The 288,358-nt window shown below is 41.1% G+C and overlaps 2 protein-coding genes and 1 long non-coding RNA gene across 3 annotated transcripts; 1 reads left to right on the top strand and 2 right to left on the bottom strand.

The window, feature by feature from the left end:
- Window positions 1-61,673: 61,673 nt before the first annotated feature.
- Window positions 61,674-251,388, bottom strand: LOC132349653 (uncharacterized). The gene is made up of 3 exons (XR_009497715.1): window positions 251,288-251,388; window positions 163,966-164,045; window positions 61,674-61,831 (listed from the first exon to the last, which is right to left on the bottom strand). It is a non-coding gene; the product is annotated as an uncharacterized LOC132349653 (long non-coding RNA).
- A 745-nt stretch (window positions 251,389-252,133) lies between these two features.
- ZKSCAN2 (zinc finger with KRAB and SCAN domains 2) lies at window positions 252,134-265,980 on the top strand. Its single transcript, XM_059896600.1, has 7 exons — window positions 252,134-252,643; window positions 253,673-253,859; window positions 256,336-256,427; window positions 256,759-256,885; window positions 259,621-260,304; window positions 262,215-262,706; window positions 265,002-265,980. The coding sequence occupies exons 1-7, from the start codon at window positions 252,239-252,241 to the stop codon at window positions 265,922-265,924; spliced, it is 2,910 nt and encodes a 969-aa protein (XP_059752583.1). The 5' UTR covers window positions 252,134-252,238; the 3' UTR covers window positions 265,925-265,980.
- A 10,369-nt stretch (window positions 265,981-276,349) lies between these two features.
- On the bottom strand, window positions 276,350-285,167 carry AQP8 (aquaporin 8). The gene is made up of 6 exons (XM_059897386.1): window positions 285,156-285,167; window positions 284,763-285,016; window positions 281,977-282,103; window positions 279,717-279,931; window positions 278,082-278,216; window positions 276,350-276,523 (listed from the first exon to the last, which is right to left on the bottom strand). The coding sequence occupies exons 1-6, from the start codon at window positions 285,165-285,167 to the stop codon at window positions 276,475-276,477; spliced, it is 792 nt and encodes a 263-aa protein (XP_059753369.1). The 3' UTR covers window positions 276,350-276,474.
- Window positions 285,168-288,358: the final 3,191 nt, after the last annotated feature.

Genomic DNA, 288,358 nt, shown 5'->3' with positions numbered 1-288,358 from the left:
ACATTATGGAGTCATAAAATGCAATGTTCACAAAGTCTGTATAATATCGAAAATGCTTGTGATATAATAGTTGAAAAAAAAAGATAAAAATTGCATATAGAGAATAGATATAATTATGTGAAAAAAAACTATGCATATAAAAAGCCCCAAAGAAAAGACATTAAAATGTAAATAGTGGCTATGCATCAAATTATGGATGATTATTTTCTTTTCTGCTTTTCAGGAATTTTCTCTTTTTTCCAATAATATGAGGAAAAATGCATTTATAAACATGCAATATTTCTATTCCCTTTGACATCTTGGGTGATTATGAATGTCAAACATTTGTTTCAGACAAAAAGCCCCTTTGGAGGGCTTTGGAATGTAGTTCACATACAAGGTAACGTCCAATAAGGCATATAACATAAAACCTCTGTCTTAATGGAAGCAACCTAAGTGTCCATCGACAGATGAATGGATAAAGAAGATGTGGCACATATATACAATGAAATATTACTCAGCCATGAAAAGAAACGAAATTGAGTTATCTGTAGTGAGGTGGATGGACCTAGAGTCTGTCACACAGAGTGAAGTAAGACAGAAAAAGAAAAATACCGTATGCTAACACATATATATGGAATCTAAAAAAAAAAAAGAAAAAATGGTTCTGAAGAACCTAGGGGCAGGTCAGGAATAAATGGGACAGATGTAGAGAATAGACTTGTGAGGACACGGGGAGGGGGAAGGGTAAGCTGGGACGAAGTGAGAGAGTGGCATGGACATATATACACTACCAAATGTAAAATAGATAGCTAGTGGGAAGCAGCCACATAGCACAGGGAGATCAGCTCGGAGCTTTGTGTCCACCTAGAGGGGTGGGATAGGGAGGAGATATGGGGATATATGTATACGTATAGCTGATTCACTTTGTTATAAAGCAGAAACTAACATACCATTGTAAAGCAATTATACTCCAATAAAGATGTTAAAACAAACAAACAAACAAACAAAAACAAACCTCTGTCTTAGTTCAGGCTGATATAACAAAGCCCCACTGACTGGGTGACTTATACATAAAAGAAATTTATTTCTCACAGTTCTAGAGGCTGGATGTCTGAGATCAGGGTGCCAGCTTTGTCGGGTTCTGATGAAGACCCTTTTCTGGGCTGCAGACTTCTCGTTGTGTCTTCAAGTGGTGGAAAGAGGGGAAAAGAACTCTCTGGGGTCCCTTTTATTAGGGCACTGATCCCATTCACGAGGGTTCTACTCTCATGACCTCCTTTCCTCGCAAAGGTTCCACCTCTCCCAATACCATCACATTGATGGTATTGAAATCCTAACAGAGGTTAGGATTTCAACATATGAATTTTGGGGGGGACACTAACATGCAATCCACTGAAACCTTTCAATGCAAAATTGAGGTAGAATCACAGTGCTGGCCCAAAAGTGATGCTCAGTAAAAAGCTGTAGAATGAGGAAATCACTGAGTGCTGATGGCCAGCACTTATGCAGCACTCACCACTTGCCTGGCGCTGTTCTAGTCCCTTTATACATCTTAGCTCATTCAATCCTCCAACAACCAGGAGATAACCGTAACAGAGTTCTACAAAGTTGGCGGCTTTAAACAATGGAAATTTACTCTCTCATTGTTCTGAAGGCCAGAAGTTCAAAATCAAGGTGTTGGCAGGGTTGGTTCCTTCTGGAACCATGCCTCTCTCTGACCTTCTGTGGCTCTGGATATCCTTGGGTTCCTTCCCCGATAGATGCCAATCTCTACCTCCATTGTCACATGGTTTTCCCCTCTGTGTGTGTCTCAAATCTCCCCCTCCTTTCTCTTATAAGGACACCAGTCATTGGATTTAAAGTCCACCCTAAATCTAGTCTGATCACATTTTGAGTTTCTTAATTACCTCTACAAAGACCCTACTTCCAAATCAGGCCAAATTCATAGCTATCAGAGGAGGACACAGTTCAGCCCCCAACAGTGTTTTACAGAAGAAATGGGAAAATGTCGCGAATCCCTGAAAAGGAGTAAGTGGAGGTCACTTGAGAGAATTTTCTTTGTGCAGTGCAATCTAATTTTCAGTCTCCACTACTAAACTATGAGTTCCTCAAAGGCAAAGGCCTTTTTATTTTATGTCCCCAGGGCTTGGCATATTGCCTGATGACACTCAGTAAATATTTGCTGATTTGAGCTCTGACTTAGTCTGTTCTGGCTGCCATAACAAAATACCATAGACTAGGTGGCTTAAACAACAGAAATTTATTTTCTCACAGGTCTGGAGGCTGGATGTCTGAGATCAGGGTGCCAGCAATGGTCGGGTTCTGGTGAGGGTTCTCTTCCTGTCTTGCAAACGGCTACCTTTTCACTACACCCTCAAGTGGTGGGTGGGATGAAGAGATAGAAAGAGCTGAGCTCTCCTGATGTCTCTTTATAAGGGCGCTAATCCCATCAGAAGGGCCCCTCTCTCATCTGAACCTAATTATCTCCTAAAGGCCCCACCTCCAAATACCATCACTTCAACATATGAATGTGGAGGGGACACAGACACTGACTCCATACCAAGTTTATATTCAGTTGAGAGCCAGGGGTCCTTTGGGGAAGAGTACTCTGCCAGCTGTTATAAAATTTTCTTCATTTTCTTTATCCTCAATGTTAGATATGGCATGAGTACACTGTTAACAAACTGAACCTTTCTTTCTTATACACACGCAGCGTCTCCTGCCTTCACCCTTCTTAAGATCACTGTAATTTATAACTATACAAGTTCAAAAGAAACAAGCATGCCAACACAGAGCCAGAGTCAGATGCACATATGGAAAGTTGCATGCAGATTCCAGAGTTCGTCATCAGTGTTGTATATAAGCCATTACGGATATAAGCCTGTTTCCCCACTGCTGGGCTCTGGGATTTGCACTATTTCTCTGCAAAATACCTTCTTTTTACTGTCTTTCTCCGTTGCTGAGACCAGACCTCCTTTTCATGGCTATTGTAAGTATGCTCCTTGCCTTGAATCCAGGAAAGCTAAGGGGAGAGAGACTGAACAGGCTATCCTCCCCTCCCGCCCCCCCGCCCCACCAACAACGCTGTGCTTGAATATTAGACCAAGAAATGTTCTGACAGCCCAAAGCCACTCCTACAGGGAAGTAGCTTGAGACCTCTGGTGAGAAAGGAAGTGTTCTCCCCAGCTATCCTTGTTTGAAAACTAACCCAAGAATAATATTCTATCTGTGTACTCAAGTGGGATCTTAGAAATGGATTTTTAGGCCACATGGATTAGTCCAGCAATTTTCCAGAAGGACTAATAGTTTTACATGTTGCTTTTTCAAAGCATCCCACTGAATGAGAGATTTATATTTATATATACATTTATATTTGGATGTTTATATGTTTATTATCTGCCTCCCCACTCCAAAATGTAAGTTCTTTGGAGAAGATGGGAATTGTCTTGTTTATTGTTGACTCTCCACTGCCTAGTACCTGAGGATCCCAGTAAATAGATAACTGACAAAAGGACCCAGCTAATCTTTCCCACCACCTAGAAGTGACAGAAGAAGTTAAATGTGGTGAGTAATATGGCTAAGACACAGAGGGAAGGTTATTTAAAGGAGGTGGCATTTGGGTGGTGTGATACTGTGATTTATAATAAGAAATATATATTTGGTCTTAGTCCATGGTTCCTGGTTCACAGCTCCTAAAACCCTAGGAATTTCCTAGTGTTGAGAGTGATAAAGGTGTCTACTGTTATGTTAATGAGATGACTCTGGACCACACCTAAGGTTGAGGACTGGTTGCCAGGGGAACCAACCTGAGATTAGAGAGTTAGAACTTGCAGTCCTACCCCTGAACTCCAGGGAGGGGAAAGGGGCTGGAGATGGAGTTCAATCATCAATGGCCAGTGACTTAATCAATCATGCCCATGTAATGAAGCCTCCATAAAAACCCAAAAGGACTGGGTTCAGAGAGGTTCTGGGTTGGTGAACATGTGGATATTTGGGGAGAGTGGTGTGTTTAGAGAGGGCCTGAAGCTCCATGTCCCTTTCCCATACCTTGCCCTGTGCATCTCTTCCATCTGGCTGTTCCTGAGTTAAATTCTTTGTAATCAACTGGTAATCTAAAAGGTAAAATATTTCTCTGATTTCTGTGAACCACTCTGGCACATTAATTAAGCCCGAGAAGGGGGTTGTGGGAACTTCTGATTTATAGCCAGTTGGTCAGAAGTACAGATAACAACCTGGGCTTTCGACTGGCATCTGAAGTTGTTGGAGAGGGTAAGACTGAGCCCTTAACCTGTGGAATCTGACTGTACCCGGGTTGACAGTGTCGCAATTCAGTTGAATTGTTGGACACCCAGTTGATGTGCATAGAATTGTTTGTTGGATGTATGGGAGGGACCACCCCCCAACCCCCTCCAACATTGGAATTTGGTGGACAGAACGCAAAAGAGGTGGAGTCCTGAAGAATGAAGAGGCCACCAGGGGATGATGTGGGGAACAGAGTTCTTAGCAGAAGGAATAGCAAATGCAAACGTCCCCTGAGAGAGGCCAGTTTAACATTTTCAAGGAAACCAGTGTGACCGGGCAGAGCAAAGGAGCAGCACCAGCAAGTGGGTGAGTCAAGGTCAGAGAGGCACATGGATGGCACAGGGCCTCCCGGAGCTGAGGAGCTGGGATGCTGCTCCAGTGTGGGCAGCTGTGTAGGGCTGGGAGCAGGCAGAGGTTGAGAGAGGCCTTATTTCTGCTTTAGAAGCATTAGAGTCAGTGGATCTGAACTTGTTATCAAAACTCCACCTGGTGCTAGTTTGGTACTGAGATATGCCCTCCAATTAAAGCTCACTGCATGTGCCACAGAGGCCCCCAACAGGGAAATGACAGAAAAACAATGTGCGGAGAGCACTTTCAGTTGCCTTGAGTTCCTGATGCAGGAAAGGATGCTCTGAAAAGCCTTTGCTTTAAAACTCACAGAGGCTGTTATTGTGTTCCCTCCAATTTCATATGTTGAAGCCTTAACCCCCAATGTGACTGTTTGGAGATAGGACCTTTACAGACGTAATTAAGGTTAAATGAGATCATAAAGGTGGGGCCCTAATCTAATATGACTGGTGCCCTTATAAGAAGGGGAAGAGACACCCAGGATGCCTGCACACAGAGAAAAAGTTCATGTAAGGACACGGTGAGAAGACAGCCATCTGCAAGCCAAGGTGTGTATTGTACAATTTAAAAACTTAATTTTCCTGATGCCTCAGCATCCCCACAAACAGACTGTGAGCACCTGCCCAGGTGACCACATATATACCAGTGTGATAAGGCTGGTGCTTGCTACAAGTTCCCCCTCTTGCCCTCCTCTGAGTGTAACCTAGTGACGTTCAAATGCACCAATGAACCCCCTTCATGCCTTTTGCTTCTGTAACTAACTCCACTCTGATCCCCAATCAAGGTACCTCCTACAGTCCTCTCTCTCTCTCTCTCTCGGCTCCCTACCTGCTTGGGTGAACCTGCTCCCTGGATTCCCCTCCCATGTGTCCCCCTGTGCAGTGTGCCGTGCCTCCCCTTCTAGAACATGTTAGTGTAATAATTCCTCTAATTTCCTATGCCTCGCCAAGTATTAATTTCCATGGCTGTGTTGGAGTGATCCTTAAAGACCCCACAGGGGACTTACACCCCCATTCACACAAGGAGAAAGGCTTCAGGAGAAATCAACCCCACTGGTACCTTGACCTTGGACTTCCAGCCTCCAGAATTGTGAGAAATAAATTTCTATTATTTAAGCCGCCTAGTCTCTGGTGTTTTGTTATGGCGACACTAGCAAATGAATACAGTCTCCAATCACACACTTATCCTCACAAAACCCGCAAGTCAGCATATCTTACTTCCTCCTGGTTTGTCTGAAACTGAGGGGGTTCCCGGAACCTGGGAACTGTGGTGCTAACACCTGGAAAGACAAACCAGGATGAACTGGCCACCCTATACTACCACAACCTTCCCACATCCAGCCCCTGGGAAAGGACAGGAAAGAAAAGAGAAAAAGATGGCTTTAGAGCCCCATTTTCTATTGCTTATCATCCAGGACATAGCACTGACCCGAACCCATGGGAAACAATGCAGAACATCACCGGTACTGAAAAGGTGAAGCAGTATTTAAAGGTTCTGATAAAGAAATACTTATACAGCCTTCACCACGTATCAGGCGCTGTTCAAGTACTCCACATACAATGACGCATGGAATCCTCACACAGCCCCATGAGGTGGTACCACTATTATTCACATTTTGCAGAGGAGGGAACTGAGGCCCAGAGATGTGCGGCCCCAGGTCATACACTGTGGCTGACACAACACTGCCTTTGGGTCCCGAGTCTCAGGCATCCCTCTTTGCCACGCTGGTCACAGTGGGCCAGTGTAATACATCAGTAAATCGAAGCAACTAAGGCAACCTGCATGAGAAGTTTCCCTGGTTTATCTTCCATGGACACCTGTGGCCATGGCCTTGATACTAGATGGTAAGAAATTTCCCAGGAGCATCAGATCTGTCTGGCCAGCCAGATTGGGTGGCATCCCAACAATCTCACAGGTTGTTAAGAGGCTAGATGAGGATAATTCATGCAGTGCCCTTAACAGAGTGCCTGGTGCAGAATACAGAGCATTCAATGAATGTTCACTGATCATAATAGCAACAGCAACAGTAATAACAGCCACCACCGCCACTACCTGCTGTTTGAATTACTGTCAGTCTCTGCATTAGCTTTAAGATTTTCTGATTTTCCAAGCAGGTGTTCAAGAGCTCAGTGATCTTCCAACTCAACACCTTGGACAAACTTCAATTGAATAAATTCAAAACACAAGGCCAGAGCGCCCTCACACCCAGACCAGCACTTGGAAGCATAAAAGCTGCCGGGTCCTTGTGATGGAAAAACTCTGCCACTGATTCTGCCCAGCCCCCAGGAGAGCAGTAACCTATCCCATCTCCCATTTCAGAGATAACACCTTAGAAGCCCCCAGTTTATTTACAGCAAACGTTCGGCTGCTGGTCCTCTCCGATGTAAGTGAATTTCAAAACACTTTAAGTTCAGGATAAAGCAGTGAAATGGGAAAATCTTTACACTCCAATAAGACATCATTACTGGCAAGCATATTGCACTTTCAATATCAGACTGAAAACCACCAGTGCATGAAAGGGAATGAGGGCATCTGGGTGGGCATCGGGCAGCTTGATAAACAGGGTCCTGCTGGGGAGGAAGAAGCTCTGGGGGACTCCAGATGAAGGACTCCCCCCGCCTTCCTGGACTGTCAGAAGTTTCCAAAGATGGCACGGTTTCCAGCCCACACCCTGCACAAAGGGTGGGGATGGGGGAAGTAGATCCTGTTTCCTTCTGGGCAGTTTTTCTAGGGTGTGTTTAGTTGTATCAGTAGAGGGGGAGCAGGTTAGGCAGGGATCATTAGCATTTAGATTGCACAACTGAGAAACTGATGAGTGAGAAGAATGGGTTGCTATGACCCATAAGAGGGGAGACCAAGAGCGGACACCAGAAGTCCCTGAAATTGATCAACTGCTCTTAAGTGGACATCTCAAGAATGGGCAACGGAAGGGAGAGAGAGAGGAAAGGAAGGAGGTAGGGAGGAAGAAAGGAGAGAAGGAAATCAGAGCAGGATGGAGGGAGGAAGGGAAAACAGGAGAAAGAAAGACAGAAAGGAAGAGAGGGAGAAAAGAAAAAGTGAAAGATATAAATTGAGAAGGAAGATAAAAGGAAGGCAGTGACAGAGGGAGGTGTTTGACTGAGGATGCCAAGCGCCAGGTAGACATTCTCCACTTCACTCTGTGAGGGAAGGACCTATTATCTTCATGTATGAGTAAGGAACTGGAACTCAGAGAATTTCAAGTTCTTTACGGTCATATGGCAGACTCAAATCCCATGCTCTTGATGCCACTGGCTCTTCCCTAGTTTTCCCAGAGCCAAACGTTCAAAGGCACCTGCTCGTTCAAGGCTGTTAAAAATAGCAGGAAAGCCTTGCATCTCTAGTTTACTGCTCTATATCAGATGCTGTGCTAGACACTTTTATATAGTGTCTCACTTAATAACATTATCACCATTTTACAGATGAGGACACAGAGGCTCAGAGAAGCCTAACTGAGGCCATCCAGCTACTCTGCCAGGATTCTCACCTGCAGTGTCTTAATTTAGAACCATTAACCTCAGTTCTAGTCATGACTCAGCTGTTAACTTAAGGACTGACCAGGAAACTGCTACCTTTATCAGCCTGTGACCGGCTGAATAATGGTCTCCTGAAAGATGTCCATGTCAGTCTCTGAAACCTGTGAATATGTTACCCTACATGGCAAAGGGGACTTCACAAATGTCATTCGTTTAGGATTTTGAGATGGGAAGATTTTCCTGGATTATCTAGGTGGGCCCAATATAATCACAGAAGTCCTTATAAAGGAAAGAGGGAGGCAGGAGGGTCACGGTCAGTGTCAGAGAGATTTAAAGATGCTGTGCTATTGGCTCTGAAGATGAAAAGCAGGTCATGAGCCAAGAAATACTAGTGGCCCTTACAAGCCAGAAACGGCAAGGAAACAGATTCTTTTCTAGAGCCTCAGAAGGAATGCAGCCCTGCTGGCACCTTGATTTTATCCCAGTAAGATTCATTTTGAACTTCTTTTGTGTTGTTTCAAGCCACTAAGTCTATGGTAATTTGTTATAGCATCAATAAGAAGCTAATACAGAGCCTCAGTTTCCTTATCTGTCAAACAGAAATTATAGCCTTGGATCTGCCTATTCTGTGTGGCTTTGATGAAGATGCAATGTCTTGGGTCCTTATGCTGGCCCTGAATGCCACTCCCACTAGGACACCCCACATGGAAACCATGCTGCCCAAACTAGCTTTGCCCTGTCTAAAGAGGGCTGTCAACCAGGCTTTACATATCTTGGTCTATATTTCTTCAGAGCTCTGTTCTGCTTGCTCCAAAAAATAACCAGCTAGTCTGCTGGGCTCAGTGAAGAACAAAGTCAAACACAGAAGAAAACAGTGCCCAAAGGTGGAGAAAGACTGAGTCCTGATGACATTGCTTGAGCCCCTGGATCCAGCTATGCCTGAAGCCGATGTACTCTTGAACTTTTCAGTTAGGCAAGCCAAGAAATTCTCATTTTTCCTTAAGCTGGCTTGAGTTGGGCTACTGTCACATACAACTTAAAGCATTTAGGGCAAGTACTATGTATCAGGCCCTGTACCACAAAGCTTTGCTGTAACAATCCTATACAGTGGAATTTTTCCCTTTAATAGATGAGAAAACCGAGGCACAAATTAGTTTAAGCAACTTGCCCAAAGTGCAATAGTTCATAAGTGAATAACAGTGGAATTCAAATCAGTTTGAGCCCAAAATCTTTGCTCTTTCCCCAGCACCAATTTTTAACTTTCACTTAACTTGAACACAACTTGGGAGGGCCATAAAGTCAAACTGAAAATGCTATTTCTCTCAGGTCTTTACACTTGCACTAAAAAGAATAGCTCACTGTTGTTGTTAAGTCGTACCATAGATCCTCTTAAAATTGCCGCTGAAAATCTTATTAAGTTTTCTGTTCAGAATGTAATGCTTGGTAGTAAAAAGATACAAGCTCTTTGTGAAACAGTTTGTATCAGAAAACATGTCGTAAAAGCTGTGGGCTGCCAGGTAGCTGCCAAAGAAGTCATCTTACTTAAATTCAAATAACATCTAGAACACTTAACAGCTGGGGATTTTTGTTGGGAAGGAGTTTGTTTGTTACAAGGTAAGGGCGATTGAAAGTTGCAACTAGAATGGGTGGAAACATCAACATGCAATCCACAAGTTCTCTCCTCCCACCTCCCCTCCTAAAGTGGTTTCTGTGTTTGTCTGATCAACTGGGTTTTGGTTGTTCGTTTGATCTGGTCTTGGGTGAGTGAGAAGGGGTCTTTTTGTTCTGTCAATCTGATCCAGAGATCATAAACTCAAGTGCCGACAGGAATATGTAGATGAGAAAGAAGCCAGGGTTGTATTCTTTTTTCAAAGACTCTTGATCTTCTTTTTTTTCTTTTTAATCTTCGAACATGGATGATTACTGTTTGCATCCAAAGGAAAATATGGGGTCTTGACACATGCAGTGTGTCAACATGTCTCTCTACCTTTCACTTTCTTATCTTTAAGGATACCTGGAAACAAGCATGGATGGAATCAAGATTCAGAGATGAGAAGACAGTGGTGGTGAACAGGGGGGATGAGACAAATTGGAAAGTGTGTGTGACTGGGTGGCCAGGGATGCAGGACCACTCTTACTACATCTTTCAGAAATGAGGCAAAGGCAAGCCAGAATTTGGAAGCCAGTGTGAAAGCCACCGATTTTTCAGTGTTACCTAAAATTATTTTAAAAATTGTGTTCGCCAGACAAAAATACTTGGGGTGGTTGAATACAGCCCATTGGTTTGGGGTATTTGGTGTACAGGGGAGAATTGGATAAAGCCAAGAAAGTCTTGATGGATTTTTTTATTTTAAAAGAAACAGAGCTATTTCCATGAGAAAAGAGATCTGAGATGGAAGGAGGAAAGGGGTGGGTGGGTAGCAATGGGGGAACTGGGGGAGAAACTATAGGTACCAGCCATGCTTATGATGTGTGAACTCTTAGAAGAAAGGTGGAGAGAGAAGATTATAAGAGGCTTCTCTTTATATCCAGCAATAGAATTCCCTTTGCTGCTCCTATAGAAGAATTCAGTATCTATTTAAATTGCTTTTAAAAATTTTTTGACATAGGTTGAAAGTTTGTTTTGGCTACACCACACAGAGGGTGGAAAGCCTCAGCCCCAGCATGTCACTCACCTCTCTGTGCCCCAGTTTAATCATCTGTAAAATGGGACTCCTAAGGGCACCTACCTCTTAGAAATAATGTTGGTAAAACACTTGGCAGTGCCTGACCCTTTTAAATTCTCAATGGATGTGGGCCATTATTATTTATTATCTCATTTACCTTGGCTAAATTGTCTAAACTCTCAGAATTTCTCTTTCCTTATAGTTAAATGGGATATTAAAAAATATCTGCCCCTTATAATATGTATAACTGAATCACTTTGTTGTACAGCAGAAATTAACACAACATTGTAAATCAACTACAATTAAAAAAAAAGAGGAATAAAAATCTGCCCCTTGGGGAGGATTATTCCATAGCCTTGTATACAGTAATCCCCCCCTTATTTGCGGTTTCACTTTCTGTGGTTTCAGTTACCTGTGGCCAACTGCAGTCAGAAAATACTAAATGGAAAATTCAAGAAATGAACAGTTCATAAGTTTTAAATTGCACGCTGTTCTGAGTAGCATGATGAAATCTCACTCTGTCCTGCTCTGTCCTGCCTGGGACATAAATCATCCCTTTGTCCAGCATATCTTGCCCATTAGACACTTAATAGCCAACTCTGTTATCAGATGGACTGTCCCAGTACTGCAATGCTTGTGTTTAGGATACAAACCCTTGGGTATAGGGTTCAATACTATCCGCCATTCCAGGCATGCACTGGGGATCTTGGAAAGAATCCCCCACAGATGCGGTGGGGGAGGACTATTGTATATAAAGCGTGTAGCACAGAGAGAGCAGAAGCAAGAAGAACTACAGTCCTGCAGCCTGTGGAATGAAAACCACATTCACAGAAAGAGAGACAAAATGAAAAGGCAGAGGACTATGTACCAGATGAAGGAACAAGATAAAACCCCAGAAAAACAACTAAATGAATTGGAGATAGGCAACCTTCCAAAAACAGAATTCAGAATAATGATAGTGAAGACGATACAGCACCTCGGAAAAAGAATGGAGGCAAAGATCAATAAGATGCAAGAAATGTTTAACAAAGACCTAGAAGAATTAAAGAACAAACAAACAGAGAAGAATAATACAATAACCGAAATGAAAAATACACTAGAAGGAATCAATAGCAGAATAACTGAGGCAGAAGAACGGATAAGTGATCTGGAAGACAGAATGGTGGGATTCACTGCTGCAGAACAGAATAAAGAAAAACGAGGGCTTCCCTGGTGGCGCAGTGGTTAAGAATCTGCCTGCCAATGCAGGGGACACGGGTTCGAGCCCTGGTTTGGGAAGATCCCACATGTCGCGGAGCAACACGGCCCGTGAGCCACAAATACTAAGCCTGCGCGTCTGGAGCCTGTGCTCGGCAACGAGAAGCTGCGATAGTGAGAGGCCTGCGCACCGCAATGAAGAGTGGCCCCCGCACCGCGATGAAGAGTGGCCCCCGCTTGCCACAACTAGAGAAAGCCCTCGCACAGAAACGAAGACCCAACACAGCCATACATACATACATACATACATACATACATACATAAAAAGAATGTAAGCAGACCAGAATATCATTAAAAAAATTAAAAAATTTTTTTTAAAAATTAAAAAGAAAAAAGAAAAATGAATGAAAAGAAATGAAGACAGCCTAAGAAACCTCTTGGACAACATTAAACGCAAAAACATTTGCATTATAGGGGTCCCAGAAGGAGGAGAGAGAGAGAAAGGTCCCAAGAAAATATCTGAGGAGATTATAGTAAAAAATTTCCCTAACATGGGAAAGGAAATAGCCACCCAAGTCCAGGAAGCACAGAGAGTCTCAGGCAGGATAGACCCAAGGAGAAAGAGGCTGAGACACATAGTAATCAAATGGACAAAAATTAAAGACAAGGAAAAATTATTGAAAGCAACAAGGGAAAAACGATAAATAACATACAAGGGAACTCCCATAAGGTTAATAGCTGATTTCTCAGCAGAAACTCTACAAGCCAGAAGGGAGTGGCACGATATATTTAAAGTGATGAAAGGGAAGTACCTACAACCAAGATCACTCTACCTGGCAAGGATTTCATTCAGATTTGACAGAGAAATCAAAAGCTTTACAGACAAGAACACCTAAGAGAATTCAGCACCAAACCAGCTATACAACAAATGCTAAAGGAACTTCTCTAAGTGGGAAACATAAGAGAAGAAAAGGACCTGCAAAAACAAACCCATAACAATTAAGAAAATGGTAATACGAACATAAATATTGATAATTACCTTAAACGTGAATGGATTAAAGGCACCAACCAAAAGACACAGTCCTGCTGAATGGATACAAAAACAAGACCCATATATATGCTGTCTACAAGAGACCCACTTCAGACCTAGGGACACAAAGAGACTGAAAGTGAGGGGATGGAAAATGATTTTGATTTCCATTCAAATGGAAATCAAAAGAAAGCGAGAGTAGCAATACTGATATCAGATAAAATAGACTTTAAAATAAAGAATGTTACAAGAGACAAGGAAGGACACTACATAATGATCAAGGGATCAATCCAAGAAAAAGATCTAACAGTTATAAATATATATGCACCCAACATAGGAGCACCTCAATACATAAGGCAAATGCTAACAGCTATAAAAGAGGAAATCAACAGTAACACAATAATAGTGGGGGACTTTAACACCTCACTTACACCAAGGGATGGATCATTCAGACAGGAAATTAATAAGGAAACAAAAGCTTTAAATGACATAATAGACCAGATAGATTTAATTGATATTTATAGGACATTCCATTCAAAAACAGCAGATTACACTTTCTTCTCAAGTGCACATGGAACATTCTCCAGGATAGATCACATCTTGGGTCACAAATCAAGCCTTGGTAAATTTAAGAAAATTGAAATCATATCAAGCATCTTTTCTGACCAAAACGCTATGAGATTAGAAATCAATTACAGGGAAAAAACGTAAAAAAAACCAAACACATGGAGGCTAAACAATACATTACTAAATAACCGAGAGATCACTGAAGAAATCAAGGAGGAAATCAAAAAATACCTAGAGACAAATGACAACGAAAACATGATGATCCAAAACCTATGGGATGCAGCAAAAGCAGTTCTAAGAGGGAAGTTTATAGCAATACAATCCTACCTCAAGAAACAAGAAAAATCTCAAATAAACAACCTAAACTTACAGCTAAAGGAACTAGAGAAAGAAGAACAAACAAAACCCAAAGTTAGTAGAAGGAAAGAAAACACAAAGATCAGAGCAGAAATAAATGAAAAAGAAACAAAGAAAACAATAGCAAAGATCAATAAAACTAAAAGCTGGTTCTTTGAGAAGATAAACAAAATTGATAAACCTTTAGCCAGACTCATCAAGAAAAATAGAGAGAGGACTCAAATCAATAAAATCAGAAATGAAAAAGAATTTACAACGGACACTGCAGAAATACAAAGCATAATAAGAGACTACTACAAGAAACTCTATGCCAATAAAATGGACAACCTGGAAGAAATGGACAAATTCTTAGAAACATATAACCTTCCAAGACTGAACCAGGAAGAAATAGAAAATATGAACAGACCAATCACAAGTAATGAAATTGAAACTGTGACTAAAAAATCTTCCAACAAAGAAAAGTCCAGGACCAGGTGGCTTCACAGGTGAATTCTATCAAACATTTAGAGAAGAGCCATCCTTCTCAAACTCTTCCAAAAAATTGCAGAGGAGGGAACACTCCCAAACTCATTCTATGAGGTCAACATCACCCTGATACCAAAACCAGACAAAGATGTCACAAAAAAAGAAAATTACAGACCAATATCACTGATGAATATAGATGCAAAAATCCTCAACAAAATACTAGCAAACAGAATCCAACAACACATTAAAAGGATCATATACCATGATTTATGTGGAATTTATCCCAGGGATGCAAGGATTCTTCAATATATGCAAATCAATCAATGTGATACACCATGTGAACAAACTGAAGTATAAAAACCATATGATCCTCTCAATAGATGAAGAAAAAGGTTGTGACAAAATTCAACACCCATTTATGATAAAAAACTCTCCAGAAAGTGGGCATAGAGGGGACCTACCCCAACATAATAAAGGCCATATACAACAAACCCAGAGCAAACATCATTCTCAATGGTGAAAACCTGAAAGAGCTTCCTCTAAAATCAGGAACAAGACAAGGATGTCCACGCTTGCCACTATTATTCAACATAGTTTTGGAAGTGCTAGCCACAGCAATCAGAGAAGAAAAAGAAGTAAAAGGGATACAAATTGGAAAAGAAGAAATAAAACTGTCACTGTTTGCGGATGACATGATACTATACATAGAGAATCCTAAAGATGCCACCAGAACACTACTAGAGCTAATCAATAAATCTGGTAAAGTAGCAGGATACAGAGCTGGAGGAATCAGACTCTCTGACTTCAGACTATACTACAAAGCTACAGTAATTAAGACAATATGGTACTGGCACAAAAACAGAAATATAGATCAATGGAACAGGATAGAAAGCCCAGAGGTAAACCCATGCACCTGTGGTCAACTAATCTGAGGCAATGATATACAATGGAGAAAAGACAGCCTCTTCAATAAGTGGTGCTGGGAAAACTGGACAGCTACATGTAAAAGAATGGAATTAGAACACTCCCTAACACCATACACAAAAATAAACTCAAAATGGATTAAAGACCTAAATGTAAGACTGGACACTATAAAACTCTTGGAGGAAAACATAGGAAGAACACTCATTGACATAAATCACAGCAAGATCTTTTTTGACCCACCTCCTAGAGTAATGGAAATAAAATCGAAAATAAACGAATGGTACCTAATGAAACTTAAAAGCTTTTGCACAGCAAAGGAAATTATAAACAAGACGAAAAGACAACCCTCAGAATGGGAGAAAATATTTGCAAACGAATCAACAGACAAAGGATTAATCTCCAAAATATATAAACAGCCCATGCAGCTCAATATTAAAAAAACAAACAACCCCATACAAAAGTGGGCAAAAAACCTAAATAGACATTTCTCCAAAGAAGACATACAGATGGCCAAGAAGCACATGAAAAGCCACTCAACATCACTAATCATTAGAGAAATGCAAATTAAAACTACAATGAGGTATCACCTCACAGGTTAGAATGGGCATCATCAGAAAATCTCCAAACAATAAATTCTGGAGAGGGTGTTGAGAAAAGGGAACCCTCTTGCACTGTTGGTGGGAATGTAAATTGATACAGCCACTATGAAGAACAGTATGGAGGTTCCTTAAAAAGCTAAAAATAGAACTACCATATGACCCAGCAATCCCACTACTGGGCATATACCCTGAGAAAACCATAATTCAAAAAGAGTCATGTACCACAATGTTCATTGCAGCACTATTTACAATAGCCAGGACACGGAAACAACCTAAGTGTCCATCGACAGATGAATGGATAAAGAAGATGTGGCACGTATACACAATGGAATGTTACTCAGCCATAAAAACAAATGAAATTGAGCTATTTGTAGTGAGGTGGATGGACCTAGAGTCTGTCATACAGAGTGAAGTAAGTCAGAAAGAGAAAAACAAATACCGTACACTAACACACATATATGGAATCTAAAAAAAAAGAAGGTTCTGACGAACCTAGGGTCAGGACAGGAATAAAGATGCAGACATAGACAATGGACTTCAGGACACGGGGAGGGGGAAGGGTAAGTTGGGATGAAGTGAGAGAGTGGCATGGACATATATACACTACCAAACATAAAACAGATAGCTAGTGGGAAGCAGCCGCATAGTACAAGGAGATCAGCTCGGTGTTTTGTGACCACCTAGAGGGGTGGGACAGGGAGAGTGGGAGGGAGATGTAAGAGGGAGGAGATATGGGGATATATGTATATGTATAGCTGATTCACTTTGTTATACAGCAGAAACTAACACAACATTGTAAAGCAATTATACTCCAATACCGATGTTAAAAAAAAAAAAAGAAGAAATACGATACATAGCAGAGTTTGGGCTCAACAGCTCCAACACCTGCAGGCTATGCAATCTATCTGGGCTTCACTTGTCTCAGCTGTAAAGTATGGATAATAACACTTAATTTTAAAGGTTTTAAAGAGATCTGATATTTTATATATATCAAGTTCCTGACACTCAGATACTCTTATTACACTCAAGAAAAATAGTAGTAGCTGCCATCACCACCAGTGCCACTATTATCATGGTTATTATGATTCATGTTGTATTTCTATTAATCACAGGAACTTTCTCTGGAATAGCGGCCCTGTGTATCAATATCTATTGGGAGAGGAGTCAACTTACTCATTCATTAAACAAATATTTCTGAAAAAAAAAAAAAAAAAAAAGGAATTACCGTATGACCCAGCAATCCCACTACTGGGATATACCCAGAGAAAACCATAATTCAAAAAGACACACGCACCCCAATGTTCATTGCAGCACTATTTGTAATAGCCAGGTGATGAAAGCAACCTAAATGCCCATCGGCAGACGAATGGATAAAGAAGATGTGGTACATATATACAATGGAATATTACTCAGCCATAAAAAGGAACGATATTGGGTCATTTGTAGAGACGTGGATGGACCTAGAGACTGTCATACAGAGTGAAGTAAGTCAGAAAGAGAAAAACAAATATTGTATATTAACACATATATGTGGAATCTAGAAAAATTGTACAGATGAACCGGTTTGCAAGGCAGAAATAGAGACACAGATGTAGAGAAAAAATGTATGGACACCAAGGGGGGAAAGCGGGGGGTGGGGGGGGTGGTAGTAGGATGAAAAAAATAAAATAAAATAAAGCATTTAGCACAGTTTAGCACAGTTTAACCATGCACATTGTAGACACTCAATCTGCTGTTCCCAATGTGCCTGAATATCCTCTTCCTCCTGTCTCCCTCCTTCCTCTACTCTCCTCCTTTCCTCCTTCTTCCAGGGAAGCTCTGCTGAAGGCTACTTGCAAATACATTCCAAAAGGCAGGCCAGGAGCAGATCATGCAGCTGAGAGACCATGGCTGAGGGTTTCATTTCAAGATGATGGGGAGCCATGGATGGTCATTAAATAACAAGAAGGTCTGCAACAATTTTGAGTGGAGGGGAGAAAAGATCAGAATCTTTGAAAGCAGTCAAGAAGCTCTACAGGTGAGGAATGATGAGAACTTAACTAAGGCGGTAAAGGTGGGCAAGGAGCAGAAGAATCAAATTAGGGAAATGAGGCAGAATCAATAAAGCTGGGCAACAGATTCGATATGAGGTTAAGAGAGAGAGGAGGGAAGAATGAAAATGAAGTTCAACCTCAGACGACTAGGAGACTGTGATGCTCTTAACAGAAATCTGCCAGGAAAAGGGATAGGTTGGATGGACAAAGATCTATATCTGGTCTAGGACAGGAATGAGGCACATGCAAACCTAAATGTCTAACAGACAGCTAGAAGATTGACAGAGATTCCATGAGGGTCAACCGTGTCCGTCTTGTTATATGCCCAGTGCCTAAGGCAGAGCCTGTGTAGTGTAGACGATCAATAAACACTTTCTGAATGAATGAATGAACGCTGGGCCAGAATTCAGGCAAGAAATTGAGCCTGGAAATGAGTGTTTTGGAGTCTCCGTATATAGATCCATTAGCTGAAAACATACAATTTAATGGAGCAGCCCAAGTATAGAGTGATAGGCAGAGAGGAAAGGCGGTCTAAGGAGGGATCTTCATGGGGAAGATGCTGACAAGTGTCAGTAGGTCTTTACCAGGGTTGATGAGTGAGGAAACAGGAGTCAGCAAGGTGAACGTACACCAGAGAGATCTATCAGAAAGTAGGTCTTCTATTCTGAGGCTGAGAACCATTACGTCAGCCTTCCCAGAAGCTACAGCTTGGAATCCTAGAAGGACGAGGGCCCCGCTGGCACCAGAACAAGAAAAGAGCTGCAGAAAAAGCAACAGGGCAAAAACCTCCCCAGCTCGTTAAATCCTGCTTGAGGCAAAAGAAATTCCAGCAGATTCCAGGAAACTGTCAAGAGAAGGAATTGCCCTCACCAAGACAGCGCGACAACCATATCCCAATAGGGCCAAGATGCCTTGTTAGGGTGTCACTGAGCAGGACCCTCAGCGGCAAGAGAAGCCAGTCTGCCAGTTGAGTGTTGATCCCCCATTGTTTCACTTTGTCCCTCCCAGCAATTCCAAAGATTCACCCATTTCCCTTGGGTCTGAGCTGCTTGCAACAAAGTGAAAGTATTTTCCCACTCAGCAACTATGATCCTTGCTAGTCTTACCTGGTCTTTCTTGACTGATTTTGCTCATAATTTAGTCATCTCCTTGCTGTCTTTCCTGGGTAACCCCCAAGTTACTGCCACTGAGGAAGAAGGGACATTGCCCTGAAGTGGCAGGGCTTGAAATTGATCTTCAAGAAGAATAATGTTATTTCTTTTTAATTGTTATGGATGCTTTCATGGTTCTTTAGAAGGGAGGAAATATCTTTTCTGGTTCTACTGGAAGAGAGGGAGAGAGATCTAAAATATTAAATTCCAAAGACTTTCTTGACCTTCATGCCTGACACAATCCCTGTTCCAGGTCCCAGCGTGAGGACTTAGTAAATGTTTGGTCAAGTAAATTCATGCAATCAGAGGGCATTCCCTCACAGGCAACACTTATTGTGGGTGAAATACAAAGATTTCAAACTTCAAGGTCAAAAACTATTCTTCCAGCTGTGTGCTCTGTCTCCTGGAACCGAGTCGCTGTTTTCTCCAAGCCAAACAAAGTCATTGTTGACATTCCTCCTACTTCTGCATTTAGTCGCTCACCAAGCTATTGGATTTTACTCCACAAATCCCTTTCAGATTAGCCCTCACCCCTATATCCCTACTGTCACAGCCTTCCTTTAGGGTTTATTATCTGGAGCTAGAAAGCATCATTACAATAATTGTCTCTCTCCTGGTTCTAGCCAGGAGGAATTTGTTCTAGTAACTATACCTTATATATGCTAGTTATCTTTGTCAAATAAAATTATATCATTATTCTCTTATATAAAAAAACTCCTGGGGACTTCCCTGGTGGTCCAGTGGTTGAGAATTTGCCTTCCAATGCAGGGGATGCAGGTTTGATCCCTGATCAGGGAACTGAGATCCCACATGCCACAGGGCAACTAAGCCCGTGTACTGCAACTACTGAGCCCGCGTGCCACAACTAGAGAGAAGCCCGCATGCCACAACTAGAGAGAAGCCCGCGTGCTGAAACGAAAGATCCCACATGCCGCAACTAAGATCTCATGCAGCCAAAATTTAAATAAATAAATAAATAAATATTCTTTAAAAAACCTCCTGGGAATCAATTTTTTCCAGAATAAACTCTATACTCCCTACCGAACTTTCCAGCCTCACCCCTAGTTGCTTCTCCCATTTCAGCCAGTGTCCCTGGCTCAGTCACTCTGAGCTGCTCATTTCTCCTAAGATGCAACCAATTCTAAGATGCATGTGTACCTTTCCTTTCCCCAGAATTCCTTTTCCCCTTTTGGTTGCAGAGGAATTTATCTTCTACAATCCCCTTGCGAGTCCTTCATGGTCTCAAACTTAGTCCCACTCACCTCACCCTACCCTACTCTGCTTATATCCTAAGTGTTGAGGCAAGAGATCCATCATCCTCTGCCCTTTGGGGGGGACAAAGGACATCCCTTGTCTCCTGCAAGAGAGGACATAGTCCTCCAAAATAAGAGTTTTATCTCCACTATTTATTTCCTGAAATGTCCCCAGAGTGGGAAGGACAAATAGTATCATGTCCATTTGATAACGTGGAAGGAGACAGTCTCAGGCAGGAGTTGTCACAGCAAGACAAGATGCGGAAAGTAGCACAGAATCGTTATCTGGCTCTGTATCTCCTTGGCCCACTTACCGAGCAGCTCCACAAGGCACCATGTAGTACCCGAGAGCTCTTCTCAGCCAGAATTCCAAGAAAAAAAATCCCAGCTCTCAGCAGGAGCCCAGGATGACCTGCTCTGTCCTGCCAGCCAGCAGGACCAGCGAATCCTTCTAGAAAACTGTACTGTGTGGTGCAGATATTTTCCTAAAAGAAATGAAGCAGTCTCTAGGAGAAACGAAGCTCAAAATTAAGTGCCCACAACCACACAACTTGATATTTATTATTGGGAAAAACCCAGTATGTGAACATGGAAAAATAAACAAGCAATACAGAAAGATATACCACGAAAAGGACATCTATCTCTCAACACTTGTGCCCCATGCTCTCTCCCCAGCAGTTGTTTACCTCCTAAAACTACGCCGCCTTATATAATAAGTGAGTGCACGTTTTTGAAATGAATGGAAACACAGTAAAAATACTAATCGATACCTTGCTCTTTTCACTTAAAGTATACTTTAGAGATCATTCTGTATGAGCCATAGACATCTGAGTCCTTTCATAGCTGCACAGTATTCAACTGTGTGGATGTGCCCCCATTAGTTCAGCTTCCCTATTGATAGGCCCTTAGATTTCTTCCAGGCTCTAGTTATCAAAAGGGCTGCAGCAAATAGGTCACACATGTGTCATCGTGCACATATGCCAGTATCTGTGGCATAGATTCACAAAACGGAAGACGATGGGCCAAGAGATATGAAAGTACAAACCAAAAAAATGAAGGTCCTTCTGTGGGTGATGGGTCCCCGGAGTTCTGAGTCATTCTACGTGGCTCTGTTGGCCAACAGTGGGGAGCAGCTGACTTCAAACAGAGCGTCTGGCATGACGTGGCCCTGCACTGCACACAGTATAAACCGCTCTGGGGTGAAAGAACTTGGGGTGCTTTGGTGTTTTCAAATTCATTGTCCATATATAAACCCTTAGCATGGCATTCAAGGCCTTTCATGATCTGGTGCGTCATATAATGAAGTGATTTAGGTCTTATCTACAAGCCACACTCCTGCTTAAAAACTTGAAAGCAGAATATAAGAGGTGCCAAGATGAACTCAGAGTGTGGTTAACTCTCCCCAAGGCATATGTAGACCTGGCCCCATGTTACATCTTCCTAGTCTGCTCCCAAGTCATTAACCAACCCTCATGCATATCCCATAATAGTCATTAGTCACATCCAAAGAGGCAGAGAAAAGACTTTTAGTAATTTAAGACCTGGGACACACCCAATTAGGAATAAAGATGTAGATTTGGAGTTTCACACTCATATACCTACGTAGCCCCACCACCACACACATACACAGACACACACTTTGCGTGATGTCCAAGCCGAGTGGAGAGCTCAGGTCCTGTCCAAATGGAGCCACCGCTATTCAGTTCAGTTCCACTTCCGCTCCCTTGTGGGTCAGCCAGCCTGCTATCACAAGAATTTACATGCTTCCAAGACAAATTAGAAATACAGATTTGTATGTAAAACTTCCAAATTTTATAGAATTTGAAAATAATATTTTAAAAAGTTAATCCTAGGCCAGGTGAAAAAAAAAGCATAGAGTCAGATTAGGTCCATGAGCCCTCAGATCTCTCTGCTCTCTTTCTCCTTCTTCTCCAGACAAGTTCTCCCAGTTCTCAGCATCCATGCTTCCAACCTAAGTAACAGAAATGCACGAAGGTCTCCAAATTACAGCTGAAACAGAGGCCGGAATGCAAGCCCACTTCTGCTGAAACGAATGTTCTGAAGGACTCTCTGAGCCTGTGCTCCAGCTGTCGGAATGAAGCTCACATATTAAGCATTCTGAGGACCTCACAAAACAAGTTATAATTAAGAGCTAAATTATATATGACCAGCTGGTGAACTGAGTGTGTTGGGCCATAAAACAATGATCAGTCAGCTCAACTTAAGAAAGCAACATTGTTTCATTATCAACCCTAAAGCTGCTTTGTTATCCGAGCCTTCTTGACCATTTCCCACTCCCCAGGTGGTGTTCTTTCCTTGATCCTTTGAAATGAGTTGTGTGCTCCTTCCTAAAGTACCTCAGAGGAAGAGCAGAAAATCCGGGGGCTCCTCACACCCATCCTTTCCATTCCCCCTTTGAGTGGGATGTGCAAATTTGCTTCTCCTTGGAACAGCCTCTTGTACATATGGCATGTTCTTGGAGGAGCTGTGCCTGCATCTTTGGGAACTCACTCGGGGCAGGGCTGGCACTAGCATATGGCCTTCCCTTTCAGAACCAGAACAGCGGGGAAATGGGACTTCAGGTTACCATTCAACAGCACCCCAAATCTGGCTACCACTGTGTGTGTACAGGAAAACAAGGATGGATTTAGATGCATTTGACCCTGATTTTTCTGTTACTATGTTGAAATGTGAAACACTGGGAGAGATTTGAAATTTTCCATGTTATATATAAACCTTGCTGGGAAATTAAAAGTATCTCTCTACATATCCCACTCTATTGGCTGCTCTGCACCCATTCAATTGTCTCTTGATAATATCACCCTGATTCCCCTTTGGAAAATTATCTCTTCCTCGCTGGCTTGGGGCTTAGGGACTATTTTCCCAGATGCTTTCTTTATCTTACCCTAGTCAAAGCATGAAAACATTCTGTCATTTGTTCAGTGGTTCATTTCACAAATACTCACTGAGCATCTACTTTGTTTCAAGTACTGTCCTTGGTGCTGAAAACATAGATTGATAATTAATAGTCTTCTCAATTCTGACTTTATGGAGCTTACCTTTGGCCTAAGCGGGGCTAACTGTCAAGCTCCTTCTATGGAATTAGGATCGTAAACAGAATGACACAATAACTAAAAATGATTGGACTCATCTATTTCAGCTTTGGCACCCTTGTGAGATGTGGGAGGAATTTCTGATTCTCGGACCCAATAATTACTTACATTTCTATCCACAGGGACTCCTGGGTGCTTACTTATATCTATATCCCTTTTCCCAGCCTTGCCATCAATGCCATGAGTACTCAACATACTTCCAATAAAATCCTCTTTTGTTTTTATTTACTGGTGTCAATTTTTACTACTTATAAACCAAGAACCTCCACTAATGTTGGAGCTGCTTCTCAGCCTATCTGGTCACTAAGCTGGCTTGGGTATCTCATCTTACCAAAACTTGGTGTGTTTTTTTAAAAAAATCAGTTTGATAAAAACAATAAAACAATTAGTTGAAAATAACTGAATCCACGCTGTAGAAAACATTACATGCAATCTGACACTACCCTTCTCTCTCTCTCTCTCTCTCTCTCTCTCTCTCTCTCTCATAGATCTCTCATGATCCCCCATAGAAATCAAGACTATCTAGGGCTTCCCTGGTGGCGCAGTGGTTGAGAATCTGCCTGCTAATGCAGGGGACACGGGTTCGAGCCCTGGTCTGGGAAGATCCCACATGCCGCAGAGCAACTAGGCCTGTGAGCCACAATACTGAGCCTGCGCGTCTGGAGCCTGTGCTCCGCAACAAGAGAGGCCACGATAGTGAGTGGCCCCCGCTTGCCACAACTAGAGAAAGCCCTCGCACAGAAACGAAGACCCAACACAGCCAAAGATAAACAAACTAAAAAAAAAAAAAAAAAAAAAAGACTATCTAAGGCACAATTTTTTTTGGCCAAGCCAGGCAGAATGCAGGATCCCAGTTCCCAGACCAGGGATCAAACCCATGCCCCCTGTAGTGGAAGTGCACGGTCCCAACCACTGGACCATCAGGGAAGTCCCTACTGCACAATTTTAATAATAACCATTGGTGTCTTCTCACTAGGATATTGCTACTGTCTTTAGGCAGTGGTAGCTAGGAATAGGTAGGCCCTAGTTCTTGCCTATCTTGGTTTCTTCCATATTTTAACTCACCCACTTCTCCATCCCTCAGTGACTGGCATAGCTCACTGTTTGGAGCATGCTTTAGTAAACGTTTTGTATCAGTGCAAATATCCTAATGGCTTGTCTTTCAGACTCTCTGTAGAGTGTAGTTTCAAGTGAGTCTTGAAGGGGATGTGAGTCTCTGAGATGTGCCGCAAATGCAGCCTATCTTTTTCTAAGCTGAATTGCACATGGCAGCAGAAAACATAAATTGTTTTGGTTATTTTCAGAGTCTAAGCAGATAATGTAAACAAATAAATATAGAAAGACATAAGGCAATATAAGGCTGTGGAAGCCTATGAATCAGAGAGCATGTGCCCTGCTTATAGAACCAGCCACCGCCTGGCTGTTGCCATGCAGAAATGTGGGCCCAGGATTGCCAGATCTTCCCATTTTTCAAGAGAAGTTTTGAAATCTGGATTTGTGGGTAAATCTACCAATTTTGGGATGCTGGCAATGAAATAAAAGGGAATTAATGCTTGAAAACCAAACAAGATATGTTTATGGGCAGATTTTAGCCAAGGAGCTGTCAGTTTTCAGCTCTGGATCTTCCTTCATCTCTGCAATTCATCTCATAATATATCAGCTGGTTGTGCTTCTCGATACTTTCAGCTTTATGTTTTGGTTCTTCCTTATTCTCTCACCTTGTTTGGAATTGATAACCTTCTTCCAGACCACTTGCTTTATGGTGTTGCTCTAGGAATTAGCCCAGGCGCTGAGGCTCGGGTACTCTTGACTTCATTCCAGGCCTGGGGATGGTTGTCCAAGCCTTCCAGCCTCCACCCTCTGCTGTAATGCTCTCCATGACAAGGAATTTACTACTACCCATCAGATGATTCCATCATATGAAGCCATATAATGTAATGGAAAGCATGTGGATTTTAGGGTAAAACAAATACGAGTTCATCCCAGCTTGGTTACTTAGCCTGTGCAAGCCACAGTTTTATCTGTTAAACAAATACTTGTTTGAGGAATTGAATGTGATGACATTGGCCAGCATGTTGTCCCTTTCACATAGGAAGTAACGGGGTCATAGTGGTGGTTTCCATTATTTCTATTATTTCTTCTCCATTCATCTTGGGACTGCCCTCCTGAGTATATATCAAATCTCACTTTCACATTGTAGTCTTTCAAAATTAAGAAACCATGTTCATATCTCCCCAGGTGTTCTCTTTTCCAGACTCAGTGGAACTGGTCAAGTGTAGAGGGACGCCCATATGGACATTAACCCCAGTCATTCCTGGGATTCAAGCAAGACGAGGAGGTGTGTTTGCAGCTGTGGTAGAGAGGGACTTCTGGAAGCCTGTCTGGGGGACTGAGGATCCACCTGGGAAAGGGATCACCTTAAGAAGAGGGTCTTGGGGAAAGGGTTTCATTCAGTTACAATGCTCCAATCTGAGAGTGGGAAGTGGTAATAGGGAAAAGGTCTTTCCCAGCACAGCATGTGAGATTTGTGCTCTAACACAGCACCTGTGGACACATGCCTGGCTGACTAAGGAGAAGGCAGTGCATAAAGAAATGAGTAAAAGAAGAACAAAAGGAAAAGAGCTGTTTTGACTCTGTAAAACACCGGGACCCAGGGCAGGATTGCTTGGAAGCTCATGAGACTGGAGTGTGAGCGTGAGAGAGTTCTCCATCGACACAGGCTTTGCCCCTCATCACCACCATCCCCAGCAGACAAACTCCTCTCAGGATTAAAGGGATACCGGCTCTGCAATGCTTTACACATTAAACCTGCAATAATTGCTATTATTCGGTGTGATGGTGTGTGGCTTATAGCATCTGTGACTTGACAATCAAGTAATGAGCTACTGATGAGGGAAATGAACCTGATGACAGCTGAGGCTGGAGACCATTAAAATATAAGCCATTTCCTGCTGATGTTATCACCTGGGATTCTTTGATAATAGCTAATAATTGTAACCACATTTACTGAGATGTTACTCTGTGCAGGGAGTGCTTTATATGGATTATTCCATGTAAGCCTCACAACAAGTCAATGAGAAAACTGTTATTACCGTTCTGACTTACAGATGAGGAATCTGGGCGGATGAAAACAACACACCTCCACAAAGTGTTTGTAAATGGGGGCTCAGGCATACTCACCAGTAGAGAGTTTAAGAGACACAAGTAGAGAAGTGACAGGGTGTAGTAGGGAAGAACAAATCTGACTGCATATTAGATCTGTTTCTTTTACTTTAACCTTTGTATTCTATTGCCTTTGCTTACAGTTAAGAATGTTGCCTAGATCCTGAAATATACAGGGTAGCCCATTCTCAAGCCTCTGACCTTGAAGAGTGTAACACTTTTCCATTCATATAGAGATAAAAAGTTGCTGAACAGAGAATAACATTTGACTCATTGGAGGTTTACAGGAACATTGTGACCTGACCTATGTGGACAGCTGCAAGAACAAAGGACTCCGACACCAACAAGTTTGCAACAGCTAGCCACAACCCCTCCCCCTTTTAGTGTAAAAGAAGCCTGAATTCTGACTGGGGTAAGAGGGTTCTCTAGGACATTAGTCTGCCATCTTCTCGGTGTGCTGGCTTTCCAAATAAAGTCATTATTCCTCGCCCCAACAACTCGTCTCCTGATTTATTGGCCTGTCGTGCACCAAGCAGGTTTGGACTCAGTAACAAGAGCACACATGATCCCCTGAGCTATGATTGTCCTCAGGGAGGGATGACGCTCAGACTGGGCAGAGATAGGCTGGAGGCACCACGGGTGAGGATTCCACAGCGATGGATGCTGCTCCTCTACGTGACCGTGGTAACAGGGAAAGGGCAGTGTCCGTGCCTTCCAGACATTAAGCTGCAAGGGGGATCAGCTGGGGATCTTGTTAAAAATGCAGATTCTGGTTCAGCAGGTCTGGGGTGAGGCCCAACATTCTGCACGTCTTAAAATCCCTCAGGAGATGCCAATGCTGTGGGTCCACAGATCCCATTATGTGTAGCAAGGATCTAGGCAACTACATAACAGTGGAGCTTGTGGTTAAAGAACTGACCTTGTGGGGAAAGAGTAGAGCCCAGCTCTGGTCTCAGCTTACTCTGCCACTGAGCAAATTCAAAGCTGCTGAACCAACTCACTGCTACAGTAGCAGAGAAGACAGTAGTAAGGAAATGAGACCCCACAGCCATCCACATGGGTCTCTTCTTAGCTCTCCAAATGAAGCTAAAATGCCTCGCTTTTCACAATTAAAAAAATTGCACATTCAGTGTAGCAAAACCACAAAACTAATAAAGTTAATTTTTTAACATCAATTTAATGAGATGGTAACAGGTTTAATATTGCGGTAAATCAGCACCCATTAAGTGAACGGGATATAAATTACTATAGCCAAGTTTCTTTTCCTTTTAGCAATGTCCCTCCGATTTTTAGTGTGAACTAACTGCAAAACTTATTTTTGTACAGCTCACAACGATGTTATGAGGCCTTCGCTTGATACAAAAGCATCCTTTATCTATTATGCTCACCTCTCTTATTTTTGCATTAGCCTGTGACAATGAAAGTCACACATTATTGCTTTCATGATGACAAATCAAAATTTTCATTTAATAATTACATTAGAAGCTGAAGTCTTCTTTCATCAAAGTATCTTTCGATTGCAAAAAGGAATCTTTGTTTTTATTCCTGCCAAAATACTTCTAAGTGAATACAAGAACCAGAAGATGCAAAATTATGTGCGATCTCGTTAATTTTTAAGATTCATTTTTAAAAACTATTTTTTTCTTCCATCAAAACAGTGTATTTTTACTTCCTACTTCCTCATGTGAGAATATAGATAAAATATCAGTTCTGTTTCCATCTCTACTTCCCCAAATTCTTCTGAATTGTTACTTTTATAATGTCACATTTACAATACTTACATTTGGTTCTAGAATGGTAATTAGTCCTCTGAGCTTTATCAGTAGGTTGATTCTGAAAATTGAAAATCAATAGTGATTTCATTATTATGACTGTTTAAACGTGGTTCACCACACAACTGTTTCTCTCTACAGTTAAATGTTCTTTCTCGTATGACTTTTTGCCTGGAGTTCAATTTTTTTGGAACTAATTACTTTTGGCATATTGTAAATTTTGTTCAACCTCTCCTACAAATTTAGTATCCTATCAAGTTCTCCCATTTCCCTGGAGATAATGTCTGATAATGTCTTTATTCTACCATTCTATTTATTGATACTTAGCTATGTATTGAATTTTTTTTTTAACATCTTTATTGGAGTATAATTGCTTTACAATGGTGTGTTAGTTTCTGCTTTATAACACAGTGAATCAGTTATACATATACATATATCCCCATATCTCTTCCCTCTTGCGTCTCCCTCCCTCCCACCCTCCCTATCCCACCTGTCTAGGTGGTCACAAAGCACCGAGCTGATCTCCTTGTGCTATGCGACTGCTTCCCACTAGCTATCTATTTTACATTTGGTAGTGTGTATATGTCCATGCCACTCTCTCACTTTGTCCCAGCTTACCCTTCCCCCTCCTCATGTCCTCAAGTCCTTTCTCTAGTAGGTCTGTGTTTTTATTCCCGTCTTGCCCCCAGGTTCTTCATGATCTTTTTTTTTAAGATTCCATATATATGTGTTAGCATACAGTATTTGTTTTTCTCCTTCTGACTTACTTCACTCTGTATGACAGTCTCTAGGTCCATCCACCTCACTACAAATAACTCAATTTCGTTTCTTTTTACAGCTGAGTAATATTCCATTGTATATATGTGGCACATCTTCTTTATTCATTCATCTGTCGATGGACACTTAGGTTGTTCCCATGTCCTGGCTATTGTAAATAGAGCTGCAACGAACACTGTGGTACATGACTCTTTTTGTATTGTGGTTTTCTCAGGGTAGATGCCCAGTAGTGGGATTGCTTGGTCGTATGGTAGTTCTATTTTTAGTTTTTAAGGAACCTCCATACTGTTCTCTATAGTGGTTGCATCAATTGACATTCCCACTAACAGTGCAAGAGGGTTCCCTTTTCTCCACACCCTCTCCAGCATTTATTGTTTGTATATTTTTGGATGATGGCCATTCTGACCAGTGTGAGATGATATCTCATTGTAGCTTTGATTTGCATTTCTCTAATGATTAATGATGTTGAGCATTCTTTCATGTGTTTGTTGGCAATCTGTGTATCTTCTTTGGAGAAATGTCTATTTAGGTCCTCTGCCCACTTTTGGGTTGTTTGTTTTTTTGATATTGATCTGCATGAGCTGCTTGTAAATTTTGGAGATTAATCCTTTGTCAGTTGCTTCATTTGCAAATATTTTCTCCCATTCTGAGGGTTGTCTTTTGGTCTTGTTTATGGTTTCCTTTGCTGTGCAAAAGCTTTTAAGTTTCATTAGGTCTCATTTGTTTATTTTTGTTTTTATTTCTATTTCCGTAGGAGGTGGGTCAAAAATGATCTTGCTGTGATTTATGCCATAGAGTATCTGCCTATGTTTTCCTCTAAGAGTTTTATAGTGTCTGGCCTTACATTTAGGTCTTTAATCCATTTTGAGTTTATTTTTGCGTATGGTGTTAGGGAGTGCTCTAATTTCATTCTTTTACATGTAGCTGTCCAGTTTTCCCAGCACCACTTAATGAAGAGGCTGTCTTTCCTCCATGGTATATTCTTGTCTCCTTTATCAAAGATAAGGTGACCATATGTGCATGGGTTTATCTCTGGGCTCTCTATCCTGTTCCATTGATCTATATTTCTGTTTTTGTGCCAGTACCATACTGTCTTGATTACTGTAGCTTTGTAGTATAGTCTGAAGTCAGGGAGCCTGATTCCTCCAGCTCCGTTTTTCTTTCTCAAGATTGCTTTGGCTATTCGGGGTCTTTTGTGTTTCCATACAAATTGTTGAATTTTTTGTTCTAGTTCTGTGAAAAATGCCAGTGGTAGTTTGATAGGGATTGCACTGAATCTGTAGATTGCTTTGGGTAGTAGAGTCATTTTCACAATGTTGATTCTTCCAATCCAAGAACATCGTATATCTCTCCATCTATTTGTATCATCTTTAATTTCTTTCATCAGTGTCTTGTAATTTTCTGCATACAGGTCTTTTGTCTCCTTAGGTAGGTTTATTCCTAGGTATTTTATTCTTTTTGTTGCAATGGTAAATAGGAGTGTTTTCTTAATTTCACTTTCAGATTTTTCATCATTAGTGTATAGAAATGGAAGAGATTTCTGTGCACTAATTTTGTATCCTGCTACTTTACCAAATTCATTGATTAGCTCTAGTAGTTTTCTGGTAGCATCTTTAGGATTCTCTATGTATAGTATCATGTCATCTGCAAACAGTGACAGCTTTACTTCTTCTTTTCCAATTTGGATTCCTTTTATTTCTTTTTCTTCTCTGATGGCTGTGGCTAAAACTTGCAAAACTACGTTGAATAAGAGTGGTGAGAGTGGGCAACCTTGTCTTGTTCCTGATCTTAGTGGAAATGGTTTCAGTTTTTCACCATTGAGGATGATGCTGGCTGTGGGTTTGTCATATATGGCCTTTATTATGTTGAGGTAAGTTCCCTCTATGCCTACTTTCTGGAGGGTTTTTATCATAAATGGGTGTTGAATTTTGTCGAAAGCTTTCTCTGCATCTATTGAGATGATCATATGGGTTTTCTCCTTCAATTTGTTATTATGGTGTATCACATTGATTGATTTGCGTATATTGAAGAATCCTTGCATTCCTGGGATAAACCCCACTTGATCATGGTGTATGATCCTTTTAATGTGCTGTTGGATTCTGTTTGCTAGTATTTTGTTGAGGATTTTTGCATCTATGTTCATCAGTGATATTAGCCTGTAGTTTTCTTTCTTTGTGACATCTTTGTCTGGTTTTGGTATCAGGGTGATGGTGGCCTCGTAGAATGAGTTTGGGAGTGTTCCTCCCTCTGCAATATTTTGGAAGAGTTTGAGAAGGATAGGTGTTAGCTCTTCTCTAAATGTTTGATAGAATTCGCCTGTGAAGCCATCTGGTCCTGGGCTTTTGTTTGTTGGAAGATTTTTAATCACAGTTTCAATTTCAGTGCTTGTGATTGGTCTGTTCATATTTTCTATTTCTTCCTGGTTCAGTCTCAGGAGGCTGTGCATTTCTAAGAATTTGTCCATTTCTTCCAGGTTGTCCATTTTATTGGCATATAGTTGCTTGTAGTAATCTCTCATGATCCTTTGTATTTCTGCAGTGTCAGTTACTACTTCTCCTTTTTCATTTCTAATTCTGTTGATTTGAGTCTTTTCCCTCTTTTTCTTGATGAGTCTGGCTTATGGTTTATCAATTTTGTTTACCTTCTCAAAGAACCAGCTTTTACTTTTATTGATCTTTGCTATCGTTTCCTTCATTTCTTTTTCATTTATTTCTGATCTGATCTTTATGATTTCTTTCCTTCTGCTAACTTTGGGGGTTTTTTTGTTCTTCTTTCTCTATTTGCTTTAGGTGTAAGGTTAGGCTGTGTATTTGAGATGTTTCTTGTTTCTTAAGGTAGGATTGTATTGCTATAAACTTCCCTCTTAGAACTGCTTTTGCTGCATCCCGTAGGTTTTGGGTTGTCGTGTTTTCATTGTCATTTGTTTCTAGGTATTTTTTTATTTCCTCTTTGATTTCTTCAATGATCTCTTGGTTATTAAGTAGTGTATTGTTTAGCCTCCATGTGTTGTTTGTATTTTCTACAGATTTTTTTCTTATAATTGATATCTAGTCTCATAGCGTTGTGGTCAGAAAATATACTTGATACGATTTCAATTTTCTTAAATTTACCAAGGCTTGATTTGTGACCCAAGATATTATCTATCCTGGAGAATGTTCTATGAGCACTTGAGAAGAAAGTGTATTCTGTTGTTTTTAGATGGAATGTCCTATAAATATCAATTAAGTCCATCTTGTTTAATGTATCATTTAAAGCTTGTGTTTCCTTATTTATTTTCATTTTGGATGATCTGTCCATTGGTGAAAGTGGGGTGTTAAAGTCCCCTACTGTGATTGTGTTACTGTCATTTTCCCCTTTTATGGCTGTTAGTATTTGCCTTATGTATTGAGGTACTCCTATGTTGGGTGCATAAATATTTACAATTGTTATATCTTCTTCTTGGATTGATCCCTTGATCGTTATGTAGTGTCCTTCTTTGTCTCTTGTAATAGTCTTTGTTTTAAAGTCTATTTTGTCTGGTATGAGAATTGCTACTCCAGCTTTCTTTGGATTTCCATTTGCATGGAATATCTTTTTCCATCCCCTCACTTTCAGTCTCTATGTGTCCCTAGGTCTGAAGTGGGCTATGTATTGAATCTTAAATCAAAATAGTTTTCCCTCTGAAAGTCAAAAGCTCCTAATGTTTGGAGCTGATGATGAGTAGTATCATGCTGACTTCTTGTTTTCATTTTGAATTTCTTTTCCTCTTTTTTTGCTTTTAGGGTTTCCCTTTTATCATAGATGTTATGACATTTTGTGGTAATGTTGTATGTGGGTTTTTTGTTTTTATTGCAATTCACTGGGCACTAGGTGTACATTTTCAATCTGAACATTAAGTCCTTCAGTTCTGGAGAACTGTCCTCATTACTTCTTTGATACCTTCCCCTATCATTTTTCCCTTGGTCAGATGTTCAGTGCTCCTGCATTGACTCTCTGGGTTTCTTTCTCATATTTTCCACCACTTTGTTTTTGTGTTCTACTTCTGAGATATTTCCCAGATCTAATTTTCCAACTTTGCTATTGAATTATTTTCTCTTCTGACAAATACATGTTTACTATCTAGGAGAGAATTGCTTAGCATGTGTTTATTCCATTTTCACTGTGTCCTATGCTTGTTTGAATATTTTCTCAAATCTCCCTGAGGACACACATTAGAGTTTGGAGAAGTTCCCTCCTGTTCTTTGCATGAATCCTGTTCCCTGTTGTGTGTCTGTTCATTTTGATGTCTCTCTTCCATGTTGGAGGGTCTCTCATTTGAAGACCTTTGACTCTTCATACTCAAGAAGAAGTCAGTTAAACCTGATGAGGGTCCTGTGGTATAGATGAACCTTGCTCATTTTGCCAATTTGCTCTAAGTGAGAGCAGTTTGGGGAAGCAAGTAAACCATAACCTGGTGAGCCCCTAAATGATAAAATGTAAAAGACATTTCTCTGGAGCCTTCCAGTTTCTCTAGAAGAGAATACTCCTTTTAAAAAAAGTATTAGAGTAGAAGCTTACCTTCCAAGAATTATGCCCTCCAGAGTGGAGCGGGTTTGACTGTTTCATATATAAACTTTTGATTAATCACCTTGTTTTCTACCTCACAATTTTAATCCTACCCTCTTTTATACATGATATTTCATAGTGCTGAGACCCTTAAGTACGTGGAAGGGCATATTGCCTCCCTCCTCATTTGAATCTCCTTTCTGTACATACTCTGGGCTGTGGCTTCCTTATTCTGCTTCACCAGTTTTCAATTCTTCATATCTTATCCATCTTCCAGAAATTTGGTAAAATCTTTCTTCTCATGGCTCTCTTTTTATCTTCTTATCATTGAATATTTAGACATCATTTTCATTCCTATACTATCATTTTACTGAGATACTGGTACAGAAAGGGAACAAACTCATGTTGTCAAACAGTCAACTTCAATCAGAAGTCATTATTGTTACTTTAGCATCAGAAATGCCAATCTATTGCCAGCCTGATATGCTTACCTAGGTCTTTAAAGGTAAATGCTTCCTTTAATTGGCACCAATGATTACTTGGTGAAATTATAAACCACATTCAAAGACAGTACTTGATCATAAGGATATGTGTCAAATACGACGGTATTCCCTGTAAGTAATAGGGAAACCTCAACTCAATCTGTTTAAACAATAAGGAAATGTATTATTTCATATATCATTAAATCAGGGGGAGGCAGAACCCACAGTGAGTAAAATCAGGACTGTTTATTTTTGAGATTTTGTTGACTGCTTCCCTCTGTATGCGGACTCACATTAGCTTCCATGCAGTGACAAAATGGCTTCCTGCACATACGCAAGATGATTTCTTGCATGTATACAAGATGGCTTCCTGTGTGTACATAAGACAACTTCCTGCATGTAAAGATGATTTCCTGCATGTACACAAGATGGCTTCCTGCATGTACATAACTTCCTGCATGTATACAAGATGATTTCCTGCATGTATACAAGATGATTTCCTACATGTGCACAGATGACTTCCTGCATCTACACAAGATGATTTCCTGCATGAACACACGATGACTTCCTGCATGTACAGAAGATGGCTTCCTGCATGTACACAGATGACTTTCTGCACGTACATAAAATGATTTCCTGCATGTATACAAGATGAATTCCTGCATGTACACAGATGACTTCCTGCATATATACAAAATGATTTCCTGCATGTGCACAGATGACTTCCTGCATCTACACAATTTCTTGCATGTACACAGATGACCTCCTGCATGTGCACAGATGACTTCCTGCAGGTATACAGGATGATTTCCTGCCTATATACAAGATGACTTCCTGCATATATGCAAGATGACTTCCTGCATGTACATAAGATGATTTCCTGCATGTCCACAGATGACTTCCTACATGTATACAACATGACTTCACGCATATACACAAGATGATTTCCTGCATGTGTACAAGATGACTTCCTGGGGATTCCCTGGTGGCGCAGTGGTTAAGAATCCGCCTGCCAATGCAGGGCACACAGGTTCGAACCCTGGCCCAGGAAGATCCCACATGCCGCAGAGCAACTAAGCCCGTGCGCCACAACTACTGAGCATGTGCTCTAGAGCCTGCGAGCCACAGCTACTGAGCCTGTGTGCCACAACTACTGAAGCCCGTGTGCCTAGAGCCCGTGCTCCCCCACAAGAGAAGCCACGAAAATGAGAAGCCCGCGCACCACAATGAAGAGTAGCCCCCGCTCGCTGCAACTAGAGAAAGCCTGCACACAGCAACGAAGACCCAACACAGCCAAAAATAAAAACAAATAAATTAATTTTAAAAAAAAGATGACTTCCTGCATGTGCACAGATGACTTCCTGCATGTACACAGATGACTTCCTGCATCTACACAAGATGATTTCCTGCATGTACATAAGATGGCTTCCTTCATGGTCACTAGAGAAAACTAGGGAAACTGGTTTCCCATTTTTATATCCTGTGAATGAGAGAGGGGAGAAAAACCTTTCCCCCAACCACAATATAAAAAGTCATCCTGGCAATCTCAAGCCTACCTCACACTTTTAAGTCACCAGGGAATGTTAGCTTACTTACTTAAATCTGTGTTTCTGAAACAAATAATTGCAAGGGAAATAGGATTGCCATGATTTGCATAAAGAAACCAGAATCCACCTTGAGAACATGGGCTGAGTGAGGCATGGGCATACCTGAAGAAAAGACGAGGCTTTGGAAAAGATGACTGGGAAATAGGACACAGTAGGTAAACAACAGGGTCTACCATTGTTGGGTGATCTAGGACATGCTTATATTTTAATTACTATTAATGCCAACATGGCAATGTACTATTTAAATATCCTCATGGAGAACTCTTAAGCACCTGACAACACATTCAGGAAATTCATCACCTCACCACACTACACTGTTTCTCCAGATGCGGGCCTCCCCATCAATCACCCTCTCTATGCTCCCTCCCTACAGTGAGTAGGCTCCACTTAATGTGCCCTCTGAGATGAAAGTTGCCTGGAGGCTCTTAATTGCCAGTCCCAAGAGGTGAGTCCCCAGCAAAGATTTTGAGTCAGCTTTATGAGGGGTAAAGCCATGATGCTGTCCCCATCCCAGTGACGTTTGATAAAGAATGACCATTATTACTATTTTCCAACACTGCCTTTCCTTTCTACTGCCTAACTTCGATTTACAGGCCATGCTCAGTTCTTGATCACACTGCTATCTGCCTGCACCTCCCACATTAATACTGTGTGTGCAAGTAATTCATCTTCCAATGTATTACGAAAGTGTCAACCATGCTAGGTTCATCCAGGCAACATTAAAGTTCAATTAAAATAGAAACCTGCAGAGTAAGTGAATGTTATCTTACCTAGGCCCAAGATTAATTTCTCAGACTTTGAAGGTCCAAGTTTTGTTAGCAAAATCAGAAAAAATAGGAAATAGTTTTCCTGCTTGGGAAAACTGAGCAGGTCAAATTTGACTAACTTTGCTTTTATTCATGGATTTATTCCACACACATTCCCAAATGTCTACTATGAGGAAGCAGCTGGATGAGGCCCTTAGGGAGACCTAGATATTCTCCACCCATAGAGTAGAGTCTTAAATAAAGTTCCCCAAAGACACAGACTACTGAAATGGAGATTACTAGAGGTGCTCTTGGAATTAGCACCTGGAAAGCAATGAGTGAAGCAAAACTGATAAAAGGAAGAAGTTGAACAGAAATAGGAGGGAGGGAGATGCAAGAGGGAAGAGATATGGGGACGTATGTACATGTATAGCTGATTCACTTTGTTATAAAGCAGAAACTAACACACCATTGTAAAGCAATTATACTCCAATAAAGATGTTAAAAATAAATAAATAAAAAGCATTGTTTGTCCCCAATTCAAAAAAAGGAAAGAAATGCAGTTGCAAGAAGGCCTGAGCTTGTCCTACAGGGAGCTCTGAAGGGGGGATGGCCTTTTGTCATGATCCTGAATTGAAGAAGGAAGCCAGGCCTGTGTGCCTTCACTTGATCAGTCACTAGAATTTCACTGCTCCTGAGGAAAAGCTATAACTTTTGGCAAGGCAACTCCCTTCAGCTGAAAACAATTCTGGCAGAGTGACTCAGCTGTGAGCCGTCAGCAGCCAACACTCCCAGAAGCTGAGGAATGACTGCTTTAGTTCTGAGGGGAATCTGGGCAGTTCACCACTGCTTCTACACCAGGGAGTGGAGTTAAAAATGTATAGCTTGACTTCTGGTCAAGGGAGAATTATAAGGTAGGTGTCTCGAAGCCCTACTGCTATTCCAAATACATGGCAACAAATGACAAAATATAAAAAGTAATTAGCAAAGATGCACATTCATATAAGATACAAAAAAACAAAGATTAAAAAGATATGTTCGTATGTTTGACACATTGCCCGAATACGAACGTTCTTCATGGGCACAAGATGGGTCTTTATAGCAATAAGATGACTTTCTATAGTAATTAGAGCAACAGCCTTCCTTATTTGTATCCTATGAGAGTGAGAGGGAAAAGTCAACCTCTCCTTTAACCACAAAATGAAAGTCCTACCCTCCAGTCTGTGTCATCAGAAACGGAAGATGGTAAAGGGGTTCCTGGAGCAGTAAAAGGCAGCCAGGGGTTTGGCTCCTGCAAGAAAATGGAGACTGAACGTTCCCCATGACAGGAAGGGGAAAAGAACCGAGATTACTGCTTGAGCCCAGGAGATAGATTATCTTTTCCCATCTCCGAAAGAAAGCTGAAAAAGCTGAGACTTACTACAATGAGAGAGCGAGGCAGGCAGGAGGGAGTAGATATAGCCTCAATCCAAAACTTGGACAAGCAGTCCAGTGGCTCAGTAGCTGCATCTATGTTAGTGCAATATTGTCAACAAGTACCTTAATCCAATAAGAGAAAACTGGGTTCTGGACCAGGGGCCATGAAGAGCCAGCTGCAAAACTGGTTAAGTAGGGAGGAGTGAGCACAGAGAAAAAGAGGAGGGGAAAAAAGGTTTTCACTGAAGTTGAGACAATAATACAAAATAATAAAATATTCAGTGAGATCTAATGTTAAGAGAGAAATCCTGGACTCCCCTGGTGGTCCAGTGTTTAAGAGTCCACACTTCCAATGCAGGGCACACGGGTTTGATTCCTGATCAGGGAAGTTCCGCATGCCACACGGTGTGGACAAAAGAAAAAAAAAAAAGGCAAGAAATCCTATAGGATCCACAAAGAACAATCAACAATGAGTAATCATTAATGAAAATAACAATAATGCAAATAATAGAATAATCTGAAGTTAACATTAAAATAATTATGTTCCAGAGGGTCACATCGGCATCATGGTGGCATAAGAAGCCCCTCATTGTTGTCCCCCTTCCCCCCAACCAACACCAAAGATTCGGCATCCATCCATGGACGAAAGTACCTTTAGGGACCTATGGGATCCAGTATCACACAGGACCTGAGAGGAGCCTCACCAACCCATGTGCGGAGTAATAGGTAAGCAGACCTTGGTCCTGGCTGTGGCCCATGAACTGGCTCCAGCCCCTCTCAACTGCAGCCCATGAGCCCCCAGAAAACACTGTCTTAGATAATCACCCACAGATGAGAGAGCCTTTGTGGAGGTCCAGGTTTCAAGAGGAGAGGTTCCAGAACACTGTTGGGGGAAAAAATATGAGTTTGGATGCACCATAGTGGATGAGAGGAACAGTTTCACTGAATAGATAAAGAATATGTGGGATATGTATCATATATATATGAAAAAGTATTCAGCCATGAGAAGGAAGTATATCCTGCTATTTGCAAACAACTTGGATGGACCTTGACAGCATTACGCTAAATGAAATAAGTCAGACAAAGAAAGACAAACACTGTATGATATCACTTATATGTGGAATCTAAAAAAGTCGAACTTGGGAATTCCCTGGCAGTCCAGTGGTTAGGACTCTGTGCTTTCACTGCTGAGGGACAGGGTTCAATCCCTGGTTGGAGAACTAAGATCCCGCAGCCAAAAAAAAAAAAAAGGTTGAAGTTTGCTTTAGAAACAAAGTGTAGAACTGTGGTTACCAGGAGCTGGGGAGGGGATGGGGGTTGTGGGGAAAGATGGGGAGACATTGATCAAAGAGTACAAATTCCAGTTATAAGACAAATGGGTTCTGGGGATCTAATGTACAACATACTGACTGTAGTTGATAATACTGTATTATACACTTGAACATTGCTAAAAGAGTAAATCTTAATATTCTCACCACAAAAAAAGAAATGGGAATTATATGATGAGATGGAGGTGTTAGCTAAGACTATGGTGGTAATCATTTTGCAATGTATACGTATATCAAATCAACACATTGTATACCTTAAACTTACACAATATTATAAGTCAATTATATGTGAATAAACTTGGGGGAGAAAAGTGAAAATCTAATTATTAATTAATTAATGTTCCATATCTTTGAAAGAAAAAAAGGAAGAAATAGCAAATAACATTACTTTTAAAAAACCAAGAAGTTATGAGGGGACACAAATGGTTATAAAATATATATTAAAAAGTGTCTCCTAGAAATGCTGGAAATGAAAAATATTTTTAAATTTAACATTTTTAAATCAGTAGATTATATAAACTCTAGACTGGATATAATCAGCAAGAATTGGTGAACTGAAAATACTACTGAGAGTGCAGTAAAATGCAGAGAAATAGAAATATTTTTTCATTAAACAATAATTAAGAAACAGAGAGAATAAATTGATAGTCTCCAAAATACATCTAATAGAAAAATTTTAAGTAGAGGATAAAGTGAGTGGCAGAGTACAAATATTTAAAAAGACAATGGCTGAGAATTTTCCGGATTTGCTGAAAGATGCACCCAATCCAGGTAAAATAAATGAAAATGAATGCACATCCAGACGCATACTAGTGAAATTTAAGGACATCAAGAAAAAATGGTCTTTAAGTTACCAGAAAGGAAATAGATTACTGACAAAGGAATGACAATTACATTGTCAGCAGACCTCTCATCCACAACCATTAATGCCAGAAGGCAATCTTCACAGTGCTGAGGAGAAATAACCATAACCTATAATATCCTACCTTGCTAAATGTAAAGGAAAAATAAAGGCATTTTCAAATATACAATGATTAAAATAATATACTACCTGTAGACCCTTCTGGACACTCACAGAAAGAATTATCAAAAGACGTAATTCAGGAAGAAAGAGAGAATTTTTGCACTGGGTGAGGCAGTCAGTAAACAAACATTTATTGAGCATCTATTATACATAGAAATGTGGGCTTGACCCTGTAGGTACATGATCCCTGACCTACAGAGTTTATAGTCTTGCTCTAAAGGACTAAGTTGAAGACTATCTCAGGCAGAAGGAATACAGGGTAGAAAGGTATATGGGCCGGAAAGCACATGGGGTGTTACAAGGATAAGCAATCAGGAGTTGAGGTCAAATGGCTCATGGCTGAAAGAGCTGAAACTGAAAAGACTGATTGAGTCCAGGATGTTCTTATAGCAATGGGGATCCACTATGGGCTTTTTTTTTTAAGTTTGGCTCTCTTTTTTATTTATTTATTTATTTGTTTGTTTGTTTGTTTATGGCTGTGTTGGGTCTTAGTTTCTGTACGAGGGCTTTCTCCAGCTGTGGCAAGCGGGGTCCACTCTTCATCGCGGTGCGCGGGCCTCTCACTATCGCGGCCTCTCTTGCTGCGGAGCACAGGCTCCAGACGCACAGGCTCAGTAATTGTGGCTCACGGGCCCAGCTGCTCTGCGGCATGTGGGATCCTCCCAGACCAGGGCTCGAACCCGTGTCCCCTGCATTGGCAGGCAGATTCTCAACCACTGCGCCACCAGGGAAGCCCACTATGGGCTTTTAAGAGTGATTAAGTCCTGGTAATTTAGTTTGGTATCAACATGATAGCTTGGGTTGTTAAAAATGGGAATATAGAATGTGTGAATCCCCAAACCCTCCTTCCAGGGAGAATAAAGTTAAAACTTTCAGTGGAGACATTGAAAGGATATCAGGCCTTTTCTGCATATCATTTAATGCATCTGAATTTTTTCAGTTCTAGTTATTGACCATCTTTATATTTTGATGCTGTGGGTCACAAAGGAAGAGAGTGAAAACAGGATAAATCCCAAATGAAACCAAAACAAACTAAAATAAAAGGGTAAACCTCTGACCTTTAGTCAGTTTTGCTTTCTGAAGAAAGGTGTGCACATGAATTTGTTTCCCTAGCTACCACGCAGAAAAATAGAAGATGCAGCATTTGGTAATTTTATGGCTATTGGAATAATAAAGTGTCATGGAGAGTTAATGCATTATAAGACAGTATCCTCCTTCATGCACGGACTCTAGGGAGCAGGAAAAGATGGGGAAGACATCATATGCAGAAATAGTTCATGTGTTTATAGGTCAGTTTAGAAAAGTTCTGTGTGACTAGGCAAGATGCTAGTCAGCAGTGGCGGTACTGTACGCTATGCTCTCAGGAATTAGCCCACAAGGCAGCTCCTCTGAAGGTAAATACAATGTAATGAATCTGATACTGGAGCTACTTCATCCAAAAGCACATAAAACTGGCCAATTTGATTTTGTGCCCGAGCAAAAACCATGGCAATACATACAGTGTAGCAAACACACCAATACAGCCATGAATGCACCTTTTCAGGAATACACAGGAGCTTTCAAAAGAGGACACGAAGGACTAAGGAGCGTTTGATATTGTAAATGGTAGGGGAATGGGAATGCTTCGCTTTTGTCTAGGGAAACTAATGGGCTCTACATCCTGAAAAGTATAAATTCAGTCACTGTAGTTGAATGGAAGAAATTTAAGGGAAGTTATTTTTTTATGAAGCTAAAAGTTGTCTTTACAGGTAATCTAATCCAATCTTTGGAATCTAAGCACATCCTAATTATGTTCACAGAAAAGGGGGTGGATATGTCAACCACTGCGATGGCCTTCTCCAGATTCCATCTGGCAATAGAAAGTCTTCCCTTGTATTCCCAGGGGACTTGAGTAGATTACTCAACCCTCCACCTATCTTAGACAATACCACAGGGAAACTTTATCAGATGAAAGCCTGTCATTAAAAAAAAAAATGTCAACCATGCCTACTCTTTTTGTAATCTATCTCACCATTGGGTAAGTCTTCCTAACATTTTAACATGTTGACATTGCTAATATTCTCTACCATCCACTGGTTTTTATGCTCCAAAGGCCCCTATTGCCTTTGGATTCAAACAAAACCCCTTAGAATAACAAATATGCCTCCTCTGATCTTTCCCCGACATGCATCCTTCCCCAGCTTACTCTCTGGACTCATTTAACTGCACCATGAGCATTCGGTGTATGAGCCATGCCAAACCATTCATGCTCTTCAGGACATGCCACTCTACCTTGTCATCTGTTTCAGATGGTCCCTGAGTTAGCTCAAGGAATAAGGGAGTGTGAACTGGATTACTCAGTGCTTCCTAACCCAGTCCCACAAACAGATAAATTAAGTGTTCATTACTTCCAGGCTCTTGAAACCAAGGGTGGTCAAAGAACAAAGTTGGAGTTGCACCCATCCACCATCCCTTATCTAAATGCCGAAGGTGTGCTCCACTGGGATGGTGATAGCTGACAGTAGAAAAGATGCTTGTTACTGATTCCTCTTGGACCATGTCTTCACTATGACTGGGCCACTGACTTTAGCAGCTTTTTCAAGAGGAAGACCAAAATGTCAGGTCTAGAGTTGAAGCAATAACTGAACAAGAATAACGTGCACTGAAGTTAAATTAATAAGTTAAAGAAACACACACACATACATACATAATAACTATGACCAGGTTTCTGCCTTCCACCATCTTTTTACTTTACACCTGTTATCCGTCATTGGTGCAAATACTCCAAGTTTGATATATCAGAATATAAATTCACCTCCTAACTGTCTTGTTAACTTTTAAGTCAAACACATTAGAACTAGGAGCCTATTTATTATTGAGTCAACCATTTTATCTTGATTAATGAAAACAATTTTGGAATAAGAAAACAAAGAACTGCGGTGGGGTGGGGATAAAAAAAAAAAAAAGAAAACGAAGAAAGAAGCTGATGGTATTGAGTGAAAGGTTTTGACTTGCCTATATATATATATATATGTATCTCCCCTCTTTTTTGGATTTCCTTCCCACACTTCACTATATGGCATTACAGCTCACATATATTTCTTCTTCTAGCCAGTTAATTACACTTAAAAATAAATATGCATCTGTTAAAGAGCTAACAGTGAACTCCCTCTAAATATTAATGATTGGGTTTAAAATACTATACTCATTGTAGAGCAAGACTTATGAAGTATAAGACATGTTTTTCTGAAATTTGGCCTCCACCCAACTTTAAACCCTATCTGCCTTGAAAGATCTTGCACATTTCTTCCATAAACCTTAACTATGCTTCAAGGCCAGGCTTCAACCTCCTTTCTTCAACCCTCCAGGTGGTGCTGTAATATGGGGTAGGAATGGTCAGCTCCAAAAGAGAGAAGTATTTTATCACTGATGTTATTTAGAATTGCCACCATACAGTGAAAATAGAAAGCAGATTGATTTCATGTTGGTTTTATTATTGCTTTTGCATTTTCTATAGTTGCCTATACCCAGGGCAAACTTCTTCCCACTCCTTCTCCCCACATTGGTATGCCACTCTTTCCAAATGGAAGCGATATCTACCTTCTTTTTTTATGCCTGCTTTCTTTTATACCACTGGCATGTAACATCAAATTTTGTCTTGTGTGGAGAAGTGTGTCCATATTTCATCATAAGTCATTTGAGATCAGGGGCTACATCTTTTCCATTCCCCGCAGTGCTCAGCAGAGTGTCTGAAACAAAGAAGGCCAGCAGTTCACACTGGTTTAATCAATAAGTCATGAGTGTTACCATATGATCCAGCAATCCCACTCCTGGACATATATCCAGAAAAGATGAAAACGCTAATTTGAAAAGATACATGTACCCCAATGTTCATAGCAGCACTATTTACAATAGCCAAGACATGGAAGCAACCTAAGTGTCCATCGACAGATGAATGGATGGTGGTATGTGTGTATATATATATATGTGTGTGTGTGTGTATATGTGTGTATATATATGTATGTGTATATATATATATATATATACACATAATGCAATATTATTCAGCCATAAAAAAGAATGAAATACTGCCATTTGTAGGAACATGGATGCATGTAGAGTTTATCACACTGAGTGAAGTAAGTCAGACAGAGAAGGACAAATATTATATGATATCACTTATGTGATAAGTAGAATCTAAAAAAACAGTACAAATGAACTTATTTACAAAACAGAAACAGACTCACAGACATAGAAAACAAACTTACGGTTACCAAAGTGGAAATGGTGGGAAGGGATAAATTAGGAGTATGGGATTAACAGATATACCATCAAATATAAAATAGATAAACAACAGGGTATATCATATAGCACAGGGATCTATATTCAATATCTTGTAATAACCTATAATGGAAAAGAATCTGAAAAATATACAAATATATAATAATCAATTATATATATATATATATAACTGAATCACTTTGCATGAAACTAACACAATATTGTAAATCAACTACAGTTCAGTTAAAAAAACATGAGTGAATATAGGTAGGAAAGCTGAGATTCAGAGAGGTTAAGCAACTTACCCAAAGTCACAGAGAGTTATCAATGGAATTGATTGGAATCCATGACTGTTCGATTTAAGTAAAGCCATCAATCATGCAGAAATTGCTCATTCATACTGCTAAACTAAACTCACAGGAAGCTGACCACTTATTTCACTTCAGCAATAACAGGTCATGTAAGAGTATCTGAGGTCAAGAGTATATACTTTTCTCTAAACAAATGTGAAATATCCAGAGGTTAAGAAAATTTCCTAGTTTTGATTATTTTTTGAGTGTGCTAGGCCTTTTTATCTTTTGAGGAAGAATATAAAGATGAAAAAGCATTCACAGGTTTTTTTTCAGCCTAATTGAAATATTCTCTACATCAAATATGTTCAATGTAGTAGAAACTACAGATGTTATTGCTTTAATTTTATAACCCAATTATTCTTTTATTTCTAGTTGTCTTCAGGATAAATTAACTCTTATCAGCTATTCAAATAGGTAATTATCATAAAGCTAAATACCATACAAGCTCATAATCCATGTCAATTTATAGACTAAACTGGAGTAAAATCATGCTCTGGAGTTACAGGAAAGGAATTCCAGATTTTTATTGCTTCTCAACATTTTATCCCAGAATACCCAAATGAAATTTAACAAGGAGATGATTTCTTTTTGTGAAAAAAAGGATCTAGAATTGTTTGTTTGTTTGTTTCATTGTAGCAGAATGAATGCTAAACTTGAGGCAAAAGATAATGCATTTGGATACAAGATCTATAAGGTCAAGTCATGTGGCCTTCAAGAACAAAACTGTATTCATCTGCATCCCCTCAGGGCAAGGCCATGGTTAAGGGGATGAAAGTGAGACACTCACATCAGTGCAAAATTTAAGGGTGTCCCCCAAAACTCAGTAATCAAGACAAATATTATTTTAATGCAATATTTTAAAAAAAATCAAAATTAGTGCAAAAATCCACAATGAACAAATATCAAATCTTTCAACAAACATAGGATTAATACTCAGAGAGGTCTTTATTAGGCAGAATAGGCTTATTTATGTTGCAGGTTTTTTTTTTTTAAAGCATAATTCCCAGATCTCAGAGGCTAATGAAAAAAAATGTTGAGTTATTGTTTCTATTACAAATCTGGTGAAGGTCCACATGGGCTCTTCTGCCCATAGTTACACAGGGACTCACTCATGGCAGACAGGCAGTCTCTATAATCGCTGCAACAGAAAAAGAGAGATCTGGAGGGTCATTATATGAGTCAGCTTAGATTCGGTAATGCTGCAGTAACAAGTGGCCATGAAATCTCAATGGCTTCCAGCAACAAAGGTTGAGTTCTGGCTCACAACACGTCCTTCATGAATCAGCTGCTGCACATATTTTTCACTCCAGGTCCAAGGCTGAGGAAGCAACACTTATCTAGGACATACCACTCTCATGGCAGAGGGAAGAGATAGAAGGGAAGAATTCTAAGGTGACTATAAAACTCCTGCTCACAATGGCACACCTCACTTCTGCTCAAATTTCATGGCCAAGGAAAGTTATATGGTCTATCAGGTTATCAATAGTGTGGAGAAGTATAATCCTCTCCCAGAGGAAGAAATAGAAAATATTGTGAATATAATGCTATGTTCCACAGTCCACCATTCTTTTCATGTATATTCACCTCTCTTCCTTCTACAGATACACACACTCCTTAAAGGAGTCTACCTGAAAGTCCCATTCAATCATAGCATTAGGCACAAAGCGCAAGAGCTCTACATCTTGATCCCTAAAATTATGAACTAAAAAGAAAAGTTTTTTGCTCTACATACTATCATGAGAAAGGGTAGAATAACATCATTAATTATCTATTGCAGGCTTCCCTGGTGGCACAGTGGTTGAGAATCTGCCTGCCAATGCAGGGGACATGGGTTCGAGCCCTGGTCTGGGAGGATCCCACATGCCACGGAGCAACTAGGCCCGTGAGCCACAACTACTGAGCCTGCACATCTGGAGCCTGTGCTCCGCAACAAGAGAGGCCGCAATAGTGAGAGGCCCGCGCACCGCGATGAAGAGTGGCCCCCGCTTGCCGCAACTAGAGAAAGCCCTTGCACAGAAACGAAGACCCAACACAGCCAAAAATAAATAAATAAATTTAAATTTTTTAAAAAAATTATCTATTGCTGCATTATACATCAGAGACAAATAATAAAAGTCCCTGTTATACCCTAACTGAATCCCAAATTCAAATAATTATGAGCATAATAAATTTGTTTTTGTTTTATTCCTATAAGTTTTGAAGTGGTTTGTAATATAACAATAAATGATCAGATCATAAATTGGTACTTAGAATGGGGTGTTGTCATAAAAAAAAAAAAAAAAACACTAAGATATGTGACATTGTCTTTTGGACTGAGTTGCAGACAAGATCTCAAAGAGCCTCAAGGAGTCTTAGTGAACTTGACTCCTTGAAGTCAAGTAAAGAACTTGTTATTAGAGACTGGAGTGAAGAGGATATATATCCTTCTTAATGGTGAAAAGTTTGTCAACACTGTTGCCTGAGGTAATGTGGAAAACAGATTCCCAGGAAGAATGTTGAAGCTGCCAGTTGATTTTGTTTACCTACATATAAAAAACTATAAATGGAAAGCGATAAACTCTTTAGTTTTCAATTTCAATAATAATTTAGAGGTAATATAAGGGAGTCAGAACCTGTAGGTTCAACAAAACTATTTCTCATTCCCAGTCTCTCAAGGCAGCAAAAAGATCTCAATACAGGAAATGGCCTCAAGGTAAAGATCATCTCAAGCATGAGACCAAGATCTTTTGTTAATACTAAAGAAAGATTTATGGGCATGACTTGCAGACTCTCAACTAGACAAAAAGGCTTCTAAACATCTTTAAGGTGTTGTTTCACAGCACTCTGACTCTAACATGAAGTCAGAGAGAGCCTGTCACGAACAGATCTGTGAGTGTTGTTTTTGTCTAATGGAGTGAAGCCTAGTACTATTTATAGGAAACTCACATAATATTTAAGATAATTAAATTTGTGGAAGTACTGGCAGCTTATAAAAGGGATGGAAATAGCATAAAATTATGGGTCTCCAACTTTCTACAGGAAGAAGGCTGAGAAGGGTACTCAGCGGCATACCTGATTGATTTCCTATGGAATGGAATGTTCTTAGACTGTATAACCAAGGGCCATGGAAAATCATTACTGGGCAGTAAAACTGGGGCCCAAATCAAGGAACCAACAACATGTTCCTGGCTGTATTTCAGAATTGCTTTAGACTAACAACTGCTGTGTGCACCCTATTTCCCCCTTTTTAGTGTCTGTTGTGTCTTTCTATTGCATGTTAGGTGTATTTAGGAGATAATAACTTAGTTTTTTAATTCAAAGTTCTTCAGGTCAAGAGGAACCATACTCAAGAGACCAAACCCAAAGAGCCTCATCTATACCAGGACCTGATTTAGATGATAATATCCTGGAATTTGAATCAATGCCATGAAGGGGTGAGACTTGGATAGTCTTAGAAGAGAATGGGTGTGTTTTTCATGTGAGAGGAATGCATTTGTAGCCAGAGAGAGGATTATGACAGATGAAAGATAACCACAAATTCTTTGACACCCACCCACATCCATTTCCTCCTCTTTTGAATATGAGCTTGCCTGTGAATTCTTTGATCACCAGAATATAGAAGTGACACTGTACTATATGTAATAAATTTATGGATTCAGCTAAGGAGATTCCCAGGAAGAATGTTGAAACTGCCTGTTGATTTTGTTTAGCTACATATAATAAAGTGCAAATGGAAAGAAATGAGCTTAAAAATGTACTCTTTAGTTTTCGATTTCAATAACAATTTGGAGGGAATATAAGGGAGCCAGGACCCACAGGTTCAAAAACAAAACTATTTCTCATTCTCAGACTCTCAAGGCAGCAGAAAGATATCAATACAAGAAATGGCCTCCGGGTGAAGACCATCTCAAGGATGAAACTGAGATCCTAGGCAGAGCCTAGTTCAGAGCCTAAACTTTAAGAGGACCTGCAGTTTCTGCCTTGGTCTCTTGGAATTATGGTTCAGTTATGCTTTAGAAGGAAAAGATGCCAATATCTCAGTGATTTGTTCCTTACTCCTATTTCAAGTTCACTGTGAGTTGAATGCAATTCTGGCCCACATCTTCTTCATTATAGGTCACAGGATGAATAAAGTGCCTCTATCTGGACCATAACAATTTCATGGCAGAGGGAAACAATAAAATAGAGTAACCATATGTTGGCTCTTTTTTTTTTTTTTTTTCATATGTTGGCTCTTGCAGCTTCTCCTTGGACATGCTACATCTCACATCTGCTCACAGCCTGTTGACAAAAAGCAATCACATGGCTCAAACCAAACTGCAAGGAAGCTTGGAAATGTGAAGGAGTTCACAAATATTTGGTAAATGTCTTTGTCATAGAGGGAATATTATCAAATTATAGAAATCCCTCTTGCTCTGAGGGCTACTTAAATGGTCAGTAGTGTTTTGTGTCTCAAGTCAGAAGATTCAATACAAGTCAACACCAAACTTCCTGTCTTTCTGAAGCATGGGATCCCAGTAGGATATTAATCTAATTCTGAAAAATTTTTAAAAATTGGCCAGAGCTGCACTCTGAAAATTGTAGAGTAGTTCAAACTGCTTAAGCTAGTATCTTCCATGGAAATCTTGCAGAAAAAAATTAAATGACTGTGCTCAAATCAAAATCTTTCCTGGAAGTCCCCCAGGAGTGCTTTTTGAAAAACCACTCTGGCAACATCTGGGATTGAATTTTAGAATTTTCAGGTTGGAAGCAGGGAGACTAGTTAGGAGGCTGTTACAGTAAACGTAGGCCAAAAATAATGAGTTCTTGGCCAATGTAAGGAAGTTGGAGGTGGAACAGGGGATACATCCAAAGGTATTATAGAGATAGAATAAAAGAATTTCAGGAACAAATGGTTGTGGGTGGGAAATCCAAACAGTCAGAAACTAGGGTGGATCAAATATTTGAAAAATAAAAAATTAAAGTCCCGAAGTAAAATATGGATGAAAATTATTGCCTTTCATTTCATAAACAGGAAATCCAGAAAAAAATTAAAAGTTGAGAAATTTGACTACAGAAGCTTTAAAAATGCCTGCACTCTTCCGATACATGTACATACAAGATCAAAAATCAAAGGAAAACAAAGTATAAAGTGGGAAAAAAATGTTGCAACTCAGATAATAGAGAGTGCATGTTCTAATATGTAAAGATTGCTTACAAATCAATGATAAAATATAAACTCCCAAATCAAAAATGGCCAAAAGGCATGAAGAGGCAACTCAGAAAATAAGAAATACAAATCACTGATAAATATGTGATGTTCATTTTCACTGGTGATCAAACAAATTCAAAGTTTAAAATGTAACACGAACTTTTCCACCAGATTGCAAACATTGAAATTATTTACAAAATCTAGTGGTGGTAATAATTTTGGAGACAAAACATCTCACAATCACTCTTAAAGAAAGTGCAAACTAATATAATTTTTTTGGAGGGAAGTATGACAATATGTAAATAATTTTGAATGAAAATATCTTTTGACCATCAATGTAACTTAAAGACTTTAAGGGGAGAAGATAATTGTGCAAGTATTTTTTAAAAGTATGTTCAAGGATGTTCACTGAGGGAATGAACCTATTGGAAAACTTAATATCCATTAGTAAAAAGAACTTGTTAAATAAATCGTGGTATGTTTATCAAAGTAAAATACAGCCCTTGTAGATTTACATTTATTGACCTGGAAAGTTGGCTAAATTATATAGTTTAATAAAACACAAAGCTACAGCATTGTATTGTGTGATCATAAATTACAAAATTATATGTTTACAATCAAACCAGCTTATTCAAATAGGAGAGTATTCCATAAGGGTGTTAGGGAATCCCACAGCCTCTAAGAACAGAATTGCAACCAGAGTCAGCAACACATATTGTTATAACTCTCTCTCTCAGTCTCTCTACTATCCTTCTCTGTGTCAACTGAAAAAAAAAAGAAAAAAAAGTGAGAGTTGTAAGTTGAGTTTTATTTGGAGCAAAATGAGGACTGTAGCCCAGGAGACAGTATTTCAGATATCTCTGAGAAACTGCTCCGAAGAGGTAGCACACATTTTTGCAGAAGACTGCTGCTAGTCTCGTAAAGGTTACTACTAGTCACGAGGAGCAGATGTCACCATTAATGATTTTAGTGCTTATATAGACATGAGGAGATGCAAGAATTGGGCTCATAAGATGTTCTCCAGATAATATTTATCTGAAGACCTGTTCTGCCAGTTTTTCCCAGAGCATAGAGTGCCTCATCCCTGATCTCCACCCTGAACTCCTTTCAGGGAGATGTTGAAGGTCAGCAGCTGCAGGAGCTCATGATTTAATCCTTGTAGAGGTAGATGGCAAGTGACAATTTTTAGTTGGCATCTATATATAGGTGTTGTTCTTAAGTCACAGTCTACCCTCCCCTTTCAGTTTCCACCTCATATGGTAGAAACGGGTCACCAATATCATATCATAAATGTGCATTTCTTTTTTTTTCCTAAATAAATTTATTTATTTATTTATTTATGGTTGCATTGGGTCTTCACTGCTGCACGTGGGCTTTCTCTAGTTTTGGCAAGTGGGGTCTACTCTTCGTTGCGGTGAGCGGGCTTCTCATTTTCGTGGCTTCTCTTGTTGGGGCGCACAGGCCCTAGAGCACAGGCTCAGTAGTTGTGGCTCATGGGCTTAGTTGCTCCGTGGCATGTGGGATCTTCCCGGACCAGGGCTCGAACCCATGTCCCCTGCATTGGCAGGCGGGTTCTTAACCACTGCGCCACCAGGGAAGCCCTAGATGTGCATTTCTTTAATTCAACCAAGCAGCCAAACTAGACTGGAATAGTCTGGTCTCAACTCCAAGTCCTCATGGATCTACTCTGATTGACTCAATCCAGGAAACACTGGTTTAAGCAACTGTTAACTGGATAACAATGTCATATTTCATAAAACCGTTCTCCCTGTGGTAACCAAGAGTGAGACTGAGGTGGTGTTGCCTCCTTCACCCAACCTGGGTTACAGTCTAATAAGTGGGTTTTGGAGGTAAAATAAAAACCGTCCATCTTTCCTGGGCTTCTCCCTAACATCCCCCAATCTAGCACAATCAGTACTACTACCACTTTTCTAATGTTCACATTATATTTATAATATAGTAAAGAATCTATTACCTACCATTCAGCAAGGTATATTTGATCTTAATTTGCTTCAGAAAAGATTTTCCTATAAGAAACTCACTACTGGGCCAACTAACTGTGGACAAGTGTTGAGTTTTTCTAACTGAATACAAAATAACTGTTCCTCTGGTAATCATGGTTGGAGGAGCTGCCTCCAAAATTGAAAACAACTCCAAAACATCAAGGAAGAGAGAATTGTTTAGACACAATTTTGAATCTACTTCAGAGAGAAAGAGAGATTGGGATGAGAAAGGATGGCCATCTAATATTAACCTTAGTTTTATCTTGGGGTAATTTTATCCAATCAACTTTGTACTATTCTGCATTGCTTTAATGTTTCAATAATTACGTGTCAATTTTAAAATCATAAAAGTAATTTCATAATGATAAAAATGATAAAATTTCCAGAGGATTGGGATTGGGCTAAGAGACCTAAAAGGAAATACCTGGGGTGGGGGTGGGGGGCTGGGGAGGAGGAAAGAGTCAATTAAGAAAGCTAAGAAAAGATTTTCAATAAAGAAGTAGTCAGTTTCAAATGCTATAGAGAGTTCAACTGAAAAAAAGAATAAATAGTATCCCATTACATTTAGCAATTAGGAATTCTTTGGTGACCTTGGAAAGTCTTAGTTCAGTGACTGGGGAAGGGGTCAAAATACGGCAGCTGAGGAGTTACTGAGAAGAGAGGAAGGCAAGATAACAAATTTGAGCAGTGGATGACTGTTAAGTAGTATACATAGTTAGGTGCTGCCTCTGGGTGAAGGGTGTGAAGAAGATAATAGGCCCTAGATGGTCCTTGACCAATGGAATGAGCACTTGGAGTTTGGGTCTATAAGTCAGACCTCAATTTGTAGAAAAGATATAAATTTGGGGAATTAAGATGATATTCCTGAGGAGAGTAAATTTCAGTTTAAGTGCAGCTGAACAGAGTCCACGAGTAATTTTCTCCTTCAAGTAACATACTTAGAAAAAGGCAGAGTCCCAAGGAAGCCAATGTCTGCCCCTCTCCACTGAGTTCCAGACTCACACAGGACAAATACATTGGATGTCTACAGGTATTTCGCAGGGAACGTATCAAAATGAACTCATTATCTTAAGAAAGTACTCACCTTCTTGCATTCTGATCTTGGATTAACAGCATCACCATCCACCTAATTTTCAAAGTTAGAAATTTCATGGTAATCTTCAATTTCTTCCACACCTAGATGGCCAACAAATGTCCTTGATTTCAATTCCTAAATTGCTATCAAATTTTGTCTTATTTTCTGCCCTCTGCCATCTCTCGATATTAATTCTGGGTCTCATCTTTTCTTATGTGAACAATAAAATATTTTCACAGTTTGTCTGCAATGTTGACCTTTTCATTTCAATCTCCGTGTGTGTACCCAGAGTCATTCTTACAAAAACTTAAGATCACTTAAGATCCGTTAATTTCTATTCAACACCATTTGAACTACTTTACAAACATTATCACCACTCTTTCTTACGTACCTTATACTCTAACGCCATGCAACTACCTTAGTAAGGTTGTGGCTGGGTCCTAGGATGTAAGAGCCTATCCTGGAATTCTTTCACCTTCTCTTTACCTGGAAAACTGCTTATCATTAAATGGAGAGTAAGAATGTCATTTATTCTGTGAAGCTTTGAGCTTCTCAGGGGAAAACATGGTGTGTTTTTTTATTTTTGCATCACTCATGACTTGCATAGTACCTGGAAACCAGTAAGAGATAAAAAATTGAATGTTTTTGCTCCACTCTGAGCCCTTGAAGCACAGTCAAAACAGCAACCACTGAATAAGCTTCAGCCAGCTCATTTAAAAAGTCACGATGGGGCTTCCCTGGTGGCGCAGTGGTTGAGGGTCCGCCTGCCAATGCAAGGGACACGGGTTCGAGCCCTGGTCTGGGAAGATCCCACATGCCGCGGAGCAACTGGGCCCGTGAGCCACAGCTACTGAGTCTGCGCGTCTGGAGCGTGTGCTCCGCAACAAGAGAGGCCGCGACAGTGAGAGGCCCGCGCACCGCGATGAAGAGTGGCCCCCGCTCGCCTTAACTAGAGAAAGCCCTCGCACAGAAACAAAGACCCAACACAGCCAAAAAATAAACTAATTAATTAATTTTTTAAAAAAATAGAACTTAAAAAAAAAAAAGTCACGAACAGGAGATAATGTTTCTCTTAACTCCTAACCCCTTTCCTTTTAAAACCATTTGATCATTAAGTTAGGTATCACTTAAATAAGAGGGTATTTTCCAGGCACTCCACCAGGGACGGAACACAACGACAAACAATATACATATCTTGCTCTAGAGGAACTTAGAATCTAGTGTGATTCTCAACTGTTTGCACTTACTCTCATTTCTTTGCCTCTGAACTCCTTGCTAAATATAGCAACTTACTAACAAATGCCTCACCTATTTTGGACATTAATCTACAGGATGGCTTTTGGCTTCTCTACCTCCTCTGGTTTTGGAATATTCTATAATCTCTAAGAAGAACTTTCTATTTTAATCCTGGGACACTATGGGAACACAAATGCAGCTCTAACCCTTGACTGGTGTTGAGGAGGGAAAAAAATGGTTTCTCCCTCACCATCTTAGGTTCTCTGGCTGGGACCATATAAATTAGACTGGCAAAAGGCAGATCAACAAGAGAAAAACAAAGAGGTTTACTAGCATGTTCACTGTTGGGAGCACCCAGTGATGAATAACACAAACGTGTGGTTGGAATTTGGGCTTATATACATACTGTCTTAACCTAAACAAGGAAAAGGGGTTTGGGGCTTCTGAGAGGAAGAGGAAAGAGATGAGAAGGTGAGCAGGGAAAGCATGGTAAACAAGGCTTGTTTGGTAAGGTTTGTCATGCAGATTTAAGTCGGTGCCTTCTACAGGGATAAGTTGTTAAGAATCCTCCTCTTCCTCGTAGGAGAATAGGAGCCATTGAGCCAGCTCTACAAATGTAAATTTCCTTTATAAATGTAAATTTCCTTTGCAAAAGGAAAACTTGTGATCTGTTTTTAGAGCTTTTCTTATATCTGCTGGCTCTCAATGGCCTTTTGCTCAAAATAATCCATATGCCAAAGAGGCATATTTTGAGGTGGCTTATTCTGGTACCCTTTATTGGTATCCCAATTTTACCAAACCTGACCCCTTTGAAAAGATTTTCAAAAAATGAAAAGAATGTTTCAGTCCCAATCTCTCCTATGAGTTTACTTATTACTCTTGACCCACAGTACTATTTGTATAGTTTTCTCCACTTGTGTTGGGGCCAATAAGAATGCAATACTGGGGGTCTTACATCCAGACAATACATTTTCAAGCTGTCCTTTCAGGCTTGCAAGTGAAAGAGAGATAGAGGACTGAAAAGAGAGGGATGAGCAGCCAGAGGGAGCTGTCAGTTTCAAGAAGGTCACTGAGTTTGTTCAGGCTGCCAAGTTCCTGGGATTGTTCCCAAACTCCTGCAGTGCTGCTTCAATTTGGCTACAGACTCTACGCCATAGACTATGATCTCTGGCTCATTTGATGGAACCAAGCCAGATTCCTCTGGGGTTTCAGATGCTCTATGGGTGTTAATTGGGCAACTCAAGAAGTCGCATTCTTGATTTCAGCCTCCTCATTGATATTTTATGGTCAGAAATAAAAGCTGGAAATAGTTTATTATTCTTTGAATATATTATTCCATCTGTGAGTTCATTTGAGGCACCTTTATTTTTATTTTTTTTAACATCTTTATTGGAGTATAATTGCTTTACAATGGTGTGTTAGTTTCTGCTGTATAACAAAGTGAATCAGCTATATGTATACATATATCCCCATATCTCCTCCCTCTTGCATGTCCCTCCCACCATCCCTATCCCACCCCTCTAGGTGGACACAAGGCACCGAGCTGATCTCTCTATGCTATGCGGCTGCTTCCCACTAGCTATCTATTTTACATTTGGTAGTGTATATATGTCCATGCCACTCTCTCACTTCATCCCAGCTTACCCTTCCCCCTCCCAGTGTCCTCAAGTCCATTCTCGACGTCTGCGTCTTTTATCCTGCCCTGCTCATAGGTTCTTCAGAACCATTTTTTTTTTTTTAGATTACATATATATGTGCTAGCATATGGTATTTGTTTTTCCCTTTCTGACTTACTTCACTCTGATGGACTCTCTAGGTCCATCCACCTCACTACAAGTAACTCAATTTTGTTTCTTTTTATGGCTGAGTAATATTCCATTGTATATATGTGCCACATCTTCTTTATCCATTCATCTGTCGATGGACACTTAGGTTGCTTCCATGTCCTGGCTATTGTAAAAAGAGCTGCAATGAACATTGTGGTACATGACTCTTTTTGAATTATGGTTTTCTCAGGGTAGATGGCCAGTAGTGGGATTGCTGGGTCATATGGTAGTTCTATTTTTAGTTTTTTAAGGAACCTCCATACTGTTCTCCATAGTGTCTGTATCAATTTACATTCCCACCAACAGTGCAAGAGGGTTCTCTTTTCTTCACACCCTCTCCAGCATTTATTGTTGTAGATTTTTTGATGATGGCCATTCTGACCACTGTGAGGTGATACCTCATTGTAGTTTTGATTTGCATTTCTCTAATGATTAGTGATGTTGAGCATCCCTTCATGTGTTTGTTGGCAATCTGTATATCTTCTCTGGCGAAATGTCTATTTACGTCTTCTGCCCATTTTTGGATTGAGTTGTTTGATTTTTTGGTATTGAGCTGCATGAGCTGCTTGTATATTTTGGAGATTAATCCTTTGTCTGTTGCTTCATTTGCAAATATTTTCTCCCATTCTGAGGGTTGTCTTTTCGTATTCTTTATGGTTTCCTTTGCTGTGCAAAAGCTTTTAAGTTTCATTAGGTCCCATTTGTTTATTTTTGTTTTTATTTCCATTTCTCTAGGAGGTGGGTCAAAAAGGATCTTGCTGTGATTTATGTCATAGAGTGTTCTGCCTATGTTTTCCTCTAAGAGTTTTACAGTGTCTGCCCTTACATTTAGGTCTTTAATCCATTATAAGTTTATTTTTGTGTATGGTGTGAGGGGGGTGTTCTAATTTCATTCTTTTACATGTAGCTGTCCAGTTTTCCCAGCACCACTTATTGAAGAGGCTGTCTTTTCTCCATTGTATATTCTTGTCTCCTTTATCAAAGATAAGGTGACCCTATGTGCATGGGTTTATCTCTGGGCTTTCTATCCTGTTCCATTGATCTATATTTCTGTTTTTGTGCCAGTACCATACTGTATTGATTACTGTAGCTTTGCAGTATAGCCTGAAGTCAGGGATCCTGATTCCTCCAGCTCCATTTTTCTTTCTCAAGATTGCTTTGGCTATTCGGGGTCTTCTGTGTTTCCATACAAATTGTGAAATTTTTTATTCTAGTTCTGTGAAAACTGCCACTGGTAATTTGATAGGGATTGCATTGAATCTGTAGATTGCTTTGGGTAGTAGAGTCCTTTTCAGAATGTTGATTCTTCCAATCCAAGATCATGGTCTATCTCTCCATCTGTTTGTATCATCTTTAATTTCTTTCATCAGTGTCTTATAGTTTTCTGCATACAGGTCTTTTGTCTCCTTAGGTAGGTTTATTCCTAGGTATTTTATTCTGTTTGTTGCAATGGTAAATGGGAGTGTTTCCTTAATTTCTCTTTCTGATCTTTCCTTGTTAATGTATAGGATGCAAGAGATTTCTGTGCATTAATTTTGTATCCTGCTACTTTACCAAATTCATTGATTAGCTCTAGTACTCTCCTGGTAGCATCTTTAGGATTCTCTGTGTATAGTATCATGTCATCTGCAAACAGTGACAGTCTTACTTCTCTTCCGATTTGGATTCCTTTTATTTCTTTTTTTTCTCTGATCGCTGTGGCTAATACTTCCAAAACTATGTTGAATAAGAGTGGGGAGAGTGGGCAACCTTGTCTTGTTCCTGATCTTAGTGGAAATGATTTCAGTTTTTCACCATTGAGAACGATGTTGGCTGTGGGTCTGTCATATATGGCCTTTATTATGTTGAGGTAAGTTCCCTATATGCCTACTTTCTGGAGGGTTTTTATCCTAAATGGGTGCTGAATTTTGTTGAAAGCTTTTTCTGCATCTATTGCGATGATCATATGGTTTTTATTCTTCAGTTTGTTGATGTGGTGTATCACACTTTCTGATTTGCAGATATTGAAAAATCCTTGCATCCCTGGGATAAATTCCACTTGATCATAGTGTATGATCCTTTTAATGTATTGTCAGATTCAGTTTGCTAGTATTTTGTTGAGGAGTTTTGTGTCTATGTTCAAAAACCTGTACTCCAAAAACTGTAAAATGCTGATGAAAGAAATCAAAGATAACACAAACAGATGGAAAGATATACCACGGTCTTGGAATGCAAGAATCAATATTGTCAAAATGACTACACTACCCGAGGAAATCTACAGATTCAATGAAATCCCTATCAAATTACCAATGGCATTTTTCACAGAACTAGGACAAAAATTTTTTTAATTTGTATGGAGACACAAAAGACCCCAAAGAGCCAAAGCAATCTTAAGAAAGAAAAACGGAGCTGGAGGAATCAGGCTCCTTGACTTCAGACAATACTACAAAGCTATAGTCATCAAAACAGTAAACTACTGGCACAAAAACAGAAATATAGATCAATGGAAGAGGACAGAAAGCCCAGAAATAAACTCACAAACCTATGGTCAACTAATCTATGAAAAAGGCGGCAAGAATATACAATGGAGAAAAAACAGTCTCTTCAATAAGTGGTGCTGGGAAATCAGGACAGCCACATGTAAAAAAAAAAAAAAGTTAAATTAGCATGCTCTCTAACACCATACACAAAAATGGATTAAAGACCTAAATGTAAGACTGGATACTGTAAAACTCTTACAGGAAAACATAGGTAGAACACTCTCTGACATAAATCTCCACAATATCTTTTTTGAGCCATCTCCTAGAGTAATGAAAATAAAAACAAAAATAAACAAATGGAACCTAATTAAACTCAAAAGCTTTTGCACAGCAAAGGAAACCATAAACTAAAGTAAAATACAACACACAGAATGAGAGAAAATATTTGCAAACGATGCTACTGACAAGGGATTAACCTCCAGAATTTACAAACATCTTATTTACAAGCAGTTCAATATACATATATAAAAAAAAAACCCAATCAAAAAATGGGCAGAAGACTTAAATAGACATTTCTCTAAAGAAAACATACAGATGGCTAAGAGGCACATGAAAAGATGCTCAATATCTTTAATTATTAGAGAAATGCAAATCAAAACTACAATGAGATATCACCTCACATCAGTCAGAATGGCCATCATTAAAAAGTCTACAAATAACAAATGCTGGAGAGGGTGTGGAGAAAAGGGAACCCTCCTACACTGTTGGTGGGAATGTAAATTGGTACAGTCACTATGGAGAACAGTATGAAGGTTCCTTAAAAAACTAAATACAGAGCTACCACATGATCCAGAAATCCCACTCCTGGGCATATATCTGGAGAAAACCTTTGTTCAAAAGAATACACGCACCCCAGTGTTCATTGCAGTGCTGTTTACAATACTGCAGCCATAGAAGCAACATAAATATCCATTGACAGATGAATGGATAAGGAAGATGTGGTGCATATATGCAATGGAATATTACTCAGCCATTAAAAAGAATGAAATTATGCCATTTGCAGCAACATGGATGGTCCTGGAGATGATCATACTAAGTGAAGTAAGTCAGACAGAGAAAGACAAATATCATATGATATTGCTTATATGTGGAATCTAAAAAAAGTGATAAAAATGAATTTATTTACAAAACAGAAACAGACTTACAGACTTAGAGAATGGACTTATGGTTATCAGCAGGGAAGTGTTGAGGTAAGGGAAAAATTGGGCGGTTGGAATTGACATATACACCCTGCTATATTTAAAACAGGTAACCAACAGAGACCTACTGTATAGCACAGGGAACTCTGCTCATTATTCTGTAATAACCTAAATGGGAAAAGAATTTGAAAAAGAAACATGTATGTATATAACTGAATCACTTTGCTGAAACTAACACCTAAAACTAACACAACATTGTTAATCAACTATACTCCAATATAAAATAATTTTTTTAAAAAAAGACCTTTAAAGCCTAGATAAGATAGAAAGAAATTTACGGATCAATGTAGAATAGATCTAGAAATATATAATCCAGGGTTCCCTGATCTGTGTCAATTGGTTCATGCGTCATTAGGAACTTCATATGCAAAAATTTACACAGGAAGGAAATCATGATGATGACCTACAAAACCCAGATTCGTTTGATTCTTTATTTTGTGCATGAACATTTCATTGTTCCAGCACTGTTTATTGAAAAGACTAGTCATTCTCTATTGAATTGTTTTTGGCTTTTGTTAAAAAAATCAGTTGATTAGAAAACTGTTTTCCATAGATAACTAATAAGAACCTGCTGTATAGCACAGGGAACTCTACTTCACTTTGCTGTACAGTAGAAACGAACATAACATTCTAAAACAAATATACCCCAATTTAAAAAAAAAACTACTTTCCAAAACCATAGTACTTATCATGTAGTATTGTGGTTGTTAGTTTACATCTCTGTAGTATTGTGGTTGTTAGTTTACATCTCTGATCCTGCCTTGAATTCAGGACAGGGAAAACTGCCTAGATCACTACTATAACTCTCACAGCATCCTGAAGTAGATGTTTAATAAATATGAATGCTAAAAAAGGGGCAGCCAAAAGAGCTAAAGGCTTGAATGCTCAAAGTCTTTTTTTTACTATTTAAATTTGTTTTCTCTCTCTCTCTTTCTCTCTCTCACTGAATTTCACAGCCTGGAAGGCATCCAGGCATCCATAATTCCTCCTTCTTCTTTGCCCCAATTCTCCATCACCATCCTTGCTGACATTGCCTCCAAATGCTTCTTGCGTCCATCACTTTCTTCCCATCTTTGGTATCTCTGCCCTATATCATTATACGACAGCTTCATAATGCCACCCTCCTCTTTAGCTGCCAGTGTGATCATAGCCAAAACAGAAAATAAATTATATCATGTTCTTGCTTGATATTCTATGATGGCTCCTTATCACCAACAGGGCAAAGTCCAAGGACAGGTATGGCCCATTAGTGGACACTGTCAGGGCTCAGCCCAGATCCCCTTGAATCCCTTCTGCTCTTTCTAAGTACCTATCCCTCACACCAGCTTCTACATGCTTTGCTTCTAAGGGCCACACCGTAGAATCTCTCTGGAGGACTGCCCTGCATGAATGGAGCCTTTGTGCCCACTGGTTCAGAGAGTCAGAAGTGTTAGGGCAGCCTATCTACTGACTGAAACAAGAGTAGGGAAACCCAGCTCTCTTGCCTCAAGTAAAGACAAACTTTGAGATGTAACTTACACTCCAGAGCTCCGCTGCAGGATCAAGTTAAGGCTAGGACTTTGCCTGATATCACATTCCTACTTGGTTTACTACTTATCTATATTGTGCATAACAAATCCTCCCCCCCCCCCAAATTAATGGCTTAAAACAACAAATATTTATTATCTCATACAGTATCTGAGGGTCAGGAATCTGGGGGCAGCTTACCTGGCTGCAGTCAGGTAGTCAGCTGGTGCTCAGTTGTCCAATGAAGGTGGAGAGTATGCTTCCAAGATCACTCACATGGCTGTTGGCAGGAGGCCTCAGTTCCTTGCCAGATGGGCCTCTCTGTAGGGCTGCTTACATGACACGGCAGTTATCTTCTCCCAAAGCTAATGATCCAACAGAAGGAGGGAGCTGGTAAGTAAACAAGAGAGCACCCAAAACAGAACCTAATCTCAGAAAGGTCATGCCATCACTTCTGCTAGAAGCTATTGGTCACACAAATCAGTCTTGATACAATGTAGGAGGGGACTGCAAAAAAAGGGTACCAGGTAGTGGGGATCACTGGAGACCATCTTAGATACGGGCTACCACAGGTGGCTTCTTCTCCTTCTCTATCCTGCTCCTCCCATTCTCTTATCAGATTTTCCTAGCATTCCTTCTTAATGAATCACTTCCACCTAAATCCTGGTCTCAGGTACTGCTTCTGTGGCGCCCAGCCTAAGACATCCTGCAAAGTCATCCATGATATCATCCTTGTCTCCTTCTCCAACTTCACCTCTTGCCAACAAATGTTGTGTCCTAAATGCAGCAGCAACATTAGAATGATGCTTGAAATTATCTGTACATGGCATGTGATCTTTCTATGCCCTTCCTCAGAGTCTTAGTCATCTTTTTATCGCTGTCACTTGCTACCATTAGATATTTGTTGAATGAATGAATGAATGAGTTCATACATCTTAAAGTACTCTCTGTCCTTCATTGGCTACTGCAGGATAGGTAGAGGAAAGGATATGAGGCTTTGTTCTGTCACTTTGGGCAAGTTGGAGAATTTCACCATACCCTCCAAACTCTGGGAAAGGGAAATAAGAAAATCCATTCATTTATTCATTCAACAAATATTTATTAAAAGTTTATTGTGTGCCTGTACTTTCCTGAGCACTGGAGAGGTAACAGTGAAACAAAGAGACTAAAAGTTATCTTCAGAGGTTTACATTCTAGAGGAGGAAATAGTAACAGCTAAAAAGAATGGGGGGTTACCATGTCCCAGGCACTGTCATATGGATATAGATACAGATAGATAGATGATAGATAGATAGATAGATGATAGATAGATATCTGTATCTATATATCTCACTTCATTTAATTCTTACACAACACTTAAAGAATCTAACTTTCTTGAATTCTGATACATTAGGTAATTGTCATTATTATTTTAATTTTGTATATAAGAAGAATAATACACAGAGAGTAAATAGTAGACCTGGAGTTCAATCCCAGGTAGTAGTACTAAAGAAAAAATTATGTATGACACATTAAAAACTGTAAGGCAGACTTTTTTCAGGGGACTACTGCAATGAGGGTTTGTAGAGGGGAGAGAGATGGGGTTCAATTCTGAATACAACAAAGATAAGTAGATTTATAGCCAAGGATCAGGGCAGGAGTCAGTGGATGAAAAATTATTTTAAAAAAACTTCAGGGCTAGGGAAATTTTGGCTAAACTGACTTCATAGGATTTTTGCTGAAAAGGCAAAAATGATAAGATAAGATATGAAGAGTGGGGGATGAGGAATTTGATAAGATATCAAGGGTGGGGGATTTTTTCACTAAATTGACCCAGCAGGATTCTTGCTAAAACTGGGCTAAATGGGCCCAGGACAGAGCCCAAGGGCAAGGTCCAATCAGAAAGAGGAATCAGAAATAGCTAGACATGAGTTAGGTCAAAGGGAGAGTCTTTCAGAAGCATTCCAGAACCCATTATTCTTGTCTACTCTGCTCAGTGAGTGGAAGTGAAACTGAGCGGTACCCTGTGGGGCTCCTGGGCACGGGAGCCTTTCTGTTCAGCCTCCATGACCTTCCCTGAGTTCCAAAGGGCAGGTTCAAACAGTTGCTAAGCAGAGGAGGGAGGAGCAGCCAAGAAACAATAGTGCAGCCTTGGGGCAGGGTCCTGGTTCACCTCAAGGGATACACAGAACAATATCTTTGAGCTCTTTACAGAACTAAACCCCCCAACAAGTGGAAGATGTCAGCATTCTTCATTCCAGAAAAGACCACCTGAGGCCAGATTAAAGAAACCAGAGAAGCTCATCAAGAGATTACCTGAGACCAGATTAAAGGAGTGCAGGCCCTTCACACACCCTAATCCTATCAACAACCCCACCCTTGAACCATTGCTATAAAACTCCTCACCAAGCTCCCCTGGGTTGGGACATACAGTTTTTCAGGACATGAGCCCGCTGTGTCTCCACTTTGCCTGGCAAAGCAATAAAGCTATTCTTTTCTTCTTCACCCCAAACTCTGTCTCTGAGATTCAATTTGGTCCCAGTGCACAGAGGCTGAGCTTTCGGCATCAGCAGAGCATGAAAAATGCCTTGACGTGGCAATACTAGTTGCAAACCTGTCTGCCTATCTGGTTTCCCTTGTCCTACAACGTGTCTCCTTCAAAATTCTGAAAACGGAAAATAATGAAACTGTGCTGATATCTAGTTTACCTAGAATAAAACTGTCACTTCGAGCGGGAATCAGCTAAGAGGCAATGCAGTGAAGAGGTTGAAGTGAGAGTCAGGAGTCAGGCTGAGCTAGAACCTGTACTGTAGTGGGGTCCATGTCCTCATCTTTATGATACCATGCTGAGAAATGTGGTTCTAAGATTCTTTCCTCTAGTCCCTAGATAGCAACCTTAATGGTCTAGCTCTTAAGATCCCATCACCTTTACAGCATGTAATCTTGCATTATTTTTATCAGCCTACATACCTCATCTCCCCTGCTTGACAATAAGCCTTGTGTACAATGAATGCTCCCTTGCACACCATGATATGCCATATAAACCATGCCATCCTGGGCGTGTCTTACCATAGGGAATGGGTCTCTATATCCAGGGAATTCCCTTGCGAAGGCTCCTTCAAGATCACAGAGGGAATGAATAAAAGAGTCAAGATTTAGATGCAGGCCTGCCCCATCCCAAGGCTGGCACTTTCAATACACACCCAGTGACTCAGGAAAGAGCAATTGCTTAAATAGAATTCTTCTGCCTCAGCGTATCATTCCTGAAAGCCTACTTCAAATATTTCTCCCTCAGCCACACACACACACTCACTCACAAGTTCAACACATTTACTTTTCAAAACACCCCAGACGGTATACCTCACATTGATATCTATCCTCCTGTGAGCAAGCTAGGTTCCTGAACCAGAGTCTCAGCTTGAAAACACCATGGGGATATACTACAGAGAAGTTAAAAAAACAAAACAAAACAAGATTTTACCAGTATTGATACTTTTTCTTTAGACTCATGGGAATTCATTGCATTGTTCCTAGCATGCCTTTATGTTTTAAACGGCTAAATAATTATTTTTTAAAAAAAAGAACAGGGAGGCATTTTTCCCCATGGATATCAGTTTCATTGAAGATTCATGTAGTTTCAACTTCCCAGTGATACCCTAGTTCCCACAAGTCTGTAAGAGTTGGGGTCCCAGCAGGAAATATAACATGCTCAGAAGGGGTAAATGAGGAGAATTTACAGAAGCAACCACGTAGAAAATAGTGGGCAGAGATAAGGGAAATTAATGAGGGTGATGTGGCACCTTAAGACTAGTATTAGTGGAGTTTGGGTCTTTGGAGCACAGGCCACCCATTCTCCTTACTTGGCCCCCACAATAAACCCTTCTATGCTATTTAAAAAAAAAAAAGACTAGTATTAGCAAGAAGCCATTAGCACCTTGAGTGTGAAAGAGTAAGGGGGGGAGCATGTAGGGAGACCTAGTGAGAGCCATGGAGAGACCTCCAGAGAGGAGCCCAACCTCTAACCATCTGTAGCCTGAGCAGGGTGGGGAGGGGTAGATAACTCTCTCATCCCACCTTCCCATCTCTTGCTGGTGCTTCCCATTGGCCTTACACAACCAGGAGGCTGGGTGATGCAGATCCCAGGGCACAGGGCAGGGTGAAGATTGGAGAGAGATCTGGAGAGGCAAAGTGAGACTCTAGCTCAGAAGCCAACCTCTTTTGCCTGGGGCCCAGCTCTTCAGAAGTCAGATGTCAGAAAAGGGACAGTCGAGGCTGAATGCAGAGTATGATATGTCTTCTATTCTGGGTGTGAACAAGCATCCATTTGGTTAAAATAGGAAATCTCCTCTTCAGTAACCAATGGTTGGATTGATACATTAGCTCTGCTTTCCATAAAGGGGAAAAGTCAATCAACAAGGCATAGAAGAGAAAGAAGTGAATCAAATGCTATAATTAGGAAGCATAACCAAAACAGTCATGCATTTAACATCTGAAAATTCAAATATGTTGCAGGGGTGGCCAAAGGGGAAAAGAGAACTTAAGTAATGTAGGAAATTCTGTCCACCACACACTCCATAAGCTAGATTTCATTGTGGAATACTGAATTAAAGTCCTCCGAAAAATCTAGTAACTTAGTAACTTTTGTTTCTGTATATAAAAAATCTTAAATGCTTAATAATGTCCTTAGAAGGTCACAAATAAGTAGCCCTTGATCATACAAAGAAATAAAAATCTAAATAATTATTTGCCATTCAGTCATAAGAACCAAGGGTAGGACTTTAATATTGGATGGGTTTGAACTCCTCTAGAACACTCTTGGTGTTAACTAGTGAACTCTGATCTCAAAACCAGCATAGATTATGTTGTGCTGTAGTAACAGATATTCCCCCAAACTTCAGGGGCTTAAACAATTAAGGGCTTATTTCTCTTTTTCCAGCTTTATTGAGGTATAACTGACAAATAAAAAGTATATATATTTAAGGGGTATAACATGATGATTTAATATACATATACATTGTGAAATGATTACTATAATCAAGTTAAGTAACACATCCATCACTTCACATAATTACCTTGTTTCTGTTTGTTAAGAACACTTAAGATCTACTCTCTTAGCAAATTTCAAGTATACAATACAGTATTGTTAACTATAGTCACCATGCTGTACATTATACACTCAGAAGTTATGTGTCTTATAACTGAAAGTTTGTACCATTTGACCAACATCTCCTTATTTTCCCCCTCCCCCAGCCCCTGGCAACCACCATTCTACTCTCTGGTTCTATGAATTCAATTTTTTTAGACTCCACATATAAGTGAGATCATACAGTATTTGTCTTCTGTGTCTGGTTTATTCCACTGAACATAATGTCTTCCAGGTTCATCCATGTTGTTGCAAATGGCAGTATTTCCTTCTTTTCTCTGACTGGGTAATATTCCATTGTATAAGTATACCACATTTTCTTTTTCTATTCATCCATCAGTGGACACTTAGGGCTTATTTCTCACTCAGTCAGCTGGGGGCTCTTCTCTCTGTCATCTTGTCTTCTCTCTAGGACCCAGGATGATGGAGCTCCCACAATATCAAACATGTCAGGCTGTGGTTATAGAAAGGAGGGTCTCACGATAGTAATCAAATGTTTGCACTAAGAGTGACATATGATTCTACAATTCATATCTCACTGGCCAGAATTGGTCACATGGCTCCACTCAGTGGGGCTAAGAATAGCAGTTGTCATGCATCCAGAAGGTGGAGAGCCAGAAATATTTGATGTTTAGAATTAATGGCTATCATATCAATATAATGCCCTTTCCTGTATCCTGAGAGTGGCAGTTGGGACCAGGGATTCTGAACAGAGTGGAAAGTTGGGATCTTCAGACTATGTGGTCACAGAAAGAATTAAGCAGTTAAGTCACTGAACCTGTGCCCATGTCATTAGGATAGTACCTTTTAGAAGACTGAAAATGTGGCCGGTGGTGTCACTTGTCAGTGTTTCAGTGCTTTAGAGACACAGTTAACATTTTTTTTATCATGAAACCCCATAGAAATGTATGTGACATATATACACATATCTATATACTTCATACATGTACTACTATGCCAACATATTATGTACACTACTAAACGCAGAAAGATTGACGTTTAAAGGATGAGGAAAACAAATATATGCTCTATTATGTTTCCCACCAAATACATCAACTCACACCCTCCCTGGGATATTTGCACCCCACTTTGGAGACCCTCTCCTTTACAGAAGTGAGAGGTTTAAGCTACATTCTTAAGGGTGGGAGACTAACAAGACTAATTTTATGTATGTGTTTACATAAAATTATCTGTAATCCCAGCTATAACCTCAAAGTTATAACTGTTAATATCTTGGTACATTTCCTCTTTCTCTGCACAGCTACCCATATATGGAAGTATTTTTTAAAAAGAAATTATAATGAACAAACTGCTTTGTAATCTCCTTTCCCCACAGAACACACTGTGAACAATATATTGCATATTCTTCTATATCATTTTTATAACTTTTATCACTTACTTTATTTTAGCAGTAATATATGTTCATTGTGGAATCATATTAAATGTGTATAAGCAAAGAGAAAAAAAATTACCCATTTTCCATTATCCAGACATAACCACTTTTAATACTTTGCTGTTGTGGGGATTTTTTGTCCGGTTTCTTTTCAATACACTCAGAGTCTTCCATTAATGGGATCACATTATGCGTCCTTTTCTGTACACTGTTTTATCATTTTGTATGTATTGTATATACTCTTTCGTGTAATGAAATACTCTCCTACAACACAATTGGAAGGACTCTGCATGGCAATGTTTCCAAAACTGATGTTCTCTGAACATTATTCTAAAAGATTCTAATAGGTACATTGAGGAAAATAAATGTTTGGAAAATACTGCCTATTTGAATTGTTATAATGCACATTAGCTATTAAAGTCTCTGAAAATCCTACAGCTAAAGAAAAATATTTAACTTTGTTTAACATGGTGTTTCTAAAATTTATTCAAGCATGACTCACTTTTTCGAGGCACTTCAAATAACATCCTTCAGAGCAGTGCCAATTACTCTATAATTATATTCCAGTTCTGCTTTCTTAAACTTACAAAGTTAAAAAACAAAAAACAACAAAAAACAAACAAACAAAAAAACTTACAAGTTGTCACAATTATTAACCACAAATACCTGCATTGTAATGAATATTCTTGTTCCTATATCTCATGCCCTTCATCTATTTTAATATACGTTTAATAAAGCAGAATTGTCAACTCAAAGCTATGGAGATTTTGGAAGCATGTCTTCTGACAAATCACTTTCCAGAAATGCTGAACTTATTTATACTCCCATTGTGAGGACATAAGAATACCCATTTCCATACAACCATGTCAGCACTGGGCATTATCACTAAAAAAGTAAGTAAATACATACATAATTGGTCTTCCTATTTCCAAAGCAATTAATGTTTATTGTAGAAAAATTTTTAATTAATATAAGAAAAGAGAGAGAGAGATAAATCACCTATAATCCCACAACTCAAAGATAATCACTATCAACATGGGAGGCAATATATAACTATGGGTGTTTTGTTTTAAACAAACCTATAATTATGCAAACTCTGTATCATGCTATTTTACAGTTAACATTATGTCTATAAAATGTTATTTCATTGTTTAAATTTGTAGTTGTTTTAATATCAGCAAAGCCAAGTGGTTTTTCATATGTTTATTATCTCTTGGTTTCTTTTAGATAATGGTTTTTTTAAATTAATTAATTAATTTATTTAGGGCTGCATTGGGTCTTCATTGTTGTGCGCGGGCTTCCTCTAGTTGCGGTGAGCAGGGTCTACTCTTCGTTGTGGTGAGCGGACTTCTCATTGCAGTGGCTTCTGTTGTTGCAGAGCATGGTCTCTAGGCACGCAGGCTCCAGTAGTTGTGGCACGTGGGCTCAGTAGTTGTGGCTCACGGGCTCTAGAGCACAGGCTCAGTAGCTGTGGTGCACGAGCTTAGTTGCTCCATGGCATGTGGGATCTTCCCGGACCAGGGCTTGAACCCGTGTCCCCCGCATTGGCAGGCAGATTCTTAACCACTGTACCACCAGGGAAGTCCATAGATAATTGTTTATTCACATCTTATGCTCATATTTCTGTTGAAGTCTTTGTGTTTTTCTTATTGTTTTTGGGTTGCTGTTTACATATATATTTAGTAACTTTACTATTTTTCATGTATGTTGTAAATATTTTCCCCACATTACTGTTTAGTTTTCAATTTTACATATGCAGCTTTTTCACAAAGAAATTTCTGGCTATTATGAAGTTAAATCTATAAAAGTTCTTTTCTTTAGACATTGATCATGTAAAGATTAGAAATCCCTTCAGTTCTTCAAGACAGTATTATTTTCAGAAAATCTAAATAGACCCATCACTAGTACAGAGATTAAAACAGTAATCAAAAGGTCTCCCCCCAGAAAATTTCAGAACCAGATGGCTTCATGGGTGAATTCTACCAAACATTCAAAGAAGATTTAATACTTATCTTTTGCAAACTATTCCAAAAATTTGAAGAAAAGGGAACACTTCCTAATTCATTTTATAAGGCCAATATCACCCTGATGCCAAAACCAGACAAAGACAACAAGTACAAAAAAAAAAAAAAATTACAGGCCAATATCTCTGATGAACATAGATGAAAAATCCTCAGCAAAGTATTAGCAAACCGAATTCAATGGTATATCAAAATGATACACCATACACCATGATCAAGTTACTCCAAGGATGCAAGGATGATTAAATATCTGGAAATCTATCAATGTGATATACCACATTAACAAAGGAAAAAAATATGATCATCTCAATAGATGCAGAAAAAGCATTTGACAAAATTCAACACCCATTTATGATAAAAACTCTCAATAAAATGGGTATAGAAGGGACGTACCTCAACATAATAAAGGCCATATATGAAAACCCACAGCTAACATCACACTCAATGGTGAAAAATTGAAAGCTATCTCCCTAAGATCAGGAACAAGACAAGTATGCCCACTCTCACCACTCCTATTCCACATAGTATTGGAAGTCCTAGCCAGAGCAATTAGACAAGAAAAAGAAATAAAAGACGTCCAAATAGGAAAGGAAGAAGTAAAACTGTCACTAATTGTAGATGATATGATTTCATATGTAGAAAACTCCAAAGACTGCATCAAAAAAAACTATTAGAAATAATAAGTGAATACAATAAAGTTGCAGTGTACAAAATCAATATATAAAAATCTGTTGCATTTCTATACACTAACTATGAGCTAGCAGAAAGAGAAATTAAGAAAACAATCCATTTACAATCACAAAAAAAGAATAAAATACCTAGGAATAAATTTAACGAAGGAGATAAAAGGCCTGTACACTGAAAGCTATAAGACATTGTTGAAAGAAACTGAAGAAGACACAAATAAATGGAAGGATATTCTGTGCTCATGGATTGTAAGAATCAACATTATCAGAATGTTCTTATTAACTAAAGCAATCTACAGATTCAGTGCAATCCCTATCAAAATCCCAAGGGCATTTTTCACAGAAATAGAACAAAAAAATTCTAAAATGTATATGGAACCATAAAAGATCCTGAATAGCCAAAGCAATCCTGAGGAAAAAGAACAAAGTTGGGGGTATCACACTCCCTGGTTTCAAACTATACTACTAAGCCATAGTAATCAAAATATGATGGTATTGGCAGAAAAACAGATATATAGATCAATGGAACAGAACTGATAGCCCAGAAATAAACCCACACATATATGGACAATTAATTTACTACAAAGGAGCAAAGAACACACCATGGAGAAAAAATAGCCTCTTCAATAAATGGTGTTGGGAAACCTGGACAGACACATGTAAAAAAAAAAAAAGTAGCTAGACCACTATCTCACACCATACACAAAAATTAACACAAAATGGATTAAAGACTTGAATGTAAGACCTGAAACCATAAAGCTCCTACAAGAAAGCACAGGCTGTATGCTCTTTGACATTGGTTTTAGCAATATCTTTCTATGTACGTATCCTCAGGCAAGGGAAATAAAAGTAAAAATAAACAAATGGGATTATATCAAACTAAAAAACTTCTTCACAGCAAAGGAAACCATCAACAAAACAAAAATACAACCTACTGAATAAGAAAAGATATTTGCAAATGATATATCTGATTAAAGGTTAATATCCAAAATATATAAAGAACTCATACAGCTCAACAACAAAAAAACAAACAACCTGACTAAAAAATGGGCAGAGAAGCTGAACAGATATCTTTCCAAAGAAGACATACAGGTGGGCAACATGCCCATGAAAATATGTTCAACATCACTAATTATAGGAACATGCAAATTAAAACCACAGCAAGATATCACCTCACACCTATCAGAATGGCTATTATCAAAGAGACAAGAAATAATAAGTGTTGACAAGGATGTGGAGAAAAGCGGACCCTCCTACACTGTTGGTGGGAATGTAAATTGGTGCAGCTGCTATGGAACACAGTATGGAGATTCCTCGAAAAATTAAGAATAAAACTACCGTATGACCCAGCTATCCTACTTCTGAGTACTTATCCAAAGGATACAAAACTACTCATCCAAAAAGAAATCTGCACCCTCACATTCATCAAGACATTATTCACAATCGCCAAGATATGGGAAAACCTCAACAACATGTAAATGGATAAAGAGGATGCCATATATATACATATATATATATATATATGTATATATACGTATATATATATGTGTATATATATGTATATATATGTGTATATATGTGTGTATATATATATATACAATGAAATACTACTCAGCCATAAGAAAGAGGAAATCTTGCCATTTGTGACAACATGGATGGACCTTGAGGGTATTATGCTAAGTGAAATAAGTCAGATAAAGACAAATACTGCATGATTTCACTCATATATGAAATATAAAAAATCCAATAAACAAACAAAATCAAAATAAATGAACAAACCAAACACGTAGATACATAGAACAGAGTAGCAGTTACCAGATGGGAAGGGGCTGGGGGGAGGGAGAAATGCGTAAAGGGGATCAACTGCATGGTGACGTACAGAAAACAAATTTTTAGTGGCGAGCATGTTGTACCATATACAGAAGTAGAAATACAATGACGTACACATGCAACTTATATAATGTTATAAATCAGTGTAACAGAAATTAATTAATTAATAAAAGTTACCAACTAGAAAAAGATTATATTATTTTCTTCCAGTATTGATGGTTTTACATCTTTGATCCAGCAGGAAAAACAAAAAGCAGGTGCCAGATCCAGGAAGACGGGCTTTATGCATCCTTTAATTTATATTCAAACCTTGCCCACATGATTTAAGTTATCATGCTGTGCACAAACATCTCTCAAATTCCAACCCAGTTCTTTACCTTTTGTGGTCACCAGAATGTTAAAAGTATACCGTGTCTTCCTCCTTATCACCTCTGCAAATCTAAATATACTGCTGACTGTGGCATGTTCTTTTTGCCAGCAAGTTCTGTCCATTTAACTCTATTGATTCAAACTATTTTACTTCTAATAACAAAAGAGTATATACAAAATATTCTCAAGTACATATACCCATTTTAAAAATCTCTCATCAAATATCTTTTCATCTTCCTGTTATTCAGTCTAATACATTTCCTTACTCTGTTGAAACAGATTTGTGCTGATCAACACTACCCATCAAACGGCATCCAATATAATAAAGACAGCGCTTGTACGAAATTTTCAGCAGGGCAAATGGTGAGATCATCTTTAAGCTTTAATGAATTTGACTACATAAAAATTACAAACTTCTGCTAGCAAAAAAAAAAAACAATTAAAATAAATATTTAATATCACTAATAATCAAAAAAGTTTGCACTAAAATAATAATGAGAAACATTTTTCACCTATAACATTAGGAAAGATTAAAGAATGATAACCGCCTGTGTTTGCAAGGGCACAATCAAATATGAGGTTGCCACAGTGGTTGGGCATATAAAAGCTTATACCAAATTTCTGGAAGCCAAGTTGGCAGTACCCATCAAGAGTTTTTAAAGATCATCTGCCTTAGTATTTCTATTTCTAGAAAACTGACCTCAAGAAATAATCAGACGTATGCAAAGCGATTTTTGCACGAGTGTTCATTGCTAAATCATTTGTGATATCAACAACTTTAGTGCACAATTTGGAGTTGGTTAATTACATTTTGATGCATCCACATTCTGGAATACTATGTAGCTATTAAAAATCATGTTGCAAAAGAAAAATTAATGACATGGAAAAATGTGTGCAATATACTGCTGGGTTAGCAATGGTGGTGTGAGAGCAGTGAAAGTGAGGAGCTGATGCCAGGAAAGGCACAAAGTGATAGATGCCTTTAATGAGCTTACCTGGGCCAGTTCAGAGGTAGGCTGGAGGGAACAGCATTATATAAGGAAATGGTTTGGGAGTCTGGAACTATAGGGGTGAGTTGGCTACGGTCAGTGTCCACATAAAAGGGACAGGGACAGAGAGAAGCAAGGGAAACTTCAGTGATCTTTTTCTTAAATTCTCCATCACCTTCTGAAAACTCTTCCTATGGTCAGGACATTTTTCACATTATGAGCATCTCCTCCTCAAGCTAGAAGCCTCCAGAACTAACCTTCCCAGACTCCCTTGCAACTGTGGCACAGTGATGTGACCTGGGATCTGCCAATCATATAAGCCCCGGTGGGATTTTAGATTGGATGAGAGCAATCCGAGGGACAGATACTGCCTGGAAGTCATCCTCTGATGAGAATATCTAGGGATGCTTTGAAGAACAGGAGGCAGCCTCATGATGCGGATGAACTTCACTCCCAGCTGTGTACTCTCCAACCTTGACTCAAGCCTTTTGAAGATTCTGTGAAGGAGCTACCTGATGTCCTATTTTTAAAATTCCTTTTCACTAGCTAAAGTGAGTTCAGTTGTTTGTAATCAAGCACAACTGACTCAGACCCTACTATTGTTGCAGTGCCCACTATGTGCTCAGTTTACTAAATACATTTATCTCATTTAGTCCTCTTCTACCATCCCAGCTCCTCAGTCAGTAAGTGGCAAAGCGGAGAATGTATCCCCAGATCTGCAAGAACCCCAAACCCATTCTCTAACCGTGAGCAAGATTTCACTCCTCTGTAACCCTCTGTGTTCTAACTATAGAATGAGCAGTTTGGGGTAGAAAGATCTCTGAATTTACTTCCATTTAAAGTAAGTATCAATAGATAGTTCTTTGTCCTGGAGGATTTTGCCCCATTGCTACAGGGAATTCAAGAAATCCCTGTTGGGTGTCTGACCTGGTGGCCATCTTTCCACCATCCTAAGAAGAAGCTGGTGAAATGAGATTAATCCAGAGCCTGCCAGTGACCCAGGGGCTTGAACCTCAAGGCCCATCAGTATTGCCCAGCACTGGATACGCTCTGGAGTTACTCTCGATAGCCGTAAACTCACATTCCCAGGAGGCTGTTTCCCACCCTGACAGTCCTCAGGCCACCAGAAGCACTGCTCTCATAAACACTTTTCCAGATAGGCTTCCAAGGGCTTTGACAGAGAAGCTGAAGCAGTGGATTCCAATGAACAAAGTATAGGACTAGCACTGGGGAAACTGGCTGCTTTCCCGGCCGTGTTACTAGCTGGTGGCCCTATACAGGCCATGGGACAGTTCTCATCCTGTTTCCTCCCCTGAAAAATTAAGGACTGTGGTCCAGACAAAATGAGATAATGCTAGTGGAAGTTCTTTGAAAAATGAAAAGCAATGTACAAATGTGAGGGGCTATTATTAATTTAGAGAGGAATTGAAGAATCTAAAACTGTCTTGCATTTGAATCGCGTTTCTTATTTTGCAACATGCTTTTCTCATTTTGTCCTCATAGCCACCATGTGAGAAAGTAGGGCAGTTATTATTATCTCCATTTTATAGATGAGGAAACAGAAGGAAAAGTGGCAGTGCCAGCCCTGGAGGCCAGGCATCCTGATTTCCAAACCCAGATTCATTCTTGAATATTTGCAGGTAATTTTCTCCTATCCACCATGCAGGCGATACAGAATAGACATTAGAGTACACCGGTCAGTAGTGGGGTTGGAAAATTGTCAGCAAGATCTGAACCAACAGAAGGATGTTTGGCCTACATTACTCATTTTGGACTAACAAGTGAGCTTTCTATGAAAAAATGTAGATTTCTGGGGTTTCTCCATTGCAAAGGAAGACAGGTTAAAAAGCAGAATTAGACAAATATTAAATGCTGAAAGAGACCCAGCGTACGTTTTATAGAATGTGCACCCCACGCCTGTCATCTTCTTTCTTCCATCCTAGAACTCAAGAGTCAGCATCAGCAGTGTGACCTGCACAGCCTGTACCAGCATTAGGCTGTCCCTGGAGCCGTCCCACAGAAAATTAATGTCTAAGTAGGAAGCTCAGGTTGCAGACTCACAGGCAAGTTTGATTTTATTATCACCATTGGAACAATTATGAAGAGGACATTTCAGGTGCTTTGGGTTTTACAGAGCACTTCTGCACCCACTGGAGTTTCCAAGTAAGCCTGTAAGGTAGATTGATACCATTCTTAGAAATGACTTAACCAAAGAACGTGCAGCTAAGGAAGTTTTATCATTTGAGTTGTGAGCAAACCCAATTGTCCTCTTACGCAACTGTGGTCATTGGATTCTTGTCCAGCATACTCCCTTGAGGGTTGGCCATTTGATCGGTTTAACCTCACAAATGTGTATAACAGTTCCAAGCCTGAAGAGGCACCATGTGTTTCCATTGTCCTCTTTCACTCATGTGACCTACTCCAAGAAGAGCGTGCCCTAGGAAGTGGCTAATCCAAAAAGAATGAGGAGACACACGGAGGGGCCCTGAACCCAACCTGAATGCTGATGCTCAAAGCATGGAGCCCAAAACAGCAAAGCCAAAGAGCAGCCAAGCCGCGGCCGAGTAAGCGTGAAATCAATGCTGGGTGTTCTAAGCTTCTACACGATTGGATAGTTTGTAATGCAAGATATTGCTGCAAATGGTTGACTGGCACAGTTGCCTTTACTAGAAGAAGTGATTATAAATTATAGGGTCCATGAGGACTAAAAAAAGGATTCTTGATTCTTCATGGGTGGCAGGTAAGAACTTCTTTCTCTACACATAAAGCAAGAAGAGTTCCATTTCTTTATCTTAAAGCAAACTAATTACAGCTCCAAGTTTACAAGTGCTAAAGTGATGACATGACCAATATCACTCAGTCCTAGACTCTCTCCCCACTATATGGTCTCATATAAAATTCCTAAGCATATGTATCACCAGCCAAGTGGAGGAGAGGCCAAGGAGGTCCCCAGTTTTGCCCTTGCTCCTTCACTGCTCTGGAACTCCACCGACATCATTGCTGTTGCAGCCAAGTTCAGAAATCACAGTGGTGAAATGGAAGGGTTCACTTTTTATTGATTGATGTCATCCAAGATTTGACTGGGTCAGGCTAAATGGAAAGTCCTTAGATGCTATTGAGTCTGACCATAAGAATAGCTGGATGATCATATAGTTTAGAAAGTTTACACTGAGTCTCAATGATCTCAGAAATACAAAGACATCTCTAGGTTTCTCCATTCATTCAAGACTTCTTTGATGTCTCTCAAAAATGCTTATATTTGTGCTTGTTTAGGTCCTGCACGTTTCTTGTTAAGTGTATTACTAAGTTATTTACAGAGGTTCCTCATTGCCAAGGATAAATGCCAAGTTCCTCTGCATGCCTAGAAATGGCCTTCATTTTCTGACCCTTACCTACCTTAGTAGGCTAATTTCTCACTCTTCCTGGTGGCCACATTATGTTTCATTCATGGTGAATGACATGAATATGCTATCCCATTTCCTTGCTTTATGCTTTTATAGATACCTTCCTCTTTGCTTAGGGTATTCATCTGGCATCACCCGCTTATACTTTAAGGTCTACTTCTAAAAGCACCTGCTCTTTAGTAAGGCAAGGACTCAGGTGAGGCAAGACATGGAGCCAGGATACAAAATTTAGAGGCACTCAAGGTCATGTCAGTGCCTCCTTAAATTCCGTGCCTAGGGACCTCATTCACCCTATCCTACTCCTGACCCTGCTCTTTGATGTCTTCCCTATTACACTCCACCCCCTCCCCCAAGAACAGCTCCTTTAGGCAAACTCTGTACCTTTCCATGTTACAGCATTTTCCACACTGGACTGCATTTTCTTAGGACAGAGGCCACGCCCTCTCATCTTTGTTGCACTAGCACCATGCCTGGTATAGCATATTTGATGAATAATAATAAAATGATAGCCATTATATATGAGCATTTATTTTGTGCCAGGCATGGTTCTATAATAAGTGTTTCAGTTGAGTTGCAACTAAACCCCTCACAAAGCCCTATATAGATATTATTATCCCAATTTTATAGATGAACAGACTAAAAGAAGTTAAATGCTTTGCCATATCACACAATGTGAAGTGGTAATAGCTGGGATTTGAACCCAGGTCCTTCTGATGCCAGACCCTGTATGCATAATAGAAAAAAAAATATTGACTCATCACTACATTACACTGAATAAGAATCAAGGAGGAAAAGAGCATTTTGGTTATGTTATTCAAGATCTAAGACAATCACTGCAAAGGGCAGTGAGGCTTGTGAGATGGGGTGACTCTTTGGCAAATTGTCCTCCTGGTGAACAAAGTCCTAAAATGCTGACTTCTTTCCCAATCCCCAAAGGCACCAATATTGATGGGAGAGATGATCCTAAGTGCTGGTCCCAATCCAGAAATTTAAAAACAGAAATACCGAGTAGCGTCTTGGATGGCATTGAGCAAGGGCAATTATTGCCCAGAGGAATTTGAACCCTACTGATAATCCAGCCAGAAAATTCTGCCTCATTGGCACTGGATCCCTTGCCAGTCAGAGGTTATAGAGATACTGTGACTCCTCCGTCAGTGCAAATCCATCAGCCCTGAGTGGTGAGCACTGCAGCTGGTGTGTTGCTGTTTCATGTTCTGCAGCATTACTTCCCACACCAGACAGGTACCTTGCACTTCTATGTTCTCTGGTATTCACAGTGTGTAACTAAAAAAACAGGTAGCTATTTCCTAGGCAGAAAAATGTTCTTCACCACTGTACCCAAGGGAAATTGACACCAAACTAGGGGTCCCAAACTCAAATGTTTGTAACAAATGAGTGAACTTGGCCTATTAGGGACTAGGGCAAACTACAGCCCATATGCTGTATTGATCATGTGTTTGTTTGTTTCCCTGTATTTCTGATGCTTTGACATCTTGGGCCTTGCTGACCCTGGAGACACTGCCCCTCCCTGGGCTAGTCAATTCCCAAAGATAGTAAAGGATTTGCCCAATAGCCTTTCATATACAAACCAACCAATCCAGAGCTCATACCTCCAAACCATCTCCTTTATAAGGCTCTTACAGTCTGAACCACTATTCCCCTGCACTAATTACCCCAGGACCGGATACTAGACAACTAGGGACAACTCACATGCCCCAGAGCCCACTGAAAGTATTCATAATGGCCAATCCTATACCTGCTTACCCTGCCTTGCCTTGCCTTTGCCTGCAGATACCATGATAAGGTTCTTGCCCATATTTTCTTCCCACTTCCTCTGCCTCCTGAACAACACGAGTGCTTCCCCATGTGCCCCCTGCCCAGTGGCATGGCAGGGAGTGCGCCCTCACTCCATGCATAGCAAACTATCTTTTCAATGACAATTGTCTCCTAATCAGTTGGCCTCACCGTATCTGAATAATAATAAACCAAACATACATTTTAAAACACATGCCACTAAGAGACCTCCAAGATGGCAGAGGAGTAAGACGTGGAGATCACCTTCCTCCCCACAGATACATCAGAAATACATCTACATGTGTAACAACTCCTACAGAACACCTACTGAACGCTGGCAGAACACCTCAGACTTCCCAAAAGGCAAGAAACTCCCCACATACCTGGGTAGTGCAAAAGAAAAAGGAAAACACAGAGACAAAAGAATAGGGACAGGACCTGCACCTCTGGGAAGGAGCTGTGAAGGAGGAAATGTTTCCACACACTAAGAAGCCCCTTCACTGGCTGAGACGGGGGTGGCGGGGGGAAGCTTCGGAGCCACGGAGGAGAGCGCAGCCACAGGGGTGCGGAGGGCAAAGCGGAGAGATTCCCGCACAGAGGAGCGGTGATGACCAGCACTCACCAGCCCGAGAGGCTTGTCTGCTCCCCCACCGGGGCGGGCGGGGGCTGGGAACTAAGGCTCGGGCTTCGGAGGTCAGATCCCAGGGAGAGGACTGGGGTTGGCTGCGTGAACACAGCCTGAAGGGGCTAGTGTGCCACAGCTAGCCGGAAGGGAGTCCGGGAAACGTCTGGAACTGCCTAAGAGGCAAGAGACCATTGTTACGGGGTGCAGGAGGAGAGGGGATTCAGAGCACCGCCTAAAGGAGCTCCAGAGACGGGCGCAAGCTGCGGCTATCAGCACAGACACCAGAGATGGCCGTGAAACGCTAAGGCTGCTGCTGCCGCCACCAAGAAGCCTGTATGCGAGCACGGGTCACTATCCACATCGCCCCTCCTGGGAACCTGTGCAGCCCGCCACTGCCAGGGTCCTGTGATCCATGGACAACCTGCCTGGGAGAACGCACGGCGCGCCTCAGGCGGGTGCAACGTCACGCCGGCCTCTGCCACCGCAGGCTCGCCCTGTATTCCGTACCCCTCCCTCCCCCCAGCCTGAGTGAGCCAGAGTCCCCGAATCAGCTGCTCCTTTAACTCCGTCCTGTCTGGGCGGGAACAGACACCCTCAGGTGACCTACACACAGAGGCGGGGCCAGATCCAAAGCTGAACCCCGGGAGCTGTGAGAACAAAGAAGAGAAAGGGAAATCTCTCCCAGCAGCCTCAGGAGCAGCAGATTAAATCTCCGCAATCAACTTGATGTACCTGCATCTCTGGAATTCCTGAATAGACAATGAATCATCCCAAAATTGAGGTGGTGGACTTTGGGAGCAACTGTAGACTTGGGGTTTGCTTTCTGCATCTAATTTGTTTCTGGTTTATATTTATGTTAGTTTAGTATTTAGAGTTTATTATCACTGATAGATTTGTTTATTGATTTGGTTGCTCTCTTCCTCCTTGTTTTTTTTTTTACATATAAATATATATATATATATATATATATATATATATATATATATATATATATACACACACACACACACACACACACACACACATACATATACATATTTCCTTTTTCTCTTTTCGTGCGTGTGTATGTGTATGCTTCTTTGTGTGATTCTGTCTGTATAGCTTTGCTTTTACCATTGGTCCTAGGGTTCTGTCTGTCCTTTTTTTTTGGGGGGGGTTGTTCTTTTTTCTTTTTTTTAATTACTTTTAAATTTTTAAATTTTTAATAATTATACTTTATTTTAATAACTTTATTTTATTTTTTTCCTCCTTTGTTTTTTTCTCCCGTTTCTTCTGAGCTGTGTGGCTGACAGGGTCTTGGTGCTCCAGCCGAGTGTCAGCCCTGAGCCTTGGAGGTGGGAGAGCCGAGTTCAGGATATTGGACCACCAGAGACCTCCTGGCCCTACATAATATCAATCAGAGAGAGCTCTCCCAGAGACCTCCATCTCAATGCTAAGACCCAGATCCACTCAACGACCAGCAAGCTACAGTGCTGGACACCCCAAGCCTAACAACTAGCAAGACAGGAACACAGCCCCACCCATTAGCAGAGAGCCTGCCTAAAATCATAATAAGCTCACAGACACCCCACAAAAAAAACACCTGACGTGGTCCTGCCCACCAGAAAGACAAGATCCAGCCTCATCCACCAGAACACAGGCACCAGTCCCCTCCACCAGGAAGCCAACACAAGCCACTGAACCAACCTTACCCACTGGCGGCAGACACCAAAAACAATGTGGACTATGAACCTGCAGCCTACGAAAAGGAGACCCCAAATGCAGTAAGTTAAGCAAAATGAGAAGACAGAGAAATACACAGCAGATGAAGGAGCAAGGTAAAAACCCACCAGACCAAACAAATGAAGAGGAACAAGGCAATCTCCCTGAAAAAGAATTCAGAGAAATGATAGTAAAGATGATCCAAAATCTTGGAAACAGAATGGAGAAAATACAAGAAACATTTCACAAGGATTTAGAAGAACTAAAGAGCAAACAAACAGTGATGAACAACACAATAAATGAAATTAAAAATTCTCTAGAAGGAATCAATAGCAGAATAACTGAGGCAGAAGAACGCATAAGTGACCTGGAAGATAAAATAGTGGAAATAACTACCATAGAGCAGAATAAAGAAAAAGGAATGAAAAGAATTAAGTACAGTCTCAGAGACCTCTGGGACAACATTAAACACACCAACATTCGAATTATAAGGGTCTCAGAAGAAGAAGAGAAAAAGAAAGGGATTGAAAAAAATATCTAAAGAGATTATAGTTGAAAACTTCTCTAATATGGGAAAGGAAATAGTCAATCAAGTCCAGGAAGCACAGAGAGTCCCATACAGGATAAATCCAAGGAGAAACACACCAAGACACATGTTAATCAAACTATCAAAACGTAAATGCAAAGAAAAAATATTAAAAGCAGCAAGGGAAAAGCAACAAATAAAATACAAGGGAATCCCCATAAGGTTAACAGCTGATGTTTCAGCAGAAACTCTACAAGCCAGAAGGGAGTGGCAGGACATATTTAAAGTGATGAAAGGGAGAAACCTACAACCAAGATTACTCTACCCAGCAAGGATCTCATTCAGATTCGATGGAGAAATCAAAACCTTTACAGACAAGCAAAAGCTAAGAGAATTCAGCCCCAGCAAACAAGCTTTACAACAAATGCTAAAGGAACTTCTCTAGGCAGGAAACACAAGAGAAGGAGAAGACCTACAATAATAAACCCAAAACAATTAAGAAAATGGTTATAGGAACATACATATCGATAATTATCTTAAATGTAAATGGATTAAATGCTCCAATCAAAAGACATAGACTGGCTGAATGGATACCAAAACAAGACCTGTATATATGCTGCCTACAAGAAACCCACTTCAGACCTAGGGACACATACAGACTGAAAGTGAGGGGACGGAAAAGATAGTCCATGCAAATGGAAATCAAAAGAAAGATGGAGTAGCAATTCTCATATCAGACAAAATAGACTTTAAAACAAAGACTATTGCAAGAGATAAAGTAGGACACTACATAATGATCAAGGGATCAATCCAAGAAGAAGATATAACAATTGTAAATATTTATGCACCCAACATAGGAGCACCTCAATACATAAGGCAAATACTAACAGCCATAAGAGGGGAAATCGACAGTAACACAATAATAGTACGGGACTTTAACACCCCACTTTCACCAATGGACAGATCATCCAAAATGAAAATAAATAAGGAAAAATAAGGTTTAAGTGACACATTAAACAAGATGGACTTAATTGATATTTATAGGACATTCCATCCAAAAACAACAGAATACACTTTCATCTCAAATGCTCATGGAACATTCTCCAGGATAAATCATATCTTGGGTCACAAATCAAGCCTAGATAAATTTAAGAAAATTGAAATCGTATCAAGTATCTTTTCCGACCACAACGTTATGAAATTAGATATGAATTACAGGAAAAAATCTAAAAACTACAAACACATAGAGGCTAAACAAGAAACTACTAAATAACCAAGAGATCACTGAAGAAATCAAAGAGGAAATCAAAAAATTACCTAGAAACAAATGACAATGAAAACACGGTGACCCAAAACCTATGGGATGCAGCAAAAGCAGTTCTAAGAGGGAAGTTTATAGCAATACAATCCTACCTTTAGAAACAAGAAAAATCTCAAATAAACAACATAACCTTACACCTAAAGCAACTAGAGAAAGACGAACAAAAAAACCCCAAAGTTAGCAGAAAGAAAGAAATCATAAAGATCAGATCAGAAATAAATGAAAAAGAAATTAAGGAAATGATAGCAAAGCTCAATAAAACTAAAAGCTGGTTCTTTGAAAAGATAAACAAAATTGATAAACCGTTAGCCAGACTCATCAAGAAAAAAAGGGAGAAGACTCATATCAGAATTAGAAATGAAAAAGGAGAAGTAATAACTGACACTGCAGAAATCCAAAGGATAATGAAAGATTACTACAGGCAACTATATGCCGATAAAATGGACAGCTTGGAAGAAGTGGACAAATTATTAGAAAATATAAACAGACCAATCACAAGCACTGAAATTGAGACTGTGATTAAACATCTTCCAACAAACAAAAGCCCAGGACCGGAAGGCTTCACAGGCGAACTCTATCAAACATCCAGAGAAGAGCTAACACCTATCCTTCTCAAACTCTTCCAAAATATAGCAGAGGGAGGGACACTCCCAAATTCATCCTACGAGGCCACCATCACCCTGAGACCAAAACCAGACAAAGATGTCACAAAAAGAGAAAACTACAGGCCAATATCACTGATGAACATAGATGAAAAAAATCCTCAACAAAATACTAGCAAACAGAATCCAGCAGCACATTAAAAGGATCATACACCATGATCAAGTGGGGTTTATCCCAGGAATGCAAGGATTCTTCAATACATGCAAATCAATCAATGTGATAAACCATATTAACAAACAGAACGAGAAAAACCATATGATCATCTCAATAGATGCAGAAAAAGCTTTCAACAAAATTCAACACCCATTTATGATAAATACTCTCTGGAAAGTAGGCATAGAGGGAACTTATCTCAACATAATAAAGGCCATATATGACAAACCCACAGCCAACATCATTCTCAATGGTGAAAAAATGAAACCATTTCCACTAAGATCAGGAACAAGACAAGGTTACCCACTCTCACCACTATTATTCAACATAGTTTTGGAAGTGTTAGCCACAGCAATCAGAGAAGAAAAAGAAATAAAAGGAATCCAAATCAGAAAGGAAGAAGTAAAGTTGTCACTGTTTGCAGGTGACATGATACTATACATAGAGAATCCTAAAAATGCTACCAGAAAGCTGCTAGAGCTAATCAATGAATTTGGTAAAGTAGCAGGATACAAAATTAATGCACAGAAATTCCTTGCATTCCTAAACACTAATGATGAAAAATCTGAAAGAGAAATTAAGGAAACACTCCCATTTACCATTGCAACAAAAAGAATAAAATACCTAGGAATAAACCTACCTAAGGAGACAAAAGACCTGTATGCAGAAAAATTTAAGACACTGATGAAAGAAATTAAAGATGATACAAACAGATGGAGAGATATACCATGTTCTTGGATTGGAAGAATCAACATTCTGAAAATGACTCTACTACCCAAAGCAATCTACAGATTCAATGCAATCACTATCAAACTACCAGTGGCAGTTATCACAGAACTAGAACAAAAAATTTCACAATTTGTATGGAAACACAAAAGACTCCGAATGGCCAAAGCAATCTTGAGAAAGAAAAATGGAGCTGGAGGAATCAGGATCCCTGACTTCAGGCTATACTGCAAAGCTACAGTAATCAAGACAGTATGGTACCAGCACAAAAACAGAAATATAGATCAACGGAACAGGATAGAAAGCCAGAGAGAAACCCATGCACATAGGGTCACCTTATCTTTGATAAAGGAGACAAGAATATACAATGGAGAAAAGACAGTCTCTTCAATAAGTGGTGCTGGGAAAACTGGACAGCTACATGTAAAAGAATGAAATTAGAACACTCCCTAACACCATACACAAAAATAAACTCAAAATGGATTAAAGACCTAAATGTAAGGCCAGACACCATCAAACTCTTAGAGGAAAACATAGGCAGAACACTCTATGACATAAATCACAGCAAGATCCTTTTTGACCCACCTCTTACAGAAATGGAAATAAAAACAAAAATAAGCAAATGGGACCTAATGAAACTTAAAAGCTTTTTCACAGCAAAGGAAACTATAAACAAGACAAAAAGACAGCCTTCTGAATGGGAGAAAATATTTCTAAACAAAGTAGCTGACAGAGGATTAATCTCCAAAATATACAAACAGCTCATGCAGCTCAATATGAAAAAAACAAACAACCCAATCTAAAAATGGGCAGAAGACCTAAATAGACATTTCTCCAAAGAAGATACACAGATTGTCAACAAACACATGAAAGGATGCTCAACATCACTAATCATTAGAGAAATGCAAATCAAAACTACAATGAGGTATCACCTCACAGTGGTCAGAATGGCCATCATCAAAAAAATCTACAAACCATAAATGCTGGAGAGGGTGTGAAGAAAAGGGAACCCTCTTGCACTGTTGGTGGGAATGTAAATTGATACAGCCACTATGGAGAACAGTATGGAAGTTCCTTAAAAAACTAAAAATAGAGCTACCATATGACCCAGCAATTCCACTACTGGGCATCTACCCTGAGAAAACCATAATTCAAAGAGTCATGTACCGAAATGTTCATTGCAGCTCTATTTACAATAGCCAAGACATGGAAGCAACCTAAGTGTCCGTCGACAGATGAATGGATAAAGAAGATGTTGCACATATATACAATGGAATATTACTCAGCCATAAAAAGAAACGAAATTGAGTTATTTGTAGTGAGGTGGCTGGACCTGGAGACTGTCATACAGAGTAAAGTAAGTCAGAAAGAGAAAAACAAATACCGTATGCTAACACATATATATGGAATCTAAAAAAAAAAAAAAAAAGGTTCTGAAGAACCTATGAGCAGGACAGGAATAGAGACACAGACATTGAGAATGGACTTGAGGACACAGAGAGGGGCAAGGGTAAGCTGGGACGAAGTGAGAGAGTGGCATAGACATATAGACGCTACCAAATGTGAAATAGATAGCTAGTGGGAAGAAGCCACATAGCACAGGGAGATCAGCTTGGTGCTTTGTGACTGCCTAGAGGGGTGGGATAAGGAGAGTGGGAGGGAGATGCAAGAGGAATGGGATATGGGGATATATGTATACGTATAGCTGATTCACTTTGCTATACAGCAGAAACTAACACAACATTGTAAAGAAATTATACTCCAATAATGATGTTAAAATAAATAAATAAATAAATAAAACACAGTAATGTGACTCTATATTCCCAATGCAATAGATCCTAAGGACAAAAAGATTGGCAAAAAAAAAAAAAATCTTAAATAGTTTTCAGTTATAGCATTATTGGGTGATAATGTTGGTATTGCTATTTCAAGATAACAATAAATTAGATAAGTGAGTATTTACATCAGTGTCACTGAGAACTGAGATTTTGGGCTTGGTTGAAAGGAGATACACACATGAAATTGATGAGGTCAGACAAAATCCCCGTAGGCCTGATTGTAAATTGGATATAAACTCATGATATATTTTATCTTTAAAAATACATATGTCCTAGCTCTGTCCACTGATGAGTTCTAGAAATAATGAGCAACTCATGTTTCATAAAATGCAAGCATTTTTGCATATCGGGTGAACAAAACAAAGGCTTTCTGAAACTCTTATGAAAGTTTATGGGCTTATAATACTCTCTTTTTTTAGTTATTGTTCTTTTATTTTACATCATTTGTTCATATTCCTTATACATTTTCCCTTTTAATCAGCTTTGTTTGTTAGGACCTGGATTTTATCACCAAACATGGTAACTATGTTCTTCTTGAGTTCTACATCTTTCCACTTGAATGCTTCTAAAATATGCCTGTCCAATCTTATGCTGGAAGGCTGATAGAAATAGCTCATCTCTTCTCAGTTACTAGGGGTTTTTTTTTCTTCCTCTTATGCTTAAAGGATTTTTTTCTTCATCTTTCATGTCCAATAATTTCACCAGAATGTATGTTGGTCATTTGGTATCAGTGCTTCCCTATTCATGTTGTGTCCTTCTAATTTTCAAATGCAGATTCTCCTTTATTCAGAAAAGGTTTTTTTCTACAATATTGTTGGTTTTTTGTTCCATATGTTATGTTCCCTTTAGTCAGAGCTGCCAATTACACATATATTGCAACATCTTTGCCCTCCAACCCTTTTTAACTCTTTGTTCTTTTTATTCAATTTTATATACCTTCTCAAACCTACATTCCTAACTATATTTTCAGGAATTCTAACTCTTTTTTTTTTTTCCTTTTTTTTTTTTTTTAAACATCTTTATTGGAGTATAATTGCTTTAAAATGGTGTGTTAGTTTCTGCTTTATAAGGGAATTCTAACTCTTTTTGTTGATGTTTCTACCATGACTTTTATTTACTTTATGGTTTTATTTTTCTCCTCCATTTTTTTCTTTAAGTTCTTCTAAGTTATTTTTCTGCTTCTCTTGTCTTAATATGTCTTCTTTGAGCCATTGTATCTCTTACTTGATTTTCTTTAATTTCTTTGACTTCGTAGAGAAGTGTTTGTATAAATTTCCCCTGAACTGCTGCACAATTTTTCTAAGCTTTATTTCACATTTGCCTTTTATTTTATTTTCTAATTTTTTTTTATCTTTTAATGAAAGTCACTTTTTCTAGAGAAACTGTGAGATAAAGGATGGTTTGGAGGACAGGCTGGGAGAGTGAGCTAGGACAGCTGGCCACTCAGAATTGTGTACTTTAGCCTCCTTTCCCTTCTATCAACATTTTTCTCCTCCTTTAGGTGGTATCTCTGCATATGTGTGTTGGGGGAGATTGTCCTATTTAGCTTGTAGTGATGTGCTGTATCTTCCAAGTTTCTATCTTATGATTTAATGTTTATTTTTCTTCTGTCTCCTTCTCTCTCTCCTCCGCTCTTGTTATTATCATACACCTTCATAGTTCCTAAATCACCCCCCACCACTGTGTGGTATTTGAATGACCTCATGGATGATTCCATAACCCACCCATACTCCCTGTCTTTGCAGAAAACAATGTCTGACACTTTTCTTTGGAGAAGTCTGCATGCCAACTGAAATTTGTAGAGGTACATCTTCTCTAGCTATACACTCTTGATTTGGCCCAATTTAACTATATTTTGTGGATATTCTTCATATGTTGTAATTTGGAGCTGCAAATCTTTGCTAGTTTTATTGAATACAGAATTTTATTTATTGCTTTTCTTTATTTTTTGTTTTCAGTCAGTTTCAGAGAAGAGTGCAGGTAAAAATACTTCCACTTCATAAAAGGTTTGGAGAATCAAGACATATTTTAGAACCATCACTTTGGCTTGAGCAAGAAACATTGTAGAAGATGAGGAAGCAGGAAGGATGTGGGGAGCAGGAGGTTGCTCAAGACTGGAAACAGGAAAACCATGGAGAAAGCTAATGAATTCATGCAAAAGAGAGATGATGAGGTCTGCGAAACGTCATGGGTTGAGAGATAAGAAGTGGGCAGGAAAGATGTAGGGCTTGAGAGTCAGCAGCTTACTGATGATAATTTAAGTGATAAAATTGGATGGAAGCCTGGCAAAGCTTTGTAGAAGAGAAGTGAGCTAAGACAGAACTCCTTGGAATCTTACTCCTTGGAGTAAAACGTGAAAGAGGATCCTACAAAAGAAAATAAGAAGTAGATACTAGAGAAGTAAGTGGAAAATAAAGAAAGCACTACTGCCAAGGCCAAGAGTGTTTCCAATCAGGTTGAGAGTTCATATAAGATAAGGTCTGAAAGGTTGACTTTGGATTTAGCCACATGAAAGTCATTGATAACTCTGGTGAGAGCAGTGGCAGTGGTGGACGTGGAAACCTCATATCAGGGGACTGAGGTGTGAATGGAAGGTTTCAAGGTACGGTTAGTAAATACAGAAAACTCTTAAAGAAGTTTGATAGTAAACAGAAAGATAAATATAGAATACAGGGTCAGCTTAAGGGAAACGTCTTACATAGTAAGACATTAGCACCAGAGCTTTAGGGTACCCCTAGAGCAACAATAATTCCCATTTATACAGAAGTTTAGCTCAAAGGGGCTTTTGCATACATAATCTCATTTCAAATTCACCTCACTGAATCACCTCAATTATATTGATGAGGTAACTAAGGCTGAGAGAGATAACAATGAACTGCCTTCCCAAAAGGCACAAGAAAGAAAACAATTAAAGCATCACTTTACTTCACTCAGTATGACAATCTCTAGGTCCATCCATGTTGCTGCAAATGGCATTATTTCATTCTTTTTTTTTGGCTGAGTCACACAGAGAAAGACAAATATCATATGATATCCCTTATATGCAGAATCTTAAAAAAAGATACAAATGAACTTATTTACAAAACAGAAATAGAGTCACAGATGTAGAAAACAAACATGGTTACCAAGGGGGGAAGGGGGGGGAGGGATAAATTGGGAGATTGGGATTGACATATACACACTACTATACATAAAATAGATAACTAAGGAACTACTGTATAGCACAGGGAACCTTCTCAATACTCTGTAATGACCTATATGGGAAAAGAATCTAAAAAAGAGTGGATATATGTCTCTATATAAATATATGTATATATAAATTATATATGTAATATAAGTTATTACATATATGTTTATATATACATATATATATATAAAATTCACTTTGCTGTACAGCAGAAACTAACACAACATTGTAAATCAATGATACTCCAATAAAAAATGTTTGTGTTTTTTTTTTAAAAGCATCATTTTGATCACATCTTAGGCACAATCCCACATCTCAAGTCCTGGATCCATCTAAGTTTCAGCATCCTTGCAAGGAGCAAAATAGAGCCAACGTTTTACCTGAGCCCAAACCCACCATACAAATTGTTTGATTGAAATCCTTGCTTTCATTTTCAATGGAATAAAAATTGCAGAGTCCAGTTGGCTTCCCATTAACTTCTCCAGAATATTTTCTCTGCCCAGGTATTTCCACACAAGGCTGATACTAGTTAATTACCTGAATTAAATATTTCACAGCCTAAAGGATTTTCTGTACTACACAATATATAAATATTCATTCTGCAGAAGGGAAGGTGCAAGAGAACGTTGGTTTCCAGTGGCTGCCTTCGTAGCAAAGTATTGAATAGTAAGCCTCTGAGGCAGCCTCAGTGCCTGAGTAAAATGTTTGTGGAGCCTCAAATCCCTTATATAAAAACAATTTCTCCAGTGCACAACCATTTTTGCTGAGCCACTAAATAACTTCTGCCTGCCCGTATCAGGGACAGTCTTAAGGTGATATGATGGATGTCAAGCAAATAATCAATCAATACACTGGTTTTGGTCTCTATCTATCAGTTGGGCATTGTGTGGACTAATTAGATGATAAAATGTGATGAATGTGTAAACTCAGCCTCTCCCTGGAAGCTCCCAGGGGTCCTTTCCCATATTCTAGCTGACCTTTTAGAGCTCAGCTTTATTGTACGTGAATGCAATTAAATCAATTTGTCAGATATTTGCATTAGTCTGGCTTGTTCAGAATTCAATTATTCAGTGTCACTTTACTGTCCTTCGGAGGCTTGTTCACTGGCTCATTTTCAAGTGCTGAATAAAGGCAGAAAGGGTTAGTCTTGTCAGGATGCAAGCCTGTGAATGCCTTCCCTCAGAGATGGTTCTGAGATCCAACTTTGCCAGATCCCTTCTCCTCCTGGGTCTCAGGAAAGATAATGATTGGGCTCTCAACATAGCTGAACTTTAATTCTGACTCTGCCACTCAATGGAAAGGTGACTTTAAGTTATTTAACCTGTGTGAGCCTCAGTTTCCTCATGCACCAAATGGAACTGCTTTACTTTGGGTTTCCTCCAAAGTAGACCCTGAGAGTCGTATTTGAGTGCAAGTAGTTCATTGGAGAGGTGACAGCGGCAAGCACTGCAAGGCAGTGGTGCAATGAGACAGGGATGGGACGAAGCAAATAGGAGGTACATTAGTGAGCAAGTTACCACTGTGGGCAACTGGTGCTCAGTGCCTCTGGGGACCTCTGGCAGATGGAGCCGAACACTCAGCAGAGTTGTCCCACCCGAGAGGCAAGGAGCTTGGGCATGTCTCCACCAACTGCTGTGCATTACTGATTGAGAGCTGCTCCAGGGTGTTAACTCTCTGGCACTTCAACCCTCCCTTAAACAACACTGGCCGAGCATCTTCCTGAGACCAGAGAAAGCCCTCAAGCAGAGAGTCAGAGATGTTTTCAGTAAGAAGCCTTGTGGGCACAGGAGTACTGTGGCTCACCAATGGCATCCACTACAGGGATACGCCACAGTGTGAAGTCAAAAAGTGGTAGTGCATGTCAAGTCCTCAGTTCTATGACTGGCACAGAGTAAAGCACTTGATAGTAATAAATCATTTCTGGAAATATGAAAATGTAGGAAAATTGCTTTCTTCAACACAGGTATTGGACTGTGATTCTAAGTGTATGGCAAGGGAAAGCCACTATACTATATGCCTTCCTGGGAGGAGTAGATGGTGAAATCATGGAAGGCTTTATGGAGGAGGTGACATTTGAATTGGGTTTTTACGGATGAGTATGTATTGATGGAGTTCAGGACAGGCCGCTTTGACACATGGATTATCTCAAGCTGAAGGCAATCAAGACCAAATAGACTCAGGAAGAGCTTTCTTACCTCCCCCTTAACTGCCTAAAAAAACTTAAATAGAGGGCCTGTACCAGGAGAGAGCTGATACCAAAGATAATTTTTATATCAAAAAGACTTATCTGCATAGCCTAGCAAACATTTGTTTACCAAACATCTACTCTTTTCATCTTCCTGTGTTTTGTCTTCCTTGCCTTTGAGACCCCAGACCCCTATCCCCTTCTCCTTAGCTCAAGGTGGTATATAAGCCTCAATTACCTGATTGCTCCAGAGCCTTTCATGTCTTTGTGGGGCTCCTGTATATATAAAATTAAATTTGTTTTTCTCCAGTTCATCTGTCTTATGTCAATTTAATTATCAGACCAGCCAAAGAACCTAGAAGGGAAGAAGGGAAACTATTTTCTCTCCAACAGTGTTCACCAGGCATGCACGGGGAGTAAAGATACTCTAAGCAGAAGGAATGGCATATGCAATGCCACAGAGATGTGACAAATTATATGTTTGGTGACCTTCTTATAGTTTAAAATGGCTAAAGTATAGGAAGAGGGGGAGCTTTATGTCATGATGCCAGAATTCAAGTCACAAGAGAAAGTTTACATTATTCAAGGGCATTATAGTATTATATTATCCTATAAGCAACAGAGAGTCATTGGATCTGTTCAGTAAAACTTGTAATAGGCTCTTGGGTGACACACAAAGAAACTCATTTATAATAGAAATAAATAGGTTAATGAGCATGGGTTCAAAAGATCTTCTGCACAGGAATGAGAAAAAATGTAATATTTTATGTGAAAAGTACTTCAGGGTTTTCTATGAGCCAGCATGTTACGTGACTTCAAAGGGGGAAAAAAAAAAAGCTAACTCAAACTTAGATTGCATCCATAGAAATAATGCAGGATCCAGATAGAATCACACTTGTTCTGCACTATCTGAGAAGCTCAGGAAGTAGCTGTCTGATTTTAAATGACATATCTTTTGAAAGACACTTTGGTTACATTGCAGCAAGCCCAGGGAAGAGTGAGCAGAATGTTAGAGTCTAAAAATCACATGAGATAGTAGACTGGCTGAAAGAACAGAGCGGGCTAGCGGCAGAAGGTAGAGGCATAGAACATTCGTGAACTGGCTTTTGATGTGAGGAAGAGATTACATTTACTCTGTGTGGTCCCAGAGCCTGAAAATTCAAACCCCAGTGAAATGTATTTCAAGTCAATGGAAATAAACAAAGCCATCCAACACTAGGATGACCAGCCCTGGGTGGGAGAAAGTTCTCTGTTCTGGGGAGTGGTCAGTGGTAAATGAGATGAATACATGTGAAAGAAGTTTAAAGGAGGTGCTAGTTCTTGGAATGGAACCAACCTCTAAAACCCCTCTCCAACTAAGATTCTATGATTCTGTGGCAGGGGTCCTCTCCAGGTGTCCCCTGCAGGAGGCACACAACAAAAGGGGGCATTTTGCAGGGCACACCACAAACATCATTCCCAATTGGTTAAAAACAAAAGACAGTATCTCTGTGTGGTCAGCTGCAAGGTTGGATTAAGGTGAACAAGAAAAGAATCAGGAGTTTCTTTTGATGTACAAAGTAAAGAATAGGCATCGGGTACCAGCTATGATCCAGGCACATATAATAACATTAGTAATAGTAGTACTAGTACTAGTAACAATAGTAGTAGTACCAGTAGTAGTAGTATTAGTAGTAGTGGCCAAAATGTATTGAGTGTTTTTATGTTCTTATTTAATTCTCATAAAAGAGCTCTGAGATTAATCACTTTACTAGATGAATTCTTTCGCTATGAACAGTATTCTGTGAACTTTGGTGGGGTCATATAAGACTCCTTTTGGAGAAAGAAAAAGAAGTACTTCCCATTTAGGGTTTGGTCTAAAAGCAAGTCTTCTCTTTGGACAACAGAAGGCATTTTCTATGAAACATCATAAAACATCCCTCTGGAAACAAAAATTCAGGTAACCATGGTTGGATCCCTTCTGCTAACAGATGTGTAGGATTTTAAGCATCACTTTAGATCCACCTGTTAGAATATTCTGCTCCCTTAGCTCAGGCACTCGCAGTCATCATTCTCCTGAACTGTAATACCAGACGACTGAGCCACTTTGACCTCATGCTTTGCCCATTTGGCTGATCTTCTGGATTAAACCCCACCCCCAAAAATGGATGCATCTAGTGCCAGTCCCAGCTCCTCTTTCCCACTGGACCATCCATCTGCAATTCTGATGAATCCGCAGATGCTGCACCTTTCTGCTGAGGATCAGGAAACGTCCCAGCACATTCATTTTACAAAGCTGATCTGCATTTTCACGCAATGACTTCAGCATTTGCAGGGTAAGCTCCTGTGTGTAGCCTCCACCCATGTATATCTAACGGTTGCCCCAGCATGCTCGCTGATTTCTGTCTATTTGTTATTCCACAATTGAAGATGAGCCAAAGGCAAGTGTGTCTTAATCAAGGTTCTTTTTGTTATCTCGAACCAAGAAAAGGGAAATTAAAATAATGCAGGAGCATGACTTGGAACTGAAGGCTGGAGAGTACAGCCAAACCTCCCAACAAGGGACTGAAAATGGGAGCTGGAAAGTGGTCAGAAACTCTACAGTCTCTCTCTCTCCCTCTCTCTTTCCCTCTCTCTTTCCCTCACCCTCATCCTCCCCTCATACCCCTCGTTCCCTGCCTTCCTCCTTTTCTCCCTTCCTAACACCCTTTCTGAGGCCAGATGGCCTTTCATCTCTGCTTCCATGTGTCCACTTTATTCCCACTCGCAGACTAGCTTTGGCTGACTTGGAGAGCAAATGGCCAAATGCGGCTGCTCCACAGCTCCCAAATTTGCATATTCTTGTTTCAAAATGACCAGCAAAAAATAAATCACGTGTCTAAATCCAATTCCAAGTTCCTGGGAGGAAGAATATCACTGGCCCATTGAACATCACTGCTCCATTTAAGACCAGGAGTCCACCCCCCTGGTTCAGTGTGGTCACAGGGCAGGAGTACATGTTTCAAAACTGGCTCCCAGATCCCATCCCTGTGGGGCGGATGCTGAGGCTGGAAGAGGGCATATGGGATGGGATGGGCTTTATTCCTCTGACTTTATACCTCACAAACAGTCTTAGAAAATTCCCTTCCACTTTGGCTAATACTCTGAGATCTCCTTAATTTGTTGGCAAATCTTATTTTAATCTCTTCTACCAGGCATTTCTCTGACTCATGGAGGAAAACAGACCCTGTAAATTAAGTTCCTAATAGCAAATACTTTCCTAATAGTAGATTTCCATGCTAGTAGGATGGATGGAGAAGCAGAGAGGTTAGGAGAGTTCACGGAAGAGAGCTCAGGAAATGTACCATTGTAGTCTTAGAAATTAGGTTGGTTGGTTTACTTTAACTAAAGATTATGGAAGTAAGCTAGTTTCCGTCAGGAAAGAGTGAGTCAGTCAGGAACCCAGATATATGTGCAAGCCTTAAAAGAGGCAGGATAGAAAAGATACTTTTCAATGAGATATCAAATTCCAATTTCTCAAGTGGGCTAGAGTCTTCAGAAATACAGAATGAGCCTAACATAAAAACTTTAAGTATACCTCTTCCTTCAGGCAGGTGAATTTTGAATTTATTTTCAAAAATAAATTTTTTTCACAGTGGACAGATGGTGAAATCTTTATTATGTATGTTTGGGAAATGCCCAGGTATAAGGCTGCTTATTGATGGAGAGGTGAGATAGTGAAGGAGTTAAGGACAGAATTAGACAAATCTAGGTTCCAACCCCACAATTTAGTTGTACTAACTTTTTTGAACCTCAGTTGTCATCATTTATGAAATGGGGATGAATAATAAAATTCTTACCTCAAAAGTAATATTGTAAAGATTGAGATTGTGAGTATAAAGTACATAGCTGGTGTATAGTTAGTGCTTAATGAATGATGCCTTTTAATTCTATTGTTGTAGTTATAGCTATTTATTATTTGGAGGAAACCACTGTGTTGTACAGAATGACAAAACATAGCCAATAATATTGTGCTTGCTTTGATCTGTGCCTTCTCCAGGCCTTTCCGAACCCCTTTCTCCCCATCCTTACATTTAAATCTCAAGATCTAGGACCTGAAGCCTAATCTCTCATTGTTGCCCAAGTAACTGTTTACAAGACAAATTAACCATATTGGCCCTAAGATTGATCTTTCAGCGACTCTCCAAACTCCTTGCATCAAGATTCTACCTATTTCTCTAAACTCACTTCCTTTCTTCTTCACAGTTTATGCTCTAGCAATAATGCAATGTTTAATGGTACCTTGATCAAGTATGTTCTTTCATGATTTTATACTTTCACACATGCCGTTCACCATACTTGAGTGATGAGTGGCAACTGACGTGGGAATAACCAACCAAATATCAAAATATACATACAGCTCTAATAATTAAGACAACTTGATATTAGTGAAAACAAATCAGTAAAATTCAACTGTGTCTCAAACAGATCCATGTATATATAGGAATTCAGTTTGGGTTAAAGATGACACTTCATACTCAATTCCCGGTATTGGGACAATGGCATATGCTCTTTAGAAAAAAAAGTTAGTCTCATCACACACACACACACACACACACACACACTACATATAAATATAGGTCCCAGATAAATAAAAGTACAGCATGAAAAATAAGGCTATTCAGATACTAGATGAAAATGTAATCTTGGAATCCAGAATGACTTTCTAGGCAAAACATAAAGCCCAAAGCCCATAAGGAAAGATTCACTGTTTTGACTAAATAAAAATTAAAAACTTCTTAAAGTCAAAGGAGAATATAAACAAAATTTTTAAAAAAGACAAGTGAGAGCCTTAGAAAACAACTGCAATAAAAATAATTGTAACAGAGAAATCAGAAGAGATAGGGAGCTGGAATATGAAGGTTCGAACAAATCACTAACAAGAGATGAACGATCCATGTGAAAAATGGGCAAAGGAGTTAAGAGAAGAAAAGAATACATTCTGTCAAAAATACGTGAATATTTTATCAGTGAAATGCAAATTAAAATGTCAAGGTATCAGTCTTTGCCCGTCAAATTGAAAAAATTTAAAAGATTAATAATAACCAGTGTTGGTAAAGGTTACAGAAACAAATCCTCATATACTATTATCCAGAGGGTAAACTGGCACAATATAATTATAGGGCAATTTGGCAGTACCTATCAAAATTTGAATTATACACATTCTTTGACCCAGAAATTCCATTTCTGGGAACAATCTTAGAGATATTTTATGACATATGAACAAAGATGTGCATATAAAATGTTGCCTCTAGCTTGGTTTGTAATAGCAAAACAATTAGAATAATTGAAGTGTCCACCACTAGGGGAATACTTAACATAGTCACGGGGATTTCAAATATGAGTTGGCTGTTGTCCTGGCTGTCCGTCTCCTAATTGCTCCTGTTTCCTAGTATCACCTGCCATCCCCTGATATCTGACAGCCACAACCCCAAGTCCAAGCTGGATTCTTGTCCTACTCTACAAATAGGTCCTCATAGGTAAAGTGCTCTGCACAGTATCTGGTGCACAGTTAGAGCTCAACCAATAGTAGCGATATGCTGTATTATTATTGTTTTGTAAACTAAGTAGCCACTGAAAAAGAAGGAAGTACATCTACGAGAACTGAAATGAAAAGACCTTTTGAGACTTTAAAAAAAATCCAAGTGCAAAAAATAAAAATAAAAAAATGCGTAGACCTCCACTTCTGGCTAAAATGGAATGCCAGGGACCAGATTTATTCTCCTACCTAAAACAACCAAAAAATGGACATAATATATGAAGCAACAGTTTGTAAGACACTGACCACCAAGCAGTGAAGAACAGTGAACCTAAGAGACATGAAGCAAAAGAGGTAAGAATTTGTGGGATGCCACTAAAGCAGAACTTAGAGTTACTAATATTCTAATATTTTTGCCCAGTCTTCTCAGGTCATTGACAATATAACACACAAAATTATAATAATGATTATGCTGACTTAAAAAAATGCACAACCTTAAAGTTGAGAATTATGTTTTATTCAGCAGACAAAACTGAAGACTTAAGCCTGGGCACCTCAGGCAGCTCTGAGAAACCGCTTCCAAAGAGGTCAGGGAGGAGCCAGGATATATAGGAATTTTTGCAACAAAGACTAGGTAGTTGGAACATCAAAAGACTACTGCTAATTAAAGGAAACCAGATATCTCATTAAGGAATTTAGTGCTTTTCTATGGGAAGATGCAAGAGTCTGGGCTCACTGAAATCATTCCTTTGATGTGCACCTCAGCTATCTGGAGCCAGTATCCTGTGCTCTCCCATCCTGAGTCTCCTCAGGGTGCACCACTGGGGGTGGCTGCAGTGGCTGAGGGCTTGATGGTGGGCATCCTGTTTCTATCCTGAGTTCCCTCAGGGCTCATCACTGGGGCGGTTGTAATGTGATGGCTTGATGGCTGCAACATTCTTTGCTTACTGATATGGCAGGTAATTTTTTCATTCACAATTATAAAGAAAAACAGAAATAATGATTATAACTAATACATTGTACAGACTGAATAGGCATTCTCTCGTTTAATCTACATAACCCATGAGGTAGGTACTGTGAGTATAGATTAGGAAAGTGAAACTCTGAGAAGTTAAGTGACTAGCCCAATGCTACACAACTAGGAAGAGGCAGAGCCAGGATTTGAACCAACTGCCTCTATCTACATAGATCCAAAGGAAAAGTTGCTTTGTGGGGACAGCATAAAGTTGGAGAGACAGATTCTGTAAGTCAGGCACGCAAGCTGGGGGCAGGTCCAGAAGGGTCAGTTGAGGCCTGTGCCCAAAATTTTAGTAGGCATGGATCTAAATAACAAGTAGAACAGCCCTGGGAACAAGAGTGAGTTGATATTGAGCCAATGGTCTTGTGAGATAAAATTTTATTCAACATTTCATGGGCAAAGCCGACCTCAGAGTATGAGCAAAAATAAGCCAACAAGAAGCAACTGGAATTATTGATTGGATTAGAAGATAGGAGGAAGAGGATAGTAAGAGGCTAGGATGGCAGCACTTGTGGTGAGAAGAGGGTGGTGAGGTGGGATGGCATTGTGATAAAAGCCCAGCATCCTGACAATTAGCCCCATAGTTAATGTAAGCAAGCCCTGAGGAGGCCACCTAGCTGATCTGTAGGTGGAATTGTGACTCATTGTTTGGAAATGGAATGCAAGCCATAGAGATAAACAAGGTCACCAAGAAAGGTCACAAGAACATAAGAATGTCATTTTCCCCATCCCTATGTATACCTGAATTCTATCCATAGATCCCTTGAGGGTCCATGGGCCCCAGGTTACAAACCCTGCTTTAGCTGCATAGCAATGCAGAACCCCTCCAAGTCATTATTTCCAAGATCACACCATTGAAATAAACCTATTCTTGGAGTTCTCTGAGGGTAAAGTGAGGGCATAGGGTCTCATTCATCCTTGGATCACTGGTACCCAACCATTCTCTAGCACATAGTAGGGGCATAGTAAGCATACCAGATATATATGCATCATTCAAGATGCTACGGGATATGAACAGGGTACCAGAACTTGGGTTTTATGCAGGGTATCAGCAACTGGAAACCACCAGAGAAATGTCAAAATCTGCATTATGGGAACACAGAAAAGGCAGGGGGCAGGGGGAGCTCTAAAGCCTAAATGAATACAGAAAACACAGTCTGAGAGGATGAAGGACAGAGTCACTCAGGATAATCCTCTGCTCACCTCTCCTTGAGAAAACTCAGGGCCCCTTCCTTGTGCGCAAGCCTTCATGTGACTTAGACACAAACTTCTCCACCACAACTGGTGTCTGAGGAAGCAGGGGGTCTTTCCCGTTAAAAAGTCCCCATTGGCATCCACTGGGAGATACAACTCTGATTTAATCCTCAGCAAGAGTGACTTGCATTTCTGGTGCTGCTGGCAGGAGGGCAGGTGTCCCTCCCTCTCCCAGGGCACTCCACCTCAAAGGTCTTGAAAGTGCCTTGTTTGTTCCGAGATGAGATTTCCCCCCCACCCCCATGCACTGGAAGCCACACCTCCTTAAACTTCATGCAAATTACACCTGTGAGTAAAGAGGCTGCATAAAAAGTGTGTTGTTTCCCTTTCCCAGGGAGAAAGTACATTCTTTCCACACTTCAGTGGCCCTGGGCCTAGAAGGCACACTTCTTCACGGTGCCCTCTAACTGTGTGGGGGGCACTGAAGTGGTAATTAGCTTAGAAAGTGGTTTTTCCATGTATTTGGCTGCAGAAAAATAACACGCTGCTTCTCTTTCCATGCGTCTCATAGAATTATGTAAATAGACCCAAAGCAAACAAGTTTAAATGATTATAAAATGGATTTCTAAGTGATATCTGTTACCAGACGAGAATACTAAAAAACTCTGCTCTTTCTCAGCCACCAAGATGAAAGGATAAAATATGTAGTAAAGGATGCTCTTGGATGGATGATGTGTTCTGCGTGAGGGACTTCTGGGGCTTTGCTGACTTGATCATCAGGGACAAAGTTCTCTCCCAATGAGGTATGAGTGATACCTTCCCAGGGCTCTGACCACCTTTCACAAAACAACTGAAGGAAGAAAGTTGATCTGGAGATTATGTAAGGGACTCGCCAAATGGAAGAATGGTTCTCAAACTTGAGCACACATAAAATCACTTGGAAGGCTATTAATATAGGATTCCTGATTCAGTGAGTCTGGGTTGGAGCCCAGAAATTTTCAGGTTCCCAGGTGATGTTGATGCTGGTGGTCAATAGCCTGCACTTTAGGTCACGCCAGCTTAGAGGAAACAAGGGCAGATTGCAGCGCAACATTGGCAAGCCTCTTGCTACACTGCTCTTGAGGATGACCTCTCCCCAACTAATGGGCTTGTGAAAACTGGGGCCCTGCCTCCCTCGACTCAGGCTCTCCAATCTGTGTATCTTATCTCACCAAACAGTGATTACTCTAAAGGAGGGCTTGTGACCCATCAGAGCCCACATGGATGCTGGAAAAGGGATACTCTTTCCTTCCTTCCATGATCTTGGGTACTAAGGACTATGCAATTCTGAAGCTACACATGTCAATTTTATAGCCAATTGGAAAGAGACTAAAGTTGGAAGAATCCAGAAAAAAAGGAAAGGAGAAGAAGGAAGGGAGGGAGAGAAGGACAGGAAAATATCTGAGAGTGTTGTCTAAACCCCTGGATCCAGCCATGCCTGAAAAACTAGTAGACCCAAAGGACTTTGCTGGTGAATCCAGAAACCCCTTTTTTTGGACTTAAACCAGTTTGAGCTGGTGCTTCTGTAGCTTTCAAAGGGAAGTTTCCTCACAAATATGGATTCCTCTCAATGACTATAGAAACATAAACTTGGGGAGTCTGCCAAGGACCCCAACACTGAGTGAAAAGAGGCCACGGATCCTGACTCAGTTGCCTGTAATCACATGAATAACATGACCCTCCAAGTCCAGCCTTGTTCATCCCATCTCATGTAGCACACAAGTCTGCCATGCTCATGCCTCTCAGCCTTTGAGTTTTTAAATGAGTCTCCTTCTATTAGACAAACAATAAATGATGGAGATGGTGTGAGGAAAAGGGAATCCTCTTGCACTGTTGGCAGGAACGTAAATTGATACAGCCACTATGGAGAACAGTATGGAGGTTCCTTAAAAAACTAAAAATAGAACTACCATATGACCTAGCAATTGCACTACTGGGCATATACCCTGAGAAAAACATAATTCAAAACGACAAATGTACCCCAATGCTCACTGCAGCACTATTTACAATAGCCAGGACATGGAAGCAACCTAAGTGTCCATTGACAGATGAATGGAGAAAGAAGATGTGCTACATATATACAATGGAATATTACTCAGCCATATAAAAAGAACGAAATTGGCTCATTTGTAGAGATGTGGATGAACCTAGAGTCTGTCATACAGAGTGAAGTAAGCCAGAAAGAGAAAAACAAATATCGTATATTAACGCATGTATGTAGAATCTAGAAAAATGGTACAGATGAACCTAGTTCCAGGGCAGGAATAGAGACGTAGACGTAGAGAACGGATGTGTGGACATAGAGGGGAAAGGGGAGGGTGGGATGAATTGGGAGATTAGATTTGACATAAATACATTACCATGTGTAAAATAGATAGCTAGTAGGAACATGTGGTATAGCACAGGGAGCTCAGCTCGGTGCTCTGTAATGACCTAGATGGGTGGGATGTGGGGGGAGGTCCAAGAGGGAGGGGATATATGTATACATACGGCTGATCCACTTCGTTGTACAGCAGAAAGTAACACAACATTGTAAAGCAATTATACTGCAATAAACACACACACACATGAGTCTCCTTAAGGGTGTGGGGAAAAAGGAACTCTCCCATACTGTTAGTGGGAATGTAAATTGGTACAGCCACTATGGAGAACAGTATGGAGGTGCTTTAAAAAACTAAAAATAGATCTGCATATGATCTACCATATATATGATCCTGCAATCCCACTCTTGTGCATATATCCAGAGAAAACTCTAATTCAAAAAGATACATGCACCCCAATGTTCATAGCAGCACTATTTACAATAGCCAAGACATGGAGCAACCTGAATGTCCATCGAGAGATGAGTGGATAAAGAAGATGTGGTATATATGTACAGTGGAATATTACTCAGCCATAAAAAGGGTGAAATTTTGTCATTTGCAGCAACATGGATGGACCTAGAGATTATCATACTAAGTGAAGTAAACGAGACAAAGACAAAATGTCATATGATATTGCTTATATGTGAAATTTAAAAAGAAAGATACAAATGAAGTTATCTACAAAACAGAAATAGACCCACAGACATAGAAAACAAATTTATGGTTCCCAAAGGTGAAAAGGGGATGGATAATTAGGAGGTTGAGATTAATATATACACACTATTATATATGAAATAGATAACCAACAAGGACCTACTGTATAACACAGGGAACTACACTCAATATTTTGTAATAACCTGTAAGGGAAAAGAACCTGAAAAGAAACATATATATGTATATGTACATGTGTATGTATGTATATGTATATATATATATATTTACATATCTCAATCACTTTGCTGTACACCTGAAAATAAATGATTCCCCGTTCAAAGGGCACCCTTATCTGTCTAGTTGATGATGCCATTTTCTCTCTAGGCCAGTCCTCTAACACAGTGCCTTAATTTTTCAGATGATCAGAAGTGAGATTCTAGGGTGCCATGGTCCTGTTCTCTGAGGAATATGGCACCTCATCTATCCAAATAAGCTCATCTATTCAGATAGATCTGACTTACCATCTTCTGCAGAAACCAATGTTTTCTATAGTACTCACCTTAGGAGGAATGCACTGAATTACTTTTTAATGCCAGAACATCCTCCCAGATAAAACACTTCTAATTTTACCTGCACCTGCCAACTCTATATCAAATTTCCAACATCAGTATGAGAGTACCATTATGTTTCTGATACCCTAGGTCACTGTTTTTGGACAAGTTCCACATGCTGCTTGTTATTACTTACATTACATTGCTTATCCTGCTGTGACTCCCCAGATAGTAGCCTCTTCTTCTCTGCCCCTCCTACTTGCACTCTTTCTGGGTAATTTCTCTTTGTCTTTCCCCTAAAATACTATTACGTCATCATCAGTGTCACTTCCCCTTCTCAAACTCCTTCCATCCTGTCCTGACCTTTCTGCCACAGTCAACTGCTTAATCAGTTACTTCAACCAGATCAACCCCACTCCACTCTTTATAGCCTTGTTCTCAGTCAGGTCCATAATGCACACCCTGTGTATCAATTTTCTTAGCCTTTAAGATACTCCCAGGCCAATGTGTAGCGGTTAAATGTGTGGGCTCTGAAGCCAGACTCCCAGGGGTCAGCACCCAGCTCTACCACTTATTCATCACTTAATTTCTCCAGGTTTCAGTTTCTTCATCTGTACAACGGGTATTATGATAATAATAGTAAATTCTTTGTAGGTTTGTTGTAAGCATGAAATGACAATGTAAGCAAAGCATTCAACACAGTTCCAAGTGTGGAGGAAGCATTCCATATAAGTATTAGTCACTAGCATTAATATAGGTATATAAGGACTGTCTCACTTTCCTAATCAATTAGGCAGAAAGCTATGCTCAATTATCATATTTCACACACTGTTGTAATGTTTAATCTAATACTAGAGGGTTGAGATTTCAACCTGTCCATTCTTTTAACTCAGGTATGTAACCCTATGCCTGATACATTGTAGGTGGTCAATAAATATATTAAATGAATGAATCAATAATAATAACTACCATTTAATGAGGACCTACTCTGTACCAAGCACTTCACATATTTTATGTAATCATTAAAACAACCCTGCGGAGTAGGTGTCACTTTCTTATTTTAAAGATGAGGAAAACTGAGTTTCAGAAAGGTTAATAACTTGCCCAAATACAAAGAACTAACAAACAGGGGAGCGGTTCCCATTATACCAGCTTTTCCAACCTCTTTTTGACACATGGACTCCTCTCGTAAATAAATATACTACTGTAAACACTTAGGGATTTTTAATTATTTCAGCATTTATAAATGAGTTCTTTTTTAAAAAAATATTCCATTAGAAGACTGTATTATTAAACAGTATGCTATAAAGCTCATGCTACAATCTTCATAATATTAAGACAAGTTTTGACTTGTCCCCATTTAACATGTGATGTAAAGCTGGCGGATTTACTTTAAATTATTTACGAAAGGAAAAAAATGAGTCGGTTTCAGGACAGAATTTTACTATGTTGCAAGGCATCAACAAAAGACAGAAACTCCTTTTATGAACTGATGTTTGGAATTCTAAATTTTATGCTGACTTTTTAAAAACATATAATTGTTGTTCTAAATGATAAGTTACAAGAAAAGGTTTCTGGCTGATGTTTGCAAGCACTTCTCTCCAAATAACACATTGCAGGTGTGGAGAGTCATTATTCTCAATAAACGAAAAGCCAAATTGTATATAATTGTCACTATATTTTCTGTTTATAACTTCAGTTTTGAAGGATATTTTGGTGCACCATATCAGCTGAATATAACTTGCAAATCTGGTGAAGGTCAGTCTGAAGTAAATTTGCTGATTTATTATCATATCTTTGTTCCTGGTTAACTTGCTGCATTTCAGTATCACCCTGCTGTATACTCTCTGTTGTCAAATAATGGTGTATGCTACATAATCTATTGCTAGGATGCAAAGAGTCGAACTGTCTCAAAGTGACCCCGAAGCTCACCGTGGATTGCTTGGTCAAAGAGATAACTGGGATGGAACAGGTTCCCCCCTTCTCCTGGTGGGAGAGGTAGCACCATGGGACTAATGGTGTCTTCCCAACCCTGGAAGAAAGTACTACAACTTCACATGGGCCCCAATGACTCCAAGTGCTGAGAGCTGGCATTGCCAGACAAACTCTGGCAGCACCTCATAGTCTGTTAATTCCCCCACTGACATGTCAAAATGGAAAGCAGTAAAGGAATAGATCTCTCTGCTAGAACATAAACTCACATGGCACAACTAGAACTCTCTAGCACCACACACCTCTCCACAGGTTGATGAGAGGATGGTGGTCCCTGACTTCTCTTCTCTTGCTGTTTCCTTCCTTTGACAAAACCCATCCCCTTACCTATGCTGAGTGACTGAAATTCATCTTGAACCCTAGAGCCAGTGTTGACAACCGATGAACCTGAAAGGGCATGGTGATGACTAAGCATAAAAACAGCTCCAGACTGTACAATAGTCAAAGCCACTATGTCAGTTAGCAGTATTCAGCTGAGTTGTCGAGTCAGGAGCCTACCCTACTGCTCCACCATGCTCCATTCATGTTCCCTCAATATGAATTTGGAGGCTCTTGTAACTCTTCCATTTTTTTTTTTATTAATTTTTATTGGAGCTTGGTTGCTTTACAATGTTGTGTTAGCCTCCACTGCACAACAAAATGACTCAGCCATACACATACACATATCCCCTCCCTTTTGAACTTCCCTCCATTTAAGTTACCACAGTGCATTAGGTAGAGTTCCCTGTGCTATACAGTATGTTCCCATCAGTTGTCTATTTTATACATAATGTAACTCTTCTATTTTTAAAGGGAAAATATTTAAGGGATTATTTTATTTAATAATTTTTAAAAATAGAAAATTAAAAGATACCATTACTGCCTTTAATGAAGTTCAAACGTGCTCACCCCAGAACACAAGAGCCACCCATTTGGAAAACACTAATCTACACCATGGACTCATTTAAACCAGTGGATGGTGAGTCATAGAAAAGACAAAGAGTTATTCTTTTTAACTGGAAACAAAGTATAGTTATTTTGAAAGGAAATTCAAAACCCCTAAGTTAAATTTAGTCCTCATTGATCTGTAAAAGTCTTAAGTGTTTAGAAGACAGGAAGATAGGTCAACACCTGGAGCTGTTTATATGCCTAAAGACTAAGGTTTGGCCCAATTCAATAAGACATGAAACATATATTGACATAAACATTAGAAAGGAATTAACAAAAATATAATTATTTATAAATTATTTGCATTCCTATAAAGGCTAAAGAGCATTACAATTAATTTTTTAAAATTTGTTTTAGGTTCCATTTTTTTTGAAGACTTTTTTTTAAAAAGCAGTTTTAGGTTTATAGCAAAATCCTTAAGCCCTCTACTCACACACACGCATAGCCTTTCCCATTATCAACATCCCCCCACAAGTGTAGTACATTTTTCACAACTGACAAACATAAATTAATACATAATAATTACTCAAAGCCCATCATTTACATTAGGGTTCATTCTTAGTGTTGTACATTCTGTGGGTTTGGACATATATAATGACGGGTATCTATCATTATAGTATCAAAGAGAGTATTTTCACTGCCCCCAAATCCTTTATTCTCTATCTGTTCATCCTCTCTTTGCTCGCAACCCCTGGCAACCACTGATTTTTTTTTACTGTCTTCATAATTTTGCCCTTTCCAGAATGTGATGTAGATGGAATCGTATAGTACATAGCCTTTTCAGATTGACTTCTTTCATTTAGTAATATGTATTTAAGGTTTTTCTATATCTTTTCATGGCCTGATAGTTCATTTGATTTTATCATTGAATACTGTTTCATTGTCTGAATGTACTATAGTTTATTTATCCATTCACCCACTAAAGTACATCTTGGTTGCTTTCAAAGCTTGGCAATTATGAATAACCCTTCTATAAACATCCGTATGCAGGTTTTTGTGTGGACGTACATTTTCCGCTTCTTTGGGTAAGTACCAAGGAGTGCAGTTGCTGGGTCACATGGTAAGAGTATGTTTAGTTTTGTAAGAACCCGCCAAAGTGGCTGTACCATTTTGTTTTCCCACCAGCAATGAATGAGAGTTCCTATTGCTCCACATCCTCACCAACATTTAGTGTTGTCAGTATTCTGGATTTTGGCTATTTTAATAAGTGTGTAATGGTATTTCATTGTTTTTTGAATTTGCATTTCCCTGGTGACTTACGAAGTGGAGCATCTTTTCATATGCTTATTTGCCATCTACATGTTAATTATTTTTTAATAAACAAAGTGTATGTAATTAATTTTTAAATGAACAAAAAGGACAGATGCAAAGTAAATATATAAAAATAAATCATATTACCACACACCACTAGAAAAATACAAGGAAAAAAATTCAATTCAAAAAGAACTTCAGGGCTTCCCTGGTGGCACAGTGGTTGAGAATCTGCCTGCCAATGCAGGGGACACGGGTTCGAGCCCTGCTCTGGGAAGATCCCACATGCCGCGGAGCAACTGGGCCCATGAGCCACAACTACTGAGCCTGCGCGTCTGGAGCCTGTGCTCCGCAACAAGAGAGGCCGCGATGGTGAGAGGCCCGCGCACCGCGATGAAGAGCGGCCCCCACTTGCCGCAACTAGAGAAAGCCTTCGCACAGAAACGAAGACCCAACACAGCCAAAAATAAAATAAATAAATAAATAATTAATTAAAAAAAAAAAAAAAAGAACTTCAACCAAATAAAAACAAACATATGAATAAATTTTATCCCCCCCCAAAAGTGCTACATATAAAACCCTGTTCCTAGTTACGCATAAATAAGCCTTACTAAGTGTAGCTATGGATCATATCCCTGGATAAGAAAGCTAAAATACTGTAAAAATATAAATTTCCAACAAATTAATGCATAGAGACAATGTAATGATTATCCTTGCAGATCTTACAACTACAGGTACTTTCATTATTCTTGTTTTTCAAGAGAAAGAACTGATGCTTAGAGATGTTAAGTAACTGACTAAAGTTAAACAGCCAGTTAGTAAGAGGGATGGATTGAGTCTGACACTAAAGCCCTTAAGAAATCTGGCATATTGCCTTCCAAACCCAAGTAACATCCAAGTAACATCCCAAAGAGTTTTCTCTCTTAGTGCAGAATGTCATAAAAATGTTAAAAGTTAATCTTGGAGAATATTTTAAAAAGCAATCTAACATAAGATCAACAACTAGTTCTACCAGATAATTAAAATATATTACAGGACTACAATAATTAAGTAGCACAGTATGAATGGAAGCATGAATCGAAGAGAGGCCCAGTTACTGCCAGGACCCAACTGAGAGTCAGGTGGTAGACCTGCAGCAGGGGGCCATCCAGGCTGTGGTAGGAGAAAGGCCACCAGAAGAATTCATTACGCAGATGGCCTGGGGTGGGTGGATCAGGCAAAAAACAGTGGACAGAAAGAGGTGCAGCAGGAGAATTAAGGTTCTTGCCCCAGTGGATATCTGAAGGTATGGCTGAAGTAGCAGGAGCTAAAGCCAGTGGGAGAGTCAGTGAGTGAGCTGGGTTGAAAGATGAAGATGAATATGCTCTGAGAGCCACAAAAGAATGGGAAAAAGCCAATATGCTTTCATGCAGGCAACACAAGACAGACAGGGGTGCTCCATGGGGACTCACTTTTATCTCTAGGGCCTGTGACTCTAAAGGGAAACAGCTTAGTTCCCAATAACCACAAGTAATTGAGGTCCATCAAGGCTTATCACAGGATGAAAATGAAGTGCATGAATGTCTCATATTTAGACTTTTGACTTTCTCTCCAAATGAGGTTAATAGATACAGACACAGAAATAGGCGATGTTGACCTAAAACAAATAGAATGCCAGATATTTCTCCAGCAAAGATGGGTTTATTCGGGATCAACAGAGAATTGCAATTCAGGATCTGCAACTCTGGTGAGCCACATGCAAGTCCCCACACAGCGAGGGAAGGAGAACTCTTATAGATGGGAAAAGGAAGTTCGGAGGGCTATAGTAAACAAAGAGTCCATGGCATTTCATTGGCTGAGTCCTTGCCAGGAAAGAAGAGGAGTCTTTCTTCTTCCTATTGGGCTCTGCTATTGTCACAGGGTGTGAGAGCTCCCCATTCTGGTCTCCCGACTTTATTTAATTGAAGTTTCTGTTTATTAATTTTTTACAGTGAATATGATGGAATGAAAAAATGTTTATCTTAGAATTTTAAACTTGTGCTGAATTCCTTCCATGTGCTCCTCTAGATCTTCTTTTCCCTTTTCCATCTCATCTTGACTACAAAAGGCTAAGCTGTATAGACCTCATTACAATTACCCCTGCCCAAGGCTGGGACTAGGGTGAGGGGAGTGAGGAGCTGAGGGTGCAAAATTTAAGGAAACCCTCGCTCTCAGGGCTGAGCAAGTGCTCCAGGCTCAACCCTGCACTGGCACAACCCTGAGAGTGAGGGCATCCTTAAATGTTGATCCCTTGATGCCTCACTTGCCTCACCCTCATCCCAGCTTTAAAAGTGAGTTCTGCCAATGAGGAGTCCTGGAAGAAGTCAGAGAGAGGATGGACAGTGAGGTCATGTCATTTATCACCTGGGTCCTGCCCTTTGAGGTCACCTTAGGCCAGCTGTTGCACTGACAAGTCAGCACTGCAGCCACAGACATTTGCTCTCCACAGCTCTGCCTCCTTCCACATGTTCCTAGGATGCTAGAGGTGGAAAGTCAACTGAAACTAGCCCAGATGTCAGCACTGTCTTTGGTGGTTCCCCTACATCCACACATCTATTAATAATCCCTTTGTAAATAAGCTCTCCTTGAATAATCTTATTCTGAGTATGTCATTTTCCTGTTGAGACTCTTAACACATATCCTTCACTCTAGCTCTGCTCTTAGAGTGTACTATGAATTAATATTTTATGAACCTTGTAATTATCTTGTGACTAACCCAATGATATTGCATTGTACCTTTTTACATTAAAAGCATTAATTATGTAGGTGGAAATATTTCTTTTTAAATGCCTCATTTTTTGCATAACTGTCTTGGCCTCAAAAAATAAAAGTGGTCCTGGACTTTCTTAATTCCCATGAGACCCTGATATCCACAAAACTTTATCCAACAACAGTGATGCATCATGATTCAGAAAATGGGCTTTGGAGTTAGATGCAAATCCCAGCTCACCTCCTTCCTAGCTGAGCGACCTTGGGCCAGTCACTTTCTCTAGCAGCCATGGAGGCTCCAGCTTGTCCTTCCAAATTTGGATTTTCCCTCTGATAATATTTCCTATCTAAGTATCTGAGCCCAGCTCCTGTATTACACCATAGCCCCAGTTGGGACAGCACCCCACTACTGCCACATGACACTAATTCTTGTCTCTTTAAACTGAACTTCTCAGTTCCCGGGAAAATCATGCACACCATCAGCTTACATATTCGTTAGCTTGCCCATTTCCTTGCCAACTGACAGCAAATTGGATACACCTGAGGGGAGCAAAGTTGGAGACTGACTCCATGGGGGCAGGATGTCTGAAACAAAATGTGAGTTATTTTTGAAATGTTTCCTTTGCAGGCCCTCCCACTCACTGTAATATCTGGCTGAGGTGTGAGTGGCTGATTCCAGCAGGTATCAGTAACAGATGGAGCCAACTAATTATGTCTCTTACATGTGAGTAGAGATAAAGCCGTTAATTGCTAATTGTACACGTCTCCTGTTTCCCCACTGCAGGGAACTGGGGCAGAGGCCACTTCCCAAACCAAACACAAACATGGCCTGTGCCTGTGGCTAACGAAAAGAGTGGAAAGCAGTTGGAGAACAGCATCCCCAAGATTGCCAGCCCTTCTCTAGGCTGGCAATGAATGAGCAGAGTCTTAAAATGAGAAGATGCCATTTGCAGGCTCCAGCTCCCCATGCCCTGAGCCAATGAGGACCCAAATAATAAAGGTTCAGCTAATAAAAGCTCAGCATGGAGGTGGCAACGGGCTGCTTCCCCGCCAGTAAGTGACATCTGGTAATTGTAGCCAGTGTGCTTTGGAGGGAACTTAGCTCCCAAGAACCCATGTAGTACTGAGGTCTCTAGACACCAGCTTGCATGCACCCCGATTGGATGCTGAAAAGTGCTGCCATCTAAAATCTTCCTCCATCTTCTCAGCCTCAAGACCGTATCTGGTGGTGGTCACAGGATTTTCATCTGCCCATCGTCTCAGGGAGTCATCCCTGCCCCATTCTCAGTAGACGTGAGTCGGAGCAGTGGCCGGATCATACATCTCAGTGTGACAGAATACTCCATTCCAGACACAATGATTGGCCCAGGAATGGTCATGTGACATGAGTTTGGCCAATCAGAGGCACTTCCAAGGCTTCAGTTGAAATTCTTGAGAAGAAATGGTCTCTGGAATTGCTATCCTTGGAGATACTGCAAGCCATTAGTGACCCCAAATTTTTTTTTCACCATGAGTATAGCAGATGCTGTTGATGCCCTGCACCATATTCCCTTGGCCCACTGGAGTTTACCCATGGCGTGATAGGCTGTTTTCAACCTCAAGAATCTGCATCTTTCTTCTTCTCTGCCTGAAGGCTTTTGCTGGCACCCCAGGACCTGTCTCTGCAAACTCCAAGTGTGAAAGAGCTGATACAACCTTCTGCCAATGAGGAACGGAAAACAGAAGATAAATGCCCTCATGTCCCCGCCTCTGGTGGGACGATCCTGAGCATACCCCACATGGTCTCTAAGAAAATCCCAGCAGGACTTGCCCACAGTGGTCACCTGCTCACTTGTGCCACTTTTATTACCTTTTCTCCTGTCCCTGTTTCACCTTCCCCATTTCCTCATTTGTGCTTCCTGAGATCACCTCCTGTGTTAGTTCCGGCCTTGGAGAAGCAGGGGCCAAGATGAGATTAGCAATGCGCAAGCTTTATTGGGAGAAACATTTGTGAAGGCAAAAGGGGAGGAGCTGGAGAAGGTGGGTCTCTACTGTGAAGGAGAGAAGGAAGGAAGGGTAATCAGACAGGAAGTGGCATGGCCACAGCACAACTCCAAGACAAGGTCAGCCAGGCCAAAGGGGGTTTCTCAAGTCAAAGCAACCTGTCAGAGGAGACCCACATCTACCAGGAATGGGCCTGCCTTGGTGACCTCACTGTGCTCAGTCCCTCAATGGGAGCAGCCCATGGGAAGCATGGCTTTCACATGAATATGATGGTGGATCCATGATGGTGGGCAGCGGGGTCATCAGTCAATTATGCTTCCTGCAGCATAAGATCTGAGTGGTGCATTTTCATGGTCACCACATCTCCCAAATGAATTACCTGCACCAGAGTCAGCTTTTGGTGGTAGGGGAACCCAAACTAGGATGAGAAAAATGCTTGAGAATAAACCATTTATGGAGAAAACAGAGCCAAAGGCCATCATTTGAGTACGTGGATCCAGCCATTCCTGATGTGAGTGAGATAACACTTTGAATGTTACTGTTAAATACATTATTATGGGCTTCCCTGGTGGCACAGTGGTTGAGAGTCTGCCTGCCAGTGCAGGGGACATGGGTTCGAGCCCTGGTCTGGGAAGATCCCACATGCTGCGGAGCGGCTAGGCCCGTGAGCCACGACTACTGAGCCTGCGCGTCTGGAGCCTGTGCTCCGCAACAAGAGAGGCCGCGATAGTGAGAGGCCCGCGCACCGCGATGAAGAGTGGCCCCCGCTTGCCGCAACTGGAGAAGGCCCTCGCACAGAAACGAAGACCCAACACAGCCATAAATAAATAAATTAATTAATTTTTTAAAAATACATCATTATATTTTCCTTTTTTTGTTTGTTGTTTTTGCCTTTGTAGCTGATGTTTAAGCTAATTAGTGTTGGGTTCCTGTCAGCTGCAACCAAAAGGATACTGACAGACATGTGGGTATCAATTATGACTAGTGTTGGTCTGAAATTCATTTTGCTTCCCTTGGACTTGGTAAGACGACCATTGTGAAGATTTGCTTCCCCAAGCCCTTTCTATGGCAAGCCTTGACTCGCTCCCTTCTCCCTGCCCAGAACATGATGACAGAGGTAGAACTAAAACCCCTCAGATTTGATGTCCACTTCAGTCCCTCTTATTGCACGGGGCCTGCCCAGAGCTCTATGCTTGGGTGCAGTAAATGCTGGTTAAATTGACTGAGATTACTTAAATGTGACTTACCATAAATTGTTACTGACCCTGCACATGTGGGCTACTGGCAAAGCTGCTAATTAACCCAACAATAATTCGGAGGTGATCAAGCTTCATTAACATGGGTTCTGGCCTCACTTTCAGAAGCATGTTTAGACTGACAACTGTAGCCCAGCAGCTGGAGCAGATACTTCTGGCCAGTGAATTGTGATGCTTCATGGAAACTCCACTCGCTGGTAATTTAGAAGGATCAGTTTGTCCCCCTTTCCAACCAGACTTCTCTAATCACAAAGAAAAAGTCTGTGCCAAGTTTTCTGTTTCTCTCAGCAGCTTGCTCACCTGAGTTCTCCCCACCCAGCCTCTTCTGCAATTTCACAGACAAAGGGAGGCCTTAAGACCTGTGTTTTCGCTCTTTACCACCAACTGCAGAACCTGAAGGCAAAGAGTTCTGTGCAAAATACAAATACCCTTTGGACACAAAACTTAATCATTTACAGTTCAAAATAAGTGATCTTTTTCTTTCAAAGATAGAGATGAATCTGAATAAAGAGTATAGGCATTTTTAAACTATTCTTACAACTTTTCTATAAGATTAAAATAAATAAAAATTTTTAAATACTGAAAAAAAGTGAGTTGCTTTAAATTTGTTAAATGGGAATGGTACAAATTTGGAGAGCCATTGCTCTATCTTGTAGAAGGTCCTTATCTGGGCATGTGACTAGTACTTTTCCTTAATTCCTGTCACTGATAGTGATTTTCTCCTATTTTTTAAATATTTCATTGGCCATTTCAATTATAAGAGCTATCTTGAACTGCAGTTCTCACAAGGAACAGTGAATGGAATTTTGTTTCTTATCCAGACTAGAATCTGGGACCCATTCTTATCTGCAGGCACATGGATCACATGAATACTTTCATTCTAAGAACTTCTTGATCTGCTCTTGGCTTCCTGCTGCCGCTGAACAGAATGACTTTCTCTCTTTATTTTAAAGTATTTGCCACTAATAGGCCACTTATTAAGGAATAAACATCTTTGCCCAGCAGGACTTATTCTGAGCCTCTGAATGACCAAGCATTTCCTGATGGTTCAAGTTGAAGCTTGGCCAACCTCCCCAAGAGTTCTATGACAGTTCATCTTTCAAGTGGCTTTTCTTGTCCCTTCCCCTAAAGTGATTTTACAGAATTTACCGTAATTTTGGAATGTCAGATGTATTATTTGGACTGAAAATCACAAACATATAGATAGTGAACGCTGTTTTTTCACGAGAACACATTACCTTAGGTGGGCAAAGAGAGGAAGGGTCTTCCTACCTTCCACACATTCATCCATTTGTTGGAACAAACACTTATTAAGTACCTGCACTGTGACAAAAATTGTGCAGGGCACGTAGGATAGAAAGAAGAATTATAATCTCCATCCGTGATTCACATCTACCAGGTCAGAATTTCCTACAAAGGGTTACAGGTGTCCTGAAGTTTAATCCCCTTAGCCATCAGGGCAGCTAGGAAGGTCTTAAGGTGGGATAAGCCTTTCAGCTGGGTCATCTCAAAAACAAGCAGCCTCATCCATTTATCCCCGAGTACCGTACAAATCAGATCATTTTCCATGTATACCATGACACAGTAAAGATTAAGAAATACTGGAAGAGTAGGAGAATTAGAGAGATAATGACAACTTTCTTTTTTTCCCCAGTTTTATTGAAAAATAATTGACATACATCACTATAAGTTTAAGGGATACAGCACAATGGTTTGATTTACCTATATTGCAAAATGATTACCACAATAAGTTCAGCTAACATCTACCTTCTCATAGAGATACAATAAAAAGAAAAGAAGGAAGGAAAGGAAAAAGGAAAAAACATTTTTTTCTGCTTGTGTTGAGAACTCTTAGTACTCTTTTTTTTTTTTTTACACCCTCATATTTGTTTATCAGGTGAACAATACATTTAAAAATCACCATTGCCAAGAACTCTTAATGTTCTTTTAACAACTTTCCCATATCTTGTAGAGCAGTGTTAGCTAAATTCCTCATGTCGTACATTACATCCTTACTACTTATTTATTTTATTACTCGAAGTTTGTACATTTTGACCACCTTCACCCATTTTTTTCCACCCTTGACCCCCTGTCTCTGGCAACCACCAATCTGTTTGCTCTATATATGAGTTCAGGTTCGTGGAGTTTTTTTTTTAAGACTCCACATATAAGTGAGATCATATCGTATTTGTCTTTCTCTATCTGACTTATTTCACTTAGCATAATGCCTTCAAGGTCTATCCATAATGAATAATGACAACTTTTATGAGTGCTTACTCCACACTCACTGCTGTTCTAAGTACTTTACACATATTACCTCCTGTTCTCCTCATAACAATCCTATAAGTTATATAATGTTATTCTCATTTTTCAGACAAGGAAGCTGAGACTTGTCTGTAAAGTCTCAGACAAGTTACCAACTTGGGAAAGGTTAAGTAACTTTCCCAAGTTTACACAGTTAATAAATGACAGCCAGGAATTAAAGCCAGACTTTCTGGTTCTAGACCTATGCCCCTTATCACTACACCGTACTGCTTCTCTAAGATATAATCACAATAGGTGATGGTAAATTTTGTAACTTACACATGCCTAAAATGGGATGGGTACACAGAGGAGGGCCTAACCATCTCCTCCCTGGAGAACTGAAGACTTCACCATAACCTCCTAAATACTGGCTGACAGGATACAACCCCGAAAAACATTTAGTGGACTTCAAAACAAGACTTTGGAAAACAAAGATTAAAAGCTTTTTCTCCAATTAAGCATTACTATGATGTAATCGTAATGTAAATCAGACTAAGTGAAATGTAAATAACAGCAGGACAACAATGCCAGGAGCTACCAAATCAAAATGTCAACACAAGCCTTTCCTGAACAAAAGCTTATAATCGTGGTATTCAAACCATGCGCTTGTTTCTGTTCTCATGTGGTATGTGTGTGTTGTTGACCTTTGGTGTGAAGTTTTGTCTGCATTTGATTTTTGATTTCTAGGACATGATTTGATTGATTTTGTATTGACCTATTCTCAAGAACTTATCAGAGATTTTAGTCAGGATTTGGCAAATTGAAAGATTAAGGAATATCCTGCCTCAATTTCTTATTGAACTAGTCTATTCTTCACTGCCACTTACAATAATTTCCTAATATGGACAAGTTGCTCATTTGCTTAAAAATCTCCTGTAGTCCCACACCGTATGCAGGGAAAGTCCAAGCTCAATTCTTTATTCCAATGGGGAAAGAACTAACGTGAGGCCTGGTTCTTTTTCCAGCCTCGTTTGCCGTCATCTCCGCTGTAAAGTCCTAGTCTTCGGCCACACAGCATTCTCATCCTTCTCCAACATTACAGGCTACATTCTTACAAGTTTCTACAGCTTTTTATATGTTATATACTCTGCTTAGTGTCTTTCCCCTACAGATACAGTTGAATAACAGCTATCGCCTATTCATACATCAATACAAAGCTCTAAAGAAAAGTCTTTCATGATCCTTGCACTCAAAGCTTTGAGTAAGTTTCTATTAAATATTTCTCTATGCTTCCTTGCACAGTTTAACTATATCTATATCTTATCTGTCTATATATCTGTAAATATATATGTATCTGTATTTCTATTCCTATTTAGATAGATGATAGGTCTGTATAGACAGAGATCTAGATACATATATATCTACAGATATAGATAAATAGATAGATAGATAGATAGATAGATAGATAGATAGATAGATAGATAGATGATAGATAGTAGGACATTGTATCTGCATGATTATGAATTCTTCCTGGAAAGAGCCTGCCACAAACCCACCATCTCTTAGCACAGGGATTGATACAGAGAACACATCAATGTTTGTTGAATTAACATTTCTAAGAAAATGCAAACACAACAGGAAGAAAAGAAAAAGAAAACATTACTCTCAAATTTAAAAAAAAGGGGCTTGAGACCTGAGCATTGCAGGGAGGAGGGGAACAACAACATAAACTAAGATTGAAGAATTTCCTAAAAGCACAAACAGTGAGCTGTCCAGTTGAAAGAGCTTGTGAAAGGCAGAGAGAGGAAGACTTACTTTACTAACCCTAATGCAAGCCTTGGGCAGAATAAGGAAAATTGCTTGGATGCCAGGGGGAAGATGCAATCTTAGTAACAAAGTGAAAGAAGTTTGGCTTTGAAACAAGGGATCCAGAGTGAAAGAAGAGTTAAAATATTTATAAGGATAAAAGCAAATGTTACATTATACACTAGCCAACAGGCCACGCAGCCTCTGAGAAAATCTCTGGAGTGAGGCTTTTGAAGTTCTCTCTGAAGAGGTAGAGTGTGTACATCTACGGGTTGATAGGCAGTCTCTCTCCCCAACAAAACTGAAAACTCTCCTCTATCACGGTACATATTTGTCCTTGCTGTATCCGGCAAAGCCTTTTTCTGCTGAGCTTAAAAAAAAAAAAAAAGAACGAAAAGAAAGAAAGGGGAAACAAATAGGAAAGAGAAATCCTATTTAACCAGCTTGCAGAGGTTATCTCCTGATAATTGAGCTTGGAACAAGGCAAGCTGCCTTCTCTTTGCCAAGGTCATGGGTGACTCTTGGTGCGATATCAGGCAAGGGGCAGGAGTGCAATGCAGGGTAAGTGGCTTTCCTGAATCATGGCTGCTTCAGAGCCATTTTAAAGAGAATACTTTCCTTGTGGAATGCTTAATAATCTTCCGAACCAAGAGGATGACAGCTAAGATTACAAACTCAAAAAAGAATCCAAGAAAAACCAGCCTGCTCCAGCCCTGGTAATTTTGTAGCCATTAATCGCAGAGATACCACCTGGGGAAGGCTAGTGCTTGACACAACTAAAAGAGAAAACCAGGCCCTAGAGTCCTTTACCAGAGGGATGGATTCATATAAATGAGGCAGATTTGTGGTAAAACGGCAGAAGAATCGCCCAATGATCTGGTACCTTCCATGCTGCCCAGTCCTCTCCCCCAGCCCCCCATTCACAGGTGGGTTATCATGAAAAGAAGGAATATAATGTTCTTTCAATGTTTACAAAAGCCCTAGGGACTTTTATATATTTTATTTCATTTCATTCTCACAATAACCCTGTCAGATAGGCATGGTTATCTTCATTTTCTAGTTGAGAAAATTAAGTCTCAGAAAGGTTACCGTCTCAAGGCAGTGCAAATAGGAAGGCGAGGGGCTGGTTTGAACACAGACTTCTTCATTCAAGAAATATTCCTTCTCTATTTATGTTATACTATCTAGATTCTGGGTTAGATAATAGGGATACAAAAGCCAAAAAGATACCATTTTTAAGCCTCGGGGAACTTAATAGTCTGGAAGAGAAACAGGCATATGAAGAATTACACTGCAGTGCAGTAGACTGAGTTAAAATTGAGGCTCAGTACTAAGTACAGAAAATGAGCCTATCTTCTGGGGATGGGATCCTGAAACGATGCCAAAGTGAGATGCCTCCACCTCACCGTTAAGTTCTAACCTAAATCTTGGATCTTGCCATCAAGAATATGCAAATACAGAAGAAAATGAGAGGAGTGCAGTTTCAGAGTGACCACGCCCACCTGATCAAACGTATGGATACTAATGACTACCATGACATCCACTCTTCTTTGAAGGTGGGAGAACACAGGGGAAAAACCAGGACTGGGGTAGACTTACCATCTCCTAGAGTACCCAAAAAATGGAAGTGAAAAAAGTTCTATTGTTTGGGACATGAGAAGTTTAGGATAGCTAATATGTTGGGGAATGTGAAAATTAAGAAATGGTGTCAGAGGACAAAGTTTCAGCAGTAAAGTACTACCGGGGTATCCTTCCTTGTTTCCTGTGGCAGGTCTGCAAACTCTTTCTTCCTGAGGAATAATGACCTCAGACGTGTCCCCTGCTACCTGTGAAAGCAACACCGCAAGCCTCTCTCGTTCAAGGGCTTTTCCCAATAATTAAGGGAAAGAGTGGGAGATGAACAGGTTGGAGCTGAGCACTCCCCCACCAGCTGAACCTCAACTCCAGCTGAACCTGGCCCAGCTACTATGACCTCCGTGCCTGGTTTACTTCCTGTCCTTTCCCCATTAAATATGTCTCCCCAACCCAGGCTGGAGCTGCATGGATTCTGGGGTGAAGTGATCATTTCCCAACACTATCACTTATGGGCTGTGTGAGCACAGAAACTTATTAAGTCTCTTTGAACCTATGTGTCCTCATTTATAAAAGGGAATTGTTTCAGTTAGCCTTTTTTGCATCCTTAATAAAGAAGCAGAATGGCTTAAAAAAACAACAACAACCATACCTTAACTCATGGTTATAGGTTGGTAATTGGGGTTAAACTCATCTGGGCAATTCTAGTCTTAGAGGAGCTTACTCATGCATCTGGGGTCAGCTGCCAGCTGTTTGAAATTGGCTGGCTGTCAGGTAGGACAAGCAGGGGCCACAGGGCTATAAATGTCTCATCATCCAGCAGCCTGGCCTGGGCTTGTTCATATGGCAGCTCAGGTTTCCAAGAGGAGCAAAAAGACAAGTCCTGAGGCACAATCACTTCTTGGATCTCTGCTTGCACCCAGTCTGTTAGTGATCATTGATGAAAACAGTCACATGACCAAACCCAGAGTCAGTGTGAAAGTGTGCTACCCAAGGGCATGAATACGGGGCAAATATACAAATGTCATGAGACCTAAATCCATTGGGGCCACCTCTGAAATCAATCTACTACCAGGATAATTACAGGATATAAGTAAGGAATAAATAACACAATGCAAGATAAAAAAACTAGGCATAGTTTCTGGGACATAGTAAAGGCTCAATGAATGCTGTCTATCATTGCTGTTGTTCTTAGGGCTGGGGTGGTGAGACATATTGCTCAAGTTTCCATAAAGGAGAGAGGATTTCCATTCCGTGCTACAAAAGGAAACAGATTTAGAGGAATAGTTTCCTTCCCTAACATCCCCACTCCTTCCCAAGAAAGGAGGAGTGATTTATCTAGTTGGTGAGCTTCATTTCTCTGATGGGTGGTTCTCAATGTCATGGTCTGGAAAGGGAATCATAAACCCTGCTTGTCTCATAGATTTACTGAAATGACGTATGTAAGCACAATTCATCAAGTGTCAATCATGATACAAAGTGAGGTGTTAATACATCCAGGCAGGGCTTCCCTGGTGGCGCAGTGGTTGAGAATCCACCTGCCAATGCAGGGGACACAGGTTCGAGCCCTGGTCTGGGAAGATCCCACATGCCACGGAGTGACTGGGCCCGTGAGCCACAACTACTGAGCCTGCGCGTCTGGAGCCTGTGCTCCGCAACAAGAGAGGCCGCGATAGTGAGAGGCCCGCGCACCGCGATGAAGAGTGGCCCCCACTTGCCACAACTAGAGAAAGCCCTCGCACAGAAGCGAAGACCCAACACAGCCAAAAATAAAATAATTAATTAATTAATTTAAAAAAATATATATGTACTTAAAAAAAAAATTAAAAAAAAAAAAAAATCCAGGCAGCATGGCATAATAATTCCAGCTACCATTTGTTGAGTGCTTACTATGTTCAGGAATTTTACAGGCATTATTTTATTTTATCTTCCTGATCATCTTGACTAAAATACCTCTTCCTGAAACTTAAGTGCATATTACTAAGTGAAAGAAGCCAGTCTGAAAAGGCTACATACTATGTGATTCCCAACCATATTACATTCTGGAAAATGCAAAACTATGGAGACAGTGAAAAGATCAGTGGTCGCCAGCCAGGGGTTAAAGGAGAGGGCATGATGAATAGTAGGAGCCGAGAGGATTCTTAGGGCAGGGAAACTACTCTATGAGATACCATAATTGTGAATGCATGTCCTCATACATTTGTCAAAACCCTTAGAATGTGCAACACCGAGAGTGAACCCTAATGTAAACCACGGACTTTGCGTGATCGTGATGGGCTCATCAGTGGTAACAAATGTCCCACTCTTGAGGGGGATGTTGGTGGCAGGGGAGGCTGTGCATGTGTTGGGGTGGGGGCTATGGGAACTCTCTGTGCATTCTGTTCAATTTTGCTGTGAACATAAAACTGCTCAAAAAAATAAAATCTTTTAAAAAATTAAAATGTCAAAAAAAGACATTTTGGCACAATCAAGTTTAGATGATAGTAAGGAATCATTGTTAATTTTCAGCTGCACATTAGAGATGGGTGAGATTTCAATATGGAGACATGGAGAAAGGACTCTTGGCAGATTAACCAGAATGATCAAGAGCAGGGAAGAAGAAAAAGGAGGGTAACATTCAGAAGGTATCTTGACGTTCACTTCAACTTTAATCTTGAGAACCGCTGCAGTTTCAAATACTTTACTTCATTGTTCTTATACACCATTTCAGAAATCATAGTATTTGGCAACCAAATTCTACTTTCTGAATGATTTCTCAAACCGAGAAGAGACTAAAAGTTCTTTATCAGTTCATAAAAAATAAAATAAAGTATGTCTTCCTTTTATATATGAAGTAATTGAGACTCAAAGAGTAACTTGTCCAAGGTCACACAGCAGGCAAATGGTTGAGCCAAGCTTCAAATTAATTTTGCCACCACTACCACACACACACACACACACACACGCACACACAGGCACTATTTGGCAATGTCTGGAGACATTTGGTTACCACAACTGGCCGGAGGTTATTGCTACTGCCATCTAGTGGATGGAGGCCAGGGATGCTGCTTAACACCCTACAATGCACAGGACGGCCGCCACAGGGAAGAATTATCTGACCCAAGATGTCACTACAGCAGAGGTCAACAAACTCTGCTCTAATGAGTATTAGAGATGGAGTCTAGTATGATGGTGAAGTTAGTAGACTCCTTGACTACACTGCTTGACTCCACTTACTATTGTGTGACACTGAGCAAGACATTTAACAGCCCCACGCTTCAGTCCCTCACCTCTAGAACAGGGTTAACAATAGTTCTCACCTTATAGGATTATTGTGAAGGTGAAAAAAGTTGCTACATGTATTTGGGAGAGTTCTTGGCATTTAGCAAAAGCTCAGTAAATATTCACCATTGATGTATTAAAAAGTCGTGTGCATTGTTACCTCTCTCTCCAGCCCATCTCTATGTAAATCTTCCCAACCCTGCTCATACTTCATGCTCATGATGATTGAGGGCTCTGAAGTCAGACAGCTTGGGTTTCCTGGTCTGAATCCTGACTGCTAATTTGATGGCTTAGATAATGGGATTCTAAGTGATCAAGATCAGATGAGATGCATTTTCTCATTTAATACTTCAAATAACCTTATAAAATTGGTACCACTTCTCGAATGAAGCTTTGGAGGGTTCATTCATTTGCCCAAAGTCCCAGCCAATAAGTGGATAGTCAGGATTCAAACCAGACTCCAAAGCTGGTACCTGCCACCTCTTAAGGAGCTGTCACTGAAAGGTTTCAGTGCCATGACTAGTGGATTTAGAGAGTCAAACCCTGCCTCTCCATCTATGGAGAGAGTGAATTTGCAGGCAGAAGTCAAATGCTGGCACTGCCACATAGTAGTGGTGGGAACTTGAGAAAGTAACATAATGTCTCTGAGCTGTCATATATAAAAAGATCTCAACTTTGTTGATTGCTCATATCAAAGAGTATTTAAAGACACTGAGGAGATTTCAGGAAGTGGATACCTCCTTAGAATGACTTGGGAAATCCGTATATGAAGCTAGACTTTGTGGCTTTGAGTAATGTACAAATGGTCATTTAGCAATCCTTGAAATTCCTCCATATCTAGTCTGAACTTGCCCAGTTATGGGGGTTCATGGAGCACGGTTGATGGCTAGGTATGTATCAGCAAAATGCTATATGACTACCCATGGACCATTCAACTGTGTCTGGGTCATAGCACACAAACGTGAGAGGAGAGAAAAGGTCATTTAATCGGACTATTGTACTCTCAGCTTCACCGGTTCAATAATTTTCTCAGCATTCTCAAGAAACTAATATTCCCCAGCTTTCTCTCGGCACTGAACTTTTTCGGTAGCTCTGACCTCTTAGCTGTTTCTTGGAGACTGCAGGTTAACCTCACTTACTCCTCCCATCTTCCCTGGGAGCCTCTAAATTCTCCTTGATTCTCTAGAACTGTGCTGATATAGATGAAGCACTGCTCTCAAAGCCAGAATTTCTATGCATGAATGAGCCCTGATGGGGTAACTCTGGAAAAATGACTAAAATTCTCTGAGCAATGGCTTCCCCAGTCATAAAATGGAAATTAACAATATCAGTGTCAAGAGCAATTGGAGAATAAAATTGGTTTAGTTCCTATTAAAATGCTTTATAATGTGTATAATGTATAATATGCTATGATTATTTCTTATGTAGGTATTGCTTTTGCTGTCATTTATTAAGCCTCTCTGATGCACCATGAACTGATAAAGAATTTACATGTATTACCTTCATCTATTCCTCACAACCTAGGACATAGGACCCATTGTTGGCCCCATTTTAGGGCTAAAGAAAGCAAGGATGGAAGAGGTTGAATAATTTCCCCAGACCAGTAAATGGCAGAACCAGTACTTGAAACTGGTCTATCGTAGTTCAAGTCTATGCTCTTACACTACGTTATAGAGTCTCTGACTCTCTCCAAAACAGAAAACAGGGTGAAAAACAAGGAGGGAACCAAAGTTATTGGCATTAAGACAGCCGTTCTTTCTATTGGGCTTTATGAAAATGATACATGGTGAAGCAGACAGTTAACGTGTGCAGTCCATTAAGTTGTAAACTATTTATAGTCCTCACAACAGCTTTATAAGGTAAACATCTCTTTTTGACAGCTGGGAAATCAAGGCTCAGGGGTTTAAGAGATGTGTGTACACTTTGACCAACTTCATTCATTTTCCCCACACTCTCTTGCCCCTGGCAACCACCAATCTGCTCTGTTCCTATGAGTTCAGGTTTTTAGATTCCACATATAAAGGTTCATCCATGTACTTGCAACTGGCAGGATTTCCTTCTTTTTTATGGTTAGGTAAAATTCTATTGTGTATATATACCACATTTTCTTTATCCATTTGTCTGTTGATGAACACTTAGATAGTTTCCACGTCTTGACTATTGTGAATAATGCTGCAATGAACATGGAGATGCAGATATCTCTTTGAGATGGGATTCACTTCCTTTGGATATATACTCAGAAGTGGGTTTGCTGAATAACATGGCAGTTCTATTTTTAATTTTTTGCAGAACCTCTATACTGTTTTCCATAGTGGCTGCACCAATTTACATTCCCACCAAGAGTGCACAAGAGCTCCCTTTTCTCCACATTCTTCCCAGCACTTATCTCTTTTCTTTTTGATAATAGCCATTCTACAAAATGGGAGGTGATATCCCATTGTGTTTTTTTATTTGTTTGTTGTTTATTTAAAAATTTATTTTTGGCTGCATTGGGTCTTCCTTGCTGCACGCAGGCTTTCTCTAGTTGCAGCGAGTGGGGACTACTCTTCGTTGCGGTGCGCGGGCTTCTCATTGTGGTGGCTTCTCTTGTTGTGGAGCACAGGCTCTAGGTGCATGGGTTTCAGCAGTTGTAGCATGTGGGCTCAATAGTTGTGGCTTGCGGGCTCTAGAGCACAGGCTCAGTAGTTGTGCACGGGCTTAGTTGCTCCGTGGCATGTGGGATCTTCGCAGACCAGGGCTCGAACCCCTGTCCCCTGTATTGGCAGGTGCATTCTTAATAACTGCGCCACGAAGGAAGCCCTCCCATTGTGTTTTGATTTGCATTTCCCTATTGATTAGTGTTGTTGAGCACCTTTTATATACCTGTTGGCTATTTGAATATCTTCTTTACAAAAATGTCTATTTAGGTTTTTTGCCCATTTTTTTGGCTATGCCTAACTTTAAAAAAAATTTTTTTTTAATAGCTACTTTATTTATTTATTTATTTAATTTATTTTTGGCTGTGTTGGGTCTTCGTTTCGTGCGAGGGCTTTCTCTAGTTGCGGCAAGTGGGGGCCACTCTTCATCGCAGTGTGGGGGCCACTCTTCATCGCGGTGCACGGGCCTTTCACTATCGCGGCCTCTCCCGTTGCGGGGCATAGGCTCCAGACGCACAGGCTCAGCAGCTGTGGCTCACGGGCCCAGTTGCTCCGCGACATGTGGGATCTTCCCAGACCAGGGCTCAAACCCGTGTCCCCTGCATTAGCAGGCATATTCTCAACCACTGTGCCACCAGGGAAGCCCTAAAATAATTTTTCTTGGAGTACAGTTGATTTACAATGTTGTGTTAGTTTCAGGTGCACAGCAAAGTGAATCCATTATGCATATACCCACTCTTTAGATTCTTTTCCCATATAGGCCATTACAGAGTATTGAGTAGAGTTCCCTGTGCTATACAGTAGGTCCTTATTAGTTATCTATTTTATATATAGTAATGTGTCTATGTCAATCCCAATCTCCCAATTTGTCCCTGGCAACCATAAGTTTGTTTTCTGTACATCTGTAACTCTATTTCTGTTTTGTAGGTAAGTTCATTTGTACCCTTTTTTTAGATTCCACATATAAGCAATATCATATGATATTTGTCCTTCTCTGTCTGACTTACTTCACCCAGCATGACAATCTCTAGATCCATCCATGTTGCTGCAAGTGGCATTATTTCATTCTTTGTTATGGCTGAGTAACATTCCATTGTATATATGTACCACATCCTCTTTATCCATTCCTCTGTCGATGGACATTTAGGTTTCTTCCATGTCCTGGTTATTGTAAATAGTGCTGCAATGAACATTGAGGTGCATGTATTTTTTTGAATTATGGTTTTCTCTGGATATATGCTCAGAAGTGGGATTGCTGGATCATAGGGTAGCTCATTTTTGGTCTTTTAAGGAACCTCTGTACTGTTCCCCATAGTGGCTGTACCAATTTATATTCCCACAAAGAGTGTAGGAGGGTTCCCTTTTCACCACACCCTCTCCAGCATTTATTGTTTGTAGATTTTTGATGATGGCCATTCTGACTGTTGTGAGGTGATACCTCTCTGTAGTTTTGATTTGCAGTTCTCTAATAATTAGTGATGTTGAGCATCTTTTCATGTGCTTTTTTGGCCATCTGTATGTCTTCTTTGGAGAAATGTCTATTTAGATCTTCTGCCCATTTTTTGATTGGGTTTTCAGTTAGAAAATATGTGGTTTTGGTATTAAGTTGCATGAGTTTTTATATATTTTGGATATTAACCCCTTATCAGGTAGATGGTTTGAGAATGCTTTCTCCCATTCCATAGATCGTCTTTTCATTTGGTTGATTGTTTCTTTTGCTGTGCAGACCTTTTTAGTTTGATGTAGTTGCACTTGTTTATTTTTGCCTTTATTGCTTGTGCTTTTGTTGTCATATCCATAAAATCATTGCCAAGACTAATGTCAAGGGTGTTTTCCTCTCTGTCATCTTCTGGGAGTTTTATGGTTTCAGGTCTTACATTTAAGTTTTTAATCTATTTTGGGTTAATTTTTATGAGTGGTGTAAGATACAGGTCCAATTTCATTCTTTTGCATGTGAATATCCAGTTTTCCCAACACTATTTATTGAAGAGACTACTTTCTCACCATTGAGTATTTTGGCCCCCTTGTCAAATATTATTTGACCATATATGCATGAGTTTATTTCTGTGTTCTTCATTCTGTTCCATTGGTCCATGTGTCTGTCTACATGCAAGTACCATACTGTTTTGATTACTATGGCTTTGTAATATAGTTTGAAATCAGACAGTGAGATTCCTCCAGCTTTGTTCTTCTTTCTCAGGATTGCTTTGGCTATTCAGAGTCTTTTGTGGTTTCATACAAAAGTTAGGAATTTTTTTCTATTTCTATAAAATATGCCATTGAAATCTTGATAGGAATTGCATTGAATCTATAGATGGCTTCAGGTAGTACAGGTATTTTGACAATGTTAATTCTTCCAATCCATGAGCATGGGATATCTTTCCATCTATTTGTGTCTTCTTTAATTTCTTCCATTGATGTCTTATTGTTTTCAGTGTACAGATCTTTCGCTTCCTTGGTTAAACCTATTCATAATTATTTTGTTGTTTTTGATGCTATTGTAAATGGAATTGCTTTCTTTACTTCTATTTCAGATAATTCATTGTTAGTGTATAAAAACGCAACTGATTTCTGTATATTAATTTTTTATCCTGCAACTTTAATTAACTTGTTTATTAGTTCTAAGAGTTTTTTGGTGGAGTCTTCAGGATTTTCTGTACATAAGATCATATTATCAGAAAATAACAATTTTACTTCTTCCTTTCCTATGTGGATTTCTTTTATTTCTTTTTCTTGCCTAATTGCTCTATCTGGGACTTCCAGCACTATATTAAATAAGAGTAGTGAGAATGGGCATCCTTATTTTGTTCAGGACTTTAGAGGAAAAGTTTTCAACCTTTCACCACTGAGTATGATATTAGCTCTGGGCTTGTCATATATGGCCTTTATTATATTGAGGTATGTTCTTTCTATACCCAATTAGCTACATGTTTTTTATCATGAATCACTGTTGAATTTTGTCAAATGCTTTTTCTGCATCTCTTGAGATGATTATACAAATTTTATGCTTCATTCTATTAATGTGATATATCACATGTATTGATTTGCATATGTTGAGCCATCCTTTCATCCCAGGGATAAATCCCACTTGATCATGGTGTATGATCATTTTAATGTGCTGTTGAATTTGGTTTGATAGTATTTTGTTGAAAATTTTTGCATCTATATTCATCAGGGATATTAGCCTATACATTTCTTTTCTTGTAGTATCCTTATCTGGCTTTGGTGTCAGGGTAACACTGGCCTCATAAAATGAGTTTAGAAGTGTTCCCTCCTCTTCAGTTCTTTGGAAGAGTTTGAGAAGGAGTTGTGTCAATTCTTTTAATGTTTGGTAGAATACATCAGTGAAACCACTGGTTCCTGGGTTTTTCTCTGTTGAAAGGTTTTTGATTACTGATTCAATCTCCTTACACATTACTGGTCTGTTCAGGTTTTCCACTTCTTCCTGATTCAGTCTTGGTAGGTTGTACATTTCTAAGAATTTATCCATTTCTTCTAGGATGTCCAATTTGTTGGTCTATAATTGTTCATAGCAGACTCTTATGACCCTTTGTATTTCTGTGATATCAGTTATAATGTCTCTTCTTTCATTTGTAATTTTATTTATTGGGTCCTCTCTGTCTCTGTCTTTCTGTCTGTCTGTCTGTCTGTGTCTCTTTTTTGTTAGTCCAGGCAAGGTTTGTCAATTTTGTTCATCTTTTCAAAGAACCAACTCATAGTTTTGTTAATCTCTTCTACTGTTCTCCTATTTTCTAGTTTATTTATTTTTGTTCTCATCTTTATTAGTTCCTTCTTTCTGTTAGCTTTTGGTTTAGTGTATTCTTCTTTTTCTAGTTCCTTGGGTTGTAAAGTTGTAATTGGGCAAGTCTGCAGGCTGGGGTCCACAGTCACTCCTGGTTGTGTTAGGGGACCAAAACTGACCAAAACTGCCTGCCCTGGCCAGGCCCAATAGTAACCACTTGCACGAACTATCTTACAACAGGAGGTCCTCATAAGGAACACAGAACTAACAAGCTATCACCAACCAGAAGAATTTGGGAAAGGTAAAAAGGAGAGAGGAGACGCCAGTCCATATGTCCTACCAACCTCCCATAATCCTTCTCACTGGAATCCATCTTGTCTGGGAGATGCATGCACCACCAGGAAGGACCCTAAGTCAGAATAATTGGCCAGAAACAACCTGGAAACTAACCGCATTACCATAAAACCTGAGACTGCGAGCCACATGGCAGAGCAGTTCTCCTGGGTTCCCTTACCCCGTTGCTCTCCACCCAGGCGCCCCTTCCCAATAAAGTCTCTTGCCTTGTCAGCATGTGTGTCTCCTCAGACTATTCATTTCTGAGTGTTAGACAAGAGCTCACTCTTGGGCACTGGAAGGGGTCCCCCTTCCTGCAACAGTTGGATGGGGGCTCAGGCTGTACTATCAAACAGGATGGTGTCACTGGCTGGACACTGTGTTCAGGCAGGGCTGCAGGCAGAGTTTTGCAGTCAGACAAGACCACAGGCTGTGTTCTGCAATCAGGCAGGGCAACAAACCATGCCTCAAAGTTAGGCAGGACCGTAACCTGGGCTTCATGACCAGGTAGGTAGGCAGCTGGCTGTGCTCCACTGTTGTACAAAGTGACTGGCTGGGATCTCTGGTTAGGAGGGTCCTCTAGCTGTATACTGCATTTGGCCAGGACTAGAGACTCTGCTCTGTGGTCAGGCAGTGTTGCTGTTCAGGCTTCCTCACTGGGATTGGATCAGGTCACTGGTTGGGCTCCCTGTGTGGGCAAGGCTGCAGTCTGTGTTCAGCAATCAGGCAGGATTATAGGCTGAGCTTCACTGTGGGGCAGGGCTGTATATTGAGCTGTGCAACCGCGTAGTACTGTAGGCTGGGATCCAAGTTTGCCCAGGATCACTCTTCAGGGTGGCTGGTTATACAGGACTAGAGACTATACTTAACAGTTGGGCAGGGCTTCTGTCACGGATTTCTGCCCAAGCATGGCTGTAGGGTGGGCTCTATGGCTGCCTGGGTTATCTGGCTAGGCTTCCTGGTTGGGTGGGACTGGAAGCTAGACTGAGCATTTGGGCAAGGCTTCAAATTTGCTTCCTTGTCAGGGCGGAGCCATAGGAGGGCTCCACAGCCAGTATAGCTCATTGGCTGGGGACTCAAATCAGATAGAACTGCCAAATGAGCTCACTGGCCAGAAATGGTCACCAGCTTGGTTCTGCAGATGAGCAGAGCTACTGTTCGGGATCTCTACTCAGGCTTTGCTGCAAGCACGAATATGGTCCACCAAGTTCTGAACGCTAGTTTCTATAAGTCTTGTCTCCCTTCTCTGTTTCTGTCTGATCCCTGGTAGTTAAACCCTGCAGATTTCCCTGTGATCCCCATGAGGCAAGACCCAAATGGGCCACCTGGGAAGTGCCCCACAATGCTGAGGGAGCTGGATGTCCACTGTGGACTCTCTTTTTCCCAGTGGAGAATTCACAGGCCCAGAGGGACACTTTTGGTGTGGCATTGTGCCGGACTGGGAGAGGAACAGTGTGGTCACAGTGTAGCCACTCCTCTTACTTTCAGCTCCTTCTGTAGCTCTATGATCTAGGAGTCCTTCAGACACATCCCCACTTCTAGGATTTTCACAGTGGTATCTTGTCTATGGTTCTTCTTGTGAAAGGGACTGAAGTCAAGAATTGACCTATAGGGGCTTCCCTGGTGGTGCAGTGGTTGAGAATCTGCCTCCCAATGCAGGGGACACGGGTTCGAGCACTGGTCTGGGAAGATCCCACATGCCACGGAGCAACTAGGCCCGTGAGCCACAACTACTGAGCCTGCGCGTCTGGAGCTTGTGCTCCGCAACAAGAGAGGCCACGATAATGAGAGGCCCGCGCACCGCGATGAAGAGTGGCCCGCACTTTCCGCAACTAGAGAAAGCCCTCGCACAGAAACGAAGACCCAACACAGCCATAAAATAATTAATTAATTAATTAATTTTTTAAAAAAAAGAAAAAAAAAGAATTGACCTATATTGCCATCTTGATGAAGTCACTTACACATTGTGTTTAAATACATTATTTTAGTAAACCTACGTGACAGCTGGGATTACTGCCCTCTTTTTCAGATGATGACATCGAGATAGTGGAGAATAATAACACTTGCTCAAATCACATAAGTAGTAAGTAAAGGACTGGAGATGCAAGCCAGCATTGAATACAATGTACACAACCTCTTCATTCATCTATTTATTCAACGTCTATTGAGTTATCCCTCAGGTTTGAAAGTGAATGTTGAGTTCAATTTTCTTCTCACTTAGGGTCACCTTTTCCAGTCAGAAAATTGAATTTCTTATGGGTGATTGAAGAGACCTCTCCAAGAAGCAAGAATACAATTTATTCATTTTAGATTATTAAGCACCTGCTGTATGCCAAGAAATATGCTATTATATATGCCATGGTACAAGTGCTATGAGGGAAAAAATGAGTCACCATTCCCAACCTAGAGGGGTCAGGAAAACATCCATGGAAAATGATATCTGAGTTGCGATGTGAATGATAAGTAGATGTTAACCAGGTAGTAGTTTTCAGGAAAAGGAAAGCATGTGTAACAGATAAGTGTGGTGTGTAGAAGATGTGGAAAGAATCCCTGGAAAGCCAGATTACAGAGAGGAATGCAGAAAGTCAAGCGAGAGAGGAAAGGGAGGGGGAGAATACTGCAGATTTGCTGTATAAGTTATGCCAAGGATTTCTAACTTTATTTGAAATGCCTTGGGGAGTCATTCAGAGATTTCTAAGACTGAGGTCACCAAATCAGATTACTGATTGACTTACTGATAGTTTAGAAATATCACTGTGGCTGGCCTGAGGATGGCTAGACTAGAGTAGGGGAAAGACTAGAAATAGTAAGACCAGTTAGCGTTATTTGCCACAATCCAGGTGAGAGCTGGTGGTGGCCTCTAAGTGGCAGTGACCATGAAAAAAAAATGGATGGATTCCTGAGATATTTAGGAGACAGCATTAACAGTGCTTAGCAAATTAATGAGTTAAACTGTTCATATTCTCATCTCTGCTACTGTCTCAATATTTGCGTTGGGCAAATGAGTAGAGCTCAGCCCTGCCAGATCTGAATTAGGAGAGCTACCAGAAGGTAGGTGTTGGGGTCGGTTCTGAGGATCCTTCAAAAAGGTGAGTTTTGACCATTGAGCATCTTTCCCATAAACATACTGACAAGTCTCCTAGCAAAGGGGCCAGTGGAAAAAGTGTATAATGGGGATCAAGGTCTCCTTGGGGATGACAGTTGACATATCAGCACTGTTGCAGCAGTGGGGCCAGCACTGGCCCAAAGCAAACTCTTTGAGTCTGAAATTGGCTAAATTGGACACCTGACAGCTTCAAACTCAGAAGCAGAGCCTGCATCTCAAACAGAGAGGGAGAATTGTCTAAATGCTTCAATTTTTGTAATTGAAGCAATTGCACATCATTTTACATGCCAGCTTGCTGAAAGGATAACCAGTTTGAGCTGAGTGTGGGAATTCAATTATATATCTTCTGTTTGCATCTTTGAAAGAAAACCACCTGACTGGCCTGTCAAACATCCAGCATGTTTGCCTGTTGGAAATTGCTATCTCTTCCTGACACAGGAAATGTCTCTGCAGAAGAGAAACTTATTATATTTTACAAAGCTAGCATAACCCTATCACAAAACTTGACAAAGAAAGCATAGAATAAGAAAACCGGAGGCCAATTTTATCTATGAATATAAATGCAAAATTCCTAAATAAAATACAAGCATATGAAATATGGCAGTGTAACACTAGAGGCTTTTCCATTAAAAATTGAAACACGGCAGTATGTCCACTATGACCTTAATTATTTAACATTACTCTGAAATGTCTGGCCAATGCAATAAGACAAGAAACATAAATAAATAAAGTATATAATGTTGAAAAGGAAGTAGCAACATTTCTCATTATTTTCATATATCTACCTAGAAAATCCAAGCAAATGAACTGAAAAAAAATCTTAGCACTCATAAGAGTTAATTAATTCCTCATCTAGGCATTTAATCTGAAGAAATAGTCAGAGAGCAGAGCTTTATAATAGAGTCTCCTTCCAGCGTTATTTTTATAAGGGCATGATCAAATATATTATTTTAGATCCAGATGATGAAATATGCAACCATTAAAACTTATACTTTAAAGAATATTTAATAACAGGGGGAAATGCTCACACATCATGAGAATAAGAATAAAATACAAGCCTAAATACAATGTGATTCCTCTTTTGTAAAATAAGTAAATATGTATATATACATATTTGCATAGAAAATATACTGGAAGGATGGAATATAGAAATGGTATTACAGTTATCACTGGGTAGGGGTTTTTCAACTTTTATAGAATTTACATGAATCAGTCTCACAAATTACACTGTATATATACTATAAAATACACTATTAAAAAATTAGGGGATGGCTTCCCTGGTGGCGCAGTGGTTAGGAATCCGCCTGCCAATGCAGGGGACACGGGTTCGTGCCCCGGTCCGGGAAGATCCCACATGCCGCGGAGCGGCTAGGCCCGTGAGCCACAACTGCTGAGCGTGCGCGTCTGGAGCCTGTGCTCCGCAACAAGAGAGGCCGCAACAGTGAGAGGCCCGCGCACCGCGATGAAGAGTGGCCCCCGCTTGCCACAACTGGAGAGAGCCCTCACGCAGAGACGAAGACCCAACACAGCCATAAATAAAAATTAATTAATTAATTAATTAAAAAAAAAATTAGGGGATTAGGTCAGATGATGTCAAAAATCCCTGCCAATCTGTTTCTGGCATAAATATGACAATTTTCTATGAAAATCTGACACTTTAAAACAGAAAAGGATCTGTGATCTTATTACCCCCTGTCAATCTGTGTCAAGCTGTCACATAATGATAGCAACTAACTTCTCTCAGAGCTTCTGGAGAGCTGGCCTTCCTGCACACAGACTCTAACCTTCAACCTTATCATCCACAAAGACTTTTCTTTCCTAGCCCAAGCTAGAGCCCAATTTGTTACCCAACGCATTGTTTGCCATATTTGCTGTCTTCCCTGGGCCCCTCTCACCAACCCTTATCAAAACCACATAGCATGACCCCATCTGAGATGAGCTTTCCAGGTGGGCTTATTCTCCAGCATCACTATATCGAGAACCACTTGGATTCCCAGCTCAGGACCCTCCCCTGGGACATCCACCAAATGTAGGGTTCTATATTTACATGGGACCTCCCTCGATAGATTCCTTATCTGAATTTTTCCTTGTGGTGGACCACAGCAGACCCAACATAGACATCAACCTAGCCGACCAATACTAGGGCTTTAGTCCAAAGGATCTACTCTAGTAGAAATATTTTACCTACTGAAGGTGGCCTGGAGTGGGAAGGCCTTGGGTATTTACTGAGCCCAGTAACTTTAGAGAAAACTGAGAGTCAAATCTAGAGATAGTAGCTGTGAATGTCCCATCCACAGAATGACAGCAAAACCATAAGCCAGAAATGAAATCAAGGATATGGAAGAGTCAGAAATTATGCAGAAAAGCCAGGACACAGCTACAAAGTCTTTGCGAGAGCCAAGACTCAACTTCAGTCATTAGCTGTGGACATGTTGTGATGGATTGAAACAAAAGACACGAGAACACAAACTCAAATGCCCTTAGAGTCCTGGCAGTAATCTAAAAGAGTGAAGCAGGCCAGCTGGAGAATACATGCCTCATTCAAAGAGGGGCAGCCACTGTGTGGGAATGTTGACCCACTGCTACCTGATCTGTTCATTTTTTTTTTTTAAATAAAAGCTAGGCCTCCAAATTTCTGTGTGAAATGCTTCAATTTTTAAATGTTGCCAACTAATGTTTTGAATGTTATATAAGTCAAACAAAACACATTTGCAGACTTGATTAGGTCAAAGGAGCACAATTCATGATTTCTGACTAAAACGTACAAAGTTGGAAGGGGGTTAGGACTTGATTTTTACATCATTGGCTTATCTTCAACTTTCCCCACCTAAGAAGCTTTCCTTTATAGGAGTGTGAGAAAGGAGGAATTATGCTTTCATTTGCTCCAAATAATGATCCATCATGCTCCAGGTTGTTGCAAGGTGGAAACTGTCACCCACACAGCCTGAGCCCCACCTATTCCCCCTGTACCTAGACATCTGGTCAGTTCCCAAGGATTGAATATGTATCCCTAGGGAAACCAATTTTGAGGGCCTTAGAGGTACAACAGTAGTGACTGCAGAAATCGGAATGCTATCACACTTCTAATAGGGTCTGACCCATAGATAGCTTCTATGATCTGTTTCTACCCACAGAATATTTCTGCAACGAACAGTGTGGGTTTTTTTTCCCACACCAACAACCAATTTTCCAACTCTCGAGACACCAGCTGGGTGTCCTACAATTTAATTCAACTGTGACACTAACCACCTGGAATTAGCATCAGTTAAGGGCCCACAAGTTAAGGGCTCAGCCCCAAAGACTGCCCCCACTTCAGATGCTAGTTGCACCAGGACTTTTGATGAACTGGGTATAAATTCAGGGAGTTCCCCCAACCCCATCTTCAGGTTCAATAATTTTCTAAAACAGCTCCCAGAACTCAGGAAAGCACTTTTCTTACATTTACTAGTTTATTACAAAGGATACTGATGTAGAGCCAAATGAAGAGAGTATATAGAGCAAGGTCTGGAAGGGTCCTGAGAGCAGGATCTTCTGTCCCATGAAGTTGAGGTGCACCACCTTCCCAGCACTTAGGCGCATTCTAACTAACGCTGAAGCTCTCTGAACCCCATAGTTTAGAAGTTTTTAATGGGGGTTTCACTACATAGGCATGATTGATTAGATCATTGGCCATTGGTCATTAACTCAATCTCCAGCCCCCTCCCCTCCCTGGAGGTTTACTAACCACGCTTTGCTCTTTCTGGCCACCAGCCCCCAATCCTGAAGCTATTTAGGAACCCCAGCCACTAGTCATCTTATTAGCATACAAAAGGACACTCTTATCACTCTGGAGACTCCAAGGGTCTTAGAAGCTCTTGAGTCAGAAAGACCAAATATTTATAATAAAACATGCTCCTATTATCCCCTATCACTTGGAGGGTTTTAGGAGCTCTGTACCAGGAACTGGGGACAAAAACCAAATAGATATTTCTTATTATATCACAATATCACTACAGCTAATCTGTTGGACTAGCTCTAATTGATCATTGTCTATTAATATGGATCTCCAGAGAGTGCAAGCTGATCCAAGTTAGAGAGATAGACGGTTGGATGTCCTCATTGAGAACTGTGGGTTTGTCAACTTTTAAAATCCCCTGCCTAACCCAAGGTTTCAAATGTGCATTGCCCAATGCTTGCTCCATAATTTATTTCAGAGACCTTCTGATCCTTTCTTGGAAGCTTAAGAAGTACAAAGCATATATTTCTATGTTGTTGGCATGGGTGACCTAAAAAAATACATATTTCACCAGATAACATTTCCTCCAAAAAAGGAAACAAAAGTCAGTATCTTATTAAAGAAATCATCAATTTCTCCAAAACTAAAGGACTTGAATTTCCAGATTAAAATACCCTTCTGGTGCCCAGCACAAGGAATGAAGACTCACATCAAAGCATATTTTGATGGCATTTCAGAATAACAGATAAAGAGAAGATCCTTCCAGGGAGGAAAAACGGGCTGTCTATTAAGATATGAAAATTACAATGACATCTGGAACCCAGAACACCCTAGAGAAATACTTTTAAAGCCTGAGGAGAAATAATTTCTAACCTACAATTTCTAGCTAAACTAGACATTTATTTGTGAAAGTAAAGTCAGTTTTAAATATTCAGGATCTCAAAAAAATTTACCTTCATTTCACATATTCTCAGAAGCTACTAAAGAAAATACACCAAGGAAAAAGAAGACATAAAACCCAGGAAAAAGCTGATGCAACAGAAGACATCAAGGAAGTTTCCAGAATGGTGGTGAAGATTCAGGATAACATCTGTACAGATGGCCTAAGGAGTGACAATCAAAACTGGAGTAGGAGGATGGAAAGTTCCAGGGGTCACAAACACACAAGAGTCTGGAAGCTTATCTAACACAGTTGATGACACTAAGTGAGTTTTGAGAATTTGTTGAATAATTTGGAAAGAAAAACTAAGCAAATAAATCAAAAAAGAGGCAATTATTAACTCCTGGAAAAATAAAAAGTAAGGAACTATAATCATAGGACCACCTTATGGTCCATCAGAGAACAGTATTTTCATAATCATAATAATGTAAAAACTATTTAACATAAAATTTTGATATAACCATATTGAGAGAGTGAGGGAAGGGGAAGAGGAAGGCAATAAGGCAGGGATTGGAGTAGTGCAAGAAAGCTAACTTCTCATGTTCCATAGTGGAAAGCCAAAGATTATTTTTTTTAATTAAGATTCTTTAAAAATCAAGAAATGGCAGCTTAAGTGTATAATTTACAAATATGAAAGTACAAATTAGAAGACCTGAGAGTTTAAAGTAATTGCCTCTCATAAACTAGTCTCAAAGGTGAGGTAAAACTGAGCAGTAACTGCAGTTCTTTGTTAAAATACGTGACTTTTTAAATTATGCATGTGTATTGCATTGCTAAAAAATTTTTAATTAAGTTTAAAAAGATATTTGAAAAAGGAATATAGTCTTTCTTACATTATGATTTTCAATTATTACCTAAAACCATCTCTACTGGTAGCAAATATCCCACAGTTTATTCCAACACTTGTCAAGACCCCTGAAGCCCTAGGTCTATTACTGACCTTCTTGCCTTTCTGTCATATATATTTTTCTATCACTGACATGCTCATAATAAACAGCTTCCTTCTAAAACTATCCCTCCTTCATCTGGGAAGGAATTAAGGGAGGGATGTTGGAAGAGAAGTGCAAAATAGAACCAGCTAGGCAAGATGACAAGAATGCTGATTTAACTTAAAAACAGCCAAGCCAAGGGATGTGGTATAAAACTGTGGCAGAGATTGCTAGTTGCCAAAAAGTATCCATTCTTCCCTCCTTTAGCAACAGAACTTGATTTTTTTAAGTTAATTAATTTTTTATTGAAGTATAGTTGATTTACAATGTTGTGTTAATTTCTGCTGTACAGCAAAGTGACTCAGTTATACACATATATACATTCTTTTTCATATTCTTTTCCATTATGATTTATCCCAGGATACTGAATATAGTTCCCTGTGCTATACAGTAGGACCTTGTTGTTTATCCATTCTATATGTAATAGTCTGCTTCTTCTAATCCCAAACTCCTAATCCATCCCTCCCCCACCCTTCCTCCCCCTTTGTGAGCACAAGTCTGTTCTCTATGTCTGTGAGTCTGTTTGTTTTGTAGATAGGTTCATTTGTGCCATATTTTAGATTCCATATAGAAGTTATATCGTATGGTGTATGTCTTTCTCTTTCTGACTTACTTCACTTAGTATGTGTATGATCAGGCCACTCAACATGGTTGCTCTCTTGCTCTCTGTACATCCTGTGCCCAACCAGTGCCTGCTTCACCTATATCTTATGCAGCTAGAGATCGTTCTTATCAAAGGGGAAGTGAGGGGTGTGCCCCTCTGCTGGTTTCCCTGGTAACTAATGAGCCCACCTGACGTTAACGACTCCTATAACTGGCAATCTCCCCACACCCCCCCAGGAGTGAAGTCTGTCACCATATCCTGCCTGCGGTGCCTGCAGTGGGATGTCCCTCCAGGACCTTGCATCATACGCATAAGACACCCCATCCATTAAACCATTGATGTCTCTGTTGCTGACTCCAGGCTCTTTCTTCAGTCTTGAATGAAGCTGGGCAGCACAGGCCTTGTAGGCCTGTGGGGTACAGCCCACCAGTATGATAATCTCTAGTTGCAACCATGTTCCTATAAATGGCATTATTTCACAGAACTCTATTTTATTTGGAGTGGCAATGCATTCTTTTTTTTTTTTTTTAGCTGCATCGGGTCTTAGTTGCAGCACGCGGGGTCTTCTTTGAGGCGTATGGGCTCTTTCATTGCGGCGCACGGGCTCCTCTCTAGTTGTGGCGTGCAGGGTTTTCTCTCTCTCTAGTTGTGGCGTGCAGGCTCCAGGGCGCATGAGCTCTGTAATTGCGGTGCGCGAGTTCCAGAGTGCGTGGGCTCTGTAGTTTGTGGCACGTGGGCTCTCTCGTTGAGGCGCGTGAGCTCAGTAGTTGTGGCCGTGGGCTTAGTTCCCCGACCAGGGATCTAACGTGCGTCCCCTGCATTGTAAGGTGGATTCTTTACCACTGGACCACCAGGGAAGTCCTGGCAATGCATTCTTAAAAGACTACTTTGCCCCACCTCCCTTGAGGCTAGATGTGACCATATGATTGCATTCTAGTCAGTGAAATGTAAATGGAAGTGTGGGTTGGATTTCCAGGAAGGCTGCTTAAAGGAAGCTACCTCAGATGGGCCATCCACCCATTTGTCTTCCTTTTTCTCCTTCTTCCTGGCTAGTGATGATTAGAGCTCCAGCAGGCATCTTTGACCATGAGGTGCCCTTGATAATAAAAGCCACACACTGGAATGGCTTATATGTACCAGAAAGATAAAAGGAGCTGGATCAATAATGAAGATGCCTCTCCAGACTTGAGTGTTGGCCTCCAGACTTCTTTTACATGGGAGAGAAATTAACTTCTCTTTTTAAATCAGTTTTAATTTTAGTTTCCTGATACATGCAGCCAAACCTAATCCTAACTGATATAGAAATTATATAAAGTGTATGTTTAATTCTACTATAAATGTCTCCAAAGGGACTGTATTCCTTTAACAATTGTATTTCTAAATAAATCTTTCTGGGAGACTCCTAATATGTGAAGGCAAGTTGGCTGCTAAGGAAAACTATCATAGAAATATACAATGTATCAACAATCTCTTCTGTGAACACTAAATTCATTGGAAAAGGTGATTGAAGTAGGGGAAAAAAACTGAGGCAAGTAAAGCAAGGGGAAAATTCTCTTCCAATGTGTAAAAGAGAGGAAATAAGCTTTTGACATTGTAGGGAGGAAGAAATGCTGTGTTCTGCATAAGCAGGGGCTCCTGTATTTTTCTTTCTCCTGGAAGCTTTGATCTTAAGGTCTCTGAAAAGAGATTAGAGAAGGAAATACAGATAGTGAAAGTGTCAAGGATCTGCTGACTGAGCAAGGAAGTTTCAGGCAGTTAGAGAGGGAAATCTCACTACTGTGCTCAAAGCTGTGAAGACCTGAGAAGAAGAAGATGAAAAAAGAAAAAACCAAACACCTGGGAAGGGAGCCGATGAAGGCTATTGGGAGCCTTTGGTAACTATATTGATTGTCTGATGGAAATCTGAGTTAGTCCTGGGAGGCCTGGACACCGAGTAAGGATTCACAGTGATTTATAATGCTAGCTTCTCCGTCAGGATTGCCCTATTACTCAGATCAAATGAACATAGCTCACTATCATCACCTAGTGGAAATATACCTAAATTACAGGAACAAAACTGGTGGAGAGGTTTAATTTACACAGTACATTTCTTTAACTGCTCTCAGTTAATGTGCTGTGTTCAACATGGCAACCAAGTTCAGCTATTGCCTATCCAGATAACAATATTCGTTTTGTTTAAAGTTATGTTTATTGTTGTTATATGTATGACACGATTACAGCTTACAAAGAGCTTCTGTACACATTATCTTATGCAATTAGCACAGCATACCTGTAAATTTATCAGGAAGGTAAGACTCAGAAGATTAAATGATGAGCTAAAATCTCACTTAAAAGGATACATCTTGTGTTTTTAACTTTTGGATATATAATTTAGTGCTCACTCCCACTAGTGATGCTGAGTCAGGACTCAATATGGAGGATTGTGATTTTATGTTTCATTGATCAGGAATCAGCTTTCCTCCAAAGTGATGTGTAAGGATGAACCAGGAGAGAAAATAAACCCCATCAGAGGTGACTTTCTTGGGATGTTAGTGATAATAAAGCATAGGCTTCATTACTGACAGGTTAGGTTTGTCTGAGAAAAGCAAAAGTCATATTTCTGTCTGCTGTTCCTCTGCTGGAGCAAGTCCACAATACTGGTTAAATCCTCAGTCTATCCTTTTCTTTGGTCATTTAGTTTAAGAATATTATTTTTATAAAAATGAGAACTATCTTGTCCATCACTGCTCACAGAAAAGCTGCTGAAATTTCTAGTCACTTCAAAATCATTTGTCTACTTTTTCAATCCTCATCCAAGTCAAATGTATCATGAATTCTGGCAGCTGGAAGCAATCTCAGAAGGACTGACCATCAGGATTCGATTCAGAGCAAGTTACACATGTCGGCACCATAGTTTATAAAGTATCTTCATGTGCTCTATGTACTTTGAGCCTTAAAATAATCCAGCATCACAGCCATTAACATTATCCTCAATTTGTATCTAAGAAAACCAAAGCTGAGAGAGTTAAATGTCTTAAAACAGAAAGTAATGGAGCTGGAAATTAAACCCTGGAATTTTTTTTACCCCGAACTGCAAGCTTATTCTACAACACTACATTGAATTAAAATGTCTAACTAGTCTCTGTATAAAATCAGTTACAGCAGACTGATTAACCACAATGAAGAAGAGAAGGAATACTTTTTACTTTTTATTTGCTCACATTATATAAACTATTTCAGAGATTTTAAAAATGAATCCTTAAAGGCTCGAATCACCACAAAATACATAGAATTACTATTCTTACTATATAAAGAGCTTTTAAAAATCAAGAAAACATTCTAATTCCATAATTTAAAAAAAGCAAAGATCATGAATAGGCAATTTGTATAAGAAAAATATAAATAAATATGAATATTCAATAGCACTGATAATAAAAGACATTTTAGGGACATGTAGTCATCTTTCACCTTTAGAGTCTAACTACTAACTGAGGAATTGGCCAAGGTCTATAAAACCAGCAGGTACTCAGCATGGGAAGGTGTAAATCCTCCCATAAACTACCAGTGGGAGTGTAAATTGACACATTGATTCTGGAAGTATGAAATATTCTGGAAATATGTGATAATATGGGTCAAAAGAGTCCAAAAACGTTCATACCAAGGAGCTTGGGATTAATATTAGCAGCCCTAACCAAATTTCTCAGTAAATTTTGAAAACTCCCGGTACACCATAAACTAGGACTGACAATTAAGTTACTATCATCGTAAGGGAAAACTAGCCAATAAGTATTAGACCCACAAATCTGGATTTAAAATCACAGTGATGGACCAACTGTCCTAAGCTGACAACAGAGTCTCCAAGCTGTAATTGACAATTAAATGAGGACATTTGGAAAGAATGGGAAGACTGCTGGCACACAGTTGAGCAGACAAAGCACTGAGCTGTCTCATTAAATCCTATTAGGAAAGGGTTAAATCTGGAAAATACTTAGACAATCTTTACCATGAAGATTCTAAAAATATAAATATTAAAATGGATGGGGGTGAAAGCCCATTCTTAGCACATTTATACATGTTCTACACCTTATGATCATGAATTGCATGCTGGCTAGTTTATTAGAAGTTCCCTAAGACATCATGATTTCAAAGGTTGTTGTCTTCTTCCAAATGTAACCCCCAATCCTGAGACTATACATAGGCCTACCTTGGGAATTTTTTTTGTTGTAATGTTTATTATGTGAAAAGTTTATTCACCCAGAAGTTGCAATGTAATATCAGCATTATAATAGTTGACTCACTCTCTATGACCTCATTGACTTTACTTGTAACATCATTTGTTTTAAGTGGCTTAATGTGACTTACGAATCAGAAAACATCAAGACATATGTGTTTACTTCCTTCCATAGACCTAGCGGAGGGGAGGAAGGGAATTCTAGCAGTTTTATTTCTAGAAAAGTCAGGTAAATTTAAGTTGTTTCCATATATTATAAGAGGTATGGAAGATTTCTCATAAGGATTTACTGCCATTATCAGAAGAAATTTTGGAGAATGGCCAGCAACTTTAAAGTGGCCAGGAAGGCAGGGCTATGGCTACACAAACACCTGAAGTGTAGTCAGTCATGCAGGGTACAGGCTGCCAAAGCACAAGTAACTCACCAATCTTTGCAAACATAAAGCTGAAGCCAATCACACACTTGTGTTTCACATATGGCATTGACACCTAAGTTCAAACCACTGTATTATAACCAAGGTAAGCTTCAACTTCCTCAGGAGACACTCTTGTGACCAAAGGAATAAAGTTCTGTCCCACTGTGGAATTTGCTTTGGGGTGTCCTAGGTATTCCTTACCAAAATACCGCAACATTTACATGGTTACATTAGAAGTCCCTACGTAAATCTAATATGATGCTGCTCACCACCTTAACCACAATTTATTGGTTCACATCTGAGTACTTGACCCAACTGTGTCAATCAGAATAGTTCCTCTTGGAAATTGGAAATAGGATTAAGACTCCCATCTCTGACGACTGCTCTCTAAATGGAGGAGACCTATTGACAGTGATTATTTCCAATCCTGTATGTGTTGTCTGCTGTTGTGTAAAATATTAACCCAAAACTTAGTTTCTAGGAATCAAGAATTCAGAAGGGGCTTAGCTGTATGGTTCTGGCTCAGAGTGTCTCCTGAGGTTACAGTCAGGATGTCGACTGGACCTGCAGCATCTGAAGGTTTCATTGGGGCTGAAGAATCCACTTCCAAGATGACTCACTCACATGCATGTTGGTGGGAGGTCTCAGTTCCTCACCACATGGACCTCTCCACAGGGCTATTGACATGACATGAAATGACACGACTCCTCAGAACAAGTGATCCAGGAGAGAGAGCAGCAAGGAAGCCACAATACCTCTTTGGTCCGAGCCTCAGCAGTTACAAACCGTCATTCTGCCACATTCTGTTCATTCAAAGCAAGCCACTAAGTCCAGCCCACACACAAGGGGAGGGGGATTAGGGTCCACCTTTTGAGGAAAGAATTGTGAAAGAATTGGAGGGCATATCTTCAAAACCCCCACAGAAGTATATATGCAGAGAGAAACAGAAGTGAGTAAATGAGAGAGAAGTCCGCCGGGATTCCTGACTATAGCTCATTTCTGAGACCGGCTGCACTTGGGTTTTATTAAACACCACTGTATTTTTAAAGACAGATTTTCTTCCTTAAGTTATCTTGAGTTGGTTTTAATTACTTTTCAACCAACAGAATCATAATCATTACATGGATCCTCCAATTGAAAACTCTGATTCTTCTGATGATTCTGCTTCAGCTACTCTTTGCTCACTCACCCAGAGACCTGGGCACTGATTTTTCACAATGGGTAACCCCGAAGTCTTTTGTCACTCTCCTAGGCGATCCCACCTACCAAAAATTGAAATAACTATGGATGCCCTTCTTCCAGTCCTGCCCCTGCCCTGTTCTGGATGCTGCCTAGTACTATAAGAAGAGAGAGAAGATAAAACAAGAAACCAGAATGGAAGATTCTCCAGAGCATGTTTGGTCTGGACAGTAAGTATATGGGATCTCTCTTTTTTTAAAATTTGTATTGGAGTATAGTTGATTTACAATGTTGTATTAGTTTCAGGTGTACGGCAAAGTGAATTATCCACTCCTTTTTAGATTCTTTTCCCATATAGGTCATTACAGAGTAATGAGAAGAGTTCCCTGTTCTATACAGTAGGTCCTTATTAGTTATCTATTTTATACATAGTTGTGTGTATATGTCCATCCCAATCTCCCAATTTATCTCTGTCCCCCTTTCCCCCCTGGTAACCAACAGTTTGGTTTTTACATCTGTGACTCTATTTCTGTTTAGTCAATAAGTTCATTTGTACCACTTTTTTGGATTCCACATATAAGTGATACATATGATATCTGTCTTTCTCTGTCTGACTTACTTCACTCAGTATGACAATCTCTAGGTCCATCCGTGTTGCTGCAAATGGCATTATTTCATTCTTCTTTATGGCTGAGTAATATTCCATTGAGTATACAGGATTTCTGAGAAGGACATCTGCCTGAAAGTTTGAGTTCAAAGTCAACTGCTACTGAAGCCAACAAAAAAATTAATGTCTAATGAATGACCTTAGTCTTTTGCTAAAAGTTTCTCTCTTTACCCAGCCTCAACTATCTGGGCAATACTTCATAAAATATATTGCCCAGGAAAAGAAGGGGGTCTCCAAAATCTCCAACCAGAAAAAAATGATTAAAAAAATAGCAGTACAGGGCTTCCCTGGTGGCACAGTGGTTGAGAATCTGCCTGCCAATGTGGGGGACACGGGTTCGAGCCCTGGTCTGGGAAGATCCCACATGCCATGGAGCAACTGGGCCCGTGAGCCACAACTACTGAGCCTGCGCATCTGGAGCCTGTGCTCCACAACAAGAGAGGCCGCGATAGTGAGAGGCCCGCGCACCGCGATGAAGAGTGGCCCCCACTTGCCACAACAGGAGAAAGCCCTCACACAGAAACGAAGACCCAGCACAGCCATAAATAAATAAACAAATAAACCCAAAGTTTAAAAAAAAAAAAAAAAAATAGCAGTACATAACTGATATAAGAGCAAACCCTCCCCTATTACTTACTTGTCAAGGGGTTATAGGCCCTGTGGTGACAGATGAAGTAAATTGGAGATTAAGGCTTTGTTAGTGCTTGTTTTGTACTGCCCAAGACAGAGAGATGTTTCTGGTGGGTGCCGGGATTTTGGTGACTGGGGAGGTCCAGTACAGGATGGATTGGGAAAAACATCACACTCTTTCAAAGTGATTGAGAAATATTTCTCAAGATGGAAGGAAAGAAAAGGAACCAATATTCATAGATACCCTCTGTTGTGGTTGGCACTTTGCTAAGTACTTTTATAATTGCCCACAGACCAAGAGTGTGTATTCATAGTAGATCCTGGGGAGCACAACCAAGATCTCTTCAAAGCCAGTGCAGCCCAGCTGGGAATATAGGCTACTGGAGGCTCACAGCTGTACCTCTTACTAGAAACTGCCCTAAGTTATAGGGAACTACATCACCCAACATTATACACCATCCCAGGGGATGACATTTGGCCGATGATTGTTTGGATCAAGGGTTCAAAGGCTCAGGACCTCTCTCTCAATTTGGGACTCTGAAGGCTGTCCCAGCTCAAGTTCTCGTTCGAGTTCCAGAGGCCTCAGTTGCTACCATATTGCAGGTCAGTTTACCCCTCTGACCACTTTCTTAAAAGTGTATCTCCCCAGTAAACCTTTGCTTGCAACTTTCCATCTGAGAGTTTTCTTCCAAGGATCCAACCTAAAGCAGTACTGTTATCTCCATTATCCAGATGACAAAGCTGAACTTCAGAGAGTTTTATTGACATGACTGTGGTCTTAGAGCTAATGCTGGAGCTCTGATTTGACCTGAGACTGTCTTATTCTAAAGTCATATTGTTCTCAGATGGAATTTCCACCAATTATACATTTAATATCTTTTTCCATTTTTCAACTACTTTAGTGCCTGGAAGGGCATCCTAAGGATTTTACCTGAAAATTCTTACCATTTCAACAGTTTGCCTGCCTCATTGCAATAGTTAGTACAAATTTGGTTTGTGTATTAGTCTTAGTGTGTCTAGACAATGTGAACCTGTCTCTAACGGAATCCCATTTTAGGGGAATGGATAAAGCAGTTTGTCACTTTGAGGTCTTGCTTGAGAACTTGCCCACCACTGTAGCTGCCCCAGCCTTCTATGTCATTTTGCTTAGTACACTATATGTTCTGTAGGTTTTCCAGCAAGACCAAAGCAAACCTCTGTGTTCTCAATTGCAGTTAAGTTATCTCTGGGTACCTTAGGTAAACTAAGAAGGAGCAGCTCCAAAGCCTAAGAGGGAGACATGTGAAGAGGAATGTCCAGCTTCAAATTCTGCCAGCCCAGCCCATCAAGATTGTAGGCAATGGGGATCAGGACTAGTGGTGTCTGGGGAGCCACAGACACAATGAGAGTTGCATCTCCAGACTATGAATTTCTAACGCGGCGACCAGCAGAGTGATTTATTAGACTGACCTCATGGATCTATATCAGACAAATCTCACCTTCACATTAGGATCAACAATCCCAGGAATTGCTTAATATTAGAGAAAAATATATACTTTTTATGGCTGCCTTTGTGAATCTCATACAACCAATGACAGAAAAATAGTTAAGTTTTCTGTAATAGAAGATGGAAAGAGATTCTCTGGTCTTATCTCCATTTTAAAGTCTCTTGATTCTTTTGGTTTATTTTTATTTTTAAATTACAAAAACTAATATGGCAATGGTCAATTGTATAATAAGCAGAAGAATATAAACTAATAAGTAAAAGTTCTCTTTTAATTCTTTTCCAAAGCCACTCCTCCAAGATATTACCACCAGTAACAGTTTGAAGTATGGTCTTCCAGGCTTTTTTCCATGCTTTTTCAAACGTGCATATGTATATTACATACAAAAGTGAACATATATACCTACACACACACACACACACACACACACACAGCTGTAACATAAATATGATTATGTTATACAAATTGTTCAGTGTCTTCTGTTATTTAAAACAATGCAGTAGACTTTCTCATGTAATTAATGTAATCCAATATCACATAATTATTAACAACAATAATAATACTGGTGAGAAGTATACTGTGAATAGACACTGTTTCAAGCACTTTCCATCTATTAACACATTTACCCTCATGTTTGGTTTATAGATGAGAAAACTGGGGACCCTAGAGATGTTATTAAACTTGCCTAAGGGCACATAGTCAGTGAGTGAAAGAGTTGGGATTTGAATCCAGGCAGTTTGCCTCCAGAACACTGTTCTTATCATTGAGTCAGGGACATCTCTATAATCAATCACATCAGGGAAGTGTGAGAAGATGCCCTGTGTGCTCCTAAGGCAGGGGAGCTACTCACTGCAAAGCTATCACCGAAGCCTGAGATTCCTAGATGCCCATTTCATAGAACTGGAAGCCTGAATGGACACCAGTTTCCTCTCAGTAGAGTTGTCGTGACACACATTGCAACAGGAAAGGTCCATGAGACTGAGTCTCAGAAATTAAAGCTGAGAAAAGATCCTAGTGCCTCCATTTATTGTAGTCTTTAAAGACAAGCACACACAAAAAAATTGGATGTTACTTTGGATTTTATTATGATTTGGAGAAGAAATGGAGTATAAGAAATTTCTAAGATTGAAAACACAGTGGGCATTTAGCAGATGGTGGGTGGATGATGGATGGATGGATGGTTGTTTGGATGGATGCAGGAATGAAAAAATGGACACATGAAAGAAACAAAGAGCAGCTGAAGAAGCTGGCTTGGGTCCTAGAAATGAGCCTGAGTCTTAACCCTTGAAAGACTGCTTGTCCCTGGCCCACGCCCAGAATTCTGTTCCAGCAACCCTCATGTATTTCTGATTTGGGAATTTGGTTTTGGTCCCACACAGGCTTCCTGACCACTGAGTCTCAAAGTCATTTTTCTTCCAGCCAGTTCCCTGTTCGATCTTTCTCTTCTTTCCCGCTACACTTCTTTCTGGTTTTCTTCTATTTCTTCAATCTTCCTTTATTACTTTTGTGCGATTTTCTTGTTTTAATTTAAAGTGTAGTATTTACTCAATATAACCAGTGAAATAATGCAAAAGATGTATAAATGAGTGTCTCTTAACGCTCCCTTTCTATTCCTGCCTTTCTGAGATAACCAACATCAACAGCCTGTTGCACATTTTTCCACCTCTACTCACACTCATAAAAACATACACAAACATATAATCACATGTAGAAAAGGTCACTGAGGTATTCAAGTTCCAAAAATAGAATCATATTATACACCTTGCTTTACAACTCTATTCTCCCTAAATATATCACAAAGACCCCTCCAGGTCAGTAGACCTAGATATAACTTATTCTTGTTGTTGTTGTTAAACTTGTTTTTTTTTATAAAATACTACACAGTAAAATTGACCTTTTTGGGAGTATACAGTTCTGCGAATTTTAGCACATCTATGCATTCATATAACCACTGCCACAGTAAGGATATATAACATTTCCATCACCTCGAAAAGTTCCCTCATACTCCTTAGTAGTCACATCCTCCTCCCACCCCTAATCCCTGGCAACCACTACTCTGTTGCCAACATTACAGTTTATGGGAGGTCTTTGCAAATTAGGAATATTAATACTTTTTCTGTCACATGTGTTATAAAAAAAAATATTCCCCAGCCTATAGTTTGGCCTTTGATTTTGTTTTGTTCTTTTGCCATATGTTTGGTTTTGTTTTTAATGTAGTCAATGGGTCTATCTTTTTCTTTGTGGGTTCTGGGTTTACAGTCTTGTTTGATTGGAAAGTCATCCTCTACCCAAGTTTTTTTTAACGTTTTAAACATTTTTCTCCAAATATTTATACTCCTTAACATGTACAAACACCTTAAGAGTTACCTATTATCATTTCCATTCCTCTCTTACAGATGAGGGGACTGGGGCTTGGAGGGATGACGTCACCTGCCCAAAGATGCCCATAAAGGAAGGTGCAAAGCAGTGATTTGGACTCCAGTGGTCCCACACAGAGGCCAGGGGCTTAACCTCCAAGCTTACCCCCTGCTTTATCATCTCCAAGTCAGAGGCCAAACTGTCCTTAGGGAGTGTTGTCCTTGATCTTCTACACAGACTGAGAAAAAAAATCTTTAGAAATAAGTGACAAAGCAAATGTGGTGGGAATAAGAGCCCACTGCTGCTCAGGGATGCACCCAGCATCTCTGATGTCAAAACCACAGCTTTGGAAGGTAACAGTGAGTATAGGAACTGTGCAAGGCCAGTGGGGAGAGAAAGGGCAGTTATTTGCTTTGGAGTTTGGGGGAAACCATGTACACAGTGGAAACAGCACAAAGTTCATAATCAGACAGACCTGGGAGAATGCCTCTTACTAGCCTGAGTGAGCCAGGTCAGATTACTTAATCTTTCTGAGCTCTAGCTCTCTCACCTATAAAATGGCAATAATAGTATCTGTCTCTCAGAGATGTTATGATCTTCAAAGAGACATCTGTCATGATGCCTGGCATATAGTAGGTGATTATAAAATATACTTTTCCCTGCCCTCTAATGCAAACATTGAGCCAAGCCCAAGAGAGGGCAGCCAATCTTGCCAACTACAATTTTCACAAGGATAAGGAAGCAGAGTTGTGAATCCAAAAAGCACAGGGACCAGTAGACCAAATAGGCATACAGCTTTTAGGCATAATAGTACCTAATATTTACATAGTGCTTGTCATGTGCCCGGTACTTTGTCAACTCACCTAATCTTTGTGACAACCCTATAACCTAGGTACTATTATTATTCACACTTACAGTTAAAGAAACTGAGTCACAGAGAGGTTAGTTAACTTGCTCAAGATCATATCGTCAGTAAATGGAAGAGCTGGGATTTGAACACAGGGAGTCTAGTTCCAGCATCCATACTCTAGCCAATGTGCCATGCTATGTACAGTATTCTATATGACATCATACTATATACCACATCATACCACACCATACCATACTATACCATATGTCTATCCAAAAGCAATACCAGAGACTCGTGATTAGCTAAGGATGATAAATTGAGGGAACTGGGGAAAATGGGCTAGCTGACGTATGAGCTGAGAATGAAAACTGGGTGTTGAGGTCTTCAGTAAACTCGAGCAAAGATTATTCTGTGGCCTGCTGTCCTGCTGAGTGTCTAAAGTGTGCCATTTCATTTCAAGCCATGTGAAAGACCACTCCTTCTGACAGCTTCCTGTGGAGCAGACCCAGCATCTGTCAGGGTGTTTTGTAAGCAAGCTGCAGAAATCAGCTCTAGCTAATTTAATAAAGAGGGAATTTAGTAGAAGGATTTATGGAGAAGCTCAGAGAATTGAAGGAAAAACTGAACAACCAGAGAAAATGTGAATTGGAACCACTCTGCACGTCAAGGTATCAAGAACTAGTGACTAACCTCTTCTGGACCCCATCATGAAGACGAATAGAGCCCAGACATTTCCCATCCCCTGTTACTCTTCTCAAGATTCCAGAAAGAGGGCATCTGATTGGACCAGCCTGGGGCTTGTGCCCACCTGTGGCCAGAGAAGGAAGTGTACTAAGAAGCTGCTGCTGAGAGCCCACATCATCTGGCTCACCTGAGTTTGCCTGTAATTTTGGTAGACAGTTGCCAGCCCCGTAACAGCATCTCATCTCAAGATCCTGAATCTCTCTTCTACTCTCAAACAACAGAGATAGAAGTTGGAAGATTCCACCCCCTCACTCCATCCCTAGCCTCCAGGGGGTGGCTCTGAGGCAGGTCTCAAGCAGGACTGGTCCTCATCACCCAAAGTGGTAATCCACTCATTAGCATATCCTGTACTGGTTTTGGTCCCTTTCCTATTCTCATTTTCCCCTCTTTCTTAAAAAGTGCTTCTAAAGTCACCTTCCAGGGACTTACCCGGTGGCACAGTGGTTAAGAATCCGCCTGCCAATACAGGGGACATGGGTTTGATCCCTGGTCCGGGAAGATCCCACATGCCACGGAGCAACTAAGCCTGTGCACTACAACTACTGAGCCTGCGCTCTAGAGCCTATGAGCCACAACTACTGCGCCCGTGTGCCACAACTACTGAAGCCCACATGCCTAGAGCCCGTGCTCCACCACAAGAGAAGCCACCGCAATGAGAAGCCCGTGCACCGCAACGAAGAGCAGCCCCTGCTCGCTGCAACTAGAGAAAGCCCGCGCACAGCAACAAAGACCCAATGCAGAAAAAATAAAATAAATTTAAAAATAAAATAAATAAAATCACCTTCCAAATAAACTACCTGCACATGAATCCTTTACCCAGGGTCTGTTTTGGCAGAAACCCAAATTAAAACAAATACCTCATTTGACAGTCCCACGATATGGTTTACAGTGCAGGGAGAGTAGTTTTCCCCCAAAAGAGCAGGGTGCTATCACCAAAAGAAAACATGTTGGACAGAAAAACAAAAGATTCCCAGCTCAAGCAGGTAGATCTTAGCTTTCTCTATACAGAATCCCACTTTAGAATCATCACCCAAAGCTTTGTCTGCCCAAAGTCAATGTGAATCAATTCCTCTTCAAAATCCTCAAGGCCAGAGCCGAGATACTCAGACAAAGGAAAGTCCTACTCAGACACTTTAATGCACAACGAGAAGGCCCTGGAGACCTGTAAATCAGGTAGCATTACTGTTGTCATGGACAATAAGTGGGAATGTATCTGTCCATCTCATCCTCCGTGATGAGTAGATATAAAATTGCTCCTTGTCACCATGCAGACCCTTAGATCATTCTGCAGCATGTCCTGGGTACTTAGTAGGCTGGTGATTTTTCAGCCTGATAGCCCTCACTGATGGCCATTCGAAGCACAGAATACACTTAAGAATTCATGACAATACAAAAAAGGCCATAAAATCAGGACCCAAGGGAGCAAACTCTGAAATCCTTAGGAATTCAGCAGGAATCTGTCTTGGCTCCTGACTGATTATTCAACACATAGAAGCTGAGGCTGCTAATGAGACTCCTGAAGAAGCCTCAGACCTATTCCAGAAAGTATTCAGAGTGCCCACTACTTACCTGGATCATGTATGGCCCTTAGTGTGGAGAAATGGTAATGCCCCTTGCCCCAAAGAGCTCCATACAGACCTATAAACAAACAATTATGGCACCTGCAATATGCATTTATTCAATGATTATTTATTGAGTTATATTTATGTTATATTTACACTAACTTCTTGCTCACACATCTATGGGGAGTGGGCTTTGGCTGATCTAAGCTGAGTTGGATTCAGGTGTGCTGAACTTGTCTCTCCTTTTTTCTGGGATGAGCTGGACTCTTAGGGCATTTTTATCCTGTAGTAATGGCAAGAATGCAAGAAGGCTGGTCCAAATACACAAGTACCTTCCAACCCTGTGCCTGTATCATGTCCACTAACATCCCAACGGTCAGAGTAACAAGGTCAAGAGACAGGAAAGTGCACCCCACCCACCATGAGGCCATGACAAATGGATAAATACTATTACAAGGGAGATGAAAAATAGAGGGCAGGACTTCCCTGGTGGTGAAGTGGTTAAGAATTCGCCTGCCAAGGCAGGGGACATGAGTTTGATCCCTCGTCCAGGAAGACCCCACATGCCACAGAGCAACTAAGCCCGTGCACCACAACTACTGAGCCTGTACTCTAGAGCCCGATAGCCACAACTACTGAAGCCCCTGTGCCACAACTACTGAAGCCTGTGCACCTAGAGCCCGTGTTCCACAACAAGAGAAGCCACCACAATGAGAAGCCTGTGCACTGCAACGAAGAGTAGCCCCCACTCGCTGCAACTAGAGAAAGCCCACATGCAGCAATGAAGACCCAATGCAGCCAAAAATAATAAATAAAAAGAAAGAAAGAAAGAAAGAAAAATAGAGGGCCAATAATTCAATTCATTGCAGCCTGAATGACAAGAAACAGGCAGCCTTGTGAAGATCAAAGGAAAGGAGCTCTGTATGGAACCACGCACAGATAACAGAAAGAGGGAACAGCTAGGATAAGGGCTAGAGAAACACACAAGATGGGCACCTAATCCAGTTTACAGAGGTCTATGTGGGCTTTCATATCTCATAAAGGTTTCTCCTACACTCCCTACCCTAATAAAGACCTACCCTCAAAGAGAATGAGACTGAGCTATAGATGTCCAACTGCTGGACAAAGGAATCCAAGGGCTAATATTCTCTCTGTTTCTTTTTCTTTATTCTTAGTCCACTGCCATACCTCGGATGACATGGGTGGCCATCAAAGAACAACTTCAAGCAAGGAAGAAAACTGTTTCAAGCAAGTGGCTGGAGCAGAAACCAGGCCACAGGGAATCAAGATTGTAAGAACATGGTTCCTACCTAAAAAATGTGTAGATATTTACTCTGAAATTTACTAGAGATGAAAAATGAGAAAGAAAGAAGAGAGGGTAGAAGAATGTACCATTCCAACCTCAGGGCATTTGTACATGCTTTTCCTTCTACCTGGAATGTTTTTCCACCAGATCTCCCAGAGCTGACTCCTCCTTATCATTCAGATCTCAATTCAACTGTAACCTCCTCAGGAAGACTTACCCTGACATCTCTCTCCCCATCTAAAACATCCCTGTCCCACCCCACATCACTCTCTGGCACAGACTATTTTCTTCATTGCATTTATTTGTATGTGTATTTGTGTTTTTATTTTTGTTTGTTGACTTGCTTATTATCTGTCCTCCCCGCTAGAGTGGGTTTAAGTACCTTTGTTCTGTCTTGTTCACTGCGCCCCCACTGCCTTCAATGGTGCCTGGGACTTGGTAGGTGTTCAAAATAGTTGTTGAATAGATAAACTGATGGATGAATCAATGAATAACTTTGGAAATAGTGAAGAAGAGGAGAAAGTGGCAATGATAAAAGAGAATAACATAGAAAAAAAATGAGAAGTAATAGAAAAAAAAAAAGAATGTGGCAAAATTGAGAAGAGCAAAGAAAGCAGGTAAGGAAAGAGGAAAAGAACTTCAGAAGGAAATTGCAGAGGGAACAAAAGAGTTAAAATCTGCAGCTGCTGCCCAGATACTTGGTGTCTGAACAGGATGATCAAGGGGAATAGTGCTGAACAAGGGCCTTGCATCTCATCTGCATCCCTTTATCCATCAAAATCTGACCAGGGGGCTTCCCTGGTGGCGCCATGGTTAAGAATCCGCCTGCCAAAGCAGGGGACACAGGTTTGAGCCTTGGTCTGGGAAGATCCCACATACCGTGGAGCAACGAAGCCCATGCACCACAACTACTGAGCCTGCACTCTAGAGCCCGCAAGCCACAACTCCTGAGCCCGCGTGCTGCAACTACTGAAGCCCATGTGCCTAGAGACTGTGCTCCACAACAAGAGAAGCCACTGCAAGGAGAAGCCCCCGCTTGCCCCAATTAGAGAAAGCCTGCGTGCAGCAACGAAGACCCAACACAGCCAAAAATAAATAAATAAATAAATAATTTAAAAAAAAATCTGACCAGGAAGCATCGAGTTGGAAATTGCTACACATTTTGCATTCTTCCTCTGTGCTGAGAACTATTACAATAGCTCAGAACCAGCACTACAGGAATAGAAAGGTCAAAAGTCAATCTGTTTCTTGTAAATAAATAATAATAAATCACCATGTTTGAATACACTCAGGAACTCCACTGTGCTGCAGTGCCACTCTGGATTAGTCTCTTGGTGACAGCCCAGGAGCTTGAGGCCCAGAAGGTCCTAACTGTTTGCCTAAATACCATCTCCCACTTTAATTCTGGCAAATTACTGCCTCCTCTCCATTTATTCTTCTTCTCCTTCTGAGATTCCTACTAGAATTCTAATTCTTAACTTTCCTCTTGTTTTCCAAAGATGTATCCCTCCCAAATGCTTTCTGGGACAGTTCATTGGCTGAATCCTTCAGTTCATTAATTTGTTCTCTAGCTGTATTCATTCTGCTGACTAATTTACCCATTGACAACATATTTTCCATTTTTTACAATATATTTTTCATGCCCCAGATCTCCAAATTGTTCTTCAAAACTTCTTATTCCCAGTTTATGTTCCTAAGATCTTTGCTTATTCCTTTCAGGATATTGGTTTCCCTTATTTTTAAAAATTCTAATTCATTATTTCTGCTTCTTATGGCCTAGATTATGGAATTTGGTGCCTTGCTACATTTTCCTATGAACTCCTATTCTTTTGGAACTATCAGATACATTGGCTGTGATGAATAAAGGGAGGGAGTAGATGGGGTTGGTGGCAAAATCCTTGATCCTATTCTGTACTTCCCCTGGTAAACTGGGTTGTGGGAGGGATCTTTCAGGTCAGAGAGCCTGATGTAACAATTTGTTCACAGTCACTTCCTTTATTGGCCCTATCCTTCTCCTCTTCTGGGAATGGACCAGATTCTAGGCTGCAGACAACACTGCTCTCCATGGGCTGCCACTCTCTGTTGGGATTATCTAGAGGTCAGACAGCTCACCAGCCATCCTTGCCATCAGCTTACCACCCCCACAGAACTCCAGCCCTGTCTTGTTATTATTCCATCTGCCTCAGGTTAGCACTGGGCTGAAGCACTGTTTCCCTGCCTGCAATAGCAAAGAGGGGGCCAACTCTGACATTCTCACCCTGCCTACCTGCCATCTGTGGCATCTGGACCTCTCTGTACCTTTTCATACCGACACTCTATCATTTTCATGCTCTCCAAATGATCCCATAGTTTTAGTTCCTTTCTAGGATCCATAAATCTCTCTCTTACTTCTGCAACATCTCCAGGATAAATTCAGGAAGGAGCCAGAAGTCTTTATCAATTCTCCATCTTGGCTAATGTATTCTTCACTCATAGACTAACACACACACACACACATACACACACACACACACCCCACACTCAATAAAGCATAATAGTTAGGACCTCACGTAAGCATATTTGCAGGACAAATTTTCTTGAAACACTGCAACAATGAATAGGCTTATCTTAAATTTTGATAGAAATTGTCCAAGTGCCTTCAAAACAGTGTACCAATTTGCACAGTCAATCTCAGTGCCAGTTCCCCTGCAAAACTGTATACATCGGTGTTACCAAACATTTCAATATTTGCAACAAAAATGTATAGAAAAAATGACATTGTTCTTTCAATGTGCTATACTTTAGTAATGAGGAAGACCGGGTGTTTTTCCATATGTATATTGTAGCATTTCTTATAACAGTTAGAAAGAGGGCTTGACCTAAATATCATCTAAGTGATTTGTTAAATAATTTGTGGAATATTCAGCTTACAGAAAAAAAAATAACAATGATGAATAAATATAAGGAAAAATACTCTAACTATAATTAAAGAAATATGAATTAAAACAATAAATATGACACCATTATTTTTTAACCTCATACCACTGGGAAAGATCTAAAAATTTAATAATTCCCATGGTTGGCAAAGTCCCAGTACTGCTTCTGCTAGCACTAATTCAAATAAAAGTGATGATCTCTGTCATATGCTTTTGCCCCAAATCTTGCCTTTCCTACTTTTTAATTCCCCAAGCTACTGAAAAGGTAGCATTAAAAACCCCTTTCTACCACCTATTTTCTTACTTTCTCTGAACTCGACACTCATAGTCCCTTAACGCTGGATGAGAAACAAGATAAAGGGAGAAAGAAATCAACTAGAATTCCACTAGCCAAAGTTTAGTCCTCCAAGCATTTGACACACAAGGGATCATCTAGTGTCTTAATTTGGTCCCCTTGAAAGCAGTAATAGCTGAGGACTTGAGTACTGATTTGGAACGTAACCCCTGGAAGCAACAGTAAGGGGGTGGTGAGAATGAGGCAGGAAAAGGGTAACCGTCACAATGGCGCAGTTCTGAGCTGGTTAATGCTGTGGGCAGCTGGGACTCAACCCCACTGGTGACCTTTTGAGGAACAGTACTGCACCTCAGGATTGTCCCTATGAAGGACAGGTGGCAGGGGTCTTTGTTCACTCTCTCCCATCCCCTATCCTTTGAGGGTTACCTCAGGGTTTGTTAACTTCCCTGCTCTTCCAGGCTGTCATGTGGCTTCAGAAAAATACACTGAGGTGTGAAGGAGGAGATAAGATACTAGCAGAATATTGCCAGCATCCACGGGAATGGTCCTCCAGCACCAACACTGAAATTAGAGGTGAGCCAAGCGCATGGAGCAGATGCACAAAATACATCCACCCAGTCTTCACACTGGCTCTCTTGTCTTGTGGCTATGATTAAGGAGAAGCCCATGTTGAGGAAAGTTCCTCTAGCTCTTAATAAGACCTTGCCTTTTCCAACACAGCTATTCCTAAGGTAGCTGAGAAAAACTTGGCTCAAGAAAAATACAAGTATCTCCAACCAAGACAAGAATCTTTGCTTGTTTCAGTACCTAGAAAAGTCTTCTTGACCCCGTAGGATGAGCCTCTTCTCTCCCTAACCCCAGGCCCTGAGTCTGAGGGCCCCAGCTGAAGTTCTGCTGAAACTACAAATATATGACCCAAATCTGTCAAAACCACCTGTGTCTACAAAATAAGGTGCTGGAACTCAGGTTAAAGGCCCCTGATGTTCATCCATACTAAAGTCTTCCAGTTGCTAAAACCTTCTGCCTCCAAGAGCTGACCTTGGCCTTTGGGGCCCCATCAACAGCATCTATTACCACATTGCTTTTTTTCCTCAAGTGCTAGTCCTTGTGTGGAAATTCTTTTCATTTCTTTTTATGCTTTCTTTTTTTTTTCCCCCTGTGTGGAAACTTTTTCATTTCTTTTTATGCTTTCTTATTTTTTTCCCCCTTGTGTGGAATTTTTAAGACTTCCCAGCCAACTCTCTATATGTTGAAAATTCAGGGACATCAGTCATGCCCTTTCCTCCCTATATGGATCCTAACCAATTTCAGGAAAAGATGCAAAGACCCAGAAGAGGATCAAGAGAGGAATGAGTTCTTAACTTAGCTGAGCTGGAGAGCATTACATGGCTCTCCTTACAAATCTGTGCTTTGAGGCCAGTATAATCCAGATTTACCCACCTAGTTACAGGCTGAGAAGTGGGAACAAACACAGGCGAGGCTGCCTGATCTTCAAAAGGAGAAAGACATTCAATAAAAATAAGTAAATAAATTTTGAAAAAGAATATGAAGAAAAGAAAGTGTTAGAAAAAAATGAGATATTACCCTCAAGATACTTTGCTTCTCTACGTTTCTCACTTGAAAAACTGAGAAACATGTGTTTTAGTGACTGCTAGAACAATCCAGCAGCTACAGTGAAGACTAAATATCACTCCTCTGAAATGTCAAATGTTTAAATATGTTTAATAATAAAATTCCAATGTTATTAAACAAAAAAAATAAAAGAAAGAGAAAGACATGCCAACCCTTGTTGTACCTGGGAGAAGGAAGGTCCAAAAGAGGAAGGAGGAGAGATAGAGAGAAGCAGGGAGAGACATAGAGAAGGAGAAAGAGAGGCGGGGAGAGATGGAAGGAGGAAAACCACGGACAGAGAGAAGGAAGGATGGAAGCATGCCCACTGGTACACTGAACAAGGAGGTAAGCCAAGTCTTGCCCGAGTGCATAAGCTTCCTCCCCACACTTATTAAAAAGCAGAAGAGTTAACAGAACTACCTTCCTCGCTGGGCCAAAGTGGGGAGTAGAGAAAATAGGACTGGCTGCTAATTTCTTTTAGACCTTGAACTTATACCAGTAGGGAGGTCTGCTTCAGATGCTAAAGAGTATTACCAACATAAACTGAAGGTTTCACACACAGAGAAGATATTCGTGGAGTTCTGAAATACCCATAATCCCAAGTGTGAGGTCCCCAGTAACCTCTCTCCCACTGCACTCCTGCATTCATGGGAAATGATGCATGTTCCCTTTTGGAAAAACCTAAGCCTATCTGGACATCTCCAGGCATCTCTACCCACCCACCCCAACTCCGAGCACCAAAGGCTGCCTCTGAGAGATCATTATTTATTGCACGCCCATCCGTGGGGGAGATTTGTCACGGCTGCTGAAACACTTGCATTCTCTGCACATCTTCACTCCTTTGGGAACCCTGACCACAAAATGAGTTGATTTTAACTGTGTCTTGCAGGGAGTGCACCTATTTTTAGCAATTATCTTTGGAGTCACTGAAATAAAAGCTTCTGAAAATTAACGATTCTCACCAAGGTGTTGGCTTCTTTATATGCAGAGCTCAACTGCACAAGATTAAAGAAAAACCAGGCAGATGGTATTAAGCTAAGGGTGGTTTTTCCAAGAAGAAAATACAGAGAGGGAGATGGTACAGGATAAAGAAAAGAGCTATGGGCGCAGAGTTAGGAAATCAGTCAAATCCTGTATGACCATAAGTAATTCACTCCTCTTCTCTGACTCTCAGTTGTCATTTTTTAATGGAGAAATTATTATGGAGAAATGAAGGAACAAAAATGAGTCTCCTTAAAAGGTGACCTCCAAATTCCTCTGAGAAGGGAACTGATCTATCTTTTCATAAGAACATATTTCAGTAGGTAGTTTGGTTTATAAAACGAGACATTCTAAACAAAACCAGGTTCATCTTGGGTAAGTAAAAGAGATAACTAAATTTTTTAATAAGGAATGAACAGGAATTTAGCATCAAGTAAGCTAATGGGAAGAAGGGAGAAATTCAAAGGAGAGAGGAAGGGATTTCAAGTAGGGTAGGGAACGGAAGTTAGAAAATAAGAGACGACCAATAAAATGTGAGTGGAGGGGATGTTTGTCATTTTCACAATGAAGCAGTGAAAAGCACATGCACAATTCTCTTTCACCCTCAGCACTGAGAAGACTTCCTATTCCCTTTAGAACCTACCAGAAGGCAGAGCACCATTAGCTTGGGCCCGAGAGACCACATGGAGCTGAGCCCTGCGTGGCAACGATACAACGGCAAGCCACGGTAAGATGCAGAGGTTGGTTGTTTACGACAGTGTAACCTAGTTTCTTCTGGGTCTCCTTTCCTGCTTCTAGCATAAGTCCCCCTAAGAACTTCTAGAAAAAAATGGGTTTTCTACCATATATGGGGTTGAAAGTGGTGCCAGTCCCATTCTACACTCTTCACTGTTCTACTCTGTGTTTAGGGAGTAATGACTTCTGCAGATTGAATCCCCAGGTATCCCTTACCTGTTGGATAGAAGCAGCCAGTGGGAGGTGACAGCAAGAGCTCAGAGAGTGAGAGGAGACAGAGCAGGGTGTGGTATTTACACCTGGTCCCCTGCTAGGCTCTGGTTCAGCCCACCTACCACCACCACTCCTGGCTGGCTGGCCCCATCCCACATGTAGGGCTTTCAGGTTCCAGTAACACTGCTTCTCCCTTCATCCCTCCCCCACAGTGGTAATGGCTCCCCACTGTTGCTATTCCTGTGTGTTTCACCAGCTCTTGCTGGCTCCTTCATCCTGCCCACACCTCTATAAAGAGAGGCTGCCGTTCCTCTCCCCAGGAAACTCCAACGTTTACAAGGCCAACACCAATTTTATGTACATTTCAGAGGACGGGGTAAACCCAGTGTGCTGAAGGCTGTAGCAACACCCAGGCAGCTGACATCTGGCATACAAATAATGACTTCAAAAAATTGTATGAAAGCGACTAGAACATAGGAAGCATGCTACACATATGGATCTGAATCAAAGAAATAAAGTTTTCGTTTCAATGAGGCATCCTGGCACTTCACATCTGCCCATTGTACACTTACCTTGAAAGAGCCGACGGTCCTCAGTTGACTTAGGCTATAAATTGAGGAAACTGTCGGTACATCTTGAAACAAATCTCTTGTGGATTTTATCCTAGCTCTAACAGAGGCTCCTTAGGATGGGGTTGCAGGGGACTTGAGATGACTAAAGTCCTGGGGATGTTCTTTTTACTTCCCCTATAAGGTCTCCTAAATGGAGAGGGCAGATGTCCATCAGGACCCCTCCCTCCCTGCCCCCTGCACAAGCCTTACACTGCCCCACAGAGAATGTGAAAATCTGAGAGCTTTTTTTTTTTTTTTGATAACTTATTATTTTCCTAGATATCTCTTTTCTTAATTTTATTGGACTATAGTTGATTTACAATGTTGTGTTAGTTTCAGGTGTACAGTAAAGTGATTCAGTTATATATATACACACATATTCATTCTTTTTCAGATTCTTTTCTCATACAGAGAAAAGAATATTATCACAGAATATCACAGAGTATTAGGTAGAGTTTCCTGGGCTGTACTGAGAGCTTTCTTTTCTTTCCTCACTCAGACACTGAGGCACCTACATTATGAGCGGGAAACATCGAATAGGAGTGGAAAAGCCAAAACACTGTGATTTGATATAAGCATAAATTAGATTCCAAATCTTGCTTGATAAGGTAAGAGCAGACTTGAGGACCTAATCATTGTCAGGTTAATACAAGAACGGATGCCAAATATTAACATAGTTACTCAAAAATCGGTCCACAGGAAAACGGGAAACTGATGCTAATGGCAAGAGTGAGGTATGTCGGTGCACGAAGCAACTCCAGAGCTCACCATTCAAACAGAATAAGATGTGAATGACGCCCCCTGGAGGTGGGCAGTGCAGGGCACTCATTCATCCAGAGTCTCGAAGACAACTCAGCAAAGATGAATCCTTGCAGTTCTTGGAAAACCCTGGTGGCTACCCCCATTCTTTCACAGACATTCCCCTGTTTGTTTTAAAGGCATGGTCCTCTGAGCCGGCTTGTGACAGCCTGGGTTCTCCTTCTGTGAAGTGGGGCAATCTAACAGGAGTTGCCATACCTTCAGATGGGCCATCAGGCTAGGGCTGTTTAGCGGAGTTAACTCAATCCTGCTGCTCCTGATGTGGCCAGACAGACGGAAAGAGTGGAAAGTATTATCCTTGCTGACGTAAGTGACTTTCTGATGGAATTTACAAATACACAATCTAATGTTTGGAACAACCCAGAACTCTCTTTGAACCCAGGACTCAGATTATTAACTAGCTACTGAGCATCAAGAGATAGAATAACGTAAGGATAGAATAACATAAAGAGACAGAATGACATAATGTCTAAATAACACAGTAATGTCTAAGACCCAAGTGCTTGGGTGTCAATCACCAGTCTGTCACTTACTAGCTGGGTGATCACTTCACTTGGATGAATCACCTCACTCCCATGCCTCAGTCTCCCATGACTATAAAGTGGGGAGAATATGAGTACCTCCTTAAGATTGTGGTGTATGTTAAATGAGTTAGTACGTTTGGTGCCTAAAATAATGCATAGCACATAGTAAGAACCATAAGTATTTGTTATGCTTATCTCTGCATGGCCCACAGGCAACACAAACTCAAGTGTTCAAAATGGAAATCATCATTTCCTTTCCCTTCAAAACACATAAAATTTCTTCTAGGCATACTGAGTTACTGATCTTATAAATAATTTCACTATTTCCCCAGGGACCAAAATTCAACCTCTTAAGACTTCTCGGGCTTCCCTGGTGGCGCAGTGGTTGAGAATCTGCCTGCCAATGCAGGGGACACGGGTTCGAGCCCTGGTCTGGGAAGATCCCACATGCCGCGGAGCAACTGGGCCCGTGAGCCACAACTACTGAGCCTGAGCGTCTGGAGCCTGTGCTCCGCAACAAGAGAGGCCGCGATAGTGAGAGGCCCGCGCACCGCGATGAAGAGTGGCTCCCACTCGCCGCAACTGGAGAAAGCCCTCACACAGAAACGAAGACCCAACACAGCCAAAAATAAACATAATAAATAAATAATAAATAAAAATTAAAAAAAAAAAAAAAAAGACTTCTCTGCCTTCTCCTCCTACCTCCCCACAACTGCTAACCAAGTACAGCTAATTTTGTCTTTGATGCATCGTATAGCTGTTCCTCCCTCTCTGTAGCCTTCTACCATAGCCTCAGTTCAGACCTTGGACTGGACCACTGAAATGACTTCACAATTCATCTCCCTGTTTTCAGTTTCATCCTGAATCCTCATCCCCATCCCAAACCAGTCCTTCACACCACCTCCGAAATCATCTCCCTAAAGCGCAGATCTGAGTGTGTGCGTTAGGCAGGTTAGGCTAGGCTATCCTACCAAACCTAAGGGGCTTAACACAGTGAAGGTTTATTTCTCATTTACATAACAATCCAATGTGAGTTGTAGGGATCTTCTCAGGGACCCAGGCTGTTTCCATATTTTTAGCGATGCCACCTGCAGCTCATGGCCTGGCGGACAGCAGCATAGCCTAGACCAGTAGTTCTCAAACTTTGATCTCAGGATCCCTTTACAGTCTTAGAGAAATCTGTTTGTGTGTATTACAAGTAGCAAATTTTACTACATTAGAAATTAAAGTAGAATTTTAAAAAATTTTAATCTATTTGTTCACTTAAAAATAACTAATTCATTACATGGTAATATAATAAAATACCTTTAAGAAGAATAAAATAATAAAACAAATAAATATATAGAATAGTTTGTTCCAAAACAAAACATTTAGCAAGAAGAGTGGTGTTGTTTTGCATACTTTTTGCAAATCTTTTTAACATATGACTTAATAGAAAAGAGCTGGATTCTCTTACCTGCTTTTGCATTCAGTCTTCTGTGATATGTTGTTTTGGTTGAAGCAATAAGGAAAATCCGGCCTCACACAGATGTGTAACTGAAAAGAGAATAGTACTGTAACAATGTTTTCAGATAATTATGGATATTCTTCTTTGAAACAATCCCCAAACTTGACAAGCGCTTATTTTCTTAAGGGTTATTTGCAATACAGACTATGAAATCCTATCAACGAACTTTTCATATTCTGCTACATTAAAATACATTGGTAAATCATATAGTTTGATGGGTCTTTTACTTGCAAGATTTTGCAACATCATGCATTGGTCATTTGGAAATTATTGGTTCACTGAGCTATGCAGAACTTCCAAAAGGTGATGCATTTCATTATGCAACATTTTTTAAATTGCATCAGTTAATATCACCCATTTCATCAGAAATGTCTTTAAGAATTGGGAAGCTGTTGAGCTCATGGTGGGTGGCACATACACGTTTTTTGAAACTCTAATTTTCTCCTGGAGGATGAACCTGAGCATCTGCAATACTGTCAGTTGCCTTCCTTAAAGTTATAGACTCACTTCATTCATTCTCAGGAAATACCCATATCTGAATAACCATCATTTATCTGTCATTGTTCTTTCAAGTAAAAATGGTGTTACATTTAAAAAGCAGCGAGATCATTTTTTTAAAAACTGTATTTTCCAAATAAAAAATTTAGTAACTCAATAAGAACCTTCATCTAGGGGGGAAAAACATACGCCTAAGAACAGCCCAAGAAAATCTCGTAATAGGAGAACAATGATAGAGGATCACACATCACAACAGATTGTGAAACCGCCATACTAAAACAGTAAGACCCTAGCCCAGAAGTAGGCCAATGGATTAATAGAACACAATTTGAGTGCCCAGAAATGGACAGATCAGAATTCAGTGTATGGTAAAAATGGAATTTCTCATTGATGAAGGCAAGAGGGGGTTATTCAATAAAAGGTGTTTTGTAAAATTTTCTATTCATTCAGGGAAAAATTAAGTTAAATTCCAACCTTAAACCAGACAGAAAAATCAATTGAAACAGTATTAGAATCTAAATAGAAAAAATAAACATTAAATGTACCATAACACATTTACTTATTACGACAGCTCTACAAGATAGCTATTTGATCCCCATTTTGAAGATGTAGAAACTCAGGCTCAGACAGATCAAATGGCTTACACAAGGTCACACAAGTCACATGCAGCAGTTCATAAGAGAATCACAGACACTTTTTCCTCCAAATGTCCCTATTAGGTGAATTCACTTTACACTTCTCTTTCAACCTAGCTCCTAACTTTTAGCAAATGAACTTCACCTTCAGCCCAGGACAGAGCCCAGGCAAAGAACCTAATGAGACCTTAAGTTCAAGAGAAAATTCAGGTAAAGACCTCCAGTTTCACAACCTGGGTTCTACCCAGTGAGGGAGATGAACAGGTGCCATGGAGAAGAATGCTGGGGGGAATTTGAATCAGAACTAGTGGTCTTCTGGTGCTTTAACAGCATAGCTTAGTGATGTGGTAGAGATTGTCTTGCGGAAAGATGAGCAGGTACCTCCTAAAGACTGGGTGGGGGGTGGGGGTACTGCCTCCCAGCTCATTCCTTCTTTACAGAGAGTTTCTCCCATGGGGATGGAGGCTCAGTCATTGCACACTTCTCCCAACCATGGCCCAGCGCTGAGAGAGGAGCTCACAGATTACGGAAGGCAAGTGACACAGCATCCAGCACCCAATGTGTTCAGTGCTGTATTAGGGTCTTCATGGGGTGCTATAGAGGACAGAGGTGTGTACAACAGACTCTCCCCAGCCCTGACCTCTACTGCTTTCCAGCTACCTCTAGTCATATCCAATTCTTCACAGCCTCCCTCCCCTCACATTCTCTGTAACGTCCTCCAAGTCTAAGTCTGCATCTCCCCAATCTCCTTCAGACCTTACTATGTCCCCAATCCCTCCTAATTGCCTGTTTCTCTTAGTTCCCCTCCTAGTCCTGGATTACCTCCAAGCCCCTCTCTGTCTGCCCCCAGCACACAGTGTGTCCCAGTCACTCCCCTGTGCTTCACATTCAAAACAGTACCCCCACCACCACGTCTCTTCCACCCTCTACCTAATTCTGAGCCCTTCAAGAAGGGCTCAGAAGGATATGTATGAGTTTTCCAGGCAGAAGAGCAGGAAACGGAATTCCAGGCAAAACTAACATGGAGAGAGCAAGGAGGCATCACAGTGCTCTGTGAACAGTAAACATTCGGAGCAGCCTAAGTGAAGTGTCCACTGGCATGGATGCTTGCGAGGTGGACACCTACCAGACTGTGAAGGATCTAGTATTCTGCGTTAACAGAAGTTGAACTTCATCCGATAGGAAATGGAGAGTCATTGAAAATGAGGTTCTGGAAGGCACCAGCCCTCTTTTCTACTGGATTTGTAAGATACAATGTAAATCCACACCAATGGCCTCTCATCTTGAAAATGCTAAAGACAACAGGAGTCCACGACTCTCAGCTGCAGGTTATTTCAAGTGATTTTGGATATCAGGTTGGCATTGCCTAGCAGTCTGTATTTTTGTAGTGAATCTGGAGAGCCGTACTGTCAAGCAGTGCCTTGCATGCTGCTCTCTGGATACTCTTGCTGGCTTCAGACCTTTCCTCCGCGCTCCTCCCTAAGGCTAGTGAGGACCTCAGCTCCTCTGCTCAGGACGACCTTACTCTCCATCACTGATCAGTAGCAAACACTGCTCTCATACCCTGACATTTTGACCCCCATGGACATTTAAATTCTGACAAAGTTTTGAAAGCTTGGCAAACAGCATTCCTCTGTCTCAACCAATCTCCCTCTCAATCTCTCTTTTCCTCTCTCTCTCATTTGCTAGGTCTCACTTTCATCTGTGTCTTTCTCTCTACATCTCTATTTCTATCTCTGTCTCTTTCCTCCTCCTCCTACTCTGTTCCTCCTTCTCCTACTCTGTTCCTCTCCCTCCTCTCTCTCTCTCTTTAATCTTTTTTTCTTTCATACACATGTGCACGGAACAATTTTCACAATTTCCTGTGAATAAGAAATAGAAAGCATCATTATTTTAATTCAGTTTGTGATGGGTGGATTTTTAAATTACTGGTATAAATAATCAATGCTAAATGAAACTGATAACAGCGAAAACCACAAAACACAACTTGTTACTGACTACAAATTGACAGAAGAATCAAATTTTGTTTTTTAAAAAAATTAGATTTGTATATTTTGACCCAGGGAAAAAAATAGACTTAATAGAAATAAGGACTATTACACAAAGTAGAAGCCAGAATCAATAAAATTTGCTTGGATAACACCTAATCAATACATCAAATTTTGTTTCAAATTTTAAATGGAAAAGAATTGATCCAAATGAAAATAATTTTAGTATGAGTTAACATTTTTGGAAATGGTTTAACTGCTATGGAGAAAATTGATCAAGGGATTAAATTGGCTCAACGGAATTTACTCCGGAAAACACTTTCTGAATGGAAAGTCCATCTGAGTTGATATGATTCTAATTACAAGTCTTGGATTCAAAATGTTCTCAGGGTCAAAAGAGCAGGAACAAGTGTTCCCAAAGTCAAAACAAAGGGGTCAAAATGGTGAGGTCAAAACATCCAGTGGTATAGCAACAGATGTAAGGGGACACCATGCCAGGCGACTTCATTTTGCCTCAAAACAGGGCTTTTGATCTTCTAAAAAGAAAATTAAAAACAAGGACAAAACCTATATGACTGAAGGCATAAGCCAGTCACACAGAAACACATGAGCTTCTTAGGCATCTGGAATATTAGCCAGAACAGAAAGTAACATGTGAGAATATGGAGAGCAACATTTATAAAACGAGGATTATAGGAGAACTACTCATTGAGACGGTAGGATCAAGTAAGACAATCTCTAAAATACAGTCAAATCCAGACCTAGTAAGAGAGCAACAAACACTAACTCTATACCAGTAGTAACAGTAGCAGTCATAGTAGTCATTGCCTTACTGATAGCATTATTTGAGAAACTACATAAAAGATTTACATGTCAGTCATAAAACTAGGTTCAATCTGAAACAGAGCAGGACCCTGTGGTCCTTCCCTGCCATGTCCTCCACTTGCCTTTTGTCTGTAAAAAAACTTTAGACAAAGAATAATTTTAATAAGAGAAGTGAGAAAATACAGAAGCAAAGGAAAGCAGTCAAACAGGACATAATAATAATAATTTAGTCATTAACAAAGTCAAGGACCTTTAGTTCCTTCTCAAGGGCTATAGATAATATTCTGAGCCATATCCCGTGAGCTGTCTTGTAGATACTGAAACCCCTACCAGGTGGAAGAAGTTAACTACATGATGATCAGTCTGTAGCCATGACATAAGCTGCCACAATTCCGAGAATTGGCCTCAAGGAAATGGGAACAAACCGACCCTAGGACTGAAGGTTAACTGTACTTGAAACAATCAAGATGATGCTGGTCAGACCACCGCAGGACCAATTTCAAGACGACTGTCAGAGCTGACTGTGCTGTTTCTGCATGAAGCCTCTTCCCTCCACCTCTACACCCCTGAAACTCCCGTTTAAAAGCTCTTGCCCACGGATTGTCAGTGGGGATTCGGCCTTTGGACAGGAGTTCAGCCTTCCCACCCCACCCCACCCCCAGCTGCTGGCCTCCAGAAGACAGCAAACTTGCCTTTCCACCAACCTCGCCTCTCAAGTGCTGGCTTTAGAGTGGTGAGCAGCCAGACCCCACTTTCAGCAAGAGATTTAGAGAAACTTCTTATACTCTCTGCTCTCCTCCTGAAAACCACCTCCGACCATCCCCTGCTCCTCGTTTCCCAATGCTCGCCCTGGCACACACAAACGCTCGGACACCCCGCCACACGGAGTGTGCAGAGCTCTGTCCTGGTCCCCTTGCTCTGGCTGCTCTCCTTCCTGGAATGCCCTCTCTCTCATCCCCACCTGAAAAATATTCAAGTGTCCTTCACAACCCAGATCAAAGGTCATTTCTTCTATGAATTTTCTATTGGCTCTTCCACTATGCACCAGAGCCTTTTATTCATATTTTATCACCTCATATTTTAAAAATTGTGAGGCTATTTCCCCCTTAAGCTGAGTTCCTTGAGGATATTTCTCTCCTTGAGTCCTCGGCCCTTGGCACCCAGGAAATGTTTATTTGGGCCGCATTTACTAATGACACTCAAATTCGGATAAATCTTCCCTCTAGAGAGATTCATTAGTGTAATCTGGCCTATTTTGCAGAGAGAATTAGATTGTATTGCCTTTGAATAGGAACACTTCTGACTAGTAAGTGATGTTCTGATGAAATGCCAATTTAATGTTAAGAGAAAGCTTCCAGAACAATCCACAGAGCTGTGCAGATGTTTACCTGTGAAGATTTGTGACTGTTCTGTTTGCAAGAAGTTTTCCAAGTCAGCAGAGATCTCGTTACTGACAGAGTCAAGGGGATTCAGAGGCTATCCCCACACCACAGCCACAGAAACCCTGGGAAATTACATCACATTGACATCTAGAATGGTTTGATGCCCGGAGATACAGACTATTCCAAATTACCATTGTGGCAAGATAATTTATTGAGATGTTAATGTGTTGAAGAATTACAAGAACAAGAGTGCATTTGTGCTTTGGAATCTGAACTTCTCCCTCTCTTAGTCTAAGAAGGTAGCCAGGCCTTTGTTTTGTCTTTCTTCAAAGTGTTTTTAGAGCAGAAAGTCAAAGTTCCTGAAAGACAACCTCTCTCTCTGGCCTTTGTGAAAACCTAAGATCACCAGGAAGATGATGGTGGGCATCCTGGAGAAGGATAGGAGAATGGTGCGTGCCCAAGGATGGTGAGTAAGAGGAAAAGCTGAGAGGAGAGAGATTCCACCACAAAAAGAAAGAGATGGGATCCTTAGTAGTGGGATTATTAATCCACAGCCCCACAGAGCCTGAAAGACTTGGTAGGACTGTGTGTGGTACACTCAGCCAGGCTGGGCCTTGGACACACACAGACTTTCAGCCCCAGTGAAGTTTTTCATGCCCAGGCACAGAATGGAGGCGGAACGTCCCAATTTCAAGGTGCCGTATGGGCTTATTATTACAGGTAAAGAGTCTCGACTAAGACTAGAAAGAACCTCCCCAAATACTTTACTGAACCTAAAACCCCACGCCCACAGGGCAAGTCAGAAGAGTAAAGTGACGCTCAATAAAGAGAACATAGAGTTTCCCACCAGCTAAGCAGGTTGCTGGTTCAGCGTGGAATTTAATCAAATAAAGAGGAGTGACATTTCTTGCATAACCTGGATGGTGGTTGTGAATTCATTAGGGGCGTCATATGAATGCCTTGATGGAGAACATATCAGAGCATGTGGCACCTGGCCTCTTACATTAGATATACCATGAGGATGTGTTCTCCCTGACAAGACAACCCCCCTGAAACTCCTCAAGGGTTCTGCAAGCTTGTCTGTTTCCTCGTGGCCTGGAAGCTGTTGAGTCGAAGTTGACTTCACCTGAGCATGTTGCGGTGGGACCCACATCAAAATCTCAGTTTCACAACCAGCATAGGCATTTATGGAACTCGTTGGTGAGTGCTAATATTTAAAGTTCCAAAGCTCCTGAGCGTTTTTCATTTTTCAGAAAGTTTTCATTTTTATAATATTTGGTCAATAAATACATATTTAATGCTTTTGTGGCTCAGGCACTGTGCTAGGCACAGAGGATACAATGGGGCACAGCTATTCCCAGTAACACATTCTATTGTATTCTCTGGGGACTGAGTTAACAACTGGTTCCCTGGGGATTGTACATCATGTGTTTACAGCAAGAAAGGAAAAGGAGGGAGCTCTGTCTTTTGGTCCAGATGTTTTAAGAACCTCATATGTCTAGGGCAGTGACAGCAAGCTCCTCTGAGGTGGGTGACTTCTGAAACCATGGTGGAGAGTTGGAGAGAACACCTGTACCTATATCAGCACATGACATCACCACCCAACTGGTGCTCTGGCTTTCAAAGCTGTGACATGAGATTAGAAGAATTCTGAGGGAGCTTTTAAAATATCGGTTTCCAAGCCCTACCCCAGACCAATTAACTTAAAATCTGGGGATTGGCCAGACTTAAGCGTATTAAACAAGCTCTCAAGTGATTCCAAAGTACTAGTGTCTGGATCCCACACCCAGGGATTCTGATTTAATTCACTGGTATGTGGCCTGATTGGGCATTTTAAAAGCTCTCCTCTTGGGGTAAAAATAGTCCCTGGATTGACAATATCATCTGGGAACTTATTCAAAATGCAAATTCTCAAACCCCACCCAGAATCAGAAACTCTGGAGGTGGGGTACAGCAATCTGTGTTCTAACAAGTCTTCTGGGTGTTTCGGAAGCATGCTAGAGTTTGAGAACTACAGTAAGTCCCCTACATATGAACCTTCAATTTGCGAAATTTCAAAGATGTGAACGTGCGTTCCATCAGCGTCATGCGTGAGTGAAATTGCAGCTTGCCCTCCGTCTCCTATTGCTGATGATCCTTCAGCTCTACCATCTCCCACCTCCTCTCCCTCCTCCAGTCAGTAACTCTTCTTGCCTGTTCACTCGATGCCAGCCCCTGTATGCCAGCTGTTGTACTGTACTACTGTACTTTTCAAGGTACTGTACTGTAAGATTAAAAATGTTTTTATTTTTTGTGTCTGTTTTTTATGTATTATTTGTGTGAGAAGCATTATAAACCTATTACAGTACAATACTATATAGCCGATAGTGTTAGTTGGGTACCTAGGCTAACTTTGTTGGCCTTACGAACAAACTGGACTTATGAACGCGCTCTCAGAACGGACCTCGTTCGTATGTAGGGGACTTACTGTATTGCTAATAATTGCCCAAGCCAGAAACCTGGGAGTAATCCTCGTTTCTTCCCATTCACCCCCTCTCCACATTCAGCCGAGCCTCTCTATTCTGTTCAAAAATATATCTCAAATTCCACTCTTTATTGCCACAGTTCTGGTCCAGATGGTCATCATCTCCTGCCTGGGCTGCTGTGACAGTCTTCCAAAGCAGCGGTTCTCAACACTGGCTGCACACTGACTCCTGGGCCCCACTCCCACAGGTTCTGATCTTAAATAGCCTGAGAGTGGAGATGCAGCTGGGCATCAGTGTTCTTTAGAAACTACCCCCGCCCCAGGGGAGTGTAACATGCAGCCCGAGTGGAGAACCACTGCCTGAAATGGTCTTCCCCTTCCACTCCTGCCTTTTTAGAAGGGCTGCTGCCAGGGTCCAACCCCAGGGGGTACCATTCACAGTGCAGTCTACATAAAGGGTACCCACTGGGGTGATGCTAGGGCCAGCCCTGCCCTAGCACCTATTCTCCACTAAACAGGAGGATCTTCTCAAAACATAAATCCCATCAGGTCTCTTCCCTGCTTAAACCCTTAAAGGTTTTACCATGAAACCAGAAAAGAAAATCCAAAGTCTTTATCAAGGTCTAAATGCCCTGTACCAGTTGGCCCCTATCTGCAACCTCATCTTCCCTCCAACACCATCCTCTCCCCAGACTGGCCTTAATCAGTTCCTCAGGCCCACAAAGCCCTTCCCTACCTAGATATCTTCATGCAGTTTGCTCCCTCTGTCCAGAATGTACTTTCTCCACTGGTCACATGGCTGACATCTTCTCATCCCTTGGGTCTCAGGTCCGGTCTCCTATTCAGAGTCACTATCTTTGGCCACACACCCCCCCCTTTTTGCTCAATTATTCTTTATCTCAGTGCCATGGTTATTGTCTTTACAGCACTTATCATAACTTGTAATAGTTTCATCTGTCCGTTTAGATACTTGTTTCCTCTCTCTGTCTCTCTCTCCTCACCCAGCCCAGTCTAGATCGAAAGATCTGTGGAGTCAAGGATAATTTTTGTTTTGTCCACCTAAGCACACTACCTGGCACAGAGTATACAATAAAAATTTGTTGAAGGAATTAATTAATCATGGATCCAAGAAATGATAAGAAGTCCAAACAAGTTCCCTAAGTCTGGACCTCCACAGAGAACACATTTTAGAAATAGAGACAGGAGTGCAATGAACACCAAGGAGTTTGGGCCAAGATTATGAAACCCTCCCATGGGGCTAGAATTCAGAATCAGGCCTCCAGACTTAAGAGAGAAAACTGGGACCCTAAATGGCCTGAGCAGAAATTCAGGAAGAAGGACCAAGATAAAATTCCAATCTTGCAAACTAAGGCTGGAGAAAATAAGACCTGATAGGTGAATGTTGAACCTTATCGGTAGAAAAATAGCAGAAGAGAATAAGAAAGCACAGCAACCTAGGGGACCACAGAAACATTTGTAGGTATTCCTAGGAACACGTCACAGTGGCCCAAGCGATGCCAAACTCCTCACAACAGGCATTGCATATGTCCCAGGATTGAGGAGTTTGCTAAGAACTGTATTCCCACAATTTCCCTTATATACACATTGAACACCTTCTATATGCCAGGCACTGTAGTAGATGCTGACTTAAGTGGAATGAGGAAAATAGACAATGACCAAGCTTAGAGTCTAACAAGAAAGCTAGATAATAAATGAGGAAGTTGAGCAAAGCAAGCTCAACTTTTGTGGGGCTGGAAGCCTATATAATTTGGGGAGGAGGGAGTGTCCTCTAAAAAAAATACAAAATTACAAGTACAAAATTAGATGCAAAAGTAAATATCTATATACTTGTCAAACTCACAGAACTATACACCAAAATTATATATGTAAATTAAAAAATAAATTCTAGGGAGATTGGGATTGACATATATACACTATTGACGTTATGTATAAAATAGGTAACTAATGAGAAGTTACTGTATAGCTCAGGGAACTCTACTCAGTGCTCTGTGGTGACCTAAATGGGAAGGAAATCCAAAAAACGGAGATATATGTGTACGTATAGCTGATTCGTTTTGCTGTACAGTAGAAACTAACACAACATTGTAAAGCAACTATACTCCAATAAGAATTAATTTTAAAAAATAAATTCTAAACAAAAGCAAAAATCAGTGTCTGGCAGGGAAACAAGCAGTCAATAAATGTTATATTGCATTACTGTCTCCAAAGCATAAAGTAAGTATGTATTAAGAATGAGTAAAGAAATCACAACAAATTACAAGTTAGAAAAAAATACTGACATATACCACAAGCCACAAAATCCAGGAAAAAATATTATAATATTTATATTTATTTCCCCAGGTATTTGACCTCAAACTTTTCGATTGCTTCTTTGTATGAAGACAATTTTGTAACATAATTTTCTTTGGAGAGACTAGAAGGATAATTTAGTATTTCTTCTAGGATGGTTGATTAAAATTAATTTTTTAATTAATTGTTTCTTTAAGCTTCACCATTTTTTACTGGTATGTTAAGTAAAATTTGAAAATTTTTTGTCCTAAGTTGGAAGACCTCTATTCAGTTGCTTGCATATGTGAGCTATAAGATTTGGAAGACTCTTCTATAGAAGAGCTTTTGGCTGTGCACATTTCAAACTTGGCTTCTCATCCATTGCCCATATAATTCTGGTGCCATGTACTGAAGGGCACATTTCAAATATGGATTCAGTCTTGGCTCTGCACTGTCATGCCACACCACCCCATGAGTTGGCACAGTAGGCAGTAGAAGTATACCTGAAAGTCATTTTTATCATGGGATTGCTAGCAACAATTTAACCATGTGCATAAGTAACTGCAAGCTACATAAATATATTTCATTAACCATAAACTAAAATGCATCCCTGACTTAGCTTCTACTTAGTTACAGAAAACTGCCTGCAGTTTGTTCAGTGCTACTCAGTGTGAAGGAAATGCAATGGAGAGAGCAAGTCACAGTGGAGAGAGACATGAGTCTTAATGGATTGCACTTACAGTAGTTTACTTTTGCAAATTTAAAAAATGCCCATGCAAGTAAGGGGGCCTGAAGCTAGCAAGTACTGGGTCTGATGAAAATGGTTACTGTTGTTTTGTATGTTCAGCACCCTTACTTCCCTCTTTGGACAACAGAACCCCTCTTTCCAGACAACAAAACATTCTTCTGTGTGATTTGGAGTGAACATATGAGCTAGACAGGCTATCCAAGTATGGATTGCCAGTACCCCATTCCCCTGGCTACAAAGATTGGTACAGGGATGGGCACTTGATATGAGAAAGATCAATTTGCATCTTCTCTGAAGTTTGACACATGGATCTGGGAGAAAGATGTACTTGCTGCCTCCATGACTGTGGGCTGTAAGGTTACTGTAAACTAGAACTAGAACTTCAGCGGTACAAAGTGCTAAAAACATGTTTTTTTAAAAAGGAAGAAAGGGAGAAAGGAGGGAAAGAGGGAGGAAGGAAGGAAAGAAAAAAGAAAAAGAGGAGGAGGGGGAAGGAGGAGGAGGAGGGGACAGAGGCAGCAGTAGCAGCAGTGGTAAGGAGAGATGAAAGGCAGACAAACTGCATGACAGATCTTCAGCTCCTGCATCCACCATGGTTCTATCCATGAGTGCTACATGGTCTTCTTAATTACATGACTCAAGAAATTCCCTTTCTGCTTAAACAAGTTTGATTTGAGTACCTGCTCCTCGCAAGGGAAAAGGTCCTGACCAGCTCAGAGAGTGTGTGGCAGGGGGAGTTAACCTAGTGCATGGAGTCAGGAGGGCGCTCCCTAAGAAAGTGACCTTTAAGCTGAAACTGGAAGGGATAGTGGGCAGTAACCTCCAAATCATTTTAATTTTTGAGTAACTCAAAGCAGCCTGCTTGGCTTCAAAGGAGAGGACAAGATCCTATAGATTTAATGAGATCTCTGCTCCCTTTGAGATGAAGAAAGCCTGTAACAGTCCAGGAGCTCTTCTCCTCCATACGTGAAGCTTTGCACAGGGACGTTTCACTAGACCTGAGAAGTAGGAGAGAATATCCGTACCCTCCAAAGGTCAGGTGTATGGTTCAGCAGGCTTCTAAGCTTACCTGAGGTTCCAGCCTCCATCCTCAGTCACCAGGAAGTCTTGGTCCTGAAGCTGATATCAAGGACCAATACTAGGGATAAGGGGAGGGGGGATAAATTGGGAGATTGGGATTGACATATACACACTACTATATATAAAATAGATAACTAGTAAGAACCTGCTGCATGGCACAGGGAACTCTACCCAATACTCTGTAATGGCTTATATGGGAAAAGAATCTTAAAATAAAAAAGAGAGTGGATGTATGTATATGTATAACTGATTCATGTTGCTGTACACCTGAAACAAACACAACATTATAAATCAACTATATTCCAATAAAAAATTGTTTTAAATAGTTAGAAAAAAAAAGACCAATTCAAGGAACATCACAGAGGACCATGAATTAATGGCCACTACCACAATAGCGGAAATAATAAAAATGATGTGTACTTTACAATGTTCCTATGCTATTCCCAGGGAGTGTTCTACCAATTTATTTTTATTTTCCTATAAGCTTAATAACCTTATATATAGCTCTTGTATATAATTTGTATATAGCTTTTGTATATAGATTTTTCCCCACAAAAAAGTGAAGAATGATACTTTCTGGTCATTTTTCCAGTGACCTCATTTAAATTTCTTATCCCCGTTTTAGTGATAAGAAAATGAAGGTGCAAAGAATACCAAAATTGAAAATATGAGGAAGTCCAACATGAGAGAATGGTTACCTGGCCTGGCATGGGAATCATTCAGAACCTGGAATCATTCTTGGTCACAATCACACTTAATAATATTATATTTTTTAAGTAAACTTCAAAAATGTAGAGGAGCTTATGGCTCAACATGGCAGGCAGAGTATCTGCAGCCCTCCTACGTCCCACTCCTTCCAAAAGGTGCTGGAAGAAGGGGTGTACCAAAGACATGCACTGATTTAATTGATTTAATTGAAAGAATGGAAAAGTTGAAGACTCGATAAAGGAACATCATGTTTTTGGCAACAAGTAAAGGGACAATTAGAAACTCCAGGCTTTAAAAATTATAAGAAAGTCATGGTATAAATATCAAAGTAATTAAATGTGGCATGATTTTAAACAACTGGTGTAACAATATAAAAACTTTTTAACCTTGATGCTTTTGTCATTCTTATTTGAATGACCCAAGGGCTGTGACTTTAGACTGGCAGGGAAAATGTAGTCCTAGCTCAATCCTTGGTCCAGGCATGAATGATAATTACATCATTGTAATAATGAGAATGCTGGTTTGTGTTTAGCTTTTAGTGTCAACCTACTGGCAAAGAACTTGACTGTGAAGGACAGAATGTAGCTGTTAACCATCTTGGTAATATGAAAATAACAGGGTAGCAGTCAGGGGAGGGGAGATAGAAGGGTAAGTTGAGCCAGAAGGAAAAAGGAAAGGAAACACTAATGTCCTCATCTTACAAAGAATGAAGGAAAATAACACTGATGAAATAAGAAATGGGAGGATAGAGAACAGCATTTAAACTATATTATAGAAAGTTACAAAGGTAATTTTTAAGGAACTAAAAACAAATGGACCAACTATTGGGAAGAGAAAGACAGAAGGGAGAGTGTATGTGACCTGAACTAAATCCTCATCTTTCATAGAAAAGAAGAAATAAAAACTGCCTGCAGTAGATAAACCAAAAAATAGAGATATAAATGTATTATTGAGAGTTCTGGTGGCAACAAACAGAAATAGTTAGAAAGAAGTTGCCGCTGCAGAGAAGACTGCAGGTGGGGTGAAACTTTTTCTTTTTATCAGTAAGTGCTTCTGTATTATATGACTCATTACCATGTATGTCTATTCCTTTGATTAAGTTTTAAAAAAATTTAATAGATAAAATTCTGGAAGTGGATTCTCTGAATCAATGACAATGTTATGACAGTATCTTTTGATGGTGTTAAAAAAGAATGGCCCTGATTTAGTGCCTGGGGAGCATTGGTATCCCTCACAATTTCAATTCTGTAAACATTTATTGAGTAAATAGATTCTCGGTGACAGGACTTCTGTTAAGCCATGGGGAGGATAAAAAGATGAATCAGACATGGTTCCTGCCTCCAGGAGCTTACAGGAAAGTAAAAGAAAAACATGAACACACAAGCTAAGGTAGAATATACTAAAGGCATATAGTTCCATCACAACACAGTGGCGGGTAGGGAGGAGAGAAGAAAGGGCTGGTTATGGGATTTAATACGAGGCAATATGGAAGTGTAGCCGGTGCTGTTAGCACCCCACCCATACCCTCTTAACTCTCTCCACCCCAGTGTGCACTGACAGCATCCCAGTGAAAACATCTGTAATTCTTCACATAAGGGTGAAGAGTATCTAGACAGAAATACCATTATCTTGAGTGACCCTGGACCACAGCATCTCATGACCATTGGTAGGTTAGTAGAGAAATTCCCTGACCACAGGATTATGGTCCTTTTAAATAAAGTACCTCCTGGGTTGAGGCCTTAAAGAATGGGTAAAATTTGGGCAAGCAAAGAGCACTGCAAACAGAAAAGAGTAGAAGAAGCAGAGACAGGAAAGGTAAACACAGCTTTGTTCCTCTATGGAATTTCCCATGGCCTCTGAATTTCTTTTGAAGGATTCATCTATCACCCTTAAAATTATTGGGTTCATGTCTATCTTCTTCAGTTGGGTAAGCCCGTGAAACTAAAAATTAATTTATTTAGTAACTGTATCCCTAGTAATACCCAACATCTATAAGATGTTCAACAAGTTGATGAAATAAGAAATCACAAAATGAGAGAAGGAAGAGGAGAAACAGGATAGTAGCTTAGTGCACAAGCCTATCCTTTGCCCTAAATAGCTACCTCCTTTCCTGTAGAAATGGCAACTGGCATCTTATAAGAGGCCCCCTTGTTGCCGAAACGCGACCTCTGTTTACTGGTGCTGAATAGAAGCATGGAGACAGAGTTTTGGGTGAAGTAGAAAAGAATAGCTTCATTGCTTTGCCAGGCAAAGGGGGCCAGAGCAGGCTAGTGCCCTCAAAACTGTGTGTCCCGCCCTGGAGGGGGTAGTGAGGAGTCTTATAGTGCTCAAGGAGCAGGGCGTGGTCAGCTCATGGACATTTTTCTGATTGGTTGGTGGTGAGGTAATCGGGAGTCAGCATTATCAACCTTCTGGTTCCAACTGGTCTGGGGTCCACACCAACTGGTGTGGGCAGCATACAATTAACTTCTTCCACCTGGTTTGGGGTTTCAGTATCTGCAAAACAGCTCCAAGGACATGGCTCTGAATATTGTCTATAGTCCTTGAGGAGGAACTAAAAGTCCTTGACTTTGTTTATGGCTAAAGTATTCTTAATTTGTCTTGTTTGACTCTTTGTTTTTTCTTTCTGTATTTTCTCACTTCTCTGATTAAATTTATTCTTTGACTAAAGTTTTTCTACAGACAAAAGGCAGGTGGGGGACATGGGTGGGGGTCTATTCTGGGAAGGCCTCCTAGGGTCCTGCTCAGTTACACCCTCCCCTGTGACCTTCTGCCTTTGGTCGTTTCTCCATGCACCATCCTTCTCTCCCCACAACCTGTTCCTGTTTGCACTGGATACTTTTCTTTATTTCCACCCATCTCTTCACATTTGATACCTCAGACTGTCTCTGGCTTCTGTGCTCACCTGTGATCTGGACTCAGATTTGCCCATCTGATCAAATAATATTGAGTTCTTATTGTATACCAGGCACAAGGACATAATTTCTGTCCTCTCTGAACTTACATTCTCCTGGGGTAAGCAGATAATCATGCTTAAAAAATATTACAGACTGCGTTTGAGTGATATGAAGGAAACAGACAAGATGTTATGAGGTAGAATAACAGGAGATCTAAATTAGTCCTTTGTTGGGGGGGATGGCACAAATGGGGAGTTATAAAAGACTTTTCTGGGGGAAGAGACATTTAAGCTGGGATCTGGAAGAAAACTAGCAGTTAGTCAGGTAAAGAGGGAAATGTTTGAGAGATAGGCTGGAGAACCAAATCATTAAATCATTCAGAGCCTTACAGACTATATTAAGTTTTGCTGTAGTAATAAATATCAATGGCTTATAACAGCAATCTATTTCCAACTCATGTTATATGTCCATTGTGGGTCTTGTCTTCATGCCTGATGGATCAGCCTTTATCTGGGCCAATGCCAGCCTTATAAAAAAGGGAAGAGAGAGCAATATATATAGCTCTTAAACCTTCAGCTTAGAAGTAACACACATCACAATGACCACCATTCCATTAGCAAAGCAAGTCACATGGCTACTTTTGTGTTCAGTAAGGTGGGAATATATAATTCTCTTGCATGGGTTGGGGGTGAGGAGTCCCTTCAAGTCACATGACCAAGCCTAACATCAGAGAGGCAGGGAAGTAGAATCCTTTGCTAGGGAGGGACATCAACTATTTTGAACACAAATACAATTTCCTACATAGATTTTATCCCAAGAGCAATGGAAAGCCATTGAAAGGTCTTTAGCTGCGATTAAGACTCATAATTTTTTTAAAAAATCACTCAGCTACAGTGCAAAGAATGACTTGAAGAGGGTCAAAAGTGGATGCTGGTTGGTTATTTTAGTGGTAAAGGTGGGAGAAAATGGTGGCTTGGACTAGGGTGAAGGCAGTGTAAATACAAAGTAGATATGAATTAGATTAAATTTTTATGAAATGGAATTTACAAGGCCTGGTAATTTGTTGAGTTGGATAGTGAAGAAGAGAGACGAATCAAAAATGATGTCCAGATTTGACTGTCCCTGCTTTCACATCATAGTTACTCACTCATTCCTAGCCACCCTCTTCTCTCACTAAATACTCCATATCCTGGTGTACCATTTTCCTCTCCATTCCAAATCCTGTCACTATCCCAAGTGACTTCAGTATCCACTTGAGCAACACATCCACTACCTCTGCCTTTCAAATCCTTTACTTTCTCAGATCCATGGCCTTCTCCTCTATTTCTCTTGGTCCATCCTCTCCCATGACCACACCCTAGACCATGTAGCCATCCAACAAGAAATGCCATGCTTCTGAAATACTAAATTCTAAGATTTCTCTTTGGTAACACCTGATAATCATCCCAGCTCTCCTTTCTTTTTTCCTTCCTTTCTTTCTTTTCTCCCTTTCTTTCTTTCTTTCTCCCCCCACCTTTCTCTCTCTTTCTTTCTTTCTCCCCCTACCTTTCTCTCTCTTTCTTTCTTTTAATCCTCTGTATCAATGCCTGATTTTTTCACCTACCTGGGAAAATTCTAACCCTGGATCAATCCAACATTTGCCTCCCATGCATCTTCACTAGGCTGTGAACTTTGCTGGAAGAAATCACAGAACCACAAGGAATGGAATCTTTGCAAAATGTTGATCTGAACACTCAGCTGGACCCTTAATGATGCTCTGAATATCTTCTAAGTTTCCTTTTTCTGTAGTTGTTTCAGATAGTCTCCTAAACTTTCCTACCCACCTCTACTCTGCATACCCTTGGGTTGAGACCTCACCTTCTACTTCCCAGAGAAAGTAGAAATTCTACACCATCTCTCTTCCCAGAGGCCCCTCAAAGGGAAACTACTCCTCAGTTCCTGCTGTAAGGGTATGGCCAAGAAGCAAATCACGTGAGTCCATCCACTGTCCAGCCAGGATGGCTCATCCATTGGCTAGCCAATAACCAACAGTTTGTAAGCCTGACTCAAAAAAGTATCCAATCTGATATTTTCCTGAATTTGGAACTGAGAAACTGAAGCAGCTGAACATTCATAAGTTGGGCAACTGGTATGATCCATGGGTAAGCAAAAGTTATTATCAACTAAAAACAAAATATAAACAGAAGAAGCTGGTCAGCAGACAAAGGAAAACAGGTTGGAAGTACCGGGAGAAGATGGCAAGCCCCTGCCATCCATTAGAAAGGGAGAACCCTGATCCTCAGTTCCAAATTCTGTAAGACCTGGCTCTCCTTTGGTTCCTCGGATACCTGAGATACCCGAGATTTTTCGTGTATTCTTCCGTGGTGACATTGTTATTTGCCTGTCCACATGTCCTTCATTTTGCCCTAAATAACACAACCCTGATTTTGTTTGGGGGACGATATGCCCAAATGAATACACTCCTCTCCCCAAACCCTCTTGCAGATAGAATGGCCATGTGTCCTGGTCTGGTGAATGAGATATAAGTGGTAGATGACTGCTGGGGCCTCAAGGAAAAAAGATTTTATTTAAAAAAAACCAAAAAACAAAAAAATGGGAAATCCTAACTGACATGTATCTTTTGCCCTTTTTTCCTGCCTGGAGATCAGACATGATGCTTGAGTAAACATCACATGGCACTGAGGGTAAAAGCTACACATGGAGTGTGGTGAATCAGATCCCTAGAAAGAGCTTATATTCTTCATCATTTCATAAAGTACCTATATCATCCCTGAACTGCCTACCTCTAGATTCTCCATACTTCAGAAATATAAGATCCGTGTTAGACTAAGCACATATTCTTGGATTTTTGCATGCAGTGCTAACTGATAAACCCTCCTGAGCAAGCTCTGTTCCTTACAACCACAAAATCACAACAGCAAAAAATGAAATCATGCCATTTGTAGCAACATGGGTGGACCTAGAGATTACTATACTAAGTGAAGTAAGTCAAACAGAGACAGACAGATATAGTATGATATCACTTACACGTGGAATCTAAAATATAACACAAATGAACTTATTTACAAAAGAGAAACAGACTCTCAGACATAGAAAACAGACTTATGGTTACCAAAGGGGAAAGGTGGGGAGGGATAAATTAGGAATTTGGGATTAACAGATATACACTACTATATATAAAATAAAAAAAACCAAGTACCTACTGTATAGCACAGGGAACTATACTCAATATCTTCTAATAACCTATAATGGAAAAGAATCTGAAAATAATATATATTTTGTTTATAGATATATATATCTCTATATCTATCTGAATCACTTTGCTGTAGACCTGAAACTAACACAACATTGTAAATCAACTATACTTCAGTTTAAATAAATAAACTACATAGTTTAATAATAAAAACATAAAATAAACTCTGCCTTTAATCCCATCTCTTCTTCTTGTTACCACCATGAATTTCCTGTTTTCGTCAAGGTTCTATCAGGAATTATCTTCACTCTCAACTCCCATTTCAACCCCTTGCATTCACACATTAAAGACAATTTCATCCCCAACACTTCAATGAAAAAAAAAAACTTTTTAAAAAACGGCTTTATTGAAGTACAATTGGTATACAAAAAACTGCACATATTGAATATATACAACTTGATGGTTTGAGACATATGCATACATACCCGTGAGACCATCACCACAATCAAGGTAACAGACATATTGATCCCTTCCAAGTTTTCCTTGTGTCCTTTTGTTTCTTTGTTTTGCTTTGGGGGGGTGTGTGTGTGTGTTAAGAACGCTGAACATAAGATTTCCGTCTTAAAGTTTTAAGTGCACAATACAGTATTGCTGACTATAGGCACTATTTGTACAGCAGATCTCTAGAATTAATACATCTTGCATTTAAAAAAAAAAAAACCTCTTGTTGAGGACTCCAAAAACAGAACACACTTTTCCCGCCAGTCACCTAACTTACTTGCTGTTACAGCCATGCTGTTCTCATCTTCAGGCCACAGCCCAGGCTATAACTGGGATGCACTCCTCACTCTGCTCCCCATCTCTACCCCGCACTTACCTGGCTATCTTACACCTATCCTTCAGGTCTCATGTCAGACATCACCTTTTCCTAGAAGTTTTTCCTAAAACACTTCCACCCCCTTTGTTCCCAATTAAGTTCTCTGTGCCTCAGTTTTCTCAACTATAGAATGAGAGCTGTTAGTAGTACTATTAGTAGTACTTACCTTAGAAAATGTCATGAAAATTAAATGAGTTAATATCTATAAACACTTAGAAACCTAGCTAGCACACAGCAAGCACTATATAAGTGTTTATTCAAAGAGTGAATACTCACTTGTTGAAATCACTCCTGTCAGACAATTATTACACTGTATTGAAATTGCCTGTTTGTCCTACCCTCTGGACTAGTGGCTCTCAACTCTGGCTTGACAATAGAATCACTTGGGAAGCTTAAAAACGTTCTGATCCTTAAACCATATCCAGACCAATCAAGTCAGTATCTCCAAGGATGGTGCCAGACATAAGTACTCTTAATACACACAGGGGATTCGATTGTATAACCAAGTGAAAAGCACAACTCTAAACCCACAGAGTCTAATCCCTAGCTGTAGAGTATATTATCTGAAGAGTTTTTAAAAAGTAGTGATGCCCGAGCCCCACCCCAGACCACACTCAGGATTTCTGGAGATGGGTCCATCAGCATTATTGCAAAGCTCCCACATGACCCTTGTACACAGTGAGATATAAGAATCATGCTCTAAACCACGGGTTGGCAAATTATGGCTCATGGGCCAAATCCAGTCTGCCATCTATTTATGTAAAGAAAGTTTTATGGGTGGGGGGAAGGGATAAATTGGCAGATTGGGATTGACATATACACACTACTATATATAAAATAGATAACTAATAAGGACCTACTGTATAGCACAGGGAACTAACTCTTCTCAATACTTTGCAATGACCTATATGGAAAAAGAATTTTAAAAAGAGTGGATATATGTATATGTATAACTGATTCAATTTGCTGTACAGCAGAAACTAACACAACATTGTAAATCAACTATAGTCCAATAAAAATTAATTTTAAAAAATAAAGTTTTATAGGGATACAGCCACACTCCTTCCACTCCATATGTCTGTGGCTGCTTCCATACTATTGTGAACAAATAAGAACGAAAGAGCAAGAAAACAAGAAATGGAGGAGCTTCAAGATGCCGGAAGAGTAAGACGTGGAGCAACTTCCTCCCCACAAATACAACAGAAATACATCTACATGTGGAACAACTCCTACAGAACACCTACTGAACGCTGGCAGAAGACCTCAGACCTCCCAAAAGGCAAGAAACTCCCCACGTACCTGGGTAGGGCAAAAGAAAAAAGAAAATACAGAGACAAAAGAATAGGGACGGGACCTGCACCAGTGGGAAGGAGCTGTGGAGGAGGAAAGGTCTCCACACACTAGGAAGCCCCTTCGTGGGCAGAGACTGCAGGTGGCGGAGGGGGGAAGCTTCGGAGCCACGGAGGACAGCGCAGCCACAGGGGTGCGGAGGGCAAAGCAGAGAGATTCCCACACAGAGGATCGGTGCCGACCAGCACTCACCAGCCTGAGAGGCTTGTCTGCTCACCCGCCGGGGTGGGCGGGGGCTGGGAGCTGAGGCTCGGGCTTTGGTCGGATCGCAGGCAGGGAGAGGACTGGGGTTGGCGGCGTGAACACAGCCTGAAGGGGCTAGTGTGCCACAGCTAGCCGGGAGGGAGTCCGGGAAAAAGTCTGGAGCTGCTGAAGAGACAAGAGACGTTTTCTTGCTTCTTTGTTGCCTGGTGCGCGAGGAGATGGGATTCAGAGCGCCGCTTAAAGGAGCTCCAGAGACGGGCGCGAGCCGCAGCTACCAGCGTGGACCCCAGAGACGGGCATGAGACGCTAAGGCTGCTGCTGCCACCACCAAGAAGCCTGGGTGCGAGCATAGGTAACTATCCACACCTCCCCCTCCCGGGAGCCTGTGCAGCCCGCCACTGCCAGGGTCCCGTGATCCAGGGACAACTTCCCCGGGAGAACACATGGCACACCTCAGGCTGGGGCAACATCACGCCGGCCTCTGCTGCCACAGGCTCGCCCCGCATCCGTACCCCTCCCTCCCCCTGGCCTGAGTGAGCCAGGGCCCCAGAAGCAGCTGCTCCCTTAACTCCGTCCTGTCTGAGCGGGAACAGATGCCCTCAGGCGACTACACGCAGAGGCGGGTCCAAATCCAAAGCTGAACCCCAGCAGTTGTGCGAACAAAGAAGAGAAACGGAAATTTCTCCCAGCAGCCTCAGGAGCAGTGGATTACATCTCCACAATCAACTTGATGTACCCTGCATCTGTAGAATACCTGAATAGACAAGGAATCATCCCAAATCAAGGAGGTGGACTTTGGGAGCAACGATATATATATTTTTTCTCCTTTTTCTCTTTTTGTGAGTGTGTATGTGTATGCTTCTGTGTGTGATTTTGTCTGTATAGCTTTGCTTTTACCATTTGTCCTAGGGTTCTGTCTGTTATTTTTTTGTTTTTTATTTTTTTTTAGTATAGTTTATAGCACTTGTTATCATTGGTGGATTTGTTTTTTGGTTTGGTCGCTCTCTTCTTTCTTTCTTTCCTTCTTTCTTTGTTTTTTATTGCTTAAAAAATTTTTTTTTAAATTATTTTTTATTTTTTATTTTTTATTTTAATCCTTTATTTTATTTTATTTTCTTCTTTTTTTCTTTCTTTCTTTCTTTTTTTCTCCCTTTTATTCTGAGCCGTGTGGATGACAGGCTCTTGGTGCTCCAGCCAGGCGTCAGGGCTGTGCCTCTGAGGTGGGAGAGCCAAGTTCAGGACACTGGGCCACAAGAGACTTCCCAGCTCCACGTAATATCAAACGGCAAAAATCTCCCAGAGATCTTCATCTCAATGCCAAGACCCAGCTCCCCTCAACGACCAGCAAGCTACAGTGCTGGACACCCTATGCCAAACAACTAGCAAGACAGGAACACAACCACACCCATTAGCAGAGAGGCTGCCTAAAATCATAATAAGGCCACAGACACCCCAAAACACACCACCAGATGTGGACCTGCCCACCAGAAAGACAAGATCCAGCCTCATCCACCAGAACACAGGCACTAGTCCCCTCCACCAGGAAGCCTACACAACCCACTGAACCAACCTTAGCCACTGGGGACAGACACCAAAAACAACAGGAACTACGAACATGCAGCCTGCGAAAGGAGACCCCCAAACACAGTAAGATAAGCAAAATGAGAAGACAGAAAAACACACAGCAGATGAAGGAGCAAGGCAAAAACCCACCAGACCTAACAAATGAAGAGGAAATAGGCAGTCTACCTGAAAAACAATTCAGAATTATGATAGTAAATATGATCCAAAATCTTGGAAATAGAATGGAGAAAATACAAGAAACATTTAACGAGGACCTAGAAGAACTAAAGAGCAAACAAACAGTGATGAACAACACAATAAATGAAATTAAAAATTCTCTAGAAGGGATCAATAGCAGAATAACTGAGGCAGAAGAACGGATAAGTGACCTGGAAGATAAAATAGTGGAAATAACTACGGTAGAGCAGAATACAGAAAAAAGAATGAAAAGAATTGAGGACAGTATCAGAGACTTCTGGGACAACATTAAACGCACCAACATTCGAATTATAGGGGTCCCAGAAGAAGAAGAGAAAAAGAAAGGGACTGAGAAAATATTTGAAGAGATTATAGTTGAAAACTTCCCTAATATGGGAAAGGAAATAGTTAATCAAGTCCAGGAAGCACAGAGAGTCCCATACAGGATAAATCCAAGGAGAAACACGCCCAGACACATATTAATCAAACTATCAAAAATTAAATACAAAGAAAAAATATTAAAAGCAGCAAGGGAAAAACAACAAATAACACACAAGGGAATCCCCATAAGGTTAACAGCTGATCGTTCAGCAGAAACTCTGTAAGCCAGAAGGGAGTGGCAGGACATATTTCAAGTGATGAAGGAGAAAAACCTACAACCAAGATTACTCTACTCAGCAAGGATCTCATTCAGATTTGACGGAGAAATTAAAACCTTTACAGAGAAGCAAAATCTAAGAGAATTCAGCACCACCAAACCAGCTTTACAACAAATGCTAAAGGAACTTCTCTAGGCAGGAAACACAAGAGAAGGAAAAGACCTACAATAACAAACCCAAAACAATTAAGAAAATGGTAATAGGAACATACATATCGATAATTACCTTAAATGTAAATGGATTAAATGCTCCAATCAAAAGACATAGACTGGCTGAATGGCTACAAAAACAAGACCCGTATATATGCTGCCTACAAGAAACCCACTTCAGACCTAGGGACACATACAGACTGAAAGTGAGGGGATGGAAAAGATATTCCATGCAAATGGAAATCAAAAGAAAGCTGGAGTAGCAATTCTCATATCAGACAAAACAGACTTTAAAACAAAGACTATTACAAGAGATAAAGAAGGACACTACATAATGATCAAGGGATCAATCCAAGAAGAAGATATAACAATTGTAAATATTTATGCACCCAACATAGGAGCACCTCAATACATAAGGCAAATACTAACAGCCATAAAAGGGGAAATCAACGGTGACACAATAATAGTAGGGGACTTTAACACATCACTTTCACCAATGGACAGATCATCCAAAATGAAAATAAATAAGGAAACACAAGCTTTAAATGATACATTAAACAAAATGGACTTAATTGATATTTATAGGACATTCCATCTAAAAACAACAGAATACACATTCTTCTCAAGTGCTCATGGAACATTCTCCAGGATAGATAATATCTTGGGTCACAAATCAAGCCTTGGTAAATTTAAGAAAATTGAAATCATATCAAGTATCTTTTCCGACCACAACACTATGAGACTAGATATCAATTACAGGAAAAAATCTGTAAAAAATACAAACACATGGAGGCTAAACAATACACTACTTAATAACCAAGAGGTCACTGAAGAAATCAAAGTGGAAATCAAAAAATACCTAGAAACAAGTCACAGTGAAAACACGAAGACCCAAAACCTATGGGATGCAGCAAAAGCAGTTCTAAGAGTGAAGTTTATAGCAATACAATCCTACCTTAAGAAACAAGAAACATCTCAAACAAACAACATAACCTTACACCTAAAGCAAATAGAGAAAGAAGAACAAAAAAAACCCCAAAGTTAGCAGAAGGAAAGAAATCATAAAGATCAGATCGGAAATAAATGAAAAATAAATGAAAGAAACAATTGCAAAGATCAATAAAACTAAAAGCTTGTTCTTTGAGAAGATAAATAAAATTGATAAACCATTAGCCAGACTCATCAAGAAAAAGAGGGAAAAGACTCAAATCAACAGAATTAGAAATGAAAAAGGAGAAGTAACAACTGACACTGACGAAATACAAAGGATCATGAGAGATTACTACAAGCAACTATAAGCCAATAAAATGGACAACCTGGAAGAAATGGACAAATTCTTAGAAATGCACAACCTTCCGAGACTGAACCAGGAAGAAATAGAAAATATGAACAGACCAATCACAAGCACTGAATTTGAAACTGTGATTTAAAATCTTCCAACAAACAAAAGCCCAGGACCAGATGGCTTCACAGGCGAATTCTATCAAACACTTAGAGAAGAGCTAACACCTATCCTTCTCAAACTCTTCCAAAATATTGCAGAGGGAGGAACACTCCCAAACTCATTCTACGAGGCCACCATCACACTGATACCAAAACCAGACAAAGATGTCACAAAGAAAGAAAACTACAGGCCAATATCACTGATGAACATAGATGCAAAAATCCTCAACAAAATACTAGCAAACAGAATCCAACAGCACATTAAAAGGATCATACACCATGATCAAGTGGGGTTTATCCCCGGAATGCAAGGATTCTTCAATACATACAAATCAATCAATGTGATATACCATATTAACAAATTGAAGGAGAAAAAACATATGATTATCTCAATAGATGCAGAGAAAGCTTTTGACAAAATTCAACACCCATTTATGATAAAAACACTCCAGAAAGTAGGCATAGAGGGAACTTTCCTCAACATAATGAAGGCCATATATGACAAACCCACAGCCAACATTGTCCTCAACGGTGAAAAACTGAAACCATTTCCACTAAGGTCAGGAACAAGACAAGGTTGCCCACTCTCACCACTCTTATTCAACATAGTTTTGGAAGTTTTAGCCACAGCAATCAGAGAAGAAAAAGAAATAAAAGGAATCCAAATCAGGAAAGAAGAAGTAAAGCTGTCAGTGTTTGCAGATGACATGATACTATACATAGAGAATCCTAAAGATGCTACCAGAAAACTACTAGAGCTAATCAATGAATTTGGTAAAGCAGCAGGATACAAAGTTAATGCAGAGAAATCCCTTGCATTCCTATGTACTAATGATGAAAAATCTGAAAGTGAAATTAAGAAAACACTCCCATCTACCATTGCAACAAAAAGAATAAAATATCTAGGAATAAACCTACCTAAGGAGACAAAAGACCTGTATGCAGAAAATTATAAGACATTGATGAAAGAAATTAAAGATGATACAAATAGATGGAGAGATATACCATGTTCTTGGATTGGAAGAATCAACATTGTGAAAATGACGCTACTACCCAAAGCAATCTACAGATTCAATGCAATCCCTATCAAACTACTACTGGCATTTTTCAGAGAACTAGAACAAAAAATTTCACAATTTGTATGGAAACACAAAAGACCCCAAATAGCCAAAGCAATCTTGAGAAAGAAAAACGGAGCTGGAGGAATCAGGCTCCCTGACTTTAGACTATACTACAAAGCTACAGTAGTCAAGACAATATGGTACTGGCACAAAAACAGAAATATAGATCAATGGAACAGGATAGAAAGCCCAGAGATAAACCCATGCACATATGGTCACCTTATCTTTGATAAAGGAGGCAAGAATATACAGTGGAGAAAAGACAGCCTCTTCAATAAGTGGTGCTGGGAAAACTGGACAGCTACATGTAAAAGAATGAAATAGAACACTCCCTAACACCATACAGAAAAATAAACTCAAAAGGGATTAAAGACCTAAATGTAAGGTCAGACACTACCAAACTCTTAGAGGAAAACATAGGCAGAACACTCTATGACATAAGTCACAGCAAGATCCTTTTGACCCACCTCCTAGAGAAATGGAAATAAAAACAAAAATAAACAAATGGGGCCTAATGAAACTTAAAAGCTTTTGCACAGCAAAGGAAACCATAAACAAGATGAAAAGACAACCCTCAGAATGGGAGAAGATATTTGCAAATGAAGCAACTGACAGAGGATTAATCTCCAAAATTTACAAGCTGCTCATGCAGCTCAATATAATAAAAACAAACAACCCAATCCAAAAATGCGCAGAAGACCTAAATAGACATTTCTCCAAAGAAGATATACAGATTGCCAACAAACACATGAAAGAATGCTCAACATCATTAATCATTAGAGAAATGCAAATCGAAACTACAATGAGGTATGACCTCACACCGGTCAGAATGGCCATCATCAAAAAATCTACAAACAATAAATGCTGGAGAGGGTGTGGTGAAAAGGGAACCCTCTTGCCCTGTTGGTGGGAATGTAAATTGATACAGCCACTATGGAGAACAGTATGGAAGTTCCTTAAAAAACTAAAAATAGAACTACCATAAGACCCAGCAATCCCACTACTGGGCATATACCCTGAGAAAACCATAATTCAAAAAGAGTCATGTACCAAAATGTTCATTGCAGCTCTATTTACAATAGCCAGGACATGGAAGCAACCTAAGTGTCCATGAACAGATGAATGGATAAAGAAGATGTGGCTGTATACAATGGAATATTACTCAGCCATAAAAAGAAATGAAATTGAGTTATTTGTAGTGAGGTGGATGGACCTAGAGTCTGTCATACAGAGTGAAGTAAGTCAGAAAGAGAAAAACAAATACCATATGCTAGCACATATATATGGAATCTAAAAAAAATGGTCATGAAGAACCTAGGGGCAAGACGGGAATAAAGACACAGACCTACTAGAGAATGGACTTGAGGATATGGGGAGGGGGAAGGGTAAGCTGGGACAAAGTGAGAGAGTGGCATGGACATATATACACTACCAAACGTAAAATAGATAGCTAATGGGAAGCAGCCGCATAGCACAGGGAGGTCAGCTCGGTGCTTTGTGACCACCTAGAGGGGTGGGATAGGGAGGGTGGGAGGGAGGGAGATGCAAGAGGGACGAGATATGGGAACATATGTATATGTATAACTGATTCACTTTGTTATAAAGCAGAAACTAACACACCACTGTAAAGCAATTATACTCCAATAAAGATGTTAAAAAAAAAAAAAAAGAACAAAAGAGCATTGCTCACCACCCAGTTCTACAAGGATTAAGTCACAACCCACTGCAGTCACCCACCAACAGTGCACCCTGAGAGGAATTCAGGATGAGGTACTCTGTGCTTTGGATAAACAGGCCCTTAGATAGTTAGATGTGTATCTCAAGACGAATTTCAATGACCCCCAGATTCTTGCATCTGCCCATAAAAAGTACTAAAATCATCGAATTGAGATATTTGTTCTTTCTGATTAGCACTAATCTTTTACCAAGATGTATGCCTGACTGCATGTATTTCCTAGCCAAAAAAAAAAAAAAAAAATCATGTATAAACGAGCCTCTCCTCTCCGTCTTCAGAGCAGTTCCTCAGAGCTGTCTCCCAGGCTATAGTCCTCAGTAAGACCGTGAATAAAACTTAATTTCACAACTCTCATGTTGTGTGTTTTTCTTTAAGTCTCCACTACGACGGCAGAATTGAATATTTGTGACAGAAACTGTATGGCTCAAAAATCTAAAATACTTGCCCAAGACCTGTTGTTTCACCATTGCATCCATATCACCAAGCTTGGCATGTAAGCTTTTGAAAAATTATTTGTCCATGTTAGTCTCTCTCTCTCTCTCATTCTGTCTCTCTCTCTCGCTCATTCTCTCTCTCTCTCTCTCGCTCATTCTTTCTCTCTCTCTCTCTCTCATTCTCTCTCTCTTATAAACTAACTGCCAAGATTCTTTTTTGACTTGCCTTTTTGGTTCAATAGAATGGATTCAGCAAGTCTTGGAGACAATGCCCTTCACGAAATGTTTCACTAGTTCCAGGACACTTCATCAAAACAGGGCTCATTTTACTTTTCCACCAGTAAGTAGCTGCAAACAAAGATTGCTGCCTCCCCAATAAGAAATCGTCCTCTGGGAGACTTGACATTCTCCATTTAATTACCAGAAACAGAGTCAGATTATTTCCCCTGGGCGTTACCCTATTTCAGCCAGGAAAGTCACCCACGCAAGAGGAGGACGGGGTGTGTGCCCTGCTACCAAGGCTGCCCACCTCCACCATCAAATAAAATAAAAGGAACTTTACTCTCAGTCTTCTTTTCCTCTCACATCATCTCATTCCGCACCCCCCCAAAAAATGTTTCAGTTCATTTGGTTCCAGATAACCTCAAAAAAATAAGTCCTTCCCAGCCTGTGGATAGATACCAAGAAAATTGCTACAATTTTAAAATAAGGTATTTTACCTACTTCAGCTCTTTCCCAAGTTTGTCAGGAATGCAAGACCAGCATTCTTTAATTTGGGAGGAGACACCGAGCAGAGCCTCTGGGCCACTGGGAAAGAAACTGGTGAGAATCACGAGTTATAATCTTCCAAGGTCCTCTCCTTGGAGGTTCAAACAGCCCCTTTCATGGCACGGTGTCATTTTATTTCTGTTAGTCTCCTTCAGCTGCTGGGGAGATCCCAGACCTAGTTCTTGGGATGCTCCCAGGTGATTATCCAACAACGGATTCACTCTGGCCCCTTAGGAATGTCAGTTCTTGTGCAGCATAATTCGATTTCTGCAAAATAGGACTAATTTTCTCATCTCTTGTCTGTTTTCATAGTGGTGCTCTGAGAGGAAAATTCTGTGAGACGGAGAATTAGGTGATACGGCTGCAGTCCATCAGATCTAGTCCCTTATCTCCAGGCTGTATTGCTCAAGGATCAAAGAATTTTAAGGTCATTGCTCATTTTCTAAAGGAGCACAGTGAGGGGAAGTCTTTTATGTGACTGCATTTCCAACAGCCTAGATGACACCTCCCCTTGTACAGCTAATAGGTTTGTCAAGTCTAGCATGTCGAGAACTCTTGGTTTCTTCTCATTGTCCCCAGACTCCCTCCTCCCCATGTCAAAATACAGCTACAGTGTCCACCTGCCTCATTGCTCAGGCCACAAGCTGGGGGTCGTCCTTACTTCCTTTCTTTCATGGAAGCCCCACACCCAATCCATCAGCAACCTGATCACCTCTGCCTCCCAAATCCTTCCATTTCTCTCCATCTCCACTGCTGTTCCCCTAAACCAAGCCCCCATCTCCATTCACCTGGAATACTTCCTGCTACTACTACAAAATAATTTTTTTAAAACTCATTGCTCAGTCTTCCCTGGTGGCGCAGTGGTTGAGAATCTGCCTGCCAATGCAGGGGACATGGGTTCGAGCCCTGGTCTGGGAAGATCCCACATGCCGCGGAGCAACTAGGCCCATGAGCCACAACTACTGAGCCTGCGCATCTGGAGCCTGTGCTCCCAACAAGAGAGGCCGCGATGGTGAGAGGCCCGCGCACCGCGATGAAGAGTGGCCCCCGCTTGCCGCAACTAGAGAAAGCCCTCGCACAGCAATGAAGACCCAACACAGCTAAAAATAAAATTAATTAATTAATTAATTAAAAAAAAAACCTCATTGCTCTTTCTGTTTCTACCCTTGATCTGGTACAAAGTAGTTTCTATCAGCAGCCACAGTTATCTTCTGAAATATGAATAACATAAAGACATTCCAGTGCTTCAAGTCCTCTGATGGATTCTCCTTCACTTACAATGAAATCCAATCTCTTCCTTGGCCTATAAGGCTATAACCTTGTATACAGAGATCAGGGTTTTTATACAGAGATCAGGGCTTCTCAACCTTGGGGCTTCGGACATTTAGGGATGGATAATTCTTTTGGTGGGGGCTGTCCTGCACATTGTAAGAGGTTTAGCAGCACCTATGGCCTCCACCCACTGGATGCCAGTAGCATATCCACAGCCCTAAATGGTGACCCTGCTTGTCAATCCAAACTCTCCAAACTCATCTAAAGCCAGCTCCCTGCCCTGATTCACTATGCTCTAACCTCACTGTCCCACTTTCAGGCTTGTTACCAAATTTACATTTGCTGCTCCTCTGCCTAGAAGGTTCTTCTCCCAGATCTGCACATGGCTCCTTGCCATCACCCAGGTCTCAGTTCAAATCATTACCTCCTTAGAAAGGTCTTCCCTAACATAAAGCAAACCAAAGCAGCCTACCCTTCACCCTCCACCTCATATTCCCCTTCTCATTGCCCAGTTTATTTCCTTCATAGCACTTACTAGTACCTGAAATTATCATATTCATTTATTTGTTTTGTCTGTGGTCCTTTCCTAGACTATAAGCCATAAGACACCTTGGTCCATCCTGCTTTCCTCCGAATCACCAGTGCTTAGCTAGAGATTGCATATAGTATGTATTCAATAAATAGTTATTAACAAATGGCTCAGTGAATGGATAAATAAGATTAGAACTCATGTCTGTAAGGGCTTTATACAGGATTCCTTCCAAGAGCCCAACACAGTTGGATAAGAAATTATCTACCACAAGAAACTATCACTCGTTAAGAATACAGATTTCCTGAGTTCAAATCCCAGCTCTGCCATTCACCACCTGTGTGACCTCAGGCAAGTTGCTAAGCTCTCCAACCCTCAGTTTTCTGGTCCATAAAATGGGAATAATAATGGTCTCTTCCTCATAGGACTGTTGCAGGTATTAAGTGAGATAATAAATATAAAACTCTGAATGGTATTTTATAAACATAAAACTCTTAGTGGTGTTTTATACTTAAATATAAAAACTCACAGAGTAAGTACTGTGTTTGTTGTTTGTTGTTATTGTGGTATGGTGTTTCAAGAATTTTTCAGGGGATGATGACAACCACTGCAGGATACAAAATTCCAGTGCCTCGCCATCAATCTACTTTGAAAGAAGAAAAGGAGTCCCACAGAACTTTCTATCAGGGACTTTTTCCCTGAAGCTATTTCCCTCCAGTTAAAATAAATCTGACTTTATCTTGGGCCCCAGCAGAGAACTACTTATGTCTAGTAAATTTTAATAGCCCAGAATAATATATTTGCCATCTCTTAGCATTCTCTTCTCCAGGGTAAATAATTATAATGCCTTCAATGCCTACTTGCTTTTCCCACTTTCTGATCTTTTACATTCATTGTTCTCAGTTTGGAAATAGATCCAAAAGAAGAAGGAGGAGAGCTGCTGTTGTCATAGCAACTGTAAAGTGATGGACAACCAAGTTCAAATGAAATACGAAAAGTTGAGTTGTTTTTGTTGTTTTTTCTTTTCATTTTTCTTTCTGATCGAAAACATTCCATTGCTTTGAAAAGGAGACACGTGGCTGACACTGTCATTCTTGTATATTGCCTCCTGATCTCCGCCCTCCTCAACCCTCAATGGAAAGGGAGAATTATCAAAGCAGGATGGGAGAAAGTGCTTGATGACACCTTATTTTATCACCACTTTTAAGGTTTAGTTTTGTATTCATCCAACATAGTATGTAGCCTCTCTCCCTAGTTTCTCTCTTGGTTTGCATTACAGACAGTTGGGCACCTGCCTATTCCCCAGCTAAACCAATAAACTCCTAAACATCAGGAATGGTGTTTGTTCCTTATTTTTTTAAAAAATCATTTTTAATTACACAAATACAATAGCACTATACGATAACTTAAACAATCTATGTGCATACCCCCTATATGCCGCCACTAATTCCCTAATTCCACAGCATACACACGCATACACACACACACACAAATTTTTATTAACATAAACAGAATTATACCACATGCACTGTTCTCAAAGTTGCTTTATTTACATCATATGACACATATTAATATTATGGTTCCTGTCTCCTCTCATTTTTGTTATTATTTGCCTAGTATAACTCTTTCCAACCCTTTATTTTCAGATTTTATATATATATATATTTTTGCCTTGGTTTATCTCTTATAAATAACACGTGAATAATGCTATTTTAACAAAGCTGAGTGGCAGTTTAATAGAATGATAAGAGCACAGCCTTAAGCATCAAAGAGCTTGGGTTTAAGCCTGGATTCTACACTTTAAGCAAATGGCAGTCTCTCTTAGGCTTCGGTTTTCTCATCTGTAACAGGAGAGTAAAAATAGAAGCCACCTTGCAGAATTTATCATTAGCATTTAATAAAATTATCTATTTAAAGTGCCTAGAACAATGCCTAAAACATGGTTAATACTCACTAAATGGTAGCTATAGTTTCTACCTTTTTATAGAGAAGTTTAACTCATTCACATTTAATCTGAATACTAATACTTGAGTTTATCTTTGCCACATTTCATGTTTTTTATTGTTATACAGAGAAGGGCTCCGAATGATAAAATTTCTAAATACTTGTATAAATGAAAATGTCTTTATTTTTCCCATACTTGACTGGTTGTTTTACTGAATGGAGAATTTTAGGTGCAACATAATTTTCTCTCAGAATTTTCAACTCTATCTTTCCCTAGGAACCAGTGCTGCTACTGAGAAGTCTGATACCAATCTAATTCTCTTTTCTTTCGTGGAAGTCTGTTTCTTCCCTCTGGAAGTTTCAAGAATGTTCTCCTTATCCTTGGGGAACTAGAGTTTACCTAATGTATCATAGTCAGTTTGTTTGTTTGTTTGTTTGTTTGTTTGTAACACTTCTCAGCACTGTGTGCATCTGTCTTCAGCTCTAGGAAATTTTCTTCTATTGTTTATGTAATGATTCTCTCCCTCTTATTCTCTATTATCTTTTTTGGAACATCGGTCCAATTACTGTTGTGACTTACAGGTCTATCCTCCCTGCCAACATTTCAACTGGATGGTAAAATTGTAAAATATTAAATAAATAGTATTGAGCCTGCTGGCTAGCCTTTTGAATGAATAGTGCTACATCCTTAACTAATTGTTTACATCATAACAAATATCAAAAGGACAAAAAAAACTGAAGCTGAAAAATTACTTTTAAAAAGATGTATTTTAAAATAAATTTGGAATGGGAAGTCTTCCCAATTGTGGCATAAAATCCAGAAGCCACAGAAGAAAAAATTAAATAGAGATAAATAAACTGACCTTATAAAAATTTTTAGGGACTTCTCTGGTGGTCCAGTGGTTAGGACTCCAAGCTTCCACTGCAGAGAGCACAGGTTCAAATCCTGGTCAGGGAATTAATATCCTGCATACCACGTGGCCAAAAAAAAAAAAAAAAAAATTTTTTTTAAATGTCAGCACAGCAAAAAATACAAACCAGTATAGCTGGTTATCTGCTTTGTGAGGAAAGAAAAGGGATCTGAGATTAAAATATACCTAGATCCCTGGGCAGTGGAGAATGACTTGGCCTGGATGGAGAGTGATTGATATATCAGGGACAAGGGGATGGACATGGTGGAAGTGGGCATGAAGGGTGAATATATTCCTGTCCACTAAAGAGCATCCATCAGGGACAAAGCACTATAAAACTTGGAAGACAAAATGCTCAGCCAGTTGACAACAGTCAATATCTATCATAAGCCACCCCAGTGATGGCACAATTGGTACATCCAGTAACCGGTCTACAGGAGGGCAAAAAGCTTCACCCCTGAACCCCCAGCTGAAGACAACTCTGAAAGTTCATCCAAGCTTCAAAACTATCTATAGGGTCAGCTAAGGTCTCTGTTGAGACTGCATCTTAGCTCAACTTCTCCCTCTGCCCAGTGCTTCTTCCCTTCCCTTCTATAATTGTTGATCCCAATAGGACGCTCTGATAAACCTCTTACCCACAACTCTTTGTCTCAGAGTCCACTTCTTGGGGAACCCAACTTGCAGCACCCAAAACATTTGAGAGTGCCTCTTCCCCATACCCTGGCCAACAGTGGGATACGTATGACTTTAATTCTTACCGATTTGATAGGACAAAAGTAGTATCTCTTTGTTGTTTTAAATTGGAGGAAGATAAACTCATGCTTTATCATCATTAGGAGTACACACTGAAGTAACATCTTAGGAGGGCAATTTTACAGAAATAAAAAAATTTAAAATTATATATACCCTTTTAACTTGAAGTGATTTTTAAATTTTTTTTTATATTTTGAGTAGTTGTAAGGAATAATATTTGTAATAATATTGTAAATATTAATTGTAAGAAATAATACACAGAAATCCCATGAAATCTTTATTCGTTTTCCCTAATGATAACATTTTATAAAACTATGGTACAATATCACAACTGAGATGTTGACAATGACACAATCCATTCAACTTATTCAGATTTCCCATTTTACTTGTACTCATTTGTGTGTGTGTGTTTGCATGTCTGTGTGTGTGTGTATTTAGTCCTATAAAATTTTATCACGTTTGGGTTCATATACCCACCACCACAGTCAAGACACTGAGCAGTTCCATCACCACAAGGATTATTCTCTTTGCCTTTCTTACAAATAAAAGTAATATTTAATTTTTTTAGGTTTGATGATATTTGTAGTATTTGCCAGCTTTTTTTTCCCTTTGCTTTTTTATAACCACCCTCACCTCCCTCCAACCCTCTACCACCCTACCCCCATCCTATCCCTAACCCATGCTAATCACTAATCTGTCTGTAAAGGGAATGATACCGTATTTTAACCTTTTAGGATTGGCTCTTTTCATGCAACATAATTCCCTAGTTTCATCCAAGATGTAGTGTGTACCAATAGTCTATTCTTTTTTACTGCTGAGGTGTGTTCCATGGTTTGGAATGCAAAGCAAACCATAGTTTGCTTAACCATTCACCTGCTGAAGGACATCTAGGCTGTTTTTTATCTAGCAATTCAAGATCTGGAAATGTATCCCTCAAAGGCGAAGTGTGCACAGTAGAAAAGAAATGGAAGAAACGCGAAGTTCATCAGCGAGGACCTGGTTAAACAAACTGCATTAGTTCATGTAATGTATATGTGCCTTTATAGAGAGAGTCCATATATATAACTGAGTTATAGAAGAGCAAATCTAGTATTTCCTTATGTGCTTTTTTAAGTGCTTTTTTAAGTGTTATGTGCTTTTTTAAGTGTTACTATGTGCTTTTTTAAGTGTTATGTGCTTTTTTAAGTGTTACTAACAGCAAGGAAAGTGAAGAGAACAGTGTTTTCATGTTTCCATTAATACCATTCTGTAAATTCTATATTCCTGTCTAATATTTATCCTTTTCATATTGCATTGGCCAGGTTCTCACTAGAATTGTAATTATAAGTAGCTAAAGCAGGCATCCATGTGTTGCTTCTTACTTAATGACAATGTTTCTAAAGATTCACCATTAAGTATAACATTAAAGAGTATAGATGCTCCTTACCTCTATTGCTAGTGTTTTTTGATCATGAAAAAAACATTTGCATTTAGCAAATGTCTTCCCAGTATCCAATGAATGATTTTCTCCTTTAATCAGTAAATACAGTAAGTTACATTGATGGTTACATCGATCCCCAAACTTGAATTTCTCAGATAAATCTTACTTGATCAAGATGTACTTTTTAAATACACCACTAGATTCAATTACCTAGTTGTTTTTTTTTTTTTTTTTTTTTTACAGTTTTTGCCTCTACATTCGTAAGTGATATTAGCCTGTAATTGTATTTTCTTGTCTTGATATCAGGAAAAATCTAGCCTTATAAAATAAGATTAGTGGGTCCCATATTTTTCCTATGTTCTGAAATATAAGATGGCAGTGAGCTCTTCCCTAACACTCAGTAGAACTTGCCTATATAACTACAAAGGACTTGTGTCCAGGGTGACAGGGAAGGAGAGCAGGTTGGTAGGTGGACCTCTAACTACCATTTCTATTTTTGTGGGTGTTTCTGTTGGTTTTCTCGGGCCAATTTTTGAGAATTTATATTTTTCTCTGAGATTTTTAGTCCATTCATCTAGGTTTTCAAGTGGATTGATATAAAGTTATATAGCTGAATCAGATCATCCATACATTTAGTATATGTGAATTCAACTATACATGCTCCATTCAAATTTTTTTAATTTTTTAAAAGAAAAGAGGGAGCCTGACAGTTTAAATTATGCGGACAATTCCTCCGGTTATTCCGATTATAGAGGCTATGCCTCACCTGAGCAAGATGTGAATATGCTGTTCATGCAGCCAGTCTGTTTCTACATTTGAGCACCTCCCCAATCCCAGCGTGATCCTACAGTTTAAAGATATTTTTCATATAAGTTGGCCACTAATGGAAGAAGTAGTGATGGGATTCAAAACTGAAGAAAAACATTAGATTTTTACAAAAGCATATCTGTCTCCAACATGAGCACAAATTACAAAGGAATGTCAATGGCAATTTTCGTTATATGCAGTTTTTGCCTCACCTTCTGACTTCGGCAAAGCTGCTATACAAAGTAGTCTCTTAATTTGAAAAATCTCCTCTGCATCCATCCTATAACTCCTTCATCTTTCCCAACACCATGTGTGTCCTCTCTCTTTGCCTTGATCATACTTGCAGAAAATTTGTGTGTTTTCATCAGCCTTTAAAAAAATCTAGCTTTGGGTTTTATGGATCATCTCAACTGTTTTTTTTTTTTCCTGTTTCATTTATTTCTGCTTTTATTTTTATTAACTTGATCCATCTGTTTTATTTGGGTTTATTTTAGTTTTGTTTTCTTGCCCACTGCTGTTAGAGTGCAGTTTGAGATTTCAAAGGGAAATTTAGCAGTACTTTAAAACAAAAACAAAAACAGTACATACTTTCTGACCCAGCAGTTTCACATCTTGGAATCTATCCTAGAGAAGGATTCACACATTTGTCCAAAGAGGAAATATAAAAATTTTCTTTTCATGCTATTGTTTATAACAAAAAAAGAAAAAAAAAACCTAAAAGTACATCAGTACGAATATAACTTACTAAACTATGCTATACTGAAACTATGGAATAGTATATAGCAGATAAAAAGAGAAGTAGAGCTTTCTAAATGCTGCTTTATTTTTTTTCTCTAAATAGCTATCCAGTTGTCTTTAAACCTTTCACTAAATAATATGACTTTTCTCCACCACTTGGATATTCTATCCTTGTAATATACTAAAATCTCATCTGTTCTTGGATCTATATTTCTATACTTTATTCAATGCCATGGAGCTGTTAGTCTATTTCTGTCTATATTCTGCTGTTATAACTTTTGTTGCTTTATAATGTACTTTTAAAATAAATTTATTTATTTATTTTTATTTTTGACTGCGTTGGGTCTTTGTTGCTGCACATGGGCTTTCTCCAGTTGCGGCGAGCAGGGGCTACTCTTTGTTGTGGTGCATGGGCTTCTCATTGCGGTAGCTTCTCTTGTTGTGAAGCATGGGCTCTAAGAGCATGGGCTTCAGTAGTTGTGGCATGCAGGCTCTAGAGAGCAAGCTCAGTAGTTGTGGCACACGGGCTGAGTTGCTCTGCGGCATGTGGGATCTTCCCAGACCAGGGCTCGAACCCGTGTTCCCTGCATTGGCAGGTGGATTCTTAACCACTGTGCCACCAGGGAAGTCCCTATAATGTATTTTAATACACGATGGAACAGGTTATTTCTCATTACACTTCTTTTAGAGAATGTTCCTGGGAATTGCTTCATCTTCCAAGAAAAAACACTATTGATATTTTGATTGAAGTTGCATTGAATTTATAGATTTCTTTAGTGAAAATTGACATCTTTACAATTTTGAGTCTTCCTATCTAAGTGCAAGGTTTGACAGTCCATTGATTCAAATCTTCTTTTATGGCCCTCAATAGAGGTTTATAGTTTTATTTATTCATATGGATCCTTCACATTGCTTGTTAAGTTTATCTGTAGATATTTTATGAGTATCGTCTCACAAGTATATGGAATCCAGTATATCCAAAACTAAACTTTTAATCTACCTCCTGAAATCTATTCCTTCACCAGGTCCTCTCCAGTGCAATTTGGGCATGTGCATTCACTTGGTGCAATTGTCAGGCATCTGAGTCTTACCTGAGTCCCCCCTCAACCTCACACCCAACTCACAACCAAGTCTAACTATTCTATTTCTAAAATATATTTCAAACCCACTCACTTCTCTTTACACTATCACTCTCCTTGTCCAAGCCAAGCCACCATCTTAACTTGTTTCAATAGCTTCACAACTGCTATCTTTATGTCCTCTCCTTTCTTCTTCCAATCCCTTCTTTACATGGTAGCATTTTTTTAAGGTAAACGGATCATATCACTCTCGTGCTTAAAAATCTCCAATGGCTTTGCGTTGCAGTTACATGCAATTCAACATCTTTAGCAAGGGCAACAAGGCCCTAAATGATCTGGCCCCTAACTAGCTCTTCAGCCAGATATCCCACCACTGTGCTTCTTATTCAGTGGACTAATTCCAGTTCTTCAAAGTATTGACTGTGGTTGATTTCATTCTTGCTTCTAATTCTTCACTTCATCCATGTAATAGAATTATATATCTTTGTCTCATTGATATTGGACTTGCCATGTGATTTACTTTGGCCAATGGAATGTAAGTAAATGATGCAAACAGAGGCTTTAAATGTGCTGACATGGTTTGGCTTGTCCTCCTGCCACTTGGCAGGAGAAAAGTACACTATGATTAGCTGCTGGTCCCAGATTGAGAGACAAGTGCAGCAGACCTGAGCCCACCCCTTACACTAAAATTGTTTTGCCCTAAGCAACCTGAACACTCTTGAGCAGAACAATTTGTTTTAATCCACTAAGATTTGGGGATTGTTTGTTACACAGCATTCATCACAGCAATAACTCACTAATGCACTAAGTTCCTTCCTATCTCAGAGTCTCTGCTTAATGTATGTACTTCTCTAGACTAGAGTAGTCTGTAGTCTGTTGAATTGTGGTCCCAATAAACCACACCTCCCAGCATTCACACCCTTGTGTAGTCCATTGCCATTGATTCTGGGCAGCGCCTGTGACCTGCTTTTTTTCATCAATAGACTATGGTGGAAGTGACACTGTGTCTAAGCTTTAAGGAAGCCTAGAAGATTCTACTTCTGTGCTTTCGGGAGCCCACACCTACCTTGTAAGAAGTCTGGTTCCCCCACTGGAGAGGTCACATTGAAAGGCCACATAGAGAGAGAGAGAGAGAAAGGGAGGAGCTACCCAATTGGCAGAATCATGAGCAAATGAAATGGTTGTGGTCTTCGGCCACTGAGTCTTGGAGTAGTATGTTACACATCAATAAATCATTGAAACATCCATAAATAACCACTCTGTGTCCTCAGTTAAAATTGCTGTGCTACTTTACAAGCCTATCTAAATGTATTAGCTAGTCTTTGATCCCATTTTGTGATTCATCAAAAAACCCATAATAAATCATAGTACTTGCTTAGGAAAGTGAAATTGAAGAAAAAAGGCATCAAACTACTCATACTGGTTATTTCAAGAGTGTGGAATTATGGAGGGAGAGGCTTTCAATTTTCATTATATTTTTCTGTAATGTTTAAATTTTATATCACAATACGCATTACTTGCCTCATTTTATTCCTCACTTTAGTGGAAATTTTTTAACATTTCACTATTAAGTGAACACTGGTTTTTTTTTTACAATAGGTGTAAATGTGTGTCAATTTTACATATTTTGTCATGTTAAGCACATGTCCCCTTTTTGTTATGTAACCAAATGTTTAAAAATCAGCATTGGATTTTGAAATATATTGAATATCCATTTTTGCATTTATCTAAATTAAATAATTTTTCTTCTTTTATCTGTTAATATGGTCATTTATATAACCTAATATTAAATCATCCATGCATTACTGATTTTCCTGGTGAAAGAAAAATCTTCTTAATACAGTAGGGGATCTGCCACAGGAGAATTTCATGAGGAAGGATTGGGGCTTGAGAGAGAAGCAAGTAAGTGTCCCCAACTCTCTTCAAATTGGCCCAATAGACAAGGAGTCCACATGTCCAGAATGTAAGCACTTTCTGAATTCCTTAAAGAAAAACTCACCCCACACCATATGCCCTTTAATCACAATCCACATTCACTGTCCAAGCCACAGTGATTTTCAGTTGTGCTAAAGTAACCACACTAATCAATCTAGACAACCAAATAGTTCAAGCAAACACCATGAAAGAGGGGTATGAGGCTGAATAAGCAGAGGAACTAACCCCAAATGAAGCAGAGTTAATACAAGAATCAGAAGAGAACTCTAAAATAAGTATAGTTAATACACTAAGAGACAGTTGAGTACATATCACATTCTTAAATCAAAATTAGACTGCCAACAATAAAAACAAGCAGAATTCTTGAAATTTAAATCATGGATGCTAAATTAAAAACCCAGCATAAAAGCTGAGTAGCAGGATAAACACATGAAGACCAATTTGGGGACCTGGAAAATCAAAGTAGTTTTTTCTCTAGAACACAGTGCTAAAGTAAAAATAAGAATTTTTCTACCCTGACACTCTCTCCATCCTTCCAACATAGCTCTGGAAAATTTAGAGGCACCTTGTTGAGCACACGCTAGGAGCAGGAAGACAGAAGCTGTCACTTTACTTTCAAAAATCTTTAAATAAAATCTTAAAATTAAAAATTTAAATTTTAATAAAATTAAAATTAAGATTAAAAATTAAAATTAAAAAAAATATTTCAATGGAATTTGAAATATTACATGGGACACATTTGCTAAAATAAGACTTTTCCATGGCTTGAGGTGAATTGAGTGACTAACTAGTGACCAGGAAAATCCTGGAGCTTCCCTGGGATCTCTCTCATGGCTCCAGAATGGGTTTGAACAGACAATGGAAAACAAAAATAAACCTGTTGAATGATTATCCCTACAGTCCTGCTGGTTCCACCTAAGGACTCCATTTGGTTTTCAAACTATAGAGTACATCAGAAACTCCAAGAGAGCTTGTTAAAATTAGATCCGGGGGCTTCCCTGGTGGCGCAGTCGTTGGGAGTCCCCCTGCCAATGCAGGGGACACGGGTTCAAGCCCTGGTCTGGGAAGATCCCACATGCCACGGAGCAACTGAGCCCGTGCGCCGCAACTACTGAGCCTGCGCTCTAGAGCCCGCAAGCCACAACTACTGAGCCCACATGCTGCAACTACTGAAGCCCATGCACTGAGAGCCCGTGCTCCACACGAGAAGCCACCGCAATGAGAAGCCCATGCACCACAACAAAGAGTAGCCCCCACACACCGCAACTAAAGAAAGCCCGCGCGCAGCAACGAAGATCCAACGTAGCCAAAATAAATAAATAAATAAACAAACAAATAAATAAATAAATAAAATAGAGGGGGAAAAAAAAAAAAAGATCCACAGGCCCCAAGCTCCAGAGAGTCATAGTCAGGAAGTCTGGAGGGGGTCCAGCAATCAGTATTTTAAACAAGCCCCACCAAATAATTTTGATCAAGTTAACCTGCTCACCACACCTTAAATTATACTCTTCAAACTCACAGCCCACCCTACAATTGCTTTCCTCTGTGCCTCAATGCAAGCTTTTCATTTCCCTTAAAAATCCCTACCTCCATTTCAACAGCCTGAAATACCATTTCTTTAGCAAAGCTCTCCTGGATCCCCTTCTGGGTTCCCATTTTCTTCCCTTACTTGGGGCATCTGTAACCTTCCCCAAATGTTAGCACTCTGGTTAAAGGCATAGGCTTTGGATTAAAACAGACCGGGGTTCAGGTCTCAGCTTTGCCACTTATCAGCTGTGTGACCTTGACCAAATCGTTTAAATGTCACATGTCAAATCAGCAGTCGGGAAGGGGAGAGTAAAGGCCCAAGAGCTGGAAAGAGAATATCACATACAACAAATCCAAAGGACCAGAGGTAAGAAATGAGGTTGGAGCTGCAGAACAGTTTAAGAGTTCAAACCAGGGACAAGAAAGAGAGAAGAAATAGGTAAAGAAATCAGCAAAACAAAAAGAAAGAAGAGAAATCAGCAGGGGGGTAGAGATTTGGGTGTCGAACATTTGCAGCTGGCTCACATGACTCTTGAGGGCCATTGTACACACTTCTCCCCTGATCCACCTTCAGTGACATCACATTGTGCTTGTAATCAGCCACTACAGTATTTATACCAGGGAAATCGGCAGATCCTGCAAATCAGAGTTTTATTTTTTTAGCAAGTTGATTGTCCAAACTTTCCCAGAACACCACTGAGTCTATCTGAGGAGATCAGTTGATCTTAAACATCAAAATTTGTGAGTCGTCTTTTTTTTGGCAGGCAGGTTCACGGTGCGTGGGCAGAACAGGCTCACCCAAATGGCCATGAGGGGAAAGAAAGGAATGAACGAACGAATGAATGCATGCATGAATATATGAATGAATTTTCCTGAAGGGGCTCCTAACATGAACTCCTAAAGGAAAGGCATTATAAGCAATTGTAGTAATTACAGCTTTTCAGCTGGCAAATGAGAGAGGCATCCTCTACAGACTGCAGTCAAGAACTCAAGCATCATTATTCAATCACAGACATCACTTCATGAAGCCCAGTAAATAGACATTTCCAGGGAATTTGGCAAAGCCAGTTTTTGCAACCTCCTTCCCCTTTCAGCAAGAAGAGTGGGAAAGTTCATGATGGGAGTTTCTCAGCTGAATGAAACTCATGAACAAACATGGATTGGACTCCCCCAACAGGTGAAGACTCTCTGATTGCTCCAGGATCAAATATACAGATAGGAAGCTGACACATTTCAGACCTCAGCAGTCTCTCTGCACCAGCTCCCTCCACCAAAACCATCTCGGCTGGCTAGATCAAGGAATGTGTTACTGATTTTTAACATCTGGACAGGAAGTGATAGTTGGCATACAGTTAACTTAAGCCAAGGTTGGATTACAAATTAGCTGTGAGAGCTATAACATACTTTCTGCCTCTTTACCTGATGTATAACCATGTAGTCAGTCAGAAGTGTTGAAAAAAAGGTAAACTGAACAAGTTTTGGTATATGCTTTAAAAAAAAAAGCCAAGGATGGACCTAGAGATTATCATACTAACCGAAGTAGTCAAAAAGAGAAAGACAAATACCTTATGATATCACTTATATGTGGAATCTAAAATATGACACAAATGAACCTATCTATGAAACAGAAACAGACTCACGGACATAGAGAACAGACTTGTGATTGCCAAGGGGGGTGGGGAGGGGAGGGAAGGAATGGGAGTTTGGGATTAGCAGAGGCAAACTATTATACATAGGATGGATAAACAACAAGGTCCTACTGTATAGCACAAGGAACTATATTCAATATCCTGTGACAAACCATAATGGAAAAGAACATGAAAAAGAATATATATATACATGTATGTTTAACTGAGTCACTTTGCTGTACAGAAGAAATTAACACAACATTGTAAATCAACTATACTTCGATAAAATTTTTTTTAAATGAAAACAAAAAGAAGCCAAGGGACCTGCATAGATTCCTCACCTAATTTTGAACTTTCCAGATCTTTATTTGGAGAAATCGTTGTATAACCTGCTAAATATTTTTAGTGTATGCTTTAGAAACCCGGAAAATGTGAATGTTTCCTTTAAGTATATCTATTATCAGAGCAACAAGATAATAAAACAGCTGCAGCAGAGCCTGATTAAGTTGTGATGCCTTCACATATAGGTGCTCAATAAATACTTGGTGTTGAACAAATGCAGTAGAGTTAGAGAAGAAGAAAGCTTATAAGAAGGTGTCTCTCATCCTTTTCCAACTTAGACCAAGCTGCTCAAAAGGAAAACTTGATTAGTAGGGAATCAGACATTCTCCCTCCTGGGAAGAAGGCTCAGAGGAGGCAAAATGAGCAGGATGCTGTAGACAGTAATACTGATTAGGAAATTAGGAAGCAAGATAATCTCTTCTCACCAATAAATGAAAGCAGGTCACTAGAGGCTTCTTGTGAAATTCGAGGACAGTCTCCTGTAAGGACTACTGACTTTAGAGATGCTCTAAGGCTCAAACTGCAGAAGTTGAGTCCCATTTGGTTATGAATTCAGGTTTTGAAACTTATCCTTCTCCTGAGTCCTAGTAATACAATTAGAATTAAATTAAATTGGATCATGAACAGTTGAACTGTTCATGAAAAATGCTAAATCACATTTAGGCATTCATTTTTCTTAAAATTTTGCTCTAACCCTTCGATTTTTTTTTTTTGTAGTTGACTTACAATACTCTATTACTTTCAGGTGTACAATATAGTAACTTGATATTTTTATAGATTATCTATTGGCTATATTCCCTGTGCTGTACATTACATCCTTGTAACTTATCTGTGTTATACCTAATAGTTTGTACCTCTTAATCCCCCTCACCCATTTTGCCCCTCCTCGCACCCCCTTCCTTCTTGCAACCACCCATCTGTTCTCTGTACCTGTGAGTCTGTTTCTGTTTTGTTATATTGTTTGTTTGTATTATTCTTTAGATTTTACATATAAGTGAAAACATGCAGTATTTTTTTTGATATTTTTAAGTGTTTATAGTCAGTTAATTATGATTTATCTTCTTAGAGTTTTTTTTTTTTTCAGTGTAATTGACTGGCTAAGGTTTGCAGCAGAGACCTAAGGGGACGTCTGTGAGCCCCTGACCTACCCCCTTCTCTAAGAACTGCCTTTGCCCTTCTGGACCTCAGCCACAGTGACTTTCCTACGTGGCCCTGCTTCCCAGCATAGCTGACTGGGTCAGCGTGGACACAGGCTCAGGCTGAGACAAATTCTCTCTCTCTCTCTCTGTGGAGAATTTGGACTTGGGATGCAAGGAATAGATTCTAGGGAGTGTGGGAGGATATTTGAATGCTGGACATGTAACTTGGGAGTTTGGGGTCAATTAAGGGCTGTAAAAGCAGACAGAGCCAGTTTAGTAAAGAAGTACAAAGCACGTATGCTGACCAAAAAATAAGAGGCAGAAATATGAGACCTGAGAACAAGAAACAGCTTCCTGTGTTCCCAATGGCTTGACAGATTCTGCTTCCAACCTCCCCAAGTTCTAATTGTTCTTATGTGAAAAATCCCTGCTTCCCTTCTAGTAGATATAAATTAAGGCCAGGATGCAGGAGTAGTTATGACACATTCTAGGGAACAAGTAGCTCATTTTCAAACATAAAGTCAGAGCATATCGTTCTTAGGATCGGAGCAATCAACGGTTTTCTATCTCACTCAGTTTTGATAAAAGCCAAAGTAGCCACAATGAACAGTCTACAAGACTCTTGGTGATGTGCCTCAGCTCACTCTCTCCCTCTCTCCCCTGCTCTCCTCCAACCTACTAGCTTTCTCACAGACCCTTGAAATCACCCCGGGGCCCTTGCACCTACAATCTCCTCCTCCAGATATCCGCTTGGCTTGCTCTCTCAGCACCTTCAAGTCTAGATTCAACAATCATCCCCTTTGATGAGCTATTCCATGAACACCCTTTTTTAAATTGTACCACCTTCCTCTCACTCCCTCCTCCTTTCTTGCTTTATGTCTCTCCACTGAACCTACTGCCTTCTGATAGGCTCCATCTGTCTCCCCAGTTAGAATGAAACTCCACGAGGTCTGGGCTTTTGTTTCTGTTCACTGCTATGTTACCAGTGCCAAGAAAGGACAGTGCCTGGTGCTTGGTAAATGTTTATTGAATGAATGAATGTGGTCGGTCACAAAATGGCTAAAACAAAAAGAGAAGTTATCAAGAGCCAGAGCACATGGAGGCCTGTATGCTAAGACAAGGAGACAGAACCTAAGCCTAAATCCTGTGAGGAGCCAGGAAGAGAGACAACAGGGTGTGGTCTGCTCAGAGTCACGTTGTAGAACAATCTCTCTAGCTGAAGCGTGGAGTTGAGACTTGGGGAGGGAGTACAGGGCAGTCAGCAAGACCACTTTTCAGAGACGAAGGCTGTGATCCTGATGAGAAGTCAAGAAGGCCTTAATGGAGACTGTGAATGACCACAGGGATGGAGGAGAAGGGACAGAGTGCCAGACAGCTAAAGGGAGAATCTGTAGGACATGGTGACCGGTTGACAATACCAAATACCTAAGAGGGGATGTGATGTCTTAAATGACTCCTGGGTTTCTATTACAGAATATGAGTGGCAGTTTGAAGAAGGAGTGAGTTTGATTTTGCATATATTGAATTTTATGTGCCAGTGAAGATGCCCATAACTAAATATAGAGATTTGATGTTCAGTGAAGATCTGAGTTAGACCAAGGAACCTCATTGCATAAATGGTAGTTGCAGGGGACCCAGTTGAAGTTGTAGGTTCTGGAATTTTAATGGAAGCATTACTGTGGCATCCTGCAGTTGGGGGTGAGAGATGGTAGGGAGTATTCCCATTGATAGGAATCAGATGGGAAACAGATTTTACTCTCTCTCCAGGTGGAATTTGGAATGTGTTATTCCAATATAATCCCCTATGGTAACTGACCCTGGAGAATAATTAGGTATAGCACTATTGTTCACCTACATTAGGGGTGAATTTGGTCTTGTGGGCTAGCCTAGGAACCTAACCACCTCCTGCATAATGCTGTTTCCCTGGTAAAATGTGTAGCCCATTCACAAGCTGAGGACTGCTGATATTATAAAACGAGAAATCTCCAAAGCAGCCCACATTTTGCAGAATTCCAGCTGTACCTTGTGAATTCTTCCATCTAAAGGACAACTGTTTCATAAAATGTGAGTGAAGTATGTTTCTGACTCCCAAGTGGGTTGTTGATGCTGAGGAACGTAGATCATCTACACAGTATAGTAGCTGAAGCTCTGAGATGGAAGAAATCCTTAAAGGCAAGAGTATAGAGAAAAGAGAGGTAAGATCCCAAGACATGATAACTGAACTTTGGGGACACAAATATCTGAGAATACATTATAAAACTTGGTAAATATGTTACACACAGAGTCCATGGAATTCGGAGTGCAGGATTTGGATAAAATAAGTAGCTATACTAGCTGGGATTCTTTGGGTTGCAATTAAAAGAAACTTAAGAGTAAAAGAAAGAGAGAGAGAGGGAAGGACGGAGGGAGGAAGGAAAAGGAGGGAGTGTTATTGGCTCCCATATCTGTAAAGTCAAGGGGTAACTACTACAGCTTCAGGCGCTACTGGATCCAGGTACCCAAATGATGCTTTCTGGTCAGTTTGGTTTTCTACCATCTCTTGACTCTGGTTTCTTATATGTTGGCTGCTTAACAATCAAGTTGACCCTTCATAGAAGCAAGATGGCTGCCATCAGTTTCAGGTTTGTTTTTATTTTCCCAACACCTTAACAGAAAGAGGATGCCTCTTTTCCAATCGGTCCAACAAAAAGAGTGAACACAAGTGATTGGACGAGCTTGGGTCATCTGCCATCCCTAAACTAACACTATACCCAGAGGGAATAGAACCCCTATTAGCCACACCTGGGTCACATGCAACCTAAAATGCAATCAGGCTTGAAGTAAGAGAAATAAGTGATTCCCCAAGGAAACTATGGATTCTATTACCAGAAGGAGGATTAGATGCCAGGCAGCAAGAATACCAGATGTCTCAGGGGAACCAGGCTGGAGAAAACCTTCCTTACGGGCTTCTCTTCCCCAGAAGGCCTCTTTGAGGGCTGATCCAAAGGCGTTGATGGCCTTAGTGAGCTCAAGGAGTCAAAAAAAGATTTCACATAAAGTGTGGAGAGGATGGATATTGAATGAGGATATAACTCCCTCCGATGAATGCATTTAGCTCAAACCTCTCTGTTCCACCACCCTTCTTCTGCTACAACACCCAACAAGTTGATTTTAATACCCAGCCTTCCCCAGCGTCCAGTGTCACTTTGATCTCTGCTGTTATTTGGCAGAATGATTGAGAAGAAAAAAAGGAAATTAAGTTCAGCAATTCTTGAGATTGAGGTGAGTATGGAAACAAAGAACACTTCTGAAGCTTGTAGGTGCGCTTCTACATAGGGTGTCCCCCCACTTCCCCTCACTCTAGAGTTTCATAATGGGTGTGGCCCACCCTTAGGCCATACTTCTAAAAAAAGAGAAATTATTATACTACTTGTAGGGAGATTGAATCATAGGACCTGCCAGATCCCCTATTTTAATTGGCAGGGGAAGAGGGGATGGGTTGGAGCAAAGAAGGACTGGGGTGGACTCAGCTCAGGCACCAGCCAATGGACCAGTGTCAGTAACTGGTTTAGTAAAGCAGGCTGCACAGGTCACAGGATGGGTCTAAGATGAGAGAGGTAGAGTCCTAACTAATGATCAGGATACCAAGAAAAGGTAAATAGGGAGCCTGAAGACATGGCGTGAAATAACATGGGCTCCAGGGTCCACAATCCAGTTGTTTTAACAGTAGTGCTACAGCCAGGTGGGGAGAGTGTGAGAGTCAGTCCCCAGAGGAAATTCAAGCTCAAAGACAACAGGAATTAACAAGGAGAGAATGCACAACGAAAGCCAAGTTAGTACATAGTTGTCTGAATGGATTCATTTAGATAATACATGGGACTCTGGAGTAGGTCCAAGGTCATGATGCTTGGACACTGCTCCATAAATCTTAAGATGTAGCCTTTTAAGTTCAACATCTGATATCAACCAATAATATGTCCGAAAACCTTCCTAAGTCCTACTCTACTGGGGCCAACTTTATAGCCTGGTGTTAAAACAGTGTTTTTCCATGAATTCTTTATTAAACTTGTCTCTTGACTTATGACCTGTCAACAAAGCACGTTGCTGTCTCCTAAAATATGGATCCAGCTTTTCTAAGGCCCACACCTTGGCTGGGCCCTCCTTTAGGAAAGCTTCCTCTTTTGATGGATATTTTTCTGCTGAAACAGATCATCAGTTCTTTCAGTCTGTGTTCTCGTCATGCCTGAAGCACTTCTGCCTTACTTAAGCCTTCCATTATAATCAGCTGCCCTTAGCTTGCTATTGCCTGCAAGGGCTTTGCCTCAATCACATAAGCATTACAACAACTGCCCTTTTAGCTGTGGATCAAGTTTTATTTAGGGTGCCCTATGTAAGTGAGAACACTTCAAAATGCTAATTTATAATGAGCCAAAAGTTGACTGACAGAGTAATAATAATAATACTATGAGTGGACTATTGAGAGGCCAAAGGAATGGACCGAGAAAGAACATGGCTGGGAAAAAGAGGTAAGCTGACCAAAAGCATGGACAGAAAAGAAAAGGAAGAAAGAGAAACATAGGCAAGCAGTGATTGCCAGTGGGGGAATGGGGATGGTATTAGGCTGGAAGTGAAAGGGAAAAAGACAAATTTTTTTGTTACTGTCATGACAGCTGTGTAACAGAAAACAATATAACTTGGAAGTCTCCAGGAAAAATAAGTAAATTTGATAGAGTAATTGATAGGACTGAAGCACTTTAAAAAAAAACTATGTATGTGAGAAAAGCAAGTAGTACAAATAAAAACAAACAAAAAGGAAGGGCACTAGGAAATTTTTCAAGAAAAGAAATATAATCATTTTATACCTTTTGGCTCTTTGGTGAACGATATCTGTTATTGTTCACCAATATTGATATGATTACAGTTTACCCTTGAACAACACAGTCTGAACTGCCGGGGTCCACTTATACACCGATTTTTTTCAATAAATATGTACTACAGTACTACACGACCCACGGTTGATTGAATTCACGGATGCAGAACCAGGGATACACAAGGCCAACTGTAAAGTGATACAAGGATTCTTGACTGTGCACGGGTCGGCACCCCTAACCCCCTCCTTGTTCAAGGTTCAACTATATAAACAGTGATATCACTATATTAGAAGGATGGGAGATAGGGAGTATAAGAGAGCTAAATCCTCAACCATTATTTCAGGAGGTAAATAGATAATACCTGAAGTTGATACATCAAGAAATAGGTAAAGGAGCTTATCATTTGGAAGACAGCTCAAAGAGTTAAAAATGGTTGTCTCCAGAGAACAGGAAAGGAGGGTAGAAGAGAGATTGTTGCTTCTCATCACAAGCTCTTTGTGCTATCTAACTATTTTTAGTTAGCATGGGACTTAGTGTCAGGAAAAGTTTTACTGAGCACCTGCACTGTGCTAAGTATTACACACACATTATTTCACTTAAACCTCACAAAAACAAATACTTCTCTAGTGCTTACTGCCAGATGCTAAGCACTTTACATTTATCAACTCATTCAGTCTCTGCAACAACTTGATGAAGTGGTTAATCTTATTTTGCCCATTTAACAGAAGAGGAAATTGAGGCACAGAGGATGAAAACCTTGCCTGAGGTCACACAGTTGAGAGTGGTGATGCTGGAATCTGAGCCCAGGAAACTCAGCTCATAGCCTCTGCACTTTGCCTGCTCTCTAACAAAGCCAAGGCATAGATATTATTATCTCAACTTTGGAGATGAGGAAGCTTGGGGAAAGACAACGCCATTTTCTAAGATTACATAGTGTGTGGGATTTGTTTGACTATGGGTTAAATTAACTTTAACACTCACGCTCTGTCTCTCCATGGCATCATGCAAATCTGTGTTTAAAAAGGTGAGCTAGTTCTGAGCAAGGCAACAACATCCATTCTTGTCACTGCTGTTTAACATAGTGCTGAAAGTTCTAGCCAGTGCAACAAGGTAAGAAAAGAAAAAAAAGAAAAGAAAAGGGAAGAAAAGAAAAAGCAAACTGATCAAAAAAGGAAGAAATAAAGTGGTCCATATTTGCAGATGACATGATGTTCTACATAGAAAATTCCAAGGAATCTACAAAACACAACTAGAATAAATGAGCTCAGCAAGGTGACAGGATATAAGATAAACATACAAAAATCAATTGTATTTCTATATACTAGCAATAAACATGTGGAAACCAAAATTAGAAATACAATACTATTACAATTGCTCAAAAAAATGAAATAGGTGTAAGTTTAACAAAATACATACAAGAATTATATGCCAAAAGTTATGAGATCAAAGATCTAAATGAACAGAGAGATGTACCATGTTCATGATTTAGAAGACTCAACATAGTAAAGATGTCAATTCTCTCCAAATATAACATAATTCCTGTTTCGTCTTTTGTGTTGTCTGTTTTGCTAAATTTGGCAACACAACCATGGCCCCTGCCCTCATGGAGTTTATAATCTAATCAGTTGAAGGAGAAAACAAAAAGGCATCAAGGAACAAAATAATAAATAAAATAAAGGAACAATGGTTCTATAATAAAGAATATGGGGAGGCTTCCCTGGTGGCACAGTGGTTAAGAATCTGCCTGCCAATGCAGGGGACAAGGGTTTGAGCCCTGGTCCGGGAAGATCCCACATGCCGTGGAGCAACTAAACCCGTGCGCCACAACTACTGAGCCTGCGCTCTAGAGCCCGCAAGCCACAACTACTGAGCCCACGTGCCACAACTACTGAAGTCCGCACGCCTAGAGCCTGTGCTCTGCAAAAGTGAAGCCACTGCAATGAGAAGCCCACACATCGCAACTAAGAGTAGCCCCCGCTTGCCGCAACTAGAGAAAGCCCGCACGCAGCAACGAAGACCCAACACAGCCAAAAATTAATTAATTAATTAATTAATTTTAAAAAAAGAGAATATGGGAGAGTGATTTTAGATAAGAGTAGTCAGAGAATGCCTCTTTGGCAAGGTGATATTTGACGTGCTGAGACATGAAGAGTAAGGACTCCATAAAGACTGAAGCAAGAATGATCAAAGTAAAGAAGTAGCAAGAGCTCTGATGTAGGGGAATGAGTTGGAAATTGTTCCAATAACTAGAAAAACTCCAGTGCAGCTGGAGCAAAATGAGCAAGATGGGAGAATGGATGGAAGGGAGTTTGGAGAGAGAAGCAGGAGCCAAATTCCACGGCACCCTGAAAAGGCATAATGAGGCATTTTATCTTTGGAAAACAATTGAGGGGAAATGAAATGATCTGATTTCATTTCAGATTGAATGATCACTCTGGCCACTCTGTAGAAAATGCTTTGGAGAGGAGTAAGGATGAAAGCAAGAGAAGTGGGTGGGAGATCACTGCAGTAAATAATCCAGGAAAGAGACAATGGTGGTGACTTCAGCTAAGTCAGTGGCAAGAAAACAGGGAGATATGGAGGAATTTTGGGGGGTAGAGTCAGCAGCATCTACTATTGGATTGAAAAAAAGAGGACAAGGAAAAGGGAGGGGATCAAAGACAACTCCCAGGTCTTTGGCTTGAGCATCTGGAAGAACAATGATGCTATTTGCTAAGATGATGATGATCATGGGAGAAATGAGTAAGCAGAGGAGTGGAGTTGAGAAATCAAGGTTTCAGTGCTGGACATAATAAGACTGAAATTCCTAAGGGACAACCAAGTGAACATGCCAAGTAGACTCTCTGGAGACAAAAGAGAGGCCTAGGACAGAGGTTGAAAGGGGACCTCTTCAGCATATAGATGGGTGGTTCTTGACTGTGGCTGCTCAATAAATCACCTAAAGGACTTCTTACATGTGTTGCTGCCCACACCCTACCACTAAATCAATTAAATCAGAAGCCGTGGAGGTGGAACCCAAGCATCAGACCTTCTAAGGAACACTTATGTTTAGAGATTGGGGGAAGGAGAGGGAACCGGCAAAAGAAGACTGAGAAGTGGCCAGTGACATACGAAGTCACCCAGGATATGTGGCTCATGGAAGCTGAGTGGGGTTTGTTTCAAAAAGGAGATAATATACTGCTACACAGGGATGTTATGAGAATTCAATGTGAAATACATGCAAAAGCACTTTATAAATTGTTAACTTATGAACAAATACTAAATGAGGTATTAGCATCATCTAAGGGGAAAAATTATTCTCCTCCTGGTAAAACAGTCCCACCTGTGCCACAGAGGAAGTATATTTGCAACAAACCTGACCCTTGGAGAAATACTGGGGAGGGAGGTCCACCCCTAGCACTTCTTACATTTGTGAGAAGTAAGCAAAAATCCTACAATTATGAAGATTAAATAAATTAATGCCCATTATCCTTAGCTCAATGCTTAGTACATCATCATCGTCATAGTAATAATAATAATAATTATTATCATTCTTATTTTCAGTGAAGCTAACACATAGTGCTTTCCATTTGCTAGGCAAAGTTCTAAATGCTTTACATATATTTATTCAGTTAGCATTCAAAAAGTTAGCTATTGATTTTTTGTTGTTGTTAATTTCAAATGATTTGGTTTCCTGAGTGGGCACTAGGGGAAGGTATAGAGATGGGTTCAGCATTCCGGAACCATTGTTCTGATGTGCAGGTTAATAATGGCCTCATGAGAGATTACTACAAGCAACTCTACGCCAATAAAATGGACAACCTGGAAGAAATGGACAGATTCTTAGAAATGCACAAACTGCCGAGACTGAACCAGGAAGAAATAGAAAATATGAACAGACCAATCACAAGCACTGAAATTGAAACTGTGATTAAAAACCTTCCAACAAACAAAAGCCCAGGACCAGATGGCTTCACAGGCGAATTCTATCAAACATTTAGAGAAGAGCTAACACCTATCCTTCTCAAACTCTTCCAAAATATTGCAGAGGGAGGAACACTCCCAAACTCATTCTACGAGGCCACCATCACCCTGATACCAAAACCAGACAAAGATGTCACAAAGAAAGAAAACTACAGGCCACTATCACTGATGAACATAGATGCAAAAATCCTCAACAAAATACTCGCAAACAGAATCCAACAGCACATTAAAAGGATCATACACCATGATCAAGTGGGGTTTATCCCAGGAATGCAAGGATTCTTCAATATACGTAAATCAATCAATGTGATACACCATATTAACAAATTGAAGGAGAAAAACCATATGATCATCTCAATCGATGCAGAGAAAGCTTTCGACAAAATTCAACACCCATTTATGATAAAAGCCCTGCAGAAAGTAGGCATAGAGGGAACTTACCTCAACATAATAAAGGCCATATATGACAAACCCACAGCCAACATTGTCCTCAATGGTGAAAAACTGAAACCATTTCCACTAAGATCAGGAACAAGACAAGGTTGCCCACTCTCACCACTATTATTCAACATAGTTCTGGAAGTGTTAGCCACAGCAATCAGAGAAGACAAAGAAATAAAAGGAATCCAAATCGGAAAAGAAGAAGTAAAGCTGTCACTGTTTGCAGATGACATGATACTATACATAGAGAATCCTAAAGATGCTACCAGAAAACTCCTAGAGCTAATCAATGAATTTGGTAAAGTAGCAGGATACAAAATTAATGCACAGAAATCTCTTGCATTTCTATACACTAATGACGAAAAATCTGAAAGTGAAATTAAGAAAACACTCCCGTTTACCATTGCAACAAAAAGAATAAAATATCTAGGAATAAACCTACCTAAGGAGACAAAAGACCTGTATGCAGAAAATTATAACACACTGATGAAAGAAATTAAAGATGATACAAATAGATGGAAAGATATACCATGTTCCTGGATTGGAAGAATCAACATTGTGAAAATGACTCTACTACCCAAAGCAATCTACAGATTCAATGCAATCCCTATCAAACTACCACTGGCATTTTTCACAGAACTAGAACAAAAAATTTCACAATTTGTATGGAAACACAAAAGACCCCGAATAGCCAAAGCAATCTTGAGAACGAAAAATGGAGCTGGGGGAATCAGGCTCCCTGACTTCAGACTATATTACAAAGCTACAGTAATCAAGACAGTTTGGTACTGGCACAAAAACAGAAATATAGATCAATGGAACAGGATAGAAAGCCCAGAGATAAAACCCACGCACATATGGTCACCTTATCTTTGATAAAGGAGGCAAGCATATACAGTGGAGAAAAGACAGCCTCTTCAATAAGTGTTGCTGGGAAAATTGGACAGATACATGTAAAAGTATGAAATTAGAACACTCCCTGACACCACGCACAAAAATAAACTCAAAATGGATTAAAGTGTAAGACCAGACACTATCAAACTCTTAGAGGAAAACATAGGCAGAACACTCTATGACATACATCACAGCAAGATTCTTTTTGACCCAGCTCCCAGAGAAATGGAAGTAAGAACACAAATAAACAAATGGGACCTAATGAAACTTAAAAGCTTTTGCACAGCAAAGGAAACCATAAACAAGACCAAAAGACAACCCTCAGAATGGGAGAAAATATTTGCAAATGAAGCAACTGACAAAGGATTAATCTCCAAGATTTACAAGCAGCTCATGCAGCTCAATAACAAAAAAATGAACAACCCAATCCAAAAATGGGCAGAAGACCTAAATAGACATTTCTCCAAAGAAGATATACAGATGGCCTACAGACACATGAAAGAATGCTCAACATCATTAATCATTAGAGAAATGCAAATCAAAACTACAATGAGATATCATCTCACACCGGTCAGAATGGCCATCATCAAAAAATCTAGAAACAATAAATGCTGGAGAGGGTGTGGAGGAAAGGGAACTCTCTTGCACTGTTGGTGGGAATGTAAATTGATACAGCCACTATGGAGAACAGTATGGAGGTTCCTTAAAAAACTACAAATAGAACTACCATACGATCCAGCAATCCCACTACTGGGCATATACCCTGAGAAAACCATAGTTCAAAGAGAGTCATGTACCAAAATGTTCATTGCAGCTCTATTTACAATAGCCAGGACATGGAAGCAACCTAAATGTCCATCGACAGATGAATGGATAAAGAAGATGTGGCACATATATACAATGGAATATTACTCAGCCATAAAAAGAAATGAAATGGAGGTATTTGTAATGAGGTGGATGGAGTTAGAGTCTGTCATACAGAGTGAAGTAAGTCAGAAAGAGAAAAACAAGTACAGTATGCTAACACATATATATGGAATCTAAGGAAAAAAAAAAAAAAAAGGCCATGAAGAACCTAGTGGCAAGAGGGGAATAAAGACACAGACCTACTAGAGAATGGACTTGAGGATATGGGGAAGGGGTGGGGTGAGATGTGACAGGGTGAGAGAGTGTCATGGACATATATACACTACCAAATGTAAAATAGCTAGCTAGTGGGAAGCAGCCGCATAGCACAGGGAGATCAGCTCGGTGCTTTGTGACCACCTAGAGGGGTGGGATGGGGAGGGTGGGAGGGAGGGAGATGCAAGAGGGAAGAGATATGGGAACATATTGTATATGTATAACTGATTAACTTTGTTATAAAGCAAAAGCTAACACACCATTGTAAGGCAATTATACTTCAATAAAGATGTTTAAAAAAAAAAAAATAATAATAATAATGGCCTCATGAGACTTCTCTGGAAATGGCAGAGAAGATGGGATCTGTCTCAAGAGCAGTCTATGGGCCTCCAGAGCCATGAGTCAGTTCCTAGGACTACCTGAAGGACAGCAGGACTGTCCTATGGGAGGACCATGTCCCACAGTGATATTTGAATTCCTTCATAGGGGCTGTGTCATAGGCAGGTTCACAGCTACATTTGAAGGTTTCTGGGCATAGAGACAACTTCATCTGGGTTCTTCAACTCAACTACTGATCACTCATAGATATCAGGTATTTAAGCCTCACCTTGGCTTTGTGAAGTAGAGATGGTTATCCCCATTCTACAAGAAAGGAGGCAGAGACTTAGAGAGGTTAAAAACCTGCCCAAATTCACACAGCCTGTTAGCATCAGAGCCAGGACGCAAATTGCATACCCTAAATCCAAGTTCAGACTTCCTCTTCTACCATGATAGTCTTTTTTTTTTTTTTTTTTAACCAAACTTTGAGGAGTTAGAGCTATGGGCAAACATAAAAGAAACCCATGACAAGACCCAGAAAGACTTCATATTCAATACAGTAAGGGAAAAAATGGGCAAAAAATATGAATAGATAATTTGCAGAAGAGGCACACAAATGCCAAAAACAAGTAAAAAGATGCAAATAAAATACAAATTTTAAAATACATATTATTATTTTACACGCATCAGATTCATTTTAAAAATGTAGAAATCAGAAAATAACAAGCACTGGAAAGGATATGGGGGTACAACCCTCAGACATTGCTGGTGGGAGCTGTAAATTAGTGCATTGAATCCAGAAAACAAGGCGATGGTATCTAGAAAACTGAAAAGCCCATAACCCCACAATTCTACTTCCAGGTATAGTCCATAGAGAAACTTCCCTCATTTCTGTACAAGGAGACATGTTCAAGGATATTTCCTATTGGTAACATGAGAAAAAGTAAACTACTTAAATGTCTATTTATCAGGGAATGGATAAATAAAAGACGGTGTATTCATTCTATAGAATACTGTCTAGCAGTTAAAATGAATAAACTAAATCAATGTATGTCATAATGAATGGATCTCAAGTATACAGACTTGACTGAAAATGGCATATTAGCAGAATGATACATAAAGTACAATATAATTGACTGAAAGAACGACTTTTAGAAGTATAGGTTCTAGGATTAGTGCAGAGTGAAGAGGAAATATATTTGGGACCAGAGCAATCTTTGGTTAAAACTCTTCAACAAACCAAAACAAAAAACAAAAAAAAAAAACTCTTCAACAAATCTATTTCCAAAGTCTCCCCATTTCTTTCTGACACCATCTTTACCTCTGTCTTCCTTTTCTCCCTTCCAATTCCCCCTCTCTCTCCTAGAATCCCCTAATCTAAGTTCCATGAGTGGTTTCAGAGAAATGGTAAATCCTCTGACATTATAAGTAAAATTGTGTATCTCTGAGTATTATTCCTGGGGAATGGGTCCATAGCTTCTGCAGATTATCAGAAAGGTCAGTGTCCCATAAGATTAAAATTCAAGGGAAAAAATTTTTCAAAGAAACATGTAGCTCTGATACAGTTTCCTTAGTCTATCATACCCTGAGAGTAAGAATTATTTCTCATCAGAAGAAAAAACTAAAAGAGAGAAAAAATGTAAAGTGATTTGTTCTGACCCTGTTTCCACTAGCCCCGTGCCCCGGGAGAAAAGGCCCTGCTTCTGGAAACAGAAACATCTCCATCCTCCCCAGCCCGCCAGGCCTCCCATCCATCATTTCAGGCAGGCTCTGAGCAGCAGCCGGCCCCCTTCGCTGCCACTCATGACCCTTTCCATCAGATGTCAGGGTCTAGCTCTGGCCAGCTTGTTGACAATTATGAAGATTTTTTCCAACCCAGCCAAACAGCCTCTGCGCCATCAGAGCTCTCCAGAGCTGGGGAAACTACAAGAGACTGCGAAAGCAGAACTTGTTTTGTAGAGGACACCCCAGCAGAGGGCCCAAACCCACAGGTCCAGGCACAGCTACAGGGGCTCCCCAGGGCCTGGGATCTAAGTGGGCTCCTCTGTAACCTCGGGTTATGGGCCCCATAGTTCTCTGCTCTAAACTCATAGGTTATCTGGGGAGACCAGTGAGATGGGGACAATTATTACATACACCTGGGGTCAGCTGAGGCTCAGCCAGGTGGCTCTGCTGATCTTGGTTGCTTGCTCACATGTTTAGGTGTCAGCTGGCTGTCAGCTGATCTGGACTGGCCTCTGCCAGGTGCCTGGGTTCTGCTTTGCTTCAAGTGTCTCTCATTCTCCTAGCCTGGGCATGCTCTCGTGGTAAACGGAAAGGTGTAAGAGACAGCAAGCACTGAGCCTATGTTAAGCCTCTGCTTGCATCACATCCACTAATACACAGTGGCCAAAGCAAGTCACAGGGCCATGCCCAGAGTCAAGGACAGGGCTTGTCACCCTGCCCACAGTGAGCAGACACTGCAAGCCAGGTAAGAGGTTGCATTTTGTGGTCAGGCTCTGCCTCTTACCAGAGATGTCTCTTAAATTCTCTGAGCAAATAAGACACTACTTTTCACCTATCTGATTAGTGAAGAAAATTTTTTTTACTCTGGTAATACACAGTCCAGAACAGAGGTGGAGAAATAGGCACCTTAACATGCTATGGGTGGGATTTTATTATATTTTATGGGGCAACTGAATCATATTTATTGTGGAGGATTGCAAAATGGCCCAAAATTCTTCCCAACCCTGTGTGCATTTCCCCTTTTCAATGTAACCTTGCAGTTCCTCCCCCCATGAATATGAATTAGTCATGTGACTGTTTAGGCCAAAGGGGTGATAGCAAATGTGACACAGGCAGAGGTTTTAATAGCACTTGTACATTGGGAATTGCCTCTCTTTGCTGTACTTGGAAGCCTGAGATTGCTATGCAAATGATCCCAAGCAAGCCTGCTATAGGATGAGAGGCCACGTGGAGGAAATTAAGGTGCCTCAGTGGACTTGAGTAGACAGAGTGGACAGATGCATGAGCAAACCCAGCCAAGATCAGCCATGCCTGGCCTACACCAGAAAAGCTTTCCAGCTAAGCCCAGGCCAAACTACCAAATCCCACAATCCCAGGATGAGCTCATAAAAGATGCCAATTCATTTCATCATATTCTCATGAGGGGCAGTGTCTTTCAGAAGTAGAGCTACCATGTAGCTTCACTCAACAAATATCTATTAAGCCCCTACTATTACATGCTAGGATTGTTCTAGGCACTGATGATATAACAATGGGGGAAAAAAGATGAAAAACGTCCCTGCCTCATAAAGCTTTCGTAAGGGGTAAGAGGCAGAAAAATTTTTTAATTACTATGTATAATACATTGAACAATAGTGACAAGTGCTCTGGAGAAAAATAATAATAATGTATAACACTATGTTCCAGGCACCATCTAAATGAAGATAGGGAGTGTTGAGAGGGGATGTCATATTGTATGGGAAAGCCAGACAAGACCTCCATGAGAAGGAGGTGAAGTGAGTAAAGATCTGAAAAAAGTGAGCAAATGAGCCTCACTGAAATCTAGGGGAAGAGTCCTCCTGGAAGAGGAAACAGCAAAGGCAAAGAAGGGCTTCCAAGGGTGGGCTAGAGCCAAGGGAGAGTGTAGGATTTGAAGGCAGAGAGATGAAAGGGGGGCCAGGCTGTGTAGGGTCACTATAAGTAGTTTTTTGTAAACTCTTGTACCATTCTAATTTTTTTTTAACCAAATGTGTGTGTTCCTTTCAAAACAATAATTTTAAGGAAATATATAGAGCAAAACCAAATAGCAATCCTGAGCTGTTCTCCCAGATTACAATATTAGTGGACTCTACGTGCATTTTATCCTAATCCCTGGCCACTGCATCCTTAGAGCTTTCTGGAGCCAGCAGAATAGCATCATTATTGAGCACAGGCTGCCCTCTGCTGTTCACTTTTGGTGATGAACACCTACAAGTATCCCCTGAAGAAGCAGTCACTGTCCCAGGAGAAAGCAGATAAGCAGTTATCAGAACACCTCGTCTTCCTTGCCAGCAAGCTTGACATCTCAGGAAGCCCTTGAAGGACAGGATACAAGGAGAAGGCATCTCCCAAAGCTTCACACATTCATCTTCCATCATATATTACGTTTGAAAGGACTCAGTTATTTGCCCACTTGCTCATTTGATCCTCCACAAACCCCTGTAGGGTAAGCCATGGGGGCCTTGGTAGCCTATTTTGCAGGTGAGAGGACTGAGGCTTTAGGAGGCTGCGAAACTTGTGCTCAGTCTCATTAGCCAGTGCATGGTAAACCAGGGTAAGAGTCAAGATCTCCCTCGCTCACTCCAGCACGGCTGAAGGGCAACAAAGGGGAGATGACTTGTTCAAAGTCTCAAATGTGAAGCAGAAAATTCAGGATAAAAAGCCATGACTTGTCATCACTCCAACCAGGACTCCTTCTCATGGTCCCTTCCTGCCTTGCTCCGAGTCTCCATCACTGGCCCATAGTGATTCTCTGGTTTCTGATATGAAGGTTTTGCAGCTTTTGGCAGGAGGGTGGAGAGGTGGGGGGGAAGGCCAGGACCATTTGCTGTGGACCACGTCACTCTGTCCCTTTTGGTTAGCGTTTTTTCTAATTTTAATCTGTGCTTCTTTCCTCAGCATCTCCTGCTTCCCTATCCATCTTCCCCATCTAGGGTGTAGCAAAAGTTTCCTAGACCCACACCCTCAGGGTAGAGTTGCAGAGATGCAAAGAGAAACAAAAGCATGGATGCTCACTTTTTCAGTCTTAAAAATAGGCTTTTGAAACTCACAGCAGAGGAAATCATTTGAGAGAAAGGGTTTCTGTTTCTCCAAAACCTAGGCTTGGTGTATCAGTCACCAAGGCCCTGAAGTCACCAAGCATCAAGTTTAGGTCACAGACCACAAAGTTGGAGGGTGAGGGATCATGTTTTCCTGCCCTCCGAGGAGATAAAGCTCATCTGGACTGAGAGAGGAGGGTGTACAATCTGAGAGAAAGCAAGAGTTAGTTGCTAATCCTTGTCTGGAGGAAGGGATCTGCTCTTGCCACACCGGCCCTGGCTAAGTTTTGAGGGGAAGGGAGATGGAAGACAGAACTCCCAGATCAAGCTGGGAAACCAAAAGTAAGTAGAAGAGACCTATGTCCCTGCTTCATGGGTGAAGTCCAGGAGGGAGGCATGTCCAACGGTTGCCACACCCCCAGTCCCATCACCACCAGCACCAGCCTCATGCAGCAGCAGTAGAATGAAATGGCAGCTGGTCAACCTGGACCAAGAAGGCCAGAGACTTTCAACCCCCAATGGGTTCTGGAAACCATCTGAAGTTTCCCACTCTCCCCTGCCTCTACGCCACCTAGGAAGGCTCCACGGGTAGCTGAGGGAAGGCTGCTGGACCCAACGAGCCCACACAGTTCAGCCAAGGCTGATACAAATTAAACCTGGGAACTGATAAGCAGGGCCATCCTGGTGGATGCCAGAGGGGACAGACTAGAGTGAGTCTGGATTACCAATGCTGTGGAACTAGGTGAGCCCGCCCTGAACACAGACAGAAGAGGGGAGAGAGAAAACAAGAAATTGATAGAGACTAATCTGAACTGACCAAGAAAAGCTTGAATTTAATGAGGTTAGCTCAAATTGACTAAGATTATATTCCCACCTTCAGCACAGTGGGACTCAAAATAGAAATTAAACTGGGGTATAAAAATCAAAGGTAATAACAGGCACATGAAAAGATGCTCAACATTGCTAATTATTAGAGAAATGCACATCATAACTACAATGACGTTATCACCTCACACAGGTCAGAATGGCCATCATCAAAAAGTCTACAAATAATAAATGCTGGAGAGGGTGTGGAGAAAAGGGAACCCTTCTACACTGCTGGTGGGAATGTAAATTGGTGCAGCTACTATGGAGAACAGTATGGAGGTTCTTTAAAAAAACTAAAAATAGAGCCAACATATGATCCAGCAACCCCACTCCTGAGCATATACCTGGAGAAAACTATAATTCGAAAAGATACATGCACCTCAATGTTCATAGCAACAATATTTACAATAGCCAGGACATGGAAGCAACCTAAGTGTCCATTGACAGATGAATGGATAAAGAAGACATGGTATATATATACAATGGAACATTACTCAGCCATTAAAAGGAATGAAATAATGCCATTTGCAGCAACATGGATGCAACTAGAGATTATCATACTAAGTGAAGTAAGTCAGACAGAGAAAGACAAATATCATATGATATCACTTATACGTGGAATCTAAAAGAACAATACAAATGAACTGATTTACAAAACAGAAATAGACTCACAGACATAGAAAACAAACTTATGGTTACAAAAGAGGAAAGTGGGGGAGGGATAATATACACACTACTATATATAAAATAGATAAACAACAAGGATCTACTGTATAGCACAGGGAACTATACTCAATATCTTGTAATAACCTATAATGGAAAAAAATCTAAAAAAGTATATATATATATATATATATATATATATATATATACACACACATACACACACATATATGTATATAACTGAATCACTTTGCTGTACACCTGAAACTAACACAACATTGTAAATCAACTATATTTCAATAAAAATTTTTTAAAAATCAAAGGTGATGTGTTTGCACACTGGAGTGTTGTAGCCTGAGAAATGTGTGCCCACTAAAAAGAGGAGAAACAGCCCTGAAGTTGAACCTCAAAGACCTGTGTGCTAGTCCTGCCTTTCCCTCTGACATGGAGATGGTTTAAGGCAAATCCCTTAATCTTGCAGTTTCAGTCTCTTTGAGGTTCATTATACCTCAGGAGGGTTTGCTGAGGGTCCATGAACCAGGGAATGTGACCTCACTTGGAAACACCATACATTGTGACAAGCCACCAAAGGGACAAATGTGAACCCCCTCAAAAGAAAATCATGTGACTCCCACTCAGAAGAAGGTGTAAGTGAAGGACTTTTTTGTTTGCTAAGAGCAAACTATCTCAATCCTTCTACACTGGTCTCTAGCCAACATGAAGGCAGTATTGATAAATGGTAGTGGCTTGCACGTTTGGATATAAAAGCCGAGAGAGCTCTAACTTGTCCAATCTGAGATAGGGAAAGAGGACAATTCTCAGGAACACTGAGGGAGAGGGGGTGTGGCTGAAGCCTTGCACTCTGGAAGCTTCAGCCAAGGAGAAACAGGCTAGGAGACACTTTGCAGAAAGGTTTTTTTGAAGTCGTGTGCTATAGGAAGTGTCATGTAAAACTCTCCATCGCTTCCCTACAAAATCTTCAGTAGGATCTGCACTGCCTGTTAATGCTTAGGGAAGTATGACTTCTTTTTCAGGTGATGTGAAGAAATACCAAGTGCTGCATTAACTGTACCTCCAGGTGAAAACCGAAGTGATGCATAAAGAGAAGCCAATATACCAACTGCCATAACATCCCTGGCCTCGGGAAGTTCAAATCTCAGAGAATGAAACCTCTTTATCAAAGCAATCATTAAAATATAATCTGATAAATATGTTAAAGGCTATTCTAGAAATACAAAGTATTGTATGTACACATTGGTGGGAGTAGCTAGCTCTACCTGGGAAATTGAAGAACATTTCACATTTCAAGGTGAAATGATAATTTGACAGATGGAGAAGTAAAGAGGAAATCATTCTGTTAGAACTAACAGAAACTGTCTTAAAATAGTCACGTTTCTCTTGACTGCTGTGGATAACAAAGTAAAAGAGGGCAGAATCTTAGGAAAACTGACTGGATGAAATAAACGAATAGGCAATGAATTAGAGCACTAAAAAATAAAATACAGATGAAAAAAGAAAGCATGAACTACATTCTAACTGTGAGATGTGATTTAAAGAAGAAAGTATTAAATAAGCAAAGAAAAGAGGTTTACGTTAATGATGACAAAGGTACAACCCACATGAAGATCTAACTATCATAAATGTTTATATACCAAATAACATGCCCTCAAAGTGCTTACAGCAAAAATAACGAAACTATAAGGAGAATTAGACAAAAACACAATGGCAGTAAATGTTCATTCAATTCTCTCAGTCCATGACAGATGAGGTAGATAAAATATAAGGATATAGAGCTTACAAAAAATACAGTTAATGAAGCTGAGCTTGTAAGTACAGGCATAAACATGAATATGACATTCAGTCAAAAACTATTTGTTGAGCACCTACTATGTGCCCAACACTAGTCTAGGTGTTCAAGGTACAGGAGTGAATAAAACAGAAATAAATCCCTGTACTCGGGAACTTACATTATAGTGCAGAAAGAAAAACATATGATCATTGGGCTAAGGTGATGTCAGCCAGGTTTCTCCACTGTGAAGTTACTATTTTTCCATTTGTAAACAATAAATTTCCTTTTGGGAGATACTCCAAGATTATGTAAATATCCTGTTTCTTATCATGCATTTACTTACCAGTTTTAACATCCACTGATGACTCTTACTTGAAAAAATTATTGCTGTGGTCACTGCCAAGTGGTGATTTTCTAGTTCCCTCATTGCTTCTATATTTACTAGTTGCAATTCTACTGTAAGCAAAAGGTTTCCCTCCTCCCCATTTATTTATTTATCCATATAGTTACTTAAGTCTATATGGACTCATGGATTCTTATTTTATTCCACAGATCATCATCCATTACTATCATTATTTATTTTGTTGTTCAAACTGTCCCAGATTTGGTCAGTGGGAGACCCTTAAAACTGGCTCCTGAGTCCTTTTCGCATGTCCCTATCATTTGAGTCCTTCCCTTGCTTGCTGGTATAAGATAGTCCAAGTACATATTGTACTTTTCCTGCCCTTGCCTTGGAATCAGACATTTCTCCAAGACATCCTGACTCTTTTTACTGGAGAATGGGATTTAGACACCAAGATATCGGTACTAGGTAGGCTCATTATAATTGGGGTGTCATTGCTTCTAGGCCATCTCAGACATAGATAGATAGACATACGTACATACATCTATTTCTGTATTTTTCTACCTATATTTAAAACCTTGAATTCACACTGATATGTTCAGTTCCAATCCTACACCATTGGGTTTATTCAAGCCTTTCCTTTTCCCACATTTTCCACTTTTTCTGGCAGTGAGAAGCTTATCTCTCATTTTTCACAATATATTTCCTTATTGGGATACACATAAAACAGTTTCAGAATTGTTACTTTTTTAAAAACAAGCATTTTGAGGAGTCCAGTTTCTGAAACATTAAAAGACTATGGGTTGGTCTTTCTTCATTTAAAAAAGAGAGAAAGAGGAGAGAAAAGTAGAGTCCAAAATATACACTAAAAAGGATACCACAGATACAAAAACAGATCTTTTCAACAAATCAGCAAGAAACCCCAAGTTCACAGATGCGAATCTCTCATTCCTTTTCCAGCAGGATGAGAACCTCATATGTAATGCTAGTTTAGCTGAATGTAAAAGTCTGAGTTCAAAATTGCTTTGCCTCACAAATTTGAAATCATTGATTAAATTGCCTTGCAGGGGCTTTTAGATTTATCCTACATATTTCTTAACTTTTCTCTCATAATTTCTTTTCTTTCCTTTTTGTCACCCTTTTATGCAACATGCTGGGACAAACCATCATAGATTTTATTTTCAATTGTGACTTTTCAATGATTTAGTCTATCTTGAGTTTTTTTTTTTTAGTCTATCTTGAGTTTTTTTTTTTTTAAATATATTTATTGGAATATACTTGATTTACGATGTTGTGTTAGTTTCAGGTATACAGCAAAGTGATTCAGTTATACATATACATATATCTATTCTTTTTCAAATTCTTTTCTCATTTAGGTTATTACAGAATACTGAGCAGAGTTCCCTGTGCTACACAGCAGGTCCTTGTTGGTTATCTTTTTTAAATATAGTAGTGTGTGTACGTGTCAATCCCAATCTCCCAGTTTATCCCTCCCCCCCGCCACCTTTCCCCTCTGGTAACTGTAAGTTTGTTTTCTAGGTCTGTGAGTCTGTTTCTGTTTTGTAAATAAGTTCATTTGTATCATTTTTTTTAGATTCCACCTATAAGCAATAGCATATGATATTTGTCTTTCTCTGTCTGACTTACTTCACTTAATTACGATCATCTCCAGGTCCATTCATGTTGTTGCAAATGGCATTATTTCATTCTTTTTAATGACTGAGTAGTAGTCCATTGTATATATGCAAGGTTAAGACTATTCCTTAACTTTCAAAATAGAGCTTCAATAAATACTGTCTGTATATGATACATTTGAAAAGTAAAAGTATAAAAAAAATTTGTTATGTAAGTATAATAATTCAAAAGGGAAGTGGTTAAAAAGTAGATTATGCTGAGGAGTGGAATCAGGGGTGGGAAGTCTAGAAAAGTCTTGCTTTTCATGTTATGCCTTTCTGTATTGCTTAGCTTTTTTTTCATATTTGTGCTCTAATTTAGTAATGATTTTTTAATGTGTTAAAATATTAGGGCAACCACTGAAGAATAGAATAAGATCTATAACTTCTGAAACCCAATATGGAAAAAAATGAACCAAAGAAAGTCAGTCAATGCAATAATATGCAGGGGAATGGGCGGCCGGGGGCACAAAGAACAAGGAAGTATTATAAACAGAAAACATAAAATATGACGGGGGAAAAAAGATACAAAAATCTCAAAAGGCAAATGGGTCCGATGGTAAATCTATTGTATTAAAGGAGAGAACATATTAATTTAAGAAATAAATCGGCAAAGGGTTTGGATATATTATGTATGTCTTGTTAACAGCAATAAAATTCAAATTGTGAATGCAGGGAGGACCTTAGGGGGAAAAAACTTGAGAAGAAGAAGAGAGAACAGAGGGTTGTATATTCTTAGGTCCCAGGAGTGAGGTGAGCGAAAACCACAGCTGAGTGCAGCCAGGTTCAGCCGGGGGGGTCCAGCTGTGAGTGAATGGGGGCCAAGGCCATGTCTGACCACTCAGAGAGTGTTATGGGCTGAATTGTGTGTACCCCTCCCCCCAAATTCATACGTTCAAGTCCTACCCCTAGTACCTCAGAATGTGACTATACTTGGAGATAGGGTCCTTTAAGAGGTGATTAAGTTAAAATGATGTCATAATGGTGGGCCCTAATCCAATATGACTGGTATCCTTCTAAGAAGTGGGATTAAGACACAGACACACACACACAGAGGGAAGACCATGTGAAGACAGAGGGAGAAAACAGGCATCTACAGTCAAGGAGAGAGGTCTCAGAAGAAACCAATCCTGCTGACACCTTGATCTCAAGACTTCTGGCCTCCAGAACTGTGAGAAAATAAATTTCTTTTGTTCAAGCCACCCAGTGTGTGGTAGTTTGTTATGGCAGCCCTGGCAAACTAATACAGACGGTCTCCTTTTCTTGATAATGATATTATAATTAGAAAACTCACATGCCAAGAAACACAGAATAAACAGTAATTATAGGTAGAACAGCATGTGGTCTAGCCAGTTCCACTTTGGCAGAAGGTCTGGGGTGTAGTTTGGGAGGTTTACGAGCAGTTAGCAAAGGATAAGAGGGAGAGATGGGCTTGGGATGTAAACTCAAGGAACTGGGATGAAGCTGGGAGCTCGGGAAATTCTTGGCTACTGCAGCCATACTCTGTCTTTCACTGACATGCTCATAACTTAGGTAGAAAATGTTGGTACATCCATGTTGCCTAATTCTTTCATCTGATGACCATTGATCAGTGGAAGGAAAAACCCACACGAGTAAAAGCAGGCTCATTCTCCTGATGGCTTTGTGAACCAGCTTACTAGCAGTCGGACAGTCATCTGCCTTGTTTGCTTTTCTTATCCCTTGCTGTGGCCAAGAAAGACTGGGCCTAATTAAAGAAATTAGGATACACAGAAGGGAGTCAACAAAGTACATCAATAATCTCCAATTAAAAGACAAAGACTCAAAGTAAGGATAGGCAAATAGATCAATGGAACAGACAGAGTCCAGGAAGACTCACACCTACTCAATCCATTTATTTTCAACAAAGGTGCCAAGTCAATGCAGTGAAGAAAGAGAAGAATTTTTAACAAATGAATGATGCTGGCACAATTAAAAAAATAAATAAAAGAACTTCCACCTCTGTCTCACTCCATACACAAACATGAATTTGAAATGAACCACAGACTGAACTGCAAAAGGCTCAAAGCCCCATTTTTTAAAGGGCAAAACACTTGAACAGAAACTTCATGTACCAGTAAGCACGGGAAAAGGTGCTCAAAGTCATTATTCATCAGGGAAATGCAAAAGACAGAGACTCTTTGTTTCTTTGTCCTGCTACCCAGCTATGGACTGTACATTCCAAAAAAAAAAAAGAAAACTCCCTTAAAAAATGTGGGATATGAAAGGGATAGGAAATCAACTCTCATTCTTCGTTAAGAATGTAACTGGCACAGCTTTTTAGAGAGCAATTCGGCAGAATTTAACATCATTTTAGGCAATCATCTTTGACCCAGCGATATCAATTGCAGGGATAATCTAAAGAAAACTCACCCCTGTGCACACAGGTGCATAGACAAAATAGTTCACTGCAGATTTGTCTGGAGTGAAAATCTGGAAACTCTCTAAAATGCCCATTAGTATGGGGAAAGGTTAAGTAAGTTATGGTGCATTCATTACTCATATGAGAGGTGCAATTGCTAAAATCACAGGGTAGACGTCTATTTACTGACATGGAGTGATCTCCGAAGTATATAGACCTATTGCTAAGTAAAAAGAAAGAAGTCACTGAACAATGTAAATGGTTCTATTTACATTATTAAAGACTTATGTCTTTAAGATGCACATTTCATAAATAAAGGCAAAGATAAATTTCTGGAAGGATACACATGGGAATGTAACAGCGTCCACCTCTGCACACAGGGAGTGAGGCTACCTTTCATCACTTTTTACTCTTTCTATGTTATTTGAATTGTTTATAAGTAGGATGAATTTACTTGTTACCTATGTAATTAAAATAATATAATAAAAGCTGCTTATAAAAGTACTGAATATTAATTATTAATGAAACTAACACAAGGTTATGTCCCACACTCTGCGATAAAAAGCCTTACATACATTATCTCATTTAACCTCACAAAATGGGCACTGGTACTCATTTTTTGTTACATGAGGAAGTTAAAGCTGAGAAAGTTTGTTAGTGGTGCAATGGCACCTTAAAAATCATCTGAGGAGTGGTTCTAAAAAAGAAATTCTGATGACTGGACCTCATCTCAGATCTACAGAATTAGAACATCTGTGGGTGAGGGGGTCCAAGCATCTGTATTTTGTAGTTAAAGCTCCCGAAGGTGATTCTAACGTGCAGTCAGGGTTGAGAACCAGTGATTGACACTGATTCTTATTGTGAGGTCATATTGCTTGCAAATGGAAAAGGCAGAGGCTGGGATTCAGGGCTACACTGCCACCTCATATGCAAAAGATGATAGACAGATATAGATAGAGATATAGATAGAGATAGAGAGATAGAGATGATAGAGATAGAGATAGGGATAGAGATAGAGATAGAGACAGAGATAGAGAAAGAGATGGCATAGATGCAGGCGAAGATATACATACCAAATTTTTTTTCAACTATTGAGGAAGAGCATCTCAAGCATGAAATGGACCATGCACTACTTCCTCTTCTCCCTTTTTCCAGCAACCCATCCTCTGTATCTGTCTTCTGCAGAGGTCCCTAAAACTCCTGAGGGGTGATACTTCAAATAGTTAACAAGCAGATAGCACAGGCACTGACCAATCAGAATGGACCCTGGACTTAGCACTGGAGCAGGACTCAGGCTTTCACATTTTGATCACTGGATCCTGAAGAGGTGAAGCATTCCCCAGGGAAAACAGCAGTGGGATGCCACTTGGTGAGCTCAAGACAGTTGCTGTTTACTAACTGGTATGGAAATAGTTCAATATTTTGACAACTAGCACAGTAGCACCAGTGTCTGTCTGCACCTAGACTGAGGTCTGAGGGTTTTTTAAAAAATATTTTTTGAGTATTTTTTAAAGGTTGTTCTAAGATGGTCTGCCTATCAGGCAACTATTTTATGTCTCTACCCACAGACTGCTTGTGAAGTGTCAGGAAGAAAAGGAAGAGGCTGGCACACAATCTGTGATCCACACTGGGCTGCCCCACCAGCTGTTGTGTGCCTAGCAGCCCCTGCTCCCAGCCCGACTCATTCCCAGCTCCTAGGGGGTTTGTCACTTTGCTGGTTATTGCTATGTTTCCATCCTGAAGTGGCAGCTCCAGTTGTGTTTCCCAGATAATTTCCAAGATGCTAATTGCCACCTGCTGATTTCCTGTAAACACTGTACTTTACACATGTGATTAATCAGAGAGCTGTGGACTGTTCTGAGGGAGCGTGTGTGTATGCGTGTGTGTGTGTGTGTGTGTGTGTGTTTCATTACTGTGGTGGATTTAAATCACAGGCAATGTTTGCTCACAAAGCTGCATAAGCAAAACGGCAGGGAAAACAAGATTACAAAATACCATAAACTGCAAGTTCACAGACTGTGTAAACAACAACTCGAGTCAGCTGACAATTCACTGACTAAATTCTAGAACTGAGAATAAGGAAGGTAGCCTCTCTAAAGGAGTCTTTGAATCATAGGTGCTTATGTTTCTGGGAGAAAACAAACCTGAAAACATTTTCAAAGGTTTGGGGGAAAGTATATTCTCTTTAGAATCTAGATCAACCTTGTGCCAAACCCTAGCTCTCTCAGTGACTATCTGTAACCTTCATGCAAATTACCTGGACCTTCAAACCTCCATTTCCTCATCTGTAAAATGGAGATGATAATTTCTAAGTCACCTGAGGTAACATGTAAAATGCTTATTGCATATATTAGTCAGAATTGCATTGGTTGTAAGTGACAGAAATTTAATTCAAAGTGGCTTCAGCAAAACAAGAAATTTATTGGCTCAAAATATTAAAAAGACTAGGGCCTCTGTTCAGGTCTATGAGCTCAAATGATGACTTTAGAACTCTATGACACCCTCTCCACTTTTGGGCTCTCCTTTCCTCTTTCTGGACCTCATTCTCAGGTAGACTTTACTTACGGCAAGCTAGTAGACTAACCAACAGCCCCACGCGCGTGTCTTATCCTCTCGGCAACCACAGAGAACTGGTGTAGATTGCACCCCACCTGGGAAATGACCCACTAGCCCATTCTCAGATCACATAGTTGGATAGGGAAGTGTCTACTCACTTAGACCTACTCAAGTCCCAGAGATATGCACATAACCAGCCTCATACATGAAGACTTCTGACCCCAAAACCAAATGAGAAGTTTGAATGGCAGCCAGCCCCACCTGACATTGTTCATGAGAGGGAAAATTGGGATTCCATCATCAGGATCTGAATCCCAGGATTGATACTCAACTTTCTGTATGAGCAGATGTGGTGAGTGATGAGAGAGAGAGAAGTTTGCTCAACTCAGAGGAGCTGGTAAGCCCTTCCTGCACATGCTCACATGGGATGCGTTGACTTCAGTCCTAGGCCAACAGTGGAAAGTGGGTAGTTTGCAGACTCAAACCCAGACACGTTTGGCCAATGTAATCATTTGCCATTTTCTGTTTCCAAGCCTCTCTGAAAGCTTACTGCATTTCCTACAAGAAATTCTCATAGTATTCCAGCCAGCAGTCCTGGTCTTGAAGGTATAGAACACATTTTCTACCTAATCACTTAGCCCCTTTATCCTGCCCTATCCCCACAAGTGGGGCAAGATGGGGTCCTCTGTCCCTTCATTTCCATTGTCCCTCCTCCTCCCTCCCCTGATGTGAAGAGGGTCTTTAGAGTGTGATAATGTATCAAAGTTATCCTGTGAGAGTTGATCAATACCAGCCATAAGATTTCATGGTCTTTAAGTATCCTGCTCTAAAAAAATGTGAGAATTAAGGGCAAATGGGTCTTTTCAGGACAGATAAAAAGAGCAGGTGCACAAGAAGTCCAGAGCTCTTGTTAGAAAAGGGGACTTCCTGGTGTCTATGAAAGGCAAACTTAGCCTGACTGAAAAGTAATGCACATAAAACAGAAAGGAAATGTTGGTAGCAGCCTCTGGACTCTGACGCCCTTCCTGACCAGCTGTGATGAACATTAAAGTCCTTTCTATAATGAGCTGAGTTTATTCGCCTTTCTGGTCACTGTGGGTTAAAGTAACAGGTATAGCATAAAGTGATGGTAAAGAGCACAGCCTCTGAGTCACACTACCTAGATTTGAACCCAGGATCCTCCACTCCATAGCTAGAACACCTTGGGAATGTTACTTAAATTCTCTGTGCCTCAGTTTCCCTGTTGGTAAATGAGGATAATAATAGCGTCTGCCTCCCAGTGTTGGCATAAGAAAGAAATTAATTAACATCTATATAGTAACAAATTAAAACTGAATCTGGCTCATAATAAAACAATATATTTAGCTATTCTACAAGCAGCAACCTGGACTCCCTTCCTTCAGGGAAGTAACCTCCTTGTCTACATGTACATGGTTGATTGGGTGATACCCCAGGACAAGTGTTGGGTCTCTCTATGGATTCACAGAGGCAAAGTGGGGGTACCTATAGGGATGTGGCTTGCACCCATGGAGCTCTGATTTCCTTACAAACTGCTACTTGCTTTCGTGCACTTGATGTTCTGAGTAGGAGGGATTTTTCTTCTGTTTGGCGGTGCTGGAGCAAGCTCATCTGTTGGTTTAGTCTGAAAACGGGAGAAGGTCGGTAGCAAACTTTTCTTGCCCTTAGGCTGAAAAGACTTGGCACAGTCAACTACAAGAAGTGAGGTGACTTGGTCACAGGAGGGCATAAATGGACATCAGACTTTGCTAACACCTAGGAAGCAGCATCACAATGCAGTTAACAGGTGTTACCAGAACTCCAGAGGCAAAGGCTACAGAACCCAGAAGGGTTATTATCCAGGCATCAAGATGAGGGTAGAGATTATTCAATATGCTAGCTCAAGCAAATTTTGCCTGAAGGCTTGTTTGCAGCTGTTGTAGCTCAAGGTATCTTGTCAAGGTCATCTTTCCATTCTGGTATTTCCAACCTCCCTCTTTTAAGAAATTTATCCACTCAGATCACTCTGGTCCATTGCCTGTACTCTATTCCCACTTACCTCTAGAACCTCTTTTATCAAGTCAATTCCTGCTCATTCCTCAAGCTAAACTAAATTTCAATCCCCTCCAGAAAGTTTACTTTGACCACTTCCAAACCCTCTGAACTGATAGCTCTCATTACCTGATACAATCAGGTGGAATTATATACTGTCTTATGACACCTATTATGCTACAGCCTTGTAGGAGAGCAAACATCACTAGTTTTACCTGTACAGCATCCTTTATCCCTTCTTCTGGGAGCAATACCCACCCGATTTTTCTCTGGGGAAAGAAGCCCTTCCAAACTCTTGGTCCATATGGCTGTTGAAGGAGGTCATCAAAAGGATGTGATCACCAGTTGACCCTTGAGCTGGACCAGGGCAATCAGAGGCTCCTCACCCCCCTTTCCTTCCCTCGAAATGTACATTCTGCCCACAGTCCCACAGTGGGAGCCGTTTCAAGGATGCGGCCTTGAGATAGTAATGTGTTGTTGAGACCATCTAGACTGAATACATGACTGAATCCAGTTAAGGTCTCTATATAGACTTTTTTAGGATTCTGGCGGGTGCAGAGATCTACTCATCTTGTGGCCGCCCAAGACAAGCCTTGTATGTAAGTTCCCTCGTGTGCTACTAGGCCCTGTAGAGTGTGGAGATCCTCCAAATGCTCCTGCCCCTAATCCTGGGGAGGGGCCTGTGGCCTGTAGACAGGGGAGTGGGGGAAATTCCCATTGATGCCTGGTATACAGATGGGTCTAGTTGGGGCAACCCATCCACATGGACTGCAGTCGCTATTCAGCCCGACACTGGAGGGAAACAGGAATGAACTGCAGCTGCCAGAGGGCTGAACTCAGCAGTCTGTTGATCACCCTTAAGGCCTGGCCGTTAACCCTTTGCACTTTCAGTTGGGCTGTTCTAAAGGGATTGACCCTACGGCTTAGAAAATGGGAAGCTGAGGGGCGGATGATCATGAATAGAACCTTGTGGGGTCAGGATACAAAGAAAGACATTTGGGTTTGCCTGCAAGAGCCTGACTCAGTCCTCAATGTCTTCCACATTCCAGCTCAGAGGTGCTGACACCCCAGGCAACCAGCAAGCTGATGCTGTAACCCAGGTACAAGCCCTAGCAGCTGATCCTTCAGTAGACACAGCAGATTGGGTGTACACAAAAAGTGGCTACTGTAGTGCCTGAGTGTGGTGGTACACTGCCAAGGATGCCTGAATGCCCTTGAAATACAGTGACTTGGTTGACACAGTAAAAGCATGACCTGTGTGTTCTAAATAATACCCAAGACAACTGCCAAAGTCTAGGGTCATCCACTGGAGTTCCCAACTGGTGAGGGACTGGAAAATTGATTATACTGGCCCCCTCCCCCTGAGTGAGGGCTCTCAGTATGCCTCGGTTTGTGTGGATACTGGGTCTGGCCTAACCCAAACTTCCCTCTGTCACCATGCAAACCAGGAAGCCACCACTAGGGGATTAGAGAAACTGACTACCCTGTGCAGATACCTTCCTCAAATAAACAGTGATCAATGGTTACACTTCAAAGGTCATGACACGCAAGACTAGGCAAAGAACATGACATCGAATGGAGGTTCCATCTCCCCTACAAGCCACAGGCAGCAGCAGTGGTAAAAAGAAAGACTGAAATACTAAAGCAGCAGATTAAATCACTCACAGGTAAAACCACCTTGGCCAGGTGGACTAAAGTACTGTCCCAGCCTTTAATACATTTGAATGATCAACCAGTAGGGCCTGTCACCCCATTTGCCAGACTGGGGACCCCTGCCAAGACACTCAGTACCCTAAAGGTAGGCAGTGGCAGGAGACAGACATTGCCCTGACTCCCACTGAGGATCAACATGCTGTGCTGCTGAGAACACCAAGCCCCATCACACCTGGGGAAGGTGTTATCTACTGGAATCTGCAATGGGACATCCCACTGGGATGGTAAATTACTTCACATCCCTGGGTGAGGGGGAACTACTCAGTCTCCACCAGGATCCTGTTGTGTTGCTGCAAGCCCAACCTGCTGGAACACACTCTACCTGGAATGGAACACGCACCATTGAAACAGGGGAGAAGGTGGGGTCCTGGTCTGGCATATCCCACCCCCAGTCCATCTCCTCACGCCTGACAGTCTGCCTCCCCAGAAGCACGACCAGGTCAAGTTCCTAAAGCTGCAGCCACATTAACATCCAAGGGTCAGGCAACAGGTGTAGTTCATATAGAAGGGGAAGACCTCCCCATACAAGTTCCTACTACGTGTCTGTCTTTTTGACCTTAGACTTATGCTGCTCCTGTGGTGTCCGGTCATGGAATGGGCACCTGATGGAGATACCTTTCTACAGTGGGCCCACTTGTATGCCCGGCAAAGGAATCAGTCCACCTATGAGGTATGTGTGCAGCTGCCCCTCTCAACTCATCAGGACGAGCATGGTGGGTACCATCACTCCAGGGAGGGGACTGGGAGGCCCTAAAGCAGGACATTAAGAAAGGGCAAGCCAGGACGAGTACTCTTAATTCATCTGATGTCACCAATACTGATCCAGAACCCTGGCCTGTGGCACCCACGATCAATAACACTGGGTATGGGTACTCTTTTCCGGTCACTCAAACTACACAAGCAGCCCATCAAACTGGTGACAGGAAGGGTCCTAAAAATACCACCATCAGAGCCATGGGTGGCTGCAAGCAGATTTGGGATAGGTTCATGTGGGTCACCTCAGGTTGTGGACATTTAAGCACCTGGGCAACTCTATGTTGGTAACAGAAAAATCACTCTAAAAAGAACTAACCCAATTGCACCAGGAACAGGGGATGGATATCACTAGAACTGTGTGGTCACACCACCCAGATACTTATTGGGTGGCCCTAAAGGGGACCCAATGGTTGTGTGGCTCAGATCTTTGGCCGTGGCTTCTACCTGTGGTTGGGCTGCTGCTCCCTGGGTTTTCCTGAGCCCAGGGGAGAATCCAACCACAGTAACAAAAACTGCCAACCTCTCTCTCCTCAAGGCCAGATGGTCACGTTCTGTTTTCCACTGGTACGATCATTTGGCCTCCACTCTGTCCCCTCCATTGGCCTGAAGGACATCATAGCACACATCGAAGCCCTTACTAAGTTCACCCAGCAAGCTTTCAATGACAGCCGGCAAAGCCTGTCCTTACTGAACACTGAAATGTGTCTAGTGAGAAAAGCCATCCTACAAAAGAGGACGGCCTTGGACATTATTGCTGCCTCGCAAGGAGGCACCTGTGCTGTTATCCAAACAGGAGGTTGTGTGTTCATACCTGATGAGTCGGCTAATGTATCATCTTTATTAAACCACGTGAGGACACACGTGATTGCCCTGAGTGATCAGACCCCCAGCCTAGGGAGGTTAACAAATCAAAGGTTCAGGTCATGGGACTCTCAGTGGAAAAAAGTTATTGCCTATTTGGGGAATCATTTTCCTGATCTGCTTTCTCCTGCATGTGCCTCTACGGCTGCTGTGGCATCTGCCTCCGCTGCAGCCAGACCGCCGCCCCACGAGCCACCCCCATGCTAGTGACACCCCTTGCTGACCACTCAGGGCCCACTGTGGAAATGGGGGCCGGGAGGAGTGTTGGAGAAGGTCACCAAGAGAACGTGACCGCCAGTTGACCCACAAGCTGGTCCCAGGTAAGCACAGGCCCCTCACCCACTCCCCTGTCCTTGGATCCTTGGAATGTACATTCTGCCCACAGTGGGAGCCATTTCAAGGACACAGCCTTGAGAGAGTAATGTGTTGGGGTTTTTAAAATAAATTTATTTATTAAAAAAAATTTTTTTTGGCTGTGTTGAGTCTTTGTTGCTGTGCGTGGGCTTTCTCTAGTTGCGGCGAGTGGGGGCTACTCTTCATTGCGGTGCACGGGCTTCTCATTGTCGTGACTTCTCTTGTTGTGGAGCATGGGCTCTACGTGTGCAAGCTTCAGTAGTTGTGGCACGCGGGCTTCAGTAGTTGTGGCACGTGGGCTCAGTAGTTGTGGCTTGCGGGCTCTAGAGCACAGGCTCAGTAGTGGCAGCACATGGGCTTAGTTGCTCCGTGGCATGTGGGATCTTCCCGGGCCAGGGCTCGAACCCGTGTCCCTTGCATTGGCAGGCAGATTCTTAACCACTACGCCACCAGGGAAGCCCAGTAATGTGTTATTGAGACCATCTTGACAGTATTCTTGACTGAACCCTGTTAAAGCCTCTATATAAACTTTTAAGATTCTGGGGGGTGACTTCAGAGATCTACCCATCTTGTGGCCACCCAAGATATGCCTCATATATAAGTTCCCTTGCTTGTTATCTCTGCCATCTACGAATCTGGAGTGACTGCCTCTTTTCAGTCTCCTTGTACAGGGACCAGTTTATGAACTAGAAGTGGCTCAGAGAGCTCAGCTCCAGGAATGGACACGTGGCCCAGGCCTGACCAATCAGGTACTCCATCCCCCCAGTCACAATGATTGGTTCAGGAATTGGCATATGACCCAAATCAACCAACCCCATGAAGGTCAGCCCCAAAGTTTTTGCTGGAACTATTGAAAAAAAAAAAGGAGGGGGTACTCTCTTTCAAAAGACCAGCAGCTACCCATATGGTGATGAGAACCTTCATGAAAATAAAGCCAATTCAGAAGAAAGGAGAGCTGAATAAAGGGAAGAATCAGATGCCTGAGGGCATGATCTGGGTCTGTGGATACAGCTATGCCTGAACTTAAACTTTCCTTGGACATTTCAGTTATATGAGAAAACAAATTCCCTTCACTCAACAAATACTTATTGAAGGCCTACTGTTCTGGGCACTAAAACACATCAGTTAACATTTTTTTAACTTAATATGGTATAAACCTAGATTTCTTCACTTGTAACTGAAATAGCTCTTGTCAAAAAAGACTTCATGTTGCTTAATTCTTGCACTGTCATTTAACATCCTTCATGTGGATGCCTCTTTTTCCCAGGTAGATCATGAATTCATTAAGAATAGAGACCCTATATTATATTTCTCTGTATCACCAACTGTGATATGTACATAGTACATAATTAACAAATTATTTGTTAAATCAATAAAAGGCTATATTTATTGGGCATTACCACTGGTGTTGTTGACTCAAATAGCATAGCTCAGGAGAAATGTCCAAGGAATCTTGCCAGTGAGTTCTGATTAGACCCTGGTGATCAGGAGGTGTCGGTGCTCCCTGAGCACAAACATGACATGATGATGGAATCAACACTGATCCACAGAAAAATAATATATCAGAGGATTGATTCAAGATGTCAGAACACATGCATGTGCCTACCTCTGCTCTCAGTCCAAATTCCTAGAAATAACCCAAGAAAAGATATTGGTAAATAATAAATACATAACATTAATAAAAATCAAGAAAAAGTACAGCAAAGGACCATAAATTCTGAACAGAAGGAAAAGAGCTAAAAAATGGGCAGAAAGGGATTAGCTGTGAAGATGGGAGTGGTTTCAGGGATGGTCCACATTCAAAACAGGAAGCAGTGGGTAGCGAATGGTGAATGGAGTAATTGGAGACCTGAGTTCAGAGCAGCTGAGTGGTTAACTCATTCACTGAGATTCTTATGCCACTGGGGAGTAGGTAGCAACAACCTTTTCCTACAGAATAAAGCAGTGACTCTGAACACAAAGGAGGAAGACACAGGACATTGCCAAAAGTATCTTGCAACTCCCAGGAGAGACAAGAAACATTCAAACCAGAAGAAAAACTACCAGCTCACTCTACCTGGCAGCACACCAAGTCCCTTCTAACACTGCAGATAGGCTGATAAATCAAAGTCATCATCAATAGGTGAATATCAAATGTCAATCTCAGACATGGAGGGGGGACAAGAACCCCCCAAAATATTGCAAAATCTAGTCCAATCTAGTTAACTATCCTCCTCTTATTTAATCTCTCATCAGCCTTTAATAAAAACGGCCACTCCCTTCCTGCAACACTTATTTTCCTTGGCTGCCATGACATCACACTCAAGTGGTTTTCCTTCTGCTTCTCTGGTGACTTCTACTTAGTCTTCTATGCTAGATTCTTCTATTAGTTAACTAGCTGCTGTAACAAAATACCACAAACTGAGTGGCACAACAAGGTGTCAGCAGAGCCACATTCCCTCTGAAGGCTCTGTTCCAGGCCTCTCTCCTAGCTTCCGGCAGTTCTTTGACTGTGGTAGCATAACTCCAATCTTCATGTGGACTTCTCGCAGTGTGTGTGTCTGTTTTCAAAGTTCCCCTTTTTATGAGGACACCAGTCATAATGGACTAGGGGCCCACCCTAGTCCAGTATGATGTCATCTTAACCTAACTAATTACATCTTCAATGACCCCATTTCCAAATAAGGTCACATTCTGAGGTACTGGGGGTTATGACTTCAACATATGAATTTTGGGGGGACATAATCCAAGCCATGAAAATTCTCCTCCTCCACGGTCTGCTAAATGATGGCATGCTCTAGGGCATGGGCCTACCTTCTCTTCCCTTCTGTACCTGTACTCTTTTCCTATATGTTCTCATCAAGTCTGATGGCTTTTAATATATGACAATGACCTCCAGGTTTATATCTCCACCCATGGCCTCCCCCTTGAGGTATACCCACCTGTCTACTTGACACATATCTAATACAGATCTCAAAATTATCGCATCCAAATCAGAATTAATCACTTTCCCACCACCACTCCACTCCAAAAAACAGGTCGCTACCAGTTCTCCCCACATCAAAAGCTGTAGTGCCATCAACCCAAATACCCTGAAATAAAAAATCTAGGAGCCATCCTCAGTTCCTCTCTTTCTCTTATGCTCCATAACCAAGCTATTCCAAGTCCTGACAGTTCTACATTCAAAACATATGGAACACATCCATTTCTCTCCACCTTTGTTGTCTCTCCCAAGTCCAAGTCACCATCACCTTTTGCCAGAACTAAATCCAGAGACCCATATCTGGCCACACTTCCTTCATTCTTGCCTCGCTCCAATTCACTCTCAACAACATCCAGGGTGATTTTGTTAAAGTGTACATCAGATCTTGTCACTCACTCGTTTAAAATCCTTAAATGTCCACTTCTAGAATCAATTACCATGGCCTGCAAGGCTCTCGCGACATGGTCTGGCCCCTGCCTGGCACTGCATTTCACTCTGGTCCTGTCCCTCCCCTTGCTCACTACGCTCCAGCCACACTGGTCTCCTTTCAGTTTTCAGAACACTCCACACTTTCCCGCCTTCAATGGCAAGGTCTTCATTCTCTTGCCATTTCCCCTTCCAGAAATGCTCTTCCACAAGCTGCACATCTATGGTTCCATCTCACCCTTCAGACTCCAGCTCAAAAATCAAACCTCAGAGAAACCTTTCATTGATCAGCCTTTCTAAAGTAACTTCTGCCTAGTTACAGTCTGTCCCATCATCCTATTTATTTTCTTCTTAGTATTTATAACAACCTGATATTATCTTGTTTACTTATGTTTCCTTGTATATTTTTCTCCTTCTCCAATCTCCATCTAGAATGTAAGCTCCTTAAGGGCAAGACTCATGTATGTCTTTCACCACTGTGTCCAGTATTCAACACTTTACCTGAAACATAACTAGCTTCTGTATGTGCTTAATGGATGGGTGGATGAATAGAAAAATTAATAGACCCTAGAAATCATCTTACTCAAGTTGCTGTATGCTGAGTACTCTCTCAGCATCCTCTTTCCATAGTGGATCTAGCCCAGGAGTCTCTAAGAGAGAGAACTCTCCCAAAGATACAGAGATGCCCTCACCTTCCTACAGAAATGGGCACATTTTCTATTGCCTTCATCATAAAGTCCAAATTCTCTCCAGCCTGTGTGCACAACTTCATCTTCCACCACTTCCTTCCACCGTGCTAAGTTCACGGCACACTCAACTTCATACCATTACATGAAAATACCAGTCATGCTCATGACCTTGCCTCTCTCTGGAATGCCTTTCTACCCCACTCCTGCTAAACATCACTCAGCTTCCCTCTATGAAGCTTTGTCTGGTAGCCAAAGAGGTTATACTCTGTACTGTCACAGGCCTTCATGCATCCCTCCACCACCACATTTATTCTAATATACGATAATTCTATGACTAATTTTCCCCATTTTACTGTTAATACTTTGAGTAAAAGGGTTATGTCTTATGTCTCTGTCTATCCCACTAGTGCCTAGCATGGCACCTTAGAGAGAGATACAGAAAAAAAAATGTTGACTATTATATATGCATATTAAGAAATAATTTTTTTTAAGAGAATTTTTTATTATTGTATTGCTCAATGGGGTGAAAAGAACTGGAACATATTAATAGTTGTTATTCTGTCAACTATCTGACCACCATTAGTGAACCAGTGGGAGAGGCAATTTTTAATTTATGAAATGGAAATTTATTTCAATTAGTTATAATGTGGTTAAGAAATCACATTTGAAAATATTTATACTATGTCTGAAATAGACACACTAATACACACATACTCAACCTTTTCACTTTTCACTTTCAGCTTGGATTTTTTTTTTAACTGAGCATAAGCATTGACAGCACTTCTTGGAACTGTTTAATGTATATTTAATGTCCACTTTTATGGTAGCCCTACATTAAATCCCATTGGCCAAAAGCAAGTTATAGCTCTTCTGGTTGCTGGCCAAAGGCTGGTGGATCAGCACCATGGACAGAGGGAAATGGTGCAAAAGGTCACTCTAAGGCTACTTGTAAAATAACAGCTGTGACAGCAGATGTACTACCAAGGAGAGACTGGTGTGAATGTTCCCCTGGGGATCATGGGAAGAGCGTGACATCGGGGTTGGGCTCAACTCAGAGGATGGGGTCTTAAGAAAACAACCACTCCTCCAAGATGTCTCTGAGTAGCATGATCTGCTTATTTATTGACCCATATCAATTTCAACAATTTTTCAGCAATTTGCTCTTGTTCCCAAGGTGCCAACATTTCCAAGCTGAAATAAACATCAATACCTAACTAGAAAATATGAAGGACATTTGTTCTTTTTACCTGTCCAGCATCTATGACCCTTTTATCCTTTGCAAACCACCTTTCAAACAAATAAGCTGTTCTTTTTTTTTTTTTTTTTTTTTATCCTCAATAAATATTTGTTAATCAATAAATATTTTAAAAATTTAAAAAATAAAAAATTATGACCCAAATTGGACTTCCCTGGTGGCCCCGTGGTTAAGACTCCACACTTTCACTGCAGAGGGCATGGGCTCGATCCCTGGTCGGGGAACTAAGATCCCACATGCCGAACAGCATGGCCAAAAAAAAAAGAAAAGAAAAAAAACAACCCAAATGAACTTATCTACGAAACAGAAACAGACTCACAGACATAGAGAGCAGAACTGTGCTTGCCAAAGGGGAGGGGGGGCGAGGAAGGGACGAATTGGGAGCTTGGGATTAGCAGATGTAAACTATTATACACAAAATGTATAAACAACAAGGTCCTACTCTAGAGCACAGGGAACCATATTCAATATTCTGTGATAAACCATAATGGGAAAGAATATGAAGAAGAATGTATATGTATGTATAACTGAGTCACTTTGCTGTACATCAGGAGTTAACAAAACACTGTGAATCAACTATACTTCAACTTTAAAAAAAGACACAAAGACAAACCAAAAACAAACAAACAACAACAAAAAACAAAGCCCCAAAGCGTTTCTCACTTTCTATCGTCCCACAAGTCTTACATATTGAATGTCTCTACCCACTAGAATGGCCCGAGGGCAGGCACCTTTTTTTTTTTTCCCTTGGCCGCGCCGCGCAGCAGGAAGGATCTGAGTTCCCCGATCCGGGAGCGAACCCGTGGCGCCTGCAGTGGAAGCGCCGAGTCTCCACCACTCGACCGCCAGGGAAGTCCCAGGCATTTCCATCTTTTTTGATCACCTATCCACCTCAGTGCTTAGACTAGACCCTGGCCCACAACAGGTTCTCAATGAATGTTTGTTGAATGAATAAACAAACCTCACAGAGTGGAACACAAAATTCACCCTACAACTGTATGCCACTCATCTGCTTCCACCTTCTGAACAAGGGGTGGACACACGTTTTCTGCAAAAGGCCAGACCTACGTATTTTTGGCACTGCAGGGCCAGACAGTCTCCGTCCTGACTACTTAACTCTGCCAGTATGTCTTAAAGGCAGCCAGGCGCTTCCCCCGCCCCTTCCTGCTGGGGTCTCTGGGCCGCCTCTCCCCTGCCCGACCTGGGCTCCCCCTACCTTCCCGGGCCAGGGCGGTGAAGACTAGGTCCTCGGCGGGCGCCCCCCGCACGTCCTCCAGGATCTGCTCCACCGTGGGGGGCGCCGGGCGGGTGGGCAGCACCACGCGCTTCTTGGCCTTGGAGCCCATCCCTGGTGGAAAGGCTTCACCCGCCCAATAAGCTGTTCTTAAAAGATGACACTAAGGAATTGCTGATGCTATGGGGAAGCGTTTGCGATTATATTGAAGTTATGTTTAAGATGGGAGTCCCTGTCTTTTAGCAGTATATTCTGACAGCTACAAATGAAATATGATGTCTGGGATTTGTTTCAAAATAATCCAGGATCAGGGGAGTACATAGAGATAAAGGGAAGTCAAGTTTGGCCATGAATTGCTAATTGTTAAAGCTGGAGCATGAGAACACAAGAGTTAATTCTCTCTACTCTTTTATATGTTTGAAATTTTCCATTAAACATATACATATACGTGTGTGTGCATGTAACACTGAGAGGCCACAAAAAATAAAAATAACAATGATTCCTGAAGAATGTATAATCCTGCACCTAAGAGATAATGCAGAGCAAGCTTTAATACCCTCTACTCCAAGAGGAGCTTTAAGGAGACTAAGCTATAACTGGCCCCTGCAGACTTGAGATTTCTGTCTCGCTCAAGATCATATGATGGACTAGGGAGTTCAGATGTCTAGGGATGTTCACTTTCTTCTGGAGCAAGATGTCTCAGGAGAGTAGTTTCTAAGAAATGAAACCTTTCATGCACCTCCCCTGGCAAGAGGCAGCTGGGGGCAGCTTGCAGTTGCAGGGGCTGAGGCTGAGTGTAGGGAAGGGGTCCCTGGTTGTGATGATGGGCCCAAGGTCAACACCTAAAGTTTGGGGTCAGAACTAAAACAACAACAAAGCATGCTTTAAACGTAAAATGGGCTAGATAAGTAGAGGGAGTCGAGATATGATGCCAAGTACATAGGGAGAGGAGCTAAAACATGAAGAGGGTGGTCAGGTACAAAAGGAAGACATACCTAAATATATCCTGGATTGGGGGAGGGTTTGGGGGGCTTTTCATGCAGTACCCACATCAGAAGCAAATAAGGAGCCAACACAGATGCTGGTGGATAAAATAAGAAAGTGAATGTAAATGTGCTTCAAAATCTGTGGAACTGTGCACACATGGCAAGAATTACTCAGAGCCTATGGACAGCAGATGAGGTTGAGTGCCTACTATGTGCAAGGCATTGCTCTGAGCACTTGGCACACAACAGTTAAATAAATAAATAAAGTCCTGCTTCATTGAGCTAACAGTCTAGATAAATGTATTTGCCAATTATTTAAAAGTGTGATAATTTCACCTGGCTTTTTCCTTTAGACAGAAAAGATGGCCTCCAGCTCACTGCAATCCCCACTATTCCCCATTCCCTACTGTCTTTTTTTGTTTAAATAAATTTATTTATTTATTTTTGTCTGCATTGGGTCTTCGTTGCTGCGCGAGGGCTTTCTCTAGTTGTGGCGAGTGGGGGGCTACTCTTCATTGCGGTGCGCGGGCTTCTCATTGCCTCTAGAGCTCAGGCTCAGTAATAGTGGCGTACGGGCTTAGTTGCTCCGTGGCACGTGGGATCTTCCCGGACCAGGGCTCAAACCCGTGTCCCCTGCATTGGCAGGCGGATTCTTAACCCCTGCGCCACCAGGGAAGTCCTCCCTACTGTCTTATACTCTACTTCACTCAATTATGTTATCTGCCTGAGCCCTGCAGCCTTTCGAGTTTGTGACCCCTGCTCCCTAATGTCCCTGAGGTGCTTGTGACACTTGCCTCTCCTAAAAACACCAAATGGCTCAAGGAGCATATAAAAGACCCTGTTCTTAGCCGACTCAGAATCGTGGGTTGCCACTTAGTCTAAAGTAACCTTGGGCGGATACATCACCTCACCGAGCTGTCGATGTCCTTAACTCTAAAACGGACGTAATCTTACCTGTTTTATAGGATTTCTGTGAGGATTAGACTTTGTCTAGTCAGCTCTTCCTCCTCCTTTGGATCTCACCCCTAGCTTTACCTCTTCAAAGAAGCTTTCCCAGACCTCCTAAGTCAACTCCCTCTAATATACACAGATCCTAAGCATCATGTACTCGTCGGCAGTACCTGCCGCAGTTACAACTGTACATTAGTTTGTAGATTATTTGATTAACACGTGCCTCTCCCACCAGACTGAAAGCTCAAACGTGGCAAAGGATCCTGTGTTTTTTGTTTGTTTTGTTTTTCTCACCACCTATCACCATGTCTGGCAAAAAAAAAAAAAAAAGGTGCTCAATAAATATTATTTTAAAGAGACCAAATAAATGGAATAAAGGAAAGTAAGCTTGTAGACAGCTGTGTAAAGACAACCTCTGGCATGTACTAGCTGCCCAATAGATTCTCACCTAATGCCTCTTGGCTGCTAGAATTTGCATGTCAAGTTTTAACTAACATTTTCTCTAAGAAAAAAAGTTACTAAGTTTTATTTTTTAATAGTCTATCTACTCGCCAACCCCAGAACAGGGATTTTTGCTTTGCCCATTGATATAAGCCAAATGCCTAAAAGTGCCTGGCACCTAATCAGTAAAGGGATGGAGGAAGGGACGGAGGGATGGGCGGGCACAGTTCTGGGGTTTCACAGAAGTTGAAAGACTGGACAGCTCCTCCTGCCACCACCAGGAGGAAGCTGGGGCCTGGTCGGAAGAACTCTGAGCCAGAGATGACATCCTCTCCCAACAGTTTTAGCTACACCGACTTCCCCGGTGCCCGGGGCAGTAAGAGCCCCCGAGGCGAAGCGCAGCCCCCGCTGCTCCGCAGGCAACGGATGGGGACATTCACAGATGCGAACATTCACATAAGCTCCCCCAAAGGAGGACTGGGGCGGCACCGTGTCCCTCCACGAGGGCCGCTGTCCCGCCGAGGGTCGCCGCCTACAGCAGCACTTCCAACACGCGACCGTTCGCAGCGCGTGACGGAACCCTCCGCCAGGCAAACGAGTCCTCACACCCCGCGTCAGAAAGGACTTCGCGCAGCCTCCTCAGTAGCGCTCCTCAACCTCACAGACTCTCCCTGCCCCCCAGATTCCCCGGCTGACGGAGAACGCCCACGCCCCTTTCTCACACTGTTCCACTGTCTCTTGCAAAGTGCCTGCGGTGTGTCCGTCCGCCCCGGGGAAGAGTCGTCGCACCGCTTCTCATTCCTAAAGTGTCTCAGCAGCGCGTCGCTGCGCTGCGCGCTCTCGCGAGAGTCCACCGCGCCGCCCCCTCCCCCCAGACCCTCGCCGACGAGGAAGCCTCCGCTGAACCCTGCGGCGCGCGGGCGCGAGTGGCGCATGCGTGGCCGCTGCTCCCAGCGCCCCCCGCGCAGTCCGGGAACAGAGCGGACGAGGCCGCGAGCGAGGATCCTGCAGACGCCACCCTACGAAGCGTTGTTTGGTCCCCGCGGCTTCTCTCCCCTTAGGCACAGGACCGCTTCGCGGCTTTCCTCAGCGTGTGGAGGTTTCCTGAGGACGGCCCGGGCCACCTTGGGCCAGAAGAGCCGGGCGCTGGCCTCGGATAACGTCGGCCCCCGCCCCAGCCACCCGCAGCGGCCTGGGCGCACTGCAGTGCCCGAGCCTCGAACCCGGGGCCGGGCGGGGCCTGCGCATCCGGCCCCACCCACTCGGGGGCCTCCCCTCCCCCGGGCCCTTCCCTGGGTGTCTGACACACCCCCTCCCGGCCCGGCTGTCCGCCGCCGCCCTCCTGTCCGCGGTCCCCTTGATTTTTTCCCAGTCCTCTAGCGTTGCTCTTACCGACACTGCACTAAAAGATGCACCCTGGAAAACCACAACGCGGGGACACATCTTGTTGGGAGAAGAGGCTGAGTTCTTGGACCTTAGGGTACATGTTCACCTTTTCAAGGGCCTAGTATAGATTTGATTAATCAGCCTGGGGTACCCTGTTCCTGCTGACACTGCCGTTTTCACTTCCCTGCCTTCCCACACTTCCAAAACCATTAGCAGGGAGCTCTCGAAGGTTTGGTTTCTTCGAGTCTCCTTTGAGCTAGACGTGAGGTTGACCCCCGGGTTAGAGCATGGCTGCATCCCTGGACCCTCAGATCGACGCGCCCCTGAAGGTTGAGGGATGCCTAATAATGAAGGTGGAAAAGGAGCCCGAGTGGGCATCGCAGCCCATTCTGGAAGGATCGGACAGCTCTGAGTCCGAGACTTTTCGCAAGTGCTTCAGGCAATTCTGTTATGAGGATGTGACCGGACCCCATGAAGCTTTCAGTAAACTCTGGGAACTTTGCTGCCGGTGGCTGAAGCCAGAAATGCGTTCCAAGGAACAGATCCTGGAGCTGCTGGTGATTGAGCAGTTTCTCACCATTTTACCCGAGAAGATTCAGGCGTGGGCACAGAAGCAGTGTCCGGAAAGTGGAGAGGAGGCGGTGGCCCTGGTAATACATTTGGAGAAAGAGACTGGAAGACTAAGACAGCAGGTGAGAGAGGATTTTCCAAATTTTTGTATTTAACAAGAAGGGGGTGGAAAGGAAGATGGGCGAGGGATGCATTGCAGGAAATGCAAATTATGGAAGGATAAATGGTAATAATGAAAGACCTTTAAAGGGAATCTACTTAAAAGGGATCAGAATTTCATATTAAATAGAAAAAAAGCTTTGGTTGAACTGTTATCTTGCAAATGACACTAAACATTATGCATCTAAGTATTTGTTTTAAATCTTTGCGTAACGTTTCCCCAAAAAATTATATGAGAGAACAGTACATTATGCTTCACAGGATTTTACTTTTGTAGCTTGATCCTAAAGAGGGCTATTTTGCCCTGCCCCCCACCCAAAAAGAAAAGGAAAGAAAGGACTTCATCAGTTACTCCAGGGCCTCTTGTCATCCTTTAATATTCCAATCCGTGCCTTCTGAAGTGCCCTCAATGTCTTCATCCTTGTCACTCTTCTCCATTTTAATTGCTGATCCTTATTTGTCAGTGGCTTTGCATGCTCTTCTAATTGTTTTTCATCAGCCCTTTCAGTAACCTCATGAAATCCTGCAAGATTTGCACTTTCACCTTGCACAGGATTTGTGTAAAGATCTGACTATTAGCAAGTTGCTGTGTTGGTCAGAAATAGACACTAGATGTCGAGATTAATTTTCTAAGTTTTCAGTTCACTAGTGAATTAATTAGTGTTCTGAGAACTTTCACTTCTCTGTGAACCTAATAGATATGAGGACTCAAATAATGTCTAGTCTGATAACAGGGAGGCTCTGTATTTCACTCCTAACAGATTTTCCCCCTCTGTATACTAATAAAGAGCACTCTCCTATTCCCTTATGCCCAGACTTCTGGACAATACTATTAACCTGATGCCCTCAGAGGTCCCATTGGGAATGGAGTGAAATTTTCATTCCTTCTCACATCTTCTGTCCTTCTTTGATATCTTTCTTGGGGGAATTTGGCCCTGATCTAGCCCTCTTTAACTCCCTTTTTCCATTATGGCACTGACTTTATTTCCCAGGTTAGCAGTCCTATGCACTCAGAGAAGCAAGCCCCACTTGGAGCAGCATGGGAGGTGGCAGACTTTCAGCCAGAGCAGGTGGAGACCCAACCCAGAGTGATGTCTCTGGAGGGAGCTGAAAGCCTCCACTCAGGACACCAGGAGCAGCTGAACCAAAAGAGAGAGCTTCGGCCCTTACCCAAGAATGGTAAGAACTCAGAGCATGCCCAGTGCAGAGACCATGGCAGATTTGTTTTGTAGCCCTAACACTGTGACTTGTTCAGCGTAGGGTCCCCTCAATACGTATTTGAGAGTAAATTGAATACTGGGGAGAAAGACTTCATTGGCTTCAAGAATTGGGAATATGTGTGACATAAGTAAAAGGGATCTTAAAGATGGAATCTGAGAAAACATAGATTGCCCAGACTGGCCTTAAGGTCTCATAGGGTCATTTAAGAATCTCCACTCTACAATCAGCTTGTGGTTTTTAGTCCTGCTGCATGTATAAGTGTGTGTGTTCTTGGCTGACTATAAGCAACTTGGAAAAACTGTTTGGAAGAAGAAATGAGATTTTTTTTCAAAAAGTGACTGACAGTAAGGCATCACAGAAGTGGCATATGAGAGGGATAAACAATAAGACTTCATAGAGAAGAGACAACTGGTGTTCATATCTGCCCTAGACGTTAATGAATCAAGTCAAATACAAGGAAATGAAGACCCTGTCCTTCCCAGTCCACAGTGATCTCTCCATCCTCTGCAGCATGATGTCAGGCTTAAAGAGAGGAGTGGAAAGATCACTGAACCTGCAATAAAAAGACATGGGTTTATATCCTTTCTCTGCCCCCTCCCTGTGTTATCTCGGGCAAGTAATATTAATTAATTAATCTCTGTGTATTAATGCATAGAGATTAAGAGATTAGGCTTTAGAGGTAGACAGTATGCGTTCAAAACCTAGCTCTGCCATTCTTTATCTGTGTGGTCTTGGTCAAGTTACTAAACTTCTCAAACTTTCCATTCTGTCATCTGTAAAAGGAAAATACTAAGGTTGTTAGCATAGGTTAAAGGAGGCATTGTAAAAGGGTCAGTGCATAATAGTGCTCAATAAATGTTAGTTTCCTTACTCCCATAATGGCATGATTATTTTTAAACTTCAAATCTGTCTGACTTACAGAACCCCTCATCAAGAGGCAAGACTCACCACTTTGGACCCCACCTCCTTATCCCTCCTGAAATTCATATTATGATAGAATGCATTGCAAATATTAATGGTTTCTGGATTTTTCAGTGTTTGTTCATCAGCATCAGAGTTCCCTTGTTCACATGGATTAGATGCTGTCAGTTACTTTACCTGATAAATTCATGGTGTTTCTGGATTTTGCCATCTCAGGTGATAAGGAGTTCCTAAAGTAAGATGGTTTGTTCTGTTGAGGTCCTTACTGGGGGTATGGAGGACAGAAAATTTGAGAGATAGATATCTCAGAAAGGTGAATTCCTTCTAAAAGAAGAGATAGGATTTCAGCCATGTGTGCCTAAGGGAATAATGTATTTCCAAGGAAGTGATTCAGTTTGATTCCATAGAAAGTAGTAGATCAAGCTTTTGAGTTCTTGGTCACAGTAATATTTATTCTTAAAGTTTTCCTAGATAGTGAATTCTAGAGTAGAAGTTAGACCACAGACTGCCTTATACTATATAAGCTTATATATCTTCCTTCCACCTTTCTGGGGGTATATTTGCCTGTAGTGTTCAGTACTATGTATCTGTATACGCTAACATTTTTTAGGACAGTATTCACTCATAGGGGATTAATTTGTGCCAGAGATGGCGAACTGGTAACTCACGCGCCAAATCGGATTGTTTTGTTTCACCTACAAGGAGTTTTTGGTTTGGGGGTTTTGTTTGTTTGTTTTTAGTTCTCAAGATTTAAGACTTGAGATTGTACGTAAAAGTCCTGCTTTCTGGCTTCTCTTGAAAAAGTTAGAAGCTCTGGGGCTTCCCTGGTGGCGCAGTGGTTAAGAATCTGCCTGCCAGTGCAGGGGACACGGGTTCCAGCCCTGGCCCGGGAAGATCCCACATGCCGCGGAGCAACTAAGCCCGTGCGCCACAACTACTGAGCCTGCATTCTAGAGCCTGAGAGCCACAACTACTGAGCCCGTGCGCCACAACTACTGAAGTCTGCATGCCTAGAGCCCGTGCTCCACAAGAGAAGCCACCACAGTGAAGAAGCCCACGCACTGCAAAGAAGAGTAGCCCCCTCTCGCTGCACCTGGCGAAAGCCCACTCACAGCAACGAAGACCCAATGCAGCCAAAGATAAAATAAATAAAATTAAAAATTAAAAAAAAAAAAGTTAGAAGCTCTGTGCCAGGGCAATAGTCTCACAATGAAGCATCAGCTGGAGCTGAACACTGGGTGTACCCTTTCAGTGGGACATGTGCTCTCCAGTTCCCCACAGTCCTTACCTCTCCCCTTTCATGATGTCCTTTACCTGCCTACTCCCTAAAAGCATTTGTGTTTGTGAGCCCTGCTTTAGGGTACCGTGGTTTGGGGCATTGTTCTGAACTCATTGAGAAAATAACCAATTTATATTTGTCGGTTTTTTATACATGCTCATTTCATAAAAGGAGAAGCAGCATGAATAAAATGGCAGAGCCTACAACACTAATTGTTTCTTTCTCTTCTTACAGCTCGGCCTTCTCCCTGGGTTCCTCCTCCTGCTGATGAATGGAACACCATAGATCAGGAAGTAACAGCCACACGAGTTCCTGCTGGGTCCCAGGTAAATTGTAATTGTTCTCTCTAGCCTAACTTCCTAGGATATTCAGTCACAATGATTTCCTCAAACTTTTATACTCCCTCCAAGAGACTTTTTCCCCCTTGCTCCTTTTCCAGAAGAAACTGCACCCAGCCATCTGAGTAATGGGACTCCTTGCTGGATCATCTCTCTTATGATTCTTTATAGTACCTTCTGCTTCATTTGGCACATAATATACACTTGGTTCTTTGATTTTAATTTTTATTTAGGGACTTTCTGTGCTTCATCCATGATCATTCATCCTTCAAAAACCCATGTGGTTATCTTGGTAGTCATTACTGTTAGTGTGTTACAGGGACCAGTGAAAGATGTCCACATGGCAAGAGCTTTTTCCTACAAAAAGAGTGTGCGTCAGATTCCTGCTCACAGAGACCTCTACCAGGATATTAGAAAGGAGAGTATTGGGAACATGGTCTCCCTGGGTAAGGATTCTATCCCTTTTCAAATAAAAGATTTGGGGATTTCTAATATATTCACTTCTACCGATGATAAAATAGTTATAAATGTTATCACTTTAAGGACCTCCATGGGTTGTCTAGTCATTTCTGTGCTCTAGCATACCATGTTCTCATACCTCACTCATTCCTTTCTTCCAATTTATGTTATAGATTTTTATATATTCTTATAATTTAGTGATTAAAACATTGGAGAGATTTATATATGATTGTCATATTATTGAAATATAAACTTATCTACATCCACTAGACTAAAAATTCTGTAAAGTCATAAGGTCTTTTTAGGATTTGTTTTTGTTTAAACCATAGTAACCCCAACACTGTGCACAGAGCCTGACATATGGGTGGTGCCCAGCATATATTCAGTGAGTGGATGGAAATCTTTTTTTTTTTTTTTTTGGATGGAAATCTTATAAACAGAAGAAAAAAAGTAATTTCAATACAACAACCTTGATAGCATGTTGTGAATTTTTTAAATAGCACAAATTTTTACAGGCACACATAACCACTGAAGTGTAATTTTACAAGCAAACTTTTGAAGAGCTATATCATCTGCTTTAACAATAGGGCTAAATATGGTTCATTCATATGTAAGCTACAAGTCAGAGATTACTTATGAATAAAATTATAGGCCTAAAATGTGCACCAATACACACTATAGATACTATAAACCTTTGTTGTCTAATAGAGTAGCCACTAGCTTCACGTGGCTATTTAAATTTAAATTTATAAAATTAATTAAAATTAAATAAAGTTTAAAATTCAGTTCCTTAGTGGCAGTAGCTACATTTAAGGTATTCAATAGCTGTATTGGACAGCACAGTTACAGAACATCATCATCAAAGAAAGTTCTGTTGGGCAACAATACATACAGACCCTGAAGTACAGAGATTACAAAATAGGCCGTGTCAAACTGAATGAATAAAGATAAACTGACAATTGTTTATAATCAGAAAGTAATTAAAGCAGTTTAAAAAAATGATCAACTTAAGATGACACTGATGACACACCAGTAACAAAGCACTCTTCCCAAAACAGCAGGACCCTTGATTTCATTTTATTTTTATTATTATTATTTTTTTTTAATTTTTTGGTCACACCATGCAGCATGTGGGATCTTAGTTCCCCGAACAGGGATCAAACTTGCGCCCCCTGCGGTGGAAATGCAGAGTCTTAACCACTGGACCGCCAGGGAAGTCCCAGGACCCTTGATTTTAACTTTTACTTAGGGTCTCTGCACTTCATCACTGATCATTCATCCTTCAAAGACCCGTGTGGTTATCTTGGTAGTCATTGCTGTTAGTGTTGTTACAGGAGCCAGTGAAAGATGGCCACATGGCAAGTTGCCTACACAATAGCTGTTTCCTAGTGTTGCCTTGGATCACACAGCATCCAGACCTAGTAAAATGATGAATTAGAGGTTTTAGTAAAATCTGCCATGAGTGGGTTAGAGACCATACTATGGACATTCAGATTTAGCCCAGTGCCTCCATGTATAATAATTACATATGGAAAGGCCCAGGCCCAGAGACACCTGGCTCAGTCTTCTATCATAGATTGTAAACTAAAGGCTTACGAGTCTAGCCTACAAACATATTTGGGCCTTGCACAGAGTTTTAATTTAAAATTAGTTTATAAATCTGGATTTCCAGTATCTCTTAAAAAAATCAAACGTCAGGCACAATGGGCCCACCTTCTCTCACAGCAGCCATTGACCACAGCTGAGTGGAGGAGCTCGTGCTAAAATGCCAGGGCTCTCACTCCAGCCACCTCACTCCTTTACTTTGCCTGCCTGGTCCTTGTAGATGTTTGAACTTTCACTGTCCCTACACTTACTTCTCTCATGTGAAAGTGAAGAGCAAATCTCCATCCCCAGGGTTCTTTCAGCAAGGATTTGATTTGATGCTGCCTCCCTAGGGGAATTCCGTGAAGCTCCTATGTGTGTTTTCTACAGAAGGAAACTAAATGTTATTACATACTTATTAGGCATTGGACGCTTTACAGATGATCCTTTATTTAATATTCCCAGCACCTTGTTGAATAGATTATATTATTTCCTAGGAAACTGAGGCTCAGAGAGATTAAGAAACTTCCCCTGGTCAGAAAGTAAAGTAAGTGGTGGAGCTAGGATTCCAATTTAAGACATGTTGATCTCCACCGTATTGTAAAGTAAAAAATTCAAGTTACTTTCCTATTCTTAGGTCTCTTTCCCATTAACTTCACCAGAATGTCTCCAAAAGTTCTTGACTTCTCATCTCCCATAGCCCCAGTGTGTGTTTGTGTGTGTTGAGTGGGGGAGTGAGGGGATGTGGGGAGCAGGTGTAAGCACACTTTATAAGTAACGAATACTGGCTCATAGGAGCATGCTCTGAACCTAACACAATGTTAGATACTGAGAGGGAATTGAAGGTAATGAAATACGTGTTTCTTACCCTTAAAAGTTTTCCTTTAAGAACTAGCTGGGGAAGGAAGTGGTACATATATGAGAAGGGAAACGGTAGTCTAAGTAGATGATTGTGCCAAATAACTCGTGTAAGAAACTAGTGTGCATGATCATGGTTGAGGAAGACTTTAGAGAAGGAACTGAACAAGACCTTTAAAGGATAGGTGTGAACAAGTGTTCCAGGAGAGCATACTACAGCAGGAGATGGGGGCATGCAGTGATGATCTCTCTAGCATGAAATATGTTTCTCTTACTCTAGGAAACACAGTGTCTACAGCTAACAAGATGGCACAGTTGGAGCAAAGAAAGGAGCCATGGACAATAGGTCTACAATCCCCTAATAAGAGGAATGTCCTACGAAGCAACTATATCAAGGAAAAGTCAGTTCATGCTATTCAGACCCCTGCAAGGAATGCAGGGAAAACACGGAGAGAGCAGCAGCAGTGGGGTTTGGAAGATGAAAAAATAGCAGGCGTACATTGGAGTTACGAGGAAACTAAGACTTTTCTTGCAATTCTCAAAGAGTCTCGCTTTTATGAAACACTTCAGGCCTGTCCCCGAAACAGCCAAGTATATGGTGCTGTAGCTGAATGGTTGCGAGAATGTGGCTTCCTCCGAACACCAGAGCAGTGTCGGACCAAGTTCAAAAGTCTACAGAAGAGTTATCGAAAAGTGAGAAATGGCCATGTGCTAGAACCCTGTGCCTTCTTTGAGGACATGGATGCTTTGTTGAACCCTGCAGCTCATACTTCATCCACGGATAAGCCGAAGGAGATTCTGTCTCTCCCCAGACTAAAGAGAATTGGTATCAGTGCTAAAGAACAGATCAATTTGGTGGAGGAGGAAGAAGCCGCAGAAGAATCTGATGGTGATGAAATGGGTGTTGAGTTTATCCAGAAGTCTGAGCTTCGTGGTGCTCCTGTATTATTTCAAAACCTGAGTGGTAAGAATGGTGCTTTTTTTTTTTTTCTGGTTTGAAAATGGATGATGTGGTCTTGTGGAAAAAGGAGTAGACCAGAAGTGACCAAACCCAGGGAATTCTGTCACGCACACCTTGCCACTCATCACTGTAATTGGCCATGTAACTGAAAGTACTCCCAGGTGTTTTGTTACCCCCAGTGCAGTCTGAGTAACAGCCATGAAGGGTTCTTTTTTGGGTTAGAGCACAGCATGAATTTTGAGTATTTGGGGTCCGTGGAAGGAAGACAAATGGAGTCCAGGGTTCTAAGGATCTAACATTATCTGAGAATTGTTATAATGCAGTCAATTGTATTAGATTGTAACAGTCAAGGATACATTATTATACTCTCAAGGATAGTCCATAAAGGAATGTGTAACTAACAACAACAAAAAAAAGAATTAAAAAAAAAATTCAAAGAGAAGACAAGAAAGGAAAAGAAGAATCACAAAGTAGATGCATTAAATGGAAAAAAATCAGTAAGATGATAGATGTAAATCCAAATATATCATTAATTACAAATTTAAAAGTCTAAGATTATCAGATATAGTTTTTAAAACTATACTGCTTACAAGAGATACATCTTTTTTTTTTTTTGGAGCAGAGAAAGGCTTATTGCAGTGCCAAAGCAAGGAGAACGAGTGGCTCATGCTCAAAAACCCAGAACCACAAGAGATACATCTTAAACGTAACACAGAGATATTGAAATTAAAAGGATAAAAAAAAGATACTATGCAAAAGAAAGATGGTGTTGAAATGTGGGGCCTGGGACATGCAGAACTAAACCACCAGTTAGTAGCTATGTGACGGCTGACATATCATATAACGACTTTGAGCTTCAATTTTCTGTCTAAAATATGGCTAAGAATATGAGGGTAGTTGTTAGTGTTAAATGAGATAATGTAGATGAAGGCATTCTGCAGATGCTAAAATGCAATAAAACATTGCCTGGTGTCACAGTTATTAGTAATGTTTCTGTACTCCACTTTATGAAAAGATGATAATTTCTTAGGTAGAATGGAAAAATAAACCAGGCTGGGAGATCTGAGACTGTACTCATGACTGTACCTATTCAAAACAAACAGATCTCAGGAAAAAGATGGGAAAATGCATTATACAGGTATTCATCATTCTGGAAATCCATAGACATGAGGGTAGGGTGGTTTCAAATATGGAATCCAATGATATGACTGAAAGAGACCACCCAGTAAGGTAGAGGACAGAAAAGACTTTCCTACTACAGATTATAAAACACCCAAAAAGCATGTTTAATAAACTGTCTTCAGACATATCCTAAAAAGCTTAATTCTGCTATAAAAGCAGGACATCTGCCTGTCTTACGGATGGTTTCATCTCTCAGAGTAGAGGACTCAGTAACATCAAAAACTACTCTGGACATAGTTCTGCTGTTCGAAGAAGACGGGCTAAAGAAATGATAGGGAATTTGGGGGAAAAGTTCCTGCTGGGTGTCCTAGCCCATTATTCCTAACAATTTTTAAAAGACAGACAGCTAAATCCTTAATAACCATAGCAATGGCAGATTTGGGGGGCTGCATTTTTATTCTACCAAGTAAACTTTGAGATCAGTTCATCAATTTTAATTTTAAAATCCTATTGGGATTTTGACTTTATAGATTCATTTGACAATTGATATCTGTACAACTTGAATCTTCCTATCCAGGAACATAGTGTCTCTCCATTCTTTCTAGTTCTTGTATGTCTTTCAATATAATATTATAGTTATTTTATATAGACCTTCTCATTTCTTGCAAAGGTTATTCCCAGGCATATAATAGTTCCAGGGAATGAGATTTGTTTTCTTGTACTTCTTATATTTTGTAATGTATAGAGGCTTCAGACATCTTGTATCTTTGAACTTTATCCTTGAATGGCAGGTGTGCACTGGGGCTACGAGGAAACCAAGACTTTCCTTGACATCCTCCGTGAGACTCGGTTTTATGAAGCACTGCAAGCCTGTCATCGGAAGAGCAAGTTGTACGGGGCCGTGGCTGAACAGCTGCGAGAGTGCGGCTTCCTCCGGACACCGGAACAGTGCCGGACCAAGTTCAAAAGCCTTCAGAAGAGTTACCGCAAAGTGAAAAATGGTCACGTGCTAGAGTCCTGTGCATTCTACAAGGAGATGGATGCCCTGATTAACTCTCGGGCATCTGCCTCTCCCACCAGCACCCCAGAGGAAGCCCCGTCACCCTCAAGTCAAGAAAGAGAGGACATTGAGATTGAACCCCAGGAACCTACGGGCTGGGAACCTGAGGAGGACTCACAGGAGGCAATAGTTGAAGATTCCAGCAGTGAGAGACTGAGCGAGGAGGAAATTGTACAGGAGCCAGAATTCCAGGGACCTCCAGGTTTACTGCAAAGCCCGAGTGGTAAGAATCATGAGGGGCTGTGGTCTAAAGAAGGAGGAAGTGGGATTTACTGACAGATCAGAAGAGCTGGCACATCGCTCATGAATGTCTGTTCATTAAGCAGATATTCGTGTGTCCTGTGGCATTTGAGGAAAAGGGGGAGGTATCGATGAATAAAACAGAGGCCCTGTTCTTATGGTGCTTCTGTTCAAGGGAGGAACTTGGACTCTCATGATTTGGTTTTTGGGATCTCAGCCTCGGTTTTTGAGTGTATGGGGCAGATAATGTTTAATATCTCCTAGAAATATTGTGGGGAAGAAGAACTTGGAATTATACGTGAGAAAAACTCAGATCAGGGAGGTGTGTCAGTAAGCTCAAAACAGAAATGTCTCAGTTATGTGTGATGTGCATGAGAAAAAGGATAGGCAGAGACAAAAAGACTTTATTCTGGTACTGAGCTCCACCTGCGGGTTTCCCGCTGACCGCTGGATGCCCTCACAGGCACCTCACCAGCAGTCCAGGCTTAAAATTTTCAAAATTAAAATCAGCATCTTCCTTCCCACACTATGGCTCTTCCCTGTGTCTCCCACAGGTCATCCAGACTTAAAAGATAGAGATTTTTTTTGATGCCTTCTGTCTCATTGTTTACATCCAGGCAGATGATATGTTTTTTCAGCTGTTGTAGAACTTCCATCTGCCCCCCTCTTTAGTTACCATAACCATTACCCTAGTTTAGCGTTTCTCTGTCTCTTGCCTAAACTATTGTAAAAGTCTCCAAACCAGTTTTCTCCATTAGACTTGTATTAAGGTTCCACAACCATCCTTAATCTGAGTTTGTCTTTCTAACCTTACCTGTTATTATTTTCCTTCCTGTACTCTATGCTTATTCAAAACAAACATTAGAAAAGGAAGTTCACACATATGCTCTCTGGTAGTATTTATACAGGAATTTGTATTTGTATGGGAATGAAAGCTGAAATTATTAACTCTGTAACTGGAACTGTTAAAGTTGATAACTTTGGAAACAAAGTCCTTCTCTTGTGAATCTTGTTTTTTAAGGTGAGCTCCAGACCTGTCATCAAATTATCAGGCTCTGTCTGAGGCAACTACTAGGCTGTAACTTCCTCCAAATCCCGGAACAATGTTTGACTCAATCAGAGTGCTTCAGAATATGACATTGTTAGGGCTTTTGACCTAAGTCAGTGGATTCATTGATGGCTGTCCTCCTCTTCCAACCCAGGGCACAGCCACCCCACTTGGGACTGAGGGATGTTGGCAGTTTCAGCTCAATATGTGGAAGGAAAGTAACATTGAAATTAGCAAGTAGAAACAAGACAGTACAACAAAATGCATAAGAAGAAGGGTTTGAGAATCAAGCAAACCTGGATTGGGCCTAAGTTACACAGTTTGTGAACTATTTATTGATCAAATAATACGATGTCTGAATTTACTTCAAAATAATCCGGGTAGCGGGAGCAGAGAGTGTGTGGGAATAGAGGTGAAACAAGATTAGCCAGGAGTAGATCATTGGGTAAGTGGTTCATGGAAGTTCAGTTTATGTACTGTTCTCTACTTTTCTGTGTTTAAATTTTCCATAATAAAAAGTTAATACAAAAACCACACAGTTAATAAGTGACCAGGATGGAATCATACCAGAGCTGTCTGATTCCAAAGCCTGTGTCTTCACCACATCATGCTCTCTGTTCAGAAAACTTCTCGGGAAAGCTGGGATCCAAGATGTACGGTGGGATGTAGATGAAAGAGTGAGGAGAAGATAATTCCGGTTTGTCGAGCAGTGAGAATTAAGATTTGAGTTAGTGTGGTCTGTGTGTGAGACTGCCAGAAAAACAAAGTGACAGCAACATTTGAGAAGAAAGAAATACTCTTGGATAGAATATGACTATAGGTTGATGAGCGTAGAAGTCCACTGAGGAATTTGGACTTGATCATTAGAATCTAAACACTAATGAAGTGTAGTGTACTTTGATATAGATGAGAAATTTTGAAAGCAGGATGAATTGTACTGGAATTTCAGGGAGATAAACTAAGTTGCTCCCATGTTAATCAGGATACAGACTGGGGATAATGGCTTGGATTATAATTCAATTCTGAAAACATTTCCAAAGGCCTACTTTGTGCTGGGTATTATTGGCTATTCGTGGAACTGAAAGAAAATAAGGCCCAGTGAATCAGGAAAGAGTCCCCCACACCTGAGGCCAGTGAAGCACACAGGGATCCTAACAGACAAGGCCTGTAGGCCATGTTGTTTATGTTGATACATGACTGGTCTGAAATTTTTATTGTCTTTTTTTTCAGATTTTGAAATTGGAAGTAGTATCAAGGAGGATGCAACACAGGTAATATATAAGGACATGGAGCAGCATAGGGCATTAATAGAAAAGTCTAAAAGGGTTGTTTCTCAGAATGCTGATCCAGGTAAATATTGTAAAAGGGAATGCATCTCAGGAAGACAATGGGAAAACCTTCAAGGAGTCAGACAGGGAAAACTGATGTCTCAGCCTAGAGATTTAGGGAAAGCTGTTGTGCATCAGAGGCCTTTCATGGGGAAAAGGCCCTACCGACTTCTCAAATACGGAGAAAGCTTTGGAAGGAGTGCTCGCCTCATGTGCCGGATGACCCACCAGAAGGAAAATCCTTATAAGTGTAGTGTCTGTGGGAAGTGCTTTGGTAGAAGCAGGAGTCTAATCAGACACCAAAGAATCCACACAGGAGAAAAACCTTTTAAATGTCTTGACTGCGGGAAAAGCTTTAACGACTCCTCAAACTTCGGTGCCCACCAGAGAATCCACACAGGAGAGAAGCCCTACAGATGTGGAGAGTGTGGGAAATGCTTCAGTCAGAGCTCGAGTCTCATTATACATCAGAGAACCCACACTGGAGAGAAGCCCTACCAGTGTGGAGAGTGTGGGAAAAGCTTTACCAACAGTTCTCATTTCAGTGCCCACAGGAGAGTCCACACTGGTGAGAATCCCTACAAATGTGTGGATTGTGAGAAGAGTTTCAATAACTGTACGAGATTTCGAGAACATCGGCGAGTACACACTGGAGAGAAGCCCTACGGGTGCGTCCAGTGTGGCAAACGTTTCAGTAAGAGTTCTGTTCTCACTAAACATCGGGAGGTTCATGTGAGAGAAAAGCTTCTGCCATACCCTCCAGCGCTCTATGCCCCAGAGAACCCACACAAGGGAAAGACTGATGAATTCAGGCAAACTGTTTGATGACGATCTCTTCTCTTCCTAAATGTCCCCTTAGCCATTTTACCCTAATCTCACTCTTGGAAGCAATCTTTCTTTTCTTAGCTATAAAGTGTAATTCCCAAGATAAGGCTGAGAATATAAAGACTTGGATCCTGTCCTCACCTCTGCCTCTAACTTGATCAGTCTGTTCCTCTCCTTCTATGTGTCTCAACTTTTCTTTTAATAAAGTGAAGAAGATAGAGTGTCTGAGTGCAGAATGGAATTCTCTTCAGTATGTCAAGGCCACTGCCATGGGATCGCTAAACCCAGCAACATCCAAGATCCTTCAGTGTATGGGAGAGTTGTTATCAAGGAGATAAAAAATGCTCAAAGTTTTTTTCATTCTCTACCACATGCGATCCCGGATGCAACTTGATCACAGAGTTTCCTGTTTGGGTAGAACTTTAAGGAGCCTGATGAGAACTACATCAGATCCATCTTGGTTTTGAAGATATTCACAAAAGGAGAGTGAAGATTTTATAGTTTCCGCCAGAAGTCAGTTGCAGTGTACCTTTTTTTTGTGTCAAGAAGTTGATCTAAATAGCTAAGGTAGAATCCCTGTATTGTCACTGAAATAATGCCTTGCCCTCCATAGAGATGAGAAGCAACTGATCACCCATCGTCCTTTGTAGACTAACCTTTTCTGTACCTGAAGACTGAAAGCCTCTTGGCTGCTGTTTCTCCAGCCTATAAGTAATCCAGTCCCTGTTACCGTTTCTCCTAAGTCCTACACTTACCTCTTAATTGTTCTGGGTGCCCTTGTCTGACTCTTCTGAGCTACCATGCCCTCCTCAGATTGAATAGCGTGCATGCTCATGGTATGTCTCATTAAAGTAGAATTTCAGACACATTCTAGTTCTGAATGTGTGACTTCTCTGGTTTTTATCTAGAATATGACTGATATGTTGGCATATTTTATGCCTCCCAACCCCACACTTCACTATAATATTGTATAATCTTAGTTTTCTAAAACTCTAAGGAGATAGGGAAAGAAGTGAGGTAAAGACCTGAAACATTCAATATTTATAAGATCAGTTGGACTCCTTAGACCTGCTTTAGATCAGATCGCCACCTTGGTCCAGACCAGCACTCCAGAGCTGCTTGTTAAGTTTACCATTCTCTTTTCTGAGGCTCCTAGTCCCTGTTCACGTGGTCGTAAACCTCTCTGTAGAACCCTGAGTAATTTATGCAGCTCTATACCTCACTGAGTGAAGGTGGAAATATTTAGTGAAACTTCCAGTCCGGAACGCTGTTCGCTTTCCACATTTACCAGTTGGTCTGAAAGATGTCTTTGACAACCCCCAGCACTGGCCCGATAAATATTGAAGGAAGTGTTCAGATGGGGAGATAGTTCACTTATGGACGTTGCAAACCAGGGATTTGGTCATCCAAAGCTGTTAACTCCAGGATGAGGCCAGTGGCATTTATACCCTTAAGATGAAGGTAACCTCGGGGGGCTTTGCTTTGGGGAGGGAGAAGTCATAAGTTTAGTGGAAAGATAACCAACCAGAGTCAGGGCTGTAGATCATTTTTTTGATCTTATCTCTCCTTTGTCAGATGCTCTCTTATTTGAAGACATGTGAGTATGTTTGAATCTTTTGAAACTTGTTCAACAAAGTACCAAGGAGGGTAGGCAGTGTAGAAAGAAATCCAACTTACGGTGCCAGAATCGGGTGTGGCCTGTTGGAAGGCAGGTGACTCAGGTAAACATTGATAAATGTTTCATACATTTGTTAGGAATGTTAGGATTGTTCACATCTCTGTAGGTTGATTTCCTCTGTGCTGTCTGAATTATAGACTTCTAATGGTAAGTGCAGTTTCATGTTGGTAGTGTGCCTAGCACAGTGAGATGTGTGTGGTGCCAGTGGGCGTGTGCTTGTATTGTGTCGATGTTCTGGAATTCTAACTCTAAAGACGATGCACATTAATAGAAATCACCACTTAGTAATAGGTACGCAGGATTGATCATTATATCGAAGCATGATTCAGGAAAGTAGATGATTTACTCATAAATATTTATTAAGCACTGTTATGTGTAAGGCTATGTTCTAGGCACAGTGAGGGATATGAAATGAAAAAAGGCATGGTGTCTGTGCTCAAGGAACTTGCAATATGATGGAAGAAGTATTATAGCAAAAGGTAATGTCAATTATGTTCATGTCAATTACGGAACATAATTAGTTTCTTAATGAAAAAATCACCTTCACTTGCAAAAAGAGTTTTTCTAATTGCCTAAAATCATATTCTCTACCTCTGTCGCTTCAGTTTCCCCAGTGGCAGGAAAGGCTCAAGAACCATTCCTTCTCCAGTGGAATAAACTGATTCTGTCTGTCATATGTCTGGGATCAAGCTAAGGTGAAATTTGGGTTCCCTTACCTTTTCCCAGTTGTAAGTGGACTATTTGAACTTGTATTAAATTAGCTTACTGGACTTTGCTTCTGAAGAAATAGAAAGTTCTACCCACCATCTTAGACCAAGGCAGTTTGTGTTTTATCTTTTTTAAGGTGGAGCATGAAAGTCAAAATGAACAGTCATACTCTGATTACTGTGTCTCATTTCACATAAATTGCCTTTATGAAGATCCGTAGGAGAAGGTTTCTTCCTAGGTCTCAGTACCAGAGAAAGCTCTGATCCTAAAGCAAAAAAAAAAAAAATCTACCTTACAAACACTGATTTTTTTTTTTTTTTTTTTTTACAACTTACTGCTTTTCTTTCTTCTGGCTGCTGGAACAAAGAAACTTACAAAAACAGAACTTACAACTCACCTCAACCAACTACTTAAACCTATATTTATCTAATACTGTATTTTTTCTTTAAAAATTACCCCAAATCCTATTTTTTTAAAGTGGTGCAAACAAGTAGGCATTTTATTCTCTGACCTCTTACCCAAGGCACTTTGGAACCTGGTTGTATCCCTTCGTAGGCTTATTTTGTTACTCCACAAATGCCGTGATTCTTACAGGCATTTTTATTATGCACATACAACCTAGTTTATTCATCTGGAAGGAAACCTTAGTTTTTTAGAGGAAAACTTCACAATATGCTTAAACAGTTCAGGGCAGCCTGCACGTAGAATGAGCCTTAGACCAGAAGCCAAAAGACAAGTTTCATTCTTGTCACTACCACTTTGAGTGTTGCTGGACAAATCCGCGTCTCTCTGGGCCTGATATCCTTATCTGAAGAGAAGTTGAGCATGATTGCCAAGACCGCTCCGGCTCTGATGTTTTGTGAGGCTATGGGGCATCATGTAGAGAGGAAGAGATTATAAGACCAGGCCACTGCCCTGGCTCGCCACCACAGGCAGCATTTCGGACCACACTGAGTCCACCCCATACTTCAGCAAGAGGATGCTGTGAGCAGTCCGGGAGCTTGCTCGGTGAGGAGAAAGGACAAATCGCTCATGTTCAACCGCAGGCAGCCCCTGAGTCACCTCGATAGGCAGTGGCAGGTAGCTGCAGTGGAGAAAGCCTATTTTGTGAGCTCTGGTGCCCAGTGACAGACACGATTCAACTCTGAGGGAGCTGGGGAAGCCCCCAATGCAAGGAGCGTCTGAGTGACCTGTGTAGTGATAAGCCTTTACCTCTGAATGCATTCAAGTATAAATGTATGTCTACTCATTGTTTTGTATTAATGTTCACTTAGATGTCTTCTTGAAAACTTGTATGTGAAATAAATGTCTAAAATAAATGACTCCCATTGGTTTTTGCCATAATTTGAAGGCTGTCTTCTATTAAGGAAAAAGAGAACTTATCCAAGGGATAATAAAAGCTGATCCTCATAGCTCAAAATTTCAGTTTCTTTCCAGCCCACTGTTCTCCCCGCAGCTAGCAGGGATCTCTTGGGAGTCCACAGCTCTTCCTGTGCTGCAGTCCTCTGATAGTTGTCACTGCCATTGTCCCAGAAAATGTTCGGCTCTAATTCTAGAGTGGAGTTAGTCTTGGAGGCACGCACTGCGTGTTCTTGGAGGGGCACTCAGCCACAGCCTCTGCTGCTGGAACAAGTCTTGACATGATTTCCCCAGGTACGGTGGTGCCTTTGGTTTACTATTTGATTTAAAGAGTCCCAGTGGCTTCCACCTAGCCCTTCTTCCCATAACAACTCCAACTCCATGGGTCATAGAGTCAGTGTAGAGATTTTGTCACTTGCCGAGGATGTATTTCCAACTATACTCTTAGAAACTGTAAGAAGAACCATAGGATGGATTTAGAGCCAGTTCACCTAGACCTGAGGTAGATCCCAGACAAAGTGTATCTCTCACCTGGACTTTATAAGCAGCCAACTGCAATAGCGCCCAAGGTTCTCAAGAATTACAGCTGCTCAGGGTTAGTATCTGAGAGTCTCTCTACATCTTCCATATTTTCCTTGAGTAAATGGCCACAACCTTTTTAGAGGAAACAAAGACAAAGGCTCAGAATAGGGACTTCCCTGGTGGTCCAGTGGTTAAGAATCCGTCTTGCAATGCAGGGGATGCCGGTTTGATCCCTGGTCAGGGAACCAAGATCCCACATGCCACAGGGCTACTGAGCCCACGTGCCACAACTAGAGAGAAGCCCATGCACCGCAATGAAAGATCTTGTGTGCCACAACTAAGACTGAATGCAGCCAAAAACTAAATAAATAAATATTAAAAAGAAAAAAAAAGGCTCAGAATATTCATGTGCGTTGTTACATCAGAATCCTTCCACAAGATTACCTGATCTTCCATTCCTTTATAGAGATTTAAGTCTGTGAACTGACCCACGTCTGGGAGTTAGATGAGAGACTTTAAATCTCTAAGGGGAAAAAAATCTCTAAGGCTACAAATTTTCAATTCCTATAAACCAGTAAAGGCAATTAGATTTTAAGGGAGGAGAATGAATGCTTTGTGTTTCAAACACCAAAAGGAACAAAGCTAGTCACAACCTCCAGACTCCATGGTGGGTCCAGGGACTCACCATGGAGGGGAAGCAATGGTTTTGGGTCCCAAGACAGGCGAATGCTTGAACCCACTTTGAGGTGGTAGGGCTCTGGAGGAAAATGGCAGTGTGGGGATAGAGGGGATGGGGGGCAAGACCCGAAAGGCCCGGCCTTAAGAGTTGCTTGGATACATGAGCATGGAGCCCGTGGAGCACACAGGTGTGCTTGGTGTGGAAGTTGTGGAATTGTCAGTAAACAACCCCTCTTTCTAGAAACCACCCTGGCTGAGACAAGTGTGACTGACTCAGCTATAAAATGGTAGCTGCAGCGGGCACGAAGTAAAAAGCTAGAGCAGGAAGACCATGGGCAGATGAATGGATAAAGGAGATGTGGTATATTTATACAATGGAATATTACTCAGCCATAAAAATGAATGAAATAATGCCGTTTGCAGCACATGGATGGACCTAGAGATTATCATACGAAGTGAAGTAAGTTAGACAAAGACAAATATATCACTTATATGTGGAATCTTAAAAAAATGATACAAATGAACTTATTTACAAAACAAGAAATAGACTCACAGACACAGAAAACAAATTTATGGTTACCAAAGGGGAAAGGGTGTGGGGAGGGATAAATTAGGAGGTTGGGATTAACAGATGTACACTAGTATAGATAAAATAGGTAAACAACAAGGACCTACTGTATAGCTCAGAGAACTGTATTCAATATCTTTTAATAACCTAAAGCGGAAAAGAATCTGAAAAAGTATATATATATAAAACTGAATCACTTTGCTGTACACCTGAAACTAACACAACACTGTAAATCAACTATACTTCAATAAAAAATTTTTTTAATATTAAAAGTAAAATAAAGCGATTTCCCTGGTGGTCCAGTGGTTAAGATTCCATGCTCCCAATGCAGGGGGCCTGGGTTCGATCCCTGGTCAGGGAACTAGATCCCCATGCCGCAACTAAGACCTGGCACAGCCAAATAAATAAATAAATAAATATTTTAAAAATAAAAATAAAATTAAAAGTTAGGACATGAAGGTAGAATATTGGCATACTTCCCCTTTGGATTGCTTAAACTCTCAGAGTTCTTGGACAGTCTGGTGAGGGAAGATGCGAGAACATAATACTAGGCTTCTCAACAACACAGAATGTGAGGACTCAAGCCAATTCTCGCAAAAGGAAATGAATCAGTACTTGTGCTCCAAGGGTCTAAAGCAGCACATGCCTGCTGCAGTAGAAAAAAACACTAGAGAGTGTGTCCAAAATCCTGGACTCTAATTGAGCTCTGCCACTAGATCACTGTGTGATTATAGTCAAATTATTTAGCTCGCCTCTCTGGGTTTTGGGATTGGACAGCATGAGTGCTTCCCAACATTTTCCCCTCAAGAGGCCCAAAGATCCTTATATGAAGATAGTTGATTGAGAAAACACATGCGTGCAAAGTCCGTTTAGAATCTTCTTGCCAGAGCTCCACCCCCTTGCCATGATTCTGATACCTGCACATTTCAAAACCTTTGATTAGAGGGACTTCCCTGGCGGTCCAGTGGTTAACACTCCGCGCTTCCACTGCAGGGGGCACGGGTTTGAACCAAGATCTTGCATGCCACACAGTGCAGGGAAAAAAAAAAAATTTGATTAGACAATAATAAATATAAGAGCTATCACATTGTCCACTTACTAGGAATGAGGCATTGTGCTAATGCTTTACAAACACTTATCCTCACAAACATTGAGGCAGGTTTCCCATTTTAAGGAAACTGAGGCTGAGAGAAGTTAAATAACTTCTTCAAACTTATACAGAAAAAAAGCCAATGTTCTGAGATTTAAACTTGGATCTTTCTCAGAATCCAAACTCGTAGCAACTGCATTTTACTACTGTCATAGAGTTTCCAGCTCTAACATCCTAAAATTCTGTGACCTCATTGTTCCTGAGAAGACAGGAGGTGGGGTGGAGGTAAACTTAGGTGATCTGGGTCAATTTTGGATTCTACTCTGTAGGGTCAGAATGAATTTCAGAGTCATTAGGATCAGCCTACGCCATTCTTTCAGTCAACAAGTACTCAGTCCCTTCTATACAGCAGTGAGCCAAATAATGTGGAATCACAAAGAGGAATTAACATCGATCTTCCTCTTGAGAGCTTGTGGTCTAGAAATTGACATGAAGAGCAGGAATTGAAATCCAACTGCAAGTTAGGGGTGAGAAGAGTCATCATACATGTCCTTCTGTCCCCCTCTTCATGGGGGACTAAGGGGCAAGTAGTCAGGTGACATACTGTCCCTTATTCAGCAATAGTAACCTGTGATGACAAAGATCATGAACCCTGCAGTCAAACGTACCTTATCTTAAATTTTGGCTCCACCAATGTACTAACTATGTGACTCTGGGTAATGTCATCTCTTGGGATCTCCATTTGCTCCTTTGGAAAATGGTAAGAGTAAGAGTGGCTACCTGTATTCATTTCCTGAGGCTGCCCCTAGAAATGACCACAACCTCGGTGACTTAAAAAAACAGGTATTTATTCTCTCACCATTCTGGGGGCCAAAAGTCTGAAATCAGGGCGTCAGCAGTCCACACTCCCTCCAAAGGCTGCGGAGAGAACCCTTCCTTGCTTCTTCTAGCTCTTGGTGACTCCTGGTACTATCATGTGATACCATAACTCTGCCTCGGTCCTTCCATATGGCCACCTTCTCTGTGTCCTTCTCTGTCTCTTATAAGGACACTTTCATTGGATTTAGGGCCCACTCTAATCCAGTATGGTCTCATCTTGACCCTTACCTTACTTGGGTCTGCAAAGCCCTTGTTTCCAAATAAGGTCACATTCTGAGGTTCCAAGTGGACATGAATTTAAGGGGCGACACTATTCAACCCACTACACTACCTCATGGGATTGTTTTGTGAGGACTAAATGAAATATGCACGGAAAGCATTCTGCACAGTGCCGAGCACATAATAAACACTCAATAAATGTTAGCTGTACACGTGTATGCATGTGTGTGTATGGGTGTGTATACATACATGTATATATATATATGTAACTATTTTGTTATTTACTAGATTTACCAAAGGTTGATTTCATTATTTATTTCACCAAAGGATGTAGTAACTTTTAATGTTTTTCACTCTTTGTGAGTTTTCTAATGTGTTGCTTCTGATTTCAAACTTTTACTGAACATTTACTGTATGCTAGGTGCCATGTTAAGTCCTTCCCATTGCATTAACTCATTGGACCCACACAATATGCCTGTTGCTGAGGAAACGGAAGCTCAGAGAGCTTAAATAAATTGCCCAGGGCTTCCCTGGTGGCGCAGTGGTTGAGAATCTGCCTGCCAATGCAGGGGACACGGGTTCAAGCCCTGGTCTGGGAAGATACCACATGCCACGGAGCAACTGGGCCCGTGAGCCACAATTACTGAGCCTGCGCGTCTGGAGCCTGTGCTCCGCAACAAGAGAGGCCGCGATAGTGAGAGGCCTGCGCACCGCGATGAAAAGTGGCTCCCGCTTGCCACAACTAGAGAAAGCCCTCGCACAGAAACGAAGACCCAACACAGCCATAAATAAATAAATAAATAAATAAATAAATAAATAAATAAATAAAATGGGAGGAGTCATTGTATGCAAATAAATAAATTGCCCACGCAGGGTCACACAGCTAGTAAGTGTGGTGAAGCTGGGATCTGAACCCAGGTTCAGCCGACTCCAGAGTCCTAGTTCTTAACTGAAGCAGGTCCATCAGCGCATACGTTGGGTCTTAAATTTGCCTTCACTGAGTTCTTTGCCTTTCCTCTCTTCACTTGGGTTCTTTGAGCACATCATTTACCATCCTTTCCTATCTCAGCCTATTCATTTGATCTACTGGATAAATTACAAGTTTTTACTAGATGTTCTTCCAGCAAAGACTCATCCTTTCCTGACTAACCCTAATGGCTCTTCCTATTATTGCATAGTTCCCCTGTTAACAATTCTGTTTGTTCTTCACCCCATGAGTTAATGTTCGCTATTTGTCTTTAAGTGCAGCTATATGTCTTAAGATTACATGAACAGTATAAGAGCCCAGACTCTGGAGCCAGACCACTGGGATTTGAATCTCAGCTCTGCCACTTCCTGAGTGACCTTGAGTAAGTAATTTGACTTCTCTGTGCCTCACTTTCCTCATATGTAACATGAAAAATAATAATAACAATAATATGTACCTGTACAGTTGTGAAAATGAAATAAATTACCACATGTTTCGAACACAAAGCAGATCCTGGCATGTAGAAAGTGCTCAATTAGTGTCAGTAGCTATTTTTACAATTACCTTCACATCACTGAACACAGGTTGTCTGAGTAGCTCTTCTCCTTAGGTTTGTTGTTATTGAAATTTATTATTCTCTTTTTCTCCAAAATGTCTTGGATATTTGGTAGTGTCCATTTTCTCAACAGGCAATCTCTCATTGTATTGGTAATATCCTCCAGTGAGCATTTTCTTCCTTTTTACTCAGGTGAGTATTTTGCTTGTCTGGCAGAAGTGGGTGAAGTTTTTGTTCGTTGCTGAGAATTTTTCCCTAGCACCCCTTTGCTGTGTTAGAATGATAACCTTCCATAAATTACCCATAGATTCTTGTAGAGAAGATACACACTCTACTTTTAAGGTGTGAACTTCGGAACGTATCTTTTTATTCTTTTGTATCCTTAGTTATTCACTGTACTCATGTCTTCCATCTAAATGCCTCTATCTCTCCAGACCTGTATGATGCCACGTTATATATTTCCCTGGGAAATCCTTGCAGCTCTGGTCCACCCCCATACCCACCTGCATCCCCAGCTGGAGTGCCATGAGTGGGTCAGTCCATGTCCTGGATAGCTTTGGGCACTAAACCATGCCCAGGATTCTGCATTGGGTTTTTCAGCAGGGTCTTGAGGTCTGTGATCTGGAACTGATTCTGACCAGAGTCCAAACTGGACTCCAGAATGGACTCAGCTCCAGACAGAGCTCCCTTGGCTCTGGCTGAGTGGGAGACGGGCTTTGGGTTGGTCTGCACTCTAAGTACCTGCCTTGGCCCTGGCCTCTAAGCTGGGCTCGAGCTAATTAGACTCTGGACAGCTAAAGCTCAGCCCAGACTTTTGCTTCCCCCCCAGTGGTGTCCATTTCTGAAAGGAAAGGGCAGCCAGTGGGCACACGGAAGGAAACATTGGACTATTTATTGCAAAGCTAGATTGACAGCACAGGCCGCAAGGAAACAGACCAAAGAAGGCCCTTCTCTAACAGAGGAATCAGGGAACACGAGAAGGAGAAAGGGGATGAGGGAAGTGAGCGGAGACACACAAACAGCCACCTCTTCCACCCATTCTTCTGCTCCCAGGACCTTCCCTGTCAAGAAAAGCTCTTCTGTTGTGCTTGTTTCTATCTGTCTCTGGGCATTGCTGGCAACATATTCCCCAGGCTGAGGTCTCTGATGAGCACAAAGGAATTCGAAGGAACGAGCACATCTGAAAAGCCAGACCCAAGTCAGGGGAAGCGTATCAGTCACTTCTCAGAGCTCTGCCCCGGCAGGAAATGCAGAGCTGTCTGGTCTGCAGTCCAGGACAGGTCCACTGAGGGCCCCTAGGGCGGCAGGAATTCCACCATCTCAGCTTCACCGCCCCTTTAGTATTAGGCGGGTTTTCCCATCTCCAATGAAGAATCTACAAAAAAGGTGCCCCAGTGAAGTCTCTGCGTCTCTGGGAGAGACCCAACCCTCCATCAAATGTCTCCAGGCCCAGAATTCTCCAGAGAGATGCCTTCCTGAGCCTCTCCAGACTCAATAGCCAGATCTCCTTGGGGAGAGGGAGAAACTCTTTCCTGTTGGGTCTCTAACCCTTTTCCTGAAGATCCCCATCTCTACCATTCTGAAAGCATCAGAGAATTAGTTGTGATGCTTTTCACTAATCCACAGGCCAAGCCAGGACTGCAGACAGGCAGCGATGCAAGCAGCCTAGATCAGCTCAGCCCAGTGCCTGTCCTCGTCCAGACAGCGGGCACTGTACCTACTTGTATCCCTGCACAACCTGCAGCAGAAAGGAAGGACACTCTGGATCCTTGAGGTTCACAAGAAGAGAGCTGGAGGAGAAGCAGTCGAGCAGATATTATCCTTCTGATAACACTATCAACCTTATTACCCATTGCCCAGCTCCAGGGAGCACTGCTCACGTTGTGTCTTATGTGATTGGCATCTCATGACATGCATGCTCTTGTGGACACCACTAACATGGTGTTTGTTCTATGTGGATAGGGTCCCTTGAGTTGTACAACACCCTTGTAGGGAGCTACTCCCCCCCTACTTTCAGTCCATACACTTGTTCAGATGAGGCTGACCTCACCCCAACTCCAGGATAAGATTCATGCTCCAGACATAGCCTATAAGAGTGCCTGGCCCCATGGCTACAGAGATCGATTCAGAGGTAGACATGGCCCAAGCTGGACCAGTCCAACTCAGAGAACAGCAGAGCCAGGACCTTTGTAAGAGCTGTTGTTCTGTTTCCTCTGTTTCCAGCTATTAAGCTGCTAGGATGTAAGTCTGGAGTGCCTGGTGGGCATCTTTGCCTCTACTGGAGAGCCTATCTAAGCATGAAATCTACCCAGAGGACAGCAGAGCCTAAAAAGACCAAGCCCTGGGCTTTCCTGGTGGCGCAGTGGTTAAGAATCTGCCTGCCAATGCAGGGGACACGGGTTCGTGCCCTGGTCTGGGAAGATCCCACATGCCGCGGAGCGACTAAGCCCGTGAGCCACAACTACTGAGCCTGCGCGTCTGGAGCCTGTGCTCCGCAACGGGAGAGGCCGCAACGGTGAGAGGCCCGCGCACCGCAATGAAGAGTGGACCCCGCTCGCTGCAACTGGAGAAAGCCCTCGCACAGAAACGAAGACCCAACACAGTCAAAAATAAATATAAATAAATAAATTAATTAATTTTTAAAAAAAAGACCAAGCCCTGAAGACACTGTCTGAGATCCCACCAAAGCCAGGGCCACTTGTAAACTTTTCAATTATGTGAGCCAATGAGTTCCCCTTTATGATGAAAGCTGTGTTAGGATGGATTTCTGTCACTTGCCACCAAAGGTCCCAGAGCCATAATCTTTGCCTCTGAAGAAGGCTTCCTCTTCTCTTCTCCAAACCCAAGTGAGACCCTAGCCCTCTAGACCTGGATGTTCTAGCAACTGTCACCACGCCCACCAGATGGGCCACGACCCTGTGTCACACCCCTACCTGATGAGCACTCCGACAAGCAGGCTGGCCAGCAGCGGGCCCAGCCAGTAGATCCAGTGGAAGTCCCAGTGGTTGGCCACCACAGCCGGTCCAAAGGCGCGGGCAGGATTCATGCAGGCTCCAGACACAGCTCCCCTGCAGACACCCAGCCACAGTGGTCGGTAGAATCTCAGCCAAGGAGCCCCGACTCACCCACGTTCATTTCCCCACGTAGGCCTAAGTCACACGCTACCCAGAAACCCCCTCTAAGCTACCATATCATGGCGGTCTGGGAGGTTCCAAAGTGAAAGGCTTGACCCCTCCCCGGAGTCCTCCCTCCAGTCTGCCACTCCCCACACACCCTTCTAGAAGAATGGGCAGCAAGTAGTGCCTGTTCAGTGATGGCAGGAAGGAAGATGGATCTACTCCTTCTCCAGAGTTGATAAGGCAAAGTAAGCAGTTTTCAGCTATATGAACTTTGGGGTCAAGCAGACCTAGATTCAAATCCCAGCCCAGCTATTTCTAGCTGTGACCTTTGTTTAACCTCTCTGTGTTTCAGCTGAGATGAAAGTACATATCTCATAGGTTGTTGTCAGGAGCGAATGAGGAAACGCATACAGAGCCCATGTTTCTCATATAATTCATGTGCAAGTGTTAACTCTAATCTAGCTGACCTGGTTGAGGCCTTTGTTGCACCATAAGCTAGGGACCCAGCATCTCCCAAAGAGGGACTGTTCCCCAAGAGCACCTCTCTAGTCCCGGTGTCTGTACCCTTGCCCCATTCGCTCAAGCTGGGGTCCTCACTCAGGCCTCACCCCTCACAGACCCCACCTGTGTCCAGGAGCCAAAGCCAACTGGATGAGTCAGTAGGCTTATAAGTGAACCAAAAGCCACTAGGAGGCATCAAAGCACTGCCACAGCTCTGCACATGCATTTCCCCAGCCTCCCCAAACTCCACCTCCCAAAGGATGACTTAGGGCTGGAGGCAGAGCAGAGAAAGGCTACACTTGGTCCTGCGTCCAAGAGGAAAGGAAGGAGTTGGCCTGTAGGAAGGAGCTCCCTCATCCCCTATATTTAGCGGGGGGGGCCCTTGTCCCAGATCTCTCATTTAATTTGCCACTTCCCAATGACCTTAAATAAGTCACTTGTGTCCTCTCTGAGCCCCAGTTTCCTCATATATAAAAGGGAAGAAATAATCCTTTGTCTCCTTAATCCCTTCCCAAGCCTACTGAGAGGCTCTAGATAAACGGGACAAAGGGTGTGGAATCTCTTTGTAAGTCTGAGGCTAAAACCTGGCTGCCTGCTGGCAGGATAAACACAGCCCACAGAAATGGTTTATTGATACTACAAAAAGTAGAAAATTCACATAAAAATCCAGTCTTCTGACTTCCCTGGAATGAAATTAGAAGGGTCACCCCAAGCCCATATTCCCACACAGCGATAACTTATCAGAGGTGCATGGTGGTGGCCTCCTTAGATGCCACAGTCCCCACCATTCCCTGTTGTCTGCCTCCTGCCAACCCACTTCCCCCATTTACATTACCTGTGTGGCTTCTTTTGGCAACCCTCAGGTAAGCTCAGCAGACCTGCCCTCCTCCAGGGGCGAGCCTCGGCCCAGGGCAGAGCACTGTGGTCCCACAGCCAAGGGGCACTCACCCTGCTAGGATGTCCACGGTGACAGAGAAGCCGATGGAGAAAGGGGCCAGAGGACCCTGCGTCTTCTCGTTTATGGCGCCCATGCATACAGCCAGTGCCAGCAGTGTCGTCAGGATGATCTCTGCCACCACGGCCCCCGCCACCTGCCTGGGCTCCTGGACTGTCACGAAGGCTGCCCCAGACGCGTTCCAGAACCTCTCCTCGGAACTCACCGCCTGCAGAGAGCAGCGCTCAGCCTCATGGTGGGGGTGGAGAGACAGCTGGGAGCTGACGGGAGGGGCCCCATCCTTTCGAGCCAGGGAAGGGTCCTGTCCAATGTGCAGCCAGACATATGTGGACCCACATCCCAGCTCCACCAGTTCCCATTGTGCGGTTTTGCCTGAGCTATTGGACTTCCCTAACCCTCATTTTGCTCTTCTGTAAATGGGGATAACCCAGCGGTGGCTCCAGGTATTGCAGGCCTGAAGGGTATGTAACTTATATGACCCTCTTTGAGAAAGAATACTAAAATACCTTATTTTTACAAACTTTGCAAACACATATACCCAGGTAAACACATAACCAGCCCCCCTAAAAGGCCCCTTCGAAGAGATGAGAAGAGCCCTGAAGCTTAAGCCCCATTGGCTTCCCAGGAAATCGGCCTTGGGGTCATCAGGACACCTGGGGAGGGAACACTGCAGTGCAGACAAGCTTCTGGACCCGGGACTCAAATCCAGGCTCAGCTGCTCCCCAGCTCATTTGAACTTGGGCAAATTATTGCCTTCTCTGTGCCTCTGCTTCCGCCTCTGTAAAGTAGGCGTGGTCATGGTAATAGCCCCGGGCCCAGGTGGGCAGTGCTCTTTAAGGACTGAGGCAGGCTTCTAGTCAAGTAGGAGATTAAATGAGAGGATTCTACCAAGTGCTCGGGGAGGGGGGAGGGCACCCAGTGAATGACCACTGCTGCCCCACACTGGTCTCCATCATGTTGGACAAGTTTGCAAGTGACCAGGCCTGAGGGAGAGTCCCAGCACCGCTTTCCATTGGGAATCAGAGCAGCAAGGTCCGGGCCCCGTTCTAAACAGGCAGGGGAGCAGGGTCTCAAATGGGGGCACAGGAAGACCAGGGCAGGGATGACAGCAAAATGGGATTCGAGACCAAAGTCTGCAATGGGCAGCGCTTAGAGCCACAGACCAAACCCCAGGCAAGCTAACAGGGTGCCCCCTTCACCCCTTCCCACCTCCCCACTCCCTCCAATCCCACCCCCAACACAAGCCAAGCAAGGCTTCCAACTTGAAGGGCCCCTGGTTGAGACTTCAGAACAGCAGGAAGGAAAGAGAGAGAAGGAAAGAAGGAAAAAGGAAGTCAGGCAGGCAAACAGGGAGGAAGGAAGTCCTTGCATGGAGTTACGTGTAGAGCTATAGAAATTCTGTGGCCGAGAGGAAGAGCTAGCCTTCCTACCGGAATGGGAGGATTCCAGTAATTTGAGCATTAACTCCCATTAAAGGTAGAGTAACTCAGTTTAAAGGCAGGCAAACAGGAGAACACACAGAGAAGTTAGTTCAGGAGTTTCTCAAGGAGAATAACCCTGTATATCCCGTACCCTCAGACGGTGCTTAGTGAGATGTTTGTAGCATGAATGAAGTGAATGAATGAATGAATGAAAAAAATAGAATTGTCTAAATCCAGAAATGGACTCAGGAACAGAAACCTTGAGTCCTGAATTCTGCTTCCCGGTCTGTCTAGGGAGGGCTGTGTCCAGACACGGACAGAACAGGGTGGGTTTGGAGGAAACCAAAGGCCCTTTGAGTGTCCCCTCCGAGGTAGAAAGGGTCCACCCAATCCCACTGGAGGCAACAGGAATAGAACTGGACAGGACTTCCGTGGTAGCGCAGTGGTTAAGAATCCGCCTGCCAGTGCAGGGGACATGGGTTCGAGCCCTGGTCCGGGAAGATCCCACATGCCGCAGAGCAACTAAGCCCATGCGGCACAACTACTGAACCCGCGTGCCACAACTACTGAAGCCCGTACGCCTAGAGCCCGTGCTCCTCAACAAGAGAAGCCACCACAACGAGAAGCCCGCGCACCGCAACAAAGAGTAGCCCCTGCTCACCCCACAACTAGAGAAAGGCCAAGCACAACAATGAAGACACAACGCAGCCAATCAATCAATCAATCAATTTTTTAAAAAAGAATTGGACAGTCCCCACTCCCTGCCCCTCACCCACCCCAGCAGCCCCGTCAGAGCAAAAGCCCCCAGCCCAGCCCCTGGGGGACCACCCACCTTGGCCAAGGCGGCCCCGATCAGCCCCCCACACAGCTGAGAGATCCAGTAGGGGAGGAGCATCGTCAGGTGGAGGCCTCCGACCAGCACAGCTGCCAGGGACACCGCAGGGTTGAAGTGTCCACCACTGTCACCCGCAAAAGCAGAAGGAGTCGTGAGGCCAAGGCCCAGGCACTGGGCCCCAGCAGCCCCACCACCTCCCCAGATGCCCTTGTGGGGCTGGAGTCCGTCAAGGGCAGCCCAGGTAGAAAACAGGCACCAAATTTCGCCCACTTTCCCCGAGGTGCCGAGTGGTGGGGGAGAGCCTGGGAGGGGAGGGCAGCACCATTCTTGTCCTACACCCAGACCCCAGGGTGGCCCAGACAAGAATACGGTGGGAAACTGTCCCTCAGCTCCTTCCAGACCCCCTAAGAGCTGTGTCCAGCCCTTCAGAGCCGTGGCCACAGGTCAGAATGAGACCCCAGGCTTCAAACTCACAGCCCAAGACAGGTATCCTGGCCTCCCCTTAGAAGTAACCAGGCCCTGAACAACAGCTTCTGATTGGTTGAACTCAACCAATAGAATTTTTTATTGGTGGAACTCAACCAGTAAAATTCCTATTTTTGGTCTGAAAGTGTGACTAGTGTTGCCTGTAAAATTGAGATTAGAGGTTTCTGGAAATGGCATTGGGAATCAGGATCGAGGTCACAGGTTCATGATTAAGTTGGGGATTGGGATCTGGAGTTTGGGATGTGAAGGGGATTAGACAAAGTTGAACCTAGGTCAAAGGGCTGGTTCAAGTTGGCTGGTCCTTCCAGAGGTCATGGGTCAAGAGCCTTCCTTTTCACCAAGATGCTCAACCAGTCCAAGCCCCAGAGTCTAGAGGCCCCCCCCCCCAGTGCCCTGCTACCCCCATTGGCATCCTATCCAGTCCCACTCAGATGAAGGAACTATCCTGAGAGGTTGGCTCACCAATCCCCCTGGTGCCTGGGATGGACACACCCAATAAGAGGGACAGTGACCCCAAGGCCCCCCCATGTCAACCCAGATGTTTAGAGCCCACCAATGGGCCTGCCCACCCAATGGACACAGGGCACTGAGCTGAGACTGGACAGAGGACCCTGGCTCTGGACACAGGGACTTTGTCCAACATGCTGACATTTCAGGACCAGCTGCCCCGACTTGTCTGGTGCAGCTCTGTGCACAGGCCCTTGGGTGAGCTTCCTGCAGGATCAGGGAGCACCAGCTGATCTCAGACTTGACCGGTGGGGAGACGGGCAGCCAGGCTTACTTGGCCTCAATTCAGGCCCATGACCAAGCTTAGCCTGGGCTCTGCCAAAGCAGAGAGGTGAAGGAGGGGGTGGGGCGGCCTCCTGCAGGAGAGAGACTTAGAACCCTCTCGGCCAGCAGCCTTGCCACCAGGTCACCCAGCCCAAACGGGGAGAGAAAGTGTCACTCAGAGTGTGGCTCGACCAGGAGAGAGAGGGCTGGGACACTTCACACTCGTTAACAGTAAAACAATCAAGACACCTTCTTAGTTTACTCATCCATTGTTTGCTCAACAAATACTTACTGAACACCTGCTCTGGTGCTAGGTGCTGTGTCGGGCGCTCCAATAACCTCAGAGTCAGTGCCGGGCACACGGTAGGTACCGAATAAATAGTTGTTGACAAAAAACAGATGGCTGAATAAAAGGCTGGCATTTCAGATAGGCAGTCTCCTGCAGTGCAAAGCGATGTTCTCTCCTGCCAGCTGGCCTGGGTTCAAACCCTAGCTCTGCCACCGAAGAGCTGTATGGCCGTGGGCAACTTATATAACCTCTCTGTGCCTCAGTGATCCCTACCTCATAAAGGCTGTTGCAAAGATAATTAATACAGGTTCATATAGAGTACTAGCATATAGTTAGTACTCAATAAATACCAGCTATTATTATCATCCCCTTTTATTCCACCGAACATAGAGAGCTTCAGCTACTTGCCCTGGTCACCCAGCTAAGCGTGACAAAGGTTGCCTTCAACCCCGGATCCTTCGAACAGAAGACTCTGTGTTTTTCATCCCACCTGCAGCTTCCCTTAGATATTTAAAGAGAAATGTTAAAGTTCTCTTTCCATTCTGTTTTTCTAGGAAACAGTATTTCAATTTCCTTACTCAGATCAGTTTTCTGTGTTAGATTAAATAGAGACCAACCAGGTTCTAGACGCCCCTGCCGGACACTCCATCCAAGACATGTGTCACTGTGGCTGGTTCTCCTGGGAGCTGTCCAGGGGAGGGCTATGCAAGAGGAACCCTTCAGCCCTCCCTGCCCCACCCCCGGCGGGTTCTTCTGCATAACTCTGCCTACCCTAGGCTGGAGCAAAACCCCGTCCTAAAGGTAACAATAACACAGCAACCAACAGTGATTGAGCGCTTACTATGGACTAAGCTCTTCACATCGTTTCATTCTCGTGCCTCCCTCAGGAGATGCTGGGTTTAGGACAGACAGCTTGGGTTTGCCTCCTGGCTCTGCCATGGGACCCTGGACGAGTTACCCGGTCTTTCTCCTTCATGTGTTGGCTTGAGAAATAAGATTTAGAAAATACTCCCACTGTTCTCATTTCATAGGTGGGAAGTTTGGGTTTGCGGAGTGACTTAGTCAAGGCCACAGAGCTCATAGGCTGAAGAGCTAGGATTCAAACCCAAGCAGCCTGACCCCTCCCCCAACCCACATTTTACCCAACACTGCTCTTGGGATCCTGGGCATGTGCCCAGGGGTCCCTGCCCACAGCTCTGCTCCCTGCACCAGGCGGAGTGCTCAGAGCTGTTCCCACCTGATATTCCCCAGCGTGGCGATGACCAAGCCCAGGGCCAGCCCGTGGGCCAGTGCTGGCTGCAGCAGCCCAGCGTCCGTCCCGTTCTCGATGACCGACAGGCAGCCGATGAAGATGAACAGGGCAGAGCCCAGCAGTTCAACCAGGCAGGGCTGCACAAACCGCTCGTACCAGCACCCGTGCCACCTGCCCCCCTCGCTGGGCTCCTTCACCTTGACGCCACCAAACTCCAGGTCACACATGGATGCAGCTGCCTGAAGGTGGGGAAACGGAGGGGGACACGGATGGGAGGAGAGCCCAGAAAGAAGCCCCCCATTGCCCCAATCTTGAATTAATTCTCAGCAACCGCTTGGATGGCCAGGCTGCAGAGGAAGAGGCCGGCAGTGGACTTACCTCTGCAGACATCAGGGCGGAGGTGACTCAGGACAGGGCTCTGGCCTGCGCTGGCTGGAAAACCCGCACCTGCTCTCCCGGACAGGACACTCTTATCTCCAGGACCGGGGCTGCCAGCCCACTACAGGCTCTGCCCCTTTTAAAGGGCTACAGAGGCTCCCGAGGGTGTCAAGAAAGCAATAAAGCCCAGTGGGAGGTGGCCCTGAGGCCCAGGAGAGGAAACACTGTTTTTAACCTTAACTGGGTAGGGCAGGGGGTGGTCAAGGATTGCTGAGCTTTCTGCCAACAAAGGCAAAAGGCATTGGCTTCGCTGCGTCACCTGGGGAGGGCTCCAGGTCTTCCCCAGCAGGAGATGGAGGGCCCTGATCCCCAGCTCCCTTGGTCACCACCGGGGTCCAGAGGAGACCCACGTGTGTGAGTGAACACGAGGAGGGCCCCGCCAGATCAGGACCACACATGGGAAGTAACGGTAAACTCATCTTCAGTGATTTTTCCATGGACTTCTAAGGACACCTCCTTGTATCTGAGGCCCCAACACCTCCACAGACTCAGGCTGAAAGGCTGATCCAGGACTGAGGGTGTAGACGGATGGCCATCTCTGGAGATTGCAGAGGCAACGGTAAAGCCCGTGAACTTTGGAAACAGGCTGCCTGGATTTCAATCCCAGCTCCTCCGTGAACCAGCTGAGTAACCTTGAGCAGTTGCTTACCCTCTCTGCACCTTATTTTTTCTCCCGTGCAGCATGGATGATAGTGGTGGTACCAATGACATTGGGTTGTGTGGCTTAAATAAGTTAAGATCATAAAGTGTTTATGACAGAGTCAGACACGATAAGCACAATACCAGTGCCTGCTGATTTAGAATATGTATTTATGTGAACTAATATTTACTGAGCACTTTCTACATGTCAGGCGCTCGTCTAAGTACCTTATATGTATTATCTCATTTAAACTTCACAACAACTCCATGAGGTAGGTACTATTATTACAGCCATTTTACAGATGAGGAAGTGGAAATTTGGGAAGGTTAAGTTTCCCAGGATCACACAGCTTTTGTGATTGTGGGCTAAGTCACAAAAGGACAAATACTGTGTGATTCCACTTATATGAGGTACCTAGAGTAGTCACACGCATAGAGACAGAAAGTAGCATGGTGGCTGCCTTGATCTGGGAGGAGGGGAGAATGAGGAGTTATTGTGTGATGGGTACCCAGTTTCAGCTGGGGAAGATGAAAAAGTTCTGGAGGTGCTGCACAACAATATGAATGTACTTAATATCACTAAACTATACACTTAAATGGTTAAAATTGTAGATTTTGTGTTACACATATTTTGAATAGAAAAAAAAAAAACCTGTGGGTAAAGCCACCACACTCACAATTGAAAGAAAAAAACTTGTGGGTTAAGCCTTTCTAAGGTGATGGATGGATAGATGGATGGATGGATGAATGGATGGATGATGGAAGAAGAGATGGATGGAAGGATGGGCAGATGGGTGGATGGATGGAAAGAAAGGAAAGAAGGGAGGAAGGGAAGGAAAGAGAGATGGGTTTCCTTACTCATACATTCAACAAATATTTACATACCTACTGTGAACCAGCCACTGTCCTAAGAGCTGGCAGGAAATGTTGCGGTGAACGAGACAGACAAAGATGCTGTTCGATGTTCACGTAACTATTATCTGAGCATTGCATGTAGAGATAGAGAAGTAATGTCAGGGATAAGAGAATTTCAGTGAAAATTTCCGCCATGTATTGATAACCCATTACGTATCCAACGCTGTGCTAAGCACTCTGCACAGGTTCACAACAACCCTGTAAGTCCTATGACTTCTTATCCCCATCTTCAGATGATAAAAACGAGGCACAAAGAAGTTGAAGCACCTGCTCAAGATCGTGTAGATGAAAAGCATCTGCTTCAGGACAGAAGTAGATGCATCTGGACAAGGGTTTGACAGTTTGCTGAGAGCTCTTTTCAGCTCGAGGCCCGGGAACGCAGCGCCTCTATTGAACATTTGCACATCTCAGAAGGTTTGGGGGCTGCTCTCTTGCTGGTTATCTTGAGACCTGCTCTCTCCCTCCTCTGCACCCACAGCACATCGTACAAGATGTTTCTTTTTCCCTTCCTCCCATGTCCCTGCAACATAAGATCGTTGTCCAACCCTCAACTCCCCCATCTCCCTCATTCTTGGCCCAAGTCCTGCCAAGTGCTGCTCCCGGAATATTTCTCTCCTGTTTTCACCCAAGCCTTCATCGGTTCTTACTTAGGCTCTTGAAAAAACATTAAATATTCATTATACACCTGCCAACGGCAGACCCTGCACTGGACACCACACATGCATTCCTTCAATAATTAATATTCACAATAGTCTATTATTTTCCCACTTCACAGGTAGGAACTCCTAGCTGGTATTACTACAACTCCTCATCTGGTCTTCTTGCTTCAACCAATTTCTTTTTTTTTCTTTAATTGAAGTATAGTTGATTTACAATGCTGTGTTAATTTCTGCTGTAAAGCAAAGTGATTCAGTTATACATAGATTTACATTCTTTTTCATATTCTTTTCCATTATGGTTTATCACAGGATATTGAATATAGTTCCCTGTGCTAAACAGTAGGACCTAGTTGTTTATCCATTCTATATAAAATATTTTGCATCCATTAATCCACATTCCCAGTCCATCCCTTCCCCACCCACCCCCTTGGCAACCACAAGTCTGTTCTCTATGTCGGATGCCTCACCCAATTTCAATCCATTCCTTTAAAACTGGCAACCAGCAGGGCACAGTTTGGCACTTGGGTCCAGGTTTGAGGATCAAGCTTCTCCACCTGTGCCCCCTAGCTTCTCTCTCAGCCTCAGTTTCCTTGCCTGTAAAAGTGGGCTAATGGTGGTACCCATCCCCATAGAATTGGTGTATAGATTAAGTGAGACAATGCCCTTAGTACAGTGCCCAATTCAGAGCAGGTGCCCAATAACTAGTAGCTCTTATTATGGTTCTCATTAGTCAGAGTAGGCACGTAACAAATAACCCCAACATTTCAATGGCTTAACATAGTAAAAATTGATTCCTTGTTCACAGAATAGTCCATAGCAGGCCCTTCATCACATGGTGACTCAGGGAGCCAGGCTACTTCCATCTTGGATCCACCATCTAGGTCCTCAGATCGTCTGCACCAGCCAGCCAGTGGGGGAAGAGAATGTGGA

This window comes from Balaenoptera ricei, chromosome 15 (assembly GCF_028023285.1).
Source record: "Balaenoptera ricei isolate mBalRic1 chromosome 15, mBalRic1.hap2, whole genome shotgun sequence".
In the NCBI taxonomy this organism is placed as follows: domain Eukaryota; kingdom Metazoa; phylum Chordata; class Mammalia; order Artiodactyla; family Balaenopteridae; genus Balaenoptera; species Balaenoptera ricei.
Note: the sequence above shows the minus strand (reverse complement) of the source record. Positions and strands in the feature narration are given on the sequence as shown.

Coding starts and splice junctions, on each gene's coding strand:
- AQP8 (XM_059897386.1), bottom strand. Junction 279,932..281,976: donor TCGGGGCCGCCTTGGCCAAG/GTGGGTGGTCCC, acceptor TGCTCTCTGCAG/GCGGTGAGTTCCGAGGAGAG. Junction 278,217..279,716: donor ACCGTGGACATCCTAGCAGG/GTGAGTGCCCCT, acceptor GGGTGTCTGCAG/GGGAGCTGTGTCTGGAGCCT.
- ZKSCAN2 (XM_059896600.1), top strand. CDS start 252,239: ATGGCTGCATCCCTGGACCCTCAGATCGACGCGCCCCTGAAGGTTGAG. Junction 256,428..256,758: donor GAGTTCCTGCTGGGTCCCAG/GTAAATTGTAAT, acceptor AGTGTGTTACAG/GGACCAGTGAAAGATGTCCA. Junction 262,707..265,001: donor TTTACTGCAAAGCCCGAGTG/GTAAGAATCATG, acceptor CTTTTTTTTCAG/ATTTTGAAATTGGAAGTAGT.